The following is a 288,358-nucleotide window of genomic DNA, read 5'->3' on the forward strand; positions in this document are numbered from 1 at the left end:
TATATATATATATATATAAAACTGGGGGAAAACAGCAGCAACAGCAACAACAACATGGGTATAGGTCATGACATGACAATCTATCCCAATTCAATAAAATTTCATCAAACCCCCTACTATGTGCAAGACACAGTGCTAGGCAATGGGGATTCAATGACAGACAATGTGATGGATAGCCTGAGTGCCATATGAGATACTAAAGCAAGCTCTCCAATATATTTGAGGACTTATGGGAAAACATGAATGGGAATCTTAGAGAATGGTTGAAAGGTTTCTCTGCATTGGTAGATGGAATACTCACACTGATGAAATAATGGATCTTTCAGAGAATCAAAGTACTACTTTGAGATGTTTTCACATCTTTTGAGAAATGCAACTGTTCCATGAAACTCCTGGACAATCATTTAGTATGAAAACACCATGGAACTTGGCAGCTGCATTGAATTACCACTTGGTCACACCGTCTAGCGGAATTACAGTTGAAAATGTGTCTGCAGTAATGCCAGCTTCTCAGATTACAGGAGCTGACTTGCTCAGATGATGGCTGGGACATCGGGTCCCTTCCTCCCCTATCACAACCTCCCTTTAGGGCCCTGTGACTTCCCCTTAATATTATTCCTCCTCCCATGCTTTCCCATAGTGTCCACTGGAGACTGGAAACCTGCAGACCTTTAAGTAACCATTTGGTTTTGTTTCCATCAAATTGCTGAAAAATAAAGGGATTATTTCTGTAGCATTCCTTTAATGGGGATAATGACCTTTCCTGAAGTCTTGGTTATGATTAGTGCAGTTTGATATAAAGAACAGTATCGGGGCAGCTAGGTGGCATAGTGGATAAAGCACCAGCCCTGGATTCAGGAGGACCTGAGTTCAAATCCAGCCTCAGATACTTGACACTTATTAGCTTTGTGACCCTGGGCAAGTCACTTAACCCCCATTGCCCCACAAAAAAAGAACAGTATTACTTCAGGGGTCTTGGGGTGTCCTGAAATGGAACGATTATCCTTTTCCTGAAAGTAGAAGAGGGATGAGGTTGCCTGAAATTTGTCTACATACTCCAAGGTCATGAAAAGTGGATGAGTTGATAGCACAATAACTTACATTTTGGATGTTGATTCATACAACACTAGTCTACAAGAGCAAACAACAAGTTTGGGAAGTATGGATCAATTTTGCTCTTAAAACACATTTTTCATCACTGTCTTTTTCTATGTTTATATTGGCAAAGCATGATCACCGCAATCAACAACAGCAATAAAGGCAACTCACAAACTGGAAATATATACTGCGTGTGTGTGTGTGTGTGTGTGTGTGTGTGTGTGTGTGTGTGTGTATAAAACCTGAATTCTTTTCTCACAAAAAAGTGTGGACACAACTTCATACTACTACATCTGCATTCCTTTTATTATTATTTCCCTTATTTCATCTTTCTTTTTTTCTTTCTCTTTCTTTCTTTCTGCTCCCTCCTTTTCCTTTCTTCCTCTTTCTTCTTTCCTTGCCCTTCCTTCCTTCTTTGCCTATGTTATTGGCAAAATTGCACTAGTACAAGAAGGAAATCAGTAGAATGTCATTGTTAATGAGAGCTGCAGTGTTTTGGGGGAGGAGGGCTAGGGGTAGGAGTAGTGTTCTATTGACTGCTATTAGTCATAGGATTCATCAGTTTAGTTGTGGAAGGGACTTTAGAGGTAATCTAATCAATCCCTAATTTTTTTTTTTTGCAGGGCAATGAGGTTTAAGTGACTTGCCCAGGGTGACACAGCTAGTAAGTGTCAAGTGTCTGAAGCTGGATTTTAACTCAGGTACTCCTGAATCCAAGGCGGGTGCTTTATCCACTGTGCCACCTAGCTGCCCCCATCAATCCCTAATTTTATAGATGAAGACAATAAAGTGTAGAAAGACTAAGTGACTTGTCCAAGATTAGACAGGTAGTCCATGGTAGAGCTGGGATTAAAATTCAGGCTAACTCCAAATCTAGCATTCTTTCCACTGAACCAGTAGTACTCAAGTACTTTATTATTTGACCCAAATGGGTTGAATTCAATCAATCAATCAACAAGCATTTATTAAAGTACCAACTATGTGCCAGACACTGTGCTAGGTGTTGAAAATATAAAGATAAAAATAAACAGACCTTGACCTCAAGGAGCTTACAATCTACTAAGGAGGGGGGGTATATATTATATCTAGATATATACAAAATAGATACATTATAGCATGATCATTTTTTGAGAGGGGAGGCATGAGTACTTGAGGAGATTAGGAAATGTTTAGCATAGAAAGTGTCACTTGAGTGAGCTCTGAAGGAAGCTAGAGATTCTAAGAGGAAAAGGAAAGGGATAAGTGTATTTCAGGCACTTGGAATTAGATCTCTGCCATCTCTGTTTTCAGAGTTTTTTCCCCTCTTCTAACTATATTTAATTTTTTAAAAAAGATTTCTATATTTGTAAATGAGAAGAATGCTATACACTTAGTTTACCTAGATTCTGACAAAGCATTTTAGCAAAACTGTTTATAAAGTATCTCATACCTTTCTTGTGGCAAACATGGAAAAGTATGGCACAAATGATAATACATATAGGAGGATGGAGAACTGATTGAATGGCCAGATTCAAAGAGTAATCAAGAGTTCAATGTCAGGGGCAGCTAGGTGGTGCAGTGGATAGAGCATGGCCCTGGATTCAGGAGGACCTGAGTTCAAATCTGGCCTCAGACACTTGGCACTTACTAGCTGTGTGACCCTGGGCAAGTCACTTAACCCCAATTGCCTCACACACACAAGAAGAGTTTAATGTCAACACAGTAGAAGTTCTCCAGCAGAATGCCCCAGGGATCTTCCCTTGGACCTGCAATGCTTGATTTTTAATTAATGACTTGGATAAAGGCATAGATGATATGCTTATCAAATTTACAGATAGTACAGAGCTAGGAGAGATAGCTAATATACTGGATGATAATTAGGATTCAAAATAATCTTGATAGATTACTATTGACTTAATTCAACAAAAGGAAATTCAATAGAGACAAACCCAAAGTTTTATGCTTGGCTTAAAAAAATCAAATTCACAGATATAAAATTGGAGGGGGGTGGTGTGGGGAATGTGATTAGTGGTTGGCCTGAAAAAATACCTGGGGGTTCCAGTGGACTTCTAAATACAATAATCCTGAGTTGCATTAAGAGAAGAATAGCTGCTTGTAACAAGCAGGTGAGAGTACCTGTTTACTTGTCCTAGGTCAGATAACATGGAACATCATGTTCAGTTCTGGGTGGGCCATGGTTTTGGAAGGACACTGATAAGCTGGACCATGCTCAGAGAAGGGTAACTGGGAAGGTTTGATTCCATGCCAACTAGTTGAAGGAACGAGGGATGTTTAGTCTAGAGAAAAAACTTGGAAGAGGAATGATAGCAGTGTCCAAGCATTTGAGAGGCTGTCATTTGGAGGAATGATTAGATGTGTTCTGTTTGGCTGCAGAAGTCAGAATCAGGAGCAATGGGTATAAATTGCCAAGAGGAATGTTGCTTACCTTCTCTAGGTATTTGTTTTCTCATCTGTAAAGTGGAGGGAGGAACATTTGTAATGATAACAATAATAACAATAACTAGCATTTCTATAGTGCTTCAAGTTTTGCAGTCTTTTTCAAATATCTCGTTATCCTCACAACAACCTTTGGAGGTAAGGGCTATTATTTTTTATCCCCAATTTACATATGAGGAAACTGAGGCACATACAGGATAAGTGACTTGCCCAGGGTCACACACCTAGTATTAGATAACCTCTAAGATCTCTTTCATCTTTTTGTTATTGTTTTTGTGGGGCAATGAGGGTTAAGTGACTTGCCCAGGGTCACACAGCTAGTAAGTGTCAAATGTCTGAGGTCGGATTTGAACTCAGGTCCTCCTGAATCCAGAGCAGGTGTTTTTTCCACTGTGCCACCTAGCTGCCCCCAAGATCTCTTTCATCTTAAAAAAATCTTTGAGTTATTGTGAGGGAAAAACCCCTCATTTTACTTATTTTGTTTCATTTTCATTTCCCAGTTGCAGAACTAGTAGAAAAGAGAAAACAGCTTCAGTAATAACTGCTGTCTTTTCCTTTTGACCAGACATATAAAAAACAGAATAATTCACTTTTGAATCCCTGGGATACTGAATTCAAGGTTTGCTGTCCAAGATGGTTCCCTGAGACCTAGGCTGTTGGTGGATCCCTACAATGCTATTGTGAACTGTGGTCATAACCAGAAGCATGCTCAGATCAGTGCCCTGTCCAGAGGGAGGAAGATGACAGTTTTCACAGATTGTACTGGATTAAACACATTACATACAATTAAATTTGTTTTAAGACATTCTGAAAATACTTCAAGTTATCTCAAGGGGAAAAATGTATAGTTCCTTTTCTCAACACTTATTAATTTATCTTTATCTTTGTCTGCATCTCTGTCTCTGTTTCCATCTATCTGTCTGTCTCTGAATCTTTATTAAGCTCCTAAGTAACTGGGGAGAAAAAAGATGTGTGTATATACACATGCATAGATATGTATATATACATATATATACATATATATATATACATATACACACCTGGGTGTGAAGATATGTGTAACTATATAGTGTATGTGAATGTGTGAAATGTTCATGAGACTGTGTGTATGTGTATGTGAAAGGGTATGTGAGTGGGTTTAGTATTTGTGTGTGAGGCTGTGTTTGTATAAGTATGTGACTCAGTGTGTATATTTGTGGTGTCTGTGTGTATGAAGGCACATTTGTATGTAAACATATGCTGGTTTATATTTGTGTGGTAGGATGTGTTTGTTTACAAAAATGTATTATCATATGTGAAAGTGTGAGTGCATATGTGTGAGTCTGGGCCAATATCACTTTGCTTTGCTTTAGTGGGGTGGAAAGGAGGAAGATCGAGTATTTTATACAACCAGCATTCCCTCAAGACCTTTCTAAATTACCAGCAACCTTCTTGAGAAGATCTATTTTATGTGTGCAAAACTACAATGCTTTTCTTGTTTATGGAGGGCCTTGAAAAGGGTGAGATCCTGGACCCCACTGCTTTGAGGGGAAGCACAATCTACTTGGCATACAAGTACCCTATAAACCCCTGCCTGACTTCTTTGTCTCATTCTAGGAGCAGCAGAATCACCTTCTGAGTCCCCTACCTCTATTATCCTATTTGTGCATAGATGAGGAAAGCAGTTGATCAATCAATATGTATTTACTGAGTAGCTTGTGTGGGCCTGTTCTGGTGCTATGGGAGATATTAAGGGAAAAAAATCTAAGACATGATTCTTGTCCTCATAGACTAGATGGGGAGACAAAACCAACAGATATTAAAATGTTAGAGAGCAAATTAAGTGCCAAATGCATGGTATAGACAGAAAGGACAATTTAGAGAAAAGAAAGATCCTGTGAAAGATAGCACTGTAGAGGAGGAGGTGGGACTCTGGATAGCCTTGAAGTACCCTTAATAATTGGGGAAATTGAGGTGACTGGGAATTCTGAAAGGGGGAACTTAATTCAATAAGCACTCATTAAACACCCACTGTTTGCCAGGTGACTGTGCCCACCACTGGAGTTACAAATGCAAACATGATATAGCTTGAATAAAGGCAAGGGAGGTACAAAAAGTAAGAGCAGGGGACAGTAGAAAGAGCCCTGCATTTAGACCCGGGTTCAAATCCCACCTCTGGGTTGACTTTGGGCAGGTGATGTAACCACTTTGGCTTCCTCATCTGCAAAAGGAGAAGAATGGACTAGATGACCTCTAAGGCTCCTTTTGGCTCTGAATCTGTGATCCTCTGACAATACAATGAACCTGGAGGGTGGGGGAGGCGCTAGGTAGTGAAGTGGATAAAGCACCAGCCCTGGAGTCAGGAGCACCTGAGTTCAAATCAGGCCTCAGACACTTGGCACTTACTAGCTGTGTGACCCTGGGCAAGTCACTTAACCCTCATTGCCCTGCAAAACACTAAATTAAATTAAATTTAAAAAAATTAAAAAGACAAAAGAAAGTGGTAAGATAATTTTCCAGTCAAAGACAGCTTAGAAGGTTGGCAGGAAAGATCTGTCATGCAGCCCCACAGATCCAGCCCTAGGCAGTCTGCTCCAGAGGAGCCTCTCAGCTGAGGCTGTTGCTGAGGCTGTGGCTGCTTCTGAAACTCAGTGCACAGACAGTGAGGGGGTTGAGTGGATGGCCAGTGGGAGATTGCAGGGGTGTCTGCTGGCACTGAGGTGGGACTCTGTTATTTTGCTTGTATTCAGAACCAGGAAGCAGTCTTGAGTGGCGGCCCAGGTGGGGGAGGCATGCCAGAGCATTCTGTTTCTGGGTTAAAGAGCAAGCAGGCCCGTGGTTACTTACAGACCAGAGCACAGGACAGGGGAATGTAGAATGTGCCTCTCCTTGAATCTTACCATCTGAGACCCCCTGAAGCTTGGGACAGTACATCTTGGAAGCAATGTCCCACTTTAAGAAGAAGTTAAAAGTCAAGAAATAGGCTGGCAAAATGAGCAGACAGAAAAAGATGCTGACCCTAGAAAGTTTCTTTGGTGACAAGGAAGATTAAAATATACCCTCAGAAGAAGATAAAGTCAAACCTCCTACCTAAGCTTCTAAGAAAAATATGAATTGGGTCATATATGTAGGGTGGGGTCTAACTATGGAAGGTTTTGAAGTGTCTGGTAGAGTTGTGACAATGAGCTGATAACACCACTGAGAAACAATATGGTATTGTGACAAGAGGGATGAATGCCAAGTCAGGAGATATTCAGGGTCAATTCCTGCATCAGATATTTACTAAATGTGTGGTCTTGGAGAAATCATTTACCTCTCTGACCTTCAGTTTCCTCACCTATAAAATAGGGATGATAGTTCGTAAGCTACCTGCCTCATATGTAGAGCTACTGGGAGGAAAACATTGTGTAACCGTCAGGGGGCTATAAAAGACCAGTCTGGCAAAGGTGTGTGATAGGGAATATAAGGGAAGAAGCTTCAGGGAGGGAGACCAGCTGGAGACAGGATGAGATAAAGAACTGAATTAGACTTGCTGTAGAAATAAAGGCACAAGGCAGCGTCCAAAAGACATTTTAAAGAAGAGGTGCCATGTACTGACTCAAGTATAGATAGGACAAAGGGAATAGAGGAGGGGGAAAAGTCAATGACTTGAAAGTTTATAGATAGGGAAGACTCCCAAAAGAGTGGTGAGAGCAAGAGAAATGTGTGTATGTGGGGGGGGGGCGGTGTTGAAGAGAGACTGTGATGGGACAAGATGTTGAACTTAGTTTGAGTAAATCGAGTTAAAGGTGATGACAGGACAATCAAGTGGAGTTAGGTTTGTGTAGGAGGTCACTGCTTGCAGAAAATATAGATTAGGGGAGTTGGTATAGAGGCCTGAGTGAGGACTGACTGGTCACTTATAGCAGTTTCTCTTTGTAATTTGTGAGCACTTAGTAAAGATTAACTGAAATCAAGGAGAACTGCAAGTCGATTAGGAATCCTCTCTAAAGCTAGGAGTCAGTGTTACTAAGTAGAGAGAATACTGAAAACAAAAGCCCTGATTTTTAGTCTTAGCTCTGCTTTAATGTGATATGTAGGAAAGTTATTTAACTTCGGTTGTCTTTGGTTTCTTGATCTGTTGAATGAGGTGGTTGGATCATGATCTCTAAGGCCCTTGAGCTGTAAAACTCCATGATTCAGTGAAAGTTAAACGAATCCTGCATCTGGCATTTACTGTCTCAATGATCTTGGTCAGATCACTTAACTTCCTGTGGACTCAGTTTCCTCATCTATAAATGGAGGGGTGTGGGACAGGGAGCTATGATAGACAGTCCCTGAGGTCATGCTTAGCTCTCTATATGATTTGGTAGGAAAACAAAAGCCATTTAACTTATTTTTTTTTGAGGCAATTTGAGTTAAGTGACTTGCCCAGGGTCACACAGCTAGTAGGTGTTAAGTGTTTGAGGCCGGATTTGAACTCAGGTCTTCCTGATTCCAGGGCTGGTGCTCTATCCACTGCACCACCTAGCTGCCCCCCAAAAGCTATTTAAAAAACAACAACTGGTAGTTGCTTTTGTTTACTGATGAGTGTTTCTTAAGCAAGCAGTGTGTAGTTTTCTGGCATACAGGACTCCTAGTCAGTTCAAAGGAGGCATCATCAAAGAACAGCTATGAGGTCAGGACTCAAAGACCATCAGCCAGATTTTCTAACCAGAACTTCCAGAGCTGTCAGTGAGGTTTATCTCAAGAACCCTTCTTTTTGAGATGGAAAACCTTTCAAATGTCCTTCCCTCTTGGAGCCTGGCCCACTTTTCCTTTTAATACTGAAATGGTCGTCAGACATAAAGCCGATTCTCTGTGAGAAAAGTTCTCAGTTTGGAAAGTAGGTTTATGTTTTTTTCTCTATCCTCCCCACCCATTCCCACAATCCCTCACCCCCAGCATTACGATAAACTAGAGGTTCATCACCGTTTTCTTTCCAAAGAACAACAGAACCAAGGGCGCCCGCCTGTTGGTTTGCTGTTTCTCTGGACCAGATGAAAGGGCCCTGGAGCTGTCATCTTTGTGGAGAAGTATGAGTTATCCTTTTTCTCCCCTTGGAACGTTTGTTGACATTTGGAAATCACCTCCCAATTTCATGTGAAAATATTTGTGCGCACAGCAGTTTCCAAGTGCATGGAGATTGAAATATTTTTACAGAGGCAAGGCATTTCCAGGCCCAGCTGTGAGCTGACCTTTTGCCAACAGCCCTCAGCTGATAGCAGCAGATCTAACCTGAAGCCTGGCCTCATGGAGCCCTTCCTGTTGTTACTGCATCAGGGAGAGAAGGGTTGAGAAAGGTTGGGGCAGAGAAGGGTGAGGGATGAGCAATCATGACAATGCCCTGACTTAGGAAAGGGGATATCATGATAACATTTTTGTTTGGTTTTAGCCTTGAGGCTCACAGTCTTGCTTTCTTTGGATTTGTTATAGGAGGGGAAAAAAGGAAAAAGGATTCAGATGTTGGGCCACAACATAAACAGGGACTCCAGAGTTCCTCCATCTCAGCAGTCCTCTGAGAACAAATCCCTTCCTTAGAGGGTTTTTATGCCTTTGGCTGGAATAAAATGTGCTTCATTATGTGTGTCAGCACTAACTGGTCTGTGTCAGGATGCGCACAGCCAACAGGTCAGATAATCGATATTTTCTTCTTTGGAAATCAATGTGGATTTTCATTTGCTTAGCTGTCCCAATGCCTGTTGCCAAGGGTCACTTGAACAGGGTTTCTTCTGTGATGGGCACATGATGCCAGTGCTAAGTCTTTAGTCAATAGTTGACATTTCCTGTTACATGATTATGATTTATTTCAGATGGGTTAAAAACACACAGGTGTACACACACAACTCAGTATGCAAGTGTTTCACCAGCCCCTCCCTGACACTAGCTAGTGTCCTCCCAATGGTAAATCTATTGGCAGTGGACCCTAGATTTATTTTTTGCTTTTATTTTATTTATTTATTTGTTTTTGTGGGGGGGGGGCAATGAGGGTTAAGTGACTTGCCCAGGGTCACACAGCCAGTGTCATAGGTCAGATTTTAACTCAGGTCTTTTTGAATCCAGGGCTGGTGCTTTATCCACTGTGCCACCTTGCTGCCCCTGGACCCTAGGTTTTGAAGAAAAAAAATAAAATCAGTGTAATCTAATCCAATAACCTTTTTAAAAAAAAGCTTATTTAAGCCCTGAACTAGGTGCTAGGAATTCAAATACAAAAAATATCCTTCAGTCCAAGGAACCTATATTCAATTGGGTTGGGTGGTGGTGGTATTAATAATGGTAAGTTATGTAAACATGATACATGACATCAAGGCAGTCAATAAACACTGATTAAAAAGGGGAGAACACTTATCATTCTGGAAATTTAGAGACTATGAAAAGGCAGAAGAGAAGAAATTGTTATTTGTGATGTGGGGAGGGCCCTTTCTAGTAGTGTAACTATTTCAAGTGGAGTTTTGATGGCTCAGAGTGAGTGTAAATAGCAATTGTTTCTGTTTTGGCCAGAAACTCTGAGGGTCTTCCCTTAATAGACTGATTCTTTTGTGAAGGCAAACCAGGCCATCTTTTGCCTCAATTTTTACTTAGTCTTTAATCACTGAATGTGTGTTGCCTCAGACAAACTGAGACCTGGGAAAAACCTTAGCTTAAAAAGGCCAAAGTTTCCCACTGCATGTGGAGCTACCACCAGTTGTCCTGACCCATGTCTTTGGCACTGGACTCCAGTGACTTTGGAGGGCAGAGTGAGGCTGGTGACTTTACACAACCCAAATTCACTTAAATCCAATTCACTTGCAGGTAACATACCACCTTCCTGATTTGTCCTCTTTGAGAACAAAGGACAAACCACAACTGTATCAAGTTAGCAAGCATTAATTAAGCACCTACTATGAGTCAAATACTGCCAAGTACTGGGATACAAACAAAAGGCAAAAAATACTCCCCAAAACAGTCTTTGCTCTGAAGAAATTTGTGATCTAATGGTAGAGTCAAAGTCAACATGAACAACTCTATAGGAACAAAATATATGAAGAAAAATTGGGAATAAACTCAGAGGTAAAGTGCTTAGCAGTAAGGGGGCTAGAAAAGGCTTCTTGCAGAAGATCAGATTTTAACTAAGACGTGAAGAAACCTAGGGAAGCCAAGAGGTAGAATTGAGAGGGGAGAGCATTCCAGACCAGTGAAAATGCCCAGCATTGGGAGATGGAATGTCTAGTCTGAAAGACAGGAAGATGGTAGAGAGTAAGGTATAAGACTGAACAGGTAGGAGGGTTTCAAGGCTTGGGAGACTTTGAAAGCCGAATAAAGGATTTTATGTTTAATCCTGAAGCTGATAGGGAGAAACTGGAGTTTATTGAATAGTAGGGCAGCACAGTCAGATCTTCATTTAGAAAGATTAATTGGACAGTTGAATGGAGAATAGACTGGCCTGGGGAGAGACTTGAGGCAGGGAGACATTCAGCACCTAGCACAGTGCCTTCTACACAGCGAGCACTTGATGATGGATTCATAATTGGAGAAGGGAGACAGCATTAATAACTACGGCATCCAATCAGTGATATTTCTATTTTTATTCAAATTTTCTACTTTCCTACTGCCTGGTTGAAGGAAGGAGGATGGACATCTAGAATTTTGTGGTAATAAAGCAGAAATTTATATAGAGTTCAGGTTGGCAAAATGTTTTAAATATATTGTCCTCATTTGAGTCTCACCATGATGCTTTAGGGTAAGGTACTAGTATCATTATCCTCATTTTACAGATGAATAAATTGAGACTCAAAGAGGTTATTACTTGCACATGTCCACAGAAAATAAGAACTGGAGTCCAGATATTTCTTTCTCCCAATTCTGTACTCTGATGTATCAGGTTGCCTCTTAAATAGACCAGTCAATCAACAAGTATTAAGTTCCTACTAAGTGTCAGGAACTTCACTAGGTGCTGAGGATACAGGTACAAAGAGTGAAACAATCCCTGCTTATAAGGAGATCACATTCTGATGGGAGAGACAAGTGTGTGTATGTGTGTGTGTGCAAACATATATGTGTATATATATATATATATATATGTGTATATATATATATATGTGAGGCAAATATAGATATATAAAGTTGAGACTCAAATGAGGATGATGCATCTATTTATTTTATTTATGAAATAAAGCATGCATTTCCATAACATAGTGCAATTAAAAAAGATGATTACACGTGAAACTGTAAATCTGTTATGTACAACTTGCTATTCCTTTTAAATGTATAATAAAGTTATCATGTAAATTTATTTATTTATTTTTCATTTTTTTCCCCTTCCTTCCCCACTAGAAATGGCTACCATTAGACACAGATATGTATACATAGGGTGGGCCAAAAGTAATAAATAATTCCTTTATTTTTTGTTTTTAATTTATAATACCATAGCATTATATACAGTAGATATAGGAAATGAATTTACATTATGTGTGAAAAATCAAATCTCATAAAAGGCAAAAAATAATGAAAAAATAATTTTCAGAAAATTATTAAAGCATCAGATCCTTTCATGACTTTTGGTCCATCCTTTATGTGTAAAACAGTCTATATATACTTCTGTTTATCAGTTCTTTCTCTGGATACACATAATGTCTTTCTATATGTCCTTTGCAGTTAATTTGGGTATTTATAATAGGAAAATTACTTATTTGCTGAAAGTTGTTCTTAAACAATATTGCTATTGCTGTAAACAATGTTTTCTTGGTTCTTTTCATTTCACTCTTCATTATTTCATGCAAGTCTTTCCATGTTTTTATAAGATCATCAAGCTCGTTTCATATAACACAGTAATAGCCCATCAAAATCATATGCCATAACTTATTCAGGATAATATATTTAAACCATTTTGTCAACCTGAACTCTATATACATTTTAGTTTCATTACTATAGATTTCTGGATGTTAGTCAATCCTTCTATCTTCAACCAGGCAATAGGAAATTAGGGAACTTGAATAAAAATAGAAATATAGCCAATGTAATGTAGTAGTTGTTAATGCTTTCTTTCTTCTCAAATTATCAATCCATAATTGAGTATTTATTTAATAAGTGCTTACTATGCATAAGACACTGTTCTAGGTGCTGTATGTCTCCCTGCCTCAAGTCTCTCCCCAGGGTGGTTCATCTTCCACTCAGATACTCAGATGCTAAATTAATCTTTCTAAAGCCAGATTTTACACACACACACACACACACACACACACACACACACACACGTATATACACATGTATGTGTATATACACACATATACATGTATATAAAGGCATACAGTATAGACATGAAAATATATATACACAAAGTAATTAAGGACAAGGCAGTTTGGGAGAGAGGACACTTGCAGTTAAGGGAACCAAGCTAGGAATCATATAGAAGATGGTGTCTGAGCTGCATCTTAAAAAGAGGGACTCCATATAATAATGGTAATAGAGGTGACTAAGAACCCTGCCACCCCAAATAGAGCACACATCCCTATGTGACTTGTGAAACAGAAAGAAATGTCAATGTCAATTATAGGGCTTTACAGTTCCCAGTCACTAGTTGTTTGGAACTACTGAGAGATGAAAGGAAAAGGTAACCCCATGGAAGAGAATGAGTGTCCAAGAGTCTATTACTGTCAGTCAGATAGAATGCAAGACAAAAACAAATTATTTTCAAGAGGAGGATCCCAAACCCTCAGGGTAACCAGGTATGATATTTACAGATTTTACACACAAACTCCTTCATGCCTCTAATTGCACACCTCAGTATAGCTGCTTCCAGACAAGCTAAGTACCCTTCAGGAGTAAATCTCATGACAAAGTGGCATCTCACTCTACCTAATGGAGCACCTCATTATGGCTCTGCTGTGTTCACAATAGTATATGTGCACTAGCTTCTCGTGAAGCATCCCCAGAAGGCCAATAAATTGTTCAGCAAAAGACGATACAGTCACACTGGTGGCATTCCGTCCTTGGGAAATCTTTGGGGGAACGGAGATGTAGAGATGACTCACGTGACAGTAACATTAAAAACCAGAACTTTAGAATATGAGTTGAAAGATATCATAGCTACAGAAGGGACGTCAGAGAATATTTGGTCTAGTCCTTTCATTTGAAAGATAAGATTGAGTCCTGGGGAGGTAAAGAAGTTTGCCCAAGGTCATGCAGGTAGTAAGTGTCAGAGGTAGGATTTGAATCTAGGTTCTCTGATTGTACCATTTCCAAAGATCTGTCATAATTGCCATATTTTCATGCAAATTCTCTGCCTGCCTGTCCAAATCACAGTTATTTGAATGTGGTTTAGTCCAGCTTTGGACTGGGACTCTAATGATGACAACTTTAGAATAAGCTCCATGCACCTTGGAATTGTCATCAGCCTGTTAACTTTTCCTCATATACAATGGGACTTGGTAACCCTAGAAACCCACCTACCTTGCTAGAGTTACAGTCAATTTCATGTTAATTCAACAAGTATTTATTGAGTGCCTACTCTCTGTTTCATGTAGTTGTGTGTGGAAAGTATAAGTGACCTTATAATTGAGGACCAGTTACTCCAATTCCAAATCCAGCATGCTTGCCATTAGACCATGCTCATAAAGTCAATTAAACTGATCAATAATCCATCTAGCACTTGTATGCTAGGCACTGAGGATGAGGGTACAAAGGAAAAAATAAATACTTTCAAGGAGCTCATTTATTCAATAAACATCTTTTTAAGTGCCTACTATGTGCCAGGCATTGTGCTAAGCACTGGGGATACAAAGAAAGACAAAAGGCATTCTCTATCTTCAAGGAGCTTGCAATCTAATTTGGGACATAACATACAAATATATACAAAACCAGCTATATACAGGATAAATAAAGGGAAAGCACTGGAATGAGAGGGGTTAAGGATGGATTCCCACAAACTGGGATTTTAGTTGGGACTTAAAGGAGCTAGGGAGGTCAGTAGTCAGAATGGAGGAGAGAGAACATCTCAGGCATGGGGTCAGCCAGAGAAGGTGCCCAGAGCCAAGAGATAGTGTCTTCTTTGTGGAACAGTCAGAAGGCTGGTGTCACTGCATCAAAGGGTACTTGTTGGGAAGTAAAGTGTAAGAACCCTGGAAAGGTGTGTGTGTGTGGGGGGTAGGTTATGAAGGGCTTTGAATGCCAAATGGAGCTTGTTTTATTTGCTCCTGAGGGCGATAGAGAGCACTTGGAATTTATTGAGTAGGGAAGTGACATGGTCAGACCTGTGTTTCAGGAAAATCACTTCGGTGGCTGAATGAAGAAAGAAGTGGAGTGGGGAGAGACTGAAGGCAGGCAGACTCAACAGCAGGCTAGTGCAGTAATCAAGATGTGAGGTGATGAGTGCCTGTACTAGAGTGGTGGTAGTGTTAGAAGAGAAAAGGGTGCATGTTTGAGAGATGTTGCAAAAGTCAAATCAAGGGGCCTTGGAAACAGCTTGGAAATGGGGGAACAGGGTGTGAGATAATGGGGAACCCAGGATGCCATTCCTAAATTTCAAGCCTGAGGGATTGGGAGGATGGTTTTGTCCTCTACAGTAATAGGGAAGGTAAAGGGTGGGGAGAGTTTAGGGGGAAAGATAATGAGATGGACATACTGAGTTTAAGATGGCTACTGGACATCTAATTCAAGATGTCTGAAAGACAGTGGGAGATGTGAGATTAGAAGTCATGGGAGAGATTGGAGCAGGAAGGAAAAATGAAAACAAATCATTTTCAAGAGGAGGATCCTAAACCCTCAGGGTAACCAGGGATGACATTTACAGATTTTACACACAAACTCCTTCATGCCTATGCCTCTAATTGCACACCTCAGTGGTAATTTAATCCTTGGAAGTTGATGAGATCACCAAGTGAAGTAGCATAGAGGGAGAAGAGAAAAGGACCCAGGGTAAAGTCCTGAGGGACACCTACAGTTAGAGGGCATGATCTGAAGGAGGGTGCAGCAAAGGAGCATTTAGGTAGGAGGAAAACTGCGAGGCCCGGTGTTCCAAAAAGCTAAGGAGAAGAGAGTATCCAGGAAGAGAAAGTAGTCAACAGTGTCAAAGGCTGCCGAGGTCAAGAATGAGGATTAAGAAAAGGCCATTGCATTTGGCAACTAAGATCATTAGTAACTTTAGAGAGATCAGTGGAACTTCAATGGAATCTTAAGGTCAGAAGCCAAATTGTAAAGGAACAAGGAGAGAGTTCAAAGAGAGAAAGTAGAGGAACCTATTGTAGGTCTTCTCAAATTTAGCTACACAGGAGTGAAGAGATATAGGTCTATAGGGGGCAGCTAGGTGGCACAGTGGATAAAGCACCCACCCTGGATCAGGAGTACCTGAGTTCAAATCCGGCCTCAGACACTTGACACTTACTAGCTGTGTGACCCTGGGCAAGTCACTTAACCCCCATAGCCCTGCAAAAAAAGAAAGAGAGAGAGAGAGAGAGAGAGAGAGAGGTCTATAGTGAGCAGGGATAGAAGAGTGAAGTGAGGGTTTTTCCACTATGGTGGAAAGACATGATTATGTTTGTTGACAATAAGGAAGGAGCCAGCAGGGAGGAAAAGATTGAAAAAAATTAGATTGGGGATGACAGAGGGGAAGTCTGTTGGAAGAAGTAAGGATGGAATGGGATCATTTGAAAAGTATATGTATTAGCCTTGGTAAGGGGTTAAGCCACTTTATTATGTGAGACAGGGGTGAAGGAAGAGAGAGTGGCAGAAGGCCGTTCTGACAGGTGATGAGGAAAAGGGGAGAAGGAGTTGAGGGAGAAGGACTTCAATTTTTTTCTGCAAAATATGAGTCAAGGTTTTCAGCCGAGAGAGTAGGGGGAAGGCAAGCCATGAGAGGTTTGAGGAGGGATGAAGAGGTGTGGAGGAGTGCTGTGGAGAGTGGGATAGTGAGATGATTAGGGAGGTATAGTAGGATTGCTTAGCAGCAGTGAGGCTCTAGTTGATCCTTGTAGTGGACCTAGTCAGAATGGTTGCATGATTTTTTACCACCTTCATTTAATAGCAATGTGTAGGTGTGAAGGTGACAAATCTCATGTTGAAGTATGTCTGGGCATAATTAGAGACATGATAATAAAAAGATTCAAGGGAAGAAGACAGTATAGAGTTGAATTGGTTCACCAAGGAGTCAAGATGGGGAGGAAGGAGCGCCTAGTGCAGGGGAGATGGCCCAGGAGAGAATGGAGGGGTCAAGTGATTAGAGGTCATGGTGAGGATGAAGAGTAGGGTTATGTAAAGGAGGGCAGAGGGAGGGGGAGAAAGCCCTGAGATTACAGTCAGATAAGGGGATTTAAGAATTCTTGAACATGGAAATGGTACATTTGTGGGTGATGGCAAGATCAAGGGTATGGCCATCTTTGTGTGTAGCTGAAGTGGAATGGAGGAGTAGCTAATGGGATGAGAGTAGGATGGGGATCTGAATGGTTAGGGTATTTAAGGGAGAATCAATATGTATGTTGAGGTCTCTAGTATGAGGGTAGGAGTTGGGGAAGAGTGAAAAACTGTAAGCCATTACTAAACTCATTGGGGAAGAAAGAGGACTGGTTTGGGGGTACCTGTAGACAATCAATACTAGGATTTTGACTGGGTGATAGATATGAATAGCATGAATGATAAAGGAAGAGAGGTTACTGAGTGAAGCAGGAAGAGGGAGAACCTGGAAGTGGCAATGAGAAATTACATATGTGTGTATAGGTATACATATATGTATACGTATACATATATATGTGTGTGTATATATAGAAAGAGAGACAGACAGACAGAAAGTTTCAGTATAGTACACAAAATAAATACAATTGCAAAGTCATTTTGGGTCAGGGACACACTAACCTGGGGGAATCAGGAAAGGTCTCTTTTCTGTCTGAAGTGGACAAAAACCATAGTCAAAACCCCAAGGAAATGAAAAAGAAAGGCTTCTGTCAATTCTAGGTTAGGAGGAAGCCAGGTGATTCAGTGGAGAGAATACTTGCTGGACCTGGAGTCAGGAAAACCTGAGTTCAAATTTAGCCTCATACACTCACTAGATGTGTGACCCTTGGCAAGTCATTTGACCTCTGACCTCTGTTTGCCTTAATCCACTGGTAAAGGAAATGGCAAACCTCTTCATTATTTTTGCCGAGAAAGGATGAGATTGATCTCTTGTTTTCTTCTGATGAGCAGGTATGTCTCCGGATTGCCAATCTATTTTCATTCTATGGGTTTCCCTATTGTTTTATTTAGGGTCTACACCACAATAGTATAGTCGACATAGTATTGGAGTAGAGATGGTGATATAGAATCACTAAGACAATTGGGAAAGCCGGGGTGATCTGTAGGGTGTTTTCTAGAGGATGATGATGGATACTATACTGTCTAAAGTTTATAGTGACTTGTGAAACAGAAATAAATGTCAGTCAGGTAATAGGAAAACAGGTTTAGACTGGATTGGTACTTTGCTGCAAAATAAAAGTGGTGGTTTTTTTTAACATTTTAAAGAAAGAACGGATGAATAACCTTCTTCTAGAATATTTGCAAGTCAATAACTTCTTTCATTAACACACTAAAACAAAACTCCTGCGCTCCTATATATCTTTAGCAACTCCCAGGCATCGCCCCTTTAAGAAGTGGTCCCTTCCTTGGTTTCCATTCCCTCCCTTTCACTCCCCTCCCAACCACCCAGGCGGAGAATCCCTGTAGCGGGACTGCTCTCCGCTCTCCGCCCCCCCCCCCAGCAGCGGGAATAGGCGGAGCAGCTGTTATCTGGCTGCTGCCACAGCTAGGGAGGCGGATAGGGGGCGGGGGCTCTGGGCGCTGGTGAGTCCGGCCAAGCGGCCAGGCAAAGGCGACTAGGAGCCGGAGGCAAGAGGGCATGGTCCGGGAACCAACGCACTGAGCCGGGGCTGGCGGCCAGCAGCAGCTGTAGCAGCACATCGGAACTTGGGCCGAATCGAGCAGCCCTGTGCGTGCCGGGACCATGGGATGCTGCACTGGCCGCTGCACGCTTATCTCCATCTGCACTTTACAGCTGGTAAGTAGCTTTGTCCACTCTTCCCAAAGAAGCCTTCAGCAGCCAGAGAAGGAGAGTCAGACCCCCCCGCCTCCAGTAGGGCTCTCCTGTCCAAACTTTAGCTACCCCCTGGGACTCCAGCTCCGCGGTCAGGGTGGTGCCAAACCTCAGCTGCCTAGAAAGGGGAGGGGGCAAAGGGACAGGTGGCGGACAGGTTAAAGCGGCGTCTGGAGACCCCGCCTGACGAACAAAAGCTCCGTCCCTCCGGGCCAAACGGGAAAAACCGGGGAGCTCCTTTGTTGCCGTACTGGGGGCCTGGGCTGGGGTGGGAAGAAAAATGTGCTCATCCTTTCCCCCTAGAAAGCAGGGGGCACCCTTCCGTTTGTCTGTCTGTCTATCCTGAAGGAAGGGGCCCTTCAGTTCCAAGGGAATTGAGGGTTCGGACTGGTGTTGGTGAGGTTTGGGCATTACTGTTCAACGTCCTCCTAACTTTGGACCTTACGTTTTTGTGTTAAGGGTCTGACAATAAACTCAACAAGTACTGGGTTTTCTTATAGTTTCAGTGTGAATAGGGGATATATGTATCCCCGTGTGTATCGTTGATAAGGGCCATCTATGTATATTGCCGTTGTGTATTTACACACACAAATAGACGAGTCTGAATTCATTTTCGGGAGGTTCACTTTTTCTTAGACAAAACCAGATTCAGAGAACTGGAAGTGGACCTTAATCAAAATGTACCCCTTCTTGAAAGACAACTGAGGCAAACCAATAAGGAGATGAGGATAATGATGAGAGTTCCCTCCGCGTTTCTGTGCGTTCGCGAATGTGTGAGTGTGTACTTGAGGGCGCGGGAGAAGGAAAGGGGATGGTGTAGAAAGAGTCCACTGTTTTGCGTCTCAGTATTTGTGAGCCCCGCTGTGCTGGACTGACACACCACTTTAGAAGTAGCTAACATCTCAGAGAGAAGTAACTTCGACACATCAGTTAACTTAACGATTATTTTCTCTCTATGGATTCTCTCTTGAAATCTTGTATACTGTTTAAAAGGCTCTTTTTGTTCCGTCCTCAAAGAAGTCTTCTGAGAAATCCTGTGGATAGAATGCTTTTTAAAAGAAACTGAGTTCGATAGCTTAATCTCTAGAATGCTGATTTCCAAAATTGAACGGACTTGCCCTTCTATCTGCTAGCCTGTCAGCCCAGGACCGGGATAAACAAAGGTTTCCCTGTTTTGTGATTCTCCGTTGGGCTGGGCTTCTATCTGGTGGTTCCCTGGTTTATCAATTGCTAATAGAGTGGGGTTTCTCCCATCTTAAAAAGGAAATGCCCTCTCTTTGTTATTACAGTTTTTGCCTGGTTGTTTGGTTGCTGCTAGGGCCATTGTTATTCTTCCAGCTTTAGAAGTGAGACTAACACCGCCCCCCCCCCCCAAAAAAGGGCAGCACATAGTTTTTAATGGAAATTCTGGTCCATCTCATAGTAACGCACCTTATATTTCCTGGAAGGTTTTTTTTTTTTTTTTTGAGTGTGGTGGGGTTGAGGGTGGGGTTGGGTCAAAAAATAGTTGAGGAAGATCTCTAAGGTCCCTTCCAGCTCTAAATACTATGTAAAGAAGGGGCTGAATCAATATTTTAAAAAATAAAACGAAAACAATTATACATTTAATACATCTATCCTCTATAAAAGCTTTGGCCTTCCTTCTTTTTGAGGAAAAAGATGTCTCTAAGCTATCTCCTTTCCTTGAGGCTGTCTTTGACTTTTCTATCGGTCACTTTCTCTAGAGCCCAAATAAAAGACCATCTTAATTCTAATTGGACTGTGAACAAGAGTGTAATTCTCTACCGAGGAATACCTAAGACCCCCACCACCTATTTCACCCATGACAATAAATGTTAAATGATGAAAGTTAATAAAGGACCTGCTATGTGGAGCATGCTAATTTTTTAGAGGATACAAAGATGAGTAAGACACAACTTTTGTTCTTGTCTTCTCAAAACTTGATCTAGTTGGGAAGCTAGTTTATAAGCACATTCAAAACTAAATAGCAGTTTCAGAATTAAATACAAGCGAAGGCATTAGTTGGAGAATGATAACATGCCAAATAAAGGGTATAAAGAATAAAGTGCTTTGAGCTCTGTGGAGGAAAGAGACAACTCCAATAAGACTCAACTAGCCTCTAAAAATAGATTTTGATTTGATTTTTTTTGTAAGTCTCAAAACAATTTAATGCTGATGTCAAATTGTAATTTCATTACTAAGCATTTACTGAGTGCCTACTATGCGCAAAGCACTGTACTGGGGGTTGTAGGGAATACAAAGACAAACAAGACACCATCCCTATTCTCAAAGAATACATAGCTTGGTAAGGGGTCCTGGTAAAAAAAAAAAAGACCCTCCCTCTCTCCCCCACTACATTCCCCCTCCCAAGTACACATACACATCTGCACAACAAAGCAGAATGTGGTACAAATTAAGTACTACTGTAATGCAGAGCAGAGGACAGATTATTTTTAGCTGGAGTGATCTAAGAGGAGGTGGCATTTGAACTGATCCCTGAAAGATGGATAGGATTTCAGTAGGGAAGACCATTCCAGTTGAAGGTAACAGCCTAAACAAAGGCATGGAAGTGGGGTGTATGTGGTGGGGGGGGTGGCAGGATGTTGTTTAGGAAGGGGTGAATTGTCCAGTTTCTTTTGGATTATAGGACAGGTGACTAGAAGCAAGTGTCTTCACTTTGTGAAATGAGGGGGGTTGGACTAAATCTTAACTTCTTAAACTGATGGTCATGACTCTATATGGGCTCACATAACTGAATGTGGAGGTCACTAAAAATTTGGCAGCAGTAAAAGGTCATGTATACCTATTTTATATACCTATATATCTGAAGTCACATAAAAATTTCTCAGTTGAAAAGGGGTTGCTATTGGAAAAAGTTTAAGGAGACCTGGACTAAATGATCTCTAAGATCCCTTCTATTTCTGGATCCTGTAATACCTTGGGAGAAGATCTAGGAGGGCCTTAAATGCAAAGATAAGGATTTTGGATCTGATTTTTCAGGCAAAATGGAGAATGCTTTAGGAAGGGTGGTCTGGCACCCTTCACAACATGGATTAAAGATGGAGTGGAAAGATAAGAGAAGGTATTCTGATAGTTTGGGCATGATGTAATAAAGACCTGACCTAGAGCAGCAGCAAAAAACTTAGTAACTGAATGTTTATTTGTGGGGAAGACAGGAGTGAGAAAGATAGTCAGATACACCCCTGGTTTCCAATCAATCTATGAACAAGCACTTATTAAGTCTCTACTATTCGCTAGTTGCTGGGGATTCCAGCCCAAGTTGATGCCATTAACAGAAGTGGGGGGGGGAGGGGTTTGAACAAACAAATAGATTGCTTTGGGTAGTGGGGAAGGGGATTTGAAATGACTTTAGGTATGTTGAATTTGAGGTGCCAGGTGGGTATAAACATAGAGCTGTCCTTGCATGCAGTTGAAGTGGAGGACTGGAGTAGTGTGGTCCAAGTGACAACTAGAGATACTAATTTGGGAGTCATCTATCTCCTAAATCAATAAGTAATTGAGCAAAGGTGGGAACTGAAAAATGTGGCCTTAGGAATTTGATTCACCTTGGGATATCTTTAAATTGTCATAGTCACTGGCATTAATAATTTCACAAGGCTTAAAAAATGAATTAAGAAAGAAGTCATTCAAAGTTACTAAGGGTGTGACTTGTAATTCACTGAAAGAGAAGGTGATAAAGGGTTGTGACCTCAGATTCTGTTTCCTTGGACTCACTGCTTCTGTGTTACCTGTCCAGGATGGTGGGCTGGGTCATTGGGGATCCTGTCTGTGGCTGGGTAGTTGTTTTCTGGCCAGGCCAACAGCACACTGAAAATGTACCAGGGCTGCCTTTGAATGGGCTATTGTTCTAAGAGATAATTGCCGTCTGTCAGTTAAATTCACCAGTTCATCATCCTGCTTTGGGAAGAAGGAGAAGAGGGCCTTTACACCAACCACGGCTCTCAGGTCACTGGGATTTGATGTGGTGGAGGGAGGGGAATAAAAAGGAGAGGAGTTTGCTTGACAACCGTGGGAGTTTTCTAGTTACCAAGATACTAGACAAAGACCCCCAAGCATTTCTTTTTGGGAGCCTCCTCCCCAAAGAATAGGGTGAACTTTGCCATTCTGAAGCCAGGCTGGATTGTGATGGACTTAGAAATTTCCCAGGATTCTTACTTCATTTACAGTGATGAGGTAAGAAACACAGTAGAGAAGATTTAAAAATTCACCCCCAGGCTGGGTTCTAGGGACTGAAAATTTGGAAGAAAGTCATGTGTCCTTTGCGTAACCAGTTGCCAGCACCTTTGGGGATTACAATGCCTCTTTCTGTTAGGAGTTTCATTTGCCTCATATGTGTTAGCAATTCTCATTATCTTGTCATGATCCATTGAATGTATTGGCATCAAGAATAAAGACTTCCCCAGCCTGTCTCAGACCCCTACTAACCCCCCACAGAGGCCCCTTTTTCATCCATAACATCAGCTCTAAACTTGAAGTATCTCCCTTCCAAATCGCCTTTTAGTTCTTTTCAGACTTTTAAGTCTTTTCATTCATTACTTGCACCAGTAAGAAAAAGCCCCCAAAGAGTGCCAAAGTGAAGAAAAATTAGGATGTAGACTTGTAAGCATTTTAAAACCATTACTGGAACTCATTACAACAGAGGGCTTTCAGTGGTCAGCGACTTCACTTATTTCCAACATCAAATAAGATGTTATATTATCAGGGGCAGTTAGGTGGCTCAGTGGATAAAGCACCGGCCCTGGATTCAGGAGGACCTGAGTTCAAATATGGACTCAGACACTTGACACTGGCTGTGTGACCCTGGACAAGTCACTTAACCCTCATTGCCCTGCCCCCCATGCCATTCCTTTCCCTTGTTCCCAAAGCTAGAGGTCTCCTTCATTTTGGGGGGTGGAAGGGGCATCAAATTTGAGAAGTTCCCTGCAATGGTAGGGGCTGAATTTTTTGTGGATACCAGGAAGATAAATCACAGAGTTGACAGGCCAGAGGCAATAAGCTATGCTTAGAGGAGAAGCAGGGTCAAAACCTGGACCACAGTAAAATCTAAGAGACTACTGAGAAGCAGGGTCAAGAGTTAGGTTGAAGTAGTTTGTGGGTGGAGGTAGATTATAAGGTGTTAGGTTTGATAGAGTTCCCTAAATTTGCCATATTCTGTTCTTCCTAATGTGAATGGTTTTATGCCTACTCCCCACTCCCTTTAGCTGCCTCTGAATTTCCTTTAGGTAAAGATTTCCCTCATCATCCTCATAATAACAGTAGAGTCTAAGCAATGACCACAGGTGGCATGGTAATATGGGAAGAGCTGTCCTGCATAGTGCTATCCTGTGAGCTATACTGAGAGCTAGACCGGGCTTCCAGTGCTGACTATTGACTAGACATGAAAATGTGGGAATCACTGAGCCTTTCAGAGATTTTCTTGTATCTGTAAAATGAGAATAATTTTAATGGATCATTTATGAAGTGCCTATTATGTGCTAAGCACATATGTGCTATTTTTATGCTAAGCACAGTGCATACCAAGGCAAAAACAAAGAAGTCTTACCTCAAGGAGCTTACATTCTGTGACTGTGGAACAACATGTACATAGATAAGTAAAAAACAACATATAGAAAGTAATGGGGGGAAGGTGGCATGTGGTGTACTGGCTGTCCAGGGGTTAGGAAAGGCCTCCCTCAGAAGGTGGCATTGTTTGTTTGTTTGTTTGTTTTTGTGAGGCAATTGGGGTTAAGTGACTTGCCCAGGGTCACACAGCTAGTGTCAAGTGTCTGAGGTCAGATTTGAACTCAGGTCCTCCTGAATCCAGGTCCGGTGCTCTATCCACTGCACCACCTAGCTGCCCCCTAATTCTTTTAGAACATTGGGGTGCAGCTAGCCAGTGTCTGCATCTTCATAAAGAGGCCAATTATTTAAATTTAATTCAATTAGATTTTGGTAGTTGACTTTTTCAAGAAAACTTACTTGATGGGGGCAGCTAGGCGGTGTAGTGGATAAAGCACCAGCCCTGGATTCAGGAGGACCTGAGTTCAAATCCAGCCTCAGATGCTTGACACACTTACTAGCTGTGTGACCCTGGGCAAGTCACTTAACCCTCATTGCCCTGCCCCCCACTTGATGGCCAGCCCAACCCTTAATATATAAGGGCTTCTAGGTGGTACAGTGGGTTACAGTGCTGGTGCTAAACCTGGAGTAGAGAAGACCTAAGCTCAAATCTGGCCTCAGACGCTTACTAGCTGTGTGACCCTGGGCAAGTCACTTAACACTGTTTGCCTTAGCTTCCTCATTTGTAAAATGAGCTGCAGAAGGAAATAAGAAAGCACTCCAGTGTTTTTGTCAAGAAAACCCCAAGTGGATCATAAAGAGCTGGACATAATTGAAATGACTGAACAACAAAAATTCTTAATATGTGTGTATAGAACTGATTTTTTTCCATCTCACTCCTGGCTTCTCCAACATGAAAGCACATTAACAATGGCATTGTATATTCAGGCCTTTAATTTCTGTATGTCATTCATTCCATGCCCATTATTTCTGTTTGGTTTTGACCTTGGAAGCTTCTGTGGTCTCTCTGAGCATGCCTTTGATTGTGAGTACCCAAAGGGGAAGGGTCAGGATCATGCCTTTGTCAGACAGCAGGTTTTGAATCTTGGCATTACTACTTAGCATCTGAGTGACTCTGGCTGAGTCACTTCTCTACAATTAGGTGCTAAATAAACACACCCCTTTCGACAGGGCAGTGTGATGGATTGGAAAGAGCGCCAGAGTCTGTGCTTTCATTGTGGCAGAGTAAAGAGAGACCTAAGGGGATGTGAAAAAATGATTATTAATAATGGATTTCCAGGAAAGATCCAGACATCAGTTTAGTTGCTCTCTCCCCCTCACCCCAGAATATGCCCAGGGGAACAAAGGAAATGCAGGTTAATTCTTTTCTTTAGTTAGGGAAGAAACATACTTGGATGGAGGAATTTACCCTTTTATATACTCTTTAGACCACCCTCAAGTCATGTCAATCAATGGAATTGAATGATGCTGTAACCAATTAGCTTATATCAATGTATAATGACCTGCCTCTATCTAAGGAGGAGAAAACCCCTGGCCACACCAGGGTCAGCCTCTGTTGCTCTCTTCTTGCCCCTCTCCCTCTGGTCATGCCCATCAGCTTCCTGGACCCATTTTCTTGGCTTGGAATGTAGGCCTGAAGGTCTGAGACTCAGAGGAACTTAGGGAGACATGTGGTCAATCCTTTACTAATATATAATATTAATTAATAATAAATACATAATGCCCAAACTGGGTGCAATCGCCATTAATATATAACTAGGAATAATTGTAGAAAGTACAATTTAGCAACAATAATTAAAAAAACACAGTTACATGTTGGTCCATTGGCAAAGCAAGCTGCCAAATGAACCAAACCTTCATATTCGCTACATCAGTGCCCCTCACGGCGCTATATCCTCCTTGACTCCATAGTGTCTTCTGGGGATGTTTTTCTTGTCTCCACCACTGCTTCAGTCTCTTCATTTGTGGAGTGAAGAGGTTGCACTGGCCTAGCTGTTCCTGTTTCCTTGCACACATACCCTCTCTCACATCTATGTGGCCTTGTAATGATTGGCCTTGTATCTGCCACGTGCTCCCTTCTCACCTCTGCCTGCTAGAACCCCTGGTCTGTGTCAATATTTAGCCCAAGGGTTACTTTTTATATATAATGCTTTTGTTGATCCCCACAGCTGCTAATCCCCACTCCCCAATAATTATTTTGTATCTACATTGTGTATATCTTTGTATGTGTTTTCTCCTCTGGGAAGAACAGAAGCTTCTTGAGGGGAGGGGGCTGTTTCACTTTTTTCTTTGTATTCTGCATAGTACATAGTAAGCACTTAATACATGCTTATTGATTTATTGGACTTCAATGAGCCTTGAATTCCCTTCTGCCTCTGACATTCTCAGATACTGTAAATGTGATGGCTTTTCCTCACTTCACAGGGGAGGGAATCTGCCTCAACATTCATCTGTTATTTAAATACCTTGTACAAAAGATGGGCTTGCTCACATAACACAAATTATTTGAGTCTCCTTTTAATAATAAAGTTGGGCCCCATGCATGTTTATTATTTATCTAAAATCCATAATGGAAAGCTCCCTTTGTCTAATGAGGTGGCTTCTAAATGTATGATTCCCCAAGGGAGAAGAGAGCCCTTAGATGCATGGATCAGTTATTTGGCATTAAAGCCTGTAATAGAAAATAAGCTTTCTTTTTGGACTGAAACAGCCTTAGAGTGCTACTTAACAATACATATATTCAGCAGGGAGAGCTTCTTAAAAGCAGTCAGCATGGGGGATGGGAATACAGTGATTCCAGTGGATTTCCCACGTGAATTCATTCTTTTTCACCATCCCCCTTCCCCTGCCCCCAACTGGTATCCAATTGGCTGACAAGATCTCATTTTGCTATCTTTATTATTATCATTATTAACAATAATACTGTTTGCGATTATTGTAACAGAATTTTTCAGCTCCTTACAAGTAATGGATTTGCTAATGGAAGAGGAGAGGGGCACTTAGCAAAGGTTTTCAAAGCCCCCTCCTCTACTTAATCAAAGGTAAGACAATGAGATGTGGTTTGGAGAGAGGATCTGAGTAGCTGACCTTGGGCATGATGGAGATGTAATGTAGAAGGGTAGACAACAATTACTGGACTGATACTGTTTTGCTTGCCATCTCTAGAAGCCCAACTGCTGTTGACCTAGACATAGTGAGGAAGGGGTGGGAGGGGAATGGTAGATTTATCAGGGATATAACTTGGGTTCTGGAAAGCAACAGGATTATGACTGAGGCCTCCAGGAGGTCAGACATGGCTTTGTCTTAAATGAGGATACTTATAAAGAAGGAATGAAACAAGCATTTATTAAGCATCTACTGTTTATCAGGCACTTTGCTATGTGCCTTACAAATATCATCTCATTTGATCCTCACAACAACCCTTGGGAGCTAGGTGCTATTATTATCCTTATTTTACAGTTGGGGAAACCGAGTCAGACAGAGGTTAAAGTGACTTGCCCAGGGTCACAAAGCTAGTAAATGTCTGAAGCTAAATTTGAACTGAGGTCTTCCTGACTTCAGGTCTAGTGCCCTATCCACTATGCCACCTAACTAACTGCCTTTTAAAATGAGGAAAACAGTAAGACTATGCCTCTCTTAGGCTAGACTAGTAGTAACGATGACCAGAGTTCAAATCTTGACTCATATTATTGACTGTTGGCAGGTTCACTTCCTTCAACTTCAATTTCTTCATCTGCAAATTGTGATAATAATAGCACCTATGTCCCAGTGTTGTGAGGATCAAATGAGATAACCTATATAAAACACCTTTTGAACTTTAAAGCACTAAATAAATGCTAATTATCATTATGATTATTTATAATAATACATTTCCTCCAAAGAACTAGAGGGAGCAAAAGGTAGCAGTGAGGTCTCAAGGCTTTGTGTCATTGTTACTAATACAGGTATAGATCTGATTCCAGAAACTCCCTATGGATGAATGGATAGAATAACCATTTATTAAGCACCTCTTGTTTGCCAGGCACTGTGCTAAGCACTTTATAACTATTATCCCATTCATTGTTTATTAAATCCATCCTAGTCCAACAAGTCCTATTATATAATCTTACTATTGCAAAAAAAAATTCTAAGACTATTTTAAGAAGAAAAAAAAACCCAATCAATTTAGGGATGTTCTAGAATGCAAACTAACCCTGATATTCCTGCTAACTGGACTTGAGTCCAACATAGGTTGGTCCACCTTCAGGGAAACTGAAAAACATGAAAATCTGCCCTTACTACACAAATAAGTGAGAATTATTCTGTCATCAAAAATACTTGATTTCCAAAAAGTTTCTCTACAGTTAATAAAGCTTCTAATGATAATAACACATTTCTGTTGTACTTTCCTCATAACAGCATCATGACATAAATAAGGCATTTGGTAGGTGAAGAAACTGAGAACCAAACAAGTTAAATGACTTACCCAAGATCACATAAAGAATAAGCCTCAGAGCCAGGATTCAGATAATGGGGCTGGATTTTGAGTCAGAAAATATGGGTTCAAATTCAGACTCTGCCTTTTACTATCAGTGTGACTCTTAAGAAAGAAGACACTTTCTCTCAAGGTTCCAGTTTCCTCATCCATTAAATGAGGAGACTGGCCTACATGATCCCTGAGGTCCCTGCACCAGCTAAAAATCTATGATCCAAGCCCAGCACTCTCTCTATCGCTCCACCTGGCCTCTATGTTCAATAGTGAGTTCCCTTGGAATGAATAAAATGTGTCTAATTCTTAAGGTTACATTTACACATACCTTTTTTCAAGTACATATCCATTGCTAATGAGGTACACCTTCTATACAGTGTTTGGTAGTGTGGACCATCGTCCTTGATGCCATCTGTCTTAGTTTATTCTACTGTATAGAAAAGGATATTGGCTAGAAGGGATTGGTAGGAAACAAAAAGATGAGTGTTGGATAATTAGGTTTGTCACGTATTTGGATTATCCTCTGCCTCCATCATTGTGGTTTAGCTTAGGCAAAAGAAAAAGAGAACAAGAGTTGTCTTGTGAATTTGATTAGGGTGGGTAGGTGACCCGGATCAGGCCAATTTGCTTTTCTCCCAAATTTGTCTAGTTTGGGTGATTGGCCTTATTTATCAGAGTAATGCCCCAACATCTCACTTCTTATACCTGCTGACCATCCAGGTTGCCTACAGTTCCGTACTAAAGGCAAAGTTGTCCCAGGCTGTTCTGGTCCTCAAGATATTTTTGGAGAGCTCAGGAAACAAGAACTGGAGAAAGGGTATAGGGGAGTGTATTACAACAAGAATTGAGTAAGAGCTACTGGGGGACTTAACATTTGCCTAGCTAACAATGAATAGACTCATAGCCATAAGATACATAAATCCAAATCTGTAGGGGTTTTTGGTTTGGTTTGTTTTAAATATCTGGCAAACACAAAACATGATGCAAAGATACAGGCCCCAAACAGTGCCAGTCACCTAATTATTCAGCCATATTATTCCTAGCCCTGAGAGGAAAAGAATTACATATAAGGACAGGAAAGTTCACCCTGTTCAGTACTACCTATTAGGTTAAGGGTAGTATTGAAGAAGGAAAGAGGAGTTGTGCCTTTTCTTCAAATCTTGTGGTAGGTGAGGTAAAAACATTCCAAAAGAGGGAAAAGAGAGTGAACAAAAGAACTAAATTGGTATTGAACATGGTGTGTAGTGAACATAAGAAAAGAGACTGTCCTGGTTGAAACAGACTGTTCATGTCCTCCAGAGACATAACTAGGGTGGACAACTGGTGTTTTGCTACAGGCTAGAAAATTTAGAGGGTGTGGACAGCATCTTCCTAGGTTTACTTCCTCCCCTTCTTGTGACCCATCCTTGGTGTCTCATCCAGCTTTCTCCACCAACCATCTCTTCTTTGTTGTGGTGGCATATTTCCTCCCCTCTATACTTTCAGCAAAGTATGAAAATTAAGGTGTCTTTTGAGGTATGCTTCCATTTCCCAGTGGCCACAACTCTGTCTCCTGCATTGGACTTACTTCCTTTTCTCCAGGCTATATACCAGATGATCCTGTCATATCCCCATCCTCACCCTACTCCCCATGCTGCCACTTGCCCTAGGTGGAATTATTGCAAATTATGACTGATTTGGGGGAGCAGTTGCACATAAAGTAGATAGGAATCAGGTTTTGAAGGGCCTTGAATGCTGGGCTAAGTTGTCTGAACTTTAATATGTAGGTAATTAAGAGCCATTGGAGGCTGTTGATCAGGGAAGTGATGTAATGATTGCGCGATTTTAGGAAAATTAAGTAACTTATGCAGTATGGATTGGGTTGGGGGAAGAAGAAAAACAGGAAGCTTTAAATCATGCTATCCATATTAGTGCTGGGATTTTTACTTTGTTGGATGAGATGGACCAAACTTTTGAGCTACATTTTCTGAAAGGGGGCAGAGGAAGTCTGAGCCATGGTCCATCTCTAATTGAAAGAGAAAGAACAAGGCTAGGGGCATATAGGGTGTGTGTGTGTGTGTGTATGTGTGTGTGTGTGTGTGTGTGTGTGTTTGTATTTATGCCCACATGTGTGAGTGGCATGTCAAGGCTGTAGCCCCTCCAAGAGATATCACATTACTCAGTCCATGTGCATTTAGGCTTCATATCCTTAAGATGGTAAATGACTTTCAAGAATTCTACAGGAGTCTCAGGACCCAACTTGACTAGGAATTTCATTTATATATTTTTCTTTGTCAAGCAGCAACTTGTAGTCTTGGAGAATTGTCTTGGGGCACTGAGAGGTTAAGTGAGTTACTCAGGATTACATAGCCAGTATGGGTCAGAAATGGGATTTGAACTCAGATCTTCACAACTCTGATAATGATCCCATGTCCATGCTGCCTATCAAATTTGTCTTTTTTTTTTTTTAAGTGAGGCAATTGGGGTTAAGTGACTTACCCAGCTAGTATGTGTCAAGTGTCTGAAGCTGGATTTGAACTCAGGTACTCCTGAGTCAAGGGCCTATGCTTTATCCACTGTGCCACCTAGCTGCCCCAAAGATATAATTTTTAACCTTTCTAGGGATCCAGGGCCCAAACAGGGAGGTTATGTCTCTATGGGTTTGTATGAATTTGATCAGAGAACCATAGAATCTTAGAGTTGGAAGGAACTTTAGAGATCATCTGAGTGAACCCCCCCCCTTTTTTGGTGAGGCCATTGGGGTTAAGTGACTTGCCCAGGGTCACACAGCTAGTAGGTGTCCAAGGTCAGATTTGAACTCAGGTCCTCCTGAATCCAGGGCCGGTGCTCTATCTACTGTGCCACCTAGCTGCCCCAAAACCCCTCTTTATGGATAAACAGGGGCTTGCAGAGGGCCTGCCACTTGCCCATGGTTGTACTTGCCAGTCAGTGGCAGAGTTAGACTTCAAATTTAGGCTCCATGAGCCCCAAGGCCAGTGTTTTTCCTACCTCCATCATGTGATATAATAGAAGAATTCTCTACTTCAATTTCACTTGGGGTTTGTGCAGTATCTTTGGTAAATCCATTTCTTTCCCACTATCCCAGTCTGAATGACTGTCATTACTACACAGTTTCTAATTTAATCTGGGCCTTCATTTAGAGATCATGTACTGCCTGATGATCATACTATTGTTGAACCTTGTTCAACCATTGAAGCAGTGGGTGAGAAGGCAATGCTGGCTGATAATCTTCAGGTGGGTAAAATAAATGACTCTGACCTCTCTAACAAGCTTGGACCTTCCTGCCATCATCTCTCTTGGTCATCAGATTGGTGTCTTATATTCTGGTGTACCTGTGATATGTGCCTCTGCTAGGTCTTTTGTAGCCATAAACTTGTCCCATATCAAACGAAATGGGGGCAAGAAAGCATCGATGCTAGGTTTTGATCTCGGACTCCATTTCATTTCATTTCTATCACTCTCTAAAGCAGCAGTTTCCCTTTCAGAGCAACTTTGAATAAGCCAAATCTGAGAGGAAGCCTGGCTTGCCCTACAACCCCCCCTTTTTGCCAATTGCCCCCCTCTCCTTAGCTTCATTTCTCAGGCTTCCCCTGTGAATGTTTGGTTTCCATCAATACTGGCTGCTGGGGGAGGCTGGCAGAGCACCACAGAGAAGCCAAATCACATTCTGTGACCCTGGGAGAACACACCCAGAGACAAGTAGAGTGGGGTTGAGCATCTGTGTTTCTATTAAAAACAAGTCAGGTTAAGCCCTTTCAAACAGACTAGAACCTAACACTCCCCGCCAGCCCTTTGTTCCAGAATGCAAATACTAGGCTTAAGGGAGTTATTGTCAGTCAAAGGGTACAATGAAGGTCATGGTTCTTTTTTTTTAAAGCTCTGCAATAGATGTCAAATCACCATAAGATTATAGATTTAAAGCCAGAATGGACCTTAGAGGCCATTGAGTCAGAACCTCCTAATTTTACGGATGAGGAAATTGAGGTCCAAAGAGGTTAAATGACTTGCCTGGAGACACACAACTGGTGACTGGGACAGGATTTGAACCCATTTTTTCCTCACTCTACCTTCCCTTCGTGAGACCTACAAATCTACTTTAATTTGCTTGAAGATTCTTCCCCCCCCCACCCCCGTTAATGAGGGTTAGGTGACTTGCCCAAGGTCACACAGCTAGTAAGTGTCAAGTGTCTGAGGTCTGATTTGAATTCAGGTCCTCCTGAATCCAGAGCTGAACCACCTAGCTGCCTCCAATCTACTTTAATTTAATGAAGTCTGAACTATGATTTGATGAGCACTATAGGTAGGGGGGGGTACTTTCTGTTCTAGGACACTGCTTCTCCCTGTACCAGGCTCCTTAATCTCCAGAAGCATCCTCTGATGGGGAATTATAGCTCCCTTCCCTTAGTGAGGTATGTGGCCTGTCAGATGGGGATATCGGGATGGCCCAGATATCCTAGCCATGTGCTAAAATCGCCATAATTCTAGTAAAAGTTTGCTTGTTCATTCTCCCTTCCAGCCTGTGGGTTGTAATTAGTTGGTTTGTCATGGGACTAATAACTTTGAAAACTTCTGACAACCAAAGTGCCTTTGTGAGTCGATCTGTTGGCTAAGCTGGTGCCTGGGCATAGGGGTCATTCCCCTGGTGGTTGGTGCTGGACATCAAGACAGCTGCTTCAGGGAAAGGGCATCAAATACAGCCATGCTGCTGGGTACAGAAGCTCAAGTGCCAGATTTCATTCCAAGATGAGAATGAGGACTTGATTTGGATGTAATATTTTATAATCCCTGCTTACCCCCACACTCAACCTCTCTCTCACCCTTCTTACCTGCTCTGTAGGTGAATTAAAGATTTGTGATTGATGTATCAGCCTCCCTGCTCTGCTACCTAGTGAAGTGATGTGGGAGCTGTGGCCCTAAATGCCATCTGCCACCCCTTAATGAAAATATAACGAGGAAATCAATGCACCAGCTTGCCTGTCACCTGCTTACAGAGATCACACATGGAGAGCTACGAGGCCAGGTTTTGGTTTTTAGTTCTTTAGTCAGGCTATGCCAGCAGCCAAACACACAGCTGCTCTCAGCTAACAGCAAGTAAAGGTTGGTAGACTTAGCTTGCTTGGCCTCAGAACTAAGACCTATGGGTAGAAATGAAAGAAAGGCAGACTTAGGCACCAGTGAAAAGAGAAACTTTCTAATTGTATAGGAGAGAGTGCTGGCTCAGAAGTCAAAAGACCTAGGTTCATAGTCTGTCTCTGATTCTGGTTACCTGGGTGATCTCAGGCAAGGCACTTAACCTTTCTATTTCTTCAGTTGTAAAAACAGGGGGTTGGACTAATGGTCTCTGAGGTTCTTTCTGGCTCCAGATCAATGATCCTAATAACTTGAGTTCCTTAGAAGTGGAATGGGTTGTCAGAAGTGCAGTGGGTTCCCTCTCACTTTAAGTGAAAGGGAAATCTAAATCTCTAATCTTATGATGATTTCACATCTTTTGGAGAACTTTAAAAAAAAAAAGGAAGAAGCATGACTGTTGCTGACAATAACTCCATTAAAAATTATTTAAATTAGCGACAGGTCTGGATTGCAAACTATTTTCAGTGAAATTCAATCTTATTTTCAAGTAGGTACTGGCTAATAAAGTTGTCTAATTGTAGCTTTTGTTGGATTTTGATGTCCAGCTAAGTAGGGTTTATTATTAGGTTATCATTTTATGAAATTGGATACTACTAATATTGTCATTTAGAGAATTTGAAAATAGCTTGGGTTTTTTCCCCCATAATAATAGTGATCATTAATATTTATACAGCCTTCAAAAATGCTGGACAATCATTGTCAGGGATGTTTTAGAGAGTACTCTTCTTCAAGGGTGTTTTGGATTAGATGGTCTCAGAGGCCCCTTCTAACTTGGAAATTTTGTTATTCAATGATAAGCACTTCCTGTTCTTCCTTTACTACCTCAGACTGTTTTTGTGATTGCCATTTTCCATCCCCTACACCCTTTATTCAGTTGGAAGCTAGTTGCACTACCTGGGACACATCCCTCAAGCTGCTGATAAAACACTTTGTTCTGTGGCTTTAGATCATACTCTTCTGAGCTGGGTGGGAAAAGACCCCCATCTTCAGTGTCTTCAGGGCTGGTTGAGTTAGTACACTCTTCCCCACCCTCTGCATGTCTCAGGCTCTGCCACCTAGCAAGTCTGAGAAACATCTTCCCAGCGCTGAAACAAACTGGGTGTGTCTAACTATAGAGCTGTCTTTTAACAACGGGGGCTAGAAGCATGGGAAAGAAGGGTAGCTGGGGATTCTGTTCAATTCAGCAAATATTTATTGAGCATGCCTGCTGTGTGGAAAGTTCTGTGCTAGGCACTGTGGGAGATACAAAGACAAATACGGTACTGCCTTCAAGGAGTTAGAAGCATTCTGTGATTTACATGCAAATTTTAGTCTGGCTTGATTCATTCAGACTAATTAGAGTAAGACCTGTCTAAATTAGTGACAGGTCTGAACTGCAAACTATTTTCAAAGAAATGCAGTATTATTTTCAAGTAGGCTTGGGCTAATAAAGTTGACTAATTGTAGCTTTTGTTGGACTTTGGTGTCCAGAGCAGTGGGATTTATTATTAGGACATTATTTTATGCAATTGGATACAACTAAAGTAGTCATTTAAAGGATTTAAAAATAGCTTGGTTTATTTTTTTCCCAGCAATAATAATAATAGTTGACATTTACATTTATATAGTTAAAGTTTTTTCTTCCTGTGAGGTAATACTAATATTAACATTGTGTATTTTAACAGACTCACAGGCACACTCCCCTACTCTTCTTTGCACTATTGGCTTTCTCAGAGGACTAAAATAACTCCTTGACAACAGAGATGACTTTTTTGCCTTTCTTTGTATCCCAAGCACTTAGCACAGTACCTTGTACATAGATGGTGCTTAATAGCTGTCACAGAAAAAAAAATTGGTAGAAGAAGCATTGAAAACAATGGTAATGATTTTCTCAAAAAAAAAAAAGAGTTCCTTGTTTTGGGGGATGGACAGAAAACAGGGTGTCTATTATCACTGTAGTATCCATCAACAAGTATTTATTAAGTGCTTATGGGATGTCAGTCACTGTGGGTTACAAGGACCAGCAATGAAACCCTACCTGAAAAGAGTTTATGTTCTCACATTAATGTAATGCTTTGAAGTACCTCTAAATCAATTTTGTAAACTGTTGTGATCCCCATTTACAGGTGAAGAAACTAACCCTCAAGATTAACTGTGTTGCCAAAGGTCACAGGGATAGTCAGCAGTTGGATGGTCATTAGATTAATGTTCATTCCATTACACCATATTACTTCCATCATGCACAGGAATGCAAGATGATGACCTGAACTATTTCCTTTGGACACCATTGTCCCTTTGGGAAACTTAAGAGGAAATCTTTTCCACTGGGCAGAAAGGAAGTGGGGAAATGTGATGTATAGAGTAGGTTGATTGAGCCCCAGAGAATTAAAAAACTATTGACTAGAGCCTTGTGAGGAAAGCTGCCTCTGGTATGCACTTCCTCTGGGGGAGAGTAGCCTCTTGGTGATTAGTAGTTTATCACTGTCCATTGGGAGCAGAGCCTAGCAATTATCTATTGCATAATTCCAAGATCTCAGGTCTTATCACCAAAGTGGAGGATCAGACTGGAGCCCAGCAGGCAATAAAATGAATATCTACTTGTCATGCTGGGACATATTTTCCATGAGATCTTGCTCTTATGTGGTAGGTCAGATTCCAGACATGATGATTAAATGAGGAGGCCTGGGATACATGGATTGAGACTTGGAGCCAGCCCTCTTTAATAGGTAAGGCCAAAAGGGCAACTTTCCTGGATGAAATTAAGAGTGTTACCATTGAGTGTTTAACATTAAGAATGTTAAGTGATGCAAGAAGCCTTAGAGATAATTTTGCCTAAATAACTCTTTTTTTTTTAAGGCAATTGGGGTTAAGTGACTTGTCCAGGGTCACACAGCTAGTAAATCCCTTAAATCCCTCATTTTTGCAGACAGGGAGACTGAGACCTGATTCTCTGTTCCAAGTACCTTTCTATCTGGAACAGTGTGAATTTTGTAATAAGATAGAAGTTTCTTTCTCAGATCATCAGTCCCAGGCACATAGAAATACCTATTCCTTTACAAGCTGCAGTCATATCAATATTTTTTTATTATTTTTTTTAAGGGCAATTGGGGTTAAGTGACTTGCCCAGGGTCACACAGCTAGTAAGTGTCAAGTATCTGAGGCTGGATTTGAACTCGGGTCCTCCTGAATCCAGGGCCAGTGCTTTATCTACTGCACCACCTAGCTGCCTCCAGTCATATCAATATCAAGAGCACTCTGGTTATCAGTGGTAATAACTTGTACATCAACCATTATAGGTATTTTAGATGCCAACATGTACTCCCATCAGCCTCCTACAGAAAGAACACCTTTCTGGACATTGAGTTGTCTCACCCTGTCCTCCCCTTCCAGCAACATTGACCTTTTTGCTGTGCTTGCAGAGGATACTGTTAATTCCTAGCTCTGGGATGTTCCAACTGGTTGTGCTCCATGCCTGAAAGGTTCTCCCCCTTCACCTTTGCCTCCTGGCTTCCTTCATAACTCACCACAAATCCTACCTTATGCATGAGGCCTTTCCTGGTATGTTAGAATGTAGTAGAAAAAAAAAAGCTGGAAATAGATTTGAAAAGAAACATTTAAGGAAGGGTTAGGATGTGCTTCTTCCCTAGTCTCCCTTCCCCCAACTCAGTTAATGTAATCTTAAGGTATCAAGAAGTTTAGCCACATCCAGTGATTCTTTTATGAAGTGTGAACACTTCTCTGATGAGTCCATTGATGAGTCAAGAAGAAAAAAAAGGAGAGTGGTTGAATTTTCTAAGCTAGTCAATCAGCAAAGTATTTATTAAGGCCAGGCAGGCCGGATAGGTGGCACAATAGATGATAAAGCACCAGGCCTGGAGTTAGGAAGATCCAAGTTCAAATCTGGCCTCAGACAACTTACTAGCTATGTGATCCTGGGCAAGTCACTTAACCCTGTTTGCCTTAATTTCCTCATCTGTAAAATGAACTGGAGAAGGAAATGATAAACCACTCCAGTATCTTTGCCAAGAAAATCCCAAATGGGGTCACAAAGGGTCAGACATGACTCAACAACAAAAGCAAGTGGCATGTATTGTATTAAGAGTTGGGGAGGCAGAGGGAAGCAAAAATAGTCTCCACCCCAAGGAGTTAACATTCTAATGAGGGAAACAACAACAAAGTGGAGAAGAGTCCTTCAAGGGATTGGGGGTGAGGTGAAGAAGACAAGAGATTTCTCTTCCTTCATCTAACATGACATTTAGCAACAACTTACCCAGAGGGAAACACTCTATCCAAGAGTTCTAGAGTTCATCCATGGCTCAGCTACCTAAAGTCACTGGGGACTTGACTAATTCATTTTCTCAGCCAAGCATTCAGTAACCATATGAAAGATGCTCTAAATCATTAATAGGAGAAATGCAAATTAAAACAACTCTTAGGTATCTCATATCTATCAAATAGGCAAATATTGTAAAAGATGGAAGTCAGTATAGAGTAGTTATAGAAGACATATACACATACACACAGAACCCATGACATGTGATAGATGTGTAAATTAGTGCAACAAACTAGTAATAACTTGGAATTATTCAAGAAAAGTTACCAAACTATCCATTTCTTTTTATCCATTTTTCACAGCAAAAGAAAGCTCCCATAAATACCAAAATATCCAAAGCAATGCTTTTTTTTTTTTTGGTGGCAAAAAGAACTGGAAACTAGGGAGAATCTGGAAAGAGAGGCCTGGGATATCATGAGTAGGGAATGGTGGAACAAATTGTGGTATTTGATTGCTATGAAATGTCATTGGAATATAAGTAAATGAGAATATGAGAAATTTAGAAAACATACAGAAAGACCAGTATGACTTGATAAAGTGATAAAAGGTAGACCAGGAGGACTATTATGTAATGAGTTCAATAATGAAAATGAAGATAACAGATAATAGATAAAAGCCAAAAGAACTCAGATCAAATGTTGCTTCCATTGTTCTGAGTCCAGAATAAATCTTCTCTACATACAGAGGGAGTAGGCTACAGGTGCAAAATGTTCTATACTCTTGTTACTTGAATTGCTATGTTCAATAATTTTATCTATCTTTTTAAATAAGGGAACATACTATGAATGGGAATGCAGGAGTTGTTTGGATTGATCATGGTTTAAAAAATAAACATTGGTAAAACATTAAAAAAAATAGAACAGTGGAAGAGTTAGGGGACCTGGATTCAAATCTCTATTTCCTACTTGTGTGACCTTGAGCAAGTCACTTATGCTTTGGGAGTTTTAGTTTCTTCATCTATCTAGTGAGGAAGTTGCCCTACATCTCTAAAGACACTTTCTGTTATAAATCTCAAATATGTTCTTTCTCTTCCATCTGGGTAAACTAAAGTATTCTTTGCTATTGTAGAGAGAAAACTGTACTTGGAGTTTTCTAGGTTGTAGTCCCAGATTGACCAGTTACTTACTCTGTGACATTGGGCAAGTAAATTACTTTACCACTGTGGGCCTCTGTTTCCTTATCTCAAAATCAAAGATTAGACTACAAGGGAATCTACTGTACCAGAAATGGGTCAGTGAATTTGTTTTTTAAAAATATTTTGATAGCTGTGTTTCAGTAGAATTAGTTTTCTTTGTAATCCTATATATTTTATTTTATGCATGGAAAAACATTTTTTTTTCAGGGCAATGGGGGTTAAGTGACTTGCTGGTGACAGCTAGTAAGTGTCAAGTGTCTGAGGCTGGATTTGAACTTAGGTACTCCTGAATCCAGGGCCGGTGCTGCGCCACCTAGCCGCACCCCAAACATTATTTTGAGAGGGGATCCATAAGCTTCATCAGAATGCACACACAAGGTTAAGAAACCCTAGAAAAGATAGTCTTTTTAAATTCATTTTTTTCAATGAATATTTTTGTTTTTTTTTTCCCTCCCATCCCCCTTAAAATAAAAGGGGGGGGGGAAGCCCTTTACAACAAATATGCATTGTCAAGAAAAATAGATTCCACTGGTCATGTCCAAGAATGTATATCTCATTCTGCATATTGACTCCATCACCTTTCTGTCTTCATCAATCCTTGGGAATCATGACTATTGGCAAAGAACTGGAGACTATCTAATCTTAGGCAAATTCTACCCAGGCAGAACAGGTTTTGTAGACCTTCCTATGTAGTACTTAGCCCCAGGCACTTAGAATCTCCAGGAATGACTTTGAACACACTTTGAAGGAGGAACTGTCCAACATTTATTTTGCTTATATATTTTTTTTTACTTGGAGAATGCTGAAGCTGGGAGGGATAGAACAAAAATGGTTAATAAGGCATTGAATTGGAATGCAAATGAGATCATAAGAATGCACCTTTGATGTCACTAGACTTCAGGTTACCAGTCTCAGACAAACTATATACAGAAGCATTAGAAGAATGTGGAGGCATAAGTGCAAGACCTAAATATCTCTCACATCTTTCCTCATCTCCCCATTCACACAGCTACTGTTGTTGTTTGTCCTTCATTCTCAAAGAGGACCATGACATCAGGTTGATGTCATGACTTGCACTGAATTGGATTTAAGTGAGGCAGGGCTATGCAAAGTCACCAGGTTCACTCTTTAAGGAGCCATTTGGGCCCAGTGGTAAGATATTTATTAGGACAACTGGAGATGGCCCCGGATGTTTTAAGTCAATTGGATTTAAGTGACTTAACCAGGGTCACACAGCTGGTGGGTGTCTGAGGTGAACTCAGGTTCAGGGCCAGTATTCTATCCACTACACCACCTTGCTGTCCCCACACAGCTACTACTTGAATTCACACCTTCATCACCTCTCACCAGGACTTTTGCAATAGCCATATAATTGGTCTCCTTGACTCTAGTTCCTCCCCTTCTCCAACCTATCTCTCCAATAATACTCAAATTTATAATTTAAAGCACAGGTCTTACTGTATGATTCACCTGCTCCTGAAGCTTCAGTGAGTCCCTATTATAATGATAATAGCTATCACTTATATAGTGCTTTAATGTTTCTAAAGCAATATATATATATAAAATCTCATTTGAGCCTTATAATAACCTTATCATCCTCAATTTACAGATGAGGAAACTGAGGTTCAGAGATATTAAATATCTGCCTAGGGTCACATAGCTAAGTAAATTTTAAATATTATTGTTAGAGTAATTTTTCATTAACAAGAAATTTATTTTCATTCCAATTCAACAAGCATTTATTAAGTACCCGCTATATGCAAGACATTGTGATAAAGGCTGGGGAAACAAAGACATTAAGAAAAAGTATATAATATATATATAGAGAGAGTATATAATATATAAACAGATAAGTATGTACATGATAATTTTTGTAAGAGATAATGGTGACAGCAGCCTGGGTAGTCAGGAAAGGGTTTCCACAGGAAGTAGCACAGGAAGCTAAGGTTCTAAGAAGCAAAAATGAGGTGAGAGTGAGTGCATTCCAGACAATGTGGAAAGCATGTCCATAGAAAGAGAGGTGGGAAGTGGAATAGTGAGTCTGAGGAAGAGAAAGTAAGATAGTTTGATGGGAAGTTGAAGGGAAATAATGTAAAATAAGCCTATTAAGCTAGGCTGGAATCATTGTGAAGTACTTTAAATGCCACATAAGATTTTGTAGCCTTTCTTCAAGGCAAGAGGGAGCCACTGAAGATTCTTGAACATGGGAGCTAAAATGGCTAGATTTCTATTTTAAGAAGAGCATTTTGGCAGCTATGTGAAAGATGGATTGGAGAGAAGAGAGATGGGCTATTGAGAGACCAGTTTGGAGGCTGTTGCAATGTTTGGGCAAGAAGTGGTAAGGACCTGAGCTAGGATGGTGGTCATGTAAGTCTAGAGAAGGGAACAGAAGTGAGATATTATAAAGGTAGAATCAATGAGACTTGGCAACCAATTGGATATGGAGGAGAGGGGATGAGGAAAGGGGGGGGGGGGGGAGAGAGAGAGAGAGAGAGAGAGAGAGAGAGAGAGAGAGAGAGAGAGAGAGAGAGAGAGAGAGAGAGAATACTCAAAGATAACACAAAAGGTTGTGAACCTGGGTGGCAGAAAAGATGATGATAACCTTAGGAGAAACAGAAGTTTGAAGGAAAAGTATGTTTATGAAGGAAAGAAAACATGTAATAAGTTATGTTTTGGACATGTTGGCTTCAAGATGCCTATGGGACATCCAGGTGATGTGGAACTGGAAGACTAGTGGTCATTAGCACAGAGATGGCAATTGAACCCATTGATTCAATTAGTGAGATATGAGAGAGAGAGAGAGAGAGAGAAGCAGGGAGGAAGGGAGAAATAGTCAGAGAGACAGAGAGAGACAGGGAGAGAGATGGAGGGAGAGAGAAGAAAAGAACTTTCTTGTTTTGTAACCAACACAGCAAGATAGAGCCAGACTCCTGTTGTGCCATCATCTGCCATCCTGTCCAATTGCATTAAGCTGACATTTTGATAAATAATGCAATTTGCTTAATTGGGCTGACACCTACCTCCCTCTCCCTTGTTTCGACCTGCCATCCCTTCCGCCTGCTCTTCTCTCCCCCGGTATCCACAGAAGAGAAATGACTTGGTCTGGGATTCAGGTTCCTGGCAGCAGGATCTTTCCTTTCACTTATCCCTACTAAGAGACTAGCTGGTGGTCCCTTCACTCAATAACTACTTTTCATACTTGAAGCCACCCATCTATAGAATTACATTTCATGTTAAAGATGTCATGTAAGCTAAACCTGAAAGTGACCTCTAGAGTCATCTATTCCAATACACTCATTTTATAGAGGTGAAAATAGAGGGTCAGTGAAGCTATAGTAAGTGATGTACTCAGGTTAATCCCATCAGCAGAGCTTGTTTTTAAATCCATTGCACTTTTGTTTAAACTACACTGCCTTATCCATATTATGCTGCAGCTTTTCCATGAAGGAACAAGACTCTCCTAGGGCATATTCAATTTGAATAAGTTCATGGAATTTTAGGGTCATGAGGGACCTTGTTAATCCACCCACCCAGCTCCATTGCCAGTCTATTCATTGTATGAGGCAGTATAAGAGAGTTGCCTTGAAATCCTGGAAGACCTAAGTTCAAATCCCATCTCTGATACATCCAGGCTGTGTGACCTTGGTCAAGCCACTTAACCTCTCAGTGTTCTAGGCCATCATCTGAGAGTATAAGTTACAGAGAAGGTACAAATCTGTATAGGTAGAGGGTGTATCTTCATCTGGGAGTTCCCCTATACCAATGAAATCACAAATCCAATCCCTATCCCTTTCCATTAGATAGATTAGGAAAACAGATTTCAAGAAACAAAGTGACTTATCCAAGGTTACACATCAACTTAATGACAGAGCTGGATTTGAACATAGATATCCTGACTCCCAGTTCAATATTTAAATGTGTATTTACATCTACTGTCAGTCCTAGAGTAAGATCAGAGAAGTGGTTTGCTGTAGGGGCAGAGTGCTGATCCTGGAGTTGCCAAGACTTTAATTCAAACCCTGCTTCTGATTAGCTATGTGACTATGGGCAAGTTGCTTAACCCCTCTGAACCTCAAGTTTCCTCCTCTGTAAAACAGGGATGATAATATCTATAGCACCTGCCTTACATGGTTGTTATGAGAGTCAGAAGACATATATAAAACACTTTGACTTTTATATAGTACTTGACGTTTAAAAAGGGTTGAAAGACATTTTGGGATTTTGTTTTTGTTTTTGCAGGGCAGTGGGGGTTAAGTGACTTGCCCACGGTCACACAGCTAGTAAGTGTCAAGTGTCTGAGGCCGGATTTGAACTCAGGAACTCCTGAATCCAGGGCCGGTGCCTTATCCACTGCGCCACCTAGCCCCCCCCTCACATTTTAGGATTTTAATAAAAGGGTGGTCATTTGGTCAGCTCTCTCTTAAACCAAAGACAGTCGTGGTGGGCAGACTCACAGCTTATATATCCATTGGAAGAGGGTTGTTCCTGAGGGTGGCAATCAACTCTGGTTAATAATTAATGAGAAGACAGGGGGCAGCTAGGTGGCACAGTGGATAAAGCACAGGTCCTGGATTCAGAAGGACCTGAGTTCAAATCCAGCCTCAGATACTTCACACTTACTAGCCCTGTGACCTTGGGCAAGTCACTTAACCCTCATTGCCCCACAAAATCAATTAATGAGAGGGTGAATATTATAATGAGGGGCTAGACCTGAACTTTATGTCATTTACTTCTAAGTTAGTCTCAGCCTTGGGCAATCTATTCAAAGAATTTATCCCCACCCAAACCTGAGTTAGGGCACTAGGGCTGCTCCACCTGGGTGGGGTCTGGATAGAGGAGAAGGTTAGATCAACATTCAGAGACTGAGGTCTTGAAATGAGGATAAAAGAAAAAAGGGGAAATCTGAATCTCCATAAATCATTGATAATTCATTCATTCATTTATTTGTTTGTTTATTCATTCATTCATTTATTTCAGGGCAATGAGGGTTAAGTGACTTACCTAGGGTCACACAGCTAGTGTCAAATGTCTGAGGCTGGATTTGAACTCAGGTCCTCCTGAATCCAGGGCCAGTGCTTTATCCACTGCACCACCTACCTGCCTCATCATTGGTTATTAGTAATTATTTCTCTCACTACTTTCAAAGTTACATCTACTGGCTTAGATTTTGAACTGGAAGGGACCTTACTAGAATTCTACCCTACCACCATCACCTGTACCACCCCACCTTTTTTTTTTTGGAGTTGTAAAAAGTTTTTCTTTTACTCAGTCAACAGAAAACATTAGTCAGATACACTGTCAATTTTAAACGTTTGAGGCACCATCCATCCTACTTTCCATCCTACTAGTTTCTACAATAAATCTCAGCATTATTGGTATACAAACTTAAAATGGCCTTAGCATTTTTCCTTGAGTGAGGAAGGAATAAGGGGGGAAATGAAGAACCTGCTGATGAAATAAACAATACCTGATAGTTGAACCAGGTTTACAACAAGCACATTTTCAAAAAACCCTGCATTTTGATAACATCACATCATCCTCATTATTAAGCTATATAAACAACAAAGCAATTAAGATTAGGGTTGAGTATATGCAGATAAGGAAATTAAAGCTAAATGACTTGGCAGTCTTAGGGATGAGCTAGTCAACAATCATTTATGAACCTCCTGCTATGTACCTAGCACTTTGCTTAGCGGTAGAGATACAAAGAAAAGTAAAGACGGTTTCTGCCTTCCAGAATCTTACATTCCAATAGGTGAGTGAATGGGGGTGGGGTGGGAGGTTTCATACAAGATATACAGAGTAGATTGGAGGAAATGTCAGAGGGGAAACAACTGGGGCAATGAAGGAAGGCCTCCTGCAGAAGGTAGGATTTGAGCTAAATCTTGAAGGAAGCCAGGGAAACTTAAGAGGGAGACCATTCTTCAGAGACCTGCAGATTAGGGGTGATAAAGTCCTTAAATTAGGAAAGAGGGAGATAGAGGGAAGGGGATGGGGAGTCCAAAAAGGAAAGAGAGAGAAAGGGGGAGAGGAAGAAAATAAATGATAGTTGGGGCAATCGGCTGGAGAACCCAAGCCCCCCAGGATTTTTCATTCATACCATATCTGCAGAATATCAAAAGAAAAGAATACCCAGTTCTTGCCTTTGGGGAGTTTACAGATGAATTCGGGAGGGGGTGATAGAAAAGGATATACAATATCAAAAACTTAAAGGGCAGTACAAAGCAGCCAATGATTCAGTGCCAAACAAGGAAGAGAGTGAATGTTGTGGAATGATTTGTGAATGGGGAAGTAAATAAGTCCCCTAAACTTGATCTATGCTGGAAATGGATGACATCCCAAGTAAAGAGACACCATGGCCAGGACCTCTATGGGTCTGTAGATGCTGATGAAGAAGCTTTTTCACCTGCATGTTGAGTTAGGGGAGCCCCAAACAGTGTTATGTTAGCTTCTTGGCTCAGTTAAAGCTGATGCAGGGATTCCGAGGTAGCAAATTGCTAGTTTCTCCCAAATCCAGTATGTGCTCAAGATCCTTCTGTGGGTAAATCATTCTTCTTTATTTTCCTCTTCCTTTCCTTTTTGTCGCTTATTTATCTGGGCCAGCTGTTCTCATTTGGGCTTTTGAAGATACAGAGGGCCCGAGCATGACAGGCTGGTGTTTACCATGATTTATTCCCATTCATGGGCCCTTCATGGTTTCTGTTCTCCACTGTCCAGGGCGTCCTTTCCTTTAGCTTTCTCCATCCATCTTCATCTATCATATTGACCCCTGGTATTGGTGATTCATCCTTCTCTGCCAACTTACGCCCCTAGTCAACAAGTGGCAGATTCTTTACCAGCAGTAATGCCAGGGAGAATTTGTGTTCATACCTGTTAAAATATACACTCACGGTCCCCAAACTACAGGATCAGCTTAAACTCCTGCCTAATCAGCATCTGGAAAAGCCACCAACTGAGAGGCTTAGATTTGAAGAGTTGTCACCCAAATCAGGACAAATAACTTCTGCTCCCTGCCACATGTATGAATCCATTGCAAATACAGGGGAAGGAAGAAGCCTTTGTAGTATTCTCTGTACGTGCATCATTAAATTTATCTGAGGGGCAGCTAGGTGGCGCAGTGGATAGAGCACCAGACCTGGAGTCAGGAGTACCTGAGTTCAAATCTGGCCTCAGACACTTAACACTAGCTGTGTGATCCTGGACAAGTCACTTAACCCCAATTGCCTCACTAAAAATAAATAAATAAATAAATAAATAAATAAATAAATAATTTATCTGACTTTTTCTTCCTTTCTCAAAAGTCAGCTCCTTTCCCGGTTCTTGGGCTGAAGGAAGACTGGAGGAGATATGTGCAAACGGGAGATTCTGGAGTGGTTTGCCCTTTCCTTCTCCAACTTATTTTACAGATGAGGAAACTGAGGCAAACAGGGTTAAGTGACTTTCCCAGGGTCACACAGCTAGTAAGTATCTGAGGAAGATGAGTCTACTGTGCCACCTAGCTGTCCCTTACAAAAAGGAAGGGGAATGAAAGAATTGGGTAAAAAGAGCAAGGCAGTACAATATTCATGGAAGGGTAAATCAGAGGATGAGTTGGTTGGAAGCCAGAAACATGCACAATGAAAACACAAGGAAAGAACTGCCAGGAGGCGGCTAGTAATGAAGACAGGCAATCAGGAAAAATGGTGTTTTGTGGCAAGACAGAGGGGCAGTGTTAGGGAGGTGTGAAGACTCTTGGACAAATTAATAATAGCTGACATTTATGTGTCTCTAAATTATATGTGCTCTAAAGTTTGCAAAGTGCTTTACCTACTACCTCATTTCATCCTCACAACAATCCTGTGAAACAACAAGTGAATGAATGAAAAAGCATTCGTTAAGCACTTCTTGTTTACCAGGCACTCTTCTAAATGCTGGTGATACAAATAGGAGGGGGGGGGGGAAAGAGTCTGTACTCTCAAGAAGCTCACACTTGAATTGGAAGATCCTCCACCTTCAGGGCAGAGGTAAAGTCCTAGAAATCAGTGACAGGTCAGATAGCAGTGCTTGGAAACCTGGAAGACAGAGAGGCAGCACAGATGGTACTCTCTGGAGGATCTTGGGAGATAGTGACAGGGCAGATGGTTAGATCTGGTGGTAGCTGGCTGGTGACTCCCAGCTTATCCAAGTGGTTTCCATGTTGCTTTTCCTGCTTGACTGCTTCGTAGATGTGGGTAGCCCAGTGTTAGAGGAGAACGGGAAAGAGATGGGGGAAACCTATCACTACTGGCTGCTCTTCCCAAGAGCACCCAAGACAAGTGTTTGTTTACAGGATTATTTTTTTCTTTTTTTTTTTTGCAGGGCAATGAGGGTTAAGTGACTTGCCCAGGGTCACACAGCTAGTAAGTGTCACGTGTATGAGGCCGGATTTGAACTCGGGTCCTCCTGAATCCAGGGCCAGAGCTTTATCCACTGTGCCACCTAGCTGCCCCCAGGATTATTTTTTTTTAACCATTATCCCCATTGCACAGATAATGAAACTGAATCCCAGAAAGGTTAAATGTCTTGTTTTTTGTTTGTTTGTTTTGTTTTGTTTTGCGGGGAAATGGGGGTTAAGTGACTTGCCCAGGGTCACACAACTAGTATGTGTCAAGTGTCTGAGGCCGGATTTGAACTCGGGTACTCCTGAATCCAGGGCTGGTGCTTTATCCACTGCACCACCTAGCTGCCCCCTAAATGACTTGTTGATGGTTGCACAGTGTTGAAATTGGGATTTGAAGCCAGGACCAACACAATTACCAATATGCCATGTTTCCTTCTCAGGGTTCAGGGTTAGGACATCATGTCATCTCTGATCAGGTCACTTGTAGCAATCCCCAGCAGAAAAGTAGCTCTAGTTCTATTAATTTGTGGCTGACTTTGCTCTAGTGCAATGTAGCTCTCTAGACATGGAGTGGAGACTGGTGTTTGGATCTTGACTCTGATGCCTTCCAGTTGCATGCTCCTGGAAAAATCACTTAACCTCTTCAGCAGTCAGTGTCTTTATCTGTAAAGTGGGATTAATTATTCTTGCACAATCTAATTCACAGGACTACAGTGGGGAAAGTTCTTTGCAAACCATAAGACAATAAATATGAATTGTCATCATTCTTCCTTCCCGTAATCCTCTAAGACTTGGAAATAACTACTTTCTCCCAAAGATCTTGAGCTCTGGACCTCACTTAAGATGATCCCCATTGCATGTATGATGGTGTGAATTGTATATTTGAATGAGAAAGCATGATAAGCACAGGTCTCCTGTAGAAATTTTTCAGTGACTTTTTAGGATTAAACTGGCAACACAACCATTTGTAATAAAGGCAACTGGAGGAGCTGGTATAATTGGTCATCTATAAAGATTGTTTTAGGTTCAAACTTGACAGGCCATTGTTTGGTTTGTTTTTGAGCAAAATTGGCTTTTGATGTGGCACCATTACCTAACTCCCCCAGTCAGCAACTTTAGGGAATCTCTGGGTGGCTTTCTTACACCAGGGATGGGAGTTTGAATTCAGAAAGCTCCAAGGCTGTCAGGGAAATGACTGTCCCTGCATTCAGTTTTGCAAAGGAGGACCTAAGATGAGTTAACTCCAACTCTGGTTCCTGCTTTCTTATATTTGGCTCAGACAGGTGGACCTTGGTCTTAACTTTGTAGTAACCTGCTAGGACTAGGGAAAACCCAAAGACATGGAGACCTCAGCCCCAGCATAGTGCATTAGAACAATATATATCACACAGTGGTTGGCTAAACACTTTACAAATATCTCCTTTTACCTTCATAACCTGAAGGCAGGTGCTATTATTGCCCCCGTTTTATAGCTGACCCCTAGTGAGTATCTAAGGTTAGATTCTAATTCCAGTCTTCCTGACTCCAGGTCCAGCACTCCACCCAAACGTGCCACCCAGCTGCCTCCATGCAAAGGTATTTTAACAAATTTTTGTTGAATTGAGCTGAATTCAGATGGTGATTGAAGCCCGGACTCTTCAGTGATGTATAAAGGCTTATGGAGAGTCATAATTTGGAATTCAGTTTTATAGCTTTACAAGCCCTAGCACTGGCTTTCCAGTTCCTATAACATATAATCTGGTTTAGCTTCCCAAATCAATAGCAACCCTAAAAACTCTCAGCTTTATAATGATTGGCTCATAAAATACAAGTCCCAAGGGAAGGGAGGGAGGGTTAGATTTGTTACCTGTAATTACCAAGGTGATTAATCAATTATTCAACTAGTATGGATTTTCTTCTCTTAGAGCAATCAGGAACTGAAAATCAATGTTGATTGATTAAATCTCTGAGCCTCTGTTTAAGAGGGAAGGTTGTTTTGAGAAGGGAGGGAGGAGAGCCTTGCTGTCTGGGGCATGGGGGTGGAGGCAGCAAGTCCTTGGAATAATGCCCTTTGTGGGATATTCCTTTATTTTAGGCCAGTTCTTAGAATATGTGCTATTGGAGTTATTGGTTCACTGCATCATAACTGTATTGGGGCATATTGGCCAATGGGAGGGACATACATTGTTAAGGACATCTTTACAAGAATCTGAATCTGAATGGACTGGCCTTTCTTTCCTTGGTAAAGTCCACTGGCTTGTGAAATAAATAAGGTATGCTCTCTGAGGGATGTTTATTGATTTAGAGATGGAAGAAACCTTAGAGAAATCATCTGGTCCAACCCTCTTGTTTTACATATTAGGAAACTGAGGACCCCCTCCCCAAAGTTAAATGATCTCAAAATCACATATGCCTAGAAGATTCTGCCTCCTTGTCTCTGCCTCAGGGACTCCTGAATCCCTTCATGACTTAACTCAAGAACTACTTCCTCCTCAGATTTGTCTGATTATTTTCCGTGTCTTGTCTGATTTATCTCCCCATCCCTGCCAAGTGTTAGTACTCTCTCCCATCCTCATTCCCCAAACTGCTTTGAATTTTTATAAGTACATGTGTATACACATAAATATATATCCATGTATATTTCTCAGTAGAAAGTAATCTCCCTAAGAGCAAGGATACTTTACTTTTTGCCCTCAAATCCCTAGTATATTTCTGGCATAAGGTAGATGGTTAATAAATCCCTATTGAAATGAACTGGATTATTAAGTAACAGAATCAGAATTGGCCCCAGTTCCTAAAAATTTCCTTGAGAATGAGTGCTCGAAGAAACCATGTTGAATTTTATAAATTTCACTCATTTCAACATGTATTTATTAAGTATCTACTATTTGTAGAAGAGTGTGGAGGCATTCAGGGAGGACTAGGACCTCTGATGTGAGGGCTGCTTATCCACCTTTGGTGTCCACCTGTCACCCACTCTCACTTGTGCCTCCAAGAAGCTACAGTTTGTATAGCAGCCACACCCCTGTAAAACTGTCTCAGAAGATGGACTTAAGAGGGTTGATGGGCCTCACACCCTTTGGTGAGTTAAGGGGATGTCTACCTCAATCATGGCAAGACTTCCCCTGACAGAATGGGAGATGAGAACAATTTGTTCCAACAGTCATGAAGGCAGCTGAAGCAAGCACTGTGGAGTGCTTAGAACGTGGTCAGACACCAAAGAAGCAAAGGTCATCCAGTGCATCTGGTAGGCCATCAGTCATCATCCTGACTTGCCACTGGACTTGTGCGTGTGTGTGTGTGTGTGTGTGTGTGTGTGTGTGTGTGTGTGTGTGTGAGAGAGAGAGAGAGAGAGAGAGAGAGAGAGAGAGAGAGAGAGAGAGAGAGAGAGAGAGAGAGGGAGGGAGGGGCTGATGACTGTACACAACTTAAATTCAAATCACAAAGAAGTCATCACCTGGGATATCATTGATACTCTTCAAAAATAAAAGACTTGGGGGAGACAATAACAATACTATATGTAGAACACTTGATAGGCATTGGGTCAAATAATCCCTTTTCCTCAAGGGAGTTGGATAACTGATATAAAATAAAACAGGAATATGAGAGGGTTAAGCAAACTATATGAGGTCTATGGTGTTGTTATGACCTGGAGGGATAAAGGAAAGCATTGGCAGAGTGCCTGCCAATTTATATAACACCTACTACATGCAAGCATGCAAGGCACTGTCCTATGTGGTTTTTTTGTTTTTGTTTTTTTTGGTGAAGCAGTTGGGGTTAAGTGACTTGCCCATGGTCACACAGCTAGTAAGTGTCAAGTGTCTGAGGCCGGATTTGAACTCAGGTACTCTCGACTTCAGGGCTGGTGCTCTATCTACTTCACTACCTAGCTGCCCCTTGTCCTACATGTTTTACAAATATTATCTTATTTAATCCTCTCAACAAATCTGGAAGGCAGATGCTATTATTATCCTCATTTTATAATTGAGGAAACTGAGGTAAATTGAAATTAAGTGACTTGTCCAGGGTCTCACAGCTGGTCTCACAGTGTCTGAAGTAGGATTTGAACTCGGGTCTTCCTGAGTGTTGGCTGTATACTGGGTAGGCACTTAATAAATACTTGCTAATTAGTTTGATTTTAGATTGGCATTTGATTTAGACTTTAAAGGATGGATAAGAATTTCACAGGTAAGGGCTGAACATGGAGGAGGGAAATCAGGAATATAGGAAACAGCATGAAGAGAGTCCCAAAGATAGGAAAGGGTGGGGTATATATGGAGGATGGCAAGTATGCCATGCTTTGACTAAATTAGACTACATGGAAAAGAATGTCTGGAAATCTAGAGTGGGGCCTAATTGTAGAGAGCTTTGATTACTAGTTAGGAGAATTTAGATTAAAGAAGAAACCTGGAAATATGCCCATGGGGCAGTAAGTGAGAACCTTGGACTGAAAATGGGTTCTTATATCAATAGCCTAGCCCTACGATTAATAGAGTTGTAAGCTCAGTCTTCATTTGGAGTGTATGAGGAGCCCTGCTTTCACACACATTCTGGGAGAAAGAAGCCCAGAAGGAATAGGCTTTTTCTTTTTTTCTTTGTTTTATTTTTTTTGGTGAGGCAATTGGGGTTAAGTGACTTGCCCAAGGTCACACAGCTAGTAAGTGTTAAGTGTCTGAGGCCAGATTTGAACTCAGGTACTCCTGACTCCAGGGCTGGTGCTCTATCCACTGCACCACCTAGCTGCCCCAGGAATAGGCTTTTAAAATAGCTTTTACTGAGGTCTCTTCTTGGCTTTTTCAGGTCAGACTGAGGCAACCAGCTCAGGGACGGCTTGGTACCAACGTTCCCAAGAGAACATGCTGACAATGAAAGCAGGATCATGGGTTCAGTCTCCAGGGAGGCTCTCTAGCTTCACAGTCTTGAAGGGTCATAACTCTTAGGCCCAACCATGACAAATGTTTGCCTTGGATAGTTAGAATCAAATAACATTAGAGCTGGAAGATATTTTAGAGATCATCAGGTTAACCCCTTCATTTTACAGATAAGAAAACTCAAGTTCAGGGAGTGCGAGCGACTTCCTTAAGGCCATACAATCAAGTTAGGGACAGAAGTGACACTTAAATCTGGGGCTCCTTAACTCTAAGCCTTATGTTCTTGGAACTCAGTCACCACAAAGTGCATTGCCTCCAGTGGATAAACCATTTTGAGCTCATGTTCCATTGATGCTATAAACATATAAACTGGGCGTCATAATCTTTATTTTAATCTCTCTCCTTTTTTTTTTTTGTGGGGCAATGGGGGTTAAGTGACTTGCCCATGGTCACCCAGCTAGTAAGTGTCAAGTGTCTGAGGCTGGATTTGAACTCAGGTACTCCTGAATCCAGGGCCGGTGCCTTTATCCACTGCGCCATCTAGCTGCCTCCTCCTTTTTTTTTTTTTTTTTTTAAATAAGAGAGTTCACAGGATCATAGATTAGAGTCTGAGGTCTGGACCATCAACCCTTCCAGTTTACAGATGAGGAGACTCAGGCACAGAGAGGTCAAAGTCACACAAACAGTAGATTAGCATTTTATGGCTACTTCTTATTTCCAAATTCAGACTCCTAGACTTTTAGAATTAGAAGGACCTAAGTCTTCATAGTTTAGGGGTCTGGCACAACCAGTCTCTTGTCCCCCTGCAACCAGATGGTGGCACAACAATTGAGCAAGAATGTTAGAATTACTTGAGTGTATAAGTCTTTGGAGTTGCATTTACCCATGTGTATGAATCTATGACCCAAAGAGCAAGCTATTAGATGACTGCAAGATTTTAAGTGAGCTGCCTTTTGCTGTAGTAAGGAAACATGAAGTCAAAAATCCTTTGGGAGTACATGTTGATGCATAAATTCAACTGATCCTGCAGACATCATTATCTGCTTTACCTTTGAGTCTCCAGCTGCTTTTGAGCTGCCAGGTGAAACATCCTTAGCATGAAAGAAAAAATAAATGAACAGAGCTGCAGGGAAGGGAGCAGGTGAGTTGTCTTTCTGGTTTTCTCACAGGTGGTAGGTCAAGTCATCAAGTTTTTCCATGACTGCCTGCTAGGCACTGTGCTAAGAACTGGGGATTCAAAGAGAGACAAAAAATGGTCCCCCTCCTTAAGGAGCTTGCAGTCTATTGAAGGAGACAACATGGCAAATAACTATGTACAAACAAGATACAGGCAAGATCCATTGGAGATTATTAACAGAGGGATCAGGAAAGGTTTCTTTGTAGAAGGTGGAATTTTAACTGAGACTTGAAGAAAGTCCCAGAAGCCAGAAAATGGAGACAAGGAGGGAGAGAATCTAGGAATGCACAACAGCCAGTGAAACTGTCCAGATTTGGGAGTATGTTGGGTGACAATTAGCAAGGAGTTCAGTGTCACTGGATCACAGAGCACAAGGGTGGGGTGGGGTGGGGTTTCTAAGAAAGAAGAAGACTGGAATGGTGAGGGGAAGGCCAGCTTATGACGATCTTTAAAGATTAATTTGACAGTTGAGTAGAGGATGGACTGGAATGGGAAGAGACTTGAGGCAGGAAGACCAACCAGCAAGCTTTTGTAATAATCTAGGTGTTTATGTGATGAAGACCTATGCCAGGGTGGTGACAGAGTGAGGAGAGAAGAGGGAGCACATCCAGGGGATGTTGCAAAGATAGAACTGATGGGACTTGGCAACAAATTGAGTATGGGAGGTGAAGAGTTGAGGGTGACACCTACATTTTGAGCCTGGGTCACTGAGGGAATGTTTGTGTATTCAAGATTATTACTATTGGATTATTATGGCTGAATTATTGCTATTGGAAATTAAGAAGAGGAAAGGGTTTGGGGGGAAAAGATAATGAGGTCAGTTTTGGACATGTTGAGTTTAAGATGTTTTTAGGACTTACTATTTGAGGTGTCTAAGAAGCATTTAATGATGCAAGACTAGAGCTCAGGAGAGAGGTTAGGGTTGGATGGGTATATATCTGAGAATCATCTAAATAGGGATAATTGAATCCATGGGAGAAGAGGGTGATTAGCAATGTCAAAAACTTCAGAGAGGTCAAGAAGGATGGGAACTGACAAAAGGACATACATTTGGGACTTTTTTGGGGGGGGAGCGGGGCAATGAGGGTTAAGTGATTTGCTCAGGGTCACACAGCTAGTAAGTGTCAAGTGTCCGAGGCCAGATTTGAACTCAGGTCCTCCTGACTCCAGGGACGATGCTTTATCCACTAGCTGCCCCCACATTTTGGAAATAAAGATATTCTTAGTAACTGGGGATAGAGCTGTTTCAGTTGAATTATCAGGTAAGAAGCCAGATTTCAAAGAGTTAAGAAGAGAGGGAGAGGAAAAGAAGCTAAGGGCACCAATTGTTGATGATCTTCTCAAGGAGTTTGCCTTTGATGGATGGTTCAAGAGAGGCTTTTTTGAACTTGGGGGAGATGTGGGCATGTTTATTGGTATCAGGGAAGTAGGCAATAGATAACAGGCTGGGAAAAATGAAAGATTAGTGAAAGAATGGGGATGATAATAAAGGAAATTGGCTAGAGAAGTTGGGAAAGGATGGGATCACTTTGCTCATACAAGAGTTTTCCTCAGCAAGAAGGGTCACCTCTTCATGTAAGCTTGAGGGGAAGGAGGAGGAAGTAGTGTAAGGCATCTGATATGAGAGAAGGAGCTACCTTGACCCTTGCAGGTAACCATGAGCAGCAATGAAAATGTGGTCAAGGTGACTTGGTGGTAGAGGTGAGATATAAAGGTAGGGATGATAATAATACTATCGACACCTACAAATATGTCCACCTAACATCATCGATTGGCTATACAAAAATAAAATGATAGGCAAAAATAACACTGTAGGTACCAGTTCTTTCCATATGAAGAATGCTCCAGATGTTGTGAACGATCAGTTGAAGGATACCTATTCTTTTGAGGGTGGGTTTGTAACTTTGGGATGGGGCCCCATTGAGTTATGTGGATCAAATTAATGTTTTGTGAGGTTATCCCTGTAGGTTATTTTGTTTGACCCTTGCAACAACCCTAGAAGATAGAGATTATTTTCCCTATTCTACTAATGAGAGAAAAAAAAGATACAGAGTGGTTCACTACCTGCCTAAGGTCTCAGGACTGTAATAGGAATATTAGAAGTGGAACCCAGATCTCTTGATTCTCCTGACAACCCCATGCCCCTGTTTTGGTGGTCAATGTACTAACCCGATGTGTATTCCCTGAACCAAACAACTCTATACCTTCCTAAAGTTGAACAAATTTAATTCATAAGATGTATCCTAAGTATCTCTTGTGTACACAACACTGTAGGACAGGATTTATCTATGGCATAGTCCCTGCCCTCATGGAGCTTATAGTCAAGTTAGGGGAAAGACATTTGTACAAAGATTATGTGATCTTGTGGGTGATAGTTAATTGCATTGGAGAAGTCTGAAACAAAGTGCTAGTGGGAACTGAAGGGTTAATTGTCCTTTCAGCAGATCAGGGAAGGCTTCATGGACTTGAAGGAGGCTATCTCAGGCATAGGGAAACCACCATGAAGAATGGAGAAGTGGGAAAGCACAGTGTGTTTGGAGATATGGGTAGCCAGGGAATACTCTGCATTATCTGGAGCATAGGATATTGGGGTGGGGGGAGGTGGATTATGAGACTAGAAAGATAGGGTGGCACCAGATTACAGAAGGCCTTGAGTGCCACTTAGAAGAATTTGGACTTTGTTGGCTGTGGGAAACCACTTAAGGCTTCTGAGCAGAAAAGAGAAATTATTAGATCTATGTGTAAGAAAAATTAATTTAGCAACAGTATGAAGGATAGAACAGAGGAGTAAGAGGGGAGAGAGGAGAGTTGGAGTCAGAATTCAAATCCTGCCTTAGTGGTCCCAGGGAGTCCCTTTTAACTTCTTGGTGCCTCATTTTCTTCATCTTTAAAATGAAGGGGTTTTTATGGTGTCTTCCAGCTCCAACACTATAATCCCACAACTTGTGAGGAGGTGACTTCTGCTATAATAGTTCATGCAGTTGGTAACCAAAACCTGTACTAGGGCAGAAAGGGCACAGATACTGAAAGAAAGGAAAGATGTTATAGAAATAGGACTGACAAGACTTGATGCCTGGTTTCCTATGAGAAATGACGGGGAGGGAAGAGTCAAAGATAATGCCACAGTTTTGCATTTGGGAGATTGGGTGAATGACATCAATCTAAATAGTGAAGTGAGGCAGAAGAATAGGTTAAGGGGGGAAATAATAAATTGCAAGTCCTTGAGGAATCAGGTGGTTTATAGAAAGCTGGGACATGAGGAGACTGTTTTCCTCTGCTTCTTGCTCAGCCTCATGTTCATTATCTGCTACTACCCACACCCAAGCTGATTATCTGCCCTGTTGGCACTGGTCAGAGAGGACAGGAACCATCCACTGATCTGTCTACCAGATCTGAGCCAACCTTTTCTTCATTTTCCTCAAAAGCCATATGACATTTTCAAGAATTACATTTTCAGGATCCCCATTTCTGATCTAGAAATTGGGAGTGAGAGATCTGGCCTTTACTTCTCCACTCCTGCTCTAATTTCAGTAATTATTATAATAAGTATTTATGGAGTGCTTGACAAATATATCATTTTCTTCTCACAACAACCCTGGGAAGTATGTGCTATTATCACCCTCCTTTTAAAGAGGAGGTAACTGAGGCAGGCAGAGGTTAAGTGACTAGGCCAGGGTCTTACAGCTAGTAAGTATCTGAGGCTGGATTCGAATTAAAATTTTCCTGACTCCAGGCTCTGCACTCTATCCACTGGGCCACCTAGCTGCCTCCAAGGCAAACAGAGATTAAATGACTTGCCCAGGGTCATAAAACTAGTAAATATCTGAGGCTGGATTTGAACTCAGTTCTTCCTGACTCCAGGCCCAGTGCTCTATCCACTGAGCTATCTAGTTGCCCCTAAATGCATTAGTACTCATTGGTACTGTACCACATTGACCTTCCAACAGACTCTCTTCTTGATCACTTTTCCTTGCTTCTTTTTTTCCTGCCAGGATGTCTATGGCTTCTTGGGAACTTACACTCTGTTGCCTAGAAATTGGCTTCACAGCCAAATTGTAGATTGTAGAACTAGAGAACTGCTGAAAGAGAGAAGTACAGGAACTTAATAAACAAGGCTTTAACATTTTAAAGGAAAAGCCTGTGGGTTTTTTTTTTAATAGTGTCCCTCCTCACTCTCTCTCCCACCAAAAGCCATTTCAGGGGACAAGTTCTGAAGTTTTATTTTATCCCTTGATTTCAGGTCACACTGTTCTCTCTAACCGAGCCAAGGGCTCTGCTCCTTTCTTAGGCTGCCATCTAAGAACCCATTCTTCCCCTGGATTCACACAGCCTGGACACATCCAGATGCTTTTAAGTGGGAGAGCCGAGCGGTTGTTCTGCTTGCTGGGCCATCCATGCATGGGATTCCAAGAAATAAATACCACCCATGAGTGGTACTTTAGAAATCAATACGCCAGCAGCATGAAACCTGCCAGTTGGCCACTGTGGTGGCATCATTCCCTTGCTGCCCGCCATGGCATTACATGATGCTGAAGGCTGGAACAAGTAGAGTCTGCCTTTGTCCCCACCCCCCTTTGGCTCCTTGCCCCACTTCCAGGCTGCTTTTTCTCTGCCAGCAAAGGCCTCCCACTTCTGCACCTGGCATCGTGTCCTTCCTTCAGTTTTTTCTTTTTTTCTTTTTAAGTTGCTTCTTCCGCTTAGGCTTTCAGCACTAAATTCTTTCCAAATCATTTCAGCTTGTCTAAATGTTTTTCCTTCTGGTAATAATCTGGCCCAAGGCCTCAGTTTATCTTTTTCTTTGGAAACGGGGCTATAAAGCAAGATCATATCCGGGGCTGAGCTGACTCAAGTTTACTTCCTGCCCTATCCTGTTGTATAATACCACTGACCAACATTGCTAAATTTTCCTCTTTGCCTGAAACTCAGCTCCAGACTCATCCATCCAGAAGACTGGACTTCAGGAAAAAGACTTGCCCTCAGTCAGTCAACAAACATTAATTAAGCACCTACTATGTGCCAGACAAGCACTAGAGATACAAAGGCAACTCTTCCCACCCACCTACCCCAGCAAATAATCACTGCTCTTAAGGGGTTTGCAGTCTTTATGGTTTGCTTGTGTGGTCAGCCATCCCCTTAACCCTCCAGTCTGTTGTTTTGACACTGTCACCCACACACTAGCCCAATCCTTCCAATATTATACCCAAAGGTTCACTAGGAGGTCATTATCTTCAATTTCTGAGTATGAGGAACTTGACAGTCTTAACAGTGAAGTGAGCCTTGATGATCAGAAGTTAGGAAAGACATGAATGTGATATTTATTCTTCTAATAGGGTCACTAAACCTCTTAACTTCCAGAACCCTGTGACCTCCCACCCAGGTACATGGAAAATAACGAGGGGCTCAAAAGGTGTGGTTATTGGCCAGGACTTGGGTATATTATGTGCCTAAGATCCAAAGGAGCTTATGGAATACAACACAGAGGAGCACAAACTACTCATGTAACCAGAGCTGCATTGGTCTATCACACAATTCTTACCAGCCTCTCTTTTCCTCTCTCTTTTCTCTTTGTCTTGTACTCAGCTCTAGAACAATTTACTTTCTGTCTTGCACAGTTCTCATTTATGATTTCTTGAAATGTAGCTCTGGAAAAACAGGCTTTAAAAAACAGCCTTGTGTGTTTCAAACTGAGCTACTTGACTAGCCTTTAAACCCAAATCAGGCTGACTTTCATTGAATATCCAATAATAGCCCCCCTTACCCAAACCTCTGTGGCTCATTATTTAGGTTTTGATGGCTTAAATAGCTATTTTTTTTCTGATCTGGTCCCAAACTCTGAGGATCCTTCCTCTCGCAGATTGATATTTTTTGTGATGGTAAATGAGTCTGTCTTTTGTCTCAATTCTTATCTAGCCCTTAGACCTTAATGGGTGTGTTCTTAGACAAACTGAGAGCTGGGAAAGACCTTAATTTAGAAAGTCCACTGTCATTCACTGCATCCTACCATTTTTAGTTATTTTTACTTTTGTCTTGCCACTGGACTTCCATTGCTCTGAAGGTAAGAGTAAGGCTGTAGCTCTGGCTCACTTAAAGCCAATTCACAAGCAAGGCAAGACATCACCCTTGTGATGTCATTGGTCCTCTTTGAGAACAAAGGATGAACAACAACTTAGCTCTAGAATCCTAGTCATCCAAAAGCCTAGGCTTTGGGAAGACTTGGTCTCAGTCTATAAGCATTTATTAAGCACCTATTGTGTGCCAGACACTGTGTTAAGCACTGAGGATACTAACTCCTCCCATCCCTATACTCCCCTGCAAATGTGGTGGTATGTTCTACCACCCCAATATTATGGGTAAACATAATACTACCCATGGCTATCTCTGCTTTTATTTGCTGCTTATACACTGATCCAGAATTGAGGTGATAGGTGGTTCCTTCATTTTAGGGCTAATGACTTCAATTACTGCTTTACTGGTCCACAAGTTCAGCTACTCTGCCTTCTCTATTATGGTAGCACCTTCCTAGAGATACTAAGGAAGCAGTAATTTAGAGCAAGATGTGGCATGGAAACCTGGAAAGAAAGGGGAAAGTTGACTTTATATAAGCAGGGGCTGTTAAAACTCCAGATTTTGGTTCAAGATTAAGAAGTTTCCTGGCAGGAATATTGGTATGAATCAGGAGTAAATCAGAAGCATAGGGATAAAGTGAAAGAGAAATCTGCTTTTTTTTTTTTTTAACATTAGGGACCACATGCTAACACCTTTCATTTTCTTTTCTTTTTTTTCCTTTTTGGTGAGGCAATTGGGGTTAAGTGACTTGCCCAGGGTCACACGGCTAGTAAGTGTTAAGTGTCTGAGGTCAAATTTGAACTCAGGTCCTCCTGACTCCAGGGCCAGTGCCCTATCCACTGCACCACCTAGCTGCCCCACACCTTTCATTTTCTGACAACTAATGGTCTTTTCAGAATTGGGTTTTTTTGTTTGTTTGTTTGTTTTTTTGCGGGGCAATGAGGGTTAAGTGACTTGTCCAGGGTCACACAGCTAGTAAGTGTCAAGTGTCTGAGGCTGGATTTGAACTTAGGTCCTCCTGAATCCAGGGCCAGTGCTTTATCCACTGCACCACCTAGCTGCCCCCTTTCAGAATTGTTTTAAAACCCAGAGTTCTTGGATAAAGTTCCAGCCCTGGATTCAGGAGGACCTGAGTTCAAATCTAGCTCAGACACTCAACACTTACTAGCTGTGTGACCCTAGGCAAGTCACTTAGCCCCAATTGACACACACACACACACACACACACACACACACACACACACACACACACACACACACACAAAACAAAAACAAAAACCCAGAGTTTTGCTTTGTCTTTGAGTTTTTCCAAAGGAAAATGTCCAGGCCAGGCATGGTGGCACCCATCATTGGTGGGCAATATACCGAAACAAAATAAAACCCACCCGTGTGGTTTCCACATAAAGTGTGGAAGGTGCATGGGGAATTGAGCTTTGCCAGTGAAGGGCATTTGGGGAAGTAGATAAGAAGTGGTCAATTGCCATTTTCTGTTTTGCTTAGTGGTGATGAAGTCTCTAGGCTGGTGCCATTTGATGTGGCTCTCTCTCCCCTCTCCTTGCTGTCTCTCTTAATGTCCCTCAGGTTCTAAAACAACCGGGGACTGATTTGTCATGTAAATTGGTAGCCCAGCCAGGGCTGACCTCCAGGCTCACCACAGGGCTCTAATTATAATTTTCATTAAACTCCTTCTGTTATGAAAACCAGGCAATCTGGGAATACAGCAGGAGCAGATACAATTATAGCTGAATGCCTACCCCAGGGCAATGCTGGGGATAGGAATGCCACTGGGCTGTTTAAAAGGAACTGCAGGAGAGCCTTCTGCCCCCTTTCTCTGTCTCCCAAGGAGAAGTTCATAATCTGACCAATCTGACTCTGGTCTAGGCTTAGATGGATTTATATTGGCTCTTGAATCCTCTCAAAATTACCTGATCTGTTCATTGTGTTGGTGCTGAAACTGGCCTGTTTCCATGGCTTAGGAGTGAGCCACAGTTGACCTGAGTAAGAGGCCTGGTTGGTAGGGCAGCGTCAAGAACATTAGCTTTGGGTCTAGGCAAGTGGTAAGGACAGGGAACTCTAGTGTGCAGCAAAGGACTAATGAACTTCCCTTAGGAGTAGACAAGATCTAGGGTAGAGTAGTTGTTGCTGCCAGCTTAAGTTGGGGTTGAATTAGAAATCTTAGTGTTACTGAATTCCCACCTGCCCATTCTCAATTCCCAAGAATCATTCGGTAGCCAGATGGCTCAGTGGATAGAGTGCCGGGCCTAGAGTCGGGAAGAACTGGCTTCAAATTCAACCTTAGACACTTTCTAGCTGTGTGACCCATGGCAAGTCATGACCTTCGTCTGCCTCTGTTTCTTGATCTGTAAACTGGGGATAATAATAGTACCTACCTTCCTGGGTTGTTGAGGTTCAAATGAGAGATAATAATTGAGAAACACTTAGCATAGTGCCTGGCACATAGTCACTGCTATATAAATGTTAGTTGTTATTATTAATAATAATATCTACCTCCCGGAGTTGTTTTGAAGATCAAATGAAATACTTGTCCAAAATGTTTAGGCCAGCACATAGTAGGTGCTAGAGAAATGCTCATTCTGTTCCCAAGAGAATGGTGATTTCTAGTCTTTGGTCTAGGACGATGATGTCGTAGATCTGGACATGGAGTAGGGAGGATCCGTGTTCAAATTCTACCTCAGATACCTAGCTTACTATCTGTGTGACCCTTAAGTCACTTAACCTCTCTGTACCTCTGTTTTCCCATCCGTAAAATGAGAGGTTGGACTCACTGGCCTTTGAGGTCTCTTCCAGCTCTAAAATCTATGACCCAGTGTCAGTATTACAGGATGGACTGAAGATAGAGTGATTGATTGAAAAGAGAGAGAAAGAAAGTTGTTTTTGAGGTTGGGCTAAAGCATTAGTAAATCTTACTACTCTAATTGACTCCCTTTTTTCTTCCACCCAACTCCAGCCCGACCAAATTATTGACAGATTGTTGCTACTGTTCTTTAAGAATTTAACAGATTCCATAATTGTGCTGAGGGAGCAGATTGTCCAAAATGGGCACACTGAAGGAAAGAAGAGAAGCATATGAGCATTAGTTAACAGCCTACTATGTGCCAGGCATTTTGCTAAGCACTTTACACTTCTTGATTGATCCTCACAACAACCCTGAGAGGAAGGCACTATTATTATCCCCATTTTACAGAGAGGGGACTTGGGGCACACAGAAGTTAAGTGACTTACCCAGGATCACATGGTTAGTAAGTATCTGAAGTTCGATTTGAATTTAGGTTTTCTTGACTTGGGGCCTCAGTGCTCTATCCACTCAACCACCAAGCTGCTGCTGCTGCTTCTTTTTCTTCTTCTTCCTCTTCCTCTTCCTCCTCTTCTTTTTCCTCTTCCTCTGTAGGGCAATGAGGGTTAAATGTCTTGCCCAGGGTCACACAGCTAGTAAGTATCAAGTGTCTGATATTGGATTTGAACTCAGGTCCTCCTGAATCCAGGACCAGTGCTTTATTCACAGTGCCACCTAGCTGCCCCCCCCCCAAGCTTCTTGATGGAGACATTTGTATCCAGATGCTTGCAAATTAAAACAAAACCCAACAACTGCTGAATAGGTTGTAAAGCTGAGTCCTACCTAGCTAGGACTTTACATAGTAGCTGAGGGGTGGAGAAGTACAATGGTTAGCACATAATGGCTAGAAATTAGGGAAATGATTTAGGGGAGTGCTGTGTTTGGGTCTGTCCTAGAGGAGGATGCCTATGAATCCTTCTTTGGTCTGTTTCCAATTGTAAATTTAACCATAGCAAGAACAGAGAGCCTGCTAGAGGTTGAGAGGCTGTTTACAGTCTATCATTTAGCAGCAGCTCTTGGCCATGTTAGGTCCTGGGAACCTCCAATATAAAGCAACAGGATGAATTATTAGAAGACTCCAGGAAGTGGGATTTCAGACACCTACCCACCAGGCCTCTACATGCCTGTGTCACTGAGGGTGTAATGAACCTGGGATGTTGAAGCAGCTCCAGGGACCTCAGGACCTTGGCTTAATTGAGAATGATGTTTGCTTTATTAAATGGCAGTGCTGACCAAACAGACCTCCTGGGGTACAGAACTACCCAGCTCAATTAGACCCCAGACCTTCCTTACCCTGAAAAGCATGCTGGGGATAGAATTTTGATAGCCTAGAAGAGGGTTACCTTGACAACACTTACAATAAACATTTGTTGAATGAATATCGAATGAATTGTGCCTTTGGTTTGGGTAAGACCTTGAAAGGTTACTTCGTCTTCTACCCTGTGGAGGAGCAGGTTGTGGCTAAACCTTCCCAGGTTGTTAAGAGGTTTAGGTTAAAAAAAAATGAGATCTTGGGGACATAATTCTACATCAGACCCTTAAGAGTAGCTTTACTAGGGAAGAGGGGGAAGAGAGCTCTCATGATGGTTAGGAACTATAATGCGGTTTTTTAGTTAGAATTAAATGTGCTTGTGCAGCTAGGTGGCACAGTGGATAGAAGGCTGGACCTGGAGCCAGGAAGACCCATCTTTGTGAGTTCAAATCTGGTGTCAGATACTTACCAGCTGTGTGACCCTGGGCAAGTCACTTAACCTTGTTTACTTCTGTTTACTTATCTGTAAAATAAGCTGGAGAAGAAGATGGTGAACCACTCCAGTATCTTTGCCAAGAAAACCCCAAATGAGGTCAGGCAGAGTTGGACATGACTAAACAACAACAAAAAGATATGCTTGGAAGTGAGGTAGCCTATAGTTGTTTAAACAAATTTTACTCGGGGAATCTTCTAAATACCAAATCAGTGCAGTAGGTTGGTGTTTTCTGCCAAGTGACCTTTATCTTCACTTGATGACTAGAGGAGAAGGTCCCAGGGGGGCCAGAAAGTCTGAATGCTATAATCTATATCCATGCTCTAGGGCAGTGGTGACAAACAAATAGAAACAGATCCCGGTGGGCCCTGCATATTGACAAGAAAACCACAAACCAACCTTTTCTATGTTCTATTGTATTTTTATTTATTTTGCTCAACATTCCTCGATTACATTTTCATCTGGTTCTGACTGTTATCAGGTTTGCTTGCCAGGAAATTGACACCTCTGTTGTAGGGTTCTTTCTGTTCTAGAATCTATCATTGAAATTTCCCCAAATGTTCAGAAGAAGGATTTCCTATTGCCAGGAGGCATTTTGAGAATTCCAAAACCCAATCACTCGCATCAAATGATGTTGGGCTGAGTTGTCTAGCAAGTGTGATGAATGTAGACATCCAGTCTGGATTATAAACATTAGATCAGACTTGCCAGACTACATCAGCCTGGAAGGAGTCTTTCTTGCCTCAAAGTATAGTTTTAGAAGAGGGTAGTACATCCTCCAAAGCTTTCTGGGGACAACTGAAGTGGCCTGAGGCCCTGGAAACTCTAGTTGGCTTCCTGGGGAGGGCTTTTCACCTCATTCCAATTTGGAGGTGGGGTACCCTTTAGAGGTGAAAGAATAAGCATAATTAAACTAAGATTGTGAAACCAAGTCCTAGAACCAAGTGGGACAAATGGTTATTTCATTTGAGGGTGCTGAGTTGAAGACAGAGACCCTAGAACACAGACAGGAGGTTGTTTTCTGGGGAAATTGCTATGCATTGTGGATGTCAAGGGAGGCGCTCACCCCAGCTCACTATCTGGTAACTTCCTATTTTAACTAATTATTTTTGCTAACTTGTTGCTAAGCTGTTCTTTGTACTACTGCTACTTAATAACTGCAAATGTTGTCAGTGCCCTTGAGCAAAGCCTTACCCTCCCCAACATGTCTCTGGAAGTAGGGTATATCCTCAATATCAGAGCACTTTATTTATCTCTGGTACTACAGACTTACCTATATCCATCCCTGAGACTCAGACACGACAGGGAGCCTTTGATTCCTGGTTTGTCCCACCTTGTTTCTTCTCTGTTCTGTCATGGAGTCAGAGGAAAGCGGGGCTCAGAGTCAACAAGGGGAAAGAATTCAGGGTTACTAGTGAGTACCTGTGTTGTGCGAGTCTACTGAGAAGAGGATCCAACTCAAAAGGAATTACAAAGTGGAGGCAACATTGATAAATGTAAACATGACTAATTGGAGAGTGACTACCCTTCCCTTCATTAGTTCATTAGTGACCCTGATGACTACTCCTCATTCTGCCACTTACTACCTGTGTGATTTTAGGCAGATAACTTTTTCCTCTCTGGGCCTCAGTTTTCCTATTTGTTTTTGGGGAGGTAATCAGGATTAAGTGATTTGCCCAGGCTCATACAGCTGGTAAGTGTCTGAAGCCAAATTTGAACTCGGGTCCTCCTGATTCTGGGGCCGGTGCTCTGCACCTGGTTTCCCTAGGTCTAAAATAAAGGGGTTAAACTAGTTGACTTCTAAGGGCTCATATACATAGACTTCACTTCTTAGATTTGCCTGAAAAGCAGGCTTCTCAGCAGTTTGGGAAAAGTTGTCTTTTCTACATAATTCAATGTAACCTCCTCGGGTTTAGGGATAGGAGACAGAAACACAGAAGTAGGGAAATGACCATAAACTTGCTTAGGAAATTTATCATTAGTTAAATTAATTTGTTTTTCATTTCCTTGCTTCCCAGTCATAGGCCAAGGGAAGATGAAAATTTGGAGCTAATAAGATTGAGGCTTCAAGAGGCTAACAAGTAGAATTGCAGAAATCCTGTGCCTCCTTCCTAAGGGACACATAAAAAGAAAGGAGAATTGCAGGATTACTGCATAGAACACTAGACTTGGAGTCAGGAAGTTGTTGTTTAGTCATGTCTGACTCTTTGTGATCCTATTTAAGGTTTTCTTGGCAAAGATACTGGAGCCATTTGCCATTTCTTTCCCCAGCTCATCTTACAGATGAGGAAGTTAAGGCAAACAGGGTTAAGTGACTTGTCCAGGGTCACACAGCTAGTAAGTGGGTGAGGCTGGATTTGAACTCGGGTCTTCCTGACTTCAGGACTAGTGCTCTGTTCACTTGTCCAACTGGCTGCCCTGACTCAGGAAGACCTGTATTCAAATCCTACTTCACATAGCTATATGATCCTGGGCAAGTCTCAATCCCAGAGCCTCAGTTTTATCTTTATAAAAAGGGGGAGAATAATAGCACCTTATCTCTTAGGGATGTTGTTTGGACATTTTTCAGTCATCTCCTATTTTTGTGACCCCATTTGGGGTTTTCTTGGTGAAGATACTGGAATGGTTTGCCATTTCCTTCTCCAGCTCATTTTACAGGAGAGGAAGCTGAGGCAAAACAGGGTTAAGTGACTTGCCCAGGGTCACACAGTAAGTGTCTAAGGCCAGGATTTGAACTCAAGAAGATGAGTTTTCTGATTCCAAATCCAGTGCTTTACCCACCATGCCACCTAGCTGCCCCTAGCAATACGTTGCTACATGTATCAAATGAGATAATATAAAGTATTACATAATATTAGCTATTAAGATTGTCTGAATTGACCATAATCTTCCAACCTTCTCTGTAATATCTTAGGAACAATTTAAACCAATGTTGCCCTTGGCTGTCATTTCTTTGCATTTGGTATATATGGCAAATGTTTTCTAACTAATCCTTGCTATGGTATTTGATATATATCGGTTAAACTTCTGCATGAAATTTTCATAGACTTTGTCCTATATTCCTTCCATATCCTGCTTTCATCATCAATAACTTGTTTAAAGAGGCCTGGATGGAATTGTTTTAATTGCATGCCACATCTCTTTATTTTTGTTCTTTCTTTTAACTTTGTGCTCATTTTGATCTTGACTCTGGCAAATTGAGTCTCATTGTACAGGGCCACTGATTCACTGCTGACACAGACTGACTTCCACATTAGTAGTGAGCCATTTCTTGCCTTTTAAAATATATAGTTTCATTTTCTGTGGTATTATTTGGTACTGACCATGCTCGGTACCTTCAGATTTTTTTCTTGAAGAAAGTATTTATGACAAAAAGGTAGTTTATTTTTCTGTCCTTTCCAAGGCTCTGGCCTCTTTAATTCCTTTTTCTTAATGCATTTAAAAAAAATATACTTTTCACCTCTTTTGCATTGAAGTATCAAATTATATGCTGACTTAATTTAGAGGGTCTTAGTGAGTTCTTTGAAGAATTTTTTATTTCATTCTTGTAGCAGATCAGCATATATGCTGTGATTCTTTTCATGGTGGTCTTTTTAAAAGTACTTTGTAAGCACTGCAATAGAACATGATCAAATGTCCCATTAAATAGTATTCCTTATTGCTTTTGGAGGCAGTCATCTGCTATTGACTTTATTTGCCTCTCCATTTAGCTACAACTTCCTTCTTTGTTTTGCTTTCATTTATAATGAGAATGCCAAGATTGATACAATTCAATTCCTTCAGTATTATGTCTACTTATTGGTCTTTGGACAAGGCTCTCACTTTCAGAATACCAATAGCCAACTTAATGCTTATAGAGGATCTTAAATCTGAATTAAATGTAGTTCTGAACACCCTCTGCCCCATCACTCTGCCTTTGTTCCTGAAGTAATGGAAGCAAATGAACAAGGATGAGGGTTATTTTGCATTTCTCTTTCTTCCATGGATTTTCATGACCAAATAACTCATCACCAAGTAGGCAGCCTACCTACTGGTAACGAATCCCTGTTCTTAGAGTGATCTTCAAAAAATAGACTCAGTCTGTTGTCATGAGTAAAATGAAAGATTATTCAGCTTGGTAAAACCTGCCAGAGGTGGGCAGACTTCAAGAACCCAGGGACATGGGAGGAACAATGAGACCTGAGACTTCTTAAGAAGACTGAGTATTCTTAAACACTTTTCAAGGGCTATATTGGTAGTGTGACACTTAAGTCCCAGGGGACTAGGAATAAATGAATGACTTTAGTTGAGTGTTTTAATCAGAACCAGATAAAGGAAAATACTTTTGTACTTCAGAGGAGAGATTTATATTAAAGAGTTGGAATAAAAATAAGATCAGTGAAGATATTAAGCAGATTTTCAAGTTTTACAAAGTCATTCCCATACCACAACACTGTGTAGAATATAGTAATCACAGCTCCATTCACACAACAAACAATATTATTTGCCCTCAAGGGGGCATATAATCTTATAGACTCTAAATAGGAAGCAGAGATTATGAACCTTTCTAGAAATAACTTTCTATTGTAGTGGTTTTGATTAGGTGACTTACCCAAAATGTTTTTTTTTTAAACTGAGGTAAATTTGGTTGGAGGTAATTGGAAGGCACTGGTAAATAGTTAAAATTAAATGAATTCAAATTAATTTTGTTTGGGAGAGATTTTTTTGGAGGGCAAGGGAATTCACATTTGAAAAACAAAATTTATCTTTGGCTATTGGAACACTGGTTAGCAGGGTAGAGCATGGGTTCTGGAGCTAAAAGACCTGGGGTCAAATATTACCTTCAATACTTTCTACCTGTGTGATTTTTTTTTTGGACAGGGCAATGGGGGATAAGTGACTTGCTTAGGGTCACACAGCTAGTAAGTGTCAAGTGTTTGAGGTCAAATTTAAACTCAGGTCCTCCTGAATCCAGGGCCGGTGCTTTATCCACTGTGCCACCTAGCTGCCCCTTCTACCTGTGTTACTTTGAGCAATTTACTTAAACTCCCTGAGCCTCAGCTTTCTAGCTATAAAAAAGAAGGGCTTGGAGCAGATGGCTTCTGAGGTCCTTTTTAGCTCTAAATCTGTGATTGATAGTTTGGAAGTCACAATTTTAGAAGCATTTCTGTCAAAGTCAGGGGATGTCCTACTAGCCTCACAATTTACTTAAACATCCACTTGTATCCTATCCTTGCTGTCTATTCAAGTCTAATGGGAAGGACTGAGGTGGTTAAGGGAGATAGGTGGTACAGTGGTTAGGATTGGGAAGACCTGAGTTCAAAACCAGAATCCGATTCCTCTAGCTGTGTGACCCTGGGAAAGTCATATGCTTCCTTCTAATGCTCATATTCTATGATTAAGTATTGACAAATAATAAATACATATGACTAGGCTTTTCATTTGGAGGTACATAAATTTATAGACATTTAAATTTATAGCTTCGTGTCCAGGAGAAAGTAAGTGGGTGTGATAGGGTTAAGCCAGGAAATAGGGTTAATGTCATCCTACTCTAGAGAGGTAAATTTTTATCTTTTTTAAAATGGGGAACAATTCCCTTCTGGATGCTAAGTGACTTTCCCCATTATCACTGGGAAGCTTTATTTTAAACCGTAATGATCAATTAATGTTAATGACATTTTGTTATTTTCTTCTTCAATAGGATTTTACTATTTGAAAGCTTTAGAGGTCCTTTTTTATGGAGGGCCTTGAGTGGATGTGGGTCATGAACAAAACAGCCACCTTGATTTCCACTTCATTGGGAAAACAACATGAGAATCAATATTGACTAAGTGGATAAAGGAAGATGCAGGCCAGTGAAAGCTTTTTATCTCTGGGACTTCCAGTTGGGTAACAAATGAGGTAACAAAGCAGATAGAGAATGATGAAAAGTAACGACTGATTTGGACATGTGAAGGTCATTGTAATAGAAAAAAGGATAATGGCTTGTATTTCTATAGAAATTTAAAGTTAAGAACCACTTTACATTAAGCTTTGTATCCGTGGTACCCAGCACAGTGACTGGCACAGAGGAGGCATTTGATAAGTGCTTGTTAATTGATTGCCCATAGCCAATAAAAATTCAGTAGTCAGAAGAGCTGTTCCTCACTAGAATTAATGTTCAGAAGATATAAATAAAGTTTTCAAAGGATGAAATCCAAGCTATTGACAGTCATATGAAAAATGCTATAAATCATTAGAAATTAGAGAAATGAAAATTAAAACAACTTGTGCTTCCACCTCGCACCTAGTCAACTGGCAAAAATGAGAAAACAGGAAAATGACATTTGTTGGTGGGGCTGTGGGAAACAGGTACTCTAGAGCATAATTCAAACATTTTCCACTTGCAACTCATTTTTGCCTGAGAAATTTTTGTGACCCTGGGTATATAGGTATATGAAATAGATATACATAACCCTTTACTGTTGCCAAATTTTTCATGACCCCTATATTCAGTTATGCAACCACATATGGGGTCTTGACTCCCAGCTAGGCACTAGAATACTCCTGGAAGAACTATGAATTAGTCTAGCCATTCTGGAAAGCAATTTGGCACTATGGCCAGAAAGTTACCAAACTATTTAAATCCCTTGACCCAGTTATACCATCACTAGGCCTATATCTCAAAAGAAGGAAAGGGGGAAAAAAGGATCTGTATGTACAAAAATATTTGTAACAGCTCTTTCCATGGTAGCTAAACATTGGAAACTAAAAGGGTTTTCTATTGGGGAATGGCGAAAGAAACTATTGTATGTGAATGTAATGGGTAATTTTACCATAAGTAATGATGAAATGAACAATTTCAGAGGAAACTGGGAAGAACTTTATGAACTGATGGAGAGTGAAGTGAGCAGAAGTAGAATGATTTATACAGCCATGGCATTATAGAGAAAACAACTTTGAAAGATTTTAGAACTCTGACCTAAATGATAAATCATAAACCACAAGTCCAAAAGAATGAAGACATGATATGCCACTCACCTCCTGGCAGAGAAGTGGTTAAGTTAAAAATGCAGAAAAAGACATGATTTTGGACATGGTTAATGCGGGAATTTGATTAGCTAGATTATATACATATATGCATAAATATGGGTATTTGGGGTTTTTTATTATTTTATTTGCATTAGTAGAGATTATTTTAAAATGTTACTCGAAAAAGTAAATAAAATAAATTCTAAAAATAAAAACATAAAATAATTTAAAACTCAGGCAGATTTTTTTTTTTTTTTTGGTGGGGGAAGAATGGAGACACTAGGTCTCCCTATCTGGTCTAGGCTGGATGTATATGGGCCCAGTCTCGGCATGGAATCAGCATGGAATTGCTCTGTTTTTCTGACCTGGGCTGGTTTGCCCCTTCCTTAGGCATCCTGGTGGCCTCCCTACCCATGGGAGCTTACCATATTGGTGCTGAACTTGGTGTGGATACACAATAGGATGTATCCAAAACTTTGGTGCTCAAGTGATCCACCAGTCTTAGCCTCGCCAGCATCACTACAAGTGTATGTCAAAACACCCGGCAAGGCAGGTAGAATTTTACATCCATCTAGATTACTAGATTCCTGTTTGAAGGGGAGAATCCATGGCAGGTATGAATATAAAATGCCTGAACTCAAATGAAATGGAACCTGACGTCTACCACCAATCCAAATTTAAAGTTGTCAAAGGTCATTGACAGCCTGTACATAAATCCTTTAGGTAAAGATGAAGCATGTAGCATATCACTGTGGCTGGTAAGAGAGACAAAATCTTTTGTGCCCATGGGGGATTTGGAATTTGACTGTGAAATGAATAAATTCTTATTTCAAAGGCCAGCCTTGTTATCAGAGTGACAATGACTAGGATGCATTTTATAACATTTTCCAGTTAGTGAAAACAGTTCAAAATATGACAGCATGTGGCACTTCAAGGTTGCTTCAAAGAAGATATTAATTTGCTTTGGAAACACTGTGGGTTCTTCATCAACCTTCCTTCCAACCTCCTTCTCCCTCCTTCCCCCCCTTCTTCTCCCCTCCCCTTCTCTCTTTCCCCACCCCTCATTCCCTACATACACAGCTGTCTTCCAAGGACAAAACTCCATCCAGCATGGGAGGCTTTAAATCGCTTCCTTTTAGCAACATGCTGTTTGGTTTCCTTCCTGGAAATTGAAATATCAATTCTTTGGCTGCCTTCTCTGGTTTTGCATGCCAGTGGTGTCACTGCCATCTCAAATGCTGATCGTTTAAATTCCACCTCTAAGTTAGTCATTGTCACTTAAGCTCCAGATTTTCCATTGACCTTTCCAGCATTTCTTTCAAGATACTGATATTCTATGGAGTCACCACAGAAAAGAATGTAGGAATATGAACTTGCAGGCAGGGTTAGATCAATGATCTATAGTGCCTTGCAAATAGTAAGTGTTCAATAAATGTTTGAGGAATTTTTAAAAAATCAATGTAGTGGTCTAGCATTCAATGTAGGATTATGGTGTCATGGGCAAAATTTGTAGATTATAATTATGCACTCATGATGTCTATCATGATTTAGGAGAGTGTTAAAAAAATGGAAAGCATGATCCTACCCTCTAGGAAATGATGAGCCTTTTAGGTTTTCCAGTATTCTTTCAGTATTCAATATTTTACTCTATACCCCATCCATTCTGGACAATTTCTGGCCATCTACTTTGCTACTGAAGGTCCTGAGCCCATGGCCACTGAAAGTCCAGAGACCTTACCCTGGGGGATTTGATCCACTCCTCTTTGGAATTCTCACCCTGGGGGCAAGTTGATCTGCTTGGTAAGTGAGTGAGCTAGTGAAAATTCACACAGCCCCCTTTATTTACTTGTGCCAGCCATTCTCACCTCAAATATACCCAGGCTCTCTCACCTCCCACCACTTTTCACTTCTTGCTCTGGGGACTATATGCTAGTATTGCCTACTGGCTATTTTTTTTTTGCAGGGCTATGGGGGTTAAGTGACTTGCCCAGGGTCACACAGCTAGTAAGTGTCAAGTGTCTGAGGCCAAATTTGAACTCAGGTCCTCCTGAATCCAGGGCCAGTGCTTTATCCACTGTGCCACCTAGCTGCCCCAATATGCTAGTATTGCTCTGGGGAAATGAAAGCTAATTTATCTATGGTTCCACTAGCCATCCCTATGGCTTCCCATACCAAAACATTTTTCCCTGGCCCCCTGTCCTCTGTATGTATTGCCCTCTCCCTTGTAAGCTCCTTGAAGACAAAGCTAATCTCCCTTTTGCATTTGTACTTGAAATTTAGCAGTGGTTGGTACCTGGTTAAGTGCTGAATAAATGCTTTTCATTCAATCATTCATTTTATTGAACTTTTTGTAACTATACTTTGGGCCAGTATCTTCAGGAATTCATGGTCAATGACTCCAAAATGAATCTCCTGGTCTATAGCTGATTGCTTAAAGCCCATCACCTCACAAATTTGATTTGAATTATTCAATTCAGTGTCTGTTAATAAATAACCCCACCATGTACAAATGGAAAAATGAAAGCCCTTCCCCTCAAAGATCTTAAATTCCACAAGGACTGGTTTTCTATAATTTTTCCCTAAATGGATCATTGTACCTTTGCATTCATGTTCATCAGCTATTTACCTGCCCCCCTCATACAGCTTTGTGAGTTTCCTGTAGTGTGCCTCTACTTGATATTTTGTAATTTGAAGAAATTAGCATCTATCATCATAAGCACATGAAATTCACTGGGCCATCTGAGTGTCCATTGATGCATAATGGAAAGACCACCAAGCTTTGAGTCAGAAGACCTGGTTAGGGCCCTGACCCTGATACTACTTGACTATGCAAATAACACTATTTCTCTAAACTTTGTTTTTTACTTCTTTAGCCTCTATTTCTCTTTATCTAATTTTAGTCTTTTAGAGTTAAGGAAATCTTTATGGTTTGTTCATTCTTCCAGACTGCTTCCTGATCTAGAACTTGATGTTAAGGCTGGGCCCTGGGCAATTCTGGAGGAAAGGTCTGGGTTGGTCCTGTTGCTATTATTGGCTTGTGTTAGTCTAGTTTCTCAAGGCAGCTCAGACTGGGGACATGAAAGCTTCAGAGTTTCCAAAGTGTTCTGGTCCAGGGAAAAATATGATTGCTGCCTCCCTGGTCTGAACTCTCCAAGTTTTTCACCTGAGTTGGGGTCTGAACAAGAGTAGACTGCTGCTGACCTCAGCCATTATTAGCTATCGGGGAGCTGTGCTGATTCAGAGTGATAGAACTTCAAGGTCCCTTGGTCTGTGATTCCTGCCTTGGTTATTCCTCTGCAGGCTTTGCACTGAACTTGAAGTTGAAAGGGAGACCTGCTTTGCTCCTGTCATCCAAGTCCCTGTTGCTTCTGCTTGCTTCGAGACTTGCTCTTATCTTGGTACACAGCCCAGGACCAACTACCAGTCAGCACCCTGGATTTCTACCCATGGGGGCAAGGTCCCTCTTCCATCTAGGGCTCAAAAAAGCTACAAATTGGCATCTGTTCCCACATACAGAGTGAGGTCACTGTGCCCCAGTATGGTTTTGGGAGCTCCTCAGGCCCTGGTGTACAGCATCTCCTGTGCTGGAGTGCTCTGGTCAGTCAGTGGGCTTATGGCCAGATCTGATCAACACGGTCCATAGGCCTCTCTATCTCCTATTCTGACCTGAGCTGGAAAATGACTCACTGTGATTTTTAAAAATTTTATTTCCCCAATAGAATGGTGTCCAATGTGTTTTCTAGAATCTGTTGGGAAGAGATTTTTGGAAAGGAGCTTGCTATACTTCATTCTGCTATCCTGTCATCTTGACACTATCCTCCCTTAACTCCTAACGTTTAATAACATTTAAAGACTCTACAGAAAGATGGAAGTCTAGACAAACCAAGTGACTATGTAGGACTCAGAGAAGATCAGTATCCTAGGGGAATTATTACAAGAATACAACAATTTCTTGTCCCGCTGATACCAGGGAAACTTCTGGCTGCCAATATTCATTCTAAAGAAGGTGGCAGGTCTCTTTGAATTAGAGAAGCTCCTCTATACAATCCAGTATAGAGTTGCTAAGGTAGGTTATGACCTGGTGGGCAGCTTGCCTTACTAGATGGGGTACTACAAGAACCAACTTAGCTTGGCCCATGGGAATCTTCAGGGTTGGAGGTCCACAAAGGATTTTCATGGGCAGGAGCCACTTGAGCTTCTTCAAACTACTTGAAAAAAAGTTGGAAGGTAATTAATGTGCTATCTGGGTCTGCCTCTGCTGACTCTAAGCACTGCCTAATTCAGGGTTTGAAGCCTTTGAAATCTCAAATGTTCATTGCTGTATGCTAGATCTCCAGGATCCTATGCTTTGGAAACTCCACGTTCTCCAGCTTCTGCTCCTAGGGTGTGGGGTTAAAGAGAGCTTTTGGTATATTAAAGCATGCCTGCCTGAGATATCCCAGAGCAGCAATGCTTGACTTGCATCAAGGAGGAGGGGCCAGACTTGGAAGGATAGCAAGTTTAAACCAGAACATGTTGATATTGAGGTGGCGGGGGGATGCTAAGAAAAACTGAAAGACGGGTGTATCAGCAAAACTGAGGGTTGAGGGATTGCATGGTGAAATTAACAGGAAAAAAAGCAAGGAGTGACAGGGAGTTACATTTTATGTCTCAACAGAATTCCTCAGAACTTCTGTTTCTTCATTGTAGTAGCTCTTGTTCTCGGTCCCTGCTTGCTGTGGGATATGTAGAACAGTCATGGAAACTAGGATCTTAATGAATGTTTGCTGATGATCATGATTAAAGTAGGAGTATAAAAACTTTTGATGCCCTTCTTAGCCCTGTGGCTTTGTACATTGGTGGATTGAGCAAGGAAGAAATTTGTGGTCCCATCCGGGTGACAGAGGATTCAAGTATAAACAAATTAATCATCTTTTCTATGATTGAAATTGAGAGGCAGCCATGGTGAGTGTAGTGTATAGTGAGCTGGCCTTGGAGCCAGGAAGACCTGGGTTCAAGTCTAATCTTTGATATTCTGGCTTTGTGACCCTGGGCAAATCACTTAACCTTTCAATGCTTTAGGTAACACTTCTAAGGCTGTAAATTGCAGAGAAGGTGCAAACCTGCCCTGGTGTAGAAAGTTTTCTCATCCTGGAGTTCCCTGTACCAATGAAATCATAGGTCTAATCCTTATCTCTAAAATATCCTTGGAATTATCCCTCCCTATTATTTCTCCAGTTCTGCTTCTTCTACCTTCCCCACATTGCATCCCTTGGGCACATCTCCAATTTCCCTTTCCCCCCAGTTTGTTTTCTCCTGGGGACAATAATACACCTAGACAAGTAACCCAGAAATGCTGGATCTTGTCAAGATAAAGTATCCCTCATTTGAACATTACATGTGTCATAACAAACTTCCAGCTTCTTCATCTTTCCTCACCTCTTCTCTCCCTTCTTCCCCCCCCCCACAGCTTGCTGCATTAGAGAGACAAGTATTCGATTTCCTGGGATATCAATGGGCTCCCATCCTGGCCAATTTCCTTCACATCATAATTGTCATTCTGGGCCTCTTTGGAACTATTCAGTATAGACCTCGATACATTGTGGTGGTAAGTGATGTTTGCCTATTCTAGTCTTTTCCCTTTGGCCAGGAGGACTACAGGGGTCCTGAGTGGTAGCTAGAAAACAATGCATTGAAAGAGATCAGAGACTGCTTTCTGTAGAGACATAAAACAGCCTAGCATATTTTAAGTCATCACCTCTGGATTGTTGTTTTGTGTTAAGATTGTTTACTGATTTCCCCTTCTCAATCTGCCCTATTCATCCTAATTTATTTATTAAAATGGATTGTTTCATAAGTTAATAGGACTAATAATAAACATAGGATGCTAATTTAAAAAAATAAGCAGCCCCTCCCCCCCCCATGTTCTCCTGGAACTTGTGGTGGAGGGAGAGATAGGAATTAATGTGTCATTGTTGATGACTGTAAAAGCCATGTCCAAGCTTCTACCCGGACTGCCCTGCTCTGTTCTTTAAGTCAGCCTGCAATCGAAACTGACAAGTCTCCTGTTCTTACTTCAGCAGAGAAGGAAAATTGTCAATTTAAATTCCCTGCTGATTTCAAAGAATGGGGAAGGGAGAGAGTCAGTGGGGAGAGAGGCATGAGAGTAATAAGCCTGCATTCACTTGTGGGACTACTAGCAATCTTGGTCATCTACCATAGATTGGCTCAGGAAGACTTTACTATTTTATTTACATAGACTCCTGAAATTTTAGGGCTGGAAAGGATTTGAAAGACGATCTAATTCAACCCCCTCATTTGACTGATGGGGAAATATAGGTCCAGAGAAAGGAAATTATTTGGCTGTCATGTAGTGAGGGTGGTAGAACAAAGACTAGAACCCAGATCTCCTGACCCCCAAGGTCAGGGCACTTTCCATTGGAATTTGTTGGTCTTCCTTAAAGACTTAAAATAAAGTAAACTGAACACTTTCAATGCAACAGTTGTTATATTCCTTTATTCACTCGTTTGCATTGGAATGAGAGAGATGTTTTACTCACTAGGAAGCTGTAGTCCAGGTAATTTTAGCTATTATAGTCTGGTCAGCCACTGAATAGACTGAAGGTCAGCATGTCGATAGTTCCAGAGAAGCCTAATCATTAGATATGTACCTCATTTTAGTACTGATGCCCCACAAATTCCAAAATTGTCCTTGGTCTTGATGGATCTTGCAGAAACTTAGTCCCATGTTCTAACTTCTTACAAACTGATTTAATGAGGAATGAAGGGGATTGCTTACGTGCAGAAATCTGCAGTCAGACCAGGATGACTTAAAGAGTGCTTAGGGAGATTGATAATAACCTCCAAATGTCTTTTTTCTTCCATTTACTAATTGAAATATAGTTGCAGCTGAAAATCTTCAGCTCAGGTCAGCTCAGGGTCCCATAGGCTAGCCCCAGTCAAATTCAGGCTCATGGTATGTGTTCTCGATAATGTTTTACAGACCTGTTTTCTTCCTCCTCCAAATTCTTAAATGATTTGGTATCCAATATATTACTCCTTAGTCTCCAGAATTTCTGACTGTGAATATCATTATGAAGTCCATCGATCCTCACTCCCACATGCCAACCAAGGAAACCACATTTATAGTCTTTTTTTTCAGGGTTGGGCCAACATCAATACAAGGGGGTTGAGGAGGGAGCATCACACCATGGCAGAAGCTAAGAATTAATGACACAGAATCAATAAGAACTTATAGAAACTGATAACACCTACTATGTGCTAGACAGTAGACTAGGTGCTAGGGCTACAAATACAACAAATGAAACAATCTGTTTGCAATGATCTTATGTTCTGTTGGGAGACGCAAAAAGGATATACACATGTGTATATACAGGACCCATATAAAGAGATGGAATACAAAAAAATAAAAAGTAGTTAAGCACAAGGTGGTTTGGAAGAGAGGCCAGTAGCAGTTGGGAGCAGGGGAGTCAGGAAAGGCTTCATACAGAAGGTTGTGCTTGAACTACAGAATCTTGAAGGAAGAAAGGAATTCTATGAGGCAACTAAGAAGGGAGGGAATGCATTCTAGGCATGAAGGATGGTTAAGGTAAAGGTACATATATGAAAGATGGAGTGTCATGTATGAGGCATAGAGAAGAGGCCACTTTGGCTGGAAAGATAGCATTGGGCACTTGAGAAAGGCTTTAAAATAACTACATCAGCATGCTCAAATCTGACCAGTGACTAACTTAGGCAGAAAACAGATCTCCAAAAGCAGAAATCTTATCTCCAAAGTTGGACAGATTCCTTCCAGCCATGAAGATTAGAGAATGAAGGATCTCTTAAACATTCAGGGCCTGGCCACAGCATTGTTAAAAGGTGTAATGACTTTTGCGCAGGGCAGCTTTTAATCTTTTCCAAGTTAGGTATACAGAAGCAGGCAGTAGTCACTTTCCAATTTATGTTTTGCATTCCTGATTTCTCTCCCATTTTCTTCTTCCTAGTACGCAGTGTGGACAGCTATCTGGGTCACTTGGAACATCTTCATTATCTGTTTTTACTTGGAGGTGGGAGGACTTTCAAAGGTGAGTCAAGGATAGGGTACTATTTTGAAATACAAGGAAACCAGCTGGCTATGGAAGAAAAGGATAGACACCGGGCTCATGTGGCCCTCATTTAATTTAAGAGTGGAGAGGAAAGAAGGGAAGCTAATTCACTCATCTTGATGCATTCATTGTATGCCCTTAATTCCTTGATTCAAAGCAATTAGAAATGTTCAGGAAGTCAAAACTAATTTCTCAGATTCTGGGACAGCAATTGTTGTGCTTAAATTTTAAACTCATAATTCAAAACAGCACAAAGAAGTCCTGGAAGCAAAATGGCCTGTGTGAAACAGAGGAATTCGATAAAGACTTGGTGACCTCCCCCCATATACACACACATACACATACATTATAGTAAATGCTTCATGAGACCCAGCATCAGCAGCAGCTGAAAGCTCTGATTAGCTGCCTGCAATATGTTAATTGCATTTCATTATCCCCTTATTATGGCTCCTTTTAACATTGCCATTGTGCCTGGGGTGGTGATGGTGGGGGGGGTGATACTTGCTTTCCTTTTCTTCATACTCAGCAGCTAGCCTCTTTGGTCTTTTCAATAGGTAGCTTAGTAGCTCGATCTAGGAGGCTCACCTCCATGTGGATATGTGGACTGTGCTCAGAACCAATGGACACCACAGTTGCCAATCCTAAACAGGCTGTAAATTGCCAACCAGGAAGAACACAGAGCTCAGAGAGACTAATTGGTCTGGGTTCAGTCCTGGATGTTTTTCAGGGGGCCAGAAGGCTTGGGTCAAATGTCAAGTTGCAGATGTTGTCTTGATGGGGAATCTGGCTTTGGGGGAGCCCTTTCCAGGTAGGGGGAATAAATTCTTAATTCCATAACTAATTGCTCTTTCTGAGGATTACCAAGCTCCCTGAGGGCGTTCCCTTAGTCAATGCTCTTCACAATTCCAGTCCTGGTGATAACCAATTAAACTTTAAAACCTAACCCTGGCCCACATTTGTCTGCCAGCTCATTGTTGTTGTTGCTGTTCATATCAATGAGGTCAGCATTCATCAAGCATTCACTGAGCATGACAGGCAGAATACAGTAGATGAAAGAAAGTGCATTTTTTACAGGGAGGGTGAAGGGAAGTCACGCTTCATTTTTGAGTTTCATTAACTATGCAGTGCCAGACGCTGAGCTCTCTGATAGGATGTTTGATGTACCAGACCCGCAGCTTTCTTGGGTTATCTGGATTTAATTGCTTGAAGGAGATTCTCTTGTCCTGCAATTCTTGCCATAAGTCCAGGTGCCTTTATAAATCAAAGAGCACAGACACCTTCTTTGTTGGTTTCACTTAATTCTTTGTCAAAGATGGTGGTTCTTCTGTGATAGCTTATAAATTCATGAACTACTACACACCGGGCTGACCCTCATGGGACTTTTTTGGGGGGGGTCAGTTTTGCTATAGCAGAATCTCCTGGATGGCAGCAGTGACAACATTATAGGGAATTTGCCTGTCTTTTGTCTTTTCTCCTTCCTTCTTCCTTCCTTCCTTCCTTCCTTCCTTTCTTTCTTTCTTTCTTTCTTTCTTTCTTTCTTTCTTTCTTTCTTTCTTTCTTTCTTTCTTTCTTTCTTTCCTTTCTTTTCTTTCTTTCTTTCTTTCTTTCTTTCTTTCTTTCTTCTTTCTTTCTTTCTTTCTTTCTTCTTTCTTTCTTCCTTCCTTCCTTCCTTCCTTCCTTCCTTCCTTCCTTCCTTCCTTCCTTCCTTCCTTCCTTCCTTCCTTCCTTCCTTCCTTCCTTCCTTTCTTTCTTTCTTTCTTTCTGAGCAATAAGGGTTAAGTGACTTGCCCAGGGTCACACAGCTAGTAAGTGTCTGAGGGTCGGATTTGAACTCAGGTCCTCCTGAATCCAAGGCCGGTGCTTTATCCACCCTGTCACCTAGCTGCCCCGCCTTTGTCTTCTTTCTAATTTTTATTAGTCAAGTCTTTGCAGACTGATATTTTATAAGTTTAGTGAAAGGTTAATGGGTCTCAGTTTTGCAAAGCTCTTCTTGCATGTTCTCCCCATGAAGGATACCTACATGTCAACAAAATTGGTTGGAGAGAATGCCAACTTGTCCATATCCTTAACTGGAAACTTGGTAAAGAGGGCAAGAGCTGGGGCCCTCTGGCCTCCCACAGGATGTTAGCACAGGGGGAGAAGCAAAGCAGCAGAGACAGGATAACATCTAGGAGGAGCACCACATGACTGCATTAGTGATTAGCCACTGGCTTGCAGTATCCAGGCTATTTAAGAAAGGGAAGCAATGCAAACATTGCTAGTGAATATTGTAAGACTGGCTGGTATAAGTATATGATTGCAGAAATATTGTAAGGAGTAAAGGAGGAGGTGACGCAGGGAGCAGTCTTGAAAGCCTGGCAGAGCAGAGTCCAAAATTTGTAGTAAAGTTTTATCATCTCTGTACTCTGTTGATCGCCATCCCCATCCTCACCTGGAAACAGGGCAGAGCAGATAGTATTTGTTTTCCCCAGGCATTTTGTCAATCTCTGTATCCCCTGTCCTCCACCCCCACCCCTACAGTTTTGCCAGACCAGAGCCAGGCACTTTACACCTGGGGAGTAGTCTGTGATGATCTTTGCTTCAGAATCTGCACACAAGCTGCTGATCTGATTTGCAGTTTGTAACCATTCTCCCATCCTAGGAGACTATCACAGGGGGGGAGGGGAGCACAAAGAGGGAATAAATTCACATGTGATATATAGTCTGCTTGCCCTTACCAACTTCAGCTGCCTGAATATAATGTTCTCTCACCACTCTGGATTCTTCTGTTGTTTTAACCTACTAGTTCAGGCAGAGAAAAATTGAATGCCGATGTGATCATGCTCTCATAATGGTTGGTGATGATAATATTTTAAATCTGGCTTGTATCTTTAAAAAATCAGTGATATGAGAGTGTTTACTGCTTTCTAACAGGCATTTTTTCACCCTGTTCTTGATGCCTAAGTTACACTGAGATCTGATACTAATAGATCACATTTAAATCATCTTTTACAGTTTACAAAGCACTTTCCTTAGGACACTCTTATGAGGTGGTAGGTAGTATAAGCATTAGTATCCCCATTTTACAAATGAGGAAACTGAGGCAGAGCGTGGCTAAGTGACTTCCTCATACTCACATGGCTATGGTAAAATACCCAAGACAGGACTTGCATCAGATCTTCTAGATTCACAGGCCATATTCTTTTCACTATATTAGGCATACCTCCCTCTCTAGGAGAAATCACACTGCTGGTTGTTTTACAATAGAGATGTGCCTGGGAGAAAGCAAAGAAACAGCAGCATTCATCCAAGGAGGGGGAGGTGAGAGATGGCAATGCTAATAATAGTAATACCTAACATTTATATAGTGCTTAAGTGTTTGCAAAGTGCTTTACATATATTGTCTCATTTAGTTTTTCTTTTGTGTGTGTGTGGGGCAATGAGGGTTAAGTGACTTGTCCAGGGTCACACGGCTAGTAAGTGTCAAGTGTCTGAGGCCAGATTTGGAAACTCGGGTCTCCTGAATCCAGGGCTGGTGCTTTATCCACTATGCCACCTAGCTGCCCCTCATTTAGTCTTCATAACAACCCTGAGAGCTGGGTGCTATTATCATCACTCACCTATTTTATAGATGAGTAAGCCAAGACTGAGTGAGGTTGATTTACCTATGGTCACATAGCTGGTAAGTAGGATTCAAATTCCCGTCATCCTTTTTATAAATTAATTTTTAATCTGAAATTAAAAATCCCAAAGAGAGTGGGAATTTGTATATACCTTGTAGATCAGGAAAATAGGATGGTATATGAAACTGCAAGTCTTGATGATGTACAGGTTTGCTTTTCTTTTTAAGGATAGCACACATCCATGTGTAACTTTCAAAGCTTTCTTTCTCGTCTTTCATCTGTCCATTTTAAAAGAAAAAAAGTGGCCTCAATGACTTTCTTTTTAAAAATGTTGCTGCCCTATCCCTTCTCATCCTTCAACTCCTTCCCTTTGGAAAAGGAGAGAAAAGAAAGATTAAGCTCTTGTAACAAATATACATAATCAAGCAAAATTCATTCTGACATTGGCTATGTTTGGTGCTATATGGCTTATTCTGCATCTTGATTCCATATATATATATTGGGGTAGTGAGGGTTAAGTGACTTGCTCAGGTCACACAGCTAGTACGTGTCAAGTGTCTGAGGCTGGATTTGAACTCAGGTCCTCCAGAATCCAGGGCCAGTGCAGCTGAGGTTTTGTTTTTTTAATTCTAGCCAAAAGATGGGGTCATAAAAACCTCAAATAACAATTAATTCTTTACATCTGTCAAGAAGTGGATGGCAAGTTCCTCATTCTTCCTCTGGAATTGTGGTTGGTCATTACATTGATCAGGGAGGCCAGTCTTCCTAACTTTAAGCCTAGCACGGTGTCCCCTAGACTGCCTAGCTGCCCTTAGGTAATAGGAAGGGAGGGAAAAGGTGATGAATGAAGAATGATCCTGTCAGTGAACAGTCTTGGGCTTCATATTCTGCAGCTGCATTGGCAGGAGGAAAAGACCAAAGTTGGAGAATATAGGACCTACACTTGAGTTAGAAATCATCAGCTGCACAAGGCCAGGATGGGGCTAGATAATTACTCATATGAAAAAGAACTAAGGGTTTCAGTGGACTGCAAATTCAATATGAGCCATGTGTAACTGCTTCTTCATCTTAAGCGATATCAATGGAGGAAGAGTATTTAGAATGAGCAAAGGCACTGTATTCCTATATTCTGCCTTAGTCATGCCATATTTTGTATTTAGTTTTGCATGCCCCATTTTAGGAAGTCCATTTGCAAGTTGGAGCATGACAGAACAGGGCAACCAGGTCTGTGACAGAAGAAAAAAAAGCAGAACACAGGATTGGATGGAGGAATTATAGAGTTTTAGCCCAGAGAAGAGACTTATGGGGCATATGATGACTCTCTTCAAAGATATTGAAAAGCTATCATGTAGAAGGAGAGATTAGATTTAGTGCAAGAGAAAAGAACTAGGTGCAATGGGGTAGAAGTTGCAAAGAAGTCATTTGGGCTTACAGGATGAAAAACTTTGACAGTACAGCTATTGTCGGCTTTAAGAGTTGGCTGGGTTCTCCCTCATTTGAGGTCTTAAAACAAAGGCTAGATGACCACTTGTCAGGTCATTGTAGGGAGGATGCTTTTCAGGTATGAATCAGACTTGATGGCTTCCAAGGGATCTCTTCCAACTCAGAAATTTTGGGATTCAAGATTCAGAGTTATTTTGGTTTTGGCCTCAGAAGGCAGAATTAGAAGCAGTGGGTGTTAGTTCAAGTCAGATTTACCTGGATAATAGGAAAACATTCTAGCAATTATAGCTGTCTAAGAGATTATACTCCTCTGGAGTTAGTAGTTTACACCTTATTTTATGTCTTTTATTATTACTTGCGGCAGCTGAAGACCCCAATTCAAATGTGGCCTCAGACACTTATTTGGCATATGACTCCGGAAAAATCACTTAACCTCTGTCTGCCTGTTTCCTCACCTGTAAAATAGGGATCATAGTATCACCTCCCTCTCAGGGTTCTTAGGATTAAATGAGATAATATTTGTAAAGTACTTGGTTTGTTGCATAGCACATAATAGTTGCTTAACAAATGCTGGTTTCCTTTCTTTCTACTTGTTAAGGATAATGGGTAGAAGGTTGCCTCTTCAGAGATGTCATCCATCTCCTCTGAGGACCTTGCTAATCTTAGATTTTACATTAAAGGTGAGAAGTGTGACTGCTACCTGCAGATAGTGAGGATTTAGCAATTGGCCATTCATTGGTGCCTAGATCAGTGCCTACACGTAGTAGATGGCCAAGCCAGCTATTCAGTCTCAGAGATTCTACTGTAAATGAGATTGGTTTTGTACCTCAGAGGTTCTGGGAACTCCAAGAAGCCTAGAGAATTCTCTTTTATATCCAGCCCAATACACACACATCATCAAATCAAGTTTGTGTGCTTTGTATTTCTGAAGCTGCCAGTTTCCTTTAAATCTGTCACTGGGTTGGTAGTAATGGAGAAAAATACTGATGAAGCTGTCTGATGTGAAGGCCCAACACAATGAAGATCTTACCTTCTACTGCAAGTGAGCTTGTATTTGTATAAGGACTTCAGAATAGGTTGCTCTTTTGATTGGAAAACCATTCCTTTAATGACTCATTACCATAATGTTATTTGGAGGGAATGCTGGAGAAACTAGATCCATTTAAAGAGTTATTACAGGGGCAGCTAGGTGGTGCAGTGGATGGAGCACTGGCTCTGGATTCAGGAGGACCTGGGTTCAAATCAGGCCTCAGACACTTAATACTTACTGGCTGTGTGACCCTGGGCAAGTCACTAAACCCCAATTGCCTCAGCAAAAAAAAAAAAAAAGAAGAAAAAAAAAGTTATTACAGGCCTTTCACATGCTGAGATCTCTTTGCATTTTTAAGCTAGAGCAGTAGGTGTACCTGACAACTCTTTTTCCTGCTTAGTGTCTGCCTGTAGGGCAGAAGTCAGGATGTTAGTATCAGGGCACCATTATGAGAAGTCTCTGTACCCTCACCACCACCACTACCATATCCTCCTAAGAAAAACCTTCTTTGGAGAGAGGCCTCCAGGGATCAGCAGCTCAAGCTGCTACCTTTGGGACAAGTTGTGCCCAAATGACTGGGTTTTCCCTTTGAAGCTAGTCAGAAGCATGCCCAAGAGACTGTCCATGGGGCAGTTGCCCAGGGTAACACTGCTTCTGCTAGCTGAGAAGAGGACCCATAGGGTGAGATGTCCCTCCCCACCTCCCCATCCCCTCTCATGGGCATCATCCTTGTAAAAGGGCATCAGTCTTCTTGAATCAACTGACCCTAGGGAGTGAGTAACTGCAATGTATCGAAGAAAGGAGAGAAACCACAGATGAATCATGTAAGGACTTGGTTAGCACTGGTGAAGGTTAGTTCTCCCTCTCCTCTCTTCTTCCCAATGTACATGCCCTCCATGTATCTTCAGGGGCTGACCTAGGGCATCTGCAGTTAGCTGACTGATTATGATAAGATTCAGCAAGGGCAGTGAGCTAGAAAAAAATAGAATTTGTTAGTCGGCAGCCAGAAGAAGGGGCTCTTATGGCCAATAACTCAAATGGCATTGAGTGAGTTAGGAAAGCAAGTAAGGGAGAGTTGAGTCTTTCTGCTTTTACAAGTTTAATAAATGTCTGTGGGGATGAGAGTACAAATGTCAAGGAAAGTATTACATAGGTTCATAGAGGAAGAGTCATTTCCTTGCCCTGTACTATAAGCACTGGAGCTTTTCTGTTCAGGAAATAAAATGGATGAAATTAGAGGAATAAACACTGGCTCATGATCTGTGGTTTTCGTGTTCTTTTGACTCCTGCCCAGTATAGGACCTTTAGAAAAGACAGGGTTACAGTTATATATGAAGTCTATGTGGCCTGCAAGGTCCGTATGAGCCAGTTGTATGATTTGGAACCCTCCTTTCTCCCCATCCTCCCGTTCCCTTACCGAAAAACAAAAACAACCCCCCCCCCCCCAAACCCACACAGTCTTAGATGGTATTGACAAAAACATATTGTTCAGAGAGAGGGACATGATAGGGTTTTTGGGCCTAGACAGTGAGACTACCTAAGACATGCAAGCAGTTATGAGCCCCACATGTTAGCAAGGACAGTTGTGAGATGGGACATATCTAGAGGAGGGCCATCCAGGGGGGGTGATGAGCAAACTGTATACTATGGAATAACAACACCATTTGAAGGAACTGGGGTGTTTAGGCTGAAGGAGAGAAGACTTGAAGGGAAAGGCATGATAATTAGCATCAGATATTGGAAGGATGTTATGTGGAAGAGCTTTGCTCTTACACTGTTCCCTACATATTGAATACTTGCCCTCTTCCTCTCTGAAGTCCTACCCATCCTTTAAAGCAGTGGTGTCATATGCAAATAGAAACAGATTCCTGTGAAGTGCATATTGGACTTAGAAAACCACAAATTACATTATCTAATTTTCTTGTATTTTTGTTGATTATGGTTAAACACTTCCCATGTACATTTTAGTCTGGTTCTTTGCTACCAGATCTATAAGTTTGATATCTCTGCTTTAAAGTAGAAGTTAAACACTACTTCTCTCACAAAGCCTTCTTTGATTTCTTAGGCTTGGTAAAAACTTTCCCCCCTCCAGCTCATTTAACACTGTGCTTCCACAACTCTTTTTTTTGTTTTGTTTTGTTTTTTGTTTTTTAGTGAGGCAATTGGGGTTAAGTGACTTGCCCAGGGTCACAAAGCTAGTAAGTGTTAAGTGTCTGAGGCAGGATTTGAACTTAGGTACTCCTGACTCCAGGGCCAGTGCTCTATCCACTGCGCCACCTAGCTGCCCCTTTCCACAACTCTTTAAGGCATTTCTGTCACATCCTATGTTTCCATCTACTAGGTAGAAAAGATATAAATACAAATAAGCATCATTTCATGAGGGAAAGGATGATATTTCTTCAAATCTGTGTATCTCTGTCAGGCCAACACCATGCTTTATACTTAGTAAGTATATAATAAAGATTTGCGAAATAAATGATCAGTCAAACTAATATTTATTGTTGCTGCTGTTGTTCAGTTGTTTTAGTCCTGTCTGACTCTTCATGACCCCATTTGGTGTTTTCTTGGGAGAAATACTGGAGTGATTTGTCATTTCCTTCTCCAGCTCATTTTACAGATAAGGAACTGAGGCAAACAGGTTTAGATGACTTGCCCAGAGTCACACAGCTACTAAGTATCTGAGGCCAAATTTGAACTCAGGAAGGAACTCAGGTTGAATCTTCCTGACTCCAAAGCCAGCTCTCAGTGGTGCCCTGTAGCTACCTTAGAACACATTAGACGTGGGTCTTAACTGACATTTACTAACTATATCTTAAGGCAAGTTACTTAGCCCCTCTCAGACTCAGTTCTTTTGTCTCCTTTTCTGAATTTCTATACTTTATGGTCTAAGGGTCCTCCCAATTCTGACATTCTAGATTCTACAGTCCAGTGGCCCTTTCAGAACTGATAGTATATGCTTCCATAGTATAACGTACTAGTCATGGAAGTTTTTCTTCTTGAAAAATTTTCTCATTCACCTCCTTTTTTAGAGTCTAATTTGGGGCTTAAGATCCTAGTTCTAGAGCTAAAAGGGACCTGAGAGTCCATATCACTCCAACTCCCTCATTTAAAAAAAAAAAAAACAGATCAAGAAATAGAAGCTCACAGGGCAGCTAAGTGGTACAGTGGATAGAGCACCGGCCCTGGATTCAGGAGGACCTGAGTTCAAATCTGGCCTCAGACACTTGACACTTACTAGCTGTGTGACCCTGGGCAAGTCACTTAACCCTCATTGCCCAGCAAAACAAAACAAAACAAAGACAGATCAAGAAATAGAAGCTCAGAGAGATCAAGAGAGGCCCAGTCTTGGTCAAGGTCATTAGGGTCATGTCAGGGGTAGGATTTGAAACTAAGTCCTCAGCTCCAGAATCAGTGCTTTTTCCATTAACTATAATGCTTAGAGGAACTCTGTCTCTGTGTCTCTTTATCTCTCTCTGTCTCTGTCTTTCTGTATCTCTCTCTTCCTCCCCATAGTCTAAATTTCAGTCCTTTCTAGTGAATAGAGTCATAGGCTTCAGGGAACTTCCAGGTCATCCAGTCTTTTCTTCTGCCTTCATGTCATGGAGGACTAACCTATCTTATAGACTTGGGGTGTTCACCCAGACCATGAGAACTTATCCAAAAAAGTCTCCAAACCCTCCCTTGGTAATTCCCCTTAAGGGTCTAATGACTGTAAATTTAGGGCATAGGTCTTCATCTCTAACCTCTGAGACCCTATTTGCTGTTGTTGGGGGTTTCTCCTCTCTCATCTGCCCATTGCATAGATTAGGCAAACTGATTTTTAACTCCTTTGTAAAACCCTTCTCAAATTTCTCTAAGTAACACAATGCACCAGTTGTACATCAAAGTACTCTACTATTCTACAGTTCTCTCCTCCTCCCAATCACAGTGATTTTTGCAAGATATCTGTGTTCAAAAATAAATAATTTTCTAAGGTACTATCCTGAGGTTTTCCAATCTCCATTCAGATCATTAAGTTCAATAACATTACTAAGTACCTACAGAGTGCTGGTTATGGAGCCAAGGTCCTGTTTCCAATCCCGTTCTACCATTGATACCTCTGTGTCCTAGGTTAAGTGACTTGATCCTGCCATGACTTGGTTTCCCCATTTATAAAATGGGGAGGTTGGCCTGGGTGGTGTCATACAGTGGAAGAATATAGAACCTGCAGTTATGGGACCTGAGTTCAAGTGCTGACTCTATTACTTAGCTCTACCTGAATGTCTTGGGAAAGTTCTATTACTCCTTTGGGCCTCAAGTGTAAAATAAGGTGGCTAGACTAGATAACCCCTAAGTATCCTTGCAACTTTAAATCTATGATCCCATAATCTCAACTATATGCAGAACAGTGCCGTAGAAGTTGGGGATAAGGACACAAAGTTCAGTTAATAATATACGATTCCTATTTCCTTAGAGCTTATAGTGGGGGAAAAGAGCAAGCTTTTAAGCACCTACTGTGTTCCAGGCACTAAGTACTTTACAAAAATTATCTGACTTGATAGTCTGATAGATCATTGGAAATATATCAGACAAACCTAGGATGCATAGTTCCCAGACCAATTTCCTCCACTCCCTGGGTCCTATGGATCCATCTTGCAGCTGGATCACCAATGTCATACCTCACACTGATGCCTCAACATAATATCCTGCCAGAGAATTAGACAAGTGCCCGATAAGGTCTTTTTCTCTTCTCCTAGTTTTACCTGAAAGCTTTTTTGTGAAAAGGACAGGAGATGTAAATTCCCATCTATCCCAGAGATTCTGGATACCATGACGCTGTGATTCAGTCTCCTAAGGCCCTTTTTTTCAGCTTGGGTAGGGCCAGGGATGGAGCTGTGGAGGATGCCTGAGCTCCTCTTGGCTATGATTTCCCAGTTCCCATGTTCCCTCTGCTCCTTAGTGCACACGTAGCATCTCAATAAAATATGGTCCTGCTAAGCCTGCCATCCAGCTGCTTTATATCATCATAATTGGCGGGCCTCACAGGCACTCCTGTGGGCTGCCGGCTCCCCTGTGGCCTCTCATCAGCCGTCAGAAGGATGACTTTGGGACAGAACTAAAGGATCCCCAGGTGCTGCTGTATAAAGTTAATCTGTCTAAGGAAGTTGGTGGGCTCCTCAGCTTTGCGTTGAGGTTAACCTTGGACTGCATTTTCAGAGCAACTGCTGGGTGTCCTGAAGTGGACTCTTTCTATTATCTGCCTTTTGCAGGGACTCAGATCATTCACCCCAGAAGAGACTCTATTCTTCTTCCTTTGAGTCCCTTATTTTCTATGATGTTGAAAAGCCACCCACTTTACTTGCCTAATCCACTAAGAGATCTGTGGTTGCCTTCCTGCTGAGAATATCCTGCCACATTGTACAGTAAAATAAGCAGTGGATTTTAGAGTCAGGATCTGGGTTCAAATCTCACCTCTTCCATTTAGTACCTTTGTGATCTTGGGCAAGTCCTATAACCTCTCTAGACCTCAGTTTCCTCATCTGTAAAATAAGTGGGTTGGACTGGATGGTCTCTCATTTCCCTTTCAGCTCTAAATCTTTGATACTATGCCATGGAGGAGAAGTACTCTGCTCATAGATTTTGGCACCCGCATCTTGTGTTGTGGAGACGAAAGGGAAGCCATACTCTTGCTGGGCGTATTAAGAATTAAGGATGGGGGCAGCTAAGTGGCACAGTGGTTAAAGCACTGGCCTTGGATTCAGGAGTACCTGAGTTCAAATCCAGCCTCAGACACTTGACACTTATTAGCTGTGTGACCCTGGGCAAGTCACTTAACCCTCATTGGCCCACGCCCCCCACCCCCCAAAAAAAGAATTAAGGATGTTTAGTGGATAAAGCACTGGTCCTGGATTCAGGAGGACCTGAGTTCAAATCTGGCCTCAGATACTTGACACTTACTAGGTGTGTGACCCTGGGCAAGTCACTTAATCCTCATTGCCTACTCCCCACCAAAACAAACCCACCAAACAAACATAAAAAGAATTAAGGATATTCATGCAAACCCAAGTAGATGCAGTAAAGAATGAATCAGGCTTCCTTCCCACCAATAACATATTTGAATGGAAAGCCTACAGCACCTACTGGCTCAGACTCTGATCCAGTTGATTTGGCTCCTGGCCGTCCAGCTTGATTATTAAAATGGTTTAACACTCCATTATGTTTTCCACTCCCTAAACTAGTTGTGCTCAGCAGAAGCACCTGGGAGAAGCAGAAAGGGCACAGAACTTCCTGTGTTTAACTTTGAGTCATGGGAATAGGGTTCAAATCAAACCTCTGCCACTTCCTCCCTATATAACTCAGGCAAATTAATTATTCTCCTTGGGTCTCGGTTTCCCCCCATGTAAAAGAAGGAGGGTGAACCTGGATGAGCTCTAAGATTCTTTCCAGCTCTGTATCTGTTAAGTCTCCGATTCTGGAAAATCTTGGGTCTGCTCTGCTCCTTTAATCTGCTATGAATTAGGTAGGCATCAGAGTAAGGAGCTGTGCAGACAAGCTATCCCAGAGACGCCTTGATGTCACAGTTTGGGGGGAGGGGGAAGGTTAGGAGCTCTCAGCAATGGTGTAATGTCCATGTGCCTCTGGTCAAGTTCAGTTTCTGTAATGGCCTGGCCTTGAAGCAACAGGCTTCCTTGTAAGGCTAGAGTTCTGTAGAGAGGATGGGAAAGAGTCTCTTAGAACAGGGCTTGTCAAAGCACAAAGCAAAATAGGGAGCTGCCCTCATTACAAGACCCCTTGACCCAATTCCTCATTCATTGCCTGTTATGGTGCCTGAAATCCCACCATTTGAGGTCTACACTTGCTTCTTCAAGGCTTTCTGTCCCTGAGGTGCCTCTCCTAGAAAAAAGGTGATACCTTAAGCCCAGAGGAATCCTAGGAAATGTTTAGCAAGCAGCTAGGTGGTGCAGTGGGTAGAGCACCAGCCCTGGAGTCAGGAGTACCTGAGTTCAAATCCAGCCTCAGACACTTAACACTTGCTAGCGCTATGACCCTGGGCAAGTCACTCAACCCCAATTGCCTCATTTAAAAAAAAAAAGAAGAAGAAGCTTTCTTTCCCCTTCTCCCAGTAAACACTTGACAACACTTTAAAGTTTAATCTGCATTCTTAACATTGTCTCCATGCTTTCTTAAATTAAGACTATCAACAAAACAATGAGATTTGGTAGCATTGTGCTGATTTTGAGGTAATTGTTAACAAAGGGCTGTCCATAGGACACAATTTTCAGTTTAATTTGCATTATTAGATTTTTTCTTATCACTTTCTTAAGTCCTAAACAATCAACAAAACAGTACATTAAGCCCTGTTTTTGTTTTGCTTTTGCTGATTTCTGAGGGATAGATAAACCAAAAACTCAATAATCAAATGAAGTTTCAACATCTCCTGAGCAGGAGGGGTACAAAGTGACCCCATGACAAAACATCTCCTTTTGACACACAACTCCCAGTTTCACAGAAACTAACCATCACATCAGTCCTATGGAGTTCAGGCTGCTCACCCTATTGTCTGTCTCCTCTGGAGGCTGGCAACATCTTTGGGCTAGAATGTAGCCAACAGGATGGAAATCACAGCAGTTGTACCTAGTGCTAGGTGGGCCTGCCTCTTCAAAACCAATACCTGTAGGGGTCTGTAGGGGCAGGGAACAAATGGGAGTCTATTGTATGTTCCCCAAGCCCTCTGAAGTTCCTGCCACCAGCCCTCTCCTCCTTTCTAGCCACTTCCACCCATTTGCTATATGATGTAGACTGCACTTGGCAGCTCTGCCCTCTTATATTATCACTCTCTACCAGCCAAGCTCTTACTGGTCATTTAATAGAATGAACAGATTTGCCTAGAATAGAGAGAGTTTGATGATTTGAGAGAAGAGAGGGCGATTGAAGGCTCTTAGAGAATGTTGACCTCCTGTATTTAATAATACACGACTCAGTAGTTATGGGCCATGTGACTTTTCCAATTTTACAATAAGGTTGATATTCTTGGCCCACTTTCAGAGCTGCAGCCTAGCTAAGATATCTATACGAGTCCAGTCCCGTAGTTTTTGTTTTTCTTCTACCTTCCCAGGTCAGACTAATCTTGCTATATTAGAGACATAGGGATCCCAAAGGAAGAAGGGCAGGGGGTTGGTTCGCTTTAAAAAAGGAGGTGTTTGAATTAATTAAAGAATTTCTTCTCCGCTTATAATAAGACTGTAACATTGTGGACTGTTTTCTGATTCGTCCGAAAGAGATAGAAGGGTCACAAACGAAAAGGATACAACAATAATGAATGGAGAGAATGAATGCACAAAAAGCATATTAAAAACACTTGCTATGTATCAAAGTACTGGGGGAACAAAATAGAAAAGTGGGAGACAATCCTACTGTTCTCAGGAACTCCATTATATTGGTGGGGGGGGCGGCACAGTACATATAGGAAGTATGTTAGGTAGATCTTGGTCTTATCATTGTTATAAATCAGATGGAAAAGGGGTCCCATGGTCCTTAGAGTACAAGAGCAAATCAGATGGTAATGTCTTTTTTCTAATGATATTTCCACTGATATAGCCATTCATTTCTGATGTTAAACCATTTGACAATGTCAGGGACTTTGGTGGTGAGGACCCTCTTTCCATGTCCTCAGTAACTGTGGCGCTGAGGAGGCAGGGGCCAGAAGGCCTGTAGAGGAGGTTGCCAGGCTAAATCTCCATCAGCTTCACTTCAGTTCCTGAATGGCTGTGGAAGCTGGGCTGAAGCAGGGTGGGTCAGGACATGGCTGTGCTGTGAGTTCTTGAGCACGATGTCCTAGGGGGCTATCTCCACCATGGTCTAAAAGGGAGGTCGAACATGCACATGGAGTCCTTTTTCTCCCTCAAGGTGCACTTCTGCTTCACAAGGTCCTGGTGTACCTTTCCATTGGGGGGCAGTTGGTAGGAAGGGGCCTATTTTTCTCTTTTTGTTTTCCCAGTTCAGTGTTTAGTAGAGTTGCACAGCCTACTGACCAGGGTTTTAGGTTTGGCCTTGAACTGGGCTTAAAAAACAGTCTGCTGTCCAAAGCTTTCTTTCTTTTTTTTTTTTTATAGTGAGGCAATTGGGGTTAAGTGACTTGCCCAGGGTCACACAGCTAGTAAGTGTTAAGTGTCTGAGGCCGGATTTGAACTCAGGTACTCCTGACTCCAGGGCTGGTGCTCTATCCACTGCACCACCTAGCTGCCCCATGTCCAAAGCTTTCTTGGCCCTTCCTATCCACAGAACAATATTCTTGCCATGAGATGGGTGCCTCAGGAGGCTGGAGGCCCACAGGACAAGGCACAGGAGTGACCATAAGCTGAGAAGACTGTTTAACAGGGAGACCAAAACTTGGACATCCAAGTGACTACTGCAGTATTTATTCTGCTATGGCTAAAAACATGTAGCACATTCTTTTGAAGTGGACGGAAGGTCCTTTGCATAAGCCATACAAGAAAGTCACCTGATTTTATGGACAGAAGTTTCGACCCCAGAAAGAATATCCATCCTGGTTGTCCACCTTATTCTCTAGACTTGTATCACAATCACTTTGGCTATTTTCTAAATCAAACTCATCCTCAGAGGAGAGCAATTTGCTTACATCCAAGCTTAAAGCACGGTCAGACATCAAAGATGCCCAGGACATGCAGTGCATCCCAAGCCATCACCAGTTGTCTTGACTTTTGTCTTGCCACTGGACTTCGATGACTCTGGAAAAGAGAGTGATGATTTTGAGAGGCTGATGACTTTGTGCATCTCTGCCTGACTTAAATCCATTTTACTCAAGAGTAAATGACCTTGAGATGTCACTTGCACTATTCAAAAATGAAAGACGGGCAGCTAGGTGACATAGTGGATAGAACATCAGCTCCAGAGTCAGGAGGACCTGAGTTCAGATCTTGCCTCAGACACATACCGCTCCCCACCCCTCTTGTTTATAAAAGGACTAGGAGAGACAAAGATGATGAAATCATCCCAATTCTTATTCATTGTTTAAATAAAGACACCTCAGGTTCCTCCAGGAAGTAGGATTCAGGCTATAGTACTATGTCAATTCTGTGTGTTTTTCCCTAGTTGTGAGTTATTAGTCTAACTGTCATCCCTCAACATGCCAGTTGGATTTCAAATTACATCGTGAGCTATGATTTATGGCTCTCTCCTGAGGGCTAACTCATGCTTTCTTTCTCCTCTGTCTCTGTCTTCCTCTCCCTTTTTTGTGCTTTTTTTCCCCTCTTCCTTCCTTGGAATTGAGCTTGTGGATAAACAGTTAGTTCACTTTTCTGCCTACTGCCCCCTGGCCCACCCAACCTGTAAGGGTCAGTGCTACTGGGAGAAGGGCTTTGTCTTTCTCCAAGAAGCTTACTATACCACCATCAGAGCAACATTGTAAATTTAGCTTATCTAGATTTTAGTAAAATATTTGCTAAAGCGTTGTGCTATTCTTGTGGGGAAAAAAATGAGAAAATATTAGATCAGTGGTCTCCATTTTTTTATCATACCCTTGTCCTGAGGGAAAATATTTTTTGTACATCTAATGATTTTATTATTCATAAGTTATATATGTTTATATATAATACATATATGTACTAGTGATTATGAATATCAGAAAATCTAGACAAAAAATAGAAAATTCAAATGAACGAAGATAAAGGATGAAGTAATTTTATTTTAGAGCCATAGGGGAGCCACTGAAGGTTTATTGAGTAGGGGACTGACATGTCAGTCTCTGCTTTAGGAAAATTACTTTGGCATTTACGTGAGAGATTGATTGAGAGAGGAGAAACTGGGACAGAAATCATTGAGTTTAGCTATTGTAGTAGTCCAGGTGAGAGAGGATGAGAGCCTGACCTAGAATGGTGACTGTTTGAGCAGAGGGGACAAGGGACTTGAGAGAAGGAGACAGATATGAAAGAGGTCATGGGAGGTAAAAATCATGACACCAGCAATTGGTCGGATATGTATGGATATGAAAGTGAAGAATTTAGATGACAGATGACACAGAGGTTATGGCAACCTGGGTGGTTGGGTGGGTATCCCTCTAAAGAAATAGGAAATTTGGAAAAGGGGTAGGTATGGGGTGGGGGGGGGGAGATAACGTACTAAGACCTGTGATGTTATCACAAAGGCAATCCATCTCCTATTCATTTTATGCAAGTCATTCTGCCACAACCAAAAATGAAAAGGGGAAAGGAAACTCCTGCCTAGTTATTGACCTGATCTGGAGTCTGTTTGCCAAAAGATACCTTCCAAAGTTATAAGGCAATGGTGGTGAAAGGGAAGGGGGGATAGTGGAAGTATTTGGCAGAATTTCCTAATGGAATTTGCACGGGCTTTTGCCATTGGTACCCAGATAGAGTTCAGGGTTATCATTGTCCTGATGACTGGACTCCTGATGCCAAAGGTGCAAATTTTGAGAACTTGAACAAGTGAGGGAGAGGAAGAATGTTGTAGAAAAGCTTCTCTCCCAGTTATAGGGGAAAGATGGGATGTAACTCATCTTCCTACTCTCTAACTGGCTAAGCCATCCTTTGTGATCAGGCCACACCCCTTTGGAATTAGACCTCTTCCTTGTGCCTCCACTTGAGACCATTATGGCTGAATGTTGAAAGGTCAGGCTCTAAAAGTAGTCATTCATTATTTGATAATCAACTTGAAAGAAAGTTTCTCATGGAGATCCCCAAGGGTCAGTGTTTTGTTTCTGTACTAAAAAACAAAAAACAAAACATTTTATAAATGACTTGTAAAGGTAGAGTTTGCATTCTAGCACTTTGAGGATCACTCTAATCCAGGTTTAGGGATTGGCTAACATACTGAATGACAGAATCAGGATCTAAAAGGATTTTGACAAGCTAGAAATCATGCTAAATCTAATAGATGAAATGTAATAAGGATAAATGGAAAGTCTTACAATTGGGTAAAAAAAGGGACAAGAGAGGGCATCTAGTTGCACAATGGATAGAGCACCACCTCTGAGTCAGGAGGAGATGAGTTCAAATCCACCTCAGACACTGACACTTACTAGCTGGTGTGACCCTTGGCAAGTCACTTAACCTCAATTGCCTCACACCCCCCCGCCCAAAAAAAAGATAAGAGGAGAGAGTTTCATCAGTACAAAATGGGAGAGGCATCATTAGTCAGAAGTCTGCTTAAGAAAGGTTATGGGGTTTTAGTGAGCTACAAATTTGTTGTGTCAATAATATGGTATATCAGTCAAGAGGGTGAATGGTTTAGGCTTTATTAAGAGAGGCCTATGCTTCCTGAAATAAGGAGGTGAAAGTTCCCCTATATGCAGCCTTGGTCAGACCCCATCTGGAGTACTCCATTTAGTTCTGGGCAAGTACATTTTAAAAAGGACATTGATAATCTAGATCTTGTCCAAGGACATTGTCCAATTGCCATGGTGAAAAGCCTTGAGTTCCTGCCAAATGAGGATTGGTTGAAAGAATTGGGGATATTTAGCCCAGAGAAGAGAACAATTAAGAACAACATCAAAGCAATTTGTCTCATAGAAGAGGAATTAGACTCTGTTCTTTTTGGCCCAGAAGGAAGGGTAAGATTATGTGGCACAGAGGAAAAGACAAAGGATTTTAAGTCAGTGGCCATCCTAGGTCAAGGGGGCATAACATGACTATATTCCATAGTTTTTTTCAGCAGAGTATGTCATTAATCACCTACAAGATTGAAGAAAGTAGATACACCTTAATAGCTATCTAAGTTGGGAAGGGTGGCAAGACAAGAACACGAAGTAAACAGGGTATAAAGAAGAATAGGATTCCTACAAAGATGTCTAGGCAACATGCTCTGAGAAATCTGATAAATCCTTTTGGAGGGGAGAGGGGTGTCAAGGAAAGTTTTGGTGAAAGCAAGAAATTGCATTTCATAGAAAAAAAGCTACTGTATTGGCCTTGAAGGTAATGGAGGGGACATTGGGTAATTGAGGGTGGTGGTTATGGTATTTCATTCCAAGATGGGGGAATAGCATGAGTGAAGGTAGCAATAGGAGAGAGCAAGACAAGAATAGAGGAGAAGGAGAAGAGGAGAAATTTCCATTTTGTCTCTCTCAATCTCTCTCTCTCTCTCTCTCTCTCTCTCTCTTCTCTCTCTCTCTCTCGCTCGCTCTCGTCGCTCTGGTGGTCCATTGGAGGGTTAAGGTAACTTGCCCAGGGTCACACGGTTAGTAAGCTTCAAGTGTCTGATCCGGATTTGAACTCAGGTCCTCCTGAAATCCAGGGCTGGTGTTTTGTATGCACTGCACTACCTAGCTGCTGCCCATCCCCCCCCCCTTTAGACTCTTAACATGAAGGATATGAAGGGGAATAAGGCAACCTGGGGAAGGTAGCAATCTTGCAGAGGGACTTGGAATGCCAGGATCAAGTGTCTATACTTTTATTGTGAGCCAATGGGGAGGGTATTGAAGGTTGCTGAGTATTGTTTCAGTTCATGTATCAGAAGATCCCTTAGGCTGGAGTGTGGAAAATGGATGAGAGGAGAAAAGACTAGAAGCAGAAAGGACAATATTAGAATAATTGAAGATTATAGAATTAGATTTAAAGGGGACCTTATAGATCATCTATTCTAACTGCCCTCAAGTTTATGAGATGAAGTGACCCATCCTAAGTTATGCAGGGAATAGGTGGACAGTCATCACTTAAACCTACATCCTCTGGTTGCAAATCCAGTCTTTCCATTGCACTGCTATTCTAGGCAAGAAAAGAAGAGGACTGGAGGGGGAGTGGAGAAAAGGGACTGGATGCAGGGAATACTGTAATGGTAGAAACAAATGGGGGGGTTGAGGGGGGAAGAAAGTGAAGGGGATGGGGAGTGATTAGCTAGGGTTGCATGTACCTGGAGTCAAGCTGACTCATCTTCCTGACTCAAATCTGTTCATAGACACTTGCTAGCTGTGCGAGCTGTGGTGAGTCACTTAACCCTGTTTGCCTCAGTTTCCTCATCTGTCAATGATCTGAAGAAGAAAATGACAATCCCTCCATATCTTTGCCAAGAAAACCTCCAAATGGAGGTCACCAAGAGTAGAATGTGACTGAACTAAACTACAATAATCCCAATAAAAACAAAGGACACCAATGAGTAGTGAGGAGAAGGAGTCAAAGATGCAATTAAGCCTATGTACTGGAAAGATGCTTTATTAAATGAAATTATACTAAAGATAGGAGGAGGGACAAGTTTAGTACAAAGATTAGAGGTTACTTTATCCTTTCTCAGAGGTAAGGGAATGTTACTTATATGCTAAGAAGGATTCCCATTAGTTACCTGAGGGAAAATCCACCTATTCCTATGTCTGTATTCACATAGACACACATACATATGCACATTTGTCTTAACATTTATTAATAACCATGTTATTGATAAATATGTTTGATTATATAATATATATAGAATATATAGATATATATATATATATATATATATATATACACACACACAAACACTCGGTTGAGACTGTTGAACTGAGAGAAGAGGATGACAACGAAGGAAGGTGCCTCTGCTGGTGACAAAGGCCTAGATCTCTTAAGGAGCCTTCACTTAGCAAGATATTGATTCCTGTGGTAGTCAGTGTTTCAAAGTCATTTGACTCTAAATATTAATAGTCACAATAATAAAAGGTTAATGTGACTCACAGAGATAATTAAAGCTGAATATTCAGGAAAAGCCTTAGGAGAGAGAAGATTTTCCAAGCATCAAAGCTAGAATGTGCGGGAGACAATAGGACAGGTTGAGGCCCAGCCTATAGAAAGTCCTTAAATGCCAGACTAAAGTGTTTTGGGATTTTATTGGGCAGTTAAGGGGAAGTTACTGAAAGTTTTGAGAGGAAGGGGAGGGTGGAAAGGGGAGATGGGATTCAGGAGCCTTTGCTTTAGAAAGCCTCATCGGTAAGCAATATGAGGAATTTGAAGCGGAAGACCAGTTTTCAGTTTTGGTTTGCTTTTTATGATGACACTTTGAATCTGAGCATTGCTAGTAGACCTTTGTTTTTTAAAAAATGTGTCTAAACCTATATCCTGAATAGGTGAATAGAATTTGAATAGGTCTCAGGTAGAGCCCCTGAAAAAGTAGGGTCAAAGGTTATAAGCAGTGGGGGAAGGACAGCCAATTTGGTATTTGGTGCAGCCCTTGCTAGACTGGTCAATGTTAAATACGTATAATAGTCCCCAAATGGACAAGAGTAAAGCCAGCTTCTGTTTTATCATAGTTTTCTCTTCCTCTTCCTTCCGCCCCCTGTTTTCAGGACAGCGAGCTTCTGACCTTTAATATTTCCCACACCAATCATGTGGAGTGAGAAGGGCCAGGCTGTGTCCGGAAGGAAGCCCCAGTGGCTGGGATCGCGGGCTTGGACAGCCAGTCCCTACGTTTCTGTGATTGCTGTACTCTGGAGTATCGGTACATCGAGGTCATGCACAGCTCCTTCCAGATCCTGCGGGCGGTAAGTAGATTGGAAACATCTGAGTCCAAAATAGGTTTTCTGAAACCAGGCAGACACACCTATAGCTGAAGATAACTTTACAGAGTTATAGAATCCTGCAATTGAAGTTATCATCTCATCTAACCTGGGAAGGCCTTTCCTAATCCCCCTATTAGCATCGCCTTCCCTTTTTGGATTATCTCCATTTTTCCTTCTATATGTCTTGTTTCGGCGCAGTTTGTTTTTGTGTTAGATCTCCCTTTAGATGGTAAACTCCTTGAGAGCAGGGACTATCTTTTGCTTTTCTTCACAGTGCTTGACACAAAGGAGATGCTAAGTAAATGTTTATTGATTGACTAAACAGGCATCCCTTCTACAGCCTTCCCAATAGTCATCATCCAGCCTCAGCTTAGAGATTTAAGGGAAACTTCACCTTTTCAGGCTCCACATTCTCAAGCAGCATGTTCTCCTTTTGAACAGCCTTAGGTATTAGGAAGATATTCCTTACATTCACCTGAAGTTTATCTTCCCTATAATTTACCCATTGCTTCTAGTTCTGCCCCCATGGTTAGAACAAGAGGGGTTCCTTCTTCATATGCTAGTCCTTCAAATATTTGCTGCCTGCCATCATGTCCTACCTATTTCTCTTCTTCTTTATTCCTTCTGTTCTGCAGTTACCTCCCTACCACACCTTTCCTGCACAATGGAGGTAGTGCCATAGGAACTTGAATCTGTGACTCGAGGGTAGAGAAATGTGCATGGCTTAGACTGCTTGTAGGAGCAGGAGATAATATGCCTGGTGCTTAGGTAATAACTCCACTTGTTGGCCTTTTTGTAGACTGGTAGGAATGCCTGGGATAACTCCCAAAGCCTTTTGCCCCATGGCCTGGGCCTTCTCAGGACCAGTCAGTGCAGCTGACTGAGGAGCTAAGAGGATCTGAACCCCTGAATTTCTTTCAAATTGGATTCTTATGATTTTTTTCAGACCACTAAAGTTTTATAAAAATAAGTAGCTTGAAATCTACTTGTTCTTTTGAAATTGTCATCCTTTTTCTTCCTAATCCCTCACTACCATGAAAAAGTCTCATAGGATTGAAAACAGATGCTAATGGTGTTCTCTGCCCTCAAAGAGTTTAAAAAATGGGTAGTACATATCACAAACTATGAGGGTTAGATGACTTATTTTGATTTAGAATTAATTTATGCCCTTTGTTGTTTAAAGTTAAGTGGAAGGGTTTAATAAACTTGAAGCTGATATCTTATGAAAAAGTGGTTATTAGAGAACTGGATTCTCCCCAACCCTGCCTAACCCTAAGAGCCATGGTGGAGATAGCAGCATTTCCTCAGAGGTGATCAGTGAATATGAGGGGTGGTCTGGACTGGCATTGGAGTGCCTTGTACTTCTCTAGATGACAAGGAATTTAACAAAACAACTTTTTCATGTCTATCACCCTTTTCTTCTCCCCATCCCTACTAATTCATTGTGTGACCTTAGACAAGTCATTTTCTTACTCTTTAACTTTTAAAATACACTTTTATTAATATCTTTTTTTTACATCACCTCAATTTCCCTCTGTATCTGTCCCCCAACCAGAGAGTCATCCCATGTAACAAAGAATAGTTTTTCAAAGGGAAGAGAGGGAGAGAAAAGGGAAAGGAAAGGAAGGGGAAGGGGAAGAGAAGGGAATAATGAGCAAAATCCAAGGTCCCATCAGCTTAATCAACTACATCAATAAGGAAAACTAACCAAAATCATATGATTATCTCAATAGATGCAGAGAAAGCTTTGACAAAATAAAGCACTCATTCCTAATAAAAACACTAGAGAGCATAGGAATAGGGTGGAGCTTTCCTTAAAATAATGAGCAGTAGCTACCTAAAACCTTCAGGCAAACATTATTTGTAATGGAGATAAGGTAGTTAGAGGCTACCCAATAAGGTCAGGGGGTGAAACAGAGATGTCCGTTATCACCTCTATTATTTAATATTGTACTAGAAATGTTAGCTTAGCAATCAGAGAAGAAAAAAGGAATTAGAATATGGCAAGGAGGAAACAAAACTATCACTCTTTTGCAGATAATATGATGTATACTTAAAGAATCCTAGAGAATCAACTAAAAAATTACTTAAAACAATTAACAACTTTAGCAAAGTTGCAGGATATAAAATAAATCCAACAAAATCATCATCATTTCTATATAGACTAACAAAGTCCAGCAGCAAGAGATAGAAAGAGGAAATTCCATTTAAAGTAACGGGAAGACAATATAAAATACTTGGGAGTCTACTTGCCAAGACAAACCCAGGAACTCTATGAGACACCATTACAAAACACTTCACAAAAACCAAATTAGATCTAAATAATTGGAAAAATCTCAATTGCTCATGGATAGGCCAAGCTAATATAATGAAAATGACAATTGTACCTAAATTAATTTACTTAATCAGTCCATACCAATCAGACTACCTAAAAATTATTTATAGAGCTAGAAAAAATAAGAACGAATTCATACTGGAAAAACAGAAAGGTCAAAATATCAAGGGAACTAATAAAAAATGCACAGGAAGGTGGGCTAGTTGGGGGCTGTATCAAATATGAAGCTTTACTATTAAAGCAGCAGTCATTGAAACTATTTGTACTGCTAAGAAATAGAGTGATGGATCAATGGAATAGGTTAGGCACAGGAGACACACTAGTAAATGACTTTAGTAATGTACTGTTTGATTAAACTCAAAGACTCCAGCGTCTGGATAGGAACTCAGTATTTGTGGGAAAATTGCTGGGAAAACTGGAATATGGGCAGAAACTAGGCATAGACCAACATCTTACACCTTATACTAAAATAAGGTCAAAATGGGTACATGATTTAGACATAAAAGGGTGATACCATAGGTAAACTAGAGGAGGAAAGAATAGGTTTACCTCTTGGATTTATGGAAGTAGGAATAGTTTAGGACCAAACAAGAGAATGAGAATATTATGAAAATGCAAAATGGATGATTTTGATTACATTAAATTAAAAGGTTTTGTACAAACAGAAGCATGTATCCAAAATTAGAAGGGAGGCAGAAAGCTGGAAAACAATTTTTATAGCCCAGTATTTCTGATAAAAGCCTCATTTCTAAAATATATTGAGGGACTAAATCAAATTTATAAGAATCCAAGTCATTCCCCAAGTTGAGAATATGAACAGGCAGTTTTCTGATGAAGAAATCAAAGCTATCTTAATGGCCATATGAAAAAATGGCTCTAAATCACTACTGATTAGAGAAATGCAAATCAAAACAACTCTGAGGTACCACCTGACACCTGTAAATTGGCTGAACATGACAAAAAAGGTAAAATAATAATGTGTGGAGAAGCTGTGGAAAAATTGGAACACTAATGCATTGTTGGTAAACGTTGAACTGATCCAACCATTCTGGAGAGCAATTTGAACTATGCCCAAAGAGTTATAAAGGCTGTGCATACCCTTTGACCCAGCAATACCACTATTAGGTCTTTTTTCCCAAATAGATTATAAAAAAGGGAAAAGGACCCACATGTACAAGAAATGTTTATAGCTGCTCTTTTTGTAGTCAAGGAATTAGAAATTGAGGGTTGCCCATCAATTGGGGAATGGCTTGAACAAATTGTGGTATATGAATGTAATGGAATACTATTGTGCTGTAAGAAATGATGAGCAGGCAGATTTCAGAAAACCTGGAAGGACTTACATGACTGATGCTGAGTGGGATGACCAGAACCAAGAGGAATATTGTACATAGTATCAAACATTGTGTGTTTGATCAACTGTGATAGACTTGACTCTTCTCAGCAATACAATGGTCCAAGATAGTTCCAAAGGACTCATGATGGAAAATGTTTCTCCAAATCCAAAAAAAACCAACTATGGGAATCTAGATGCAGATTGAACCATACTATCTCTATTTTTTTGTTTTTCCCTTTTGCTCTGATTCTTCTTTCACAGGATGAAGCAGAAATATGTTTAATATGATTGTACATATGTAACCTATATCGAATTGCTTGCTGTCTTGGGAGGGGGGGAGGAGAGGGGAGGGGAGGAGAACAATTTGAAACTAGAAATCTTATAAAAACAAATGTTGAAAACTATCTCTACATGGAACTGGAAAATAATAAAATACTTTTTATGAAAAAAAAGTCCAAGGTCCCTTCTAATTAACATTCTAGGATTCCCTCCTGAGGCTTTTTTTCCCCATTAGGGAATGTATGGCCTTGTTCTTTCGCATCTTTCACATCCATCTCTTCCTGTACCCAATTTAATACCACCCTCCCTATTCATTTAGGAGTAGCTATGGCTGCTGATGCCTGCTGGTTTGGTGCAGGAAAGAGAGGAGTTCAGAGAGGCCCTACTAGTATGTGCTCCAGGGGCCTCAGGCTGTGAAAGGAAGGGGAGGTTGGGTCAGGGCCAGCCCAGCTAAGCCCAGTGTGGTATTTCCACTATGCCTTTAGGCTGCAGGCAGCCTGGGAGTTCCTGGGAGCAGGAAGTCGAAATATAACACTGACCACTTTATTTATGGAAAGCAGGTGCTGCATTAATAGCATCGAGGCGCTCTCTACATGGGCACCTGTTTCTGCCTAAGCCTGGCCTCCATCAAGGAATCCTATTACACTTCCAATAAAGATGAAATGGCAATATTGATTAAAACAATAAGAAATCCTGGCCGCTTTTCCCCCAACTATAAAATGGGAAAGGTTGGAAGGTCCAACATCCTAGCTTTCAATTTCAGCTAGTGTAATGATAAGTTGGGGAGGGCAAGGATACACCAGGATGAAGATACCTTTAGAAATAAACAGAGAATTGTATAGAGAAACCTCTTGTGTTTCTAAATGGAATACTGACAAAACGACAGTTGACATCATTCTATAAAGATCTTAATGCTATTTGGACCTCTGGTGCATCCTGGTAATAGGTCACCAAGAAAAATAGGGTGTAGGGCAGATTTTTGAAATCTAAATGGGGAAACTGAGACCCAAGGTAAAGGGGTACACTCAAGATTACTCTGTAAAATGGTAGCTCTAGGAAGAGTCATCTACCTCTCAGCCTAGAACCCTCTCCCACCATGGCCATCAGGCATTGCTTCTTCAGTATTGGGGTCGGGGGGAGGAGTTCAGTTACATGTGTGTCCTTCCACAGGATGGTGCTTTTGAGGGACAGTATGGAGGAGAGTGGGTTTCCTGGTTGTGAGCTAGTCCATGGTATGACTCCAGCTTAAATGGAAGGGAAGAAAATGGAGATAAGAAAAGGAATGAAAGGAAGACATCTGCAACCACTGTAGGGGTTTGGATGCCTCTCTAGGAACTCCTTCAGCCACTGTCTCCTGAGTCTTGGCAAGACAATCAGGGAGTTTCCATTCCTGGTGATTCAGAAGACGCAGAAGCTGCAGCCTGCTCGGTACATTGATGGGGCTGCCATCTCAGCTATTAGTTTCTTATTTCTCCTTTCTTTCTGTTGGGGGTCTGGGAGGTGATCAGGCCTCCCAAATGTTCCCTGTTAATTAATTCTTTGTCATCTGCATGTAAAATCACCTGCGATAAAAAGCTCCCATTGTCTCCAGCCTGTCCATCCCCCTTCCTCTTCCCCTGGGGGCAGTCAGACTGTCTTACAACCCACTGAGCAGGCTCTGCTTTATTTCTCTCCCTTTTCCATGGCTTGTACCCTGGAAGGAAGGGGAGGGGGGAGGGGGAGGAGAAAGGGAACTTGCTTTAGCTGTTGGCCAGTCCCTCTATATTCATTCATTCTTTCACTGGTTCAATACATCTTACTGAGTGCCATTAGGTGCCCATTGTTCATTGCTGACACTGGCTTTAATGAATGGGGGAGGGTGGTGCTAAATTGTGACACCAAGCAGCAGGCAGAAGAATTTAACTCTGAGTCTGCTGGGGTGGGGTGCCAGGGATTTTCTTTCTTAAAAGGTGTAGAATGTGGGGATAGGATGCTTGAATTCAAGCATCTTGAGGGCAGGGGTTGTTTTATTCTTTGTATTTGTTTTGCCACCATGCTTAGTAGTGGGCACACAGTAGTCACTTTAATATATGCATATTGATTGATATTAGAGCTGAGAGTTACCTTAGTTACTTAATGTTGTCCAAAGGGAGTTGTTTTTACAAATAAGGAAAATAGGACTCACACCAAGGAAGTGATTTGCTTGATGTTACACCATGGAATCAGTCACAGAGCTTGGGCTAGAATATACATTTCCAGATTCCCAATCCAGAGCTCCTTCCCACAGCAACATGCAAAGAGTGCTTGGCTCGAAGTCTGTAAAAAACCTCACTTCTAATTTTGCTGACATTTACTATCTGTGTGACGATAGGCAAGTCACTTAACCTCTCTGAAACTTCACATCTATGTCTTTGGATGGCAGGTGGTAAAGTGAATACAGTGCTGGGCCTGGAGTCAGGAAGACTCATCTTCCTGAATTCAAATCTGACCTTACACTTAGTAGCTGTGTGACCCTGGCAAGTCACTTAAGCCTGTTTGCCTTAGTTTTCTCTTCTGTAAAAGAAGCTGGAGAAGGAAGTGGCAAACCACTCCAGCATCTTTGCCAAGAAAACACCAAATGGGGTCATGAAGAGTTGAACATGATTGGAAAATGATAGAACGGTCTACATCTTTAGAACCAGGACCTAGGATTATAGATTTAGAGCTATGAGGTCATTTAATCCAGGCCCCTCATTTTACAGATGAGGCCCGGAAAGGTTAAGTGATAAGCTCAAACTCAAATGGTAACAGAACTAGGACTGAACCCAGTTTTTTTGACTCTAAATCCAGAACTCTTTTTACTATATGAGGTTGGCCTACAATGATTTCTATTGTGCCTATTTCACAGGGTAGTTGTGAAGCTCAAATGAGAGATGTAGGGGTAGTTGGTGGCTCAATGGAGAGAGCACCACCCCTGGAGTCAGGAGGGCCTGAGTTCAAATCTGACCTCTGATGCTTACCATCTGTATGACCCTGGGCAAGTCACTTAACTGCCTTCCTCCAAAATAAATAAATAAAACAAAGAAAGCTGCAAAGTGCTTTGCAAAACAATGTGACATATAAACCTCAGCTCTTAATATATTAGGCTTGAACTCTGTGATGCTTTGCTCTCAGTCAATTGGCCAAGGAAAAGAGTCCCATTCATTTCTTAGAATGGTGGGTACATGCTGAGGTAGCAAAGATTTACCTCTGAGCCCTGATCTGGTATTGTTTTCTGACTCTAGATCATGTCAGAAATGTTGGATCCCTAAGAGCATGTGCTATGATTTTATATGTCAGTTGTGTACTGTGAGAACAGACTGACTTTTAGCAAGGCCTCTTTCATCATTCTACTATTCCTCCCTGTGTCTGCTGTTCCAGACTAGGTTGAACCAGCCTTGACAAACTGCCAGCTGGGGTACCCCATAGTGTGTGTGGCCAACCTTGATCTCATCAGTCTCCTGCCTTGTTCAGTGGCAGTTTATATTTTGTCTTCAAATAAGCATGCAGTTAATATGCCAGATCTTACGCAAATCCTAATCCATTTTGGAATCAACAACCCAAATCACTTTGGTTGTGTGCCAGCAGAAATATTTCCTAGAGAGGAAAGTCTTTAACAACCCCTAACCCCTTCCCAGGGGCTTCTGGTTCAGGTGCTAGGAAACAACTCTCTCAATTAAATCATAGGCAAGCAACAGGTAGAACCAATCTCACTGGGTCCAAAGGAAACAGGAAAGATAAGCTTGTTATCCATACCCATGAACCTGGATACCCTCTAGGTATCTCAAACTCATTATGTTCAAAACAGAACTTATTTTCCTACACACAATTCCCTAAATCATCCCTCCTCTTAACCTCCCTATTTCCTTCAAGGGCAACATCATTCCTCCAGTTACCTCTGTTGGCAACCTAAGAGATGTCCCTAATTATTATTATGATTATTATTTTGGGGGGGGCAATGAGGGTTAAGTAACTTGGGTCACACAGCTAGTAAGTGTCAAGTGTCTGAGGCCAGATTTGAACTCAGTCAGGTCCTCCTGAATCCAGGGCCAGTGCTTTACCCACTGCCCCAGCTGGCTTGCCCCCCTTGATTCTTTTGCTCTTGCTTTGCTCTCTTCTTATCCAATCATTTCCCAATTTTTATTGCTCCTACCTCCTCAAAATCTTCTGCTTTTGTGTCTTCTCTGCTCATACCACAACCACCCAATTCAGGCCACAGTGACCTCTTTCTTACTTGGACTATTGCAAGAGCCTCCTAATTGGTCTTCTACCTCTAAGCCTCTCCCCTTTTTCATCCATCCCCCACAAAGCTGCCAAATTGATGGTCCTAAAATACTAGCCTGACTGTGCCTCTGACCTGCTTACGAAGCTTCAAGCTCCAATTGCTTTTAGGATAAAATACAGATTCCTTTGTCTTTAAAGCCTTTCACAATCTGATTACAACCTATCTTTCCAGGCTGATTACACATGACTGCCCCTCACATTCTCTGTTTTACATTACAGTCAAACTGGCCTACTTCCTGTTCTCTGTACATGACATTCCATCTCCCCATCCTGTTCTATTGCATGGACTGCCCCAAATGTCCATTTTTTCCACATCTCTTCTTCTTGGAACTCCTGGTTTCCTTCAAGTCTCTCTACCTACCAAAGGCCTTTTGGTTTTCACTGAGGTTAATGCTTCCTCCACTCCCACCTCATTACTTTGTACCTTTGTTTGGACAGGACCTCACCTACATGTGAGGTATGAGACTGGCCCACATTTCTGTTTTGCCCATGTTTTTAGTGAGATAACTTCATCAATGTGGGGCAGTGGTTCTCAAATATTAAATCACACAAGACACTTTTCCACTCTTAAAAATTATTGAGGACCCCAAAGAGCTTTTGTCTATGTGGGTTGTATCTATCCATATTTACCTTATTAAAAATTTAAACTGATAAATTTTCTAATTATTTATTAATTCACTTAAAATAACAATAAGCCCTTACATATTAACATAAATAGCATTTTTTAAAAAAATGGCTTTATTTTCAAAACAAAAAATTAGAAGAGGAGCATGGTTTACCTATTTTTGCAAATCTCTTGAACATCTGGCTTTGCAGAAGACAGCTGGATTTTCATATATGCTATTGCAACACATTGTTTTGGTGGACATACATGAAGAAAATCTGGCTTCACACAGATATGTAGTTGTAAATGGAGGAATATTTTAATAGGCAAATAATATCTTATCATCATGAAAATATTTTTGACCTCTTAGATCCCCTGAAAGGGGCCCTTGTACCATACTGTTTGGAAACACTAGTGAAGGGGGTTATTGGGAGTACTCTGCCTCTATTGGGGCAGATAGATAACTTATCCTAAGACTCTAAATTTGGAAGTATGATTTTGCTAGGGTCACACAGCCAGTATGTGTCAGCTGGGATACTTAAATTCAGGTGCTTCTGACTCCATGGCCATTACTCTACATTGTACCATGCTATCTCTCCTAATTTATATTTATATTGTATTTACTTTGTGGCATCTCCTTTATGTACATATTATTTCTCCACAGAATGGATGTTCCTTGAGAGGCAGTGAATTAGAGTACTGGAGGCAGGAAGAAATGAATTCAAATACAGCCTCAGACACTTACTAGTATGGCCCTGGGCAAGTTATTTAGCCTTTGTGGGCCTCAGTTTTCCTCATCTGTAAAATGGAGATAATATAACACTCTACCTTTCAGGGTGGTTGTGAGGATAAACTGAGATAATCGGTAAAGCCCTCTGCAAAGACTTTAAAGCATCATAGAAATATAGTCTCTTATTATCCTTATTGTTGATAAGATCAGGTACTTTTTGATTTTCATCTTTGTTGCTTCAGTGTCCAGCACAGTGAATGACACATAATAGGTACTTAATGAATGCTTGGTTATTTTTTTTGGGGGGGGGTGGGAGGGGGGAGGTTGTTTTTTGCTGGGCAATGAGGGTTAAGTGCTTTCTTTGCCTAGGGTCACACAGCTAGTAAGTATCAAGTGTCTGAGGCCAGATTTGAACTCAGGTCCTCCTGAATCCAGGACCGGTGCTTTATCCACTGCACCATCTAGCTGCCGGAGGAGTCTTCCTGACTCCAGGCCCAGCACTCTATCTGCTGAATGCTTGTTGAACTGAATTTCACTGAAATAGACCAAAACATTGGATAAGATAATTGTATGGTATAGTTTGACCAATTATTGTCTTGACATACATTTGCTTCTTTGGCCGTGTTCTGCTTATAATGTTTTCTTTTTAAAGATATCCCATTTATCTGTTGGCAGCAATCTTTGTGATCCTCAGTTGGTTTAACTGCATTTTAGCATTCCATTACCACAACGGGGGGAAGCAGGGCAGTTGATTGGCAAATGCTCCCTAAGGAGACCCATGAGGGTGGGGACAGCTTAGAAAAAGAAATGTGCCAAGTTCTCACAACCTCTGACATAGCATTGCCAGAGAGATTAGAGACAGGCTCAGAAGGTGTTGTCAAGGATCCGTCTGTTGCCAACCTTGAGACAGAGTTGTTACCATGGCTCAGCCATTTGCTGTACTTTGTGCCCAAGATTTCATTCAGCCAATTGATTAAAAAGCCTGAGGCACAAAAGTCTCCCAGGAATAAAGACATACAGAGGAAGCTGCTCAGGGAATCTGATTCTTCACCGCTGGATTGCTCAGCCATGAAGAAGATTCACCCAGCTCTTGTTTTTTCCTCTATCAACACACTAAACTCTAAAGTCATAATAGAAGGGCCAGTTATGAATCCCAGCCCAGAAGACTGGGCTTTCTGTGAAAGCCCAGCAGACAGGTTTTGAGAGGGGAGAGAGTTCCTGATAGGGTTGTGAGTAACAACCACTCTCTTTGTGCTCCCGTGGCTCAGCTTCTCTGCTTCCAATTGTGGTAACAACATACTTGAAGGCACAGGGAAGTCAACTCAGTTTAGCCACACACAGATAAAGGAAAGGGGATTGTCTTTGTAAAAAGAGAAGCATCATGAAGAAAATTAACTCTCCGGTGTGTTCCCTTAATGAAGTTTCCATAGAGTCCCCATTTACAGAGGGAATTGAGTTATAATCCTTTCCTATCAGCTTCCCTTCCTGTCCCTGTCATTTGTAGGGAAACCGGATCAATAATACAAAGGGAACTCCCCCCACAAAACCACATACACCTCCACTGCCTGTCTGAAATCCTGACAGAACAGACAGACCCAGGCTATGATGGGTGTGACAGTGACAAGCAAACAAGTCTGTATGGAAATAAGGGGGATTGGGAGGAATGCAAAGTTCACCACACTCCTCTGATCACAAGTGAGATAGGATTTAAGAATAAACCATTCTTCATGAAGGGTGCTAAGAAGATGACCTGAAAGGACATTTGCAGGCAGCCCTCCCACTTCAGGCATCTCAAAGATAGTTGACATCATCACCATCTTACTTTGGATAGGAGACGTGTTTCAGATGCAAAGAGTGAGACATGCAGGGGCTGTGACCTGCCCAAAGTCACCAAGTCAGTCAGATATTTTTCTTGGTTTCACAGCCACAAGACTTCAGGCATGATCCCATATTCACAAAAGACCCTAGACATATTCTACAGATGAGGAAACAGAATATTCTCCTCTTTCTGTATCATAATGTTGATTCTCCAAGAGATAAAGATTGATATCATCTTGTATTTGGCCAAATCTACCTGTAAACCATCCTCTCCTTCCCTCTCTTTAGGGCTCCTTGAAGACCTACACTCTTCCTCAGTCTCCTGTGGGGAAACATAGGCATGTGATCTTTTTCCGGAAGTGCTATGGGGACTTGACTATTTTCACTTAGAAGAGGTCTGAGCTCAACTGTCAGCTGCCTTCAAAAAATTCCTAAGAAGGCACATCAATGTTTTGGCAGCAGATAGTAGGTTGCCTGGGCAGGTAGGTGGCACATTGGATAGACTGCTGGGTCTGGAGTCAGAAACATTCATCTCCTGAGTTCAAATCTGGTCTTAGACACTTACTGGACAAATCACTTAACCCGCTCTGCCTCGGTTTCTTCAGCTGTAAAATGAGCTGGCGAAGGAAATGGCAAAGCACTCCAGTATTTTTACCAAGAAACCCCCAAATGGGGTCATGAAGAGTCAGACACAACTGAAACGACTAAAGAATAACAGCAACAAAAGTATGTGGCCCAGCAGAAGAAGTACAGTGTTGCTAATGTGTACTGTCCTTTCTTGGATAGTGAATTCTACTACTTTCAGTACCTCTCTAGACTGATCAGCATCTCCCTTGTTTAGACTCTGTCCTCCAAGTCAGACCAAGGATTCACATGTTCAGGAAAGGTGGAAAACACATCTCTGCTCTGGAGAGTAGGCCTTGTGCATCAGTTTCTTTATTAGATATGATTTGCACAGTGGAAGAGAGTGAGGACAAACTTTGTTTAGCAGCTTAAAGCTTGTTCAAGTGACAATACAAAGGCAACTTTAAATCACCATTGACTTTGTTCTCTTACTTTAATGTTCTGACCTCTTGGCCATCCATCCATCCAAAGAAACCCACTGGAAGAAAATGCAGGGTGGATGCCACGTGGAGGAATGACTTTATAAAGTCCTGCCTCTCCCTGGGTTCACCTAGTTTATTTGCATTCAAATCTATTTTACGACCATCTGGGTTAATATTAGACTTGTACTTCCTAAGGAGGAGCTTCTTTCAAAGCCTGGGAGGTGTCAAGTGCATTTGTTGTTGCCTTTCTGTTGTCCCAACAGCAGCCAACAGCAGCCTGCCACTCGATGATAAAGGATGGAGCTTTCAACAGCTGGTCCATCTCACTCAGGATTTAGGATTTCTTTGCCCAAGGCAACCATGGAAATAATTTAGTGGAAGAACGTTCCAGGGGTGCATAGGACTTCTGATTCTTCATTCAGTCCTGTTGTCTAGCATATGGTGCTATGGCCAATCTGGAGTCTACCATTTTTGTATAGGTTGGGGGCTGCATTTTCCTGAAGGCCAAACTTGTTTCCCTTCAGAGTTGGAAGACTTTTGGTTTCCATCCTGGGTTCTTATGCTTCTTTGTGGGATGGCCAGAGGGCAGGAAGACCTTTCATCACTAGGAACATCCTTCTGCCTTTGTCTTCCCCTCAACCCCCTTAGCCCCACCTGGAGCCACTCAGAACCAATTCCAACTGCTTTATTGTTCACTGAAGAGATGGAAACAACCAACTCTGTTCCTCCTAATGAGATGGAGGATCACTAAGCCTTCTCATCTGCCTTGTCACTGCCTACCAAAGTCCTCCAAGCTTTACCATCTGCCCTTATTCTATAGCCTGTTGATGCCTAGTACTGTCATCTGACCTACTGATATAATCTAAGAACTGTGGGCCTTGTCAATGAGCACCATAGCTGCACCCTTAGGATTTGCATCTACCTTGCAGCTGAATTTTCTTTTATATGTAGACTCTCCCAATTAAAGTGTGAACTCTTTTGAGAGTAGAGAATGCTTTTATCTATATCCACAATACATAGCATAACGCTTGGCATAGAATAAGCACTTAATTTTTTTCATTCATTCTTTCAATAGAACACTTAAGATTTACAACATCCTGTGTCTTAAGTTGTATGATTATTACTATCCCCATTTTGCAAATAAGAAAAGGCTCCTAGATGCTGAGAAAGATATCCATCATAGTGCTGCCAAGAAATGTCAAAGGCAGGATTTGCACCTAGGCTATCTGACTTCAAATATCAATCCATTTCCTTTTGTCATGCTCCAAGTGACATTCTCATTTATTTATTTAGAATCTTCCCCAAGTTACACGTATAAAGAATTTTTCACATCAATTTTTAAAACTTTGTGTTCCAAATTCTCTTCCTCCCTTCCTCCCCACCCCACTTAAGAATCTGAGCAATTCAATATAAGTTATATATGTGCAGTCATGAAAAACATTTCCACATTAGGTTGTGAAAGAAAACAGACAAAAAAGCCTTATAAAGAAGAACTAGCAAAAAAAATTATAATTCAGTCTGTATTCAAATACCATCAGTTTTTTCTCTGTAGATGGGTTGCATTTTTTTATAAGTCCTTCTGATAGTATCCTGCTCATTGTCCAAGTGACATTCTCTCTCTAGGCCTTAGTTTCCTCAACTAAAGCATGAAAATAATCCTTGCCCTACATCGCTCACAGGGTTGCTGCTAGAAGAGCTATTTTGTAAACATGAGAGCACTATAATAATATAAGCGATCCTGACTTCTCTAGTTTACCACAGATGGCATTTTCCCTCAGTCTCCTTCTCTAAAGCCATTTTGTTGCTTCTGGCCTGTTGAATTGTTCACTAAATCCATTTGTTTCCTGACATACTTTTTGAGATGCTTAATTGGATCTTTACCCCATCCCAAGTGAGCCAGGATGGAGCATGCGGATCCAGCTGGGGGAAGATTCTGTGAAGTGTGGAACACGAGAACCATCTTGGCAGTGTCCCTGTGTGGAAAGCCCCATGAAGCGCGAGAGCAGCTTCTTATATCTTCTCTCTCGAACAGTGTTGATGTTTTTCCCCCCCCAGGAATCTTTGAGGAAAGCAATCTCATTTTATATAGCACAGTGTAGAGGTAAGAGTGCTAGACTTGGAGGCAGGAGACCTGGGCTCAAATCCAAGTTCCATCAGACACTTTAATGTGTGTCTTTGACTTTGGGAAGTTTTCCTTAAACCTCTCTAATACTCGGATTATTTATCTGTAAAATGGGTATAGCATCACCTGCTTTTTGTGCTACTGTGACTTTAGAGTCGGAGTGTCAGAAATGATGACATCATTGTTGTTATGATTTCAAAGCTTGGGATGTGCTGGAAGTACCTTTGAACTTGCCAGGAAGAAAACTTGGGTGGGGCACATTATTGATGCACTAACTTCTCACCCTTTGTAACCTGGATTGAGCCTAAATGCAGGTTATAAGCAAACCGATGGAATTTGAAAGTGGTTTTTATGCAAGAGTCAAATCATGTTGATTCTAAGCTAATACTTAGGTTGGTGGATATGGTCAGAGTCCAGTGGAGCCTTATGGGAAGGCTTTACCATACCTTTTATTCTTAGAGCCTACTACTTTAAATACTAAGGTTGTAGACCCCAGAGAAGGGAGCATCAATTAAAGTTCTGATCTCCCTGAGCTAAAACTACTAGGTTAGTGCTTAGCACAATGCTTGGCACATATTAAGCACTTAAATGCTTGTCAATTGAATATTTGATAGGTGGATTGTAAGTTAATTAAAGGTAAAAGGTGTGTCTTTTTTCTTTTTTTAAAATAAATTTTATTTATATATTTTGTTTTTTTAATTGCCTAAATTTCCACCACTCTCCCTCTCCCCCTCTCTGAGAGCCATCCCATAATATTTTATTTTTCTTTGTAACTCCTTCATTACATAGATTGCCTTACACATAGTGGACACTTAATAAATGTTTGTTGAATTGAATGGATGTTGAATTATCAAGGGGGACGGGTTTCTAATTGTTGGAGTTACCATTATCGAATGCTGTAAGACTGACTCATCCTTAATACCCTTAGTTTTTTTCAGCTAAGACCCTAGTTCGGTGCCCTTGGGATGCTATGGGTCAACCATTGACACTTTGTAAACCTGCTATAAAGTGCTATGTAGGGGGGCAGCTAGATGGTGCAGTGGATAGAGCACCGGCCCTGGAGTCGGGAGTACCTGAGTTCAAATTCGGCCTCAGACACTTAACACTTCCTAGCTGTGTGACCCTGGGCAAGTCACTTAACCCCAATTGCCTCACTAAAAAGAAAAAAAAAAGAAAAAGAAAAAGAAAAAAAAAGTGCTATGTAAATGTGAATTACTTGTATTGTTATTGGTTATTGGTACTAACTGGATGCCCAGCTCTGCCTATGCTCAGAACTGTTGGAGAGACAAGAGATGACACAGGTCTTGCCCTTCAGGGGCTCATTTTTGTTGTAGAAACAAGACCTGTGCACATGAAGGGATTAGAGAGTAATCTAAGAGAGACTATAACCTAGTGGTGATGTCAAAGACTATGTACATGTACTAGAAATTCAAAGGTTAATTAGAATTTAGAAAAGTGGGAGATTAATAAAAACCAAAGCCATTTAGGAAGAAATAGGATTTACTTATGGATAGGCAAATAGCAGAGTGGATAGAGTGCTGGGCCTGGAGTCAGGAAGACTTGTCTTCCTTAGTTCAATTCTGGCCTCAGACACTTATTAGCGGCGTGACCCTGGGAAAGTCACATAACCCTGTTTGCCTCAATTTCCTTATCGGTAAAATGGGCTGGAGAAAAAAATGGCAAACGACTTGTGTCTGCCAAGTAAACCCCAAATGGAGGCATGAGAAGACAGACATGACTGGAACACAACAACACAAAGTATTATCCATACATATTTTATAGATAATGGAACTGTGACTTACCCAGTGCCCACAAGTCAGAATCTGATGTCAAACCCACATTTTCTGATTCTAAAACTTATTTTCTTTTAGTTGTCATACTCTTGGTAATTGTAAAGTCTTATGGGTTCTTGAGCTGGGGAGTAACAGTAACAGCAAAAACCCATAGCTCCTACTGAATTCCTGGACCCTTTTCTGTGGTTTCTTATTATCTATGTTTCTTCAACCTTCTCCCTCATTCATTCTCTGATTTATTGGTGCTGGAACCACCCCCCTGAGACCCACAGCTTCACCTAGATTCAGCTGACTGTGCCATCTCTGGAAACATTAAATGAATATCAGCCCTAAGAGACCCTGAATGCTTCCTCTTTAGAGAATGAGCTCTTTAGAAATGGAATTGCTCCATATATCTGAGAGAGAGAAAGAGAGAGAGAGAGAGAGAGAGAGAGAGAGAGAGAGAGAGAGAGAGAGAGAGAGAGAGAGAGAGAGAGAGAAAGAGTAGGGGTCCAGGCTTAGCATGAATAATTAATCTGCCTAAACCTGGCTATGAGTGTAAGCTAATATGATACAATCTGAAATCTCCTGCTTACTCCTGAAATAACTATTGGTTTTCCTATAGCCTTTTGTATTTCTTCTGCCTTCAACTGCTCCAGTTTTAGGCTTGATGTATACCACCTCTTATTCTGGTGTCAGAGGAATATTCTGAGAATGTCTTGATAACGATACAGAATGATTCAAAATCTTCTATATCTCTTCCCTAAGACTTGGTTTTCAGTTATTCAATAATATATCATATTAATGATGAGAAGAATAATACTTTGTGTTTGAATCATGCTTTAAAAAAAACCTTTCCAGTGTTTTCCATTCTTGAACTCATTGGCATACTGAGTGAAAAGTATTTGATATTATAATTAAGCCTATTTTGCAGATGAGGAAACTGATGCTCAGAAAAATTAACTTACAACATAACCTAGTGTTTGTGGAATCAGGAGACCTAGGTCAAAATTCTACCTTCAATGCTAATAAGCTGTGGGATCCTGGACATCAAATTTTACATCTCAGAACCTTGTTTTCCATATCTGTAAAATAGAGAGGCAACTCTTTGATCTACACTCTCTATATCTGACAGGGTTGTTATGAGGAAAGTGCTTTTTTTTTTTTAAAAATAAGTGATTTGCCTCTCAGACATAGAATAATACGTGGTTGAGACCGTACCCAAGTCTTTGGCTTCCCAGCACAGGCCTTTCCACTTGCTTCTATCTTCAACGGGCTTCACTGAGAGAAATTGACTGAATAAATTACATTTCAGGGAGAAAAGGCTTTTTCGTAAACTGAGACTATAGATTTTTGAGAAGGTTCATTTCTTTGCTTGTCTTTGCCAAAAGTCAACAAAGTATATACTCTTTTGTCTGGCTTGTAGGGCTCTGTTTGGATTCAAAAGTGAACAAAGACCTAGTGTGTCCCTGTTCCAGATTCTGACCCTCTTACCACCCTGATCTGTATACCATTAAGTCCCCAGGCCTGAGAGAAGAAGAGGAGGAATCTCCAGGGCTCAGTCAGTAACAGGCTGGATCATCCCATTTCATAAGGTATCCCAAGAAGGTCCCCCTAATGAGTAGCTCTTCAATGCCAAATTGCAAACACTATTTTGAGAGCAGCCAGGTGGTGCAGTGGATAGAGTACCAGTCCTGGAGTCAGGGGGATATGCATTCAAATCCAGCCTCAGATACTCATTAGCTGTGTGGCTTGCTCCCCCCACCCTTGCCTCCAAAAGAAAAAAAGAAACACTCTTTTTGAATTGTGGTTATGGAAATATCCATTCCAAATTGCTGAGAGAGATGGGGGCAGCTAGGTGCCACAGTGGATAAAGTACTGGTTGGTCCTGGATTCAGGAGGACCTGAGTTCAAATGTGACCTCAGACACTTGACACTTACTAGCTGTGTGACCCTGGGCAAGTCACTTAACCCTCATTGCCCCACAAAAACAAACTGCTGAGAGGAACAGGAAGAAAACCCCAAGCCACATATACTAGAAAGGAGAAGAAGCTTCAGTTTCCTCTTTAACAAAGTACCCTTAAAAACATAGAAAATTCTTATTTTTGAAGTTGGTTGCTTCTCTGCTTTCTCCCAGGCTTGCCCACCTCAGCACCATGCATATAACATCCAGTGTCCAAAAAATAAATAAATAAATAAAAATAAAACAAGATAAATAAATAAATAAATAAGTAATAAAAAATAAAAAGATCCAGTGTCAAGGCCAAAGGCAGGAATCAAGGAAGTTTAGGAAGCCCTGACACCCTTAGTGCCATTCGCACTGTGTTAGACACAGTGGTGTTAGACCAGAAATATCAGCAGCTCCAGACCTGAACTTGATGTTAAAAATAATATTAAATAAAATTGAAATCCTGTCCAGCCTCCACAGTCTACTCTGATGCTATATTTTCTATGAAGTGCATTCCTTGATTTCCAATTACAACCTTTCTCCTCATTCTCTCTTTCCTGCAATTCTTTCCCTCCTGAGAACTCCTATAACACTTTGAGTCATAGTGGTAGAATCCTAGAGCTGGAAAGGGGCTTTTGAGATCGAGTTCAACTCTTTCAATTTAAAGAGGAAGAATCAGAAGCCCAGAGAGGAAAATGTGACTTGCCCAGGGTCACATAGCTAATTATTAGAAGATACGAGACTGGGGCAGCTAGGTGGTGCAGTGGATAGAGCACCGGCCTTGGATTCAGGAGGGCCTGAGTTCAAATCCGGCCTCAGACACTTAACACTTACTAGCTGTGTGACCCTGGGCTAGTCACTTAACCCCAATTTCCTCACACACACAAAAAAAGAATAAGATACGAGACTATAACCAAGACCTCTTTAATCTTAATCCTGTGCTCTTTTCATTATACTATACTGCTACCCACGGCTCTCTAATGAACATACTGCATTTTTATTTTATACTATGCTCAGTTTCATATGTTTTATTACCCTATTAGCCTACAAGCTCCTTGAAGACAAGAACCAAATCTAATTGACCCCCTATATTTCTTCAGTCCTTAATTCATGGTAGGCATGTGATATTTATTGAGTGGTTTTGGATTTAAACCATTTAGAGCTGAAGGGAACCTCAGACATCTGTTCCTACTCTTTCATTTTATGGATCAAGAAACCAAAGCCCAAAGTTAAATATCTTGCCTAAAATTACACAAGAGCAAGTAGCAGAACCAGGTTTTCAGTCTGTCTTCTGACTCCAAATCCTGTGTCTTTTCCATGGTGCCGAGCTGGGAATGGGGAGCTATGTGCAAGGTACTCATTTGCTCACCACTATATTTCATTCATAATGCACACAAGACAAAATGCAATGTGTATCCTAGGAGTTACTTTCTCCCAGAGGTGATGGCTTTAATTATAGCTGAACTGTACCCACAGGAAAATGCTGCTTTCATTCTTATATGATCCTATCCCCTTCCCTTCTTGTTCATCTGAGAGAAGACTTGGCTGAGCTCAAAAGATAATGTAACCTTTCTTGAAGAAAAGGAAGCACATCACTGAATCAACAGTGACTTACTGTTGATGAAAGGCCTTCTTATGAAGTATGCATGGTTGTGAGTTGGAAGGCCGAAGGTCAGTATATTTTAAACCTTGGCAGAGGAACATGGAAACATCAGCTAAAAGGTGAACTGTATAGAGGAAAAAACAAAACTGTGGGATTTAGATCCAAGAAGGAACTTGGAGACCATCTAGTCCAAACCCTTTGTTTTACAGGTAGGGAAATGGAAGAACTCAGAAAGGGGAAATGAGTTGACTTGCAAAGGTCACACAGCTAACAAATGGAGCCAAGATTCAGTCAGTAAGTCTAACTCTAACTCAGTGACTTGTGCCATTACACTGTGAAGCTCTCGAGAAATGAATTGGATAGCAGTGGGTTCCTAAAGAAGTCTATGTAAGATACTCAGAATTACTTAATTTGTTCCTAAGTCCATTTATTTGTCTAGAGGAGATCATAATGACATGAACATATGAGTGGTTCAGCAATAGATTCAGGATGAAGCCAGGCAAATCTGAAATCAGAAAGCTCAGCCTAACTGTCTCTGGAGCTAGATTTCCACCAGTTTTTGTGGCTCGGAGTAGGGGAGGAGTCAGTCTTAAGAGCTTCCCCTGTGCACAGGGCCACTCACTGAAGAGTGACGTCAAGGTGCCATCCTTAATAGCATCACCACCATTCTCCCAGCCACCCAGATTTGACTCTTCTTTCTCCCTCGCCCATACATCCAAACAGTTACCAGATATTTTTATCTATGCCTCTGTGCCATGTTTCTCATCATCTCCCTCCTCAAATCCTGCCTTCATTCTTGCTCTTATTTCTTCTTGGCTTCTAATTGGTTTACCTGCCTTTAATTTCTTTCTGTTAACATTTCCAATCCATTTTCTACACTACTGTCCCCCTTCAATTTCCCCAGTCTACAGCTATGATAATGTCACTCTTTTATTCAAAAACCTTCAATGGCTCCCTTTTGTCTGTCAAATAATGTCTGAAGCCTTGACCTTTGCATTCAAGATCCTCCACAGACAGGCTTCAACCCACCTTCCTAGTTTTTTATACTATACTACTCTCCTTCCCATATTCTTTATTGAAGACAAGCTAGACTAATCTCTGAAGCAACTAGGTGGCATAGTGGATAAAGTGTTAAACTTAGAATCAGGAAGCCCTGGGTTCAAATATTGGTTGAGATATTAATTAACCATGGGCAAGTCTCAGTCTCCTCATGTATAAAATGGGGATAATAGCACTTACCTCATAGGTTTGCTGTAATGATCAAATGAGATAATGTATTTTAAATGCTTTTCATGCCTTAAAGCACTATATAAATGCTAGATATCATCATTACTATTATCCCTCTTCTCAATTTACCAATTTACCCCTTTCCAATTCCATGCCTTTGCTTATACCTTCTCTTTCTTGCCTGCAATGGACTCTTTTTTGTTTTTCTTTTCTTTTTCTTTTTTTTTTTTGCAAGGCAATGAGGGGTTAAGTGACTTGCCCAGGGTCACACAGCTAGTAAGTGTCAAGTGTCTGAGGCCGGCTTTGAACTCGGGTACTCCTGAATTCAGGGCCGGTGCTTTATCCACTTTGCCACCTAGCTGCCCCATGCAATGGACTCTTATTCTTCACCTCAATCTGTTGAAGGCCTGGCCTAATTTCAGAGACCAATTCAGATGCCACTATCTTCATGAAACTGTCTATAACCCTTTCCTCACCAGGTAAAAGTGAGTTTTCCTCCCTCAAATTTCTGAAAGCACTTTGTTGACTTCTCTTTTTGCACATATCCTTATTCCCTTGTATCACAATTACTCATGTATTTTTCATTCATTCAACAAACATTTATTAAGCTATATGCTAGGCATTGCTAAGCACTGGGAATATAAAGACAAAAACAGTCTCTTCTTTTTTTAATTTTTTAAAAATAAAAGTATTTTATTATTTTCCAGTTACATGTAGAGATAATTTTCAACATTTGTTTATATAAGATTTCCAATTTAAAATTTTTCTCCCTCCCTCCCTTCCCCCCCTCCCCTAGACAGCAGGTAATCTGATATATATATATACATATATATATATATATATATAACATTAAACATATTTCTGCATTAGTCATGTTATAAGAAAAGAATCAGAGCAAAAAGGAAAAACCTCAAAAAAGAACAGCACCAAAAACAAAAGAAATAGTATGGTCCAATCAGTATCCATATTCCACAGTTCTTTTTTACAGTCTCTTCTTTTAAGGAACTTATTTTCTATTGCATACATGCATACAAGTAAACTAAAAAAAAATGTAGGGAATATTTATAACTGAGTAAATTAGGAAAGGTCTCATGTAGGAAGTACCATGTGTTTAGCTTAGAAAGAAACTAGGGATTCTAAAAGGCCAAATTAAGGAGAGAGTGCAATTTAGATATCAGGGCATAACCCAGGATGCAGGAAATAAAATGCTATGTACAAATGACAGCAAGTATAGGATGACTCTTATTTTGCAAAACTGGGTGAATTTTCAGAAACATGGTGGTCATCTTAACATAAATATGAAAGATGGGATAGTTGGTGAAATTGGGGAGCGGGGAAATATAGTATGTCTGTTTTGGAACCCTTGCATTTGAGATAACTTTGGAATATTCAGATAGAAATGTCCAATAGTCAGCTAGTGATATGAGAGAGCTCCAGATAGAGACTGATGCTTGATATAAAGATCTACATCTACATCTACATCTGTCATCTACATAACAATGATCTTTGAAGCAAGAGGATATGATGGGATCACCAAGAAGGAGAGGGTTTAGAGAAAGAAGAGAAGAGGACTCTGAACAGGACCTTGGAGGGGATACCTAAGAGAAGAGTCAGGACATAGATGATTCAGCAAGAGACTGAGCCTGACATATAAGAGAAGAGCTAAGAGACCAGTGTCACAAAAACCATAGGGGAGACAAAATCCAGCAGGAGAGGGAAATCAACCATTTCAAATATTATAGAAATATATTTTTATAAGGATAAGGCCTAGAAGAGATCATCAGATTGATCATTTTTAGATCATTGGTAATTCTGAATATAGTGATTTCAGTTCTCTTACTCCCCATCAAAACTGAGAATAGGGTTTATGCCCTACCTTTTTCATCTTACCCTTTCAGCACCTCTCTATTCTCATACCCCAGAACATGCACCACGGTATGATTTTGAAACCTAAATGCCTTTACTAATACAAGGAGTTGATGGAATGGATTTCTTAAACTCTAAGTATTTGCTTTTGTTTCTTGGTTTTTGATTGTTTGAACGTTACTTCCTGAGTTATAAAGCTAGGGATATTATGTGGGACCTTTTGATAAACTGAGATAATTGTTATTTCTCATCTTTTTTTTTTTTGACGTTCTTTTTGTGTCTCTCCTGCTCTTAGCATTGGTAGAACCCACATAAAAATCTCTATGGTATTCAGGGTCTTCTGTATATTTGGTTGGGGGTGGGGTGGGGGGGGCAGGGCAGGGAGACCTTTCAGTTTGGGGCATTCTCTTTTTTTTTTTTTCAGGGCAATGTCACCACAGCTAGTAAGTGTCAAGTGTCTGAGGTCGGATTTGAACTCATGAACCTCCTGAATCCAGGGCCCTGCTTTATCCACTTTACCACCTAGCTGCCCCTGGGGCATTACTCCTTTTAAAGTAGCTTAAATAAAGAGAAGTGAAACAAAGGAATTCCAGCTCAGCTCAGAATGCTCTTCCTCTTCACCTTCACCTCTAGGAATCCTTAGCTTCATTCATGTGAAGCATCTCCTACTGAAGATCTTTCCTAATCCCCCTCCCATTGTTAGTATTCCCCCAAACCCAGAAATGGCTTATTTATATTTATCCCATATAGATTTTTTTTTGGTGAGGCAATTGGGGTTAAGTGACTTGCCCAGGGTCACACAGCTAGCAAGTGTCAAGTGTCTGAGGGCAGATTTGAAACTCAGGTTCTCCTGAATCCAGGCGGTGCTTAATCCACTATGCCACCTAGCTGCCTCCTCCCATATAGATTTTTGTATTTGCTTATCTATTTTCCCCAAATAGAATGTAAGTCCCTTAAAAGCAAGGACTATTTTCATTTTTAACTTGGTATTACAGGGTTTTTTACCATGGTTCTTGGCACAAAGCAGGCACCAAATAAATGCTTATTAAATTAAATTGAAAACAGACAAAGCCATCAAGAAGAGAACTAGAACTTGAAATAATTTAGAGAAGGATGGAAAGAAAGAAGGTCAAACAAGCAGGACAATTTTGAAAACTACTGGTTGATCTTATTATGTCCTTTATTCTTTTTTTGTTGTGGGGCAATGGGGGTTTAAGTGACTTGCCCAGGGTCACACAGCTAGTAAGTGTCAAGTGTCTGAGGCTGGATTTGAATTCAGGTATTCCTGAATCCAGGGCTGGTGCTTTATCCACTGCACCACCTAGCTGTCCCTTCCTTTATTATGGTTTCTTTTCTTTTGCTTTCTTTTTTTTGGAGTTGCATTTTGAGTTCTGAGTTGTCTCCTTCCCTCCCTCCCAACCCTGGATGAGAGAAGCCCAACATTTGATAATAGATATATGTGTGCAATCATATAATATATACTTCCACATATCAGTTCTTTCTCTGGAGGTGAATACCATTTTCCTTCATAAGTCCTAGTTTAGTCATTCAGTTATTCTTCCAACAATATTGCTGTTACTGTATATAATGCTGTCTTGGTTTGCTCATTTCACTTTGCATTATTTCATGGAAGTCTTTCCATGTTTTTCTAAAAACCAATCTGTTCACTGTTTGTTACAGCAAAGTAGCATTCCATCACAATCATATACCAGAACTTGTTCAGTCATTCCCCAACTGATGGGCATCCCCTCAGTTTTTTTTACCACCACAAAAAGGTGCTATAAATATTTTAGAACATAAGATTTTTTCCTGATTGCCTTGAGAAACATATCTAATAGTGTCTGTATTGCTGGGTCAAAAGGAATACACAGTTTTATAACTCTTTGGGTATAATTCCAGATTGTATTCCAAAATGGTTGGATCATTTCACAGTTCCACCAACAGTGTATTAGTGTCCAAATTCTTCCACATCTCCTCCAGCATTTGTCATTTTCTCCTTTTTTCATTTTAGCCAATCTGATAGGTCTGAGATGGTACCTCAAAGTTGTTTTAATTTGCATTTCTCTAATAAATAATGGTTTAGAGCATTTTTTTCATATGACTATGTAGCTTTGATTTTTTTCTTCCAAATACTATCCTGTTCATATCCTTTGACCATTTATCAATTGGGGAATGTCTCACCTTCTTATAAATTTGATTCAGTTCTCTACATTTATTATATATTTTAAAAGAAAGGCAAACTATATGTAGAGTCCTAAAGTTTTATGTATAATCCTCTCTTTCTGTTCTAAGTATATGTGAATGCCCATTCAATTTGGTGCTTGTCATGTTCAGAATAAAAATAAAAGCCAATAAAATAATTTTGAGGAAAAAACCCTGGAAACATAGAAAGAATAAATGAAAAATGTGCAATAAGGCATTGACTTTTAATATATTGGGTTTTTTCTTGTATATAATTCTACCAGCATAGCTTGTTACTTCATCTTGGTCAGGAAGTTTTAGGATACATCTTTAAAGCCTCTCAGGTTATATATTTCTTGGGATGGTTACCATCAGGGTAGCTAGAGAGATCCCTCCATTGGGGTATTTTGGAGTGGATAGGCTCTAAGGTCCCTTTCAGCTCTGAAATTCTCTGATTTTAAAAGGTTAACTCTCTAATCACATTTTATTTTTATTTTTTTTGGTGAGGCAGTTGGGTTAAGTGACTTTCCTAGGGTCACACAGCTAGTAAGTGTCAAGCATCTGAGGCCGGATTTGAACTCAGGTACTCCTGATTGCAGGGCCGGTGCTCCATCCATTGCACCACCTAGTTGCCCCCCAATCACATTTTAAAAAGATATTTGGAGATCTGAATCATCATATAAGCAATGAGCCTTAGGGAAACAAGAGTCAAGATATCTAAATTAATGAAACCTCATAAAAACCACAGGCTCAACTCCCAACAAGGTTAGTTTCTGCCTGTTGGTCTCCCAATTTGATTACTGGGCACAACAAGATGGCACCTTAAGAGTTAAGGCTTTATCTACTCTCCATGACTTTTGAGTTAATATAGTGACTCAACACATCCTGCAGTAGACAGTTGCCCTCCCACCAGAGATGCTATAATTGAGTTAATGTGTTGTTTTGGGATCTTCAGTGTTGAAGGAAATTTTGTTAAAGTACTGTGCTTTATTGGGACTGAGTCTGGGTTGAGATTTTCATATATTTAGGAATAGGAACATCTTCTTTCCTGATATTTAGTACCACAGCATAACTCTTTTTTAAAAAAAAATTTTGTGGGGCGGTGAGGGTTAAGTGACTTGCCCAAGGTCACATAGCTAGTAAGTGTCAAGTGTCTGAGGCTGGATTTGAACTCAGGTCCTCCTGAATCCAAAGCCAGTGCTTTATCCACTGCACCACCTAGCTGCTCCCACACTGTAACTCTTTAGAGACAACATGGCATAGTGAATAAAAGGTTGTCCTGTTAGCAACACTGGAAGTCAAGTCCTGCCTCTAACACATACTGGCTAGTTGACCCTGGCTAGTCACTTATCTCTCACTGTACTAGACAAATATATTTAAGATTATCATAGGTTGCAGAACAGTTTACATTCTACATTGATAGAAGCTTCTTCACCAGGACTTCACCATATGAAAGAAGTCATTTGTTTAAAACCAAAGATACATATATTTAGTATGGTACTCTATAGTTACATAGCATTTTCTCATATTGTCCTCTCATTAATCTCATAATTTTTGAAAGAAAGCAAGGTAGAGAAGATAGTGGAGGAAAGGCAATGACTTGCCTGAGCTCTCCCCAAGACCCTTCCAAATACCTTCAAATAATACCATAAAGCAATTCTGGAGCAGTAGAACCCACAAAAAGGACGGGGCAAAATAATTTTCCAGTCAAAGACAAACTTAGAAGGTCAGCAGGAAAGGTCTGTTGTACTGGGGTAAGAGTGGAGAGCAACACAGGACAGGCTGCACCAGTGAAGACCCTACCACAGCCCCAGTGAACCTGGCCTCAGGAGCCTCTGAATCAGCTGTGGCAGCAGCTGCTTCTAGAACTCAGCTCAAAGACAGGGCTTGGGGGGGGGTGGTTACAGGAGTTTCTGCTGGCACTGGGGCATGACTCTGTTGTTTTGCCTGTGCTGGGATGCAGGTCAAAGTATTGGGTGGTGGTCCCAGGTGGGGGAGGAGCACAAACATATGAGGGCCTGTAGCCACAGTGGAGCAGTTCTCTGTTCTGGGTTCTAGAGCAGAGAAGCAGGCCTGTGGCTGCTTGCAGACCAGGAGAGTGGTGAACATACCTCTCCTTAAATCATACCACCTTGAAACAACCAAGGACTTACAAATTCCTAGAAATATCTCAGAAAACAGCTGCTCAACCCCCCGAAGCTTGGGACAGTGAGCCCTCCTCCCTGGAAGCAGTGTCCCACTTTAATAAAGAGTTAAAAGTCAAGAAATAGGCTGGAAAAAATGAGCAAATAGAAAAAACATGCTAATTGAGAATCAAGGGAATGTCCATCAATTGAGGAATGAAGGAAGAAGCTGTGCTATATGATTGTGGTGGAATGGTCTTGTGCTATAGGAAATGACAAACAGGATGATCCCAGAAAAACCTGGAAAGACTAATGAACATTGATGTAGAGTGAAGTGAGCAGAGCTGGGAGGACAGTGTGCATAGTGACAGCAGTATCGTTCAATGAGCAATTATGAATGACTTAACTACTCTCAGCAATGCAATGATCCAAGACAATCCCAAGGAACTAATGAGGAAGCTTACTATGGACCCCCATAGAAAGAACTGATAAAAAGAACACTTGTGTATTGTACATATATAACCTGGTTGCGATCTTGTGGAGGGGGGAGGAAACGGAGGGAGAAAAATTTGGAACTCTAAATCTTATGAAAATGAATGTTGAAAATTACCCTTACATGTAACTGGAAAAAAATAAAAGTAAATGTTTGTTACTAAAAAAAAGAAAGAAAGAAAAACATGCTGACCCTAGAAAATTTCTATGGTGACAAGGAAGATCAAAATACACCCTCAGCAGCAGATAACAAAGTCAAAGCTCCTATATCCAAAGCTTCCAAGAAAAATATGAATTGTTCTCAGGCCATAGAAGGGCTCAAAAAGGACTTTTAAAATAAAGTAAGAGAGGTAAAGGAAAAAATGGAAAGAGAAATGAGAGAGTGATGAAAGAAAATCATGAAAATAAGTCAACAGCTTGAAAAGCCTAATTGGCCAAATGGAAAAGGAGGTACAAAAGCTTTCTGAAGAAAATAATTGCTTAAAAATTAGGATTGAGCAAATGGAAGCTAATGACTTTATGATAAAACAAGAAACAATAAAGCAAAACCAAAAGAATGAAGAAAATAGAAGGCAATGTGAAATATCTCACTGGAAGAAAGCAAGGTAGATATCTACGAAATGGCAATAATAATGACGAAACAAAATCAGAGTAATGAAGAGACTTGAACAGTCACATAGCTAGTAAGTGGTAGGTTTAGGGCATGAACCCACCTTTTCTAGTTTCAAGTGCAGTGCTTTTCTATCACACCATGCTGGTCCTGCAAAGAATAATTTTTTTTAATTAAAAAAAAAGCATTCATTTTAAAATTTTCAATTCCAAATTCTCACCCTCCTTACAGCCCCACCCATACCCATTGAGAAAGCAAGCACTACAATACCCATTTATATGTGGGCATAAAAAAACATTTCTATATTAGTCACATTGCAAAAAAAGCAAGAAAAATAAAGAGTGAAAATATTCTTCAAACTTTACTCAGAGTTTATCAGTTTTCTCTCTGGAGGTGGATAGCATTTTTAATCACGGGTCCTTTGAATTTGTTTGTGGATCACTGTACTGATTACAAATTCTTGATAGTTATTATGGTTATAATATTGCTGTTACTATGTACGATGTTTTGGTTCTGCTCAGTTTACCTTGCATAAGTTAGAAATAGTATTCTCAGGTTTTTTCTATAGCCATCCCCTTTGTCATTTCTTATAGTATAATAGGAAGAATAATTTCCTTAATGACATTTTGATACATGAAATCACAATTAATTAGTCAAACATTTTTCTGAGCAGTTATTTTCAGGAATTTGTGTAGGATGCTAACAAGTAGAAGATTCAGTTTTATCCTTCAGGGAATTCATAGTTTATAGAATATCATAAAAACAGAGCCGGAGGTCACCAATAAAGTTAACCAATAATGCTTAACTGCTTTATTTTACAAATGAGGAAACAGGCATATGAAGTAGAAAGGTTTGCACACTGCCACACATAAGTGGCAGAACAGGATTCAAACTCAGGTCTTCTGACTCAAGTCTAGGATTCTCTTCCCTGCGAACAACATGCTACTTTATATGATTAATTAAGTGCAATTGGGAGCAGCTGGGTGGCACAGTGGATAGAGCACTGGCCCTGATGTTTGGAGGACCTGAGTTCAAAATTGACCTCAGACACTTACTAGATGTGTGACCCTGGGCAAGCCACTTAATCCCAGTTATCTTAAACATCTGGGGCCTTGTCCAGTTGTCCTGATATATATCTTGTTATTGGACCCAGATGGCTCTGGAGGAGAGAGTAAGGTTGGTGACTTTGCATAGCCCTCCCTCACTTAAATCCAATTCAGTGCAAGTCATAACATCACCCTGATGTCATGGTCCTCTTCGGGAATGAAAGACAAATAACATAAGTACCAATTGGTAAGCAAAGAAACTATGTGAGCTAAAAGATCAGAAGAGGAGAGCATACCATAGATTAGAACAGTCTGGAAGATTTCCCAGGAAATATGGGACCGGGGAGGCGGGGATGGCATTTAATCTAGTAGAATGGTGTGAGAAAAGGCATAGTTGCTGGAAAACCATGCATTTGTACAGAAATGCAGTAATTTTTTTTTTAATCCAGTGGTTGGAGTGGAGGACAGGTTGAATTCTTCTCAAAGGTGAGATAGTGTCACCAGGTAAGCAAATCCTTGCAGGAAGTCTGGCCGCTTGTGCAATGGTAAAACTTCTTTTAGTACCATGGCCAGCTCCCCAGTCAGTTACATCTTTTGGTCATACTCCCTGTCCTAGCCTGAATGGGAATTACCCTACTATTAACAAAGTTACTATGTACAAGAAATGGAAATGTTATTGCCATAACTTCTGTAGTTTGTCTTAAATGAAATTCTTGTGTCCTCCTGCCTTGGGATAATTAAAGCACTTTATAGGATTACCAGAACAAATTAGCTTTGAGTAGGATTTTAGTTTTTGATGTTGCCACCTGCCAGGAAAAATGATTTGGACATGGTGTATCCACATGGACTCCAGCTTGTTGAGGTGGGATAAAAAAGGAATCTCTATCATCTCTTGAGCTAGAAGCTGCTCAGATATCAACACGAAATATCAGTGATCCTGGCCATTGTCACATCTTTCATGTTACTCAAGAAGTTCAGAAGAAATACAAGGTTTTAATCCAACTTTCTCCAAAAATGCATTTGTATAATGCTGTTCCCTCCCTAGAGAGAGTTGCCAAACACATGCATGGCTCAGAGTCCCTCAATAGAAATCTCATTAGTTTCCCTTTGTTGTAGCTATGATGTATTTTTCTGTCATATTATAAATGAATGACCCGTTTTCCTGGGCCTCTCCATGCATCATCCTGTCTTCTCTGGATATGAATCATTGTGGTTGTATTCTAATTCTTGTTAAGAGGCTTGAGTTTACTGTGGGAAATGAGCAGTCTGCTGCTGATAACTTTAATAATATTGTTAGTGTCACCTCAAATCAGGAAAAGGGAGCTGCTACTTATAAGTTCCATTGGACAAGTGGAAGGAAGGACTAAGTCACCTGAATGGGGAAAAGGGAAGCCTGGTTTGATGCGATCTGTTTGACAATAAACATCCTGATTAAACTTTAGATCCATTGGAATTCTGCAGAAAGGCAAAGTTATCCAGTTACTACTTCCTATTTATGGTGCCTTAATTTTGAGTGGTTCAGATCTGTTCTGTTTGGAGAAATGGGCTTTCTTTAGCTGAGCTTCATAACCTAACCCAGAAAGAAACAGGACTTTTCTTTTTTTCTTTTTCTTTTTTTTAGCCAGTCCCCTTTCTTTATTTTATTTTATTTATTTTGCGGGGACAATGAGGGTTAAGTGACTTGCCCAGGGTCACATAGCTAGTGTGAAGTGTCTGAGGCCAGATTTGAATTTCAGGTCCTCCTGAATCCAGGGATGTTGCTTTATCACTGTACTACCCACCTGCCCCCCAGGACTTTTCTTAATAGACCTGAGCAGTTCTGTGGTCAGAACCATTTGTCCAAAGCTTGATTCATTTGTAAAAGTATCTGATAATTTTAGGCAAAAATTGGCAGCCAGTCTACATCAGTCCAAACATGAGTGAGTGATGATTTGAGTATTCTTGCTGCTTGTGCTGTGTGATTTAGTACTCAAAGTTGACATTAATATCATTTGTTCTAAATTAGCCAGCTGGGTCAAATTTGGTGCCAGAATCCTGGCATTGGAATACTTCTTAACTCCTACTTTGCTTTGAATGAGTAGTCCTGGCTTGAGCATGCATCTGGGGTTCTACCTACAACCCAAAGATGAGGATGGGGAAATGGAAGATCTTGGTTTCCAGGGGAGCACCAAGTAGCCAAAGTAGAGAAATTGCTTCGAGAGGAGATAGTAATTACTCTCAATAAGAGAGTCCCTAAGTTTCCCTTCCTAACAACCAGGTTATAAATTTCCAGTTTTAATTTGTCATTGTACTCTCTGGTCAAACCTTTCTCCATATAGCTGTTTTCCAGGTTTTGTGCCTGTTTTGCATTGGCTCTGATCCCTTCACTAAGCCCACTTTGCCATATTCTTCCTTTGGCACAGATATGGCATATGGCATTGAACCACTGAAACCTCACCAGGAGGTGGTAGAGTTTCACACAATCTGATCCTGTAAGTTCATATTCCTGAAATATCACTGAATGGCATCTCACTTTTCCCCCTCTTTTCTTGTAGCTGGTGGGCTTTGTGTATGCCTGTTATGTGGTCAGTGTCTTCACAGAAGAAGAAGATAGCTGTAAGTATTTATCTAAAGATTCTTCAGCAGTGGTTTTGATAACAACCCCCTCATATCCCACCAGCATAGAAAGCTTAAGTGAGAGAAAGGGACAGAAGCTATGAGGAATGGGGGAAAACAGGGAAGGAGAAGAAGGAGAACAGTGTAAATGGTAAGGAAAGAGAATGAGAAAAGTAGAGGAAATAGGTAATGAGAAGGAAAAATAGAAGAAACAGTGAAGGGAATATGGGGATTGGAGGCATGAAGGAGGAGAGGGCATATGGAAGAAGGAGGGAAGGGATTGAGGCAAAAGAAAGGGGAGAAGGTGGGAGAGAAGAATAAAATAAGGAGAGTAGAGGGGAGGAAAGGGGAAGAGGATAGGAAATGAGAGTAGAGAGGGAAGAAGGACAAGGGACAGATGAGAGGAAGGGAGAGAAGGAAAGAAGAGTTGAGAAGGGGGGGGAATAAGAGGTCAAGGTAGGAAAGGAAGAGGAGGGGAAGGAGAGTAAAGAATAGTGAGGACAAAGTGGGGAGGTGAGAGGGGAGTGAAGAGAGGAGAGGATCGGAAAGAGTATAAGAGAGGGAGAGAAGGAGGGGGAACGGTAGGTGGAAGAAAGAGGGAAGAGATGGGACGAGAAGAGGAAGAGAGGGAATCCTAATTCCATAGGGAAGGAAAAAAGGGGAGAGAATAGAGAGAAGGGGGGGGGATGGAAAGGAAAAGGACAGGACAGGGAAGAAAAATCGTATTTTTCTGTCCTGATTTTCCAGATATGGCCAGCACCTGTTAGAATAGCACCTATTAGACCTAACAATGAAAAATCTAAGCACTGAGAATTCTTTTCCTCTTCCCTTGAACACTAACTTGTCCTATTATGCAAAAGTTGGTCTTTGGACACTCTTGCTGGCTAGCAGATGAAAGAGACAAATAACCATTTGAATTGAGAATCTGAGAGAACCCTAGGTCACTTGCATTTAAAATGAGGAAGAAACTTCAAAGATTGTGGGTGTTTACAGAGAAGGGAGCTCACCTTGTTCTCCAGGTAGGAAAGCAGATGGCATTTAGGAACTAGTGGTAGGGAAATTGTTATACCTATTTAAGAATTGTAGATTTTCAGACTTCCAGTAAAGTCCTACCAGGGCCATAATGCTGACCAAAAATAATGGGGTGACCAAATGACAGGCAACAATAATTTACTAAACATAAATATATCTTGTTCACATGCCTTAGCATGTATGAGGGTTTCTGATGTCTTTGTCAGCTCTCCTCCACCTCAAGCATAGATGTTTAGGTGAAAAAAAGAAAAGCTTGCCAGCTCAGCATTTCCTTAGGCATCCAACAAAGGGTGGGGGCCTGGGGGGTGGCTGATTGGAACTCAGCAGGTGTAGAGGGACAGGAAAGGAAACAGCTGATGGATGCTCTGTGGCCATATCAAGCAGTTTCCAAAGACTGATTTCCCTGAGTTTCCAGTGGAAATGTCAAGAAGACTCAAGTTTAGATGCTGCTCAAATTCCACCCCATTTTCAGTAGGAGCTAAAATCCCCATTCTTGTATTTTTTTTAAAGGTAGAATTGCCCAAATAAAGCAGTCCGCTACAAGGCCCATTGAGAAAGAAAGCATTGGTCTATCTAGACAGATAGGTGCAGATGCTCATCTTGGACAACCTAACCACAGTTCATCTGGACTGATGCTAATTGCAGAATAGAATAGTTCCCTTGTCCTAATCAAATTCCTTAGCAAAAATGCAGAGTGTTATGATGGTATGAGCCCTTGGGGTGGCCATGGGGAGCAGCATAGCAGTGTGGTGGAAAGCCAAACCAGCACTGGCCTTTTTCCTGTACACTCTTTAGCACCTGAACTGATAAACTTGAGCCTTTGTTTCAAACTCTGGAATTCATTTCTGAAAATACTAATTCAGTGGAAAGAGTTTTTGGACCTGCAGTAAAGAGAAATTTCAGTTCAAATCTTGCCTCTGCGATTTACTAGCTGCGTAAAATCTGGGCAAGTCACTAACTTCTCTGAGGCCATTTCATCATCTATAAAATGAGGACAGTGATAGGGTAATACCTACCTCCCAGCGTTGTTGTGTGGCTCAAAGAAAATCATGTGTTCATGAGTGTCATAATCTCATGAGACCTATGCACAAAACCACCTTAGAAGTTTTATACAAGGGCTTTTGCCTCTCTGTATGTAAAAGTAACTCTTCAGATTTACTCTTAGTTGGGAGATCCTGTTGCAGGTAAATGAAGCCTCTAGAAATCCATGCAGATGGCTGGGGAAGCTGATGACTGATGGTATGTTTCAGTCCTGTCCCAGTCCCAGCTGAGGGATGCCAGGTTGAATAATTAACACATGACAAGCCATCAGTATTCTAAGCTTGCAGAAGGGGCTAGTCCTTTCACTGACCTGAAAAATTTGAGCAGCATTTTAATTTTCTCCTCTATTTTTGGTTTCTATTAAAAAGCTCCTTTGATGTTCAGCATGGCAGTAGTTCTAAGTATTCAGGCACATTCAATCACCAAGTAAGCAGAGACAGGTTTTCATGAGATAGTGGATCAAGGGAATCCACTTGTGCCAGGGAGCAGCATGAGGTTTTAATCTAGGGGAACACCAAACAATGTACCAGTTATGTAAAACTGTCCATTAAAGAAAATCTCCCAAGGCTTGAATGGAGAGCTTCAACATCCATTTATAGCCCAAATTACCATGCTTGATCGTGTGTATGTTGGAGTATCTACCTCTTGGAGTTCTGGGCTTCATCCCCACCTGCAAATAAACCTAGGCAGAATGGTTTCAGCTTTGTAGAACCAGGTCAAGTTAGGATGGAACTGAAGATGAAGCTAATTGAGAAGAGTCTAAGTAACGTTAAAGTTTTCCCTAAACCACCTCCCCCCATCCCTGAGTGGAATTTCATTCTGGGCCACAGCTATAATAATGCCCTGAGCCTGTGAATGGCGATGCAGAACTTCCAGAGGTCAGAACAACCTGCAAAGGATGCTGGGAAGAATATCTCCTTTCTTGTTCCTGACCTTCCATTCCTCCGCATCAAGAAGGCCCTTGGTCAGGGAGGTCTGGATGTATTCCCTTCAATCCCATCCTTGGCCAAATCTGTTGCTAACTTTCAAGGAACTTTTCTGAAGATTTCCCCCAAGTTTAGGTTTCGCAGATACCACCTGCAGTTGATAGAACAAACTATCATTTTTTTTCCTGTAAGGATGCATGTTGGGTTGAGTGGAATGCCTGTCAATTAAGTTCTTGTGTTCCATCAGAGAAAACAAGGAAAGTCTTTGCCATTTTGGCTGTTATTGTTTATTTTAAGAAACACTTTAAAAATACAAAATAGCCTTAGGGTTTGATGATGTATTAAAAAATTCCCCACAAATATTAGCATTTCAGACACAAATTAAACTCAGCTGAGCTTGTAAACATGGCACGCCAGATAGTATGGTTTGTACCCCATCTTACCTCACCTACCAGCATCACTAGGGACCATTACTCTTCCTCTTTTCACAGGGGCTGATTGCCTATCAGAGTGACTATGGGATGGAATCAAGCCCCAAGCATTAGAATCTTGAGTGAGAGCCCCTGGGCTCTATCTCATTGGTTTTAGGCAAATTATCTAACCTCTCTGGGCCTCAGTTTCCTTGTTTGCAAAACCTTTGAACTAGAAGGGGCTAAGATGCCCTTCTAACTGTAAATCTGGGATCCTATGATCTTTCTTTGATTTAAATCTGTTTAAAAACATTCAGTTGGGAAGTTACCTGCTAACCACTTCCTTTCCAGAGAAAGTAGGCTGTGTTGGAGTCCTGTAGTATGTTGTTTTGATTTCCGGAGGCCTCCAATCGGGGGTAGGGGGGTGGGGGCGGGTGGAGGAAGGGGGAGGCAGGAATGTCCATGTCTGTCTATTTGCAGAGAATCTCTCATGTGTCCATCTGTCATTACATGCTGCTGCTTCTGTTGATTTAGTTTCCTTTCTTTTCTTTTTCTTTTTTTTTTTTTTACACCATCTGCCATGCTTTGGTTTTGTTTTATTTGGGTCTTAATTTCTTTCAGTTGATTTCATTGGTGGATTTGATCCATTTCCTCTCTACCATGTCAATGAAAAGCCCTCCAACCTATTGTTCAAGCAGACATACCTGTAAGTATAGGCCCTAGAGGGAAAGACCTCAAAGCCCTGATATTCTTTCTATGTTCCTTCACAGTAGGACCTCTCCATGAGGGTATCTGACAGATGGAGGTCCTGCAACAGAACTGGCACTCTTTTCTGTTAAATGCCTCCATGTAGTTGAATGAAATGCTCCAGTTTTTTATCATCCTAGATCCATACTATTTCTCCCTAGTGTTGTGTCCCTTTCAGTAGACAATTGTGCTTCCTGTGCCTATAAGGCCCAATTCCTCCAGGTAAGCATTCATGCTCACTCTCCTACTAGGTTATTGCCATTGGTACTTTTTGATCCCCTCACCAAGTTCTTGTGAATACCTCTATACTTCCAGTGAGGGCTTTGGGGGACAATCCTTTGGACTGACAAGTGTGTCCTCATTGATATGGCTATGAGGACATAGTATGTAAAGCTAAGCTTGCTATCTTTCTTATAAAGTTGTTTTGTCTCTCTGAGATTAGGGGACCCCAAGAAGTCTTTTGAGGATCTTACTCAATTGACCCATTCCCAGACCTTTTTATTAAATTTGGACATTTATCAAATTACCTTTGTAGAATTCCTACAACAAAATTTATATCTCAACTTGTCTTCTTCTGTTATTAAAAACCTTCCTATGCCCACTTCTCTTCGCCATCAATTAGGGCATGTAGTCCAAAAACACCCCAAAGCCAGATTTGTTATTTTTAGATTAGTTGATGTTTTTATAATGCATAGTTTTCCATTCTTTCATTGTCAAGGAACATTGAAAGTCAGTGATGTTTGAGAAGGAATGTCTTATTAGACTCTCCCAGGCTCCCATGTAATAGAAAGAACATTAAATTTGGAGTTAAAGGGTTTGGGTTTGAAACCCAGTTTTGCTGTTTACTCCATGTGTGACCTTGGGAAAGTCACTCAATTTCTCTAGACTTCATTTTCCTCATACATAAAGTGAAGTGGGTTGAACTAGATGATATCTAAGATCTTTTCCTGTTCTAAATCCTATGGGTCTATGACATTAAGAATGCAGCTGCCCATGGGGCATCTAGGTTGTACACTGGAGAGATTTCACATTGGGCTTGGAATCAGAAAGACTCATCCTCCTGAGTTCAAAGCTGGCCTCCCAGACACTTACTAGCTTTGTAATTCTGGGCAAGTCACTTAACCCTGTTTGCCTCAGTTCTTCATCTGTAAAATGAGCTGGAGAAGAAGGAAATGACAAACCACTCCAGTATCTTTGCCAAGAAAGCCCCATGAGTCAGGAAAAGTCAGACACACCTGAAATGACTGAAAAATTGCTTGTAGCCCAGGTGAATGAGAGATAATAGGTGGTACCAGAGTACAGAGAGCACTGGCCTGGGAGTCTGAAAAACTTGGATTCAAATCCAGCTTCAGACACTTACTAGCTGTGTGACCCTGGGCATGTCACTTAACTGCTGTCTGCCTCAGTTTCCTCATGTGTAAATGGGGATAATAACAGCAATTACTGTGAGGATCAAATGAGATAATAATTGTAAAGGGCTTAGCTCAGTACTTGGCGTATAAGAAGTGATATATAAATGTTAGCTATTATTTAGGGGAAGTACAGATTGATTTCCTTCGTAGCCAGAGAGTCAATGGACTTCTAAAGCCCATTTCCTCTTCTTGATCCAGCACAGAACAACAGAATTCTTTGGAAAACCCTTTAAAAACTTGAAGATGAGGATTCCAGTTACTCCTGAGTCATCTTTCATCTGGGAAGGGAATGTCCTTTGGGAAAAGTTTTCTCTTTGTGACCTGGGCTTCCCTAATTCTAGTTCTTTTCACTGTCTCTACAGGCCTGCGTAAGTGAAGAAGAGGATGCTGTACTAGTGGTCAGTACAGAAGAGTCCCTCCCAATCACATGGAGACCTGGTCTGAGATTCATCCCATCTTATTCCTTAACACAATGAATGTACTACACATGGCTGGGCCATTTCCGTTTTGCGTCTGAGCATCCCAATAAATCCTTATCCTCATCCCAAGTGTTCTAGGACCCTGGGCCTGGTTTCAAAAAAACTACAGCCTGGAAAACCCCACCTCCTCCCCCAACTCATGCCCATCTGGGGCCCCGAGGCCCACAGAGATAGAGGCATGGTCATGACCCAGCTGCAGATGCCTACTTTTTTTGTAATTTTCTTTAAAAAAAAAATCAAAGACAAAATATCACACATGTAAGTACTCACAGCTGCCCCTACCCCATGGCTCATGTCACATGGGATGGGATTTGCATCAGTGGAGCAAAGTTGGTGAAACTTTGTATGTTGTAGTGATCCCTCCTGCTACCCCCAGCCTAGGGGTTTGCCTTTGAGGTACAAGAGGTACCCCAGGCCTCTGGGATAAGTTGGTGATCTTTATTCCTTGAGTTCAGAGTGCTGAGCTCTGAGATAAAAGTGGAAGGGTTTATCTGTGGGAAATGGTGTCATGAAGGAGATGACAGAGACAGGGAAGGCATATGTATATATATATATATAAAATATGTATGTACGTACACACATATTAATGAAACATCTTTCATGAGCCATGGTCATTGAGTGAACAATTAAATTCAATAATCACATGCCATTTCCAAACTCGCTGCAATTTATTTATTGGAAGCAAGTTGAGCCCTCTTGGGGCACCGTCTGTTATGGAAACAGCTGCTGGTGGACACAAACATTCTCTGGTGGCCCACAGGTCAAACTTCATGAACATACTAGTTAGAAAAATCACTAGAAGTAAAGCTATAGGGGCAGCTAGGTGGCGCAGTGGATAGAGCACCAGCCCTGGAGTCAGGAGGGACCTGAGTTCAATCTGACATCAGACACTTAACACTTACTAGCTGTGAGTCCCCTGGGCAAAGTCACTTGACACCAGTTGCCTCACCAAAAAAAAAGAAGAAGAAGAAGAAGTAAAGCTATGGGCTGGAATTCAGGGGATCTTTCTCCCAGAGTTGACTGTCATTAGCTTACCAATACAACTTTGCAGCAAGACCCCCTCTGGACTTCATTTTCCCCCATCTTGTTAAAGTGGGCTAGTTGAACTACACGTCCAATTTTTAACTATATGATCCCTTGATTAAATCACTGAGGTCCTTTCCAACTCTGAAATTTGATGTTTTGGAGTCTATGAATTGACTATACATTTAGACCAAAGGATCAGTCTGATGTTTTTAATATATTCTAAATGTATAGGTCGCTCTATTGACCATCATGAACCCCCAACTCTAGAAGCAGGAGTTGGACAAAGATAAAGCGTTTACTTCATAACTACACTGGATCAACTTTGATAAAGAATAAATTATAAAGGCATTGCTATGCATGACAACATTTCACTAAAATGAGAACATGCCTGATATCAAACCTGAATGAAAGGCTCATGCTGTCTATATGCTTGGCTCACCCAAAGGCTCTGAAAGCATGGAATAATGCTGCCCCCTGCATGTGGAGGAGGGCAGAGCGAGCAGCTGAAGGGGCTCCACGCAAAAGAATGAAACGAATTCTCGAGTCTTCTCAGTCCCCCCTTTGTTTACTAGTCTCTCTTCACCCTTTTCCCCCATCTCCAGCCCCATGCACCTCCCTGGAAGTCAGTGCTAGCCTCTACCTTTCTCTCCTCCTGCTTCCAAGGAAGAATTTTAATCTTGATCATTTATAGCACACTGTCCCTTCTCCCTTGGATCTGTGGATAGTTAAGCTTTCTCTGACAGAAGGGATTTTTAGGTACTAGGAAATAGAAGAGAGATTTCAGGGATTCTGAAGGTCCTGCAATTGCATGCCGGCATAAACACTGCAGCCTACATATTTTTTTTTTTTTGCTGGGGGCAATGGGGGTTTAAGCGACTTGCCCAAGGTCACACAGCTAGTAAGTGTGCAAGTGTCTGAGGCTGGATTTGAACTCGTGTACTCCTGAATCCAGGGCCGATGCTAGCCTACATATTAATTTGAATTTGGGTTGAGTGGCTAATAACCTAAAGTATGACCCCTCCCAGAAAGCAATGCCCCAGAAAGCAATTTGCTTGGGGAAAATGTAACATACAAAAAAGAAAATAAAATCAGATTCTTGAAATGAATATTCACATTTTTAAAAGAAAACTGAAATCAAGATTCTTTAAGAAGAACTTTCTTACTTTACAGACAGTTACTGGAACTGACTACTGGCTTTGCCACTGACTCTTTGTGAGCTGGGGAAAGTCATCACCTCATCTGTCACTACTACTGGGTCTGTGTCCTCCCCAGAAAAACAAGGTAGTTGAACTAAGTGATCTATAAAATCCCTTCCAGCTCTTTCTAGTATCTATCATATAAAGTCCATCCAAACCCCTAAAATAGTGGCCCTCCAGAGGGCCCTCAACTCCTTTCTAACACCAGCCATTGATCAGACATTCATCCCTCCTCCTTCCTAGAGACACATTGATTGGCAGCCAACTTCAAGGGTTTCAAGGCTCCCCTTCATTCAGGCCCTTGTGGGGGAGATCATGTCACTAGCAAGAGACTGGTAAAGAGAAGGATATAGTTAGGTGGCAAAGAGGCTAGAGTGCTGGGCTTGAAGTCAGGAAGGTCTGAGGCAAAAATTTGGCCTCAGATACTCACTAGCTGTGTGACCCCAGACAAATCACTTAACCTCTGCCTCAATTTCCTCATCTGTAAAGTGGGGATAACAATAGCAACTACTTTGGGGACCAATGAGATGATAATTGTAAAGGGCTTAGGTCAGGAGTTGGCACATAGTGAGCATGGTATAGGTGCTTGCTATTGTTATGGGTGAACAAAAGATTAGGCCCTCAACAAATGCCTCCTACCTTCAAGACATTGATTACGTGGGAAGAAACTTTATTGCAAACAAATTAGAAAACTTCAAACACAGTCATAGCAAAAACCAAAGCAGAAATTCACACCTATGTACCCAAACCCCCTCCCCCACCAAATGCCCTATGAGACTATTGCATGTACAGTTTTAGATACAGGCTATTTCCCGATCCTTTGATCCTAATTACTTCCCAGCTAAGCTTAACCTTGCTTGAAGTTGCAGCTCTGGCTCCTATGCTGAGGTCAGAAACTGGGACTTCACTTGCTCCTTCATCTGGGTAAGAGGCTCAGAAGACAGGGTCACCAGTCCCATCATTACCCCGATGTCTTCAGGGCTCCAAAATCAGTATTGGTTTCCCGAACTCAGCAGTTCCTGGAAGAACCAAGGCAGAGAGAGTCTTCTAGGGTAGAGTTGATTTTACTGTTACTCAGGTATTAGGACAGCTGGGGGTTACCTATGGAGAAAGAAACAGTAACAGGGCTTGGAGATCTCTATAGACCAAGCTACCTTTCCATCACCCTCACCCGCCCACATGAGATAAGCTAAAGAGAGGGTTTATATAGACCCATGACTTCATTGGTATAGGGAACTCCCAGATGAGGAAATTCCTTCTCCCTATGTATGGTAGCACCTACCCTGTAATTGATAGCCTTTGGAGAGTTGCCCAGGAGCACTGCAAGATTAAGTGATTTGTTCAGGGTCATACTGCTAGTCCATATCAGCAATGGCACTTGAATCCTAGTCTTCCTGACTTTCATTTCAGACTGGCTCTCTACCCACTGGGCCAGTACTGCTAAGGCCTTGCATTCAAATAATCCTACGAGTTCAATGGAATGTACCCGGAATTCATATGACGCTTTTTTCTTTGCAAAGCCCTCTCCAGGAGAGGCTCTCTCTCTTTGCCTCACAACACTGCCTTCAGATAAGCACCATTTTATAAATAGGGAAAAGAACAGAGTTTTAAAATAGCTATTTGACCTTGGCCTGATCTAGAACTTCAGGCCCTTCTGTCTGGGAATATTTCACGTCTATTAGATGAGGAAGTTGAACCAGATCTCTCTATTAAGTCCTCTGTGGTCTCTGACCTGCTGACACTGATGCAAGTTACACCTATTTTGTGGCAGAACAGGTGCTGGGAGAGCCCCTTAACTCACCCCAGCAAGGCTTAGACTGCCAGAGCTTGGTTAGGACAGGAAAGTCCTGACGCTCCCGTGGATCACGGCTCGGCATATGGGGCACTGCTGCAAGTTTGGGGCACACTCTGAACAGACCAGGTGGCCACAGGGAACAAAGACGATGGACACCACTTGATACATGCACACTTTGCACGTCCGCTCCTCCTTTAGCTGCTGCAACTGCTGTTCTGTGCTCAGAGATCCTGTAGACAAGGTCAGGGAGGAGAGGTAAAGGAAGTCAGATAAAGGGATATATTTTTAAAAAAAGACTATTCTTCCTATATAAAGATCAGAGAATCTCAGTTGAAGGGGCCTCAAAGGTCAGCTGGGCTGTGCAGCAGATAGAGTCCTGGGCTTGGAATTAGGAAGACTCATCTTTCCAAGTTCAAATCTAGCTTCAGAAACTTTCTAGCTACATGATCCTGGGCAAGTCACTTAACCCCTGTTTGCATCAGTTTCCTCTTCTGTAAAGTGAGCTGGAGAAGGAAATGGCAAACCACTCATATCTTTGCTAAGAAAACCCCAATGAGGTCACAAAGAGTCAGACACAACCAAACAACAACAGGGGTCTCTGGAACAAGCTATATTTGAAGGGGAATCCCCTTTACAGACTCTCTATCAAGTTCTATACATCTTTTGAAGATTTTCAGTACTGAGAAACTCACTACCTCCTCAGAAAACCCATTCCAATTTTGGACATTTTGTGTGTGTGTGTGTGTGTGTGTGTGTGTGTGTGTGTGTGTGTGTGTGTGTGTGTGTGTGTGTGAGGCAATTGGGGTTAAATGACTTGCCTAGGGTCACACAGCTAGTAAGTATTAAGTGTCTCAGGCCGGATTTGAACTGAGATACTCCTGACTCCAGGGCCAGTGCTCTATCTATCCACTGCGCCACCTAGCTGCCCCAATTTTGGACATTCTTAAGTTTCTTACGGCTAGTCTGAATCTGCCTCCGCAACTTCTAAGCACTGCTCACAGGTCTACCCTCTGGAGAGAAACAAAACGTCCAATCCCTTTTCTACCAGACTCAAATGGATCTGTGATGTCATTGGTTTGATTGGGACCCATTCATGCCTGCCCCACCCTGGGTGATTTATCCATGTACTCCCTATAAATCTAACATAAAGGGACTAACCAGCATGCTGCTGCTTCTCTTTCTCCTCACTTCATAAGGACACCAATGGAGTATTTGGGCTTTCTACCTATCGTCTTTCACTCTTACCATGGTGACCAGGCTCATCTTTAGGTCAGCCCTCCGAATGCCTGACGATTTTTATCAACAGTCCTCTCCTCCCTGCTCCCTGCTCCCTGCCCCCTGCCCAACCCCACAACATAGTGTTCTATTCTACAAGCAAAACACCTCCAATTTTTTCAACTATGTCTTATGTGGCATGGTTTTAAGTCCCCTCCTGGTCGCCTCCAACTTGATAAGATCTTGTCTGTCAACATCCTTTCTAAATATGTGGCTCCCTGAACTAAACACAGTGTTCCAGATGGGCCTGACCAGGGAAGAGAAGTCTCTCATCCCTCATTCTGAGCTTTGCACTCCTTTAGCACATCTGAGGATTGTAGCCCAAGGACTATTGACTTACTGTCAATAGAAAATGTGTTTTTTTCTTGGCAGTGGGATAAGCTGCATTGAAACATCCACACTCTCTTGCTCAGTTCTCCTAATGACTAAAATGCCCATGTGGTATATGTGGCTAGAGCCCTCAGTTTTTTGGACAAAGGAACAGAATTACTTTGGGAGCAACTGGTGGTGACAATAGTTTGCTTCATAATTATGCTCTAACCACTGAACTGGCCTGGCCAGATGGTTTTGTTTAGTCGTTTCAGTTGTGTCCTGACTTTTTGTGACTCCAGTTAGGGTTTTCCTGGCAAAGATACTGAATTGGTTTGCCATTTCTTCTCCAACTCACTTTTACAGATGAGGAAACTGAGGCAAATAAGGTTAAGTGATTTTGCCCAGGGTCACAGAGCTGTTGAGTGTCTGGAGACTAGATTTGAACTCAGGAAGATGAATCTTCTTGTCTCCAGGCCTGGCACTCTATTCACTGCATCACCGAACTACCCAGATATCAAATCTTAGAACCAAGCTGGTGATGGAAGGTATAAAACCATAACTTTTAAGTAAGTGTATTATATGGCTCCTGCCTCACCTGTCTCTGTGATCTGTTCAGGTTGGCCTTCTCTCTGGGTGCAGTTGGCTCAGGTGCCATCGGAGCAGGTGCTGTGGGAAACAGACTATAAATTTTGTCATGTTTTTTTAATCAATGAAGGGAAAAAGATGTCACAGGAGTCCCTGTGGATTCCATATATAACTGGCATAAAATTTTTCAAGAGAGACTCCAACTCTAATGGGAAAATTTTTCCTCCATAAAAGAATCTCATTCATCTAATCCCAAAATAATAGAGGGGTAGGGACTGGGGGAAGGGGAGAAGAAAAGTTCTCTTTAGTCATTGAACCAGATAGCACATGGCTCCATATACTGACCACAGAATGTCCCCTTACTCTAGTCTACCCACATTCCTCATACACACAGAATTGAGAGGCAGGAGTGATCCCAAGATGAGCCAAAATGAGTTAGATGAGTTCTAACATCCATGCTGACCCACTGAGAAGTCCTCCTCCAACCTTTTTTAGACAGAATCCACAATATGAAGCTGAGGGCCTAGTTAGGTGGAACAGAAGTAATTATCTTGATTTAGCTTTCCATCTGATAATCCCAGACTTTAAGGAGTTTACAATAGAGTTGCAAAGACAAGACACTGAAGGAACAAAAGAATAATAGAAAGATAGGAGGTGATAAGTGCCTAAGGGAAATAACAGATATCAGGGATTCTGTGGTTCCCAGGAAGGAGAGGCCAGAGAGCCCTCCTAACCCGGAAGGTGGGGGAACTCGGGGAAGGCCCTCTTGAAAGGAGGGAGGTCTAGAAGACTTGAACAAGTCCTCCCCACTTAAAGCAGGAAATGAAGAAGGCTTTGTACCTCTGGTCTCTGTTGCATTCCTCTCTTCCTCTTGGATTAGATCAGAGACCAGCTGAGACACTGATGTGCTGGCTGGTGTTGCCAGCCTGTATTTACTCAGAACCAACCTCTCCACCATGCTCTGCTCAAACCCCATCTGCAGCACACTTTTTACCACTGTGGATTGTCGCCAAGCTGGCCAAGCTAGCCAAGCCCGGCTTCCTGGGCTACCTGCAAAGTGGAATGAAGAGTCACTGAACCCCAAGAGGAGACGTGCTACTGTAATTACTGCCCAAGGTGTACCAGGGCAGGGTCAGAGATGGAGGGGCATCTAGTCCCCTGCCTCTGAACAACACTGCTTATATCCCAGCCCACGTCCTGAATACAACTCCATTTAGCCTGTTTTACTTAAAGGTAAGTGCCCTCTGTTTAAGGGTGGGTCATGCTTGGTTTTTTTTTTTTTTTTTTAGTGAGGCAATTGGGGTTAAGTGACTTGCCCAGGGTCACACAGCTAGTAAGTGTCATGGGTCTGAGGCCGGATTTGAACTCAGGTCCTCCTGAATCCAGGGCTGGTGCTCTATCCACTGCTCCACCTAGCTGCCCCATGCTTGGGTTTTAAAAGGCCAAGAAAATAAGCAGTCATTTCAGATGGAAAAACCTTGTCTATATTGATGTCGATTTTTACTGTGTGGGGAGGAAAATTAGAGACCCCTCAGATAATAGAGAACCTTATCTTAATATTATTGGATTAAATCAAGGGTTCTTGACTTTAGTCCCAAGAGAGTTCATATGTAGATTTCAGACAGTCCAGGAACTTATGTTTTTAAAAATATATTTTGATAACCATAATTTATCATAATTGGTTTCTATCAGAATGCTATATATTTTATTTTGTTGATTTTAAAATATTCTAGCACCAGCCCTGAATTCAGGAGGACCTGAGTTCAAATACAGCCTCAGACATTTGACACTTACTAGCTGTGTGACCCTGGGCAAGTCACTTAACCCCAATTGCCTCACACACACACAAAAAAAAACAAATAAAAGTATTCTAAAATGAGGTTCATAAACTTCACCAGACTGACAAGGGGGTCCATGACATAAAAAGGATTGGGAGCCCTTGAATTAAAATCTATGCCAATAGCCATGTAACCTCAAACAGTTATAGCACACAGTAAAAGCCTGACTTTATGATTTCTATATTTTATATGTAATTTATAATTTATAGTAGCAGCATCAGTCTCAAATAGTCTCCCTCCCCACCCCAAACACCACAGAAACGGAATGTCAGAACTGGAAAGGACCTATGGGACATGTAGTCTGACCTCTTCATTTCCTAGAAGAGGAAACAGGTACCCAGAGTTAAAGTGAAGAGCATTAGCACAAAGGTGGTAGGAAGGAAGACCTGTGATTTCAATATAGGCCTTGTGGCTCTAAGTCCGGTGTTCTTTCCTTGGAATGCAGGAAGGCACTTGGTCTTTATTTCAACTCCTTAAATGGGTACCATGTGGACGGTTCTTACTATAGATAAGTTAAAGAGGGTCTTAACCATAGCATTAGAAGCAAGATGGCAGATGCTGCTGCTAGAAAGATACATACATCCTGTATGTATCCTTTCCTACTGGATTATAAATTCCATAAAAGTTCATATCTAAGATGTAAGCATCTCCCTCAGTGGCCAGCTAAGTACTCTGTACCCAGACAGTGCTTAACAAATGTTTCCTGAGTGATCTGTGATGCTGGAATCCCTGTAAAGATTCCAGAACCAAGTCCCAATTTTCCTAAAGAGTTGTTCATGAGGCCAGCAAAGTCAGACTTCCACTATGAGGCTGATGAAGTTTGATTTCTCAGGATTTAAAGAGAAAGGTTTAGGATTCACAAAGATTGCTTCCATAGACATGCCTTTCCCCAGCAGCCCAACAGAAGCAACAAATACCTTACTGTTGTAGAGGGAACTTGAGGCCAGGAATGTGGATACCAGAGCTTTAGTTCTATCTCTGCTGCTAGATGCTCACCACATAACTAGAGTCAATCATTTAGGCTCCCTGGGGCCTCCATTTTCAAATTTAGAAAGGGGGAGAGTAGCCCTACAAAGCTGACAGCATCCCATGAGATCAAGGATAACACAGTTAGACCAAAGCTTTCGCTTTCTCCATTGCCCATAAGGAAATAAATGCTTTGAGGTATCAAAGCACCTGCTTGAGTTGGGACTTGTTTTGAAAGAATGGGGACATTGAAGGGGAACCAAATCTACCCCAAGTCTACTGGTGGATTTTTTAGCTTTCCCTCCACCTTCTACCTTCAGAATACAATGGAAGTGGTCAGTATCAGAGGCAATGGAAGGGCAAACTTCACATACTTCATATCCGGCAGAAGTCAAGAACATGGAAATCCTTTCTTTTGAAGTATAGGTGCTGGAGTTCTTAGTGGGCTGTGTCCCAGCCTAACCTGAATTTTAGCACTATCACTGGACATTTACTGAATATCTACTAGGTTCAAGGCACTTTGCTTGTAGTTTCTAGAAGCCAAACTCGAAATGAGGTCTTAAAGGGAAGATGAAAGTCAAATGACAAAGCAACCTTTCAACTGGGTTTGGGGTTTGTTATTTCTAGTGAAGAGCAATGGTCTACCAATTTCAATCAAACAGGACTATTAGACTAATAAAATAGCTTGTTCTTGAATACAAGTGAAGTACTCAGATCAGCAAAGTAGGAAATTGTTCAAAAGGAGTTTTTTTAAAAAAGTTTATTCCATTTTAAATTGGCATACTCCATGTATTTGAACCAAATAGGCAGCAAGTAGACGACATTCAGCATAGCAGAGGAGAAAGGGCACTGGGCTGGAAATCTGGAGGCCTATGTTAGAATACTAACTTCTGCTATGTGACTCTGGTTAGGTCACTTTGACTCCCCAAGCCTTGTTTCCTCATATGTGAAATGAGGGGGTTAGATCAGATTATCTCCAAGAACCCTAGTAGCCTATGATAAGAAGAAAACTGTTTTCCAACTAACCTGGGGTAGAAGAAGTGGAATCTTCCTCTCCTGAATCTTCTCCATGGCCCTAAAAATTACAACATCTTTTTAAAAATAAATAATGTGGCAGGACTTTTTTTTTTTTTTTTTTTTTTAGTGAGGCAATTGGGGTTAAGTGGACTTGCCCAGGGTCACACAGCTAGTTAAGTGTTAAGTGTCTGAGGCCGGATTTGAACTCAGGTACTCCTGACTCCAGGGGCCGGTGCTCTATCCACTGCGCCACCTAGCTGCCCCAGGACTTTTTTTTGAAACATTATCCCCCAAAAGCCCTGTAAGAAGAATTAGATGAACTTACCCAGGAGTCTAACAGGCTGGCAACTCTTGGATGCTGTTGACATAGGCCCTGCCTCTGGATTGAAGCAGAAATTCACATCTGAAAAGGGGAAAGAAAAAAGATAAAAGAATACAACTGGCGATATTGGGAGTGAGTGAAGAAGAGGAGGAGGGGGCAGGAGAGACCTTTAAAGCCAACATTAATTTCTCCAGGACAAAGCGTAGTTCTTTCTCTCCTTCAGAAGCATAACACCTGGCCTAGGGAACATAGCACAAAATGCTATCAGAATGGGGGGGGTTCCAAAAAAAAGATACATGGGTCTACTTTGTCTGTCTTATTCATCTGTGAGCCGCTAGAAGGTGGGCACCATGTCCATGTGTGACTGGTATGCCAGAAATCTAGATTAGAAAGCTGGGGTTATTCAGACATATAACAGTCCCATGGGACCCCAAGTTACCTAGGGAACCACTTGGCGTGTTCTCTCCAAGGGTCATCCCCTCGATCCCAGTTCCTCAGGCCCCCATCACAGTAGTAACACTTCACATGGTCATGCTGGCCTGAAAGATAGCACAGAAAGGTTTCCAGGGGCACGTCCATTTTATGGATACTGACAGACAGCTGGGATTATGAGTCTGGGGGAGTAGTGGGATAGACTGTACCAGGTGTACCAGTTGATTATCTTGATGAATGTTTGGAGCAGAGGCTCATGAATATCCCTGTGGCTTCTTTAACTTATTCTAAGGCAACATGGTATAGTGGGTAGCAGGCCACCCTTGGAATCAGAAAAACCTGGGTTCAAGTCCTGACTCTTATGCAATAGTATTTGTGTGACCATGGGTAAGTCACCTTACCTCCTAGAGTCTCGTCTATGGAATGAAGATACCTATCTCACAGGCTTGTTGTGAGGATCAAATAAGGTAAGAGATATAAAACTCTTCAGAAACCTCAAAGTGCTATATAAATGTTAACTGCTGTTATTACATATTCTAAAATTATTTTTTTCTAGTGGCTCTTCTACCCCCTGGGGAGACTAAATCTTACCTAAAATTTAGCTCCATTCAGGACTGGAAACCCTTACTGAGTGTCCTGGGGAACCTAGAAGAGGAATAATAAAACTATTCCTTACCCAGAGGAATAAGTCAAACTGGCATTTACCCAGAATGTAAACAGAAGTGTCCTAAGCTCCAGGACAATGGGCCCCATGGCCAGGAGACAGTCTCCAGGGGACTGTCCTGACTTGTTCACAGGGAGGGTATCTTTCTCTGGCATTCCTGACATTGGCCCTCTGAGGAGCCAGACACCTTTAGTAAAAGCATCAGTGATCTACTGTGGGAGAAATAAGAGTAGATAAATAAGAGTAGACTTGAGTCTGGGATTAACCCAAGTCATTGAGAGGTAATGCAGCATAGCTTGGTCCTTTCTGCTAGCAAGTAGCCATCCAGTCTACACCAAGCAAGGAAATATAGCTAGCATTAGTTGTGTTGGGGGTAGAAGGAGGTCTCACTGAGGTGATAAAGGACCTGTATTGGCTGTATCGACCATAGTATTAAGCAGAGAGAGGACTCAGAGGTGACCTCCAACTGAGCTGCATGTTCAAGTCCAAAGGTCATTCCTGAAATTGTTTTCATCAGGAAAACATTCAGGATCCCAAGGCTGATGAAAATAGGACAAGAAGGGAGAAGGGCAGCTAAGGAATCATTCCAAGGTTGGAGGTAAGGGATCTGGGGTAGAACATACTTCTGTAGGGCTCTTCCCCTTTTTCCATTTCCCCCATTAAAGTGCCCCCATATCTTCCACTACTTTTCTTCTGGCCTTCGCATCCCTACAAGAAGATATTTCTACCCTCTTGGGCTGCTTCTGACCTAAATTTAGGTCCTCTGTGTCCTGGACCAGATCCCAGATGGAAAAAGCCAATAATATCCCAGTTTGAGGTCAGGATAGGAGACTCCAAGTAGATAGCAGTTCACAAAAATGCTCTGGTCTACTCCCTCAGTTTCTGTGGCTACTCCATTTTTGAATGGGCAGTTATGATTTAAACAATAAAAGGACAAAAATATGTCATACAGGATGGGAGACTGTACTTCTATTTGGGAAGATCTGGGTTCAAATCCCTCTTCAAGCACAATCTATATGACCCTGGGTAAGTTGTTTAACCTCTCTCTGTTGATTTTACCTTTAGACAATTTTTCACATACACCCCTTTCTCTCCTCTGACACTGCCACACACCCTGCTGCAGTTCCTTATCACCTCAACCAAATCTGGATTATTGCAATAGCTTGCTGGTTGGTATCCCTGCCACATAGTCCCTTACTCCAGTCCATCTTCCACTCAGCTGTCAAATCAATCTTTCTAAAGCACAAATTTGATTATGTTCTGCCCCTCCCCCCCATGCACACACCCCCCTTATTCAACAAACTCCAGTGGGTCCCTATCACCTCGAGCATTCAAATTCCTTCACAACCTGACTCTCTTCTACCCTTCCAGTCTTGTCACATCTCATGCCTCCTCCCCCTCATGTACTGTGTGATCCAGTGGCACAGAACTCCATCTCCTGACTTAAGGCATTTCCACTGGATGTTTTCTATGCCTGGAATGTTCTCCTTCTTCATCTCTGCCTTCAAGTCCCAGCTAAAATTCCTTCTTCTATAAGAAGCCTTTCCTGATCCCCTTAATGCCAATACTTTCCTTTTGTTGATTATCTTCAATTTATCCTGCATATAACTTGCTTGTACATACTTGTTTGCATGTGGTTTCCCCTGTTGGACTGTGAGCTCCTTTGGAACAGGAACTGCTTTGCCTTTCTTTGTATTCCCAGTGCTTAACATAATGCCTGGCATGTAGTAGGTGCTTAATAAATGCTAATTGACTTGCTGATTGACTCAGTTTCCTCTACAGTAAAATAAATAAGTTGGACTCAATGGCCTTCTCAGTCTGATCCTAAAACATGGCAGGCTAGGAAAATTGTTAGCAACCTATGACAGAGTGTGTGCTACAGGATGGTGTTGAAACAGCTCCAGAGATACAAATAATGCTTCCCATGTACCTACCTACCTACCTCATTGCTCATAAGTAAAACCAGAACAGCAATAACAGATCAGATCTCACAAGGTTTCCAGAGGAAAGGAGAGAGAGAGAAAACCATGGGCTGTGCACCTCAGAGAGGGGGGACATGACTGGTTTCTGCTGGGTTTATTTTTTCGGGGGGGGGGTGGTTAAGGGGAAAAGGGCACAATGAACATAGCCAAAGGAGAGAGGGCTTCCTTTCCACAGCAAAAAGGGGGGTCCACTCACCACCCCCACCCCACTTCTGTTCTCTCCAGAGACTTTAACCTGACTATCTGTCTAATAATGTCATTCACAGTAGTCTGAGACAAAGACCCAACACCCCCACCCCCATAATATGCTCCCAAGCTGTCAGGCAGCATGGATAGCAAAAAGAACTCTGGGATTCCAGAAGACCTAGGTCAAGTTGCCATCTCTGCCATTTCTAGTCTGACTTCAGACAGATTCCCTTCTCTGGGCCTCTGTTTCATCTGCAAATGAGAATTTTACCAGGTAATCTCCAAGGTAGTTTCTGGACCTAAATCCTAGGACTGCTCCAAAGACTTTCCACCTTCACAAGCTCAACCCCGTAGCCAGGCTGAGCTCCCCACAATGAAGGTACACTAGGCTCCCTGTTAATACTCTCAGTGACTGTTCTTACCCTAGAGGAGGTTTAAAAATGGAGATATGTCAAAATCTATGAAGATACCGGGTGTTTGAATGGGGTGATGGAGCTAAGGAAAAAGGAAATGTTCATAGAAAAAAAAGAGGCACTGGTTTTTCCTTATAGGCCATTTATAGACATGTGGCTTCCTACAGGTGGACAAATAGCTGAGTAAAGCGGGTCTTACTGATCAGAGCTCTGTCAGGATTGTCAGGGATCAGTTTGTATGACATCCCCAGTGTCACCACAGCTGGCCTCCACTCTGTAGGCTGCCTATCCCACAGACTTGCAGAGGCAAATGCTTTAGAACAAATATAACTCCAGGTTCATCAATACATGAAAAAGGAATGACCCAGAACTAAAACAGTCCCTCTTCTCCAATCTAACACCTATGCTTAAGGCCCCACAATCAGCTTTTACGTGAAATAAAGGGTCCAAACCCACCTGTGTAGAAGAAGCCAGCTCTGGCCAGTTGTTGAGGACACACCATTGCAGCTGATGGCCCAGTTGTAAAAATGAGGCCAGTCGGATCTGTTCTACACCCATATCTGGATAGGCGGGCCTGGCAGTCAGTGTAGACTCATTCCCTTCCCCTTCTTCTTCCTCCGATATTCTTTGCAGCTGACTCAAGATTTGCCCGTCCACACTGTCAGAAGTGTCCTGGTTATGGACATGGCCAGTCTGCTTGCTGAGAGCAAACTGGCACTTGGGGAAAAGCCTTCTGGTGTTCTAGGATGGGGCTATCTCCAGCCATTCCAGTTGTCCTCGCATCCCACCACAGCAGAAACATTGAACCCTGTCCTGAGGGCCTTACATAGAAGAAGCCAGCTCTGGCCAGGTCCTGGGGAGAGACAGGGCCCTCCAGGAGGCCAGTCTTGGAATGTCTTTCTTCGGCTTGCCTCGCTGCCCATTCTGGGCTCAACCACTTGCACACTTGGGTTTCCCTGTCTCCCCCAGAGCTGTGTTGGCTTCCCTTCCAAAAAACTCGGAATGTGAAAACTGGCATTTCTATCATGCCTGTCTGGATGCCGGCCTTGGGCCAGTGTGGGGGAAGGGAAAGGGGAGGAAGCCTGCTCTGACCTATTCCAAATCTGCTGGCTTAGCCTTCTGGAAAGCACTGGGTCAGGGATTTCACTTCACATGCTCTGACAGTGGTCACTCCCAGAGGTCATAGGGCTCACAGCCAGAGCCTTCCCTGGTATGACAGCAGCTCCAAAAGAGGTAGATATCTCAGCACCAAAGTGCCGGGGAGGATTGCTGGGGAAAGAATGAGGGAAGAGAACAAACAAGAATCATCCCTTATCTAAACCTGGTTCTATGGAACCTGGTCAGAGTAGATCACTACTCCAAAACTCTTACAGGAGAATAGCCCAGAAGATATTCAGTTACTGTTGGTTGTGGCTCCAACATAGTGCAGTTTCTGGACAGGTGCCACAGGGTCCCTGTCCCAGAAGATAGTTAACAAGAACTTGACTACCAAGTTGGAGGTTATGTATCTTGTTAAGAGATTCTTCTGGGCTGTAAGCATAGAAGCAGCTAGATAGAAAAGCTGAACTTGGAAGTTTTCACCTTCATAAGATCTCATGAAGAGTTAGTTACCTGTCCACCATCCCTTCCCCTCCTTTACTTCCCCATTTCTCCAGTAGTGCAGGCTTTTCCTCAGACTACACTAGCATATCCATATCTCAATTATGGGCCAATTCTTCGGCTCCAGCTAGACTAAGAATTTGTCCTCACATTGACAAAAGAACTAAATGGGAGAGTTTAGAGGCCTAGAGGCAGTGATCTCCAAACTTTTATCATTGTACATCGTATCATAAAAATGATACCCTCTCCCCCCCTCCCCACATAATGGATAGCTCTCCAAGTTAGGAAGACCGACTAGGCTCAAGTCTTGCCTTTAGCACATTTGCTGCGACTGTGGCTAAACTCTTATCTTTAACTGATGCCTCCATTTTCTTTCCTTTTATCTCATTAGCTCTCCTACAATTAGTTCTCCAAAGTTACTGATGATCTCTTGATAAATTGCCAAATCTAATTGCCTTTTCCCAATCCTCATCCTTCTTGACCTCTCTGGAGTCTTTGTTGAGACTCAATTGACCCTACCAATCACTCTTCTATTTAGTACTCCCTCCTCTCTGGGTTTCTGATACTGCTCTAACCTTGTTCTGCTTGATCTGACCATTCCTTTTTAGTCTCCTTTGCTGGATCTTTGTCCAGGTCATACTATACTCTGTACTGGAACCTCTTCTCCTTCTGTGCTATTTCACGTGGTGATCTCAACATCTTCATGTTTTCAATTATCATCTCTATGCTATGATTCTCAGATTTACTTCTCTGGTCCTAACATCTCTTCTAAGCTCCAGATAAGCATCTCCAACTGCATTTAGGCATTTCTTAACTCAAGGCCCCATGGATATTTTCAACTCATCATGTCTAAAACTGAATTCATTATCTGCCCCTCCCATTACTCTCCCCTTCCAAAATTCCCTTTTACTATTAAGGGCACCACCATTCTCCCCAGCCATTGGGACCAATAAAACACAGAGATACAGAGTTTCTAGGTAATTAATAATCAATTTATTAATTAGGCCAGCCTGTAATCAATAAATTTATAGCCAGTGGTTTCTCTCGGTAACCAAAGATGCCAAGGGAGCCACTGAAAATGCCTTAAATCTCTTCTGAAAGGGAATTCCCCTGATAAGTGAAATTCAACCCTGATTGGTAGACATTTAATGAAGAAGTGGGCTAAAAGTCTTCCACTCCTACTAAGAACAATATTTGATCATGAGACTCAGCAGTCTCAAAGCATCTGGGCAGGGGAAGCCATTTTCATCCCTGCCTCTCTGACTAGTTTTCTCTTTCATTAACTGGGTTGCTTTAAACTCTGATGGGAGGGAATCAAGGACAGGGGTGAGAGAAAAGACTATATTTGAACTCTTCTCAGAGCCCTAAAGGCAGAGAGTGAGTCTGGTTTCAGGCCCCTACAGCTTGTTGCCCAAACCTCACAGTAGGGGGCCACCCAGCACACAAGGCTCTGAGGAGCCCAGGCTCCTGGGCCTTAGGCCTTAGCAGGGCCTGAAGAGGGGGCCTGGGTTTTTGTTGGAGTCAGGCTAGGCTGGGAGTTTGCCTTGAGGCCTCCAAGGTGATCCCCTGTGATTTGGAGCTCAAGCCCCCACTTGAGTTTTGTTTTGCTTTGAAAGGTTTATATTACACAAGCACTGTTTTAATGGGGAATGGGTACATTCATACTCCAGCATAGGGTTGGGACCTAATGCCACAATCTGATTGGTCAATAAACAGAGGCAATCTGATTGGTCAAACCCCAAGTCAGGTTTTCTTTCTTGAAGAGTTATGTCCGTTAACACAGCATTGTTTTAAGGAAGAGCGGACACTCTTGCCCAGAATAGTTAAGGCCTGGTATCTGTAAAATCTGATTGGGGTTACTGGTACCACATGACTAGTTTCTAGCACTGTGATTATTCTACTTGGTACAGTCTAAATTGGTTGTTATTGTTTATGCTGTAGGTTGATAGGGAGAAAGTATGTAAATGAGGAATTGTAAAATGATGTAATGTATTGGTCAGAGGGGACCCCTTGAGGGGTATAAATAGAGGTAGGGACCTCACTTTAGTGCACTTTCTAGCACATTCAGAAGAGTGCAAGATGAATAAAGAAAGTTTCACCCATTGACTGCTGCCCTGCTTGGATTCTTTGAGTGGCAACCTACTAGGCAACACTAGAGCTGCCAACACTAGAGTTGCTAACACTAGAGCTGAGCAACATTTATTTGAGTGGTTAGCCATGTTTGTAACAGGGAGTTTCCTCTCTTAGGCCAAAGGTTCACACAGACTGCATTCTATTTATACTCTAAATGAACATTAGGTTTCCTAGTGAGTCCTGCCCAATCTATTTAATAGTATGTGCCTTGGTGCTAGGAGTAATCTCATTACTCAGCCATGCCCTTCAGAGACTGACTGACCTTTTCTGGAGTTGGGTCTCATCAGAATAGAAGGAAAAGGGTGGGTCACAAATTAATAATTAGTATTAACATACCAGTATAATATTAATTTCTCTTACCACCCAGGCTTGAAACCTAGGAATCATCCTTGACTACTCCCCCTCTATTACTCCATTTCCACCCCATATCCAATCTGTTGCCAATTCCTAATTGATTTTCATTTTAGTAACATGTCCTGTATACAGACAGTTCTTACTCTATATAATGGACTGTAGAAAGGGGAGAGAGGCAGGAAGGTGCCCTAGTACTAGTGAAGGGATGAGACATGGTTTTCAGGATCTGTGGGGGCCAGAGACAGAGAAACAAGAGCAGAAGGAGGACCATGTGGGGTGGAAACAGATGCATGGTATCCACAAGCAGAGAGAAAACAGATATAAGGGGGCCCCTACACTCAAGGCAGGTGGGGGGAGTGGGTCAAAGTTCTCTTCTCCTGTGCTGGGCCTTGCCTCAAATAAACTGAGGATTAGCAAAGACTTTATTTTAGAAAGGCCAAGATCATCCACTGTGTCTTCTGCCATTGTCCAGTTGTCTGTGAATTTTTGTCTTACCACTAGTCTTTGATGACTCTGAGGACAGAGTGAGGCTGATAGTCATCAGCTCTGACTCACTTAAATCCAATTTACTCAAAAGTCAAGACATCAATGGTGATATCTTTAGTCTTCTTTGAGAACAAAGGATGAACAACAACAGGGGTCTCAAGCCAAGCCCTGATCCAGTAGAGGTAGGCAGTGTTAGTACATGGGTTCTTCTGGTTCACTTGGAGGTTTTTTGTTTGGTTGGTTGGTGTGGGGGTTTTTTTGGTGAAAGGATGGAGGCCCACCAATGTACTAAGGTAAGGGGATTGGAGCGGGGTAGGAGAGGAGTACGAGCACAGTACCGTATAGTAAACAAGTGATTTTTTGGGAATGTGAATTTCTTTCAGAATCTTTTACCAAAAAGTCAAAATTGGGCAGCTAAGTGGCACAATGGATAGAGGGCCAGGCCTGAAGTCAGGAAGACTCATCTTCTATGTAATTTAAAATTCTAAATGTGGGTTCTAATCTGTTTTCCCCCCCCCCCAGTTTTAGGGGAAAAACTGACTAAAAATCACTGATAAATGAATTTAGAATTTTTTTAAGGGTTTATTGAAAGATAGTAAAAGAAAGAGAAAGATTGAGAAGAGATTCTTATAAACCTGGCAATCCTAACCTTCCTAATCTCCCACTCCTGAAGTTCCCTGCACCATGCAGATGTCTCACAGCCAAAGAGGAAGCACAGGTCCCGCCAGCCTTTACTTCCTCCTTCATGTTCCCCGCCCTTAGAAATGGGAGGCCCCTCAAGTTGATTGGCTGGTAGCCTTGATAGACAGTACCCACGAGCAAACATCACTTCCTGACACCAAGGACCTTGGACCCACATGGCTTGCCTTCAGAGCTTTCTCCTCATGCTGGAGCTTTTCTATAGTACATCTCCAGCATATGGCTTCATTCCAATCATTACACTTCCTTACTTCAAATTTGGCTTCAGACACCAGCTTTGTGACCCTGGGCAAGTCATTTTAACCCTGTTTGATTCAGTTTCCCATCTGGAAATGAACTGCAGAAGGAAATGGCAAATCACTCCAATATCTTTGCCAAGAAAATCCCAAATAGGGTCACAAAGAGTTAGACATGATTGAAAAAATTTAATAATGACAACAATGTCGAATTTGCATAATGGGAATTTATGTGAAGCAAGAACGGTCTATATGTTCCTTTCTCTCCTCCATCGTTGCTACCACCCTGGTGTAGGCCCCTCATCTCCTCACTCATGCTTGTTTTTATTGCATCAGCCTTGTGGTTGGTCTTCTTGCCTCAAGTCTCTTCCCATTCTAGTCTATCTTCCACTCAGTTTGTCAAACGAGTATTCCTAAATATGCCTGACTACGCACTCCCCTGTTCAATAAAGCTCAGTGGCTCCTTATCATCTCTAGGATCAAATATAAAATACTGGGGCAGCTAGGTGACACAGTGGATAGAGCACCAGCCCTGGAGTCAGGAGTACTGAGTTCATATCTGGCCCCAGACACTTACACTTACTAGCTGTGTGACCTTAAGCAAGTCACTTACCCCAATTGCCTCACTAAAAATAGATATAATACTCTGGTTTCACATTCAAAACCCTTCACAACCTGATCCCCTCCTATCTTTCTGGTCATCTAATACCCACTATCTGCTCCTGTACCATCTTCTGGCTGATCTCTAGGCTCCAGAGGAAAAAGGAGAGGTAAGGTAAGGCCTTCCATCTAAACACATTCCTTCCATCTCCTGCTGTATGCATCTCCTGCAGGAAGGGGAGAGGGAGCTTTCCATCTTGCAGTGTTTGTTTCCTGCCTGATTTCCAGCCTCTGGAAAGAAGAAATGAGGGTCCTCCATCTGACTGTGTGCCTTCCATCTTATGCTGCACATGTCGCCTGACTGATTTCCAGACTCCTCTGGGAAGAGGAGAGGTACCTTTCACCGAACGATTAATACACACCTGTTCATATGCTTCACATTCCAGTGATTCTGAACTCCAGTAGGTTATCATCCAAATCCTATTCTTCATTCCCCAATGACTAACTCCTAATTCCTATCCTCATCAACTCACTTACCCTAAAGCCCGAACCCAACGCTATCCACCCTTTCCACTGTGCCCTCTGGAATGCCTGCTCCATACTCAACAAGTCTATTTTCATCCTATATCTTTTCCTTTCCTACTCCTTCCATCTTCTGGCTGTAGCTGAAAGCTGGCCTCACTTTTGATGACAGATGCTCCACGATGGGCGACCCTTTCCACGACGGGCCTCTACTTTATCTTTTGCTCTCAGCTCCCTGATTGAAGTAGAGGAAGTGGGAATTCTCCTTACTTCCTGCTGTCACGTCCAAGGCTTTTCAACCATTGCATTCAGTAACTGATCCGCCTTTTAGGCTGGTGACCAGGTTGAAAGTTGCGAAATAAATGAGGAAAGTTGTGAGCTTTTGACTGATATTGATGGGAGGTATCATGGATTTTATTAAGCAATTTGTTTTATTAATCATGGGCATAAGAATTCAAAACCAGTCCTCCTCAGCTTGGCACTAGACCCCCAAATACTAGGGAAGATAGATTTTGATGCAGTAAAAGAAATATAATTACAGGAGATAAATCAGTATAAAAGATTAAGCTATTAGATGTTCTAATTAGAGGAAAGATTAGGGGCTTTCTGAGTTGGGAGGGAGAGATCCAACAGGTGCAATTCCCCGAAATCAGAAAAAGAGATGTCCCACTCCTCTCTATGTGTCTGTATTCAATCAGAGGAACAAGGAAACAGTAGCTGATTACAGGGCCATTTTTAAGATAAGACGTATGAATTGTTTGAGATATATAATTTTGAGAAAACTTCTTGCATCAATTTTCAGATGTGACTGGGTTTCTGGTCAGCATAACCTAGGTCCTCAGTTACGTGTTTCTAAGCAACTGATAGAGGTAATCCAGCTTCCCAGCCACCCAGGCTATGTTCAAACAATGCACTAAAATTTTCTCATAATTCCCATAATTGAATAGTTTTCTCACAAGAGAGAAATTGGACTAGATGAATAATAGAATAGAAAGGGAACTGAGCTAGATCTAGACTTCAGTCACAAGTTGGAGTCAGTGTGGCTTACCCAATTCCCATAAACCCCACAAGGTCCATATAATTTATATCTTCTACCGAATCAAAATCCTTATAGTTGTTGTCTTTAATACATTCCTCTTCCTTCCTTAATGAGTTCAGGACCTGGCTTACAATCTTTCTCTCCTCACCAAGTCCTGCCTTCATGATAGGGGATATCAACAAATATATTGATATTCCCTCAAACACCCTAACTTACCAGTTCTTCAATCTACTTTTTTCCCATGACCTACTCCACCCCAAAGTCAGCCACACATAAACATGGTCATACCCTTGATCTTGCCATTACCCACAAATGTTACCACCTCCAAATTCAAGAACTTTGAAATTCCTTCATCACATCACAAACTACTGGCTTTCTACCTTTCCCTCTGCCTTTCCACATACTCTTCTATGACCTCCAATTCTTTGACCTCTCAGTTCTCTTCCAGGCTATCATTTATTCACTAGCTACTCTCTCCTTTCCCCATCAAGACTTGTTGGTGAACCAGTTCAACTCTACTCTCTTTTCTTGAGTCCCTTGCCTCAATCATATTGCCTATTGTGTGCCCGTCAAGCCTCAGCCTTCGATCACTGCCACCATCCACTGCCTTCATTCCTACATATGTTGAATGAAGGTGGAGAAAATTATACAACTATTCTCACAGGATCCATTACAAATTTATGTTATATAATCTCAACTGGGCCCTCACTGCTGCTATGCAATCCTTATTTATCCTTCCCTGATCAATTCACTATCTCAGTCTCCATATCTACTCTTCAAAACATTTTCCTCCCTCCTCAAACCTCCTATGGCTCCCCCTCTTCCCACCCTTGCATCAGAGAGCCTTGCCCCCTGAAAAAATTGAGACCATTCACTGAGAACTCCCTCTTCTTTTCATGCCTGTACTACTGCAACAGATTGCTGGCTGGTCCACCTGCCTGCCACAAGTTTCCTCCATTCTAGGGCATCCTTTATTCAGTCACCAAAGTGATTTTCATAAATCACATAGCTGACCATGTCACTCTCTCCTCTATAAACTCCAGTGGTTCCCTGTTGCTTCCAGGATCAAATACAAAATTCTGGTCTTTTATAACCTGTTCCCTTTTCAGTATTCTTATACTTTATAACCTACTAAATATTCTTCGATCCAGTAACATGTTGATCTTCTTGCTATTTCCCAACAAGACACTCCATCTCTTGGCTGCAGGCATTTTCTTTGGCTGTTACTGATGCCTGGAATGTACTCTCTTCTTCTTCTTCTTCTTCTTCTTCTTCTTCTTCTTCTTCTTCTTCTTCTTCTTCTTCTTCTTCTTCTTTTTTTGCAGGGCAATGAGGGTTAAGTGACTTGCCCAGGGCCACACAGCTAGTAAGTGTCAAGTGTCTGACTCAGATTTGAACTCAGGTCCTCCTGAATCCAGGGCCAGTGCTCTATCCACTATGCCACCTGGCTGCCCCATGCACTCTCTTCTTACCTCAGCCTTCTGGCTTCCTTCAAGTACCAGCTAAAATCCCACCATCTATAGGATGCTTTTCCTCATTCCTCTTGATTCTGTTGCTTTCCGTTTGTTGATAATTTCTTACTTTTATCCTGTATATAGCTTATTTGTACATATTTGTTTGTATGTTCTCTCTCATATTAGACTGTGAGCTCCTCAAGGACAAAGATTGTCTTTTGCCTTTCTTTGTATGCCCAGCACTTATCATAGAGAGGCAGAGAGTAGGTGCTTAATAAATGCCTAACTCCCAACGCTATGATTCAGGGACACTGGCTTTTCTTGCATATTTCATCTGCAGACTGCAGGCATTTTCACAGGCTGTCCTCCAAGCCTGGAATGTTCTTCCTCCTTACCTCTGACTCTTAGCTGCATGGGTTTACTTCAGCTCCCAGTTAAAATCCCATCTTCTACAAGAAGTCTTTCCTGATCCCTCTTAAATGTTACATAAACAATTAGCATTAGATACTATATTTTGTCTTTTATCAACCATTTTTCTGAAGTTAAGTTTCAAACTCTATGAAAGTCACCTGATTTTGGAGACTGCACAAGTTTACTCCCCCTCCCCACTGCCACTCAATCCCAAGAATATCCCTCTACCCCTCACCTGAATGTCTCTCAATCTCCTGCACCAATAAGAAACCAGGTGTCTTAATTCCTATATCCTGTTTTTCACTCTCTTCAAATTATAAATTTACTGTAAGAAACCAAGCTTCTGGTCCCTTAACTACCAAGAGTTTGATGCTTGGTTCATTTTGCAGACTGCATTCCTTGCTTAATAAATCATTGTCTGCATGTAAACTACTTGAGTTTCTTTATTCACTGTGACATAATGCTACTTCTTTCCTTCTGTTTATTACCTCCAATTCATCCTGTTCAGTAGCTTGTTTGAATATGGGTTGTTTGTATGTTGGTCTCCCCAAGTAGACTGTGAGCTTTTTAGAAAGCAAAGACTGTTTTTTGTATCCCCAAAACTTAGCACTTTCCCTGACATGTGTGTAGAATACTTAAATAAAGTTATTGACTAGCAATCTCTGTGGCTCTAAGTAACTAAGACATAAGTTTGAAGAGAAGATGCTGACCTGCACTAGTAGAGAGTGTTTCCTCACCTGAGAACTACCAATACTAACCAAAAATCACAGGTTCGGGTTCCTATCCAATCAATTATATACCTGCACTACTGTGGCTATATCACTCTCGTTCAACCAAAACAAAAATGTCGGAAAGTAATAGTTACTCTCACAAGTCATTTCTCTGGAATATAGAGTCTATCCTCCAGGGAACACCTACTACAGTTGTCTTGAGGGCCCTAGATATAGGTTGGGGGAAGAAATTCTACAAATGGCACTGGTGCAGCTGCTGCTGCTGCTGCGGATTATTACTATTCTGAAGGATCTATGGTAGAGGCAGAAGGTGGAAGGTTGGAAGCACAGCAATGGGGAGGAAGCAGAATAGAGAAAATAGTTTGGAGAAAATGGGTGAAGGGGAGGTGTGGTTGTGTTGGAGGCAAGCCCTAAAACTCTTGATTATGGGGAGGGTAGGATTTGACTCATCTTTCTGCATTCCATTTGGGTAATCACATCCCTTTTGGGGCTATGACATATTCCCCTCAGGGTTATGTAATGGATTTCTAGAAGACCCCAGTCCTTACTTTCATAATTGTGGTTCTTAAGTTGGTTACTGTAGAGGACTCAGGAAAATGCAGTGTAACTAAGTGAGAAAACTTGGGTTAAGGTGCTTGACCAATAAGAAACAGCTAGATTTTGAGCTAAAAAAGGAAGGAAGACCAAAAGCTCTTCCCCAGTACATAAGTGGTCAAAAAAATAGGAGCAAAATTCTCAAAAGAAATTGCAAACTATTAACAACCAATGGGGCAGCTAGGTGGCGCAGTGGATAGAGCACCGGCCCTGGAGTCAGGAGGACCTGAGTTCAAATCCGGCCTCAGACACTTAACACTTACTAGCTGTGTGACCCTGGGCAAGTCACTTAACCCCAATTGCCTCACTAAAAAAACAAAAGCAAAAACAAAAAGCAAAAACAAAACCAACTAATGAAAGAATGTTCTGAATCATTAATAAGAAAATTGCTAATCAAAAGAACCTCACTCCCAGTGTATTTGAAAAAAAAAAAGACAGATAATGAGAAGAGTTAATAGTGAAAGGGGTATATAAAAAGGGTAATTGCCAATACATTGTTTTTGGAGCTATGACTTGGTCCAACAATTCTGAAATGTAATTTGGAATTATGCGAGATTGACTAAAGGATAGCTTAGACTCTGAGATTCCATTGCTACACATATACCCTAAGGAGGTTAATGACAAAAATAGACTCCATTGTATACCAAAATATTTATAGAAGTACTTTTTGGGGTAGCAAAAAACAAGAAACAAAAAAGGCCCCCATGATTGGGGAATGGTTAGAAACTTGTGGCATACGAATGGAATGGAATGTTATTATGTTGTAGGAAACAATGACTATGAAGAATACAAATAATAATGGAAAAACATAAGCAGAATCAGGAAAACAATATAAATGACTATAGCAATGTAAATAAAAACAATAACAATAATAAAACAATTAGAACTGAATGTGACAAAGTTATCATGACCAAGATTGGCCCCCAAAAAAGATGTATAAGAAGATACCTCTTCCCATCAACCCTGAAAAGGTTGGGGTTACAGATGTAGAACACTGCTTATAAAATCATACTTTTGGGGGCAGCTAGGTGGTGCAGTAGATAAAGCACTGGCCCTGGATTCAGAAGGATCTGAGTTCAAATTCAACCTCAGACACTTGACACTTACTAGTTGTGTGACCCTGGGCAAGTCACTTAACCCTTATTGCCCCAAAGCAAAAAAAAAAAAAATGATATTTTTTAGAATGTTGGTTAGTTTTGTAGAATTTTTTGTTTTCTTAACTATAAGGGACAGCTTAACTCAGAGGTTGTAGGGGAAGGATGCAGTGGGAAATGTAAGGAATGTGAAAACTAAAGATATCAGGAAAAATATATTTTTAAAAAGAGTGAAGAAGACTAGAGAGATGTGCTTTTAGTTGAGTTCAGACAAATGATCTCTTCATTAAAGGTTCTCGGTGAATTTATTTGTAAGACAACTGAATTCTGAAGCAGGCTTTTAATAATTCATTCTAAAATAGTGTTTTAGATTGCTTTCATTTCTAATTACATCTCTCCCTGCTATTCCCTCTAAAGAGCAATCCTTTGTAACAAAGACTTTAAAAGGGGGGGAGGGGAAGCAACTCAGCAAAGCTAAAAATCAACTCAGTTAAGCAAAATATTTTCAAGGCATTCTCAATAAGCATGTACTGTCCTCTGTGTAAATGGGCATGCCCAGATCACCTAATATGGAGACTCCTTATATCCCTTAATCCATGGGTGGGAGTAGCCTCTTTTCACTGGTTGCATAGACAGAACAGGCCAGAAAAGGCCATATCTTTATGTGGTCCCATCATAGTAAGTGTGTGATCCTAGTAAGATCTGTAACCCTCCCGCCTCCCCCCCCCCCTTAGCATCAGGTGTCCTGTGGCTCAAAGGGATGCAGAATAGACATCTCTTGTCTCATCTTCACCTCCCCACCCCCACCTTCTTCAAGGAAGACTTTAATAATTCCAGAGGGGAAGCAAGAAATCGGGGTTGGAGAACACTCTGCTTTCCTCTGAGAGTGCTAGAATTTTATGTCTGTTCCCTTAAATATTAATTATATTGGAAATGTAATCATTATTGGGGGGAATGAGGACCTCAAGCTTTATATCCAAGGCTTGACCCCTTTCCCACCAAATACCACTTCCACAATGAACGCATAGCAAATAATAAAGAATCCTATTTATCCAAATCATAGCAAAACATAAATCAGAGAAGGTATACATAGGACAATATATACCAGACAATACAGAGTGAAGGAGTTCTCCCATTGGGAACAAGGTAACTGCTCAACTAAGAAAGTCCCAGATCTCAACTAAGGGGAAACTCCCCCAAATCTCTACTTTGGCAAGCTGGGGATAGAGTCATTCTGGAGACTGACAGCTCCTCTCATGTGTCTCCAGGGTCTTTTCCTTTAGGGACTTGAAGTGGGGTTGGCCTCTTCCATTTTCCTTTGGAAATCTGGAAGCCAGAAGCCTCCAAAGAGACTGAAAGAGACTTCCAAAGAGACTGAGTCCTAAAGAAGACTGAAGAGTGAAGCTCTCTCTATCTTGATGACCCTTCCCACCCCTCAGAAGGGTAGGGCATTCATCTCCTCCAATGAAGAGAGATTCCCATACCAAAGGGCTTTGGAACAAGGATTCCATTCAAAACTGGTGAGATTGGGACAGTACCTCTCTTTCCTTACTCACTTTTTCCTGTTGCTTCCAGAGGGCCTGGGGGTTCTTACCTACCCCTCAGAAGAGAAGGATAGTTGGGGGAGAAGGAATTTCACGTTGGGCATGAATGACTGGAAAGGAAACCAGCTTTTTAGCCTCTGCAGGGGGACAATGCTTTCTTTGGGATGCCTCTGTCTCCCTAATTCCCTGGAAATTTTGTTTTCTGTTTCCCCAGCTTTCCTGCTGATGAGAGCCCAAGTGAGACTGGAGGTGGTGTTGGTCAGAGCAGAGTCAAAGGCATATCTGGAAGGAGCAAAGGTCACATCTCCCTGCTCAGCTACTAGTCATCAGTCATGAGACCAGGGAGACCAAGTCATTCTGGAAGGGCTGGTATCCTAGAAAGAGGGAAGAGTTCTACAACCTGGCTAAAAGAACACTGGTGGCAGGAGACCTGGCTCAAGTCCTTCTTCAGACCCTAATGCTAGTCCTCAGTTTGCTGCTCTATAAAACGAGATGGTCTCAAACATCTCTTCTAGATCTAAGGAGTCTGACTCTAGACAAGATTTACATGCTATTTAATTTTCCAATCTAGTTAGCTTCAACTTCAAAAAGTTGCAGGGGCAAGTCACAGCTACTCTCTTTCCTCCTCCATAAAATGAAAGATTTAGACTAGATGATTTCCTAAGTGCCTTCCAGTTCTAACCTGAAACTGAGAGTTTGGTTAGGGAGGTGGGATTGGCTTCAATTCAGGGGTGAGCTATGTGATACACTTTTAAATTTAATCTGCATTGTTAAAATTTTCTCTATCACTTTCAGTCTAGACAATCAACAAAATAGTAAATCAAGCCCTGATTTGTAGCATTTGCCAATTTCTGAGGTGTAAATGTTTACAGTGAAAATTTAACAGTTGGTTCCAGTTTCAAATGGGTTCTGCATGCCCTCTTTTCAATTCTTCTTTCAATCTTCTTCCTAAAAGTATGTTTTTTCTTCTTTAAGGTTCACCACCCCACCTCCAACCTCAGTAATCAAACTTCCAAGATATCAGGTGTGAAGATCTAACTGACTTTAACACATAGTTATCAATAATGGTTAAAAAGGAGGAAAAAATGAGAAAGGAGAGAGAAAGGAGAAAGGAGAAGAGAAAGAGGATAGAGCAGGAGCAGCAGCAGCAGCAGAAGCAGGAATAGCAGCAGCTTGTAGATGGCCTACTTCCTCTGGGAGGGTAGGCAGCCTATTCAACAGTTGCCTCAGGGTGTCCTAAAGTTTCTCCCCCTTGGAGGCCAGTGATAGAGAATCTCGGTCTCCCACTTTGGGATTGTCTCTACTGGTCCCTTCCCCCATTTGAGAGTGTCTTTCACGACTGATTGCCCCCTAGTGGGAAAGACTTCCTATTATGCCTCTAACAACAATAAGGATAATAAGGTAGTTTTAATGGAAGTTTTCCCTCTGAAGAGGGGGATATCTGGTTGTTAATATGATTTTGTTCTACTCCAAAATAGTATTTTTCTTCTCAACTTTTCTTTCCCTACTCCAAATTCAAAAATTCATGTTTCCCAGTTTTTTTTTTCTATACAAGTATTTTATTATTTTCCAGTAACATGTTGAGATAGTTTTCAATATTTGTTCTTATAAGATTCCTAGTTTCACATTTTTCTCCCTCCCTTCCCTCCCCTTCCTCTCCCCTCCCCAAGCCAGCAAGTAATCTGATATAGGTCATATATGTACAATCACATTAAACATATTTCTGCATTAGTCATGCTGTGAAAGAAGAATCAGGGCAAAAGGGAATAACCTCAAAAAAGAAAAACAACAAAAACAATAGAAATAGTATATGGTTAAATCTGCATCTAGATTCCACAGTCAGTTTATTTTAATAGAACAGATTCATCCTACTGATAAAACATACTCAAATGCTGAAACAAATGTTTCCACTTGCTGTCCCTCCAAGCTCCTACAGCCTTGTACAAAAGAATAAATAATGGAGAAACAAGTAGCCCATTAAATATCCAACTCACTGCTCAACTGAGTCACCCTCTACCTAGTTCTGGGCCCCACAGACAACTATAGAATCTAAGCCCTAGGGTTGCTATCCTATGTAATCCTGAAGTTGCCTAAGGATTGTATCATTAGCTAGATCTGAACCACAAGACAAGGAGAAGACCCTGACTGCCATTCTCACAATTTCACAATGGCTTCTCATTCTTAAATGTTTTCATTTACTTTTAAAATTATGAACTTAATGATTATTAATAAACACCAACATTTCAATATATGAAGAGAAAAAAATATCATATGTGAAACCATATTTATGTGGTTGTTGTTCAATAAAAAAAAACCCATTTGGGGTTTTCTTGGCAGAGATACTGGAGGGTTTGCCATTTCCTTCTCCAGCTCATTTTATAGATGAGGAAACTGAGGCAAACAGGGTTGTGATTTGCCCAGGGATCATACAGCTAGTATCTAAGACCAGACTTTGAACGTGGGAAGAGGAATATTCCTGACTCCAGGCCCAGCACTTTATCCACTGCACCACCTAGTGGCCCTAACCATATATCAATACACAGATACATACAATTATCTACATACATACATATATTATAAATAAAGAGCATGCATATTAAATTTAACAAGGTAGTAATGAAATTGCCCTGGTTTGACCTCTTCTGAATATTTTTGTCTATATTTTTAATGAATTAGTGATGTTCTTTCTACATCTCTACCCCTTTAACCTCCCACAGAAATCTTCTCTTGTAACACATCAGTCATATCTGAAAAAATGTCTTGTTCTGTCCCTCCTGTGTAGTGGTTCTTAACTTTTTTCATGTCATGGATCCCTTTGGCAATTTTCTGAAGCCCCTGTTCCTCTTTTTCAGAAGAATATTTTTAAATATACAAAATAAAATGTCTAGGATTATAAAAAAAATTGGTCATTTTGAGTTATGCAACTATCAATTTTATTTTTAAAAATCAAGTTTATATACCCCAGGTTGAGAACCCCCTGATTTAATCCATCGCCGTCTCTATCCAAGCGATGGCAGGTTTCGAATATCAGTTTTCCAGAGTAATGATTAGTTATATTGTGTTAGACCAGAGTTCTGAAACCTTTAAAAGTTGTTTTCTTTCCCAGGTGGCACAATTATATTCCGTTTGTATTCCTGTGTCCAAAATGTGTTCATCCATTCCCCAACTGATAGGCAACCTACTTCATTTCCAGTTCTTTGCTACCAGAAAAAAAGTACTACTATAGATATTTTTGTACAAATGAGTCCTTTCTATCATTAACCTTTTAGGGTATATGCCTAGTAGTAGTATCACTGGCCAAGGGATATGTATGGTTTTGTGACATTTTTGAGTATAATATCAAATTGTTTTCCAACATAGTTGGATCAGTTTCCAGCTTCATTAACAGTACATAATTATTCCTATTTTCTCACAGTCCCTTCTAATAATTGTCATTTTCACCTTCTTTTCATCTTTACCATATAGTGACTGTGAGGTACAAGCTTGGGGTATTTTATGTTCCATTTCTATTATTAGTTATCTGAAACAGTTTTTCATATGGCTGTTGATAGCTTACATTTCTTCATTGAAAACTTCCTGTTCATATCCTCTGACCACTATTATCTAGCTGGACCTCTTATTACTGGGAAATGATCTTGTTCTTCTACATTTATCTCAATCCCTACTGCAAAGATGTTTTTTCCAGTTAAATGATTCTCTCTAATTCTATTGATCTTGTTAGAGCAAAAAAAGTTAAATTGTATATCTTGAGACTGTCCATTATGTCTTTTATGATAAACCCCTTAAGTTAAAAATTCTCTCTTTAAATGTGTGAAAGGTATCTTCGCCCTCTCCTGCTTTTTAAAAATGCTATTATCTGTCATTCCATTTGGAGCCTATAGTGATAGATGGTATATGATGCTATTTCTAGTTTTCCCAGAAGGTTTGTCAAATAGAGAGTTTATTCACACCCATAATTAGTGTCACCTGGGTATTATTGAACATCATTCTAACTATTTTAAAAAAATTGTTTCTGGGCATAAAATCATACATTTCAAAATGGAAGAAACCTTAGAAGACATCAAATCAAACTGCTTTATTTTATAAATGAGTATACTAAGACAGAGAGTGGATAAATGACTTTCAGGTATTCCTGACTTCAAGGTCCATGCCCGAAAGATTATACCACACTTGTTTATCTAATCTGTTCCATTGATCAATTGTCATTAAAAAAAACAAAAGCAGTACGCAAATAGTAGTGTTTTAGTTTTTTTTGGGGGGGGGGGTAGGGGGGGCAGGACAATGAAGGTTATGTGACTTGTCCAGAGTCAACCAGCTAGTAAGTGTTAAGTGTCCTGAATCCGGATTTGAACTCAGGTCCTCTGAATCCAGGCCTGGTGCTTTATCCACTGTGCTACCCTAGCTGTCCTCCAAATAGTTTTTTTCTTTTCTTTTTCTTTTTCTTTTTTTCAGTGAGGTAATTGGGGTTAAGTGACTTGCCCAGGTCACACAGCTAGTGTTAAGTGTCTGAGGCCAGATTTGAACTCAGGTACTCCTGACTCCAGCCTGGGTGCTTTATCCACTGCGGCCACCCTAGCTGCCCCTCAAATAGTTTTTAAGTGTGTTCCCTTGTGTTATAATTGAGATCTTGTAAGATAAAGTCATTTAACCCTGTTTGCCTCAGTAAAGGGACATGGCAAACTGCTTCAGTATTCTCTGCCAAGAAGAACCCCAAAATGGGGTCATGAAGAGTTGGATATGATTGAAAAACAGTTGAACACAACAATTACAATGCTACTCCACCTTCATTCTTACCTTTTTTCATCGTTTCCCATCATGAACATGACAGGAAATAATGAAACTCTCTGTTACTGAACTACTCTGTGGTCCAAAAAGCTGTGGACTTCTTTGAAGAGAAGGTGATGTCTTTATGAAGAGTGGTTGGTGCCAGAAACCAATTAGCTGCTATCCGCCTCTACACACACAAAACATAACTTCTATTTCCCAGTCCTATCCCTGTCCCTTAATCTTCTGACTTCTCTTCAGATCCAGGAAAAGAGAAAAGGGTTTGGCAAAACTCTATCCCAAAACCCTAGCTGGGAGATAGGAAGCTAGAGAAATGAGTCATAACCTGCTGCCCTGGATGGGGAGAGAAAGACCTAAGAAGGAGGATTCTTGAAGGGTGATTGTGTGGGAGGGAGGGAAGAGGGAAGAAGAAAGAAAACGTATCAGCATGGCTCTGAGGTTTGTTATATAGAATTTCTTATCTGAAGACAGAACAAGAAAAAAAATGTGTTTAATTTTCAGGGAGTAATGTGTAGACATCAGATAGAGTTCCCTACTAGGATTCAATACACAAAATTGCGGTTTGTCTTGGGTATTCTCCCACATTTTTTGCATTGCTCTCACCTTCTGGTGTCTGAACTTTCCTCTTCCGGGGAAGTCTCCCAGGGCTCAAGGCCTATCCAACATTATCATCTAAAGTTGCCTCTTATTTTTCCTTCCCCTCATTCCCTGCTCCCCCCACCCCCAAGACACTCATTCGATTCATACAGAGGCATCTTTTCCAAGTAACCAATTAAATTAAACTAGATTCTCATAAAAGGATGAATGGCTGATTTCCTTTCACAGATGCTTTTGCATTTGAAGAGTGTTTGAACCTAAATGGATCTCTAATCCAGTGAATGTCAGGCAAGATGACCATAGAAAGTAAAAAGCATTTCTGGTATTTGACATTGCTCCAACTTAGCCATTGTTCTGTGTGACCTTATGTTAGTCATTTCTCTTTTCTAGGCCCTCATTTTCTTGTCTGTCAAACATAGACTTAGACTAGATGATTTTCTAAGGGCCCTAAGTTACCAGAGACGCAACATTGATCATTCAGGTTGCAAAGTGACTATTAGAAACTTGATCTTCTAAAAGTCCCCATGGCAATAATACCAGTGGAAATGTGTGGGATTTGGGGATGTAAATCTCAATTGAATTTGTTACTGGGGCCCATATGGGGTCCTCTAAAATCACTGAAGTAAATTAGCTCGTGTTCCATGTGCAGTAGTACTAGGCATCTAAGGTTATTTTAGTTTTGACACATTATGCTGTCATCTGGCCTAATCCCCTCATATTAAAGATGAGGAAACTGAAATACTGAGAAGGGAAGTAACTTACTTTAGCTCCTATCACTAGTTAAGGACAGAGGTGGCATTAAACCTCAGATCACCTATTTCCTAGTCCAATGCTCTTGTCAACAAACTCACTATTTTCCCGAATTGGTTCTTTTATCCCATTGGCTGGTAATGCAGTTAGCTCCCATTATCACAGATGTAGCTATAAGGCTACCTGGGAGCTTCATCCCCAGAGGCACAGGAATATTCCCATCAACAGAGAGGCCCCATTCATCTGGTGGTGCCATATCACCAAACCATCTGATTGGGTCAGATTTGATTTGGCCAAATCAGTGTGGAATAGGGATCAATTGAAAATGGTCCATAAAAATCTTAGGGTTGGAAAAAACTTTAGGCCAACCAATTAAAATTACACCAGAATAAGAATCCTTTCTACATCATCGATGATTAGAGGCTATCTAGTTCCCAGTAAAGCTTTCTAAGCAGCCCATTCTATTTCTGGACAGCTCTATTTATTAGAAAGATTCTTTTAATATTGACTTGCCACTTGTCTGTATCTTCCATCCCTTGCTCCTAATTCTACCCTCTGGGGCCAAGTATTAGCCTGAATTCTTTTCCACAAAACAGTCCTTCAAATATTTGAAGACAGCTAATACATTTCTGTTAAGTCTTATCTTCTCTAGGCTAGCCAGCCTAACTTCTTTGAACTTATTCTTCTACAGCTTAGTTTCCACTCTTCTCTCCATCCTGGATATCTTCCTCTATTGCTCTGCTCCAATATGTGTGGATCTTTGCAAAATGCTTTGTACCCTTATGGTGTGGTTCTGGAACATTGACTATGTGTATACATACGTGAATGAATTCTCTAGGCTCTATTATAATGTGAATGGACTAAAATTTGAACTTGAAGATGTTATAGAGAACCGATGTAAATAAATAAGACCAAGAGTCATGGGATAAGTGCTCAAAGAACATGAACAAATAGTTTTCAAAGGAGGAAAATATTAGCTACCATGTGGGAAAGAAGTACACTAAATCACTCATGACAGAATGGAAATTATTTCCTTTCACATTCATCAAATTGGCAAAGATAGTAATAATGTTAATAATGATGTTAATAATGAGGGTTCTAGGAAGTTGAGCATACTAATAAATTGTTGGTGATTCTATGAGTTTTCTATAAAACAATTTGTAACTGTGGGAGAAAAATCACTGAACTTCATACCTTTTGACCCAAAGATTTCACTTGTTCAGTCATTTTTTCAGTCGCATCCGATTCTTTTCGACCCCATTCGGGGTTTTGTTGGCAAAGATACTAGAGTAGTTTATCATTTCCTTCTCCAGCTCATTTTACAGATGAAGAAATGGAAGCAAACAGGGTTAAGTTTCTTGCTCAGGGTCACATAGCTAGTAAGTGTTTGAGGCCAGATTTGAACTCAGGGAGATGAGTCTTACTGATTCTAGGCCTGGCACTATATTCATTGTGCCACCTAGCTATGCCTAGAGATCCCACTATTGAAAATATATTCTAAATGAAGTCAAAGACCTAAAGAAATGTCCTCTATTTATCAAAATACTCATGACAACACTTCTTATAAGCAGCAAAAAAATTGGTGAGTATTCATTGCCTGGGGAATAGCTGAATAAATTGTGGTATATGAATATAATAACATACTATTACAATCTAGGAAATAATGAATATGAGGAATTAAGAGAAATTTGGGAAGGCTTGTATGAACTGATACAGAGAAAATTATTCATAACTACAGTGATGTAATAAAAAAATAATACTAAATGGCACTGAACTAAAATTAATTGTATTGAATTATCTTGCTTAACATATCCAAAACAATTCATTATCTTTCCTCTGAAACCCATTTTTCCTTCCTAATTCCCCTATGTCTATCAAATGTCTACCAGTGTGCTAATAAATCAAGTTCCTGATCTAGGAGTCCTTGATTCTTCCTTCTCCATCATCATCTCCATTCAATCAGTTGCTCAATCAGACCTTGTATTTATTCTATCTCCATTGCATCTATTCTATTTCTCCCCTTCTCACTACTAACATGGTCACCACCTTCATCATTTCTCATCTGTACTATAAAACCCACTTTCAAATTGACCTCCCTATAGGATGGAGGGTAATGCAATAGTAACTGTGAAAGAAACGATGATCAGGATGCTATCAGAAGGATTTATGAAAAATGCAGTTCATCTACAGAGAAAAAACTGATGGTATCTGAATACAGATTGAAGTATAATTTTTTTGTTAGTTCCTCTTTCTAAAGTTCTTTTGTCTGTTTTCCTTCACAACCTGACTAATGTGGAGATGTTTTGCAGGATGGCACATGTATAACTTATATTGAATTGCTTGATTTCTTAGGGAAGGGTGGAGAGGGAGGGAGGAAGAGAATTTGGAACACAAAGTTTAAAAAAAGTCAATGTGAAAATTTGTTTTTACATGTAACTTGGGGAAAATTCTAAATAAATAAATTTATTATTATTAAAGTTTTTTAAAAATTAAAAAACAAACAAACAAATAAATTGACCTCCCTTCATCTAGTCTTTCTCTTTTGAAAATCCATCTGTCACCTAGCTATTAGATACTCCTAAAACATAGGTCTGACCATGTCACTCCCTTGCTTGATTTTATTTCTTTTAATTTTGAACTTAATAAATTCCAAACAAAATAAGAATTCCCACAAAGTAAAATATAAAAAGAAGGTTGTACGTAAAATTGTGAGTCTTTATTATGTATAGCTTGCTTTTTCTTCTAAGTACATGATAAATTCAATGGGTAACTTCAAAAGCTATTGTGCTTGTCAGTTTTCTACCACCCTTCCTTCTGTTCTCTTCAAAATGCATACTTCAATGATTATACTTTTTTTTTTTTTTTGCCAGGCAATGGGGGTTAAGTGACTTGCCCAGGGTCACACAGCTAGTAAGTGTCAAGTGTCTGAGGCTGGATTTGAACTCAGGTACTCCTGAATCCAGGGCCGGTGCTTTATCCACTTCGCCACCTAGCTGCCCCGACTATACTTTAAAAAAAAAAAATGATAACTGTGTTGCTAATTACCATCTCATTCCTACTGTAAGGGGCTAAAATTCTAGCTATACTGTCTAAAATATCTAATGAGTGGTCGCCAATAAATTATAAGCTTTAGCAAGAGTTAGACTTTTAAGCATTTATTAAGGAGAATAAGAATTTGGCAAAGAGAGAGAGAAAGGCCTAGATTCATCCATCTATTAAAGGGCAAGCACATTTCTAGCTCCTTCTCCACCAGAGTCCTCAGGAAAGAGAGTCAGAGCACCAGCCTCCCCCTTCTTCCTCCCACAAGCCAACATCACTTCCTGACGCCAAAGAAAAGCCGCATGATCCTGCCCTCAGAGGCCCTCTTCTCATGTTGGAGCTTTCCTACAGTAAGTCTCCAGAAGGTGGCGTCATTCCAATCATTACACTACTAATCCTCAAACTGAATAACAAAATAATAAAAACAAAACAAGAAAATTCAGTGGCTCCCAATTGCTCATATGATAAAATACAAAGTCCATCATTTATATTTTATAATCAGGTTCTGGGTAATCTTTCTAGACTAATTTTCCTTTTATTCTCCCTCACACATCCTTCCAGCCAAACTGATTTTCTTGCTGCTTTCCAAACACAACATTCCATCTCCAACCTTCATACCTTTGCACAAATTGTGCCCATATTTGGAATGCTTTCCTTTTCTATCTCTGTCTCTTGGAATCCCTAGCTCACTTTAAGTCTCAGCTCAAGTGCCTGATCCTATAGGAACTCCTTCTTGTCTCCTTAGTTTTCAATGTGGTTCCCTTCCATGAAATTACTATTTGCACTGTATATATTTTGTATTTGTTTATCTTGGGGGTGATGTTTGTGTCAGTGGAATTTACTTGTCTTGAGAGAAAAACTCATATACTTGTTTGTTTTTTTATATTTAAATGTTTCTCTTGCTTTAATTGTATCAGTCCTAGAAAAAAGGTGATGAAACACCTCAGTAAGGAGGAAGGGGACTAGAATGGTATAGAATGTCACACAGGCTCTTAGGCCTGTTGCTATTCAGTTGTTTTTGCTTAACTACTTTTCCTTGTCATAAGTGAGGGTTCAGCAGGAGGAGGGTATATTAGGAAATGGTATGGGAAACCAAAGGCATTAATAAGGCAAACAAGAAAGAAGAATATTAATTGACCATCTACTTCTTTTGTTTACTAAAAATCTCCATAATGACTCATTCATTTTCTCAGATATCGCATAACTGGAAAGTGGTTGGATAGGAGAAACGACTAGTCACTATAAAGTTATATTCTTCAGTGCAAATTCACAAATTGGCATAGTGCTTTATAAATCAGCATCCTGTGAATTTGGTTAATAGGAATAAGTTACCCAGAGCTTAATTATTCCTAGAGAAACCAATAAACTTAAGTTCAGAAAAATGAAAAGCTGAGAATCAGATCCGGGATCCATGGTTATACCATCAAGATTTGGTTAATTTGTAAAGTCTAGCAGGAGCAATCAGCAAGTCCTCTTTCTCTTTATCATCTCTTAGTATCAATAAATCTCCTTTTCCCCCCTCCCCTAAGACCTCTATAGTTTCTCTCTAAGTGATAAAATTATGATGGTGGTGATGGTGATGATGTTGATGGCAACAATGGTGAGAACAGGATAGAAAAAATAGAACATGAACTTCTTGGGGTCAGAGACTTTTTCTTTTGGCATCTCCATTACTTAGTACTGTGATGATTAAAAAGTTGAGAGACATAGTTTCTGGATAATTTTATCATTCTATTAATAAGGCCAGCAGGTCATTCATAAAAGGATGGTCATTTGGATGTCTGTCTTAGACCAAAAACCCCTAATGGTGGTGGGTTCACAGTTTATATGCCCTCCAAAGAAGAGGTTCCCAAAGTATGCCTACTCAAGTCTGATTGGTTAATTAAATGGGAGGTGGGCTGTCTTGGGGTACATGACTTAGGTCACTCAAATCTTGGTCAAAAAGACATCAATTTTGATATCACTTTTCTTGATAATAGGGAGAATCAACATTTCCCTGGATCTATCTAAGCAAACACAATGAGCAAGAATACACCCATTAGCCTAAACTTAGAATTTCTTTTATTGTCTGATTAGATCTTGGCCTAAGTAAATCTCTAAGAGAAATGCCCCACACTGGTTGGTTTCTGGATGAGGAAGTAGAAAAAGGGAAAAAACTTGATCTTAATACAATAATTAGTTATTAAATATGAAAAAAAACCCATTCATTTCTCACAGTACAAGACCTTCCAGATACTCAGATAGATATATGATCTCATCAATAATCTCATTAATAACCATTAGATCTAGAGGTCTGGAGAGCACTATGCTTTCTTCCTCTCTCCTAGGAGATCCTTCTCAGTTTTAGACCCAGACATAGACAGACTGGGTTTCATCCTGGGAGAGAATGACTACCTAAAAAAAGAATCAGCCTATTTTTCTCACAATCTTTGGCTCTTTTTGCCTTCACCCTAGTTCCCTGGGGAAAATTACTTAAAGCTTTGGTTTTGACTAATTGCTAGGTATCCTCCCCCCCCCCCCCCAAAGAGGAGGTAATCATTACACAATGTAAATTAGGTATGGAACAGCTACTTATTTCTACCAATTGGTCAGTCATTAAATACCTACTATGTGCCAAGCACTATACTAAGAGCTGGGGATAGAAAGAAAGGTAAAAGACAGTCTGTGCTCTCAAGAGGTTTACAATCTAATGAGGGAGACAACATACAAACAACTATGTACAAAAAAGTTATATACCGGTTAAAGTGGAAATATCTAATAGGGGGAAAGTACTAGAATTAAAATGATCAAGAAAAACTTCTTACAGAAGATGGGACATGAAGAAAGTATGGGAATCCAGGAGACAGAGATGAGCAAGGAGAACTTTTCAGGCATGGGGAAGAGTCAGTGAAAATGCCTAGAGTTCAAAGATGGGAACATATTGAGTGAGGAACAGCAGAGGAAGACAGTCTCAACAGATTGTGGAGTATATAGCAGGGAGTAAATTGCAAGAAGACTGAAAAGGTAGGAGAAGGTCTGGTTGCAAAGGACTTTTAATCCCAAAGAGAGGATTTTATAATTGATCCTGGAGGTTATAGCCACTGGGATTTATTGAATAGAGGTGATATGGTTAGACATATTTTAAGAAAATTAATGTCAATTGAGTAAAGGATAGACTAGAGAACAAAAATACTGGAGGCAGGCAGATCCACCAGCAGGCTATTGAAATAGTCTGAGTATGAGGTGAAAAGGACCCATGCTGGGGCGGTGACAGCGTCAGAGGAGAGAAGGGGGTATATAGACAAGAGATGTTACTAAGGGGAAATAGAAGTTGGCAACAGATTGGTTATGGGGGAGTGACAGAAAGAAGTCAAGGATGTCACCTAGGTTGAGAGCCTGGGTGATTGGGAGGATGGTAGTATGAAACTGACAGGATGAAATTGAAAATTGATTTTTAATTCTATTCTATTTTAATTCCAAGTCTTAACAAAAGATTTAATCAAGCTAGATTTCATATATCCCCCCAGCTATTCTTTACCCTTGCAAATTTACTCAGGTAACCTCAGGCCACTTGGGTCACAATTTTATTCTTGTGATTCAGGTAACACTTGGGACACGATTCTATTCTTGCAACTTGTATTTCCACCCTTGTCTTATGACTTATACTTGCACCCCTGTAACTTCATCCCTAATCCACAGTCCAGAGAAACTTGCTTACCTTAAAGGTTAAGCTGCTTAAAAGGTCAATCTAAGCTGTTGTGGAAACTCCCAAATTCTCTAAATCACATGACTTATTTGTGGTGAAGTGTGCTTCAGAAGGGACGGTCCAAATGTTGTAATATCAAGCTGATGTGAGAGGTTTTTAATTTCTAGCCAATCAGAAGAAAACACTCCTATTCTGCTTGAGATTTTGTTCTGTCGTCTTCACTGAAAAGCCATTAACTCCATTTATTGGCCACTTCTAGTCTTGGTAATAAATGGATCATACTTGGAACTTCATCTCTAAGAAATTCTCTAGAAACAGTTGGCAACCATGAAGGGATTACAGTTGAGGACTCCAATCCCTTGGGGCTGGATGTTTATAAGAGCTCCTCAGAGTGTGATATGGTTGATTTCAACAAGGTACTTCTCTTCAGGGGACTGCCACCCAAAGTTGGATGCGCCTTCTAGAATCCGATCCAATTTCTTCTGAACCAAGGTAAGACCCACAATAGGCAGGCCCTAGAAATTCTCTTCAAGGATAAGGGATCATGTAGGCTCTCTCACTCAATGGTCTGGAAGCTGTTAGGACCTGTCCCAGGAATTCTCTACAAGTACTAGAGAATAAGTAGGCCTTCCACCTTTCCCTTCTCTCCCCCTCCCTTCCCCCCACTACATTGTGGAGAAAGTCAGTAGGACCTGGAAAAAAAGGACCTGTTTATAAAAGGATCTTAAGATCCAAAGATTGTTCACAAAGTGAAAGTCTAGAGTTCTTAAATTAATGAGAATATAGGTACTAAAAGATACAATACAGCCAAAATTAGAAGAGAAACAGAAGGCTGGGAAACAATTTTTACAGCTAGTGTTTCTGATAAAGGACTTGTTTCAAAAATATATAAGGAACTAAATCAAATTTATAAGAATGCAAGTCATTCCCCAATTGAGAAATGGTCAAAGGATATGAATAGGCAGTTTAAAGGTGAAGAAATCAAAGCTATCTATTGCCATATGAAAAAAATGTTCTAAATAACTATTGATGAAAGAAATGCAAATTAAAACAACTCTGAGGTACCACCTCTCACCTATCAGATTGGCTAATATGACAAAAAAGGAAAATAAATGTTGGAGAAGCTGTGGAAAAATTGGATCACAAATGCATTGTTGGTGGAATTGTGAACTGATCCAAACATTCTGGAAATCAGTTTGGAACTATGCCCAAAGGGCTATGGAGCTGTGCATAGTCTTTGATGCAGTAATACCACTATAAGATCTATATCCCAAAGAGATCATAGAAGAGGGGAAAGGACAAAAATATTTATAGCAGCTCTCTTTGTGGTGGCAAAAAAATTGGAAATTGAGGGCATGCCCCAACAATTGGGGGATGACTGCACAAGTTGTGGTATATTAATGTAAAGGAATACTATTGTGATGTAAGAAATGATGAGCAGGCAGATTTCGGAAAAACCTAGAAAGACTTAAGTGTACTGATGCTGAGTGAAGTGAGAAGAACCAGGAGAACATTGTACACAGAAACAGCAACATTGTGTGATAATCAACTGTGATAGACTTGGCTCTTCTCAGCAATACAATAATCCAAGACAATTCCAAAGGACTCTTGATGAAAAATGCTCTCTACAACCAGAAAAAAGAATTGTGGATTCTGAATGCAGATTGAACCATACCCTTTCTACTTTTTTGCGTGTGGGTTTTTTTTTCTTTCTTTCTTTCTTTTTGTTTGTTTTTGCAGGGCAATGAGGGTTAAGTGACTTGCCCAGGGTCACACAGCTAGTTAAGTGTCAAGTGTCTGAGGCTGGATTTGAACTCAGGTCCTCCTGAATCCAAGGCCAGTGCTTTATCCACTGTGCCACCTAGCTGCCCCTTTTTTTCTTTTTTTGAGATTTTCCCCTTTTGTTCTGATTTTCTTTCATGACATGACTAATGCAAGAATATGTTTAATGTGATTGTACATATATAACTTAAAAAAAGTATTAAAAGATCCAAAATTTGGCCTGAAAAAAAGGGACTCTCATTTATCCCAAATTAAATCTTTGGTATTGTTTGTGTGTGCACTTTGCAAAGAGCCTAGGTGAATGAGTTTGCTAAAAAGCAATTCCTGCTAGAATAGACTTAACTCTTACATTGCTGAGGGTTAAGGAGGACTTTGCTAATAAGTACTTATGTGTTTTGGCATCAATGAACATTTGTTTGTGATTTGTGTTTAGTTTCAGTTTCTTAATCTCTGAGCCTGCCCTTATACCAACATCACTGTTCATAAACTGGACACCAGTTCTGGTACTATGATTAATAGCAGCAGTCCTGAGACTGTCTTGAGTATGGCACTGTCTTAAGTAGTCTTGATAACAAGAGCAATTAAAACTTCCTGGGTTTCATATAGATCCATAAGCCAAGGACTAGATCTCTACTTGGCCAGCTTGACTGAACCTCAGTGGAAAGCAAGGGCCATGGGACTCAGCTGAACCACCTGATCCCTTGGATAAGGACCCCTGGGATAGAATTAGAGATTTAGCTTCAGTCTCATTTTTACAGCGACTTCTGCTTTTCCAACTGTGGGACAGCAAGAACAGTTAGTAGCAGTTAGTTCTGCTTTTTGAGCCACAGAACAATCTCAGAAACTACATCTGTGCAAAGTCTGTCTGTTAAATATCACAGGGTTATTTTCTCTGACATCTCTGCTTAGCCTACAGGATTTTCATTGGTTGAATGGTTGGTTGGTTGGTGTTCTTCATTCTTGAGGACCAAAATGACATCACTATGTTGAGGTCAAGTTACAAAGTGTACTATTGTGAAGGCTCTACTACAAGTCCAGTTGGGCTTTTACTTAAATATAAGTAAAGAGAGCTGCATACCCAGATAAGGACTTAATCTATCGACAGCCACACCCACACTAGGGGAATATAGAAATGCCAGCCCATTTGTAGAAAGCAAGGGTCAATAGGAGAGCCCTACATCCTCCCAGCAGGGATTTCCTTTTGCTGGAGAACTGTCGAAGAACACTCCACCTGTCTTAACTGTCTATTTTAAAATCAGCTGGCAAATCTGCTGTCAAGTGGGTCATCTATGTTTTTATGTGTCCTGGTAAATTAAACTAACTTTTCCTTTTTCTGTGGCCTGAATACAATGAAGAGCTTTTTCAGAGAAAATTTCCCTTTTACCTGCAGACTTTTAGAAAATTATAATTTAGAAAATTATAAGAAGGAATACTTTGTCAGCAGGTATATATCTAACATTTTATTTGTTTTCTTTTTGTTAACTTTTTCCTGTGACCTGTTCAGCCAAAGGAAAGAGGGTTGAGTGAAAACTTTCTGGCAGAGAGACAGAAAGACAATCTCTGTCTCTGACTACTCTATGTTGGCACTCCTAACCCTAACCACATTTGAGATTGCTAAGACAGGCACAGATAAGAAGGAATTCTCTCTCAAGTTAAAAGAAGACAAGAGACAGATAAGAAAGAGGGAAAACTTTGTTCCCTGATCTGCAGTAATCTTCTGTAACAACACTAATTAGAGACAAAATTTGTGGTACTAAATTTCCAAGTTATGATATGCTTTTATGCAGTAAAATGTTAACTACTTCAATACTAATACTTTGGAAAAATTCCTTTAAGGGAAAAAACGAGATCCCATGATAGCATATCCATAGGAATCCCCCTGGAAAAATTAAATACATCTTGGGACCAGGGGAAACTCCTAATTCAACTGGGAACATGCTATTAAATTATGTACTGCTGATGCTTTCCCACCTTTTTCTGATATCTTGTCTTAACCTTTTACTCCTTATACTATCTCCTTTTTATTTTATTATTTACTCCTCCTACTATCACATTTAACCTCCTACTATCAGAGGTATTGAACATTGCTGGAGTCCTTCCTCAAACCAGCCAGATGTTCTCTCCACATGAAAGACAGAAACCCTGAGTTTTAACGAGGATCCTGATGGAAGGGGGCGGGGTGAGGATATTGAACTTCTTTTTTAGGCTTATTGTACTGTCTTTATTTTAATATTAATCAAAAGCTTCTAGTAAGTGTATACCTTCCTGCATTTATGTAAAAAGAAATTAACTTTTTTCCTGTGGCCTTTTCAGAACAAGGAAAAAACTATTATTTAAGTAAAGTACCACTTTATAAAATTGAGTTTTAGTGCATAAATCAGGAAAAATATATGAGAATATTTAAATCGTCATGAACTTAGAACTCTCCTACAAATATTTATGACATCAAACTAAAATTGTAGCTATACGCTGTTTGCCTATACTCATATGGCCACAGAGCTATAAAATAAAGAACACTTAAGTTAAATGATCATTATATGTAAGAAGGGTGTAGTCTGACACAGTGAGAATGAAGGAAGTGAGGGCTAAATTAATTTAGCAAGTAGAAAAAAGTCAGAGTAGTGATGGGTTGAGACTATGGAAGAAAAAGGAAAGGTGCATTTTTTTTTTTTTCCCAAGGCAATGGGGGTTAAGTGACTTGCCCAGGATCACACAGCTAGTAAGTGTCAAGTGTCTGAGTCTGGATTTGAACTCAGGTACTCCTGAATTCAGGGCTGGTGCTTTATCCACTGCGCCACCTAGCCACCCCCAGAAAGATGCATTTTTGAAGGTCTTTATATTGTAACTGAAAAATTAAGAGCAAACACTACAAGTCTGTCCCTTTCCTTCCTGGAAGATGAGAGATATATCATTCTAGTAAAAGTAATTCCAAGTAAATAAATAAATGAATGAATGAATGAATGGATAGATAAAATAAATAAATGAATGAATAAATGAATAAATATTTGTATAAATTTTATATTATGAATAATTATATAATATTAATTATATATACACATACACATATACAACCAATTTTCTTCTTAACCTCTCTGATAAGACACTTAGTAAATGCCTAATAAATGCTAGTTGACTGACTGGTAAAGATATAGTTTTCTTCTATTGTTCAGTCATGGCCAATTGGCAAAGATACTAGAGTGGTTTGCCATTTCCTTCTTCACTGGATTAAGGCAAACAGAGACTGAGTGATTTACCCATGGGTAAGACTCATGAAGCTAGTGAGTGTCTTCCTGACTCCAGGTCCAATGCTCTTTCCAATGAGCCATTTAGCTGTCTCTGTTGTTTGATTTGGTCTGGTGTAACTACTTACACTAAAGACTTTTGTTAAAATTTTAAAAAAAATTTAAAAATTAAGTAGTGGGGCAGCTAGGTGGTGGTGTGGATAAAGCACTCAGGAGGACCTGAGTTCAAATCCAGCCTCAAACACTTGACCCTTACTAACTGTGTGATCCTAGGCAAGTCACTTAACCCCCATTGCCCTGCAAAAAAGTAGTTTTTCCCAGCCTACCTGCCCTGTCCTCTTTGAACTTCCTAGGTTACAATGGACAAACCTCAAGGTAAGGGAGATGTGCCCTTTAAGATATCTCAAGCTATCTGGGTTGGGTGAGGTTGGAGAAACAAGAGAAATTGATTTGTCTGTGTGATTTTAAAGGAAAAAAAGGAAAAAAGTGCCATCACTAAAATTTTGAACCTGAGCTAACTCAAAACAGTGGACTCTTGGGAAAATTGAGATTTTAAATGCTAATATTATTGGTTATAAATTCAGATTTGTTCTGAAACTAAATCATAATGTGGTCTCACTTACAGCTAGATACTATTCAAAGTCCCCAGTCCAGCTTGTCAATTAGTATTGAGGGATGTGTCATCTAGGCTGCAGCTTTTGTATTACCTGCTATATACATCATATAACAGTTCAGCTTCTACCTGTTAGCTCTCACCTACTGCTGACCCATCTACTTTTACTGAGGTGGATGTATTAAAATTGTCTTTATTTTATTATTAATAAAAGCTGACTCCATCTTGAATTCCTTGCTGATCTCCAATGATCAGACCTTTGATGTCTCTTAACAAACTAATTTTAATTATCTTTTTATTGAGTTTTGCCTCGTTAATTAGGGTGAAAGCTCAAAGTATTTTCCCTTTAACACTATATTCTCCTATTAGAGTACTTGTAGTAAATCAGAATATAATGCAAATCATATTTTCTATTTATTAGGACATTATGCTGGAAAGTACATGGATCAGAAAACCTAAGTTAAAATCTGGTCTCAGAAATGTATTAGTTATATGATGGTAAGCAAGTTGCTTCAACTCTTTACTTCAGTTTCCTAATCTGTAATAGTGAGGATCACTTAGTTGTGAAGTGTTAAACATGGTGCCTGGTGCATGGTAAGCACTAAATAAATATCAACTATTGCCATTACTATTACTATTGTTTTAAAATTGAATGTCATTACTCCATACTGGATTACTGTATACTGGTTGAGATGTGATTAGTACAAAATAGCAAAAGTGATAAGATGAATAATTTTCTATGTAAGATTAGTTAAAAATGCATTATACTGAATGGATGTAATATGACAGGTAATGAGTTGTGTTTCATGTTTTAAATACATGATATAATGTATGTTATTATTGTACTTCTAAAAGCTTTTCTTATATTGTGAATTTGGTAAACTCTTGTATTGGAAATACTGTTAGAAAAGTAACTTCTCTTTTAATCTAGATTTTGTTAGATTATGATTTGAACTGTTAAAATAATGTGGTCAAAATATTTAAAAGTACTTAATTGGCTATATTTTCCTTTAAAATGGATAATGACTTACCGTTAGAAGTAAAAAATAGCAAAGTTTTCTTTAAATTATCCTTATCTGTGGGTTCCTTGGGGCTTTCTGCTTGGGCTGGTTCATAACATCTTATCAGCCCTGCTAACCACTCCCAGTCTGAATTTACTAGGTTCTTGTATAGTAAAGGATTTTTTCTAATAGATTACTCAGTTATTGCTTATGAAAATTATGAAATTGTACATGTTAATAAAATAGTGTATATTAAATTTACATCTTTTAATCAACTTAGTAACAATAGACTTTAGATTCAGAGATTTTATCTTGCCTTAGAGATGAATAGGCAATATAGATATCTGTTAGTGTGGAGATTTATAATAGTCAGCATTTTTCTGTGTTTTTTAAAAAATCAACTATTAGGTATTCACTATATGTTCAAACTGTGATTACAGTTATCCCTTCCACATCACAGTTTCTATATATTGAAGGTCAGCATAAGAAATTAAATGGGAATTTTGGGGGAGCTCTGCAGAAACCACAGATAATACGTGAAGGCAGGCAAATGGCACAGAAAAAGTTTAGAAACTCAGAAATGCATAAGATATATGTATAGTATTATATAATATCAACCCAAATCTTACAATAAGGCACTATAAACAACCCATAAAAGAAATACAAAAAATTCAGACTTTTTCTTTGGTAAGAAGAGAGGGCCAAAAAACTTTACACCGATTTTCCAGATTGTGGAATTCTGCAATGTGGAAAGGATAACTGTATTCTTAATTTATATATGAAGGACAAATGAAATGTCCTTACATATGCATATTATAAACTGTTATTAAAATAATATCCTAGCCTTAATCTGTGATTAGTGAAATTTTGCTATCCGAGGTAAAATCTCTTGGAACTATAATTTGATATTATTGAATTTGTTTTCAGGGGTGTTATTGGAAGCATTATTAACCCAATAATTCACCATTTAAGGGAAATTCCCCGTGCTGGAGTCTATGAACTGGTATAGGTGGACATCTGGCCCTAGGGAAAATTGAGGGGACGACCTCAGCATAGACAAAGGGAGGAGCCTCTTGACTCAGTTTCCCTACTGTGTTATTTCCTTTCTAAATAAGAAATTTCCCCACCTGTTTAATTCTGAGCCTGGCTATAATACTCTGTAAATAATGATTGGCTATTAAATATGAATTGTGTCTAGGAACAAAACAGAGGTAAGGAAATTTTTTCTGTTGTTGCATATGTCAAGTCATGCCTTTGAAGGAACAGTCAATATTGTTATAACCATTTTCCTTTGTCAACCCTTGGGAAACTCTAGGCCCCTACCCTGCTCTGACCAGCAGTTACCAATTGCTCCCAAGAAGACCCCTGCATATCCCAGCAGTTTCTAACCACCCCTGTTCCCAGACAGAGATAATTGCAAGAACATTTCTGCAACCTTGCTTTTGTTACCCCTAAACACATTCAATACTGCCTTCCTGCAGTTTGGCTGTTCTGTGTACCCAGACTAAATGCTCTCCTTCTGTTTCCCACCACTATGTCCTATAAGAATCCCCTTCTCTTCCCTGGCTATCTCTGTCTGAATAAGGCAGTGTGTTGTTCTGAAGTGCAATTCCTTGACCCTGAATAAATACCTCACTTCATTTACTGATCACTTGTGTAGTCTGAGTTTTTCAAGACTGACATTTGGTGTCGGAAATGGAATTTGAAGGAGGACATCCTCAGACATCCCCTGGACACAGCCCTGTGAGTTTTGTACTCAGACCCATTTTGTTTATCTAGGGCTCAGGATCTAGACTGTCCTTCAGTAAGTCCCATCTCAGCTCTGAACTCCCACCTTGGTTGAGTTCTCTGAGGATTTATTCAAGGGTTTCTAGTAATTAGTCATTAATATTTGCCCATGGGTAAAAAATTATGGGCCACAGATGCAAATACCTGCAAGAATGGCAGGAGATAATCATGCATTTGAGATCATGTCTAGGCAAGTCAGGGTCTTCCATTAAAACCCCCAATGGGAATCATTTTTTCTTTCATATGTAGAAAATTATAAATGAGAATCTAAATCTAAATTAGCTTCAGATTAGAACCAATCTTCAACAGTCCAAGTCAGAGAAAACAATCTTGTTTATCATCTCTGTTTGTTGTCATGTGCCTCTGTGTGCCTTTAATAACATACTTCAGCAGAGAGCCTAGAAGGATGGAGTTTTAAAACAACTTGATGGGTTAGTAAGTAGAGACCTAACCCTCCATAAACCCATAGTGAGGGATAATGAGGAAGACATTGTCAGTAAGTACTTCTGTCTCTCTTTTGTTGGATTATGTATGTTTAAATTAGAATTTTTTTTTGAAAAGCAAAAGTAAAGAGAAAACTTTTTCTTGAGAAAAAAGTTTCTCTGGCCAAGTTAGAAGAAAGACAGGGAACACAGATTGGGGGTGTGTATGTAGGATGTTTCTCCCACTTTAGAGAAAGTTATGACATCATGAACTAATTAGAAGCTGTTTGTGATAAAAATGTAGGTTTTCTAGTTTGAATTTCAAATTATGGTTTGAATGTTTTTATAAATGCTGAGCTATTCTAATGAGTATGGGGTTTAGACCAGGGAGACCTGAATTACACTCTGATCTTGGGAAATTTGTTAGTTGTATGACCTTAAACGAAGTTGCTGCAGTTTATTAATTTGTAATGTGAATGAAGATAGTATCTATTATTAATTTGACAATTTTTTGTATTAGAAATATTGTTTTAAAGGTAACTCCTTTTAGAATTTGAATTCTTTGGGGTTATACATTAAGTTGTTCAAAGGATGATGTAATAGGAAAAAAGAAAACCGTTCATTTAAAAATACAATGGATAATAATAATGTTCTTACTGTGAATTCAACGTAGCAGAAATCTCTTTAAGATATCCTTATCTGTGGAATGCAGAGTTGTAAGATCTTAACAAGCCCTGCAAGGAAAGTAAGGAATTTTAACAACAATGGCTTATGATATTTAGCCCGGCATATTTTAAACTGACTCAACAGTAAGTTCTGAATTTGTACTGGTAAAGTCATATATATATATATATATACATACATATACATGTATATGCATATATACACACACATATATCTCTCCGTTATTTTACTGAATTTCATTTGTCTGTTGTAATTTCATTTGGCCTCTGTAAATGTTATCTTTTTGCGTTTTTAATGAAATGTGTTTTGTACTAATGCCTTTCCAAACTATGTGAATTTTGACTTTTTTAAATTTAAGAATTGGGATTTTAAAAGTCACTTGTGATGGAATGATTTTCCGTGTAAAATAATTTGGAAAAGTATTCAAGTAAAGTAATATAATTTTATTAGTGTTGTTTTAAATTCATAATATCGCGCATGTTATTATGTTTCTAAATTTTCTTGCATTGTATATTTTGAGAAGCCATTGTTTGAGAAATCTTATTTAAGAGGATGTTAAATTAAATTAAATTTAACCATTTAAAATTTGAATATTGTAAATTAATTGTTATTAGACAGTATTGTTATAATGTGAGACCTATCAGTTATTGAATTGGGTATATTTTTTGGGGGTATATATATATATTTGTTTTGTTTTGTTGTTTTTTTTGGTGAGGCAATTGGGGTTAAGTGACTTGCCCAGGGTCACACAGCTAGTCGCCTGGGGGGTATATTTTTAAAGAGAAAAATAATAATTGCTCATTTTGTAGAAAAGTGAGATAAGAGACCTTGTAAATATCTCCTTCTTTATGAACTTGCCAAGTTGAGCAAGGTCATTAAACCTTATCATTCCTATGAAAGAATTTGTGACTTGTTTTACTTGGAAGAATAGGATCCCCTCCCCCCTATACACATTCCTTGAAAAGTGTGTGTGTGTGTGGGGGGGTGGGGTTTAAATACCTGTTTATAATACAGAACTTATGTGATTATTTGTAATAATGAACATCGTGGAGTTATATCCGAAATAATATATACTGAAGTTACATTTTGATCCAACTTAGTCTTCTTTTAAGACAATTAGGGTTAAGTGACTTGCTGTATCAGTACAGAGAAGGGGAAAGATGCAAGGGGTGTTATGAAAATAGAATAGGCAAGACTTAGCCACGGTTTAGATAGAAGTAGAGAGGGGTAGAGAGAAGTGAGAGAGAAAGTTAGGAATGAGTTGGTAGTGGTAGGTGCTATTATCGTCCCCATTTTACATATGGGATAACTAAGGCAGAGGTTGTGACTTGCCTAGGATCACACAGGTAAGAAAGGCGGATTTGAATTTAGGTCTTCCTGACTCTGCTGTTATCTATCCACTGCACCGACTATCTGCCCTTTGTAGTAATAGGGAAGTTAGGAAGAGTGAAGGGTTTGGGGAGGAAAATGAGAAGTGTGTTTTATACATTTTAAGTTTGAGATGCCTATGAGAAAGTCTAGAAGCCAGTTGGTGATGTAGGAATGTAACTCAGGACAGAGTCTAGGGCAAATACATATAGATTTGGAGATCATATGCATAGAAATGATAATTGAACCTCTTGGAACTGATGAGATCACGAAGTGAGACAGTAACGGGGTTTAACAGCTTGCTCAGGGTGACATAGAATATGTCAGAGGTAGAAATGGTACCCAGGTATCCCTCATTACAAGGCTGGCTATCTCTCCACTACACCAAGTTGCTTCTTTATGTAGATGACTCCCAGATCTAAGTATCTCTCCCTAGTCTCTTTGCCACATCTCAGTGAGAGACAGGGGTTGGAAGGGAAAATAAGTTTGTTACTTGTGGAGCAAGTACTCCAGAGAACATGGTGTAAGGAGTAGGTAGCTTTTGAGTGGGACACTGGAGGGACTGTATTGAAGGGGATGAGAATGGATGGGATCTTAGAGGTCATGGTTAAGAGATATAAGGGGAGGGGGCAGCTAGGTGGCGCAGTGGATAAAGCACCGGCCCTGGATTCAGGAGTACCTGAGTTCAAATCCGGCCTCAGACACTTGACACTTACTAGCTGTATGACCCTGGGCAAGTCACTTAACCCCCATTGCCCCGAAAAAAAACCCCACCAAAAAACAAAAAACAAACAAACAAAAAGAGATATAAGGGGCCCAGGATGACTTCTAAGTGTTGACATGAGGAACTGGGAGGATGATGTTGCTCTCTACAGTAATAGGGAAGGTAGGGGGCAGAGGGCTTAGGAGGAAATATGAGTTCTGTTTTGGATACATTGAATTTAAGATGTCCATTGTATTTCCAGTTTGAGCTATCTGAAAGGCAGGTGGAAGTAGGAGATTGGAGACCAGCAGAAATGTTGGGGCAGGAAAGGTAGATTTGAGAATTGGTTGCATAGAAATGGTTATTAAGTCCATGGGAACTGAGAAGACCACTAAGTGAAGTATTATAGAAGAAGAGGCCCTGAGGGGCAAGAGCATGTGATATGGATGAGAATCCAGTAAAGGAGACTGAGGAGTGGTCAGATAGGTAAGAGAAGAGCCAAGAGAGGGTAGCCATTAGGCAGGAAAAGGGTTCAGGAGATGGAAATTGAATCTGCATAGCAGGAGAAAGAAGTCCTGTTCCCCAACAACTTGCCTCTTCCTTCTCCTCTTCCCTCAAAGGGCAGGCACAGCTGGAGATGGAAGACATGAGATCAAAGGGTAGGTTCTCCACATGCCAGATGGGAGATTGGGAAGATTGTAAGCCAGGTGAACTCCTTGAGAAAGGGGAAATGACTTGAAACTCTCACAGAATGCTAGTGTTGGCCAAGACTTTTAGAGGCCACCTTGTCCATCTTGTACCTTAGTTGTCTTTGTTTGGACAAATCCAACAAATGGCTACCCAGGCTCTCCTTGAAGACCTCCAGTGACAAAGAATTCACCAAGTTATAAGGCAGTCCATTCTACTTGCAGAAAGTTCTGTCAGGAAGGTTTTCCTCAAATGCTTCTACAATGCATCTCTTTGTAACTTCTCTCCATTGTTTCTCTTTCTGTTTTATGAGGCAGGAGGCTAGTTAGTTTACATTACAGTCCTTCAAATAGTTCCTAACCTAAACTTTCCCTTTTTCAGGCTAAATGCTTTTTTTTTGGCGGGGCAATGAGGGTTAAGTCACTTGTCCAGGGTCACACAGCTGGTGTCAAATGTTTGAGGCCGGATTTGAACTCAGGTCCTCCTTAATCCAGGGCCGGTGCTTTATCCACTGCGCCACCTAGCTACCCCAGGCTAAATGCTTTAAGATAACTACAAACATTTATTAAGCATATCACGATGCTAGGATGAATAGTGGAGATAAAGTTCAAATAACATGGTGCCTGTCCTGACAGAGCTTAAAGTTTATGAAGTATTTTTTAAAAAATTTCATCCTTACAACTGGTCTATGAGATAGGCAAGGCAAGTATTATCTCCACTTTGCAGATGAAGAAACTGAGGCTCAGGGAAGTCAAGTATTTGTCCAAGGCTGTACAGCTGGAGAGAATCTAGGTCTTGTGATTGTATTCAGTAGTTTTTTTTTTTTCCATTTCATCACATGGTGAGGGCAACAGAGGATTAGCTCCGTTTTCCTTGGCTCCAAAGGGACTCTATACCAGTGTTCTCACTCAAAGTATTAGCATGGAGAGGACAGACTGAGTATTTTCTGACAAGAAACAATGATGTGAAACTAGAAATCTTATAAAAACAAATGTTGAAAACTATCTCTACATGTAACTAGAAAATAATATGTTTATGATTTAAAAACAACAATGATGGATAAGGGTTAGTTCAGCCCTAATTCAGAGGCACCCAATCCTAAGAGGAAAATCCAAATTCTCCAATTCTTCTGTGGGAATTTATCGTGATTTGGGGACTGAGATTAAAAAGCCTTAGGCCCTCAGGTTTTTTTCTGTGTAAGAGGGGCTGGTGCCCCTCCCCCTCCACTTCAGCAGAGCTGAAAAGCCCTGTGGGCCCTAAGCAATGCCAGCCAGAAGGATGGAGATCATGGGCTTGCCCTGCTGGTCCGGGGTGCACAGCAGGGGCACGGCCCCTTGAGCCCTGGGTGTGGTGCAGCATAGCAGACTCGAGCCCCGGCCGCAGCCCAGCTGGCGGATTAGCTTGGCATGTGTGGGGGCAAAGGGAGCCCAAGGTTTGAGGGGAGAGAAGGAAGATATATACTGGGCAGTTAGACAGTGAGGTGGAGACGGAGAAAAACCTAAGAGCAAGGCTACAGGATGGACAGAAGGAGGATGCCGGAGGACTAGGAAATCGCTAAGGAGACTGTGGCTACAGTAAAGAAAGGGGATTCACAACAGTAAGAGGCTTTTCAGGGGGGTTGGCAGGAGTATGGAGCAGGGAGGCTTTTCAGTGAGGGGAATGCTAGAAGAAGGTCCGTTAGTATGCAGGAGGACGCTAAGAAAGGTAGGTGGCAAAGAGTAAGCATAAGTTACGGCAGGAGAGAGACACACCAGAAAGCAGTCAGGTTGTATATTTTATTTCCCTGTATTCTTATTTTTAAATCGTATCTCATAAATAAACTCTGCTTTGATTATTTAATTAAGAGGCTTCTTGTTTGCTTATCAATTTGGGAGCGGAGCAGTGTGGAGAAACTTTTAAACAGCCCATACTAAGTTAATAGCAGTCAAATAGCCAGCCAGTCAAAAGTCCCCAGATTAGGCCCCCAGTTAGATTAGGGCCCGGCTAGTCAGTTAAAATATTCTTACATTTGAATGGTGACTGCGGCAGGACTTATGGCCCAATTAAAATTTTTCTAAAATAAATTTTCATATAAGTAGTTATATAATTTTTCAGGTTAGTTATAGTTATTTTTTTTTTTATACTTTTTAGTCCCTCCCTCAGTTTGGATCATTTTGTACTATATAGACTTTTCTGTATTAGGCTCTGGAAATGAAAAACCACAATTTTACTATAAAATATAACCAGCAAACAGCCACCCAGGGTTGCTGCTTAAGTTGCCCAAAGTTATGATGAATGAAGCCCATTCCTGGAATTTTCTCCTTAAACCTTGTAAGAGGGCCAGGACTCCTTCAAAGGCCAAGCCCGATCCTTGAAACAAACAAAATCCATTTGTGCCCTTGGCACTATCACCACAATGGATATAGTGGAAATTATAGGTGTCATTAACCTCTAAAAGCCAAACTAATTATGGACATTGTTTAACCTCTATAAAATAGGTGCAGCAATACTTGTACTATCTACCCCAGTCATTGAATGTAAAGCCTATAGAAATCTATAGATCTACAGAAATATATAAAGCTATAGAAAAACTATAGAAATTATGTTTTTGGCATTCAAAGCCCTTCGAGACCTAGCCCTCCTCACCTTGCCAGTCTTCTTACAGGTTACTCCCCAATACTTAATCTTTGATCCAGTGACACAGACCTCCTGGCTGTTCCATGAACAAGATGCTCTTGGCCATTCTCTTTGACTGCCCCCCATACCTAGAGTGTTCTCTCTCCTCCACTCCCACTACTGACCTCCTTGGCTTCTTTGAAGTCCCCAACTAAAATCCCATTTCCTACAAGAAGCCTTCCACAACCCCCTCTTAATTTTCAGTGCCTTCCCCCTTTAACTATTTCCTATTTATCATGCATATAACCTGCTTGGTATGTATTTGTTTGCATGCTGTCTCCTTCATTAGATTGTAAGGTCCTGGAGGGCAGGGATTCTTTTGCCTCCCTTTTCATCCCCAGTAGTCAGCACAGCACCAGGCATACAGTAGGCACTTAATAAATGTTTCCTACCTTTATAGCAGATCACTTAGAAAAGCAACACAATGTAGTTGAAAGAGAATTAGATTTTAGAGTCTTACAGGGGTGAGGCCACCAAGCATGTTCTTGGAGCCACAGGTGACAGGTGGACACCAAAGGTAGATGAATGGCCCTTTTCAAAAGGGTTTACCAAACCCTCATACTAGAGGTGCTGGTTCCCCTGATCATTGATTACCCACCTCCCTCCCCCTTTGTTGTTTACCTGTCACCCAGCTCTCACCTGTGGCTCTAGGTGGCCTTAGCATGTTCTGAGGCCATGCTCCCGTGAAACCCTCTAGGCAGATGAGCTAAACCAGGATGAGGGTAACCAACAGGCTTCAAACCTTCAAACATGAAGATTTCCTATTAGAATGGGCGGATAAGAACAATTTGTTCCAACAGCTTTTATGAAGGCTGCAGAAGAAGGTGCTGTGGGGTGCTTAGAGCTTCGGACACTGAAGCTATCAGTCACCTACTGCATCCTGGGCAACTTGACTTTTGTTTTGCCACTGGACTTCGATGACTAGATGAGGGAGTGAGGTTGAGCACTTTGTGCAATTCTGCCTCACTTAAGTCTAATTTGCCATCATCCATGATGTCTTTGGTCCTCTTCAATAAAAAGAACACCACCACCAAGTACAACTGAATGAACAGTAGACTGGAACGCGGGAGATCTGGGTCTTAGTTGTGGGCGCATCATAAACTAGCTGGATGAGCTTGATCAAGTCACTTTCTCTGGGTCTCAGTCCCCTCATTTTGCTAAATGATCCAGTGGGTTTAGGAGACCTTGCAGAACCAACTTCTCAAGATATCATGAATAGAATCAGAAGAATCTTCAGAAAGGAGGAGGGCTTGAGTTCGGTGGTTTCTAGACCGTAGACACACAGCGGGCATAGGAGTCCAGTACCTGCAACTCACCTCACCCCGGTAGCAACAGCCTCAAATACCGCCCCCCCCCCATGTGACTTCCTGGTTTCCGTCCCTCCACCTCCTCCCAAGCCAAGCTGGAGGAAAATCCCAAGTAGTGAGTTGAAGTCCCGTCGAGGCTTCAGCGCGCAAGCGCGCGGCACGTAGCGGGCCGCCAGTCGGTTCTCTCCCATCCTCCTTTCCTTACCGCTCCCCCCTGCCCCCCCCACCTCCTTCCCGGCCGGGGCCGGATGGTTTCCCGGCCTGCCCCGCGCAGGCGTTGACGTCCGCACAGCTTCGTCCCCGCCGCCGCTGCCGCCATTGGAGTCAGCGCTTCCTCCGTCCATCCCCATCTTGAGGCTCCTGCCGCTGCCGCCTCAGCCTTTCTCTTCTTCCTCGTCCTCCATTGCTGTTTTGCTTTAGCTCTGCGAGCCTGCTGTCGCTAGGGAGAGGCTGCCCGGGCAGGGTGGGTGGGAGGGTGGGAGGGAGGGACAGGGTGGGGGGTCGGTGGGCAAGCGGGCGGTGAGGAGCGGGAAGTGACAGGGCCCCCCACCCCACCCCACCCCGGCCAGAGACGGAGCCTCGGCGCCACCCCCGCAGTCCCGGCGGGCCCAGGCCCTCAGCGCCGCGCCGCCCTTAGACGCACCGCGCGGGACCGGCCCGACCCGACCCGACCCTCGGTGCCCCCGCCTCCCGGACCCGGGGCAAGCCCTTCCCTTCTCCCCTCCCCTCCCCTCCCCTCCCCCTTCCTCCCCCTTTCCACCCCCCGGGACCTGGTTCATGAATTATGTCGGCCACCAGCGTAGACCCTCAGGTAAGTCTGTGGTGTTGGTGGGGAGGCTGGGGTTACCTCCGGGGTCCCCGCCCCCGGAGTGCGTCTGAGGGGAGGGGGCCGGGAGAACTCCTCTGGGCTGTTTGCCCCTTCTTTCCGCTGTTCATTCATACCCCCACCCCCAGTCTGGACTGCTGTTCCGAGATCTTCCTGCTATTCCTTTCCTCCCCGCTTTCGATCATTCCCAGCCTTCTCCAGTTCTGGGGAAGCTTTAAAGGGGGGTGGGGAGGGGCGCGCGGGGAGGAAGAGAAGAAACTGTCTGTGACCTGGAAGGGTAGAGAAAGCTCCCCACCCCGCATGTAAACTAAACATAGGCTTGGATTAATAATTGCAATGAGGAGTGAGTACAGTACTTTCCATTGTTAAAAAACAAAACAAAAACATTCTTTTAAACGAGGCACTTAGAACTTTGGTGTTTTTCTTTTAAACTTTTCTTACTGGACTTAATCGATAGCTCAACGAGTAACTTTTTTTCATCCTTTCTTGGGCTTTTTCTGTGTTTGGTCTCCTGGACTATGGCATTACAGAGAACAAAAGGACAAGATAATAAAGGTAAGGAAAGTTCTGGGAATTTGTATTTGATTGTATAATAGTATATGATGAAGGAGGAGCTCGTTCTTTTAAAATGATTCATGTTTGCAGTAAAGACCATATGGAAAACACCTAGTAGGCTACCAAAGAAACCAGTCTTTTTTTTTTTCGTTAGATTTTTAAGAAACGCTTTGGGTTGCATGCAGGGTAAGGTTGTTAACTTGTTGAAGAAAATAAATTTCCAGACATAAAAAAAATCCCAGGAAAGGTATTGTGGTATACAGGAAAGCACAGGCCTGAAAATCAGAAGAGGTGGCTTTTTATCACAGCTTTTTGACTATGTGACCTTGGCCAAGTCATTAGGCCTCAGATACCACATCAGTAAAGAGCATGGTTTGAACCAAGACTAAGATTTAAATTTTTCTGATTCTGTGCTTTCCCTCATATTCTTCTTTTATTTTTGTTTAATGATGGAAGTGTGAGGGAGTTCCCAGATTGAATCATCACAGAATTGAATGATTTAAATGAAAATGCAGGTCTATTTTACCTAGTCCTAAGATAATTTATGTAGCAGAATTGTCATCTGATTTAATATGTGCTTCTCTGGGAAGGAAGTTTAATTCTTTTTGTGTGGTCTCACACTTTAAAGATCTTTTGGAATAGTTGAAATTTTGTTTTTTAAAAGTTATAAAACCAGTAATCAGAAATCTTCATATTTTTTCAGAAGACTGTTTTTACTTTGCTGTATTGTGCTGATGTCATTAATTGCATTGTGTATATTCATTTTTCCAGGTCAGAATCATAAATGGGGTTGGAACTTAATTATGTGACTTCCAGAATTTTTTGTCATGTAATTGTAGTCATTTCCTCAGCTACATGTGCATCACAAATTTTGTGTGTTTTCCTGAAATAGAATTTTCATTGGTGTCCTTAGTTTGGAATGGAATTTGAGTCTCATTTACTACAAGTTGAGCTTAGCTCTTATTTATTAGGAGGTAGTCTATGTGAACATGTGTATACATTAATTACTATGTGCCATTTTGGGGGGGGAGGGTGGGGAGTAATCTGGGAAAGGTCTTCTGCAGAAGGTGGTTTTTGAGTGGAGGCTTGAAAGAAGCCAAGGATTCTAAGAAGTGGAGATGTAGAAGAGCCTTCCAGGTCTAGGGGACAGTTAATAGAAAGGCTCAGAGATGGAAATGGAGCTTAGTATGTGAGGAACTGCAAGTAGACCAATGTAGCTGGACCACATCCATGGTCATTTATATACATTCGGTCTTTATTTTAGTTTATTTTTAGACTTCTCAAAATTCATAAAAATAAAATATCTAAGGTTATTTAAAGTTCTGTGCTATTATGTGTAGTACTATTAATGATTATTTCCATTTTTACATATTGGAAATCATGTAATTTTTAACAAAAATTAATAGGAAAAGAAACTTGATCTTTTTTAATTTGTATGTTTTAAAGTGATTGTTGATGAATTTTTAAGGTGTAATATTTTACAACTTCTAGTACAAAATGGTTCGTTGCATCAGAAGGATACAGTGCATGACAATGACTTTGAACCCTACCTTTCTGGACAGTCAAATCAGGTTAGTATGTTGTTAATGTGTTCTTTAAAAATTTGTTTACATTGAAAATTTTTTGCTGTGTGCTTTGGGGCTGTTTTTTTTTTTAATTCCCCAAGGAATAAATAAAACAGTATAGTTTGAAGTGAAAGAAACCCTGAAAAAATTTTAAATAAGAGGGCTAACTAGCCTTTTGACTCTTAAAGTATGCTTCTATATTAAACAGGTCAAAAATGCAATTAAGATGAGAGTCTTTATTTCAGGCAATAGCATGGTATAGTGGATTAGAGTGCTGGATTTGGAGTCAGGAAGACCCCAGTTCAAGTCTCATCTTTGACACTTACCTGAGTGACCTTAGACAAATCACTTAACTTCTCTGGACCCTGATTTCCCCATCAGCAAAATGGGGGTGGGGTTGGGGGAGTGGACTAGTTTGGCTTCTAAGATCCCTTCCATCTCTAAAGTCTTAGGATTTTTTCTGATGGAACTGCTTCCTATGGAGGGATGTGATAGAATAGATAGAGGAGTTTTCAGGTGGCTTTGAGAATTGTCATTTAATATGGTGTCTTTGGCAAGTCTTTGGCCATTGTAGCAAGCATATATTCAAAAGCTTCCAGAGCACTGGCTTTGAGTTACATGGTCTGGGCTTAAATCCTGCTTCTGCTGCTTCATCCTTTGTAATCTTGGGCAAGTCACTTAATATCTCTGGCCCTTGCTTTCTCTATCTATAAAATGAAAGATTTAGACTAAATGATCTCCTAGGTCCTTTGCAACCCTAAAAATGTTTCTGTGACCTATGTTTAGAACTATGAAAAAGTCCTGTTTTCTTAGTTTTAAACTTAGAATGTACTTTAGAGGAATGCTCCTCCCCCACCCCACATACTTTGACCTTCCACAGAGCACCCACTTCTGATGACTTTTTTTCCTGGCTGTCTTAATACTGGCTCCCTGCCAGGTGTTAAGTCAGAGACTAAGCTATTAATAGTCCCAGTAGGCTGACAAGCCCCATAGAGATGAGCACAGGCCATCTAGAATTCCTCTGCTTGCTTCTTGGTTAGTCTGACTCTCTGCCAAAGCTAACCAGACTCAGAATATCTTAGCCTATTGCCTCTCTAGTTAGCAATGCCTTGCCCTGGGTTTGGGAAGCAGAGATGACCTCATCTCAACTCAGGGTAATAGGTCATAGATTTGTAACAGGAAGAGGAGCCTCAGGAGTAATTTAGTCCAACCCCCTCATTTTATTAAGAGGAAACTGAAGCCCAGGGAGGTTAAGTGATTGTCCTAAGCTCATGTAATAGTAAGTGGTAGACCTGGGTTCTGTCCACTCTCTGTAGATCCAGCATTCTTTCCTCTTCACCATCTTCCCTCAGGTCAATGACAAAAGGCTAATTTTTCTTTAGCTTCAGGTTCATTTTAGAGACTGTACAATGAAAATGTTTCTTTGTCCATCATGATTATATTTTAATTTAACTTACTTTTGGATTTTTCTATATATCATTATGTTTTACTCTCTTATGCATTGAACTTATCCTTAGTTATTTTACATATATCTAATGTTTCCAGTTACATCATAAATTCTTTGAGGGCAAAGACTTTTATTTTGTATATGCATTCTGAGCACCTACCACAGAGCTTTGCACATAGCAAGTGCTTCACAAATGTTTGAACTGTTGAATTTTAGCCAAAAAAAGTTTTAAAAAACTTAACTGAACTGGCTTTTTCAAAAATTGGAATAGCTACCTTGGCCACAATTCTGTATTGGTTCTGAGGTAATGTAGAAAAAGTTTGTACCACTGGCCATTATCACATTTTTTATTACTTTATATGAAGTTTTAAAATTTGTAGTGAGATAGAGTAAAGCTAATAATTGATAATGGAACATTTTCCAAATACCCTACTGATGTGGAAGTCATATTTAGAAATGTTATTGGATGCATGGAGGATGCTAGATTCTTGATGCTTGTAGAACTATAGAATATCACAGTGACAATTCATATTTCTGTAGTACTTTCAGGTTTACCAAGCCATCTCCTTACTACAACTCTTTGAGGTAGGCAGTGTTCTTTTTATTGATCTTGATTTTATAGATGAAGCAACAGGGTCAAAGAGGTGAAGGGACTTGCCCATGGTTACATAGCTAGTAAGTATTATATCTAGGATTCAGATCCAGGGCTCTTTCCACTACAAATTAATCGGTGGAGATAATACATATTTGCAATCCCTACACATAAATGTAAGCTATTCATATTACCATTATACCAGTCTAAGAACTGGCTGGGAACTCAGAAATCATCTGGCTTATTACCCTTTTTCCACTACCCCATCCACCAATTTTTTTTAGAGGATGAAGGAAGTTGTGGCTGAGAGGTTAATTTCCTTGCCCAAAACTACAGAGTTGGAACCAGAAAGCCTTTTTTTATCTTTTTAAAAAATTAATTTTATATATAAATCATATGTGAGTTCAATTCTATTTAAAATCTCCTTAAATTATTATAATTGTGAGTTATTTGGGGATACTGCTCTTTTGTCTTTGGATTCTAACTTCTGAAATAGGTCATTATTTCGTTTGCAGAATTTTCTTCTTTCAAACAATCCTGAATTTTCAAACTTATTTTCAAGATGTAATATGCTAATCCATTTTTCAATAGTGATTTTGTCTGATCATTGAAGTGAGACCTCTTGCCAATCTAGATATTTCCAGATGCCTTGATTGTATTCTAGGTATCTAGATATTGTTGATGACATCCAGACTAGATGTACTGATGTTTACTACAAAACCTGAACAATTTAGGCAAAATAAAGAAATGCACTTTTAGACACAAGTCTGTTTTTGCAAATTTCTCATTGTTGGAAGTTAAGTTGAATTGAAATGGAATATAAAATGAGGCATTCATCATTTACAAAATTGTCTCCTATGAACTTCTTAAAATCGTTAGTTTTAAAGATTCGGTCCTTTCTGGTCTCTTACTGTCTTGTATGATACAGTAAATTAGAGTAATAGTAAGATCTTGACTATCCTAAAACTCAGGGAGTTATGGATAGCTGATTTTATTATATGCTTGAGGGTTTACCCCTTTAAGGATCCAAACATTTAAAAAAGTTTTGAAAAGTCTTTATATTTAATACACTATTTGTCAAATGCCAATTATGTGTGAGTGTTATAAGAGAGACAGTGGAGTATAAGAGGTAGAGAGCTGGTCTTAGAATCAAGAAGACATGGGTTCAAGTCTTGTCTCTGGCTGTGTCATCTTGGGCAAGTCAATTGACCTCTCATTATGCCAGGAAACTTTTTAATTGCATTAAATTGCAAAACTGGTACCAGTCTGTATTGGTGGAGGAAGTTCTTCACCTGGAGCTCCCTACACTAATTTTTAAAAAATGAATAAAATACTATGCTGGTGTAAACTGTATTGCATACTTTCCTGCCTTCTTAAGGTATACTCACCACAAACATTTTCTTGATGCTGGGATGCAGGTGGAGTATCATTGTGAATGCTAGTTAATATCAATCAATCAATAAACATTTATTAAGTTCCTACTATGTGCCAGGCACTGTACTAAGCTTTGGAGATACAAAAAGAGGAAAAAGACAGCCTCTGCCCTCAGGGGGCTCACCATCTAATTGGGGAAACAACTCTTAAACAAATAAAGGATAAATAGGAAATAGTTAACAGGGAAAACACTAGAATTTAGAGGGGTCAGGAAAGGCTTTCTTTAAAAGATGGGATTTTAGTTGGAACTTAAAGGAAGCCAGGGAATTTAGGAACTGGAATTAAGGAGCTGGAATTTAGGAATGAAAGTGCTCCAGGCATGGGGGACAGTCAGTGAAAATACCTAGAGCAGAGAGATGGAGTGTGTTGTTTGTGGAATAGCAAAGAGACCAGTGTCACTGGATCAGAGTAAGGAGTAAGAAAACTGAAAAGGTAGGATTAGGTCATAAAGGGCTTTGAATGCCAGACAGCATTCCATATTTGCTTCTGGAGACAAAAGGAAGCCTCTGGAGTTTATTGAATGGTGGGGAGTGACATGGTCAGACTTGAACTTTAGGAAATCGGTTTGGTGACTGAATAGAGGGATGCATTGGAGTGGGGAGAGACTTGAGGCAGGCTGACCCACCAGCAGGCACTGCAGTAGTCTAGGCATGAGGTGATAAGGGCCTGCATTGGAATGGTGTGGGTATCAGAACAGAGAAGGGGGCATATTTGAGAGATCTTGCAAAAGTGAAATTGACAGACCTTAGCAACAGCTTAGATATGGGAGTGTGAGGTAGTGATGAATCCAGCTTGACTCTTAAGTTATAAGCCTGAAGGACTAGGAGGATGGCTTCCTCTCTAGTAATAGTGAAGTTGTGGGGGTGGGGTGAGGGCTTAGGGGAAAAGATAATGAGTTTGCTTTGGACATGTGGAGTTTAAGATGTCTATTGAACATCCATGTGGAGATTTCTGAAAGACAGTTGGAGATACGAGATTGGAGGTGGACAGACTGGTTGGGGCAGCTGAATACAGTGGTACCTAAAAGTACTTTTGAGTTGCATAGGGCTGAATGGCCCAAGACGTTTTTTTCCCCTGTGTCCTGCTTTTCAGTTTTTCTTGTCTTTTGCTTTGCTGTCCTTTATCACGTCTTGCTATCAGTTTGCTTCTCTGTTAGCTCTTGGTGTGTAAATAAAAGGAAATAGATTCTGCCTACAGTGAGGGATTTTCATGTGTAGAGTAAGTTATAGAGCATGAACTTTGTAACATTTATTTTATCTGTGCAGAAGCCTCTTTTTACTTTACTGGTTCTTATTTATGTTCTGAATAGATAAGGTACTAGATTCATAGGAATTAGAACTGGAAGGAACTTTATGGATCATATGGTACAAATGTCTCTCAGTCCCTTCACCCCCATATTACAGATGATGATATTGAGGTCCAGATAAGAGAAATGACTTTCTTAAGGTCCCATAAGTAATAAGTAACTGAACTGGGAACTCTTAAGTATTCTCCACATCTCATGAATGTTCTTTACAGTACACCATGCTTTTTTCCTTCTATTTTCCTTCTCATTAGCTCTATGGCCCTGGGCAAATCACTACCACTCCATTTCCTCATCTGTACAATGAAAATAATAGTTCAGTATCTGCTTCACAGAGTTTATGAGAAAAGATCTTTGCAGACCTTGTAGTGCTATATAAATGTGAGCTACTGTTTTTGTGCAATTTAGCTTTATTTACAATGTATGGAAAGGTATCACATGTCTAATGTAAAAAGAAAATTAATATTTTTATTAAAAATCTTATCTTAAATTTTTCATAATTTAACAAGGTCATCTCTTTAAGAATGGCTTTCAGAATTAAGTCTAAAGCAGTCAGTTGAGCAATGAAAGGATTGAGGAGGAAAGGAAATTTTGTAGCAGTTAAGTAGTATATAGGCTGTTTAAAAATCATAGGATTTAGTTGTAGATGGGATGTTAATGATCATGTAGTACTAGACAACTAGTACAACCCCTTCATTTTAATAGGTGCAAAAACTGAGACCCAAAGAAAAAGTGATTTGTCCAAGGGTAGTAAGTGACAGAAACAGGATTTGAACCCAGGCCCTCTGACTGTGACTCGAGTTGTTTCTACCGCATACTGCATATTGTGTGTGGTCCATGAGTTACTCAGGGGGACTAGACTGATTAGGAGCTAGCACTGTCAGATATATGTATAGTGCTTTTACTTTTGAGTTTTTCAGTTAAGTTTATGATGTGTAATCAAAGTTGATTTGGCCTATTCTAAACTTTTTTTTCAGAAAAACATACTGTAATGAAACAACTTTTTTAGGTTCCAGAATTGATTTATTTGAGACATTTATAATTAAAATAGCTAGATTTAATTTTGAGGCTTAACTATGTAGTGCCTCTGTTAGTACTCTATGTTTGTAAATACTTTTATCATATTATTGATATGAATCAGTTGAAAACTACTGTTCTGGCTTTTTTGTTTTACCCATTTTTAATGATGTTAGAAGATTGTCCTAAGAGACAATTTCCCAGCAATAGTTTATACACTGCTGAAAGTAGAGTTCTTAACACTTTAATCAAAGATATTTTTAGGGATTTTATTTAACTTCTCAGAAAAAAGACATTAAATAGATGTTCTTTATCAAAGTGAATTTTTAAATTGTATTTTTTGTATCTGTAGTAGAATATCTTTTAAATCACTTATTGGTAAGTCTAGGGCATTCATTTGGGGCATCTATTTGAGAGAAAACACAAATATTTTAGGGATTTAAACAGTTGTTAATCTTAGCCATTTTTTTGATCTAGATTTCTCACAATGAAGTTTTAAAAAACTGAAATTTCCTTGAAGCATATAATAAAGATGAATATTAACTTTACCAATATAATTACTTAAAACCAAATGCGCTGATGGAATGAGCAGCAAGTTTTATTATTTTTATTGGTAGATAAGTTTTCAAAGACAATAAGCATATTGTGTCATAAAACATACTGAGAAATAATATATGTCAGAAACTGCTGTCTCTGCATTCCATTATTGAGCTTTCTAATTCTGGAGATAAACAAGAATTCAAAGGGAAAAAATCCTTATGAATACTTATTTAAAATTATCAATCAAGTGAAGGAATTTCAATGATTTTCTTGACATACATGGTACCCACCCATGGGGATTTCTTCTTAAACTTTCTGTAAATTTAAGATATTCTCTGACCTTAGAGGCCCTGGCCTTTATGAATTATTTCATAGGGAGCAAAACCTCTTCATTATGTTTGGTGATTTTACTACTTCGAAAGAACTCGTGAAAGTAATCAGATTCATCAGATGCTTTCTAATATACCTTTAAAGGCTTTCTGCTTAAATGACTTCCTAAAATAAATAAATAAATAAGATTTTTTAAAGAATGACTCTTCCTTTTCTCTGTCATTGTAATGTCTGAATCATTTTATTGTTCATGAAACTTAAGTATTTACATAATTTGGGGTCTTGCTTCTCAGAAAAAAGGATATAGGAAATAAAGATTTCAGTTCCATGACCTTTTTATATGATTACATTTCCAGTGAATACGGAAACACCCTTTCCTGCTTTTAGTTCTGGAGCCAGTGTATACCAGTTTTAACTTTTGAATATATTTTTTTGTAAGACATCTTTTTGGGGTTTTTTTTGGGGGGGGGGGAGTTGCAGGCCAATGAAGGTTAAGTGACTTGCCCAGGGTCACACAATAAGTGTTAGTGTGTCTGAGGCTGGATTTGAACTTGGGTCCTCTGGAATCCAGGGCTGGTGCTTTATCCACTGCACCACCTAGTTGCCCCCATAAGCCCTTCTTTTTAAAGTAACAAAAGTAAATTGACTAAGAATACTAACCAGTGATTACTTAAATTTTCATTGTCTATTAGGGAGTTTATAAACTTCTACAAAGAAACTCCTTTTTTTAGTTCCTGATTTACTTATCTTGGTTTTGCTGTTTGAAGGAAACTGTTAATATTTTCTGTTTTAAAGAGGGATTACTGTCTCAGAGACTGGGATTATAATGTCATCATAGTTAAGGCTATTCATTAGTTGTTTGAGGTAATGCTTAGACCAAAGGAATTGGTAGTTTTGGTTTTAACTTTTATTACCCTAATATGTTCCCATAGGATTGTTTTTGTTATTGCTTCTGAGAACAGGAGTATACCCTTTATGAAATATCACAAAAGCATAAATATACAGTTTTGATTTTGTTTTCATATCTTCGATAACTAACCTATGTAAATGTTTTACTCTTCAATAAATCTGATTTCATTTTTGTGGGTATTTTTTCTACCTGTGCTGATTGAAGCTCTTCTATATAAGTTGTTCCAAAAGTCTTTTGTGCAGCTTTAAACTTTAATAACTTAAAACTTTGGAACATTCTGTACATAGTCTTTGTGAGTAACCATGGCCAAGTGAATCACCCTGATGGGCTGTCTTCTATTGTCAACTTTTCTAGACTTACCAAGACTAATCCTTAGATGATAATTCTTTACTGGTACCATACTTGTTATCTTTTCAAGTTAAGACCTGCCTTAGCTTGTGCATTAGTGCCATAGCCTTTGAGAATTCAGAGTTGCTGTCATGTCATAATGAGGCGTTCATATGTATTACTCCTGGGGGACTCCACTATTGTTAAAACTGAAATAAATTTGCAACCTAATGAATTGAGGAAGTACAGAGCTAATTTGTTTGTTACATGAAAAAATAAAGTTAAGGAGTTTTCAGTTTGCAATAGAACTATAGAATTTTTTGAGCTAGAAGAGACCCTATAGATGATCTTTTATGTGCTCGAATGCTCAATGTATGTAGACAAGACGTAACAGAAAACATGTAAACTAAAGTAGGGGAGGGAGGGTCCTGTGTGAGCACAGAATAAGAATGAGTTTGTGTTTGTAAGCATGTACATGAATGAAAGGAAATGCCAAAAGATTGTTTCTTGGGGTGGATTTTGTATGTTATTTTGGTGGTTACACCTACACAAGGCTAAGAACCAAAGAATAAGTTTATGTATGTGCAAGGAAGGTTATATGTAAGGCTAGAGACTCTGTGTGTATGTGTGTGTGTGTGTGTGTGTGTGTGTGTGTGTGTATTTAAGAGGAGTGGTGAGTGGATGAAGGAAGAGAGGGTCTCCATTTTTTCATTGTCCCTATTTTTATATGAGCTTCCTGCTGAAAGAGGAAGTGAGACCTCCTGACCTTGAGGACAGAGAAATAGCATCTTGGAGTGGCCGGTCCAGGGACTGATGACATAGCTTCTTGTGGAAAAGTTGGTGGATTTGAAATTAGAGAACCTGGGTTCAAATCCTATCACTTCTGCTCAATAGCTTTTGCCTTCAGCAAGTTTTTTTACTTCTCTGGGCCTTAATTTCATCATTTGAAAAATTAATGAATTAAAACAGATGATCTCTAAGATCTCTTTAATCTTTAGACATATGATTTTCTTGTTAGCAGCACTTTTAAGTAAACTGCTTCTCAGCTCTATTGAATGTTGTAAATACCTATACAATAGGTAAAGAAGGAAAATATATAAATAGAATCTTATCTCTTCCCTCCCTTCATCAGGCATTTATTTTCAGTATGTGGGGGTTAGAAAGAAATGGAAGACAGTTCTTTCCCACTAGGAGAGTACAATATAGTTCAGGAGATAGTGCAGTCATTAAAAGATAACTGTCATAAAAACCGAATATTTATAAAGGAATTTAAATATGTTAGGGAATTTTGCTTCTTAAAGGAACTTTCAGAGAAATCTTTGAAGGAAAACTCATTTTATAATGTAATCACTTCCAGTTGATTTGTGTATTTGTGTACAGGTAGGAGCATACCTGTATTCTCCCTATAGACTGTTCTTTGTATAGGAAAAATAAGCAGAAAAAATATGAAAATTGGGGGTGGCACGTTAGTAGTTCTGGAGCTCAGGAAAAGTTTGGGGCAGAAAATGGCACCTGAGCAGTTTTGAAAGAAATAAGGGATACTAAGAGATGGAGGTAAGATGAGAGTGTGCATTCCAAGTGTGGCAGATGTCTAGTGCAAAGAATATCAAGAAGGCTAATTTGGCTGGCAATAAGAATACCATATAATAAGGTTGGAAAGGTAGTTTAGGGCCAGGCTGCGAAAGACTTAAAAATCTAAACAAAGGAAGTAAATAAATAAATCCCTATTATCAGAGATGGAAGGTAGTGGTTTAAGGTGCATCGTGCTATTTTATGTGTTTGCATATATACTTGGATTTGATTTGCAGTTCAGTCAAGACATATATATGTCAGGAGCAACCATTACTTCTGATACTAACATTTCTTTCTTTCTTTCTTTCTTTCTTTTTTTTTTTTGGTGAGGCAATTGGGGTTAAGTGACTTGCCCAGGGTCACACAGCTAGTAAGTGTCAAGTGTCTGAGGCCGGATTTGAACTCAGGTCCTCCTGACTCCAGGGCTGGTGCTCTATCTACTGCGCCACGTAGCTACCCTCAACCATTACTTCTGAGGGATTGTAGTTTTGTTAAATTCAGTCACTACCTTCTTTGCTTCCAATTTGCTCAACTAAGTTAGTCTGCTTTATGGATCAGTTAGCTTCAATCTTTGCCATTTCTACAGAATAGTCCTTTAACTCTCCCATTCTTGTCACAGTCATCAAGTTTTAAAAATAGTCTCCAATTAGGAATATAGGACTTAGAATTAAAAGGAATGTAAGAGATCATCTATTCCATATCCTTTTTTTTTGGCAGAAGAACCTTAGGCATATAGCAAAATGACTTGTCAGTGGTCGTACAAGGATTTAAGTATAATACAGGGATTTAAACCCAGATCTTCAACTTTTAAATCCAGTGCTCATTATACTTTGCCATCATACCTCTCCCTACATTTCAGAGTGGGTATGAATATAAACTCATTACAGTTGTATCCAAGAGTGCATTGTAGTGACATTAGTACATCCTAATCATGGTGTAACTTTGACATTTGGAAGAGAACTTTATCTTGAAGGAACAGGCTGTAATAGGAATCGAAGCAGATGGTTTTAGTACAGAGAGGGTGACCTTGATCATCTTGGGTTGTCTGGAGGGATGAGGGACTGTGGAGGGCTTTATAAAGAAAGAATAAGTCTACTCTTGGGCTCCTGTTAAGTAAAATCCCAGTTTGCTTGTTGGGTAATGTAAAAGAGATGGGTTTGAGGAGAAATAAAATTTTAAAAAACAATTATTGATGCCTTTTGTTTTTACATTTACACTCATTTGGATATACACACTACTCTCTCTCTCCTGCTTCCATTATAACAAAGATTGTTTTTAAATTCAGAAAATCCAGTCAATGTATTGACTTTAGTCAGATAGTTTATGCAGCATTCCACATCCATAATTCCCCACTTCTTAAGTGAAGAAAAGTGGTACATACACCCATTTGTGACAAATTGAAAAAGAAAGGAAATATATTTTCCATTTATTTTATGATGTCAGAATTTCTAGACCCAGTATGAGGGCAGAATGGAGGTGTCTACCTTATGACTAAAACCTTCCACTAATCTGATTGCTTAGGGTCACCACCAGGACAAGAATGGTTTTGGTGGCAGCTAGGTGGTGCAGTGGATGGAGTTCTGGTAGTCAGGAAGATCTAAGTTCAGATGTGACCTCAAATACTTACTGGCTGAGTGATTCTGGACAAGTCACCTTACTTCTGTTTGCCTCAGTTTCCTCATCTGTAAAATGGGGATGATAATAGTATCTACCTCCCAAGGGTTGTTTTGAGCACCAAATGAGATAAGAATTGTAAAACATTTAGCACAGTGCCTGGCACATAGGAAGTGCTATCTAAATGTTTTCTATTAATAGTGATTGGCATGGGAAGAAGGGATGTGGTTCATAGCATCAGATTTTACAGTGCCTGAGAAACACTTACATTCCAGACAACTTCTCAAAATTTGTTCAGGGTCAGCAGTTCTGGAAGGCCAGTTTACTTGGAGAAATAATGAGAGCTAATAAAATGAGTGTGATCAATACTATAGGTCTCTCTTAGAGCAGTTATTTGCAGTCTTCTCTCTTCCTTTGATTTGGAGGGAAAGAGAGGGAGAGGTGTTAACAGAACGAAGGATTACAGTAAGTCTGCTGACCACAGAAACTTGGCCTAGTGGTCTGGCATAACAGGAATTAACTTCTATTTCTTCTATAAAACAATAAAAATAGCACCCAAAGAGCTATATTATGCATAGTTTATTTAATAACAAACCCATATAATCCAAGGCCAGTTCTTCCTCCTATATTGTGTTGCCTTCCAGTCCACTATTATTCTTCTGATAGTGACACAAAAGGCATTATTGTTTTCCCTGTTGATTTTAGGTTAGAAAAATGCCTTAAAATATCCTAATTTCCATTAATAAATTATAAGGAATCTTTCATGAATGTACATGACTCCTTTTTGGAGCTGTTTGCACTTTTAGTATTTCCTACCTGGGGAGTAATGAGTTCTGCAAATTTCACTGTAAAGCATACAAAAAGATACAGTTCCAGCCCTGGCTCTATCTTTGAAAGTTATGGGTAGAAAGGATTTTAACCCCAGAGATGGTTAAGTGTGTTAACAGTCAATTATGATGTAATTAGATGAACTCAGTAAAATATTTAACTTTAGATTAAGGATTTACTTTTTCATATGATTGATTACTTTTTATTTAAATTCAAATAGTCATAAATGAAATTGCTTTGTACTTTGAGACTGATCTGAAATGTTTGAATTCTCAATCTGCATTAAAAACCTTATGTCATTCTTAAATAAGCCTTTAGCTTTTAATATGCCATTTTTAATATGCCATTGATAGCCATTTTGATAATCACTTACCCAGCACAAAGCTGTAGTTGATCTGTGGTTTAAACAAAGTATAGCACTTTAAAAAGGAAAATTAATCACAAAATTTTAACAAATTCTTTATATTTTTATAAATACAAACCTAACTCTAAAAATAATTTTGATTTTCTTTAACAGAATAATAGCTATCCCTCAATGACTGATCCCTACCTTTCCAGTTACTATCCACCATCTATTGGATTTCCTTATTCACTCAGTGAAGCACCATGGTCTACTGGTGGTGACCCACCTATTCCATATCTCACCACCTATGGACAGCTTAGTAATGGCGACCATCATTTCATGCATGATGCTGTTTTTGGACAACCTGGGGGTCTGGGAAACAATATCTATCCACACAGATTTAATTTTTTCCCAGAAAACCCTGCATTTTCAGCATGGGGAACAAGTGGATCCCAAGGACAACAGACTCAAAGTTCAGCTTATGGAAGCAGTTATAGCTACCCACCCAGTTCTTTGGGTGGTACTATGGTTGATGGACAGACAGGATTTCATAATGACACTTTAAATAAAGCACCTGGAATGAATAGCATTGAGCAGGGAATGGTTGGACTTAAGATTGGTGGAGATGTGACAACATCTGCAGTTAAGACAGTAGGATCTGTTAACAGTGCTGTAATGACTGGTGCTCTTTCTGGTAATGGTGGATCAAGTGTAAACTTACCTGTTTCAAAACCAACATCTTGGGCTGCCATTGCCAGCAAACCTGCAAAACCACAACCTAAAATGAAAACAAAAAGTGGACCTATAATCGGAGGTGCTTTACCTCCACCACCTATAAAACATAATATGGACATTGGTACTTGGGATAATAAGGGGCCTGTGAGCAAGGCTCCCGCTCCCCAACAGATTCCATCACCTCAGTCTCTCCCACAGCCACAACAACAGATTGTTCAGCCTATTCCAACTCAGCCTCCTCCTTTGGCCCAGACACAATATCAGAACCCTCAGCAACCACCCCCAAACCGCTGGGTAGCCCCTCGAAACCGAAATGCAGCTTTTGGACAAAGTGGAGGAACCAGTAGCGATAGCAATTCTACTGGAAATGCCCAAACTAATTCTGTTCCAAGTGGAGAATCACACCCTGTCCTTGAAAAACTGAAAGCTGCCCATAGTTATAACCCTAAAGAATTTGATTGGAACCTTAAAAATGGACGTGTGTTCATAATAAAGAGCTATTCTGAGGATGATATTCATCGTTCCATTAAATACTCCATTTGGTGTAGCACAGAACATGGAAACAAACGTTTGGACAGTGCTTTCCGCTCTATGAACAGTAAGGGTCCTGTCTATTTGCTCTTCAGTGTCAATGGTAGTGGACATTTTTGTGGAGTGGCAGAAATGAAGTCACCTGTGGACTATGGCACTAGTGCTGGGGTCTGGTCTCAGGACAAATGGAAGGGGAAATTTGATGTCAAGTGGATCTTTGTCAAGGATGTGCCCAACAACCAACTTCGACACATCAGACTGGAGAATAATGACAACAAACCAGTTACAAACTCCCGTGACACACAGGAGGTACCCTTAGAAAAAGCTAAACAAGTGCTTAAAATTATTTCCACTTACAAGCACACAACCTCCATCTTTGATGACTTTTCTCATTATGAAAAGCGCCAAGAAGAAGAAGAAGTAGTACGCAAGGTAAATTTGTATTTGATTTCTTAGTTTTCAGAAAAGATAAATATGTTATCTAAAAAGGGGAGGATAGAAACAGAAATTACTATGTAATTGTTGGTATGAGTAATTCAGATTTGAGCACTATAATCATGAAAATCACCAGGTTGGCCACAGGTTGAATTTTTTTTTTTTGCCACAGCAACTCAGACACCATCTAAGTTACAGAGCGGTTGTGATCTGCATCAGTGGAGGGCATATCCACACCGATGAAATTACAGATCCTTGAAGTATTAAAGTACAAGTCATGAAAATAGAAAAGTCAAGGAAATGTCAGGTATTGTAATGGCAAACTTAGGGAGACCTGATGGTTCTTTTTGATTTAATAATCATAGAAATCCAATACTTCACCTCAGAGACTCTTCTAGTCCTACAAATAGAAGAAAAAAATAGTATGAGGTAGTATCAATTCTACCTTATACTCTTAAGTTTGTTGGAGAATTTCCACCTTCTAGGAATTTGCTAGACATTTTCACAAGACAGTAATTTATAAACTGAGTAATTTCTGTTTGAATTTTGAGCTCTCTTATTCTGAGTGTTCAGAAAAGTGATAATGTGCTTTGCTTTTTAAGGGTTTTGATTTTAATTTAAGGTTTTCTTGGGATTGGGAATAAATAGGAGGGGAAATATGGTGCTTTCCTTTTATTTGTGTCAAAGCAGAGGAAGATTTAAGATAGAGAATTTGAACTTGATGATTCACTGCTTATTCCATAGATAGACTTGCTCATGAGTAACAAACTGCTCTCATTTCTCCATTTCTAGGCTAATCACATTTATTTCAAATATTTCATTTTTTTCTTGCAAAATTTTGGAAGGGAATATAAATTTGAATGGGAATTTGACTTCCTCGTGTGGCCACCTTTACTTTTTCTGTCGTTCTAATTTGAACAAATTATTTTAATGCCTCTCTACTCCATTCATCAGTTAAGAGCTCTCATTTGTTCATCAACTTTTTAATATAATTCATTTCCATTGCTATAAGGGAAACATGGGATTAAATGACTAAAATGATTGTGCTATGCAAAATAGCTTTAATATGTTTGAATAATTTTTAGGATAAGACTGCATGGATGATCAAAGCTGGGGTCCATGAGCAAGCAAAGTGACATGCTGGTGATGTAGTATAGTCATTCATGTGTGATTGTCTCCAATCTTCAGGCTTAATTTTTCAGGTATGGGCAGTCTGCTAAGGGAAGTCCTATTAGATCAAGCTATTCCTGACATCGAGGATAACACATTCTTAAATTTTTATTTTAAGAAAATATTTATATACAAATTAAAAAACATAGACAGTTTTCCTTTTTTGACATGAGTTTTTGAGTACTTGCATGGTTTGTATAGGAAGGAAATGATATTAAAAGCACAACTTGTAAAATAAAAACTACTTTTAGTTTTATTTAGTAGTAACTTCGTATCAGTATTCCATTTGAAATAAGGGGTAGCTCAAAGGAGTTGAACTTAGATGGCCTCTATAAGTTCTTTTCAGCTCTAATAGCTGATAACTGTAGCATAAAAAGATGATTATTATTGTTCCTAGGTGATGTTCAGATCAGGAGACTTTTTTTTTTTTTCAGTGAGCCAATTAGGGTTAAGTGACTTTCCCAGGGTCACACAGCTAGTAAGTGTTAAGTGTCTGAGGCCAGACAACATAGTGTGGTTAAGTCATTTAATAGCTGTATCTTAGTTTACTTCTCTGAGATGGCTCTGGTAAGACTCTACCTTGTTTAACCTCCTAGACATGTGAAGTCTATTGAAATTATATAAATTTTTTGAACTCTTCTAGCTTTTCAGATGAAAGGTTTATATACATATATATTATATATATACACACATATATATGTAGTATGCTTAGTATGAAAATACTAATTATGCTTTAACTCTTGTTTATGTAATCTTTTAAAGCTTACCAAGCCTTTTCACTGAGTCTCAGAAGTTCAGTGACTCATCCATGGGTTGCACATCTAGTAAGTGTTAGCATGTATAAATACATTTTAATCAACCTGAAAATTAGCTTTAGGTCATTAGATCCACCTTCATTATTTGAATAACCTGTCCTCTTCCTTAGTGCAGAAGTTGGCAGTACCTCTTTCTTCTAGTTACTTACCTTGAAGTGTGTCAGAAAATGCAAACCAATTTTGATATTATCCTAATTAAGCACAATCATTAAAGTAAATTTAATTATGCTCTCCGAGCTCAACTTAGCTGTTCCACTGGTCAGAACAGATAAATAAGAATTGACTAATAAGAAAATTTTTCAAAAACTTCTTTTTAATATTCTAAGAAAGCTTAAATGAAAGTTTTTCATCTCAGAAACATTCACCAATTTTACCACTTGATATAAAATCTTTTGAACTTCTTAGAATGCATGTTGGAAATTAAGAGACTGTATGTATATTTTAGGTAACAGGATAATATCAGTTCAAGGATTTCATTAAGAACTGAGAGTTTTATATATCTTTATGTTGGATTTAAATTATCTCTGGATTTCCAGTAAATAGTGCATTTTTTTGGGGGGGAGGCAATTGGAGTTAAGTGACTTGCCCAGGGTCACACAGCTAGTAAGTGTCAAGTGTCTGAGGCAGTATTTGAACTCAGGTCCTCCTGAATCCAGGGCTGATGCTCTATCCACTGTGCCACCTAGCTGCCCCAAATAGTGCATTCTTAAATGTAAAGTAAACAGAAAAGAAATAATTGAGACAGGAAAATGAATTATCATCCTGGTTGTAAATTTTTGGCATAATTTTCATTTAGTTTTACTAAATTTTAATGGTATTTGAAGCTACCCTATGCACTTGGGTTTTGTTTTATTTTAAAATTAAAATTTTGTGCTTTCTGATACCTATAAAACAAATTTCAAAAATTTCCATTTTAAGTTACCAACTTTTATAGACTTGTACCAGTGTTTGATGGACACAATTCTTAAAGTATGATATAGTGAAAATAATTTTAAGGATACTCTAAAATTTCATAAAGTGTTGAGCCCTTAATGCTGTAAGTTAAGAAATTCAACTTTGAAATTACTTCTAATTCCTTAGTAAAGCCACCAGGTTCTAGATTTGACAAAAGGTTAATTAACTGTGAACAAACACTAAACAACTCTTGGGTTATCTTCAGTCATATTGTATTTAGATTATTGAAAATTTGAGTGTTCAACTCAGTATAAAATTAAACCAAAGAATCCTTCATCCACACTTCAAACTCTAGCATTGATCATAGGTATTACTGACATGAACCAATCCAGAGCATATTGGATCATTTCCATATAAATAAGAAGGCTGCAATCTCAGGATAACAATTTTTTGTCTGAAAACTGGAAAAAGGCAAGCTAAAGTAAATTAGAAGTAAGCAGTTGCTGAAATGTTCATTGTTGAGCATTCAGCTGTAAGGTTGAACCTATCTTTTGTTACCATTTCATTTATATAAAGGAGATGATGCTTAACTGCTTACCGGATAATGATTTTCTGGTGATTATTTGTACCAAATGAACAAGAGAAATATTTACAGTCAAAAAATTGAATGAGGAATTATATAGGGGGAAAAAAAAGCTATACATTGTAAGCATGAAGGATATTGATAATGGTAGGGCAGAAAGAGGAACTGTTTGCTTTGAGAGGAGCCATCAATCTCATAGAAGGAAATGACTTCCATTTCTCAGGAGAATACAGTGCATGTTGTGAGTTAAATAAAATATGATTATTTTGCTCTCATGGTCTAGACTTATTTAATTTTTCTTAATTTTTTAAAGAGGTGAAGTTGGAGGAAATTAAAACCTTCCTAGGTATACGAGTTATTATTTTATCCTAGAATAAAATTTGAGAAAAGCGAGAATAAAGAACATTTTCAGTTAAATACTATTTATAATATCATATTTCACATATATAATGTAAGTAATTGAAATTAACAGAAGACTTTAGTTTGTTTAAATTGTACTTTAACAAGCTAGGGGCTTTCTTTTTATTTGTGGACATAGGAAATAAAGGTTCAAGCTTTTATACTGTTAGCATGGTGCTGTTCTATACATCATGATTAGCAGTTTCATTCTTGGAAATGGATCTGTGTAAGAACTATTTTTTCTGAGTAGTCATAAGTTAAATAATTTATTTTTGGAATTGGATTTTTCTTCATATGCTTAAATTCTGTGCTGAATATGCCAGGAAAAAATGAAAATTGTTTCTAGACAGTCCCAGAACAAGTTGGTTATACTTTGGCAAAGAAGGTGATCTTGTTTGAAAGGGAGTAGAAGTAAACTAAATAAAATGTGAGTGAATATAATACATAAAGGAATATTTGAATGGAGGCAGTGGCATTTTCTCTGCAGTGTTAGCAGCTCTTATTGGGTACAAATAATATTAGTATTTTTCCCATGAAAAATGTAATTGATATTTAATCAGATAATTCAGGTTAAGAAAAGCTTGATCACTTAAGTAAATAACCCTGTTAATCAGAAATATTAAATATTTCTGCTTGATGGTTCCAAACTGACTTAATTTAAAAAGGAAACAGTTCAGTGTGTTTAAATGCTAACCTGATTTGACCAGTATCACTAATTTTGTTTTGGGGCTTCAAATGCAATTTATAGATCGTCTCATTGGGAATCTGTAATTTTAGGCATGCCATGGGCAAAAACTCCGATAATATGGTAGGTAAATTTTGTCATGGTGGGCGAGTTTTATATTTTACCTTTTGAAGTGTATATAATGTGTCATTTTAATATATTTAACCTTCACTTATTTTCTTTTTTATAGGAACGGCAGAATCGAAACAAACAGTAAGAATAAAGATAAACTAGAACTTTTCACAAACTCACCTATGAAAAACAAAAATGCTGGTGCTGTATCTAGGCATCAGGACTGACTAAAGCTTTCAGCTTCAATGTATCTTCTCATACAGGGGAAATTAAGTTGTTGCATCTTTAATTACTTTATAGCTTTTTTTTTTTTTGCCCAGGTGGATCTGCATTAATTTGTATTTTTCTATGTACCATGCTCTAGAACCCATTAATAAAGTTGTATTTTTTTAAGTCAGCTATTAATCAGACTGACCTAATAAACCATAAGACAAGCATCCTTAAAAAACAAACAAAAAAGACAGGCCTAATGCTTCCCAAAGATTTTTTATTTTAAGTTTTGGCAAAAATTATGTTCCTTTTCTTATATTCACAGTAATTTTGTATATCTATAAATATGAACCTTCGTATACTCCCCCTTTTATGGTTTTATGGCAAACATAAGAAACCATGCATTATTTTGTCATGTAAAACATTCTGTTAAATACTTTCTCTTAAAAATACTGAAATCAAAAGGTAAATCAGATTACTTTGTGCAAATGTTATGCCATTTATTTTGTCTGTGATTATACTTCTAAAAAGCCAGGATTGTCAGTTTGATTTTCTACTTAATGGGGAAAAATTAAATTTTAAGTTTTCAGATGCTGTGGAAAATTGTTTAGATTTAACACAAACAAAAGAATCCTTTTCAAGTTCTGTTAACCAGAGCTTTTTGAGCGCATTTGTTATACCAGATCCTGCAGAGAATATTACTTTCAGCCATAATTGCTTTATTGTTTATATAGCTAAATAATGATGTGATGCTATCAACATGCAGGAGTTTTGGAAATGTGTTTTAAACCTGGTTCAGCTTTCAGGTGTTCTTAGTTTTACTGCAGACATTTTTAATTTTTCCCTATTCCTTATTTGAGAATCCTAATGCCATTTTAAGTTTTTTATACCAATAATGCTGAGCTTTAATAAGTAGTAACTAATAGGATGGAAAGTATGATGGATTATGCTCAAATGTTTAAAATTGACAGTGTACATGTCTAATTTTTTTTTTCTGTTGGATGAGTAAAAGAAAAACTTTAAAAAACTCAAATTTGCTGTCATGTTTTTGTGGAATGAGGGAACCATTGAAGAACTCACCACCAAATGGAATTGGAATTAAGCATGAAAATGGTGCTCATGCCTGTTGCTCTAGCCCACTGAATCTGCACGTGTTTATTGTAGAGGATCTTTACTATATTAGAAAGAAAATATCTTCTGAAAACTATTTACTCCAAAAGACCCTCTGATTTAAAGTTTAAACTGTATCATTTAGACTTGTATTTAGAACGTATAACTCTTGTCTCTACTATTACTGCCTGTATGGAGTAATGGACATCAGATTAACTTTTTTCCTCTAGGAGAATACAAGCCTTAATAAACAATACCTATTTAGCAAGTTTGATGTCATTTCATTTTTTTCCCCTTGAATGGGGCAGTATTTTAAAATTCAAATCCCAGAGCTAATTAGTGGTATTGCTATTTTAAGAAATATTCCTTTGTGTTTCAGTGGTTCTTAATTCTTCTATAGGTTTTTCTGGGGCAATCATCTTAAGAGCATATCTTAACTACTTGGTAGAGAGTTATAATGCATAAGGACTCAAAGAAATTAATGTACTTTCTTTTGCTTATTCTGTATATTTAAACTGTTAAAAGAAAATCCTAATAAGATGGCCAACGGAATTCATAATTTTTACTATGAATCCAAATAATCAGTCAACTTTTACTAAGTACTTATACTTTGAGGGGAGAGGCTGTTTTTGCCTTTCTGTGTATCCCCAGTGCTTAGCACGTAGTAAACCCTTAACAATCTTATCAAGGAAGGCTGTTGGAGTTTGGGTAGAGGATCACTATTTGCGTTTTAGAAATACCATTTTAGTGCCTGTATAGAGGATGGATTTATGTGGAACAAGAGTCAGGGAGACGAGACTTGCTGTTGTTCAGATGAGAGGTGACAAAGGCCTAAACATGGATGGTAGTTGTATGAGAGGAAAGGTGACATTTGAGAAATGCAGACAAGATGGCAACTGATTTTATACTAGGGTAAGAATAAAGACTTGAGGAAGACCCCCATTTTGCAAACCTAGAAATTCAGAGTTTAAATGAAAGATGAAACAAACACAGAACATGTGAATAAGGGAATCTTCTGAATTAGTAATATGCTTCAGTATATTAAATAGTCAACATATTCCTGATTTTTCCTGCAATATACTCCAAGTGAATTTTTGCCTACCCCAGTGAATTTGAATGAAGTATTAAGCGCTTTCTGTGTGCAAAGCATTCCTAAACACTGGGGATACAAATAGAAAAGGAAAGATAGTCTCTGCTCTAAACGAGCTCATCACAGTGGGATCAATCAGTCACACATGGAAAATTTTGGTTGCAAGTCAGATGGAAAAGCCACATGGTCTTTATGGTGTAGAAGCAAAGCGGTTTTGATGATGAACCATTCAACAACACCAAGAACTTTGGTTGTAAGACCTTTAATTTTCTTAGTCTTGTGTAGCTGTGACTGTAGTTCCTGTAGTAGCCAGGCTCCATCTGTATAGGGACTGCTTCCTGGGATGACAGCTCAGGGCACTGGGCTGGAAGCATTCCTCTTCTCAAGGTTGTTAGGTTCAAAGTCCTGTGCTGTCTTTATTTGGGTGTAAGGGGAGATGATGGTCCTCAAAGGGGTGGTGGTGGATTGACTTGCCTAGAACTTGCTGCTTCCTGTCTCTCCCTCAAGGTGCTTTAGCTGCTCTGGCTTTCCTGCTCTGCAGGTGGCAGTTGATTGGCAACTGGTGAGAGTGACTGGTCCTTTCACAGGAATTGCTTCCTTAAATGATTACTGAAGGCTGTGCTGGAATCAGGACCAGTGGTCTGGGGAGGTGTATAGTAATACTAATATTACTAATTAACAGATGTCTTCTACAAACTAATACATCAGTTAAAACTTCTCCGAATCTGCCAAAATCCCACCTGGAAAAGTCCTTTTAAAAACCCAACCTTCCATTTCCTTAAATTGTGAACAATTATCAAATGTTATGTTTCCATCAAAAGGAAAAAAAAAAAGTAAGATATTGGTCTTTTCTTGGCTCTGCCAAGTAAAGCATGGAGAAGGTTCTCTGTGTAGGTCTAAGCCAGAATAGCAAAAGCTTGTATATGTTATGATTAATTTATGTAGAGTTTGCCCTAATGGTCTTTTATGAGCAAAAACCAAAGGAGGGATGCTGCAAGAATGGTATTGGGGTGGGGGGGTGTTGGAAGGGGCAGCTTATAGAATACCCATTTGGTACTGAAATCATTGTTAGTTCCTGAGACTTTTCAAATATGAATGAATGTCTTTAAAATGTCCTGTTCTGTCTTCAAGACAGAAGCACTTTTTTGTTTTGTTTTGTTTTTAGTGAGGCAATTGGGGTTAAGTGACTTGCCCAGGGTCACACAGCTAGTAAGTGTTAAGTGTCTGAGGCCGGATTTGAACTCAGGTACTCCTGACTCCAGGGCAGGTGCTCTATCCACTGCGCCACCTAGCTGCCCCCAGAAGCACTTAAAAAAAAAACAACTCCAAAGTTATAGAAAGCCAATTTCTCTACAGAACTTCTAGCTTCATTACAATATTTAACCACATCAGGAAAATTCTGTTTTAGTTTGACTAAATACAGGAAGCTTCAGCTAGTCAACTTGGAAAAAAGTTGGCCATTAATAGCTTTTCCTTGGGTATACATGGAGACTAGAATTCTACTCGAGTCCTAGTTCAGGGCTACTTCTTTTTTTTTTTTTTTTGGTGAGGCAATTGGGGTTAAGTGACTTGCCCATGGTCACACAGCTAGTAAGTGTCAAGTGCCGGATTTGAACTCAGGTCCTCCTGAATCCAGGGCTGGTGCTCTATCCACTGTGTCACCTAGCTGCCCCCCAGGGCTACTTAACTGATATCAAGTAAGGTCAGTGCCTGGAAATTAAAAGGTATATCATAAATACTTGTTGACTGATTATGTCTTGTTTTTGTATCAGTAAATAGGACTGTTAGGACTTAGACCTTTGTCTATCTCAAATAGTTGATATGAGGATACCAGTGAAGAGCTAGGAGCTTTTTTCTAAAGAGATAATAAGCCAAAATTACTAGATGGGATTTTTAAAAATCATGTACAGTACATCAAATTTTCATTTTATACTTTGCAAGTTCTCAGTTCATATTTTACATTCCTTTGCCTTTTTGATACTCTATTGTCATGGATTCATTCTTGGCCTTTTTTCCAGCCTAAAGTATGTCATGAAGTTTGCATGATGATTTGTTCTAAGCTACTTGGAAAAGTTATATGACTTGCTCTCATAACCCTAAAAAAAGTCTTAGTAGCTTTAGTAACAATAGTATAGGTACTTTTAAAATAAGATGAGATGGGGGTTTTGCTACATTTATTTTAAAGGCTTTTGTTGATTTATTTTGAAATAAGACACTTGCCATCAAAATCCCTACAATGTGCATTCCCCAAAAGCAATAATGTAAAACTAATAGACTGATAGCATATGTCACTTTCCACATTAGGAGTTTACTGCTTATTAAGTGATTGGAAGGGTAGATTTGGATCTGCAAGGGACCTTAGAGGTCATCTAGGCCAATGTCCTTATTTTGCAAATGAGAAAACAGGTTTGGAGAGGTCAGGTGGCACAGAAGCCCTCAGGCTTCTCAGAATTTGAACACAAGTTTTAGGGTTTCAAGTCCGGTGTCTAGCCCCTACACCATTCTGCCTCTAAAGGGATGCGTGTTTTAACTTATTTTTGCATTCTCCAAGTTTTTGTTGTTGTTGGTTTTTTTTAAGTGAGGCAATTGGGGTTAAGTGACTTGCCCAGGGTCACACAGTTAGTAAGTGTTGTGTCTGAGGTCGGATTTGAACTCAGGTACTCCTGACTCCAGGGCCGGTGCTCTATTCACTACGCCACCTAGCTGCCCCTCTCTAAGTATTTTTATGATACATTTTTTTATTTCACCCACTTTCCAACAACCACTCTCCTTCCTCCTCCCAGCATAGGAAGTGAATAAGCACTTGTTTCCTCACAGTTCTCATGATGAGAAAACTTAACTAATTTTCTGTCATCTTTGCTAATTTCATAGGTAGTGAAGGGGAGACCCACAGGAACAAAGACATTTTTTCACCTACATAAAGTGAATTTTAGTAAAGACTTCTTTAAATTACTAATTATAGGTGCAGATCCCACTATGCCATAAGAACAAAATAATGGGGTCCTATGAGACTCTGAGAGCCTAGCCTAATCTTTCTTAAGGCCAACCCAGAGTCAAGAGAATTTCAAAGGAAATATAATTGGACCTTGGACTGTAAATAGAGACAATTAGAGATTAAAACCACACGTACCTGAAAGCCTTCCCCTCAGAGGGTCTGTCCTCTGTCCTCTGACCTCAGCAGGACCACCCTCAAGTCCAGTAAACCAATAGATTTGAATGATACTAGCCAATTAGCTTTGAGCAGTGTGAAGAGCTGCCTCTCCTCCGACCCGCAGGTAGCTTACATGCTCCCTCTCTTCCTTGACCTTCGGAGCAGGGAGGGAGCAGCCACACAGCCCATGCTCTCTTCCCTCTGAACTTTTGGGGTGCGGCTCTCTCTTTACTAATATTTAATATGTTTTAATAAATGCTTAATGTCCCAAACTGTGCTATAGCCTCTAATTTCTAAGTAACAATATATTAGAAACCCCAGCTAAATTCCCTAAAGCTTGGGACAGAAACTGAACAACAATAGAACTGAAAAAGGTACATGGGAGATAGCTCCAGGTGAGAAGGTCCCTTATCTCTCTGATGGAACCTATATATATTTTTTTTAACCAGCCCTTTAGCCCAGAGGATGGCCTATATGCCTAGAGACATCTAAAGTGATTGGGGGGCAGCTAGGTGGCGCAGTGGATAGAGCACCGGCCCTGGAGTCAGGAGTACCTGGGTTCAAATCCGGCCTCAGACACTTAACACTTACTAGCTGTGTGACCCTGGGCAAGTCACTTAGCCCCAATTGCCTCACTAAAAAATAAAAAAAAAATAAAGTGATTGGGAAATATACATTAGCACAGTCTACTAATAGTACAATACAAATTATTGGCATCTAGTTGACATAGTTTATAGAGTTCTAGGTCTAGTAGTCAGGAAGACCTGAATTCAAATGCAGCCTCAGACATTTTCTAGCTGTGTGACCCTAGGAAAAGCACCTAACCTTTGTCTGCCTCAGTTTCCTCATCTGTAAAAAGGAGATAATAGTAGCACCTACCTTACAGTTTTTGTGAGAATCAGATGAGATATTTGTTAAGGGTATAGCACCATTCCTGGCATAGAGTAGGCACTTAATAAATGCTTTTCCTCTTCCCAGTCTCTGCCTTCAAAGGTAGGATACTTACCCCTATATTTACCTATTTAGGTAAATTCATTGTAGGAGAAACCATGAAAAAGCAGGTACTAACTCACTGCTAGCCAGAACTATGACCCAGTTCCAACATTCTGGAAGCCAATTTGGAATAATAGAGAAGGATTTGCCAAATTGTTTTTCCTTGCATTCAGAGATTGTACAATTGTAATCATAACCCAAAGAATTTATTGACATCAAGCAAAGAACCAAATTTGTGCAACGTTACACATAGCCACATTATTTGTGGTATCAAAAACCTGGAAACAAAATATTTGACCAGTGATTAAGGAGGGGCTGAGCAAACTATGGCATATTATTGTAATGAATTGTTACACAATAATATAATTGATGACAAGTATTCAGAGAAATGTGAAGACTTGTGTGAACTCACAGAGCAAAGAAAGAATTCAGAGAACAATATACACACAGACTATAAGATGAACAAAACCCTGTAAGATGATAAAACTCAGGATAGGCTTATTCCGAAAGGCAGCTGGATTTTGTTCCACCTGGATTGGAGTATCCAAGTCTAATTGTCCATCCTGGTATAAAACTTCACAAACACTCTGATATCTGCTCACTGTCCAGAACCAATCAACTACTTAGAAAACTGTTGGTTGCCTGTAACTTCAATTTCTCAAATTTTACCAAGACGGGTATTCAAGGATTTCAGTGTGGTGGAAAGTGCACCTATCTTGAACCATTTTTTTTTTTCTATGAATAAGTTTCACTAGTGGCTTTCACCCAATAATCCTTGTAGTCCTCTTTTTTTTTTTTTTTTTTTTTTTAGTGAGGCAATTGGGGTTAAGTGACTTGCCCAGGGTCACACAGTTAGTAAGTGTTAAGTGTCTGAGGTCGGATTTGAACTCAGGTACTCCTGACTCCAGGGCCGGTGCTCTATCCACTGTGCCATCTAGCTGCCCCCTTGTAGTCCTCTTGAAGTGTGTGACTTCATCTCCAGTCAAGGAATTCCCCCAAACCTGACTATTGTACCCTCCAAATTTCTCTACAGTTTACTTTTGCATAATAAACCATTCTTAAAGCCAATTACAGAGGGAGAAACGTTATCCTTGATCTTAAAGCAACTTAGCAGCCTCTTCCTTTACTGAAAGTGCTTATTATCAATGACACTAGTAGAATCAGAAAGACTTGGGTTCAAATGCAGTTTAGTACACTTGCTAGCTGTGTGGCCCTTGGCAATCACTCTCTGAATTTCCTTGTCTGTAAAACAAGGGGGCTGGATTCAATGGTATCTAAAGATCCCTTTTAGCTCTAAATTTATGAACTTGTGATCTAGACACAATTTAAAGTTTTCTTGCTAGATTGGTAATAAACTTTGATTAAAGTCCTGTATCATTCACCCATCCCAGCAGTGATTGGAGGATTTTTGTTTCACATGGACCTAGGTTTGATTTAGTGTAGTAAGTATCCTTGTCTTCAACTTGGAAGTCAAGCTTTATTGCTTCCTACTTGCATCACCTCTGGGTAATCTCTGTACCAACCTCCATCAGAACTCAGCTGTGTATTATTACTGACACTAACTTAGCACTGTTCCGCAATGATGAATTACCAATCCAGATCTCTTTCCTGCTAGCTTAGAAACTGTTGAAAGATCCCCTGGGGACCTTGACGTTAATGTACTGCCCTTATGCTCTTTTATTTTAATAAATTCTGGAGAAAGGCAATGAAAAGCTAACATATCTTTTTCCATTCCATTCCTATGGCCCATCCTAGGAAAAATAACAAGATAATTTAATCTGCAGACCATAGGCTGATGAACTTCACTTCAGCTTCTAACAAAATTCTAGAATGCATTATTAAAGAAATGACTAATGAACATCTAGAAAAGGAAATAGCTATCACAAAGATCCAGCGAGTCTGGATTAAACAAAGATTGTGCCAGACTAACCTCATTTTCTTTTCTTTTTTAATAGGGTTACTAAACTCAGGAAAATGCTGTTTACCTAAAATTTAGGAAGGCTTTGATAAAGTATCTTTTTGAAAAGATGGAGACATATCACCAACTGCCTATTATATATTTCAATTTGGATGGCCCATAGATAATCTCAAATTTACCATGTCTAAAATTCAACCCATTTTCTTTTTCTCCAAGCCCAACCCTGTCACAAACTTGCCTGTTTCTGATGAAGGGACCACTATTCTTTCAGTCTAGATTTATAATATAGGTGTTCTCAACTCTCCCTCATCCCACATATTCCATTGGTTGTCAGATCTAATAATTTTTACCTTCTTAACACTTATCCTGTCTTTCTACACAGCTACTACCTTATCTCAGGCCCTCATCACCTCTTCCTTAAATAATTACAACAGCATCATACTTGCTCATCTTCTTTAAGTCTCTCCCTATTCCAGTCCATCCTATTCACAGGTACCAAAGTGATTTTCCTTAAATCAGATCTGACAATGTCATTCTCCTACTTAATAAACTCCTAGTGGCTCCTTATTGCCACTGGAGTTTATAAGCTAAACTTCCCTATTTGCCTTTTTAAATCTTTCACAACCTATCTTTCCAAGCTCATTGTACATTACTCCTTTTCCTGCATTCCATGATCTAACTAAACTATCCTATCTGTTATCATTCCCCTCCCAAACATAACACCCCACCTTCCATCTGTGCCTTTGAACTGGTATCATCCCATCCCTTCTCATGTGGAATCTTTCTCTTCCTCTAAGACACAGTTCAGGTACCAGCTCCTACAAGAAACCTTCCCCGATCCTTACAAATGCAAATACTGTCCCTAACGACTTTGTATTTAGCTATTTTCTTTATTCTCTTTTTATTATTTCTGCATATTCTTATTTATATGCTTCTTCTCTCCCTGATTAGAATGGGAGCTTTTTAAACCGAGGGATTATTTAATTCTTAATTCTTATTTCATTCTCGTGTACTCCAACACTTAGCACAGTACTTGTATTTAATGAATACTTGTTGATTGATGGGCAGTCAAAAGCAGAGCTGTGACAACTGACGATTACAGAAACAAGGAGCTGTCCAAAGAGCTGTTCTCAAATCAGTTCAAAGTAGTGCTCTCTCCAGTCTCCCCAGGTGTGTTAGAAGGTAAAGAACTACTCATATAGAGACCTATGTCCAATGTTTTTAGAGAATGAATTTCCCTCGTGGATTTGTTCTCTGCCCCTCCCCCTGCCATAGTATGGAAGTCAGTAAGAGGAATTGTTTCCCATTGATTTTTTTTTTTTTTTAGTGAGGCAATTGGGGTTAAGTGACTTGCCCAGGGTCACACAGCTAGTAAGTGTTAAGTGTCTGAGGCCGGATTTGAACTCAGGTCCTCCTGATTCCAGGGCCGGTGCTCTATCCACTGCTCCACCTAGCTGCCCCTCCCATTGATTTTTGAGGGATCAAAGCAATATTTTATGACTTCTTTCCCCCTGTCATTTATGTGTATTGTTTGTATGGCTCAATTCAATTCAATTTGATCCAACAGACATTTAAGTGCCTACTATGTGCCAGGTACTGTGGTAGTCATTGGAGATAAAAAGACAAACTAAAACACCCCCTGCCCCCAAGGAGCTTACATTCTATTGGGTAAGAAGGGGGCAATGAAATGTAACAACTATTCCAACAAACAAAATATTTCATTATTTGATTTCTGATAACTTGTCTGCTCTATGAGTAGAATATGCCCTGAATTGGGGCTCTAACAAAAATATATTTCCCATCTCTTACCCTAAACTGAATGATAGTATAAGTACCCCCAGGATATAGTAGAAGCCATATTATATATGGTCTTTTTGAATAGTTCCTCCTTTTTCTTACCAATGGAATTATTATTTTTTCTTTCTGTTCTCAAATTTCATTCTTTAGAGCTTCCTACATCTCCTAGGCTGCTATATTCCTTATGGAATTTTATTGCCATAGAATCCTTTATATCTTTTCTTTGAACCCTTTGAAATCTACTATTCCCAAATCAAGGATGCATATCAAACTATTCCAAGATTTCTCCTTTATCACAAATGCTAAAATGGAGCAGCCCCCCACCAAGTCCATATCATCCCCACCCCTATAACAGTTTACTCCTTGTTAATGAGAATCATAATGGAGGTTACCTTATTGTTTGAAGGATGAAATAAATCTTCACGAAGGACAGTTGAGAAATCAACTTTCAATAGTTGCTATTGACAAAAAGAGGGAGGGATAGAGGAAAAAGAGAGGAAGGGGAGAGAGGGAAGGAGAAAGGGGAGAGGAGAGGAAGAGGGAGAGATAGAAATGGGAGGAGGGAAGGGGAAGTGGGGAGAGAAAGAGATTCAGTATATAGATAATTGAAGTTTTTTATTACTACTTCATTATGTATCATACCAGACTTGTGATCTATTTTCTGAATTCTTTACTTATTTGCTCTTTCTATGCAAGTATTCTGTATTATGCTCTGCTTTTTGTTTATGCCACCACTGATCTTTGCTCAAATGTTCTTGGCCATGCGTCCTTGCTCATTTTTCTGAATTTCCTTACATAATCCTATCTTTTAAATATGCAATGCTAATCGATTTTCACACAGCCCTTTACTTACTTCATTCCTTCTCAATAAACTATACCTTGTCAAAAACTATATTCTAGTCATGGATCTCATTTATTATAGTCTCTGTGTCACTTTTGAGGTCAGATTTTTAGAATCTTCAGTTCACTTTGCCTGTTTCTTATAGTAAAACTGGAAAGATAACAATGAATAGATCAAATATGAAAAAGATCTCTAAAGACTGTTATTACAAACTCTTTTTACCATCAAGGACAAAAGAACCACCATATTTTAGACTCTAACATCAAATCCCTCAAAAGTGTCTTATCCTTAACAGTGCACTTCTCTCTGTATATGTTATCAAGTTCAACTGCTTTTCTCACCTTTTCTTCTTTAGTATCAATACAAGGCGGGGCATAGTTCCCCCATGTAGCTTAAAACACTTTGGACTCTGTCATTCCTTACTCTTGAACCACAGTTTCTAGTATATTTTTCATCTGAAGGAGAGGAAAATAGAAAAGACATGTAAAAAGGCTCAGACTTTTACCCAAAAAGGCTTATTGAAAGAACATCAAACAATTACTTACCCATAAGACTATTTTCTCATCTGTGTATTTTTTTCTACTTTCCCATCTATATGTAAGTTACTTCCCTTTTTACATTTGAATTTTATTTGTAGAAAAAAGGCAGAAACATGAACAGTTCTGAAAGAACCATTGAGAAAGCAGAGGTCCCCTCAAAGGGCCTGAGAGAGAAAAATAACCTTCAAAGAAAAGTACTTACATAAGGCAAAGATGAAGGAAATGTCTTGCTTCTTAACAGAGAATTTGCATATGAATATTATGAAGATTTTGAGGTTGATAGCTGGGAAATCCTGAAAATTTACTTTTTGGTGGCTATGGGATAATTGCATATTTCTTATTTTTATGAAAGACATGTGAATTTGGTGTCTTACATGAAAAGAAAGATGAGTCACTTCACATAAGGAGGTCCTGCTTTGATGTTCATGAGACTGAGACAAAAGCTGAGGGAGACCAAAAGAGAGTAGAAACAAAGCAGAGAAACTGGAAAAAAAACAACACCTGAACAGAATGATATGGAGAACAGATTGCCCCCTGCTTTTTGAAGAGAGCCAAGCTCAGTTGAGTGGAGGGCTCAGAACTGAGACATAGAAGCAAAAATTTTAATGAAATATTAGTGGAGGGGACACCAGCATATCACAAAGATTATACGCTATGACCAGGTTGGATTTATACCAGGAATATAGGGTTGGTTTAATATTAGGAAAACTATAAACATAATTAACCAGATTCATAATAAGAATAACCAAAAATAAATCATATGATTATATCAATAGATGCTGAAAAAGCCTTTTAACAAATCTGTTTAAAAATACGGTAGAAAGGGACAGCTAGATGGTGCAGTAGATAAAGCACCAGCCCTGGATTCAGGAGTACCTGAGTTCAAATCCGACCTCAGACACTTAATACTTACTAGCTGTGTGACCCTGGGCAAGTCACTTAACCCCAATTGCCTCACCAAAACAACAACAACAACAACAACAAAAATATAGTAGAAAAATTTAAGAATAAATGAACCTTAACTTACCATGTCAAATAGCATATATCTAAACCAAGATTGAGCCTCATATATAATAGGGATAAGCCAGAGCCCTTTCTAATAAGATACTTGATGAAGCAAGGATGTCCATTGTCTCCACTTCTATTTTACATAGTCGTTGAAATGCTAGCTATAGCAACAAGAAAAAGGAAATTTTGGGGAAAGCATAGGTAAAGAAGAAATAAAATGATCACTTTAGATGCTATCAATGATATACTTAGAAAACCCTAGAGAGTCATCTAAAATTAAATGAAACAATAACTTCGGTAAAGTTATAGGATGTAAACCACATTTACAGAAATCAGCATTTCTGTATGATACTAATACATTCAGCAAGAAGAGCTAGAAAAAAATTTTTTTAGAATGATAGGATTTATTAAATACTTGAGCATCTACCTACAGGTTATACACAGAAATGAAACAAAACCAAAAATTTAAATAAATATTAGTGATTCATGGGTAGACTGAGCCAATATAATAAAAATTCAATAAGGCCTAAATCAATTTACTTATTCAGTGTCATACCTCTACTACAGAGTTCAGCTGAGCCCACTTGAGTGCATGGCTCATTAAAAACCAAAACCAAACAAAAGACATCCTGAGAACTGAGAGAATGGCCTGGAGTCTATAAACCTCACCTTCTAAGCTAATTGGAAAAAAGACATTGCATTTATTGCTGTTGGAACTTGATCAGAAGAAGAACTTGAGCAATTGGAAGAGACAATTGAAAGGAAATTGTTGTTGCTGGACTCTTAGTGGAGGCTAAGAATTGAGAATCAAGGGAATGTCCATCAATTGAGGAATGATGGAAAAAGCTGTGCTATATGATTGTAGTTGGAATGGTCTTATGCTACAGGAAATGACAAACAGGATGATCCCTGAAAAACCTGGAAAGACTAATGAACATCACCGTGTAGTGAAGTGAGCAGATCTGGGAGGACATTGTGCGTAGTGACAGCAGTATTGTTCAATGAGCAATTGTGAATGACTTAACTACTCTCAGCATTGCAATCATCCAAGACAATCCCAAGGAACTAATGAGGAAGCTTACTATGCACCCTTATGGAAAGAACTGATAAAAAGAACACTTGTGGATTGTACATATATAACCTGGATGTGATCTTGTGGAGGGGGGAGGAAAGGGAGGGAGGGAGGGAGAAAAATTTGGAACTCTAAATCTTATGAAAATGAATGTTGAAAACTACCCTTACATGTAACTGGAAAATAAAATAAATGTTTGTTGCGAAAGAAAGAAAGAAAGAAAGAAAGAAAGAAAGAAAGAAAGAAAGAAAGAAAGAAAGAAAGAAAGAAAGAAAGAAAGAAAGAAAGAAAGAAAGAAAAAGAAAGAAATTGTTGCTGGGAGCTGATTGGAAGAAAAAAAAATTATCTGCACCATAACAGAACTGTTTGGGGAAAGTAAAGTCTTATTTGACTTGTCTTTCAGTGTTATCTGCATCAGGAGAGAAAGGAAAACCCCATCAGAGGCTTTTCTGTCTTGCTCTTTGTTGCAACATCAGGCTCAAGAGAGGAAAAACTCCTCAAAGCCCAGCCAAGAAAGCAAACCTAAATAACTCTGCAGATTCCAGGCATTTGGAAGCGCTTTTGCCAGAGGAAAAAAGATAGTATTGCCTTGGAACCTAGACAAGGAAGGGTCCGTCAGTCGGGGAGCAATTTTTCCTATCAGGTGACTTTTGGTGTAGACCATTCCCCTAAAGAGAATGAGGATGTCAAGAACTATAAGTTCTCCAGAATTATGTTTCTCCAGGCACATAGGTTTTCCTACTCATATTACTCCCTGCTAGGTTTCCATAAGTTTGTACCTATGATTCCCCATGGACATTACTGTTTGCATTTGTGGGAGAGTGATCCAGGATTGTAGTGAACTATCAAGTTATGATTATGATTATGATTATTTTGGCTGGGCAATGAGGGTTAAGTGACTTGCCTAGGGTCACACAGCCAGTAAGTGTCAAGCGTCTGAGGCCGGATCTGAACTGAGGTACTCCTGAATCCAGGGCTAGTGCCCTATCGACTGCGCCACCTAGCTGCCCCATGATTATTCTTTATTTTTTATTTATTGCAGTATGTGTTTTATGGTTAAGAATTAATAGTATCATCTTGCCTGACGGTCTTAATGGAAGCACATAGATGGGTATTTAGGAGCTACAGTTGTAATAGACTTATAGCTCCTTAACACCAAGGTTTCCACTAAGGCCCTGAGAGTGAGTTATGATAGCAGCAGCATGACTGACTCTCTAGAAAAATCTTGATTTTTCCAGTATGTTTCAGGTTGAGCTAGCAAGATAGTCTAGAAATAGAGGAGAGTTGAGGGCCAGGTGTTCACATGTCTTGATTATTCCCATGATGTGTACATACATTTTCTTTTAGGCAATCAGGGTTAAGTGACTTGCCCAGGGTCACACAGCTAGTAAGTGTCTGAAGTTAGATTTGAACTCAGGTCCTTCTGATTCCAGGGCCAGTGCTCTTTCCACTGTGCCACCTAGTTGCCTCTATATAATACATTTTTAATGAAAATAGCCTATAGATATATTGAATGAATTATATTTTAATGCTTTATAAATTTTAATGAGATGATATACAAGAATTTCATAACAATTAAATTCCCATATAAATATTAGTTATCAGTATTTTTTATAAGCCACAGAGGGAAGAACAAATTGAGGCTAGAACAGGGAACTGAAGCAATTGGGTCTTATTTCTGGCTTGGTCCCTGCATAACTATCTCACTTCTCCCAAGATTTTTTCCCCATCTCTTTTTCATATTCTTTCTGAACTTAAACTCCAATGAAGACAAGAATTTCCATATGTGTTGTAGTACAGAAAAAGAGGATTGTACATGAAACTGTGGATCTTTATTATGTGGAACTTGCCTTTTCTTTTTTGAGTATATAATAAATTCATAGTGGAACTGTCCCAGTTGCCTGTGATTTCTTTTAGCCTTCTTTATATTTTCTTTTTATTTTGTTTGGAACCTCTCTATTCTTTCCATCTCATCTCTCCCTCCTCCCACCCTCATTTGAAAAATGTAAGAAAGAAAGAAACCTGGTAACAAATAGGCATAAGCAAAAAAAAAAATCCTAGATTAGTCATATTTAAAAACATATGTCTCATTCTGCATTTTGAGTCCATCAACTCTGTGGCAGGGTGTGGGCAGTATGCATCACCATCCATACTGTGGAATCATGAATGGTTATTTTATTGATTAGATTTTGTAAGTCTTTCAAAGATGTTTTTGTTTACATAGTTATTGTTATTGCCTAAGTTATTTTTTTGGTTCTGCTCACTTCACTCTACATTAGTTCATTTAAGTCTTCCCAAGTTTCTTTGAAACTGTCACTTTTATTATTTCTTAAGGCACAATAATATTCTTTTATTTTCATATACCATATTTTTTAAGCCATTCCTCAATTGATTGGCACATCTTTCATTTCTAGTTCTTTGCTACTAGAAAAAAGCTGCTATAAATATTTTATACTTATATGTCCTTTCCCTCTTTGTTTGATCTCTTTGGGGTTTAGGCCTAGTATTGGAATCACTTCATTAAAGGTTAATTGCTTTGGGGACATAGTTCCAAATTGCTTTCCAGAATGGCTGGACCAATTCCCAGCTCCATCAATAGTGGATTACTATGCCTGTTTTCTCACAGCCCCTCTAACATTTGTCATTTTCCTCTTTTGTCATCTTTGACAATCTGATGGGTATGGCGTGAAACCTCAGGGTTTTAGTGAATTTCAATTTCTCTAAATATTAGTGATTTGAAGCATTTTTTCAATGGCTATTAATAGCTTAGATTTCTTTGAAGACTGTTTGTACATCACCTTTGACTCTCAGTTGGGGGAATGTAGAGTCAAAGCTGAAGAAGGATTCCAACATGGGGAAGTCCCTCTGATACTCCTGTTTGTGAATGATTCTATTAGGACCTGATATGAGAACTCTAATATGAGATCCATAATCACTCAAAAGGCTTTGACCTAACTCTCCACATAAGAAAAGCCATGTCGATAAGGAATGCCAATTGTTAACACGTACTATGATGTGTAGCTGCTGGACACCTTATAGAGCTTTTCTTTTAGTAAGTGTGTATCTACCTTTATCTATCTTTACACACACATGTATATATGTGTATATATACATAGATAGATAATAGGTAGATATATGTATATCTGGGATCCTATGGATGAATGGACAATATTAAACAGGAGAAGAGCAGGCTATATTGGCTCTGGAAAGTAGTCAAATGCTTTGAATGACCCCAAGGTTTTTCCTAAAGCAAAGACCCATCATTTTAGCAGTACTCTTCACATACAATTTTGTTTACAAATCAGAGAAAATGACAGTATCTGAATAACAAAAGTTAAGGATCTCTAAAAAGGTAATGAAAGGGAACACATTATAAACAAGAAGTGATGTAAATATCATCAAATAAATTTAGGGTCTAAACAGAGAGTCTGGTCATGTCATGAGAGTGAAATAGCTAATGAATAGCTCATGTCCTATGTTGCTGTCCTGGGGGTGTCAGACAGAGTTGACAAAGGACCTCAGCATACTGGGGAGGTGATTGACTCAGGGTGAATGACAGTCTTAGAGGATGGGCAAGCATAGATGAGTTACAGTGGAGGGAATTCATTGGAGGAAATACCCTTATCAATAAAATTTCAGATTTATTGGAGAATTTAAATGATAATAAGTGAACAAAGAGACATGGAAGAGTGAATAATCCAATTTGGCTGCAGTATAAAGTGTGTGAAGGGGTGCAATAGTAGAAACAGCTATAAAGATAAGTTGGTTCCAAATTGTAGATAAAGAGTATAGGCTTTATTTAGTAGGAAATAGGGAGAAACTGAAGTTTTTTGAGTGGAGCAATGATATGATTAGAACTATGCTCAAAGAAGATTTATCTGGAAGTAGTAAGTCTGTAAGATTTGATATGAGAAAGCCTAGAGACAAGGAGATGAGTAGTTAGAAGGTGATCATTTAAAAGAACTTTTGGTGTCCAGACTAGAGAAGAGAAGATTTATGGAATCAAATGATAACTTCCTTCTAATACTTTAAGGACCATCATGTATAAGAGAGGTCTTGGCTTCAGAGAGAAGATCTAGGAGTGATAGATGAAAGTTGCACAGAGAGAGATTTGAGTTCCAAGTAAGGAAAAAGTTCCTGGCTTTTAGGATCTGGACCTAGAAAGGATCTTAAAGATAATCTACTATAACTCTACCCCCCCACTCCCCTATCCCCATTTTATAGATTAGGAAACTGATGTCTAGAAAAGTTAAGTGACTTGCTCAAGGTCACCAGTCCCAGAGAGCACAGCTAGGATTAGAGTTGTTCAAAAGTAGAGTAGATTGCTTTGGGTGGTAATGGATTAATTTTCATTGGAAACTGGGTGACCACTTGTCAGTAATCTTTTTTTTTTTTTTTTTTTTAGTGAGGCAATTGGGGTTAAGTGACTTGCCCAGGGTCACACAGCTAGTAAGTATTAAGTGTCTGAGGTCGGATTTGAACTCAGGTACTCCTGACTCCAGGGCCGGTGCTCTATCCACTGCGCCATCTAGCTGCCCCACTTGTCAGTAATCTTAAAGAGGGCATTACTGTTTAGGGATAGCTTAGACTAGATATCCTTCAAGGTCCTGCCAATTAAAAAACAATTCTTTGTTTCTATATCTTGTCCCCAGTTCCCCTACTACAATGCCACCTACATAAAACCTTAAAATGTGATAAAAGAACAAAAATGAAGCTTTTACCATATAAAGACCACAATGTCGGGAAAGATAGTGTTTAGATAATACATTGACTCTTGTCTTCAGGATTGATAGTAGTATAGGAAAGGCATAATCCAGAATCACAGTATTATATAATGAATTAATTAGAATTAATTCTCTTACCCCACCCCCAAAGCTATATAAAGGCTGAAAAGAAAGGTCATTACCAATTGGGAGTAATCCAGGATGACTTCATGGAGGAGATAGTATTTAGGATAGGATTTAAAGAATAGGTAGCAATTTAACAAAGAAAATCATGTCACTCCAGGCATAAATAATGTCCTGAACAAAGGCATAGATGAGTCAGTACAGCACATGCGCTGAGGACAGAAAATGGTTAGTTTGGCTGGAGAATAGAGTTCATAGAGGGGAGAAACATAAGATGATTGTGGGAGGCACAGCCCCAAAAGACTTTAAATTCCAGTCAGATGAGTTTGAACATTGCTGGAGGTAGGATGTGGATGGGGCAGGAATAAGGAACTATTGAGGATTTTTAAATAGAGGAGTGACAGGACCAGATCCTGGCCTAAGAAATGTTATTCCAGAAGGAGTTTTAAGGATCAGAAGAGAGTAGAGGCAGCAAGAACTGTTAAAAGGCTACTTCAATAGACCAGACAAGTGGTACTGAGGAGTTGTTTTATGGCAGTGGCAATGAACTGCAGATGAAGGAAGAGATTCACTAAATGTCACAGAGGAGGAATCAGCAGAACCTGGTAACTGCCTAGACATGAAAGGTAAGGGTGAAGGAGAGGGAAGAGTGCAATAGGAGCCTAGAGGTATTATTTATTACATGGGGCATGCAATTAGACATATTGAATCAAGAAGGAAGGTCAAGTTTAGTGGAAAAGTTAATGAACTTGGGGCCAGCTAGGTGGCGCAGTGGATAGAGCACCAGCCCTAGATTCAGGAGTACCTGAGTTCAAATCCAACCTCAGACACTTGACACTTACTAGCTGTGTGACCTTGGCGAGTCACTTAACCCCCATTGCCCCGCAAAAAGTTAATGAACTTGATTTTGAGGTGAGTTTGAGGTGCTGCTTTTCCATGCCATTGGAAATGTCCAGAAAGCAAGGTGGACATACAGACATTGGCCTCAGCAGGCAGGTCAGGACAGAAAATAGAGAGTCTAAGGTCATTTACAGACAAGCGGTCCTTGAAGCCATGGGACTGAACAAAATTGCCAAAGGAGAGAAATTAGATAAAGGAGAAAAGTGACAGGGATGGGGAATATCCACAAATTAAGCAATTGGGAAGAGATTGTGGACACATCAAAGGTGACACAAAAGTAGTGGTTAGTGTTAGAACCAAGAGAGAAAGTAGTGGCTGCTCAGTTCTGTTTGCTGTAACTGCACTATTGTTGCATTTACCATTTCTGTGACTTTCCATACCAACACCTATTTCTCTGGCCTTCAGGACACTAGACATGCTGTTTCATCCTGTTAGGAAATAAATTTCTTTATGGGAGAAAATTTCTCACTCTCCTATTTGTGTCCCTAGGACTCAGCACAGTGCTTAGCATATAGTAAGCACTTAATAAATGCCTTTTTCATTCATTAATTCATTTTTGGGGGGCAAGGCAATGAGAGTTAAGTGACTTGCCCAGGGTCACACAGCTAGTAAGTGTCAAGTGTCTGAGGCCAGATTTGAACTCAGGTCTTCCTGAATCCAGGGCCAGTGCTTTATCCACTGTGCCATCTAGCTGCCCCCATTTATTCTTTTTTTCTTTTTTTTAATTAATAAAGTATTTTATTTTTTTCCTGTTACATGTAAAGATAGTTCTCAACTTTTGTTTATACAAGCTTTCCAATTTCAGATTTTTCTCCCTCCCTCCTATCCCTCCCCCCTCCCCTAGACAGCAGGTAATCTGATATAGGTTTTATATATATATATATATATATATATATATATATATGTATGTATATATATATGTATATATACACATAATAACATTAAACATATTTCTGCATTAGTCATGTTATAAGAGAAAAATCAGAGAAATGACGAAAAACCTCAAAATAGAGAAACATCAGCACCAAAAACAAAAGAAATAGTATGGTTCATTCAGCATCTACTCCACAGTTCTTTTTTTTTCCCTGGATTTGGAGATCCTCTTCTATCATGAGTTCTCTGGAACTCTTCTGTACCATTGCATTGGTGAGAAGAATATAGTCCATCACAGTAGATCAACACTCAATGTTGATGATACTGTGTACAATGTTCTTCTGGTTCTGCTCATCTCACTCATCATCAGCCCATGCAAGACCCTCCAGGTTTCTCTGAACTCCTCCCGCTCATCGTTTCTTACAGCACAATAGTATTCCATTGTATTCATATACCACAACTTGTCCAGCAATTCCCCAATTGATGGGCATCCCCATAACTTCCAATTCCTTTCCACCACATAAAGAGCAGCTATAAATATTTTTGTACATGTGGGTCCCTTTCCCCTTTTCATGATTTCTTTGGGCAAAAGACCCAAAAGTGGTATTGCTGGGTCAAAGGGTATGCACAGCTTTATCGCCCTTTGGGCATAATTCCAAATTGCTCTCCAGAATGGTTGGATCAGTTCACAGCTCCACCAACAATGCATTAGTGTTCCAATTTTTCCACAGCTTCTCCAACAGTTATTATTTTCCTTTTTTGTCATTTTAGCCAATGTGATAGGTGTCAGGTGGTACCTCAGAGTTGTTTTAATTTGCATCTCTCTAATCATTAGAGATTTAGAGCATTTTTTCATATGGGAATAGATAGCTTTGGTTTCTTCATCAGAAAACTGCCTGTTCATATCCTTTGACCATTTCTCAATTGGGGAATGACTTGGATTCTTATAAATTTGATTTAGTTCCCTATATATTTTAGAAATGAGGTCTTTATCAGAAGTACTGGCCATAAAAATTGTTTCCCAGCTTTTTGTCTCCCTTCTAATTTTGGATGCATTGTTTCTGTTTGTACAAAAATTTTTTAATTTAATGTAATCAAAATCATCCATTTTGCATTTTATAATATACTCTATCTCTTGTTTGGTCATAAACTGTTTTCCTTTCCAAAGATCTGATAGGTAGATTATTCCTTTCTCTCCTAATTTACCTATGGTATCACCTCTTATGTCTAAATCGTGTATCCATTTTGACCTTATTTTAATATGAGGTGTAAGATGTTGGTATATGCCTAATTTCTGATATACTATCTTCCAGTTTTCCCAGCAGTTTTTGTCAAATACTGAGTTCCTATCCCAGAAGCTGGAGTCTTTGGGTTTATCAAACACTACATTACTAGTGCCTAGCCTTTTCCATTGATCCTCCACTCTATTTCCTAGCCAGTACCAGATAGTTTTGATGATTGCCACTTTATAGTAAAGCTCCAGGTTTGATACCGCTAACCCACCTTCCTGTGAATTTTTTTTCATTATTTCCCTGGATATTCTTGATTTTTTGTTTTTCCAGATGAATTTTGTTATTATTTTTTCTAGCTCTATAAAATAATTTTTAGGTAGTCTGATTGGTATGGCACTGAATAAGTAAATTAATTTAGGTAGTATTGTCATTTTTGCTATATTAGCTTTGCCTATCCATGAGCAATTGATATCTTTCCAATTATTTAGATCTGATTTGATTCATGTGAAGAGTGTTTGGTAGTTGTGTTCATAGAGTTCCTGGGTTTGTATTGGCAAGTAGACTCCCAAGTATTTTATATTATCTACCATTACTTTAAATGGAATTTCTCTTTCTATCTCTTGCTGCTGGACTTTGTTGGTCATGTATAGAAATGCTGATGATTTATGTGGATTTATTTTATATCCTGCTACTTTGCTAAAGTTGTTAATTATTTCAAGTAATTTTTGAGTTGATTCTCTAGGATTCTTTAAGTATACATACCATCATATCATCTGCAAAGAGTGATAGTTTTGTTTCCTCCTTGCCTATTCTAATTCTTTAATTCCTTTTTCTTCTCGATTGCTAAAGCTAACATTTCTAGTACAATATTAAATAATAGGGGTGATAATGGACATCCCTGTTTCACCCCTGATCTTATTGGGAAGGCCTCTAATTTATCTCCATTGCATATAATACTTGCTGATGGCTTTAGGTAGATACTGTTTATTATTCTAAGGAAAGCTCCACCTATTCCTAAACTCTCTAGCGTTTTTATTAGGAATGGGTGCTGTATTTTGTCAAAAGCTTTCTCTGCATCTACTGAGATAATCATATGATTTTGGTTGGTTTTCTTATTGATGTGGTTGATTATGTTAATAGTTTTCCTAATGTTGAACCAGCCCTGCATTCCTGGTATAAATCCCACCTGGTCATAGTGTATTATCCTGGTGATCACTTGCTGTAATCTCCTTGCTAATATCTTATTTAAGATTTTAGCATCAATATTCATTAGGGAAATTGGTCTATAATTTTCTTTCTCTGTTTTTGCTTTGCCTGGTTTTGGTATCACCACCATATTTGTGTCATAAAACGAATTTGGTAGAACTCCTTCTTCACCTATTTTCCCAAATAATTTGTATAATATTGGAATTAATTGTTCTTTAAATGTTTGGTAAAATTCACCCATAAACCCATCTGGCCCTGGGGATTTTTTCTTAGGGAGTTCATTAATGGCTTGTTCAATTTCTTTTTCTAATATGGGTTTATTTAAGGATTTTATTTCTTCTTCAGTTAACCTGGGCAATTTGTATTTTTGTAAATATTCATCCATTTCATTTAGATTGTCAAATTTATTGGCATACAGTTGGGCAAAATAATTCCTAATTATTGATTTAATTTCCACTTCATTGGTGGTAACATCACCCTTTTCATTTTTGATACTGGTAATTTGGTTTTCTTCTTTCTTTTTTTAATCAAATTAACCAATATTTTATCTATTTTATTGGTTTTTTCATAAAACCAGCTCTTAGTTTTATTGATTAATTCTATAGGTTTTTTTGCTTTCAATCTTATTAATTTCTCCTTTAATTTTCAGGATCTCTAGTTTAGTATCTAATTGGGGATTTCTAATTTGTTCTTTTTTTAGCTTTTTAAGTTGCATACCCAATTCATTAATCTCCTCTTTCTCTTTTTTATTCATGTAAGCATTTAGAGCTATAAATTTTCCACTAAGCACTGCTTTGGCTGCATCCCATAGATTTTGGTATGTTGTCTCATTATTGTCATTCTCTTGGATATAGTTATTGATTGTTTCTATGATTTGTTGTTTGTCCCATTCATTCTTTAGAATGATATTATTTAGTTTCTAATTGATTTCATTCTACTTTTCCCTGGCTCTTTCTTACATGTAATTTTTATTGCATCATGATCTGAGAAGGATGCATTTACTATTTCTGCCTTTCTACATTTGACTATGATGTTTTTGTGCCCTAATACATGTTCAATTTTTGAAAATGTGCCATGTACTGCTGAGAAAAAGGTATATTCCTTTCTATCCCCATTCAATTTTCTCCAGACATCTATCATGTCTAACTTTTCTAGTAATCTATTCACCTCTTTCTTATTTATTTTTTCGCTAGATTTATCTAATTCTGAGAGGGGGAGATTCAGATCCCCCACTAGTATAGTATTACTATCTAATTCCTCTTATAACTCATTTAACTTCTCCTCTAAGAACTTGGATGCTATACCACTTGGCACATACATATTTAATATTGATATTACTTAATTATCTATAGTACCTTTTAGCAAGATGTAATTTCCTTCCTTATCTCTTTTAATGAGATCTATTTTTGCTTTTGCTTTGTCTGAGATAAGGATTGCTACCCCTGCTTTTTTTACTTTAGTTGAAGCATAATATATTCTGCTCCAGCCTTTTGCCTTTACTCTGTGTGTATCTCTCTGCTTCAAATGTGTTTCTTGTAAACAGCATATTGTAGGATTCTGGTTTTTAATCCACTCTGCAATTTGCTTCCATTTTATAGCAGAGTTCATCCCATTCATATTCACAGTTTTTATTACTGACTGTCTATTCCCCTCCATTCTATTTTCCCCCTTTGTACTTTCCCCACCTTCTTTCACCCTATTCCTCCTCACCGATGTTTTACTTCTTACCCCTGCCTCCCCAATCTGCCCTCCCTTTTTATCTCCCCCCTCTCTTTTCTTTACCCTTTTCTCCCTTGCTTTTGTCCTCCCTTCTATCAGTCCCCCCTTTCCCTTCCCCTTTTGCTTCCCTAAAGAATAAGCTAAGTTTCTTTATCCCAATGAATGTATATGTTATTCCCTCTTTGAATCAAATCTAATGAGAGTAGGGTTGAAACAATGTTTACCCCTCCTTTCTTTCCCTCTATTGAAATAAGTTTTTTTTCACCTCTTCATATGATATAATCCATCCCATTCCACCTCCCCTTTCCTCTCCTCCCCCATAGACTCCCTTTTTAACCCCTTAATTTTTTTTTTTTGTATCATCACATCAAAGACAATTTATATTTATACCCTCTGTGTAAAGTCCTTCTCTCTGACCAGATACATTTACAGTTCTTAAGAGTTATGAGTATTATCTTCCCTTGTAGGGATATAAACAGTTTTACCTAATTGAGTAACCTTTTTTTTCCCTCTGTTTACCTTTTTAAACTTCTCTTGAGTCTTGTATGTTGAGATCGAATTTTCTATTCAGTTCTGGTCTTTTCACCCGGAAAGATTGAAAGTCCCCAATGTCATTAAATGTCCATCTTTTCCCCTGAAAGAAAATGCACATTTTTGCTGGGTAATAGATTCTTGGCTGCAATCCAAGCTCCTTTGCCTTCCAGAATATCATATTCCAAGCCTTGCGGTCCTTTAATGTTGAAGCTGCCAGGTCCTGAGCAATCCTGACTGTGGCTCCATGATATTTAAATTGCTTCTTTCTGTCTGCTTGGAGTATTTTCTCCTTCACCTGATAATTCTGGAATTTGGCTACAATATTCCTTGGAGTTTTCCTTTTGGGGTCTCTTTCAGGAGGAGACTGGTGGATTCTTTCAATGATGATTTTATCCTCTGATTCTATGCTATCAGGGCAGTTCTCCTTAATAATTTCCTGGAATATGGTGTCTAGATTCTTTTTCTGGTCATGGCTTTCAGGCAGTCCAATGATTCTCAAATTATCTCTCCTGGATCTGTTTTCCAGATCAGTTGTCTTTCCAATGAGGTATTTCACATTTTCTTCTATTTTTTCATTCTTTTTATTCTGCTTGACTGATTTCTGGTGTCTCATGGATTCCTTATCTTCCAACTGTCCAATTTAAATTTTTAAGGCATTGTTTTCTTCAGTGAAATTATGTGCTTCCTTTTCCAAGCTGCTGATTCTTTTTTCATAGTTTTCTTGTTTTGCTTTCATTTCTCTCCCCATTTTTTCTTCTACCTCTCTCAATTGATTTTTAAAATCCTTTTTGAGCTCTTCCAGGAAGGCTTTTTGTTCTTGAGACCAATTCACCTTCCCTTGTGAGGCTTCACATGCCTACAATTTGAGGGTACTGTCCTCATCTGAGTTTGTGTTGGCTTCTTCCCTATTGATACAGAAGCTCTCAATGGAGAGGGCTCTTTTTTGCTTCTTACTCATTATTGCAGCTTATTTATTTATTTTTTAAGCTGAGGTCTGCTCTGTGGGCACCAGGGTCCCTGTTTTGGGCTTCTTGTGCAGGGGTATAGGTGCTGTGTGACCGGCTTTTTACTCTGAGGCCTTTAGAGTATGTGCAGTTCGCCCCCCCGCACTTCCTGTCTGAGTGCCCTCGGCCAGGTGCCCAATCCTGGCTGTCCAGTTCATGGCCCTACAGCTGGCAACCTGCCCTCCCGGCTGGTGCAGGTAGGTTTTTCCACTGTCCTTCTTGGCCATCAGATTTTTGAGCCAGGTTCCAGGGGCCTCAGTTGTTTGGCTGTGGCTTGCAGCTCCTGCTGACTTTCCCGGACCCGCTCTGTGCTGTGCTGCTGCCCTGTTCTGGGCCTCCCTTTTGCCCGAGTCAGACCGACCTTTTCCTGAAGTCTTCTAAATTATCTCTGGTTGGAAGACTGTGTCTCTCTGTCTCTTTGCAGGTTCTGTAGTTTCAGAATCCGTCCAGAGGCTTGATTTAATGTTCTTTTTCAGGGAACAGAAGGAGAGCTCAGGCAGCTTGCTGCTTCCTCTCCGCCATCTTGGCTCTTCCCTCCCTTTTATTCATTTTTAAGGAGTACATAGTTTGGGTTTTCCTTGGGTAATGAGTTCCATTGGGTCTCTCTGATCTGACTCTGGAACTCAGGGTTCAGGCATCCCCAAATTAGGATACATGTGAGATACCACACACTCCTGGCTCCTATCACTTTTCTGGCTCTTAGAATGAAGAAAGAACTTTCCAGAATGTTAAGAATAGAAGTGTCCTCTCTAAGAATGCCAGGCTCCCTTACCCCTCCCTGCCAAGAGTGGACTTTGAGTATGTACTATGAGTACAAGAGTGTGCTATGAGCATGGGGACTATATAGGTTTCTGAGGAAAAGGAGAGACTCATTATGGAGGAAAGATAATATGTATCCTTGGGCTACTTCAAGTTCTTGATTTGTTCCCTGTGTTTTTAAGGGGTTACAGTTGCATTGTTACCTTGAGTGCACTCCTGGGAGCTGGGGTCCTTTTACCCACATCTGTGTACATAACCTATCATCAGAGATTTCTCAGAAGAAACCTGGTTGGGGCAAAATGAGTCAAAGAAATATGATTTGGGGGCATCTAGGTGGCACAATGGATAGAGCACTAGCCATGGAGTCAGGAGGACCTGAGTTCAAATCTGACCTTAGACACTATTTGTGTGACTCTGAGCAAGTCACTTAACCCCAATTGCTCCCCCCCTCTAAAAAAAAGGAATATGATTTGGAGTGGGCACCTGCAAGATTAAACTCAATCTATTTAATAAAGATAATAGAACTTTTTAAGGTTTACAAAACATTTTACAAATATCTCATTATATCTTCACAAGAACCCTGGGATAGAGGTGTTATTACTATCTCCATTTTATAGATGAGGAGAGATATAGGTTAGTTAGATGACTTTCCCAAGTTAAATGACAGTTAGCAAGCATCTGAGATAGAACCTCAACTCTTCTTCCTGACTGCAACATATAAACATTCTATTATATTAATATACCATAGTTTGTTCCACCTATTCTCACTTGATGGGCACCCACTTTATTTATACTTGTTTGCTGTCACAAAAGATGCAGCTATAAATATTGCCACTAGGTGGCACAGTGGACATAGTGCTGGCCTTGGAGTCAGGAGGACCTGAGTCCAAATTCGGCTTCAAACATTTACTAGCTGTGTGACCCTGGGCAAGTCGCTTAACCCCATTTACCTCAGTTTCCTCATCTATAAAATGATTTGGAGAAGAAAATGGAAAACCACTCCAGTATCTTTGCCATGAAAACCATACATGGGGTCACAAAGAGTCAGACATGCCTAATTGACTAAACAACAACAAAATAAATCCTTTTGTATGTATCTGACTTTTGTCTCTGTTTATGACTTCCTTAAGACATATGCCCAGGGGCAGCTTGGTGGTGCAGTGGATAAAGCACCGGCCCTGGATTCAGGAAGGACCTGAGTTCAAATCTGGCCTCAGACACTTGACCCTTACTAGCTGTGTGACCTTGGGCAAGTCACTTAACCCTCACAGCCCCCCCCCCCCACAAAAAAAAGACATATGTCCAATAGTGGATGGCTGAATCAAAGGTTAAAAACTGTTTTGTCCCTTTTCTTACATTATTCTAAGCTGTAATCCAGAACATTTGGATCAATTCCAATTTCCACCAACAATGTATCATTGTGCTGCCTTCCTTGATCCCCTCTCACCCTGTCTCCCTACAGCCCCTCTAACACTAAATATTCTCATATTTTGTTATCTTTGTCAGGTTACCTGATGTGAGGTTTCTTTTAACTTGTATTTTTTTAGCTATTAATGTTTTGGAGCACATTTCCATATATTCCTTTATAGTTTACAGACCTTATTTTGGGAAACTGTTCATATCTCTTGAGCAGTTATCTATGGATGAATGGCCTCCGGTCTTGTATATTTGTGTTAATCCTCTATCTATCTTTGATATTAAATGACAATCAGTGATAATTGATGAAAATATTTTCCCCATCTGACAATTTTTTTCTTTTAAGCATTATTTCCTCTTATGAAGAGAAGCATGAGTGAAAAGATAACTGAAAGAAGTCAAAATATGAGCAACTGACAAACCAATCATGGTCCCAGAGAACAGATAATGAAATATCTTTCTGCTGAGAGATCTAGGACTACTGGGACAGAATGATGTACACATTGTCAGACCTTGTTACTATATCAGCGGTTTTAGGGAGCTAGGTGGTTCATTGGGAAGAGCACTGACCTCAGAGCCAGGAAGATGAGTTCAAATCTGGCCTTAGACACTTAACAATTGTGTAATCCTAAGCAAGTCACTTAACTTCTCTCTGCCTCAGTTTCTTCAACTCTAAAATAAGGTTGATAATAGCACCTATGACCCAGGGTTGTTGTGAGGATCAAATAAGATAATATTTTTAAAACACTTATTGCAGTACCTGGCACATTGTAGGCACTTAATAAATGCCCATTCCTTTCCCTTTTCTTTTGCTTAACTGTTTTTCTTTGTTAGAAAGAAGAATTCCATGGGAGGAGATGGTGAGAGGAGGAGGTATTTCCTGAAATTATTTAGGAAGCCAAGGACGTAGATTTCCTTTTCATTTGGGGAACAGAAAAAAACACGGTGTCTTGAACACACGTATTCCCCAGGTATGCCTCTCTCAACTTTGATATTCTGGGAACAATAATCAAAACTCTTCTCTGTATTCCTCTTTTTCTTTATCTACTCACCAATTTCTTCCCCAACCCCCTACTCAATACTATTCTTGAATTCTTGGGGGCCTGCTTCTAAGTTGATTCTGGTCTTTTAGTCTTCAAGGACCCCTTCCTTTCACTGGTGAAGGGGTGCCATCTGGTGGACAAACAACCAACTATCTATTGAGCAAGTAGGTCAGGCCAGATACAGTGCAAAGCAACCAGAAGGCTCATTTATAGAATTTTGGAGTTGGAAAAAACTTAACATTGAATATCAGAATTTGTAAGGCCCTTAGAAGCCATCCAGTTCAATCTTTTGATTTTACAGAATAGGAAATTGGCTGTTGGAAAGTAGAAGTGATGCATTGTAGTTCACAGCCCACACGTGAAAAGTTGAATAATGGTAGGAAAAGCGGTGGAATGAAAAGAATCTCAGTCTACATTCCCCTCCTTGGCACCACTTTCTTCATCTGTAACATAACACACAAGGTCCATTTTGGTTGTTACATTCTGTGACTCAATGATTCTATATGATTCCATAATGTTCATTTTAAGTGTCAGAGATCTAGAAGAGGGATTCCTTTTCCATTAGTGTTCTCCGACACAGAGCATCCAGTGGTAATGTCTCCTCATACTCTCCTTGCACACGGGGCTTATTGCCACTTGTATGGAGCTGTTCACATCATTTCTCAGTTCTTTCCTCCCCCTTCACAGACTCTTATCACAGGAAGAGGCCTTTAATAGTATCTGCTCTAATCTCCTTATTTGGGAGGTAAGGAAGAGAGATGGAGATTAACTTGCATCAGGTAACTCAGCTGACGGGCAGAGTCTGTATTCAACCTCAGTTCTTCCGAATTTAATTCAGGGCACTCTCCTTTAGATGATGCTGTTTCAATCCTACTCATCATCCTTAAAGGCTCTTACCCATTATCACCTCCTCTATAAAAATATTTCATATTGCTTTCAACCCATAGTTACCTCTTTCTCCTCAGAAGTCCCCTAATGCACTTACTGTCTGGACCACTTAGCTGCCATTTGACACAGACTGACCAAAATTATTTTTTAGTCATGCCTTTGGCACAGTTGTCTTGTTTGGGGGAACTTCAAAATCCCAGAAAGTGTGTTATCTCCCATAGGCTTCACCCACTAAAGGTGTCTTTACAAGCTTTTTATAGATGATCTGCTAGGTCTGAGAGCTATGTTGAGGAAAGGTCTTTTTTAATTGCCCTTGATGGGTCTATAACCCTAATAGCTCTCACAGTTCCTCTGGGACCTGCAAGTCTCTTGATTTAACTTACTAAAGTCAGCTTTCCTCCCTCTTCCTCAACTAGTCACAGTCCATAGCATCAGATGCCATGGTGCCCTCCTGTGGCAGTTCTGGGTTCCTGCAAAGAGACCAGACAACTTTGGCTCCTGAATCTCAATCTAGCCTTTTTTGCCTTGTGTTTTTGTGTCCCTGACTCTGTGTGAGGCTGTGCTGTGTGTCTGCATCTGTTGAACTTTGTGTTGTGCACATATTGTATATTTTGTGTACTTTGTCTGTATTCACACAATATTCGATATCTGTCATACCCAGATACAATACCAGGAAAATTAGTTAAGATGAGAAATCATGGAAGGATTGTCATTTGCTTCACACCCACAATGAGGGATCCATGGCTCTTTCAAAGGGAGCACTTTATAAATATATTTATAAGTCCCTTAAATATTTTTAGGGTTTTTTTTGTGCTCAAATGTATTTTCTGTTGGTTTTTTGAATGCCCTGTATAAAGCTATGTATACTTGTTGTAGTTGGGGCTAAAAGTATTTTTTTAATCCAAGCTTGGCCAATATATGTGACTGTGTCACAAATTGGATCTTTGTTATTAAAATGTTGATTGCCTAAAACTGAGTATTTTTAATGTTGTAAGTCTTTGTTTAACTTTCTTTTGGGTGTTGCTATGCAAGTATTTTTAATATCTTCCCTGAGAATTTTGCCTTCTATTTCACTGAAATAGCCATTTGTTGAGAGCTTCCTTTTCTCTCTTCACTCTTATCTCATATCATTTAGATGCCTTCCCCCATCATCTCTTCTTTTAACTGTCTTACATGAAGAGGTAGCCCTTCTTGCCATTGCATAAGTGATTCCATTCCATCCTGTCTTCTCCCACAGATCATTCCCTCTATCATTTCCACTCTCCCACTTATCTTCAATCTCTTCCTATTTACTGCCTGCTTTTCTGCTGCTTTTAATACACCCATGCATTCCTCATCCTCAAGAAACCCTCACTTGATCTGTTCATTCCCAATAACCATTATATCTCTCCACTGGCTATCAAAGTTAACTTCCTAAAGTATAGGTCTGACCATGTCACCTCCTTAGTAAACTCCAATGGCTCCCTATGACCTCCATTTATGAGGAACCTACTTTCTCACAAAGGAACCTATTCTTTTTTGGGGGAGCTCTAATTTCTGGGAAGTATTTCCTAATATCAAGCCTAAGTCTTTGATTTTTCAACTTCAACCCATTAATTTTAGTTCTGTCCTCCATTGCCAAGAAGTCTGACTCCTCTTTCACATGGAAACTCTATAAATAATTGAAGACAACTGGCTTACTCCCTTCCACATCACCTCTTCTCCAAGCTGTACCTTTTCTGGTCCTTTGGCCAATCCTTGAGGGTTGAGATTGGAATATATATCATAGAGTACTGACCCCAGTGTGCTTTTATGATCTCCAGGCCTCTCACAATCCTGGTTACTTGGCTCTACACCTTTTCTAGTTTGTATTGTATTGTGCCTAGTTGTGTTTTTTAGTTTATGTTGTGATTGTACTCACCTAGGGCTAGGATTTTCTTTTGAGAAAGAAGTTTGAGGGCAGTGGAGATCTGTTCATGTTTTACTTGGAATCCCCAAACTCCCTCCTGTCCCTTGGGTTAAACCTCATATTCTATATCCTTCTTCTTCACCCCTACCAGACGAAAACTTATCTTAGATGGCCTAGTTCAGAACCTCAGTGACTAGCCAGTCTGTTTAATCTAGGTTAAAAATCACAAATCCTGAGTTGAGAAGGGTCAGGGCTCCACTGGGGACATACATTACAGCTCTGAGATTGAGCTCTGCTGAACCCATAATTCTTTTTTTTTCTTTTTTCTGTGGGGCAATGAGGGTTAAGTGGCCCAGGGTCACACCGCTAGTAAGTGTCAAGTGTCTGAGGCCGGATTTGAACTCAGGTCCTCCTGAATCTGGGGCTGGTGCTTTATCCACCGTGCCACCTAGATGCCCCTGAACCCACAATTCTTATCAAACCATATGTTTTCTTGTGATTTATTTGACTCTGTTGGAAGATGGTATTATTTAGCCAGTCTACCTTCTCTACTTTTCTTTATAGACTTTCTAAACTGTCTATTCCAATCAAACAGCCATATTCATTATTCCCTGAATTCAGCTTTCCATTTCCTACCTTTGTCCTTTTGCACAGGCTCTCCCACATGCTTGGGATGCACCCTCTCTTCGCTTACTGTCTTCAGATCCTCCAAAACTCAGCTCAGGTGTCAACTCCTTAAGAAGCATATAGGGTGGGGCAGCTAGGTGGCGCAGTGCATTGAGCACCATCCCTGGATTCAGGAGGACCTGAGTTCAAATCCAGCCTCAGATACTTAACTCGTACTAGCTGTGTGACCCTGGGCAAGTCACTTAACCCCAATTGCCTCACCAAAAAAAAAAAAAAAAAAAAAGAAGAAGCATATAGGGAGGGACAGCTAGGTGGCGCAGTGGATAGAGCACTGGCCCTGGAGTCAGGAGTACCTGAGTTCAAATCCGGCCTTAGACACTTAACACTTACTAGCTGTGTGACCCTAGGCAAGTCACTTAACTCCAATTGCCTCACTAAAAAAAAAAGAAGCATATAGGGAGCCATCTGATTCCCCCATAGTTGTTATTGGTCTGTCTCTCCTCAAATTAGACAATTTATTTATCTGACTACATCTTGAAACTCTCCAATAGAATATAAGCTCTTTGAGGGAAAGGACCATGTTCTTTTTGTCTTTATCCCTACTTCCTAGCACAGTACCCTTTACATGCCTGTTGAATTGAATTAACCTGGGGAATGGTGTTGACCTTGCACATAAAGCTGCTTTTGTAGTTTCAAGTAAGGAGCATTATAAAGCCTCTCCTTCCACTCCCCAGCCCTTCCTCTAACAACATGCCAGAACTCCCCCATCAGAGATTCATTCCTTTGTGTTAAGGTAGTGGTTTCAAACCTTTTTTGAATATAAGAACTATTTTTTCAACAGTAAAACATTTCACAGGATTCTCCCTACCCCGCCACTCCCCACAGTGGTTGTCCTATTAGAACTGGTTGATTTTTTTAAAAAAATGGATTTACAAGTCCTTTACAATAACTCCCTAGCTGCCAAAAGTGTCTGCTGACAAGTTCTTGGAAACAATCAGGGTTAAGTAAGGCATTGCCCTCATTAAAATGCAAATCTTCCTTGGAGTCATATCAGCTATTAAAATAATTCACTTAGTTTGTCAGATCCTTTCCAACCTGTCAGCTTAGTAAGAACTGCTCCCTGAAAAATGAGTCATAGAACAGGTGAATTTTGATGGAGGGAAGCTAAATATGGGCAATGCCAAGAGAACATGGGTAGGGCTGTATAGTATGTGAGGGGGTGAGTGGCCCAGGCAACAATTGCTCTTTTCAGCAAAAACGAGTTAAGGAAGTCTGGGATTTTTAGGGCTCTGCCCAATGGGGATAGAATAGGAGAGAAGGTGTGGTTGTAGTTGAACCATTAAAGACTGGCCCCTTGGATATGGACCACCTGACTAGTTATAGAAGAAGTATTTGGAGAATGTCCATCCTGAGTTTTATGTTCTCAAGTCTAGTTCATGAAAAGACAGCGGGATCATGTGTGTGTGTGTTTGTTTGTGTGTGTGTGTGTGTGTGTGTGTGTGTGTGTGTGTGTGTGTGTGTAGTGTCAGTAGAAGATGAAAGATGGAATATAGTTGATTTGCTTATTAGCACAGGTACCACAATGGGTATCTGTTAAAAAAGAAAGGAGAAAACACATCCATCCCTCCCTTCTTCAGAGTGATGGGGGAGTCAGTGTGTGAAACATGGCATTTGCCATCAGACATGGTTGATGGATTGGTTAGTTTTGTTAAAATGCTTTACAATCTTTTCTCTTTTCTCTTTTTATTCTTAGTTACAAGTGACAGCTCTCTGGGAAAGGAGAGGAAAGGGGTACGTTTGCCCAAAAAGGTGATGGAAAATCCAAAGTTATCAGTTTTTTTTTTTAAAGAATGAAGTAGAATACCTTCCAATCTCTTGGGGTTTTTCCCTTAAGCTCTATGAATGTAGCTCTATGAATGGGCTTCCTCTTCTCCCTCTGTGGAGTTTGGCATCTTTACCTTCCTGGGTCCTTAGTGCTACACAGGCAAATACCCTGGACATGGTTTGGAGTCCTCCTCACAATCTCCATTTTCTCTACCTCTATGATCTTGATATATTCTTGGGTTTTTTTTTTTTTTTTTTGTGCGTGTGTTTTCTTTTCTTTTCTTTTTTTTTTCAAGGCAATGAGGGTTAAGTGACTTGCCCCAGGTCACACAGCTAGTATCAAGTGTCTGAGGCTGGATTTGAACTCAGGTCCTCCTGAATCCAAGGCAGGTGCTTTATCCACCGTGCCACCTAGCTGCCCCCAATCTTGGTATATTTTAATTCTAATCTACCCTACTAGTCTTTCTGGCCTAGTCTTTTGGAGTTAGATTTCTCATTTTACAAAGAAGGAAACTGGGGCTGAGACAGGAGAATAAGTGTTTGCAGAAGTGAGTAAAGGGATTTGGAGCTGCCTTCAAATTTCTACTTGGATTGTTTTTCAGTATTAAATAAGGTGGAATGACCATGGTTTTGTCCCAGGGCACCAAAATTTAGATGGCACTGACAACACTTGAACTTCAACAGCTAGGAACAACTGAGTTTAGCAGCTAGTAAGCTAGAGAAATTAAGTAAAATTAGAAATTTATACTACTGGGAGAACTCCTCCCTGGCCTGGCCCAGTTCTGTTCCTCCCTGCTCCCAGGCAGTCTTCTTGGGATCAGTCTTATGTATTTTGCTGTCTCCTTGAAACTCACAATTTTTTAAAAAATTAATTTTTTTTGGCAGAACAAGGAGGGTTAAGTGACTTGTCCAGGGTCACATAGTTAGTAAGTGTCAAGTATCTGAGGTCAAATTTGAACTCAGGTCCTCCTGAATCCAGGGCCAGTGCTTTATCCACTGTGCCACCTAGCTGCCCCCTGCAACTCACAATTTAAATGGTTTATTTTAGGACATGTTTCATGTCTTGGGTATTAACATTTCTAGCTATAGTTGTATTTGTTGTATTTTTCAATTGCCCTGTATTTGTCTTAATTGGAAGTTAGGGGCATGGAAAGGGCAAGGAGTACCTCCATGTAACTTGCACTAAGGGCTTCCTCTGAAGGCTTCTGATTACCTAGATCTGTTAGTCAGTCCATAAGCACTTATTAAGCACCTACTATGTACCAATCACTGTACTAAGATCTCTGGAGATGCAAAGAAAGGCAAAGGACATAGCCCCTGCCCTCAAGGAGCTTATAATCTAATTGAGAAAAATAACACACAAAGAAAAGCTGAAAAATGGAAGGGAGAGAGAAGGTACATCTCATGGGTGGCCTGATGAAGTACAGAGGAGTGCAGCTGAGTCGGAAATGATGTGATGGCTACCCTGGGATCCTGCCTTAAATGGAGGATCTTAGAATTGCTCTCCACTGTCCAATCTCCACTCTGAGGATAACTTCTAAGGTTTCTCCTAGCAATGCTGATACCAATTCCTCTTTATCCTAGCTGTCCCAAGATGGGTGTGGGAGTGTGGAAATGGAGGTTTGTAGAGCTGAGGTAAGGTAAAATTCCACTAAACCTCCTCTTGGCTCTTAGGGACAGGGGCACCAAACCAGAACCATCTCTTGCCCCTGGAGGCATTGATAATCACAAACATCTTTCTTCCTATTTGGTCTCTAATTTTCAGAATTCTTTATGTCAAACATCTGCCCTCTTCTTACCCATATAGATTTTTTTTTGGAGGGGAAATCTACTTTTGTATTTTCCCTTTCTTGATTTTTTTTTGCTCCTTTTCCACAGCACCCTATTTATAACATGGTCCAGACCTCTTCATTTAGATAGAAAAACTGAAGCCCATGGAGGGAAAGTGATTTGTTCAAGATAATACAGCTGGATTGTGTTGGATTCAGTGGAGGATCCCTAGTCTTCTCACTTTAAAATTTATGCTCTTCCCATGACATTATTCTGCTGTCTCTTTTCCCTCATCCCACCACAGTCCAGATGGCCCCGTTCCTATAAAAACAGGCAGGATTGAGGAATAAAAAGAAAAGATCTGTGCCCCACCCTTACCACATACAGGCCAACATGGTTTTAGGGCATTAAAATCCTGGGGTTGGGAGTCTCTAAGCTCTGAGCTGTGGTTTTTGTGTCTTGTAAAATGTCACAGGAAGTCCTTATCCCAAAGTAGGCTTTTGTTGTTGAGCTACTCAATCACAGATCATCCATAGTTCTTTTATGTTATTCATAAAATGAAGCCATGTGGTGAAGTAGATAGACTGCTGGCTTCAAAGCCAGGACAATCAAGTCCTGCTTTTGCTTGCTACTGGCTATGTGACCTTGGGCAAGTCATTGAACTTTTCAGTGCTCTAGGCAGCTAATGCACTAAAGTGCAGAAAACATGTCAACCTGCATTGGGAGAAGAAGTTTCCTCATTTAGGAGCTCCCTATGCCAATGAAATCACAGGTCCAGTCCCTATCCGTATTAAAATCAATAACTGGCATGCATGTAGAACCTTAAGGTTTGTAAAGTGCTCTACATGGGACCATGGTATCAGAACATGACAACCGAAAGGGACAACAGAAGAGAGACAACACCCTCATTTTACAGATGAAGTAACTGAGACCCAAAGAGATTAAGTGAATGGTCCAAGGTTATATAGAGCCATGATTTGAACTCAGGTCTTCTGATGACAAATCCAGCTCTCTTTCCACAGTACTGAGCTGTCTCTATGTATGTATGGTCTCATTTGACCCTCTACATATGCCTATAAGAGAGTGTTTGGAGTTATGATTGTCTTTATTATGTATAGGAAGAAATAAGCTCAGAGCTTAAATGATTTGCTTGTAGTCATAAACCTATTAAGAGATGGTGTAATGATTGGAATGACGCCCCCTGCGGGAGACTTACTGTAGAAGAGCTCCGCCCATGAGGTGAAGGTCTTTGAGGGTAAGACCATGTGTCTTTTCTTTGGAGTCAGGAAGTAACATTTGCTGGTGGGAGGAAGAAGGAGGAGCCTGGCTCTCTGACTGGGGCTCTTTCCTGTGGACGATGGCAGAGAGCGGAGCTAGAAATGTGCTCCCCCTTTAATAGATAGATGAATGTAGGCCTTTCTCTCTCTCTTTACCAAATTCTTATTCTCCTTAATAAATGCTTAAAAGCCTAACTCTTGCTAAAGCTTATAATTTATTGGCGACCACTCATTAGAATTTTAGCCTTTACAATGGAAACAAGATTGTGTCCCAGGTCTCTTCTGACTCCAGATTTAATACCCTTTCTACTATATCATGGTGCCTTTTAGATATTTGTCTAAGAGATTCAAAGTAAACACTCTTTGCTTTTATACAGTGTCAAGATAAAACCCAAAAGAGGCTGATTTTCTCACTCATTAACTAGTTTCCAAAAAAGGGGGAGCAACCATAGCAAGAAACCCTGACCTGGGGAGGGAACGTTCCATCTCTGGACTCTGGAGTCACTTGAATCATCTTAAGACTGCCTGTTTCTCTTCTTCCTCTTCTTTTCCTCTGTCTCATTCTCATCATGCTACTCTCTCCTCCTTTCCTTATCTTTTCCCCTTCTTCCTAATCTTCTTGTTCTCTATTCTTATTAGGACCCCTTCCTCCAGCTAAACTGGTGTCCTTATCCCCAGCAGCCAAATTAGTGTCTTTACTGTCCCCTTTACCCTCACCCAAGACAGACATGCCTGTTCATTCTAGCTTCTTTGCTAATGCTGTTGCTACCACCTGGAATACTCTCCCCACCCCCTCCTACCCATCTGTTCAAATCCTAGATGCAGATTGTGCAGTACAGGAGAGAGCTTGATTTGCAGTCAGGTCTCAGTTTAAATGCTGGACCGAACACTTGCTGACTGTGTGAACATAGAAAAATCACAACCTCTCGGAATATCAATTTCTTCATTTGTAAAATGGCAACAATATTTACCTTACCTCCCTTAAAGGGTTCATGAAATTTAGATCTGAGGGAAAATCATTTAGAGATCATTTAGTCCAGACCCCTCATTTTACATTTCAGTCTCTGCTTTTGCTCATGCTGTTCCTGGTATCAGGAATGTTCTTGATCTCTGTTTGAATCCTATAGAGGCTTAGTGTGATGTTTTGGACAAGGTGCTGGATTTGCCCAACATCATGTTGGTGATAAACAGCTGATTGGCCCCAAAGATGACCATGTGAGAATGTTCCTCTTGGCAAAGGAGGAACACTACATATCATGTCAAATTTGGTTGATATGTTCGTGAACTTCTCTCCTCTCCTCCATTATAAGAGAGAGCTGGGTGAGGCATTTTAGGAAATACATTTGATGAATTTATGTAAAATTCCATAAATTTATGTAAAAATTCCCAAATTTCCATAATTTAAAAAATAGTCATTCTGTGATTCAAAAGATCTGCCTCCAAAACTAATGTTCTACACAAGGTTATTGGGAGGAAAATACTTTATAAACATTAAAACACTTCACAAATGTTGTTGTTACTCCCTCCTTTAAGGTCCATATAAAGTCTCACCTCCTCCAAGAAAGCTTTTCTATCTCCTCCAGCCCACCTGGATCACTTTCTCTGAAAAGCTATAGCACTTACTGACTGGTCTCGAATTACCATTTGATCATATTCTCATTATAACTGTCTTTGGTTGTTTTCTAATGATTTCATATCCTTTACCTTCCCAACTAGACTGTTAGAACTTAGAGGGTAGGAATTATGACTTCTTTTCCAGTCTTCAAAGTTAAGTTACAGGGCTTGCTAGGGAGTGGGGTAGGAGGAGTCAGTAAAGACTTGTTAACTGAGTGCTTCAAATTCCACCCCCTCCATAAATCTGGGGTCCTAAAGCAATTGTACACTGGGGCAGGGAATTTAGTTTAGGTGAGAAGGGAGGAGGATTAGGATTTTAAAGTAATATAAAGGGAGGTGGGGCAGCTAGGTGGCACAGTGGATAGAGTTTGGGGCATGGAGGAAGAAAGGCCTGAATTCAAATGTTCAAAAAAAATTCACTTACTAGCTATGTGACCTTGGGCAAGTCACTTAACCTCTGTTCACCTCAGTTTCCTCATCTGTAAAATGAGCTGGAGAAGGAAATGTCAAACTACTCCAGTATCTTTGCTAAAACCCCAAATAGGGGCACAAAGAGTTAGACACAACTGAACAACAACAACAAAGGGAAGTGGGTTAGTGTTGAAATGTGAAGGGAAGATGGTTTGGGTTAGGGTTTGAAGGGCATACATATGTGAAGGGAACATCATTGGGTTTAGAGCTAGAAAATCACTGATTCCATCTCCCCTCATTTTGTAGTTGAGGAAACTGAAGATGAAAAATGAAGTAATGTGTTTAAAATATACAACGTGTACCCAGGGTAATCACATTTATGATTTGAATCCAGATCCTTTGACTCCAGATGTAGCTTTCTTGCCATGGTAATATTCTATCTCCCATAGTAATAGAGGTTGAGTCTAAATGGAGGATAGTTGAGGTGAAGATGTGAAGTCAGGAGGGTTAGGATTGAGGATTTGAGGAGGAAGTTTATGGTGATGTTGTAAAGGGAAAATGGCTTTCCATAAAGATGTGAAAAGAGGAAAGCTAAGGTAGACTTTTGAAGAGAGTAGGTGTTTTCTCCTGTTGTTTTCTCCCTGTTGGCTGCAGTTTAAAACGTCTCCATCTTTCCACAGGATATGTCACTGGGATTGAGCTTTCATTGGAGAAAGTTAATCAGAGACAGAGCCTGAGCCTCCATTGTTCTGAGGCGTCTTTTTTTTTTTTAATGAATTTTATTCCTGGTAAAAAAATTGTACACACACACACACACAATTCTTAAACAGGTCATGACCAAAGGTTCATTCTTACCCCCTGTTCTGTTCTTTTCCTTCACTGGCGCCTTTGTCTCCCTTTCAGCCATACAATGGAGGTCTTCAGTGGTACACATGGAGGACAGGAGCTGGTGCCGGAGTCATTATGTCTGCTTGGCGCCAGCTTTGAGCAAAGTGTGACCATAAAATCATGTCAATGGTTTTCATAGTACACATACTAAAACTGATGAATGTTAATGTATTCCCCCTTTTGGGGTACAGATTTCAGAGTATGTGGCATAGTCATCTACATCCCCAAGGTGGTGGTAAGTGTTTATCCTTTGAAGATGGATTTGATTTTTGGAAATAGCCACCCATCGTTCAGAGCCAAATCTGTTGGATAAAATGGCACATCCTTCTGGTTTAGTACAGTTTTGGATACAAAATGGTATGAACCTGTATAGTACACAGGTAGCTTTTCTCAATCAAGTCACAAGTGAATCTTCCTTAATTTCTTTTTTTTCACCAAGCACTTATGGGGTGTCTCCTATGGGTCAACCCCTATGCTAGGCTCTCAAGGTCATTTCCAAAGAGGAGTGAAATGATGACTTAGGGCTGGCAGCCCTAATGTATTGTTTACAGTTGTACATAACACTTATTTGGATTATAAATTGGGACTCATTACTTTCAAAACCATTTTGTCACATTTCATTTTAGCTATCACTGTATCAGCCACACTAAAAGAAACACTGCGGGACAATGAAAATGCAATATGGTGGGGGGAGTACATGGTCACTAGGACTAAAGGGGCCTTCCCTAGAATTTCCTTTCCATGATTCAGCCATCACCATTATCCTCAACTTACCCCATCTTCCTTTTCCCACTATGTAAAGGTCCCCAAGAAGGCTGTCTTAACCACAAGGTGGTAGAAATGAGCTTTTGTAAGGTCAGTTGACTACTTGAAGAAGGAAGCAGCCTAGAAGACTAATTCTTTGGTAGGAAAGTAGGAAAAGAATATTAGGTGTTCACTGGCCAACAAGGGCCTCACCAACCCTGTGTTTCTCAAGAGGACTTTTTATTGTACAGATGTCCCTGTACTCCTTGGAGGGGTGAAAGATTCCTTTTGGGACTGGGAGGAGTTTTCACTGGGAATCTAGGTGACCCTCCCATTCAGTCCCTTCACCCTGCTGCTCTCATGAATATTCCCTACTTCTTCTCTGGTGCTGTGGATAACTTTAAAACACTCTATGCTGCATGAAGATAGCCTATGTCTAACTGGGGTCATCCTGTGCCTCAAGGTGTCACCCAAAGGGAAAGAATAAGCGAAGAGCACCAGGGACATTCTGAACTTTGCCAGAAAGTAATTCCATTTGTATAATATCCAATGTCCTCTTGCCACATCATGAGATGTGGTATGGTGCAATGAAAAGAACAAGGAATCTGGAGTCAAAGGACAGAGATTCAAATCCCGACTCTTCCATACAAGGTCCACGTAATCTTGGGCCCCTTATATCTTCATTTGTAAAGTAAGCAGGTTGCCTTGAATGACCTCTAAGTCCTTTCTAGCTCTAATCCTTCCATCCTAATTATACCTCAGGATTACTGGGGAGATAGAGAAGCAATTGAAGCTAAAGTCAGACCTAAGGGAATGGACTGAGCTACATCGACAACATCTGGAAGGGAGCACCGTGGGTTTTGCCACAAATCTGGAAAAGCGGGCTCCTTCCCGGAGGGCTCTTTGTACTTTGCAGCGGCCATCTGACGGGAACAGAGATAGCCTAGATCTGTCTTTCCTGCTTCGTTATGACTGTTCTGTTCTAGCTGAGCAGGTCATTATTTTGGAGGGGCAGGAAAAGGATTGGGTCGGGGCGGTGTTTGACTCGCTGTTTCACTGGCCGGCAAGTAACAGGCCTCCACACCTCATTTACCCTACCGCAACCAGGGGATTTCCGAAGAGTCCGACTAGCCTCTGCACCAATATAGCTCAGAGAAGAAAAGAGTAGAATTTAAAAAAAGAAGAAGAGGGAAAAAGAAAAAGAAAAATTCCGCATTCTGAGTCTCTCTCCTTTCTCTCCCTCCTCTCTCCCCCGCCCTCAATCATCTGCAGTCTGGGCTCAGGTGACGCCTGCTAGCCCGCAGTCATTTCTCTAATTCTGATTCGAGGCCCAGTCTCCTGGGCCAAGCGGTCTGTCAGACAGACGAAATGACAGACAGACTGCACAGTTTTCCGTTGGGGGTGGTGAAGATTGGGGAGCATCCAGGTGGTCAGGTTGATAGGTTCCTGCTAACGTCAGTGTTCTGCTTATTTATTTTGCTGTTTTAAGAGCAGAACTAATGCCAACAGTATGAAGGGCAGGAGGAATTCCAAGCCGCCGGCCTCATTACCTAGGATAGCGCCCAGGAACGCTAGGATGAACCCAAGTCCTTACAACCATCTAGAGCAATTTAAGTGGAGAAACGTCCCAGGGCCGGTGCGGAACTAGGCTTAGGCAATGGCTGAGGTAATGGATATTAGGTCTGTCAATAGGTCTCTTCTCCTTCCTTCCCTCCTGCAGCCCATACTTTCCTTCTTCCCTAATTCCTATTTTCTTTCCCGTCTGAAAGTCTAGGTCTCAGTATACCTCCCCATCCCACTCCCAGCCCCTCCCAATTTGGGTTACAGAAAGTTTGCTCCTAACGCAGAGGTCGGGCCAAGGGCAAAGGGATAAACAGGGCGAATAGGAAAGGGGGTGGGGAAGGGGAGAGGAAGAAATTATGCAGAGGATCGGGGTGTCTTGTGGGCCTGCAGGTGGCGCTGCCCTGGGGGACTGGTAAAGGGGGGGGAGTCTGCAGTAAACGTTGAGTGGGTGTCACTGCGGCTAGAGAAGGAACGATTTGTCATTTTCTTTAGCGGCCTCTGGTCGCAGGGAACAGACACTCCCTTCCCCCTCTCTTCACTTCTCCTTTCCCCCCCAAGCAGAGGTCTGGGGCTCGTGGTCTGGATAGGGTCAGACCAACTGAATGTGAAGCTGGAGACTAAAACATTGGTTCGAATCCCGATCCTGTCCCTGATAGCAGGGTGACCTTGAGGAAGTCATTTCCCATCTCTGGACCTCATCTTTAAAATGAAGGAGTTGATGCCAGCAGCTCATCTTGTGATTCTATGACTGTGCCCGAAGAATGTCCTGATTTTCACAGAAAAATTGGGGGCGGGGAGGGGTAGGGTGGAACCCCAACAGTGATTCTTTTTTCCACTCTCCCACGGGGGGGGGTGGTTTCCAGGGCCCCGAATCAAGCGGAGTTAGCAAAGATCTCTATAGATAATTCGGAAACAAGATACAGAACTAGAAAAGAGGACTCGGAACCCCAGCTCTAGGCTCATATGCCTCTCACATCACCTCTCCCGGGTGGGCAAGACTACCAAAAAGGGGCAGAAAGAGGTGGGAAGGGAGAAATTAAACAATTCAGATCAGCATTTATTAAGCTCCTATAACGCGATAGACGCAGGGTTGAGAAGATTTGAAGGCACCTCAACAGCTCCCTCGAAGGTCTAACTGTATTTCTACGTACACTGCAGAGGAGATGGGACTAAGTCCCCACACTAGGGCAAAGAAGCTTTGGCCAAGAAAACGTCAAACCATTTTTTGCGCAGCCCTAGACTCAATATACTCTGTGCTCCTGGCCTGGGTCTCTTTGCCTCTTGGATGCTTTCTAGGGGCCCGGCCTCAGATTTCCCTTCATTGACCGAAGCTACTGTAGGGGGAGGGAAAACTTCCCTGGACTCCAGAGGCTGGTCCAGTCATCTCAGAAAGTCAAATATATTTTGTGTGTGGGGGGGAGGGGTGATGGGGGAGGGGAAGGTTGGCGCGCCGAGGGCGGCTAGTGTCCCCTTTTAAAACCAGTTTCTCTCCTCTCCAGATCACCATATTTGTCTTTTACATCTCTCAGTCTTTATTTTCTGTCTCTTCCTGCCTTCCTCGGCTTTCCTATATCTCTTTTCTCTTTGCTCTGAGTCTTTCTGGGCATTTTTTCTCTTTCTCTAACACCCTTCCTGTCTTTGTAACTCTTAGTCTCTCCGGACCTCTCAATGTCTCTCCCAGTCTCTCTGTATTTCCCCGTATACTTGTCTCTCATCTCTGGCATTCTCTTTTCCTTGCCTTTGTCTATCTCTCAGTCTCTCTCTCTCTCTCTCTCAGTCTCTCTCTCAGTCTCTCTCTCTCTCTCCTTTCCATTCCCTTCCCCCTCCCCGTCTGTTCCTATCTTTCCCCGAGTCTCTAGGGCCCACATGGCTTGTCCTTCCCCATTCTGCTCCTGTGCCCAGGGCTTGAGCAAGCTCCACAATTGGTCCCAAGCCCCGCGGCTGCCCCAGACCCGCCCCCAGACCCGCCCTCGGCCCACCAGAGCGGAGAAAATAAAGCCCGAGGCATCGTCTTCCCTTTCCCCTTTTATTTAGGAATCGACAGGCCCCTACTTGCAGATCCTATCGCAGTGGAAACGCAGCCCGCTTTGTTCTCCAGAAGCCCCTTTGTGGAGCTGAGTTGAGGAAGCGGAGCTTAGCTCCCCCTCCCTCATTTCCCTTTCCCTCCCCTCCCCTCCCCCCTTTCCTTGTTCCCTCCCCCGGGGCTTCTGGGCCCCCCAAACTTGGCCTATTCTACGGCGCCATTTCGACCCCCCACCTTCCAGCCCCAGGCCTGGCCTCCGCCCCCGCCCCCAGGGTGGCCAAAGCCCAGAGACAGCTGGTCCAGGCCTCAGCCCCGGGCTGGCGCATTGTTCGCCTCATTGGTCCGAAGGTCGCGGGATGCCGGGCCAGCCCGGGTAGGGCCAGGTATCTGAGGCCACGATAGTGCTGAGTCTCAAGAGGAGGGGGCCAGAGACGAGGGGGAGAGGGCTTGTGAGCGATTTCCATGAAAAAGGAGCGGCGGAGACACCTCTCTTGGCATTCACCGCGTGCCTTAATTGTATAGACATTAAATCAAGGTCCGCTGTGAACACGCAGAGGGGCACTCTGGAGTCTCAGCTGGCCGGGGGAGGGGGGGCCTTAGCTCGCTCAGTGCTCTCAGGGCACCCGGACCCCGTCCCTCCCCTGGCCACGGAAGGGAGGAGGGCAGGCTGGATCCTTGGAGCTTCTGTGGGGAAGGAGGTGGCAGTAGGGTCTGGAATCAAAGTACAGTTTCCTACGAGATTTCTCGTGAGCCCCCACCCGCACCCCTCCCAATTCTCTGCACACCCTTATCGCCCAGCTGAACTGTTCCTAGCCGATTTTCCGCATTCGGGGCTCAGTACGACTTGACCCTCTGTAGACACAGAACAAGGGGGAGCCATGGTAAACTTCATCCAGGGCTTGTCCTGAGTACCTCAGATTAAGTCTAGGAGTGAGAGTGGGGCGAGCAAGGGGCCTTACTCCAGAGAAGTACGGGATACAAAAGCTGAAGGCACGGTAGCCCACTCGGTGTGCGTGAAGGAGTGAGGATGTGTTAAGGCTGTAGCGCATTGAAGTGTGCCCGTTAGTGAGTGTATCATGCTATTTGTGGACGTGTGTGAGGGTCATTTGCGATGGTGTGTTATAGTGACAATGGGAGTATGTACCTCCATTTGTAGGTAGTAGGTCAGCGTGCGGGACCTAGGGAAAATTCCATGTGAGTTTGAGCCTGTGGTCCCAGAGACGGCTGTAGCTGGGGGGGATGCCCTGGCTCTCAGGGACCAAGGGCCCATTGCCTCGAGCCAGTCCTTTCAGCTTCCGGATACTTGGTCGGCGGGAGAATGTCCCAGGACCCAGAATCCAGTTAAATTTTGGATCTCGAGTTAGAGGGGATGGGATAGGGGCGGGGGCGGGTGGAAGGGGATACATTATAGAGAGAGACAGAGACAGAAAGAGACAAAAATAGAAAAGCAGAGACACGGAGAAAAAATTTTCTGCGCATAAGAAGGAAATGAAGATCCTAACTAGCTTTCTGCGGAACGCTTGCAAACCCTGAGACAGTTGTTGCGTCCACTCTGTTATTGAGCTTGCCCCCAGCCCCCAGCCGCAGCCCCGGGCTCCGAGCCCATCCACACCCGCTAGAACAGTTACCGGGTCCCTGGCAGGAGCGTCCTCCAGGGTCTCTCCTTCTTCCTCTTCCTCCCTTTTCTTCTTCCTTTTTCCTCCGTCTTCTGCCTCCTTCCTTTTCCTTCCTCCTCCATCATCTCCTCTTCTGCGCACCCTGAGCGGGCTCCCTGTGGGCCAGCACTGGGCTAAGTGGTGCGGTGTTGCGTGGCTCTGGGAGGTCTCCTGTCTGGCTTAATAGAGCTGGGCCGGGCAGACCCTCTCACTGAGGCTTGTTCTCTCTCTCTTGTCTCCCCAGGAGGGACAAAGCCTCGGACCTCTTCAGAGGAAAAGGTGGACAAGAGAAAGGGGGGGGGCAGAAAAGACGAAGGACATTTAAAAGAAAAACGGGGGAAAAAGAAAGGAAAAAATATCCTTTCACCAGCGACGCTGAATAAAAACGAAGCGTCTCGGAGGCATCTTGGTTGATCTAATCCTTATTCCCGGCCCAAGGAACATACAGTCTCCCCATGAATCCCTTTGCCTCTTTCCAGCCTCCAGCTACTGCTGCTGCTACTGCGGCAGCAGCACCTGAGCCGCTCTTGATCTGCATCTCTTGGACCAGATAGAAGCGCCCTCTCTCCGTCCAGCCTCCTCCCGGCGTATCCGTAGCTCAGCTCCAGCACAAGACGATTATTACAGAGGCGCTTGGTGACGTCACCCCAGGACACTCCAGTTCTCCTCCATTAACCAAATCCTCCTCCTCGAGGTGTCCTTGAGAACTGCGGGGGTGACACATACACGTACCAACACCCCCCCCCAACACACACACACACACACACACTCAAAGAGGCACACACACGCACACGTACACACAAGGGCACACACACATTCTCACTCCGCCCCAGCCCCCACTCCTCTCGCTGGAGACTCGGTATATAAGGAGGAAGGGGGCGGGATAGGATGGGGAGGGGGCTTAGGAAAAAGGAGAGCTTCCGAGTCAGGTCCTAGCTCCCCCTCCCTTCCCCCTCCCCATCTCGCTGGTACCAGGCTCTGTCAGTTAAACCAGCCTAGCTTCTTTATAAATAGGACTGGATTAAAGCTGTTTTTCAGACGCTGGAGTCCCTGGGGGGTGGGTAGTGGTTCGGGGATAGGAGAAAGAAAATGGTCCCGAACCAGGTTTTCAGGAGAAACACGTTGAGGTGGGGGAAGGGAAGCTGTAGGACCCCAAGGCCTTTGCCCATCTTTTCCGCCACTGCTCACTTCTTTTTTTCCAGGTAGAATCGGCCCGATCCAAGCTTTCTATGCCTTCATAGGCAAAACACGCAGCTTTTACTTGGGCCAAGCTGCCACTGGGGCGGAGGAGTAATTGGGTTTTCATTTTGCTGCCCCTGCAAAGCAGCTAAGGGTGACATCAGCTTCTGCCTTAGAGATCTGCAAACCCCAGGGGCGAAGGGCGGAGGGAGACTACTCTCGGGTGATGATGTGGGTGAGCCCCAAAGAGACTAGAGTCAAAACACAACAGAACTGTAAGGCTTTGGAAGGAAAGCAGCGACCACCCCCTCCCCTTCCTAAGTGAACACACACACACACACACACACACGCACACACGCACTTCTCCGAGCACACTCTGGATTCTGTTAGAGAAATACCTGCAGTCCGCACTGCGGGGGTCAGGTGAGCACTCAACCTCTTGCCCCATATTACCCCTTGTCGATCACGATGGAGCTGTTGAAAATCCCCAATTCAGTCAGCAAGAAGCATTGCAGAATGAAGGCCCAGCTTGCCGAGCGTCCAAGCCAGAGTCCCCAGAGCCAAGCTCCCGTCATCTTTCAGATTTTTTTTTTTTTTACCAAATCCACCCCAAGAAAAACACAGATGCTAAGACTGACAACTGTAGACCCAATAACAGGGCACCAATAACAATAAACAGGAAGGCCTTGCTCTGCACCAAACTCCCTCTCCCTGCTTCCTCCACTTTTTTGCCTTAACTTTTATTATATAAGTAAACACATACATATGCTGTAATATATGTATAGATAATAGAAGTACATATTTAAGTAGATAGATCTCTATATCTATCAATCTACCATCTCCATCGATCTTTCTCTATATATACTGTCTTTACCCAGTAGAGAAGGGAGAGTATGCAGATCTCTTAGGCCTAGGTGGAATGAGACCAGACATACAACCCTGGCAAAGGATTCCACTCTTGGAATCCGAAGGAATCAAAGCACAGAAGCATTGAGACTCCTAATAGCCTTGCCCGCACCGACTCTGAGCCTTTCTCTTCTCCAGGGACCCTGACTGTTCAGAAAGGTTGCTTCATGGTGCAATAGGGCTGGATGATCCACCGTGCTCCAGAACCTTCCTGGGCCACTTGGGGGTCCCCTTTCCCACACACAGCGCTTAGGGCAGAACTAGCCTGATTCTCCTCCCAGACTCTAGAGCATCACAACATTCCCCATACAAACACACTTTCTGTTCCCCTCTTTCTCTTACATAAAGGCTACTTAAGATTTACTTTCCCCAAACATCATATCTCCTTTGCCCTTTCTTGGAAGCTTGTTAAACGACTCCTAGGTCCAAACCGGACTCGCCTCCTTTAATCGCCTTCTCCAGCTTCTATTAAGGTAGTCCGATCCAGAGGTTGTGTTCATTTTTGGCCCAGAATGCCTCCCTTTCTTCCCCGCGAGCCCTGAGATATATAGTTCATTCTCCGATTACACAAGCCCAGCCGGTAGCCCATACCGCCGGCACACCTTCTGAGCTGAGACCCGGGAACTGCGCATCAGACTTCAGAAGGAGAGTCCAGCGCTACAGTTTGGGGGTGAAGCCTCCACCTTCGGTCTTTGGGGGTCGGAGGAGCTGTCCACATGGGGAAAGAGCAAGGGGATCTGGGAGCTGGGCCTAGCTCAATAGACTAACTCAATAGAGGCCTAGTTCGCTGTCCATGGTATTGAAACATAGCTGGCGTCGCCTGCCTCGAGCTTCCGTCTCAGACGAACTCGGGATTCCTTTCCCTTTTCTCATTCTCCCTGTTGCAGTTTCAAGTTCCTTTCTCCCTTACTCCCTTTGCCCTCCCTCTCGACCCCTTTTACCTCCCCTCCCCTCTCCTACTCCAAACACCTCGAGGCTGACTTCCTACATTGATTAGCCCCTCCCCACGCGAATTCTCGAAGTCCCCAAGGAGGCAGTGTAACTGGGGTCGGGGTGGGGGGGAAGGGAGGACTAGGTTGCAGAAATTTAACCAGGCCTTCAGTCTCCGGATCAGCGTCCAGACCTGGGATCAGGACCCTGAAAAAACCTCTCCCTTCTCTCTCTTCCCACATTGCGTGTGTTTCCTTTTGAGACAACAGGGGAGGGAGACGGAAGAGAGTGAGGGGGCAACTCTAGGACTGTCTTTGTGATAAACTTTCCCTCCCATAATTTTCCAGTCAAGGCGAATAGCTACATATCTCAGCCGAATTAGCTTTGGTTGGGTCTGATGGGCGATTTCCACTTGAATTGGAACCTTTCACTTAAAACTGGAGCTGGGACACCCTGAGGTCTTTTTGTTTGTTAAGTACTGTGTGGCATTTCTTTAACTCCGAGGGGAAAATATTTTCATTCCAAATGTTTGATTTCAAAACTCAACCGCTCCAGTTGCTACATCTGAAGGGGGGGGGGCAGGTGCGCTCATCTTCCACAAAGGACCTTCTGGTCAGGTTCGGGGTGAGATGGGGGGAGGAAGACTGGCCCCCATCCACCCTCTTTGCCCAATCCCACTCTTCTCCGTCTCTCCTTCGCAGCCCCCTACCCCCCATCTTTTCCTCCTCCCTAACCTTTCCGGACTTTCCGGGATTTAGTCTCAAAGATTCCAGCGCCCTGTCTTCTCTGTCCAGCTTCCAATAGCTCCTAGGGAGAAAGGGCACGACCTTCAGCTCCGTGCTCTAGAGCTCCAGCTCTGGGAGAAAGGCCAGATATGAAGACAAGAGGCTGGGGGCTGGGGACTGGCTCGGGCTTGGGGGCGGGGAGGCAGTCCGGGCCTTGAACCGCAAGGCGGGAAAAGGAAATCCTATTTCTAGCTGTTATCTCCACTGCCTCATCCCGGCCCCAACGCCATCCCTATCCCCTATCCCATTGTTTCTAAAGGTTTCGTAAAAAGTCAACTTACCACAGGCTGGGCCCGTAGGTCTGGGTAGGCTTCGGGAACTGACAGAGGGTACAGATTTTCTTCTCCCGCTCTTCTTGCTAGCTCTCTTGGCTCCTCGGGGCGGCATTGCCGTTGCAGATGAATAATTTTTGTTTGTTTGTTTGTTTGCAAATCTGAAAAAAAAAAAACCGGGAGCCAAGACACTGAGGTGGGGGGAAGGGGAGGGGGAGGGGGAGGCGGCTCTCCCCTCGCGGAGCGTTGGAGAGAGAAACGAACCCCCAGTGCAAAGCCCCGGCCCCAGTGAGGGGGGAGGGAGAGGAGGGGGAAGGGGGAGGGGACAAGGAGAGGCCTTGTGCATCACAATCGCTTTCAATCTCCTTCATTGGGCCGCAATTCTAACGGTCTTTGGGCCGCCGCTCGGCCGCCGCAGGGGGCCAAGCCACCCCCACCCCCTCTTCCTGGCCCCTCCGCCTCCACGGCTCACAAAAGGCGCCCGCGCTACGCGCCGCGGGCCCAGCAACTTTGAAACGAGTCAGGTGGCCGCCGAGAGGGCCAGGGAGGCGGCTGGACCACCTCCTCCCCTTACACACACACACACACACACACACACACACACACACACACACACACACACACACACCCTCTGCCTATTCTTTCCCCCTGCCTCCACTTTCCTTGCCTTCCCGGCTTCACAATAGTACTACCAACGATTTGTAAGTTTTTTGAGGAGCTGGGAATTAAAAGCCATAAATGAGATCCGAAAATGAATGACTGGCTCCCTCTCCCACTTTTCCCTGCCTCCAGCCTACGAAAAAGAAAAGAAAAGAAATGTTAGTTCTTTCCAGCCCCTTTCCCTCTCCCACTCCTCCAACTCCTACTCGGGGATAGTAGTGCCTCTAGGGAAAGCAGTCCATCCGGGAACAGAACATCTGGGAACCGCTGGGTTGCTGCATCTTGACCCGAAATTCCTTCTTCAATTCCTGCCCTCAATCTGCCGGTGACGGTGGCGGTGGTGGTGGGAAGATGCTGGGGAAGGGGGGGAGGGGAATAGATTTAGAACTACCAGGGCTTTTCTGACCTTTAGTCTCACATTCCCCATCTCCCCACCCCCACCCCCAGCCCCCAGCCCTTAACTCAGAGGCCCCTCCCTTTTTTCCCCAGACTGGGGGGTTGAGGTCAAACGCCAGGTCCTACAGCCCAGATGTGGCACTTCTGGATAGGGGAGACAAGAACCGGAGACCCTAAACTTCCTCCACCCGATAACTCCCTTTCCCTCTGCAGCAAGGAGAAATCAGGGGCACATTTCCCAAGTCCCTGCGCTCTGGGCAGCGGCCTCTTGAGTTGAGGCGGCTATGCGTTTGGACAGAAGATTCCCTCGCAGGCACACACATCCACATACATTGACACACATGCATATATTCGTAAGCTCCCTTTCTTCTTTGTGAAATCCCTGAAGGCAGGAATAGTGTTTTATTCACCCCAGTCTTCCTCACCGCATACGGCATAGGCACCGGTAGATGTTTATGGCTTCAGTGAACGCAGGCGGGAGCACTACTGGCCCTGCGGAACGGGGCTCTTAATGCCCAGAATGACTCTAGTCCCGAAACAGTGAGTGGGATAGGCGGAGCACCAGTAAAACACATATATAGGCCCGCCCCGGGGCCTCCAGCGAGATGGTGCTGGGGGAACTGAGCACAACTGGGCATGAGTGACAGGCCCTGCTGAGAAGAAATGATCGGAGAGCCGCCCCCCCCCCCGCCCCCACACCTACCCCTCCCCAGTCCATCTCCTTTGGTAGAGGGGAAGAACCCATACCCGGAAACCCAAAGGGCAGATCTAGGTGAAGTCTTTTCGCCTTCCCCCATCCACACAGTTTAGGGTGAATTGAAAGTCTCCCTTTACTCCTGCCTCAGACCCCACACCTAGCTCCCAGGGCAGGAAACTGGAGAACCACTCTCAAAGTCCATTTCCAAGAAACGACACTTTCCGCCTTTCTTCTCTGATTCTCTGCAGGCTCCTAGAACCTTGGGTCTAGAATCTTCTGGTTTTGCATTTCACTAGCCAAATTCCTGTTATGCCTGATCTATAATTGGACCTCAATAGCCACAAGTTGAGCCAGGGGCCAGGCCTATGAGCTGCACTTGAGACCCAAAAGGGTGTAAATAGGAAGGATAGGTGGCCATAAAAGCAGCAATTGTATAGGAAGGCCCTGGGTTTGAGATTGTGGGTTGGTGGGGTGGATGCTGGGCTGGAGGCTTGTGTGTGGGGGGCAGGGAATGGTGTTACAGGGCTTGGGGGAGGGCACTGGAGAGGACAGTGTGTGTGGGAAAATAACTAGGCCAGGGCGGGGACTGGGGGCCCAGGAGCTGGGAGGGCGGTGCTGGGCCAAGGGTCTGGGGCTGATAGGGGAGGAGGGGGAGGAGGTTTGCTAGGCCCTCACAATGGGCCAGAAGGGGAGAATGGGAATACAACGGGCCCCATTCCCAAAGCTTGACAAAAACTCTACATGATAATGAGTGGGGCTGCCCTCCCTCCCTACAAGCCAGGCCTAATCTGAGAAACTAAGTTGGAGAAACACAGATGGACAGACAGACAGACAGACAGCTAGCAAGACAGGAACACCAGAAGAAATGCAAGGATAGTGAAAGAAGAGAGGGGCAACCACACAAATAGAGATTAGTGGAGGGAGTGAGGCCCCAACTGTGATCTATGGAGAGAGAGCAACTGGTTTCTTTAACTGGCCCCTCTACCCCCTCCCCCAGTCCCCCATACAGGCGCCCCTGTAGTTACCGCCTCCTCCTTTTTCTCTCTCCCTCCCCCTCTGATTATCCCTTTACACATTCCTTCGGGACAGTGCTGCCCCTAGTCCACTGGCCCAGAAGTTTATTTCAGTCTGGAATTTTTTCCACAAATGGATTTTCACTTCTGTTCTGGGTGAATGGGACAAGGGCATAATGTGGGGATGCAGACATTTAGTCCTCGACTTATTCCATCTGGAAGCCCGAGTTCGTTCGCCAGACTATAGGTAAGCATCCCTTACACCTTCATTTCTGCATCCTCTCTCTAGGGGTGGGGTGAGGGAGACAGAAAAGGGATGCCAGATGGGGAGAAAGGGGGAAGTTGGGCCATGAAACCTAGAGGCCTCAGGCCCTCAATTCTTATTACCCATGTGTTGTACAGTAATGACCAACTTCTTCTAGAGTTCAGTTCTACTAGTTATTGACAGGTATCCACATCCCCATTCGTCTGTCTGCCATTGCTTCGGCTGAGTGCATGCATCTTCTCTCTGGGGGAGGGAATGGGGACCACAATGGCCCTTGCCTTGATCCCTTATACTGACTGACTCCCAGTGTATCTCTACATCCTTACTGTAATGGCTTAACCTCCAGTTTGGGATTCTGAATCAATTTAGAATTAGTTATATAGGGAGATGAAGGGACCTTTAGAGATTATCCAGTCCAACACCATTTTACAGATGAGAAAGCTGAGACCTAAAGAGGTTAAATGACTTTCTCAAGCTCATAGGGACAGTGAGTAGTAGAATTAATTTGAACTCAGGTTCTTCTAGTACAAATCTGGTTCTCTTGTCACTACAAAATGCTGCTTCCTATCCTCCTGGTCTTATTTTAGGAGTTAAGGATGCTGCTGGTTGCAGGCAGCACCTTGCTCTTTGCTTTACTGTAGATTTGTGGATTCGTATTAGTTAAAAGAGTAAGACTCTAGAAGGCCTTCCCCATTCCCTCTTTCTCCTTCCCAGTCCACTTGCCCATTTTGGCAAGCTAAGACTTTCATTCTTCCCTACGGACCAATATTTAGCTCTGATGTGATTCCTTCTATGTGACAGGGGAAGTGAATCTACAATCCCTTCTCTGCTGAGTTCTAACCTTATTCCAGACCCCAAACTCTTAGGCTAAGCAATGGGTTCTGAAGAAGTCTTTGGATATCTCTCCAGCTCCTACTGCTGGGAGGAAGGCATAGGGAGAGCCTGGGGAAGGGTTACTTGTGCAATGGAAATGATGAAATGACTGTGAGGATGGTCCCTGGTAATGGATTCCCTCATTCTCAATGTGGATTGGGAAGTGGGTTTTGAGAATATGGAGGGAGGCAGTTTTATGAATGCAATTTCAGCTTGTGTGTGTGTTTGAAACAACATGTTCTTCCCAAACTCCTTAGCTCGGTGAATGACCATTTTCTGACCTAGATTCCTAAGGCAAATGCATCCCTGATTTGCTTTGGTGTGTGTGTGAGAGAGAGCAGTGGGGAGGGAGAGAGAGAGTTGGAAAAGGTTTTGAGCCCATTTACTTTCATCTTACTATGGTTCATCTATAGTAAGTGAGAGGAGTGGAAGGACTCAAAGGAGCACTGGCAGAGGGTCATCTCCTATAATTCTGTGTATTGCCACTTTATGAATTAGCCTGCTCCAAAGGCTTGATTTCTTTCCTCCATACTGTACATATAGAAACATGCAAACATAGCTACAGAGACACACATAGATACAGAGAGCCAGGAAAAAAAACCAAACCTAGAATGGGGAAAATAAATACTGTATAAAATATGTTATTATTGTTTTCTCTGTCAGCTCAGAGAGATTGGAATGTGTGTGTATATGTGTATGTATGGGCTCGTCCACAAGTGCAGCAGCATGAGTGTGTGCTTGCATGTTAGAGTAAGTGCAGCATGTTGGCGCAGTAAACTAGACAAAGGAATTTATATCTTACTGTCCTTGCACCCCACCAACCCTTATTACACAAATTGTTCCTCAGGTTTATAATTTATTTCCCCCTTTCCTCCTGCCTCACCAAGCTGTACTGAATGGTTGAATTGAATAACTGAAGGAAAACATCAAAAACCCAAAGGCTCAGAGAATGGACTGGAAGAAGATTCTTTGGGTTTTATTTTTCAATTGAAATCTCACCAGGGCCTCTTTCCTCTTCTCCTTCTCCTTCTTGGGAGTCTCAAAACCACAACCATATGATATACATATATTTGGTTTTTTTGTGGGGCAATGAGGGTTAAGTGACTTGTCCAGGGTCACACAGCTAGTAAATGTCAAGTGTCTGAGGTGGGATTTGAACTCAGGTCCTCCTGAATCCAGGGATTTATCCACTGTGCCACCTAGCTGCCCCTATATGCATATATTTGTACACATACATGCATACACCTATACACTATGGAGACCATTTAGTCCAACTCCCTCTTTTCACAGATGAGGAAACTGAAGCCCAGGGTGCTTAAGTGACTTGCCCAAGGTCATCCATGTAGTAAGTATATGAGGTGGTATTTGAATGCAGTACTTTTTACTCCTTTGACATTGCATTGCAAACCCTAAAATCTTAGCATCAAAAAGGACACAAAGGTCATATGATGTAATCCATACCTAAGCAGGAATATCTCCTACAATAGCCCTCATAAATGGTCATCCAGCTTTTCCTTGAGGACCTGGAATAATGACAACCCACCAATAATAATAGAAATAGCTGACATTTATATAGTTCTTTAAGATTTACAAAGTGCTTTATAGGCATTATCTTACTGGATCTTTGAAAATGCCCTGTGAAGGAGGTGGTATTATTATCTTCCTTTTATAGATCAGGAAAGTAAGGCTCAGAGAAGAAGTCACATGGAGAGTAAATTTCAAAGGCAGGAGATTCCATTTTCCCTAATTCCAAGTCAAGGACTCTGCACTATGCCATGCTAACCCTCTGCCTTTATAAACAGCCTCTTGAACTTCTGGACAGCTTTAATTATCAGAACATATTTTCTTCGTGTTGAATTGAAATATGCCTCTGTAACATCCACCCTCTTTCTTAATTCTTTCTTCTGGGATCAGGTGGAAAAAGACTACACCACCATCATTGTAATTGTTGTCATTGTCATCATGACCGTTAATTTTATTCACCAAACTTCAGAATATGATGCACCTACCCCTTCCCCTTTCCCCTCTTCCCATCTTGAGGACAGAACAAGATTATTTTTTAGGACTAAAAAAGGACTACCCACTTTATGTGGCTGAAAACATATGGAATCCCTCACTCAGTGGTACAGGTGGAAAACAAAGGATTAAGAGAATTCTATGAATAACAGATACTTAGTTCTCATTAATGATAATTTGTGAAAACCAAGGGACTTAACCTTCATATCATAGGAGATCCTAGGCTGGGAAGATTATGGGGTTGATTGTGGGAAGATGTTTCAAGAATTATATGTAAGAAAGCAGTGATTTGGGAGGAGAATAATTGTTGGTGATGATTGAGGAGGCCTACTGTAGATCTAAACAATTTAACATCCCATCCACAAAACCATCTATTATAAAACCCCAATTGTATTAGTTTATAAGAGCAAAGCTAATAGAGAAGCTTATATTATCCAATGATGCTGTGGTAGACCTGTCCACAGAGCATGGAGTAAAAAGGAAGAGGGGTTAATTATTTATTCTCCCCTTTGTGTTGTTGGGTGTGATTGCCATGGTGGATAGGAGGACATATTGGGGAGGGGGCAGAGGCCTTGAGGGAGATATGACCTCAACTTGTAGGAGAGAGGAAGATAATTGTGTGAGGCATTGCTATGAGGCAGCCAAATTTCCCTTTGGTGGCTGGTGAAAGAAAGGAGAAATTAGCCTCTCCATTCTGCAAATGGAAGAGAGAGTTACGGTGGGGTCTGATGGGATAATTAATAGAAGTGGTACCTGTATAATTCAAAGGAAGCAAGGTATTTGAAAACCCCATTATTATTCATTAGTGACCAGTTATCCCTGTGTATTTATAGTTTTCCAGGGGCAGGGGGCAAGGAGAGGATGTTCTTTTTAAAGTTAGGAAAAGTCTGTTGGTGCTATTAGAAAGGCTACAATAAAGAGCTTGTTGCTGAAGCTCTTTGAAGATGGAGCTAACTAGAATCAGGGTTCCCTGACCATTGCATCATCTGACTTCCCCTTTCTAAGAAATGGCAGATTTCTTGAAACAGTGGTGATTTGTGCCTCTGCTTCCCTGGAGGCCTTTTATATTTCTGCTCCCCTCCCAGGTTTCCAGGTAGAATTAATATTTTCATTTTTTCAGGAAACAATAATTGTGAAGCTTCTTTCCCTTCCCTTCCCTTTTCCCTTCCCTTCCCTTCCCTTCTCTTTTCCCTTCCCTTCCTCATGATCAGGATCAGACATTTTGTATAACATTGTGTTATTAATATTTTGTTCAATATTTTGTAAACACTGAAGTTTGCAAAAACTTAAAATAGTTCAGTACACAATATTTCATAAACCTGAAAGGTCAAGATATATTTCCATCTAGAATTTTTTAAAAAGGAATGAAAGAAAAAGGAGTTTCTTCATTTTCCCCTTTCTTCCTCCCTTTCTTTTGTTCATTCCTTCATCCCCTCATTCTTTTGTTCCTGCCTTCCTTTGTTCCTTCATTCCTTTCCTCTCTCCCTCCTTGTTTCCAGTCAGGAAGACCTGGATTAAAATTTTGCTTTAGACACTGTGTGCCCCTGGACAAAATGCTTAACCTCTCAGCCCCACTTTCCACATTTGTAGAATGGGGATAATCATAGCATTTACTTCACAGTGTTGCTGTGAGAATTATATGAGATAATATGTATACCAACCATAAAACATGATATGTCATTATTATTTTAATTATTATTTCATTTCCTCTTTCCCTTGAATATGGGATGTCCTTCAATTTATTTATTAAGAGAATGAGTCTGTACTCACAATTAGACCTGTTGATGTTGATTACATAACCCCTGGGAGATCTCCTAGGAGATCAGATCTTTTTTGGGGGAGTGGTACTTTGTGGGAGATGGTGGAGAAATCAGGAGATAGGAAGTAGCTGAGAAATTCAAGGTTTGGGGTAAGATGAAGAGGGATTAGGTAGATGCTTAAAATCTACAGTACTTAAACCAGTCCCCAAAGTTACTTATTAGCTCCACCCTTGAGAATGTGGCTAAGCAGACCCACTGGTCATGAGAGTCGAGGACTTAGACTCATACCAATCTGTTGGAATTAGGGTCTCACTATTCTCTGTGCCTACCCTCCACCTCAACCCTCTCATCCCTCAACTCAGTATGAAACAAAAAGATTTCTCACTAAGGAGCCCTTCTCTACCTCACAGATTCTGGTTAGTTTATATTAAATCCTCCATGTAAAAGTATATAGCTCCACAGAGGAACCCATTACAAAATGAGCATCACTTCCAAGCCTCTCTGAATTTCTGGTCCTGAGACAATCATCTTGACCAATCAGAAGTCAGAGGGTCAGGAATGAGTTCTTAAAGTCAAGCAGATTCCTAATGCCTTAGGAGACCTTTTCACAGGTAGGTGTGTGTGTGTCTTTGTTTTATACTTGGGTATGGAAGGGTCGCCGAATGAGGTTCCCAATGGCCTAAGAATTGAAATAGAATTCCAAAATCTGAGTTCATTTATTTATTTATTTGTTCATTCCTTCCTACTTTTGTCCTTCTTTTCTTTATACCTTTAGAATTTCTACCATTATAGGTGTTTCATACTCCCAATTCTTACCTCACAGGACTGTTGTGAAGAAAGTACAATGAAGTATAGAGGTGTGAGTCACATCTACCTAGAAAGTACATAGTGTCAGAACTACAGACTTTGTCAAGAGGCTTGGCTGGGTGGGCTAGCAGGGGAGAATCTGTCTCTCCTTTTGTCCTCCACCCTCTTGACTTCCACTTGTTGCTAAGATCAAATAGTCAAGAACCTGTTCCAAGTGTCAAGCAAACAATGAATGGTGGAAATGAGGGTTATGGGGGAGCTATCTCATACTCTGAGCAAAGTGGTAGAGTTGAAACAGTTGTACCCATTACCAAGGGGACCTCTCCTCTTTTTTCACTTTTGGAAACAAGGAAGGCTTTCTTGGCCTGAAATGTCTAAGTGGTAGTTTGCCCAGATGAAAATTTCTAGATAATTGCTTGAGTTTGACTTGGCTTGCTTGGATGTAGCCCCAAACACTTAGTTAGCTCTAAACTTGCAACTTTCAAGGAGAGATAGTTTTTTTTCAGTTGTTAGATAATTTGTTTAACCTAGCTTCAATCTAGTTTCTTGAGTCTGCTTCTCCACTATGTGTACACTACCTGATATGGTCACTGTATCCCTAACATTTTTATTTCTTTTTTTTTTGGTGGGCAGTAAGGGTTAAATGACTTGCCCTGGGTCACACAGCTAGTAAGTGTCCAGTGTCTGAGCCCAGAGTTGAACTCAGGTCCTTCTGAATCCAGGGCTGGTGCTTTATTTCACTGAACCACCTAGTTGCCTCCTGCTTCTTCACTATGGAGGTGTTCCTGGTTTACTCGGCCATGGCTAAACCTTTCTGCAACCATCTTCTTGACTCAAAAGATATGAAGGTAGAGAAAGTAAAATTCCCCTCACTATTCTGTGGCTTTGGTTAGGGATTCTGAGCATTGTGGCAGGACTGTATCCATCCTTTGCCCCAAGCTGAACCTCTCCCCGCCAACCCCCATTCAGGTTTTACTCCTAAACTGAACATCTCAGGCTGGATTAGTGTGGTCTTTGGATTCTTCACATTTCCACCTTATCCCTACTTCAATCATTACTCCAGTGGAAGCAGGACAGGTTGAGGTTCAGGGTTACACATTGGGACCAGGGGTTTGGGGACTCTACTTTTAGTGCAAAAGAACATTCCAATGTCAGGATTTCAGTTTGGGGGCTACTCAGTTTTGGCTCTAGAATGGGCAGATGGAAAAACATACCCGGTTTCCCCCCTTCTTAGGGCATTTTTCCTCCCCTCCCCTTGTGTTTGTATCTTTGAGTTTTCTCCCCTCCTCGATCTCACTCTTGCTCTCTCTCTCACTCTCCTCTCTCTCCAATCTCTCTTTTTTCTTTCCTCTTTTTTCCTTTCTCCCCATTCTTTCTTTCTCTTCTGTTTCCTTCTCTTTGTCTATCACTGTCTCTGTTTCTCTCTCTCTCTCTCTCCCTCTGTCATTGTCACTGTATCTCTGATTTTACATTTCTTCACTCTCTACTACTTTTCCCCTTTTTCTTTCATAGAAAATTTGAGGAGAAACTCCCAGGGCCCTGGCTTCACATTGATTTAAGCTTTGCTGTGTTGGTATCTCAACCTCCAGAGTCCTTTCTCTGTCTTTTAAAAATTAAAAAAAATTTTAAATTGTTTTCTTTATCCTTTTTATAAGGGAAACAGAATAGCTGGGTCTTTAATTTCCCAGAGATCTTAGAATTCTTGCCTACTTTTCTTATAACTTCTACATTGTTCTATGCTCTTCAAGGAAAATCACTATAAAGGAGATTAGTCCCTCTGCAGGACTTCAGTCTTTAAGGAGGTCCCTGAATCCCACATTCCTTAGTTAGCCATGGGAGAAAGGAACCTTTTAGAAAATATCATTTCCATCTTCTTGGGACATGAAGGGGATGAAAGATGAAAATACATATATGATAGAAGGATTTATGTTATAAATAAGGTGAAAAAAACACTTGGTTCTTCTTGGTGAGGTAGTTAATCAGTGAACTGATCAGTAAATACAAGGATCTGCCAGTGCCTACTATGTATCAAACCTCAAGGCTTTGGGAGGTACAGAAGTATAAGACGTAGTCCCTATCTTAAGGAACCTACCAATCTAATTGAAGAGACAGGATCCAGAAGAAACAATCAGGAAAAACCCCACTTAGTATGTGTTGTAGAATTTGGAGGGGAGGAGATGAATGAAAGCATATTAAGGTTAGCATTTATGTATTAAGTAGTAATAAATAATAAATAAATTAATAAAGTATTCTTGAAATATGGCATCCAAGTTTTTGGCTTGGTCATATATTTTAGGGGAATTTTATAATTGTTTTAAATCTTAAATTTGAATTTTTTTCAATCAAGGAAAATTTGCCTTTGCTATCCCCTTCCGCAATTGAGAGAGAAAAAATCTCATTAGAGTCTGATGGTTCTTAAATGATTTCTCTATGTCCTGTTTATCTGGTCAGTTTGTTGTTAATATTTTTAGAATAGATACCTCACATAATTTTTTAGTCTTTGCTCTAACATTACTCATTGTCTCTTTGAACCCTTGAGTTCTGTTTGCTCCATTCTGTTTTTTAGGGTATCCATTATTTATTTATTTTTTAGTGAGGCAATTGGGGTTAAGTGACTTGTCCAGGGTCACACAGCTAGTGTCAAGTGTTTGAGGCCGGATTTGAACTCAGATCCCCCTGTATCCAGGGTCAGTGCTTTATCTACTGGGCCACCTAGCTGCCCTGTTGTATGTATTTATTGCAAAATTACTTCCATCTGATGGGATTTTTTCTTGGGATTACCTATTACATTTATTTATTTTATTAGTGATATTCATTTGTATATTATCTATGTCTCCAAACTCAGTTATGAGTTAGAACTTTGTGTCAGAACCAAGCTATGTCCTCTCTCACATTCTTAGACTAGGTGACTAGGTCTAGGCTTTGCCCTTGCTGAATACTACTGTGACTTCTGCAGCTATTATACCAGACTGAAACCTTAGAGAGGTCACTTACTTGGTCTTAGTATAGTGTTCTTCTTTTTCAAATTAAGTGGTTAGACTAGATAATCTCAGATGTCCCTTTAAGCTTCAACATTTTGGGGCTCAGTGTTTTCATGACATTTATAAAGAGCCATGAAAACAGAATGAATTGACACCATCTATACATCTACAGATATGTGATGACAAGAGAAAAAGCATGCAACTGTCATAGAACAGTCATGTGGGCAAGTCCCTATGTAATTTCTTTCTGTGGTGCCCAGTGAACTTCCTAAATCAGTAGAGGAGGATAGGAAACAACAATTTTGAAGGGACCCAGAATCTTGTGGTGGGATATTCAGAGTTGGGCAGGTCAGACAGATGCTATAATTGGCTCTGAACCTCCCTCCCTCCTCCTATGATCTGATCATTCCTCCCTGTGGCTGCTGACTCTGCTAAAGGGGAACAATTCTCTTTACCTTTGAAAACATGAAAGGAAATCAAAGACCCCTCTTTAGATCTGATCTTGGTCTCTGTCTCTGTCTGCTCAGTGACCAGGGGCTAAGAGGAACCAACACCTTAAGATCTAGGAAAATTACTACCTGGCTTTTGTGAAACTGGATCAGACCCCCTGGAAACAAAGGGACTCATTCTTATTGGGATTGCTACTGATGATAAACATTTATTGTACACCATCAATGAGCCCACCATGGTATGAGGCATGGAATTCTTCCTTTATATTTTGTCTGGAGTCCTTATAAGCTTAAGGGGATGGTAAACGAGACCAGAGGAGCACATTCTATGGAAACATGTTCTGTATTCCTCTCAGTGGGGTGTGTGTACCTCCTTTATTTAGGCAACTCAGTATTTTATTCCTTGACAAGAACAGGTCTGTGAGTTACCAAATTATATAATTGCTGGTTTAAAGAAGGCCAGAGAACTGAAGTTGGGTTTAAGTCTTCTTAGTTTTTGGACCTGCCTTTTCCAAGCTTCTTGGTAGAGTGTTTAATGCTGAACTATACTATGTATCTTAGTCAATATTTCTTACTTGTATATTCATTAGAACCTATGTATGAGCATTTATCCATTTGTAGATAAGATACCTACTCTGGAGTCCTTTCTACTTGGTTCATTGTTTTGCTTGCTATCTTTAAGTCAGAAACAATTACGTTTGCATTATGATCACCCACTTCTCCTTGCCCCCTACTTTCCAAAGCATGTTGATAATAGTTAGTTTAGAATGGGCCTCAGTGGTTCCCTAAACCAGAACTTTAATGTGAGGTTAGTCAATATGATGCACTCCTTCCTTCTCCCACCCCCCTGGAGAACTTGGTCCTGGGTATTCAGAGAATTTATTGGTGCAATAGAAGATTGAGGATGCACACAACAGAGACATATGCTGTGTAGTAGCTATTAGGGAGAGACTCATGCAGAATTTCACATTGAGTTTTGAAGATAGGGGGTGACATACATTAATAGAAGTTACCATCATTTACTAATTTAAAGTTTACAAAGTACTTTCCTCACAATAACCCTTTGAGATAGGAAGTTGTGAGGCCATTTCTCTCAACTCCAGAGAAGTCTGGGAATTAGAATAATCTGGCAGTATAGATTTCTTTTAGTCATTTGACTTGATATAGTACATCCAAATTCTGCTACTGATGACCTTGGGGGAGTCATTATCCTTTCATTGGCCTCAGTTTCTTCATTTATAGAATTAGAGGGTTGGGTTAGATGATCTCTAAAGTCCTTTTCTGGTTCTGATGTTTTATGTTCTAAAGCACCTTTTAGCTCCCATTTTCTATGTTCTGCAGTACTTTCTCATCCTGACATTTTACATATCCTAAAGACTCTTCCAGTTCTAATATTTTATGTTAGAAAATTCTCTAGTTCCAACAGATCCAAGGTTCCTTTCTGCCATGATGCTATGTTCTAGTCTTTTTTTTTTAGCTCTGATATCCTATATCATCTTACATTCATTGTTCTAGGAGGGTTCTTTCCAGTTCTGACATCTGATGACTCTCTGTGCTCCTTTTTCTGATAGGTGTCTACGTTATTTTATTTCTTATTTTTAGCCTTCAGTTACAGTAAGGGTCCTGAATCAGTATGTATCTTGCTTAGGTGTAGGGTGATGTTGGGAGGGGTGTGAACAAAAAGAAAAGGTACCAGGGAGGGTTGGGAGCGGTAATGAAAGTCAATTGTATAGTATAAGAATTAGGTGTTAATTCTAACTTGGTGCTCTAACTTGAAAAATGATAGGGTATACTTGAAAAATATTAGCTCAAGAGTTAGAATTCTTGGGTTCAAGACTGGCCTTGAACCTTCATTTGATAATCCTGGGAAACTCAATCTTTTGGAGACTTTTCCCCCCATCTGTAAAAAGGGGTTAATTTTACTTGGGCTATCTACCTTATCCATATTATTGGAGGGGGGAATAAGTAATTTATTAACCTTGAACTATTATAGATATGTGAAGTGTTATTTGTCTCCTGTGTTGTGAATGATTAATACATGTTATTGACAGACTGCTTAGCAGGAATTCTGGGCAAAGAATTACCTTGTCCTTCTGAATAATTCTCATTAAATCTTTATGTTTGACCTCTGTAGGGAAAATTCCATATCTCCTAGAATTTAATTGTGCAAACTTCTACTACAAAGAAGAGGCCTATATAACAAAGCCATTTCCAGGTCTATGTAGATAGCCTCTCTCTCTTTCTCTCTCTCTCTCTGTTTGTGTGTGTGTGAGTGATAATAGATTCTCTATAATGAATCATTCTCTACAATAAATACTCTCCCATCCTAGTCTCTACCCATGTCTAGGTGATTTGTAGAGATTTCATTAGTAACTTTCTTGGAGTGTGTGTGTGTGTGTGTGTGTGTGTGTGTGTGTGTGTGTGTGTGTGTACGTGTGTGCATGTGTTCAACAGCCTCTTCAAACTGGGACAGACTGTTCTCTCCTCACCCCCACTTCTGCTTTCTCAGATCCAGATATTCATGGGGGTGAAGGGCTTCCTAAGAGGTGGAGTCATAAAGCTAGAGTTTGTGCCAAGGTGAAATTTCACTTTCATTGGGAAAGAAAACCCTTCATTTTCCCATTTGAGAACTGAGGGTATAGTTAAGGAAGCTTAGACTTCCAGGGCAGCTCAGGGATGGATAACTCTAGACGACCATTTTATTACATTGCAAAGGAAAAGAAACAAAACATTAATGCTACATATCATTCACTCTCTACCTATCTTACATGTCTACATTCACCAATACACATTCTCTCATATAAGATTTATACCACATAGACACACAGATGCATACTATGTAGACACATATTCAGCCCATTCATACACAGTACACACAGACAACACTCAACATACACATTCACATATCAGAGACACATACAACACATCCACATAAAGATGTGCACAACACACATGCATGTATACAAACATATAACATAAACATACTTCTCCCCCTACAGCATGCTATCTTTCTATCTCTCTCCATTCCCTATTTCTGTTTTTATATGGAAAAAACATCCTTTTCCCTGCCCAGGTGCCTCCCCCCCCAATCACTGTACCTACTCTCTGCATAGGAAGCAAGCTTCATTTCCTGGCTGTTTAAATGTCCTGTTTCTGAGATGGAGCAGAAGAAACTGCTTATTGGAAAGCTTATTGGGTTTGGTGGGTCCCATTTTGAGCTGAAAATAGGTCAATGGTTTGAAAGGTAAAAAGACCCAGCTGTTTGATTTTTTCCTTTTGTGAATTATATAATATGGGGATTCATACCAGGCAGTAGGTTTCTGTCTACCGTGATGTCATAATAAGGTGACAGGATTTACAGCCAAATTCTGCTATCTCCTTCTCTCTCTCTCTCTCTCTCTCTCTCTCTCTCTCTCTCTCTCTCTCTCTCGATAGTTTCTATCACAAGCTCCTCATTTGCTGCTGCATAATCAGTAGCTGCTTCCCTTGTCACCCGTCACACATGGCACATCCCTCCCTAGGGAGCTTTATTCTTCCATTGTCAATTACACGCATCCTGAGTCCTGAGTTCTGCTCAGGAGGCTTTCCTGTGGTTGCACCCATCCCCCTCTTTTTTTTCACTCCCTTTCAAGGACCTCTTTAAAAATAATTCTTAGATTCTAGGGACTTGGAATCCAGTTAAAGATATGCTGATCCCAAGAAAGTTAAAATATTTATCTATCTATCTATCTATCTATCTATCTATCTATCTATCTATCTATCTATCTATCTATCTACCTTTCATCTATACATAATGCATATATACATAAATACGTATATGTATGTATGTATGTGTATATGTATATGTATATGTGTATATATATATATATATATATATATATATACAGAGAGAGAGAGAGAGAATGCTACAGAAGTAGATTTATGTGAAGTTATGTGAAGAAAACTATATTGGGGATAGAACAGAATATGAGTTCTTGATGAAGACCATCCACACTGTGATCATAGGATATACTCAGCTAAATTTCAGCCTGTATGCCTGCAATTTCATGCACTGGGAGAAATGAGACTTGTCTTCAAAGAAACCAGGCTGTGGAGAAAAATTATAATGATTATATAAAGGGGATCCCTTTTCATCAATGATAGCTCAAGATTTCAGCCAACTACTGAGACATAGCTGGGAAGCAGACAATTTGAGGCTAGATGGGAACACTTTGAGAACAAAGAATACACCTTACCAAGTAGATGCTATTGGAGCTTTTGGCTAAGGGTGGGGGAGCATACTGAGAGCTCCACAGAGGGATGCAAATATGCTTACTTAAATGTTGGGTCAGAAACCTGGGTCCTGATCTGTAAAAAAAAAAAAAGGTAGTTTCTGTTAATGTACACTTTTAAAACACCATTTCCCCACAACTCTTTAGGGGATATAATATGCATCATTTATTTATTTACTTTCACCAGACCTGTGATTAAATTGGTGTAGGGAATTCATGGTGAGCAACTCCTTCCACCAATGCAGATGGCTATCTACTCTGTAACTTATAATATTATACAGGGGGTGCTGAGATCTTCAGTGCCTTGTTCAGGGTCATGTGGCCATTATGTGTCAGAGGCAAGACTTGTACTTGGGTCTTACTGACTTCTAGGCCAACTCCTCAGTTTTGATTCCATACTATCTCTTAGTGGTGCATAATATCCTTATTTAACAAATGAGAAAATTACAGATCAGAGGGGCAAAATTACTTGCTCAAGGTCATGTGGCTAGTAAATGGCAAAGCCAGGTATAGAGTATGTCATCTGACTCCCAGGCAAGTGTTCTTCCTACTACCCTGGCTTTTCTCTATTGCATAATCTACCACCTTATTATACTATTGTGGAGGACTTTCAAGGAAGCCCTTTCTCCCTTCTCCTGTGGCTACTTCTAGACATAAGAGAGAACACATGTTTGGATGGAAGAAGGATGCCAATATGGAGAGAGGCATATGAATCCATGCAGGCCCAAGAGGAACCACATGCACTGGGGAGCCAGTTTTAGAGATGCCGAGGAAACAATGATGAAAACAAAACAATGAGTACACTGTTGCTGCTACTTCTAGTTGAAGTAGCAGAATGTTAGACAGGAGGAATGGCCTATAGGCTTCTGCATGTCCATGAACTCTTGGAGCTAGAGAGCCTCCACAAAGGAAAGAAGCAAAGGAGATAGAACCTTCATGAAGAGTATCATGCCAGGGAAGTGAAACAAAGAGAGAGACAGTGTAGCAGGGAACAAATGCACTAAAAAGCAATGAAGCACTGACCTGTGGCATAGAAAAGCAAACTAGGTCCTAACCCTTCTCTGGTACTATGAGTCATGTGAACTGTGTAGGTAGAGGGAATCAGGTAAGTTCTCTGTTGACACTGAGTTTTTCTCCAATGGGGAAAAGAATGATGATCTGTAATAATAGGATAGTGTTGATTGAGTCCCTAGAAACCTTGAGCCACTACAAATCAGGATTGTATAGATTCCTATGGGAAGGGGAATCTGCTTCAATAGCATTGGGCTTGGATAGAAAGCTATTCTCCATTTTTAAGGGTCAATAAAATCAGACCATAGTCATCTTATACTCAACATATACAAAACAATTCATCTTTCTCACTCAAGTCCACCTTTCTTCCTAATTTTATTATTTCTATTGAGGCCACCACAATCCTTCCAGTCGCCCAGATTCACAACCTTGTAGACATTCTCAGCTCCTCACTTTTATTCCAATATACAATCAGCTATCAAATCTTGTCAGCTCTACCTCCACAAGATCTTTTGCCCCAACCCCCTTCTTTCCATTCACACAGGTACCATCCCAGTTCAGGCTTTCAATACCTCTCATTTGGACAATTTCAATAGCCTCCTTATTGGCCTTCCTGATTTAAGTCTGTCACCCTCCAAGTGATCCTCCACATAGTTGCCCAAATGATATTTTCAAAATACAGATCTGGCTATGTTAGTTTCCTGCTCAATTAACTACAGTAACTCACTGTTGATTCTTGGATAAACATAGATGCACATTAAAAAAAATTAAAGCCACAACTTAGTTCTAACCATATTTCCAGGATTATTATATGGGACTCTCATGTACTTTTTCGTCCAGCTAAATTGGCACTCTAGATGTTCCTCATCCAAACCATAAGAATCAAATGGTTTTTGCCTTTACCTTTTCCTATGAATATGATGCACTCCCTCCTCACCTCCACCTCTTAGAATCCCTAGCTTCCTTAAAAATTCTTCCCAAGCATCATCTGCATGAGCCCTTTATTGATTCCCTCAGCTACTAGTGCCTTCTTAGCAGTTGTAAATACAAATGCCTTGTGTTTATACATATATATGTATATATGTATGTATGTATTTATATACGAGGTTAAGTACTATTTAATTTTTGTTTGTTGTCTTTATCATGAACATATGTATTTGACATACAATAGACATTTCATAAATGTTTGTTGATTGATTAATTGATTTGGTATCTTGTCAGCCAGAATTCTTGCTGGGAAGCTGAGACCCAATATTTTTGAGAGACTAAAATGAGCCACAAACTGATATTTCAGGGGCCAGGACCCAGATGACACATATGTTATATCTTATGCTGGTTTGGGAGGTTTCTCACAAAATTCTTTTGGCTCATGACCTTAGGAAGACAATCTTCTGGAAATGTCAGGATTTGTCTTTTGTCTGTACATGTGCATGCATGCACAGACACACACATGCACATGAACACACATGCACACACACACACACACACACACACACACACACACACACACCCCACTCCAAAAACTCTGGTGAATGACCTTACCTAGGAACACTCTGTGAATATCTGTCTTGCTTTGTTCTCTCCCAAAGGGCGCCAAATACTTTTTACTTTTTAAACCTTAAAGAGGTATAAGGCTTACATATGAACTCATATGTAAGACCATAGAAAGCCAAAAAAAATTGAGCCTCCCTGACCTTTCCCATAGTGACCAATTCAAACCTTTTGACTTATGGTACTATCCTGTATTCCAGAGAGTTATTCAGCTTTCCCCAAATGTTGATCTCTACTTTTTCCATGGGGAAATAACATTTTTAGGGGCTCTTACAAAATCTTTTGAGGACAACACATAGTCTGCATGGAAGTTCCAGCCAAGGGCAGTCTTAGCTTGCTCTACTACATCATGGCTCAGTGCTTTTTTGCTCCTTGGCATATGTGTTTTCCTGCTTCAAGGGTCTCTTCCCCATCTCTTTATTAGGATGTTCTTTTTTGAAGCTCCAATTCCCTAGTGTTTTCCTTTTGTCAGTGCTCTGTCTTAAGGAAGCCATGTAGAAATGGTGACCTTAAATTCTCTATTTCTCTTTCTATCTCATGCTACCACTGGGTTTGAGAGATATGCACACTCTGTCTTTGTCTCTGTCACAATCTTAGTGTCTAATTCTAGCTGCAGCTCATTGATGCAAGTGGATTCCTTTGGGATATACATGCTTCAGTCTCTCCCCAGATCCATGCATAATTCAGTCTTGGTTTCATCTCCAAATGCATACTTCTTATATTCAGAAACAATCAGGGGAGTGTTCTGTGAATGAGAGGGAGGGGCTTACCTGTGTCCTATCTGTCTCTTTGGAATTTCAATTATTTCCCAGGTCTAATTTTTTGTCTTATAAGGACACCATAAACTCCTTGAGGGCAGGGAAAGGCCATTTCCCTTTTCTATCTTCCTCTCATTTCTGGGTCAGATGCCATAGTGATATGTATGGGTAAGTATGGATAAAATAGGTAACTTTTATATACCTCTTTAAGGTTTAAAAAGTAGTTCATGTAATTTAAAAAAGATTAAGCTTCACAACCACCTTGTGATAGTCACTTCACAGTCCCCATTTTACAGATGAGGAAAAATGAACACCAGGAAGCTAAGGAAATATATTCCTGGTCACATAATATGTATTGGAGGCAGGCTTTTCATTTAAGTCACTCTTTACTCTAAATTCAGCATTCTTTTCAACACACCATACAGACTTCCCAATAGACACAGTAGACCCTCAAGAGATATGCTGATTATTGGATAGGTTTATTACAGGTATCTGTATTGGCTATGAGGTGAGCATTCTTGTGTTGTTTTTTTTAAATTTTTATTAGAGGTGGATCCCCCAGGTCATTTATCCCTTTAATTTACTTTAATTCCCCAGGGGAAGTTAATTTAACTTCCTATAGGGAATATGACCCCCTACTTCAGCAGTATTTTTGAAAAGGAAAATTTAGCAGGGAGTTCCATATGGGCTCCCAGCATTTCTTAGGCTGCTTGTTGCTGCTCAGTTTATGTTCACACAGGCTCCTTGATCTTGCCCTTGTCTCCTGCAAAAAATAAGAGAAGGGTTAATGTTAATTAAAACAATTAGCTGAAAAACACCACCATTGCCTGAAAAAAATTAGGACATGCCCTGCTTGTTTTCCTATTGCTGCAAAAATATTTTTCCTTTTAAGACATTGTCAAAGTAGGAAAGCCCCCAAGATATAATTAGTGTGCTGACAGCATAGTCAGGTTAGGACTTTTTCTTCACAATTTCAGGAACCAATTGCTAATCACTTTGATTTGTGATAACCTCATGGACAGTTTAACTGAAGCTCTGCATCTGTGTTAAAATCATACAATTCTCTCTCTTTCATCTCTCTCTTTCTCTCTCTCTCTCTCTCTCTCTCTCTCTCTCTCTCTGTCTGTCTCTTACACACACACATTTTGCATTGTCTTTCTTCAGCCTTATTGCCCCCTTTTTTTCTCCTGCTTCCTGGGTGGTATTCTTGAAGAACTATCCTAAGGAAGAAAATCATT

The 288,358-nt window shown here is 40.7% G+C and overlaps 3 protein-coding genes across 8 annotated transcripts; 2 read left to right on the top strand and 1 right to left on the bottom strand.

The window, feature by feature from the left end:
• Nucleotides 1-18,225: 18,225 nt before the first annotated feature.
• NKAIN4 (sodium/potassium transporting ATPase interacting 4) lies at nt 18,226-137,004 on the top strand. Its single transcript, XM_043985004.1, is given in 6 exon segments — nt 18,226-18,529; nt 76,681-76,818; nt 79,217-79,297; nt 100,659-100,853; nt 132,825-132,885; nt 136,916-137,004. Coding segments are annotated over 6 exon segments (618 nt in total). The 5' UTR covers nt 18,226-18,475.
• A 4,929-nt stretch (nt 137,005-141,933) lies between these two features.
• Nucleotides 141,934-196,008, bottom strand: BIRC7 (baculoviral IAP repeat containing 7). The gene is given in 17 exon segments (XM_043985944.1): nt 141,934-142,173; nt 142,956-143,179; nt 145,132-145,167; nt 145,170-145,202; nt 145,962-146,171; nt 148,952-149,000; nt 149,268-149,290; nt 149,293-149,345; nt 149,704-149,803; nt 153,398-153,467; nt 153,470-153,673; nt 153,675-153,719; nt 153,722-153,763; nt 153,765-153,815; nt 153,817-153,945; nt 153,948-154,210; nt 194,878-196,008. Coding segments are annotated over 15 exon segments (1,260 nt in total). The 5' UTR covers nt 153,969-154,210; nt 194,878-196,008; the 3' UTR covers nt 141,934-142,173; nt 142,956-142,985.
• Nucleotides 196,009-196,085: 77 nt separating this feature from the next.
• Nucleotides 196,086-218,694, top strand: YTHDF1 (YTH N6-methyladenosine RNA binding protein 1). Of its 6 annotated transcripts, XR_006354884.1 has the most exons (9): nt 196,086-196,356; nt 196,902-196,926; nt 198,418-198,497; nt 200,479-200,523; nt 210,923-212,446; nt 212,622-212,756; nt 213,535-213,651; nt 214,382-214,443; nt 217,225-218,694. XR_006354884.1 is itself a non-coding variant. In XM_043985754.1 (7 exons), exons 1-6 carry the CDS (start codon nt 196,330-196,332, stop codon nt 212,706-212,708), a joined length of 1,788 nt encoding a protein of 595 aa, XP_043841689.1. In that variant the 5' UTR covers nt 196,086-196,329; the 3' UTR covers nt 212,709-212,756; nt 217,225-218,694. The 6 variants fall into 6 exon arrangements, 4 of the variants coding, with proteins under 4 accessions (XP_043841689.1, XP_043841691.1, XP_043841692.1 ...); XR_006354885.1 differs by lacking the exon at nt 213,535-213,651; XM_043985754.1 differs by lacking the exons at nt 213,535-213,651; nt 214,382-214,443.
• Nucleotides 218,695-288,358: the final 69,664 nt, after the last annotated feature.

This window comes from Dromiciops gliroides, chromosome 2, assembly GCF_019393635.1.
Source record: "Dromiciops gliroides isolate mDroGli1 chromosome 2, mDroGli1.pri, whole genome shotgun sequence".
Classification (NCBI taxonomy): domain Eukaryota; kingdom Metazoa; phylum Chordata; class Mammalia; order Microbiotheria; family Microbiotheriidae; genus Dromiciops; species Dromiciops gliroides.

Excerpts from the sequence above, each read along its gene's own strand:
- YTHDF1 (XM_043985754.1), top strand. The coding sequence starts at position 196,330 with ATGTCGGCCACCAGCGTAGACCCTCAG. Across the intron at positions 198,498-200,478 it reads TTTCTGGACAGTCAAATCAG|TACTTTCAGGTTTACCAAGC; the intron begins GTTAGTATGTTG and ends ATATTTCTGTAG. Across the intron at positions 200,524-210,922 it reads CCTTACTACAACTCTTTGAG|AATAATAGCTATCCCTCAAT; the intron begins GTAGGCAGTGTT and ends TTTCTTTAACAG.